This window comes from Buteo buteo, chromosome 14 (genome assembly GCF_964188355.1).
Source record: "Buteo buteo chromosome 14, bButBut1.hap1.1, whole genome shotgun sequence".
Classification (NCBI taxonomy): domain Eukaryota; kingdom Metazoa; phylum Chordata; class Aves; order Accipitriformes; family Accipitridae; genus Buteo; species Buteo buteo.
In genome coordinates, this window is record NC_134184.1 from 32,834,270 (window position 1) to 33,121,955 (window position 287,686).

At 43.2% G+C, this 287,686-nt stretch overlaps 7 protein-coding genes and 1 long non-coding RNA gene across 28 annotated transcripts in view; 4 read left to right on the top strand and 4 right to left on the bottom strand.

Annotated features, from left to right (window-relative positions):
• Nucleotides 1-5,116: 5,116 nt before the first annotated feature.
• Nucleotides 5,117-25,687, top strand: SERPINE3 (serpin family E member 3). The gene is made up of 8 exons (XM_075045846.1): nt 5,117-5,375; nt 9,700-9,933; nt 11,215-11,412; nt 15,978-16,176; nt 17,266-17,366; nt 20,757-20,843; nt 23,142-23,225; nt 25,647-25,687. Exons 1-8 carry the CDS (start codon nt 5,117-5,119, stop codon nt 25,685-25,687), a joined length of 1,203 nt encoding a protein of 400 aa, XP_074901947.1.
• Nucleotides 25,688-27,088: 1,401 nt separating this feature from the next.
• On the bottom strand, nt 27,089-72,533 carry INTS6 (integrator complex subunit 6). Of its 4 annotated transcripts, XM_075046280.1 has the most exons (19): nt 72,518-72,533; nt 71,991-72,076; nt 71,633-71,710; nt 70,677-70,826; nt 51,678-51,767; nt 43,494-43,677; nt 42,330-42,455; nt 41,309-41,463; nt 38,265-38,417; nt 37,993-38,125; nt 37,380-37,474; nt 36,849-36,959; nt 35,013-35,228; nt 34,778-34,904; nt 33,396-33,538; nt 32,494-32,728; nt 31,374-31,745; nt 30,811-30,904; nt 27,089-27,676 (listed from the first exon to the last, which is right to left on the bottom strand). In XM_075046280.1, the coding sequence occupies exons 2-19, from the start codon at nt 72,060-72,062 to the stop codon at nt 27,583-27,585; spliced, it is 2,628 nt and encodes an 875-aa protein (XP_074902381.1). In that variant the 5' UTR covers nt 72,063-72,076; nt 72,518-72,533; the 3' UTR covers nt 27,089-27,582. The 4 variants fall into 4 exon arrangements, with proteins under 4 accessions (XP_074902381.1, XP_074902380.1, XP_074902382.1 ...); XM_075046279.1 differs by lacking the exon at nt 72,518-72,533 and having other exon boundaries at nt 71,991-72,474; XM_075046281.1 differs by lacking the exons at nt 35,013-35,228; nt 72,518-72,533 and having other exon boundaries at nt 71,991-72,474.
• Nucleotides 71,973-86,918, top strand: LOC142039582 (uncharacterized). 6 transcript variants are annotated; one of them, XR_012652957.1, is made up of 6 exons: nt 72,894-73,166; nt 74,266-74,458; nt 78,418-78,562; nt 80,513-80,659; nt 80,762-81,028; nt 82,335-86,918. It is a non-coding gene; the product is annotated as an uncharacterized LOC142039582 (long non-coding RNA). The 6 variants fall into 6 exon arrangements; XR_012652954.1 differs by lacking the exon at nt 72,894-73,166 and adding an exon at nt 71,973-72,088 and having other exon boundaries at nt 80,513-81,028; XR_012652952.1 differs by having other exon boundaries at nt 80,513-81,028.
• A 5,618-nt stretch (nt 86,919-92,536) lies between these two features.
• Nucleotides 92,537-165,243, top strand: WDFY2 (WD repeat and FYVE domain containing 2). 5 transcript variants are annotated; one of them, XR_012652961.1, is made up of 15 exons: nt 92,537-92,906; nt 126,239-126,306; nt 131,308-131,381; nt 138,345-138,399; nt 145,870-146,020; nt 148,042-148,154; nt 148,996-149,122; nt 151,061-151,166; nt 154,479-154,580; nt 156,114-156,244; nt 156,589-156,697; nt 157,350-157,574; nt 159,241-159,676; nt 161,999-164,351; nt 165,086-165,243. XR_012652961.1 is itself a non-coding variant. In XM_075046284.1 (12 exons), the coding sequence occupies exons 1-12, from the start codon at nt 92,770-92,772 to the stop codon at nt 157,377-157,379; spliced, it is 1,203 nt and encodes a 400-aa protein (XP_074902385.1). In that variant the 5' UTR covers nt 92,537-92,769; the 3' UTR covers nt 157,380-158,469. The 5 variants fall into 5 exon arrangements, 1 of the variants encoding a protein (XP_074902385.1); XR_012652959.1 differs by having other exon boundaries at nt 161,999-163,138; nt 164,145-165,243; XR_012652958.1 differs by having other exon boundaries at nt 161,999-165,243.
• Nucleotides 165,244-165,395: 152 nt separating this feature from the next.
• DHRS12 (dehydrogenase/reductase 12) lies at nt 165,396-194,485 on the bottom strand. 4 transcript variants are annotated; one of them, XM_075046287.1, is made up of 11 exons: nt 194,329-194,485; nt 193,678-193,811; nt 191,636-191,718; nt 184,830-184,922; nt 183,359-183,440; nt 173,281-173,342; nt 172,424-172,528; nt 171,830-171,920; nt 170,359-170,496; nt 167,641-167,717; nt 165,396-167,194 (listed from the first exon to the last, which is right to left on the bottom strand). In XM_075046287.1, the coding sequence occupies exons 1-11, from the start codon at nt 194,382-194,384 to the stop codon at nt 167,102-167,104; spliced, it is 1,014 nt and encodes a 337-aa protein (XP_074902388.1). In that variant the 5' UTR covers nt 194,385-194,485; the 3' UTR covers nt 165,396-167,101. The 4 variants fall into 4 exon arrangements, with proteins under 4 accessions (XP_074902388.1, XP_074902386.1, XP_074902387.1 ...); XM_075046285.1 differs by lacking the exon at nt 194,329-194,485 and adding an exon at nt 193,948-194,302; XM_075046286.1 differs by lacking the exon at nt 194,329-194,485 and adding an exon at nt 193,948-194,308 and having other exon boundaries at nt 165,396-167,717.
• An 11,145-nt stretch (nt 194,486-205,630) lies between these two features.
• Nucleotides 205,631-224,374, bottom strand: TMEM272 (transmembrane protein 272). Its single transcript, XM_075045847.1, has 4 exons — nt 224,317-224,374; nt 216,891-216,950; nt 210,424-210,506; nt 205,631-206,264 (listed from the first exon to the last, which is right to left on the bottom strand). The coding sequence occupies exons 1-4, from the start codon at nt 224,372-224,374 to the stop codon at nt 205,902-205,904; spliced, it is 564 nt and encodes a 187-aa protein (XP_074901948.1). The 3' UTR covers nt 205,631-205,901.
• An 18,027-nt stretch (nt 224,375-242,401) lies between these two features.
• Nucleotides 242,402-243,454, top strand: CCDC70 (coiled-coil domain containing 70). Its single transcript, XM_075045807.1, is given in 4 exon segments — nt 242,402-242,431; nt 242,676-243,008; nt 243,010-243,356; nt 243,358-243,454. Coding segments are annotated over 4 exon segments (807 nt in total).
• Nucleotides 243,455-267,930: 24,476 nt separating this feature from the next.
• The window catches only part of ATP7B (ATPase copper transporting beta), a 45,572-nt gene continuing 25,816 nt past the window's right edge, over nt 267,931-287,686 (bottom strand). For 4 of the 6 annotated variants that reach the window (XM_075046290.1, XM_075046289.1, XM_075046291.1 and 1 more), the window contains 16 exons: nt 286,371-286,447; nt 285,812-285,986; nt 285,001-285,234; nt 284,726-284,817; nt 284,459-284,586; nt 283,173-283,327; nt 282,828-282,962; nt 281,909-282,103; nt 280,203-280,385; nt 278,436-278,634; nt 276,976-277,122; nt 275,492-275,634; nt 272,846-273,049; nt 272,618-272,735; nt 271,729-271,831; nt 267,931-270,255 (listed from right to left, as the gene is read on the bottom strand). In XM_075046290.1, coding sequence (XP_074902391.1) covers nt 269,991-270,255; nt 271,729-271,831; nt 272,618-272,735; nt 272,846-273,049; nt 275,492-275,634; nt 276,976-277,122; nt 278,436-278,634; nt 280,203-280,385; nt 281,909-282,103; nt 282,828-282,962; nt 283,173-283,327; nt 284,459-284,586; nt 284,726-284,817; nt 285,001-285,234; nt 285,812-285,986; nt 286,371-286,447 — 2,553 coding nt within the window. In that variant the 3' untranslated portion in view covers nt 267,931-269,990. The remainder of the gene's footprint in view (nt 270,256-271,728; nt 271,832-272,617; nt 272,736-272,845; nt 273,050-275,491; nt 275,635-276,975; nt 277,123-278,435; nt 278,635-280,202; nt 280,386-281,908; nt 282,104-282,827; nt 282,963-283,172; nt 283,328-284,458; nt 284,587-284,725; nt 284,818-285,000; nt 285,235-285,811; nt 285,987-286,370; nt 286,448-287,686) is intronic. The other 2 variants (XM_075046293.1, XM_075046294.1) reach the window with 2 other exon arrangements.

The window sequence follows — 287,686 nt, forward strand, 5'->3', positions numbered from 1 at the left end:
TTTACTTCACGGGACTTCTCTTCGAAGGCGACCCTCTACAACAGTCATCCTTTGAAGAGCCAGACTTTGTCCTCACGCCCCAGCGGCAGGCAGAGGCAGCGGTGGTTTGTACGTGGTGTGTGGATAGCAGTAAGCAAATTCACTTGAACTTGCTCAGCTGGGCGTTTCACTGCTCCATAGCCAACCGTCTCCCCGCAGAATAAGTTCTGTATGAAACGATGATGCGAATTTTTCTTATCCTGAAATTCAGCAAAACCTTCTTCCTGACTGAGCAAATGTGTTGGTATCTTGCAGTGCAGGCTCTCTCCTGGAGGAGAGATGTAAGCAGGAAGGAAGCTGGTTTGTATTCAGTTTAATTTCCCCAGGGTTATATATCTTAAAGAGAGCAAGCACACAAAACCCAGATGCAGATAGAAGGTTAAATTCTGTTCTCATTTATGAAGGAGTAAATATACAGTAACCCTGCTGATACCAGGGTTGTGCTAGAGTGAAAGGCAGATTGCTGGCGACTGACCTGACACAGGAAAGCAAACGAGGGTTCTGAAGAGGAAAACCTGCTTCTCATCCGCTCCTCTGACCTTTTTCTCTTCCAGCCTTTTCCTGGGCCAAATTCTGCTCCAGATGGCTGTGTAAAGTCCATTCAGCAGGAGCCCAAACTGGCCAGAGCCCAAAAGCAGGACTGCTCCCCCTTTCCTCTCAGCAGCTGTGCCAAACCAGGGCTCTGCTTTATTAGTACACAATTAATAAATCAGAGCAAACTCCAGTCTCCTGGGGGAAACACTGGGGGGGGGGGGGGGGGGGCTTCCAAAGGAATCTCCCTCTGCCCACAGTGCCCACGCAGACTGTGTCTTTCCCTCCAGTTTCTCATTACAGTCCTGCGACTTCTAGCTGCTTCCAGGACTGAAGAAGCTCCTCGCCTTCCTCCCCAATGCCACCACCGACAAAGATCAACCCTGAGCCTGTTTCCCACAGTCAGGGGGAAATCTTCCCACCCTGTCCCCCAGAGGAGCCTCCCAGCCCAGACTCCCCCAGCATCTCCCTGTTTGCTCCAGGACCCGAGTTGATGATGATGGTTTGCATTCACACTCCTGTACCTGAGAGCAGAATCTGGCCCACGAAGACCTTGCAGATGAAGTTCTGGAGAACAGCTGCCTCTGGCCATTGCTCTTTCCCTCGCCTCTCCTTTCTACTCCGGCGTATTTTTCACACTGGGTGTTGCAGAGCCACCTCCTACAGCATCTGTCAGCGCTGAGCGGAGGGGATGCTTCGGCGGTCTGTCCCCTTGCCCACCACGACAGTCACGCAGGAGGACACGGAGGGCCCGTACAGACAGACGCAGACAGCATCTAATCCATCGGTGAAAGCAGCCACCTCCTACCACTTGCGTCCAGCGCTTTCCACCAGTTTTGCTCCCTGTTTGGTGGTTTGCTCGCACATCAGGAAGCTCTTTGCTGTTTTCCTTCTCAAAGAGTGGTGGTTTTCTCGACTCGGCGAGGGGACAGAGAGGTTGGGCTCGCTCTGAAGCTTTCAGAGCTGCTCCTAGAGGTGCCCAGAGGAGCCCGAGTTATCTATCTCAATGTCAGGAAGCATTTCTCAAAATACAGCTGCTACCTCTGCCCCTTTCTGTCTTTCAAGAGTTATCTTGGGGACCAATCAATTGCATTCCTTTTCAAATGCATTTCCAACATCTTAGAAATAAAATGAGTACTAGCAAATTTATCAGTGCTTTCTCCAGAACCTTGTGATGCATAGCCAGATTAAGACCCAAAGAAGGATGTGATGCCTAAACTAGGACACAGGCAAGTTTAAAGACTCAAAAAAAAAAACAACTAAAAAAGAGCCAGAAACTCCCTTTCTCCACAGCAGCCCAATCCTATCACTTCTGTAGGTCCAGGACACCTCTCTTTCTGACCCGGAATTTCTGTACTTGGCCTATTTGGTTTGCAGCCCCCGGGTTATGCCCCAAACTACCCCCACTTGGCCAGCTCAGCTCCTGGCTCCCTGGGCTCACTTGACCAGCTCAGTTTTCTGACTGACCCCACATGGCACCAGCTTCTCCTTGGACACCCAGTTCTCAGCTTTGGATCCCACCTTGGGGAAGAGAAACTTAAAACTTAGGCTGCTCAGCTGAAGGGGTGTGAGAATTCTGGGTCTGGCCTTGATCATGATAAATGTTCATACCCTTCCCCCAGTATTTTATCACTTGTTTTTTAGCCACAGCTACTTTCACTGACTCTTCCTTCTTTCTTACTCTACTGCCTTTTATCCTTCTAATCATTCACTAATGGATTTTCTTTTTTATTCATTATCTGTAAAGCACATTTCATATTCCCCATGGCTGCTTTGAACAGCATTGATTCATTTTTAGTTTTCTTAAGTCCTCTCTCCTTGTCTGCAAACACTGGTTTTGTTGCTAAGATTCCTTCACAGCTTTCCTTTCCTAAATCAGGTGCAGAGAGGAAGGGTTTGAAACAAACGCCCCAATTTCTAAGTAAGTCCCCTCTGGGATGAGACATGACCCAGAATGGTTTTTTTCCCCTTTCCCACAGAAACTAGGCTGCCCTACACCACATTTACGCTGGATCCAATTTTCAATTACATCTTCCATAAATACTTATCCCAAATCTGAACAGCAACATTTTTGCTGGGTGGGAATTGAATGTCAATTTTTGACAGTAATGCCTAAAACCTTCAGGGGCTCCCTATCTTTCTTCCAAATCTTAATAAATCCACAGGAGAGTATCAAGCAGGGCACAGAGGAAATGTCTTACCGGGTCTGGAGCCTCTGGGAACATCACATCAAATCCAGCTGTACAGTCCTCACCAGTGACCAGAGCTAATTTATTTAACGACAGCTTCAAGCCCTTCGAGGGCTCCACTTGGTGGCCTCCATTTCATTCCCTCTGAATATATCTTCAATCCAGCGGATACTATAAATGTTAACTTCTGCAGAGAGGTCCTGATTCAGCAAAACTCTTAAGCTTGAATGTAATTTTCAGCATGAGGATACTGCCATTGAAATCCATGGCAAAAGCCACATCCCTGTCTGTTGTACAAGACTGGGACTGGCCAAACTCTTGCCCTTTGTCTGTCCTAGCAGGATTGTGGTCTAAACCCCAGGATCCTGAGCCAGACCCCAGTACCAGTGTCTATTCTGTCATCTTCTCAAAAGAGCAGAAAGAGAGGACTAGCACAAGTGCAGATAAGGGAGTCCCATTGCTTCATTCTCGTTTGGGCCCTAATTCAATTGTGTGGCTGCTCCTTCTCTGTAAGGATGAAACAGTAGCACCTAAACACTATTGCTTGATTGTAATGACCTTTTCCCCCATGTCGTCTTTCCCATTTGCAACAGGAATGTATGCTGCAAAATAGCTAAGGGTATGTCTAATGTCAAACTCTATGAAGATCAGTAAGCTGCAGTTTTACACACATTTTAAAGCTGAAACCCCGCTTGCCTTAGGTGCCGTTGTGAAGCTGTGCGGCTGAACCTGTGAATATGACAGTCAGGATTTGATCCTGTCACATGAAGAAATCCATGAACCGCTGCAACTGCTTTTAAAGCAGTCACGACCGCAGGTCTTCTGCCTCCGGTTCGTTCAAAGCGACCCCTTCCTCATTCGATCTCCTTCAAGTGCACCGCTTTGTTGTTCCTTTCCTCCTGGAAACTAAAGAGTGAATTAAAATCTTGCTATTTGGGATGGCATTAAAAAAAAAAAATAATGGCAAATAAAGACATTTTAATTGCATGGGATTTCTGAATAAGGTTTCAAAGTGGGGGAAAAAAAAAAATAGCTGTGTGCCTGGTACACAGAGAGCCCTTTCTCTTCCCCTTTGTGGCAGAGGAATCAATGGAATTCATATAAAAGAAGGAGGGGGGTGGGAAGAGAGATAGGAGATGCCTTGCTCGGTACCAGCAGGTCACAAGTCTCATGAGGCTCGAGCAGGGCTTGCAAGGAAGTTGCTGACTGTATCTCCATGTGTACCTTTTTGTTCCTTGCCTTGGATTTGCTGGTCAGTGGCATGCTGCTTTGCCTGGCTCTCCATAGAGCTTGTAGCCTACAGGAATTTGGACAGAGTGGTACAGACATCGCCGACAGAGACTCTGATCACTGACTATCCCTTTAAACGCAGTCTCATGACTTAGTCTTTACTCCACTACCTATTAAAGAAGGAGACAAGACGTACATAGACAGCTTCCATTCAGACACCCAGAAGGACACAGAAAGGCAAGACAATTTAACAGAGCTAACTGTGAGTAAATATGAGCCATTAGAGGTGCTCTCTAGAGCAAAGGGCATGGAGAAAGATTTGTAGGAAATCCTGAAGTGAAAGAAGGTGCAGTATTTTTTAAAATATACTTGCATACGATGTTCAAAAGGCGAAATTCTGTAAAGAAAGCTATTCTGTCATTTTAGCATTATTCCTTTAAATGTGAATCTAAGTGTCTCTTAATATAACATTGACCAATGCTCGATTTCCCATAAAAATCCAAAGCGGTGACTTTGTGCTGCAAGCACTGGAGCCTTTTGCAAATACAACCTTTTTTCACTGGGATAAATTTCACAGAAGCAATATCGGGGTTGGGGGGAGAAATTTGAAGCCAGCCTTTTGCCAACTTGGATCTAAAGCCCAGACTGGAACCTCCAGTTCGATACCTGCACCTCACGAGGGGTGGCCTTCCTTCTGGGAGTGCTGGATGTGACCCCCTTTCTGCTGGGGCCAGAACGGAGCTGTGGGTGCTCGGCAGCACGGAGACCGCACTAAGGCGTCCCATCACACGTGCAGGTAGCTGACCTTTTAACCAAGGGGCTCTGTGTCTCCACGCACTGAAATGGCCGACCATCCTATATGGGTACAGCATTCTGGAAAACTCAGTTCTTGTTAGTCACCAGCGTCACCAGCATGTCCCTACACCTGGGGGGGGGGTTAGGACAAGAGCTACTGGATAGACCTGGACAAGTATTTTAACAGTGATCGTTACTATTGCAAGTGATATCTTAACACTGATGGAAAGAGAACGTTCCTCTGTCAGCTCAGCCTATTACTTTTCTAAATAGATCTTTATTATTAATTGCAGGTATGATTATCTGGCAGAGAGTGTTCCCAGCTCGCCTCCATGTTGCCCATTTTCTTCTCTGCATATATCCTGTCTGCCTGCTGGTTAACCAAAGGAAACTGCATCTCCTATGATGAGCTGAAAGAGCTGAAGACTGAATTTGCCATCAATCTCTACCGGCATGTATCCGAAGCAGAGAACAGAACCAATCTGGTAGTCTCTCCAGCAAGCGTGGCTGTTTCTTTGGAGCTGCTGCAGCTCGGAGCTCAAGGAAATACCTTTACGGAGCTGAAGGATGCCCTAGGATACAACATTCATGGTAATGTACTGCTTAAAAAAATACTTCTTGTCTCACATTTTGCAATAAATTCACAGCTTTACTAAGGAGACAGCAATTGCACACATCATACTAAACTTCTGTCTTCTGTCTCACTGCAAGATGTAGCTTAGGAGTGTTTTCTCCATCTTTGATAGCCAGGTATCAGCTGGACAAAGGAAACTCAAGGCAGTATTTGATACACATTATATTCCTCTTTTTTCTTGAGCAGTGCGTACTCTTTTACTGCACTGAAATACAACTACATTTAGAAAAGCTCCTTCCATGAGCAGCAGAATTGTTCCTGGTTTCCCAGAGGTTTGTCGTTGTGTCCTGGCCTCCTCTGTGTCCTCTGCGAGGAAGTGCCAGGCAGAGGACAGTCGTTTTTTCTCCTATCCCACTTACATTTTCTCTCCTAGCCCATTAAAAAATTTTATGAAACCTATAGAAATTGAATTATCTCTAAGATTTTGCACCTTTTTCTAATGTTATTACAACTGGCCAAAAAGATGAAAAGTTATTAGAAGGAGACTGGCAGAGCGATATATACATTGACAGATGGATGGTGCAATTGCATCTTTCCCTGAAAGCAGGCTAAAATAAAAACTCACTGGGAATCTGGAAGGGATATGGAAAAGGCAGATGTCTTAAAATCTAACATTAAGTCAGCTGAATTTAAGGATGCTGTTTTCGTTTTAGCTCTGGATTATCCTACCATTCACATCACATGTCAAAAACTATTTTACATTATGGGCACAATGTTTATGAAAAGCAGATGACTGCCTCATCTTCAAAATTTGCAGCTTACATACAAGACTTATGTATAGAGATGACACTGCTATTTCTCAGCATAAAATTTACTTTCAGCGTATGAAGACAAAACCTACAGCAATTTCACTGTCCTGTGCCGTAACCTGCCTCAATCACCATTACCATTCTGTATAGCATTGATAGTCAAACCCAACACAGCAGTAAGAGCCACCTCGGGCTGATACACACAGATACAGCGGCGTGTACTGACAGAAGGACGGCGCACCTATATCATGAGCAGCTGATACAATGAAGCCTTGCCTATAAGACTCCTGTTTCTGTAAATTCAGTAGGGTAATTTTAAACAACATTAATTCATACAAGGATTATACCTTGCTTGACACTTCTGGTCATTAGGGGCTCAGTTATTAAGAACAAACCTTAAAAATAATATTGCACAGTGAAATTCAGGCACAGCTCTCCACACAAAATGTAACAACGAGAAGTGCAGAGGCTGTTAATAACCTGCCAGCTCTCTTGTGCTGCCTTACTTCTTCTCATGTGGCACACCATATCAAGCAGACACTTTATCTCCATTTCAGTTGTCTGTGGCACAAGCCACATGCACTTTGGCTTTCAATAATACTAATGCACGAATGTGAAAATAAAGTAGGATGGGATCTATTGCCATTGAGTTATAACAGCACATTTCCAGTGACAGAGAAGGAAACCACTTCCTCAAATGGTTTAAATCAAATAAATAAATCAAATGCTTAGATCAAATTTCCTATCTGATGAGTAAAACCAAATCAAATATGTACCCATATCTGGTAAAATTCCTTTCTTCCATTAGATGTTTGCATTAATGTTTCTGTTGGTCTGTCTTAAACAATAATGAAGAATGTGGTTAAAATCTTAGCAGGCTGAAAACAATGAAAACATTGATGGTTCATTCACTATTCATGGAGAATCCGCTCTTACATGCACTTGTAATCTTCTTTTAATGTTTGGAAGATTTGTTCACCTTTATTCTAGTACTAAGAAAAACAATGTATAAAGGGATGTCTCTCTAGACGGCACAGACAAAATGACATGCTTTAAAATGCTTTCTTCTTGCTGTTTTATTTTATCGAGGGTAGAGTATTCTAAAGCAATTTTGAACTGTTTTCCAAGTAGGAATTCAGGACTTTGGTTAGCTAAGCACTTTGATAGGACCGAAGTTACAAGCTCAGGATACCCCACCTCACGTTAACATCTGCTTCCAATTTACCATCTTTGATTTCTTACGTCCTCCAGAGAGCTTGCCAAATGCTCCCGCACTAATGCAAAACACACGAGAAAAGCACTTTACGCCTCAGGCCGTGTGAGTTTTCTTGACATCTGTTCAAGTAGTTCAATATTTTATCCCTTAAAGGGTAATAGATCTAAATGTTAATACAAAACTTCCCACAGGTGATTAGTCTTCCTGCAGGTTACTGAAGGAGCACTCTTAGGTAAGAAAACACTCACCGGATTCTGGGGTGGTAGAAACCAGTAGACCCGATGCTCAGCCTGGGGCAGGGTGGTCCAGGCGGGATGGATCCTTCCCCAGTTAACCACCCCAAAACCCCAGGTCCCGGCTGGCAGCCCAGCCTGACTCCCATCCAGTGCTGCCTGTACCCACAGGCATCTGGAGAAACTGGGTGATGCCTTCCTTGGCCTAAGGTCTCCCTGGAGTCAAAACCAAAATTTCCAGCCAGGGCCATGACGGTGAGCCCAGCCATGCCCACGGGGAGCTGGATAGCTGAGGGCTGCCTGGGGCACCCCACAGTTTCAGGCCAAGGCAGAGGAACACCTGAGCCAAGTACGGCACCCTGGAGAAGCGAGGGGTACGATACAGACCCCTCTTGGAGACGGTGGACGGCAATTTATTGCTTAGGTTTCACACAGAAATTGGGACACCTGGTGCCTTTTCCCTGGGGAAAGCAGAGAGATCCTGGCGGTCCTGCAGAGCCAAGAGACACTGCTGTCCTGCTGAAGAAGAGCAAGCTCCAGACACTTCCCAGTCCTCAGAGGAAGCCTATTTATGGGAGGAGGAACCTGCTGGAAACATCTTAAAGGCGAGTAACAATCTCAAGAAGATTTTTATCGGCTGGATGTAGGCAAGTCTCCTCCAGAGCACAACAAGGGATATGGGAAAGGGGCTGAACCGCAAACACACAAAGTTTGAGGAGATTTGACACAGAGCCCACCAACATCGTTCAGGCTGGGTGCAAGTCCCAGGCCTCAGGAGGTCACCTCGGCATGAACCATCCCATCACAAACCACTACAGTGAGCAAAATAATGACAGCCAGAAACAGCTGCTAAATCACCCTTTGGGGGAGCCTACTAGAAACTTTGTGATTTTGAAAACAGAAGATCCCCTAAGTTTGCAGGACTCGTGTTCCTGTTGGGCCCACACCTCAACCTTGTACCCGCCACAGAAGCCACCACCATCCTGATCTAGTTGACGATGTCCCTGCTCATTGCAGGAGGGTCGGACTAGATGGCCTTTAAAGGTCCCTTCCAACCCAAACCATTCCTATGAACTACCATGAGCACCCCAGGAACAGGAGACTGGGGCACTATTCAACTATTTTCATTAGTAGACAATGAACTAGAGAATACATTACTGACTTTTTGAATGGCACCAAGCTCATAGTTGCTACCAGCATTTTGGAAGATGAGAATAGAATTCAGAAGGATCCCAGCAAATCAGAGAAATGCGTGAAGTGAATAGGACACAATTCAATAAGGACAAGTGCAAGATTCTTCATCTAGAAGGAATAATCAGCCATTCAAATTGGGGAACAATGAGCCAAAGAATAGATTTTTAGGAAAGGATCTGAGGGCTTGTAGGAATTTAAAAAAAAGAATATTGAATGGGAAATATAATTTTACTTCAGAAAAAGCAGACACTGTTGTGGGCTATATAAAGAGGAAAGTTGCTTGTAACACACATGAAGAAACCCATCAGCTCTACTTAGCATTGCCAGGGCTTGTCTGTAATACTGGGCCAGTTTGGGGCACCATCCTTGAAGAAACAAAACAACACGAGGGCCAAGGGTAGCAGAGACAGACGTGGGGCAGTCAGGGAGATGCCCTTCTGGGGTGGGGGGCATCCACAACGGCAGAAGGAGACAGCGGTACTGGGGCATCAGCAGCTCAGCCAGTCTCGACCAGAGGCGCTGGGTCTCACTGACGGGAACCCAGCGACCTCCCAAAAGAAAATAATGTTCCTTATGAACCGTAAGAGCTGTGTTTGCATGGAGGTGTGAGCCTGATGCGAAATCGGCCACTTGACATATTTGCAGTAGAGTGATTTCTACAGCAACACGAAGAGTACCTTCCCGTGCCCAGTCTGTCACCGTCCTTGATGGTAGTGCTTAACAGTAATACCCCATGAAGTCAAGGGTGCTTCAGTTGTTACAGTGGTTTAACTTTCAGAGGACACTGGTGCCAGCACTGGAATTGAGAGCTGCTGAGCCCTGGTGCAAGCTCTGCTGTCCTTAGCCTCAACACAGTAATTGCATTTTCTCCCTCTCTCTCACCTGGCAGATGAAAGTGTCCAGGATTTCTTGCACACCGTGTACAAAGGAGAGACCGACTCCAGCCAAGGCACGGCGGTTCAGCTGGCATGTTCCTTCTTCGTGGACGCCGGCGTGCAGCTCTCGCCCATCTTCACTGCACGTGCTGTGCGATGGGCAAACAGCAGCCTGCAGCAAAGCAACTTCACGGACCCTAACAGAACCGCGGCCCAAATACAGGAATGGATCACCGGTAACCTTGGAGGTAACGTAACAGCCCGTGAGAGGGATTGCACATGAATAAAATGTAAAATAAGAGTAACGAGAGAACCTGTATTTAACCAAGGATAAAGTTTTTTGCCACACTCTGTGTTGTCCAAACCAAAGCTGAGTGCTGCAACATCTAATTCTTGTGCTGATGCTCGTTTCTAATGTGAGGAAAGAGCTGGAATAGGTCTGAATCTGTGAGTATGAGTTTGCGGTATCAAGCTGGTAACCGCTTGGCCTTGTTCCTCTCATTTTTAAAGTGGCAATCCTTTGCAGTATTTTCAGTTTTAATGAGGAGCAGACAAATTCCCCATGGACTGAGTTTGCTGTGTTGAACACTTTCATGCTGCTGCAGGGAACAGGCAGGGCCGTAAGCTCAGCAATCAGACTCTGAGTTTAAAAAGTCAAAATGGGAAATAAAACAAACTTACTTTCCACACAAGCAAGAAAAGTAATGAAATTAAATTCTGTGTTAATGAAAAAATAATTGAAAAACTAAGTCCTTAGAAGCAGCAGACCAAATCAATCCCCAATTTGCCCCATTGACTCCAGTTACATGAGTGTTAATTTGGCCATCAACATGTAAAGTGACGTTAAACACACACATTAAAGCTGCTATCAAAAAAATAATTTCTATCCTTCTCAAATGAACTGTAATAAGTGATCCATGATAGAAAAGTATTGCTCTAGAAGCAGGAACTAAAATGGGAGTTCACACTGTGGTACACATACCAGTATTGAGGAATTAAAAGGGGATCACACTTTCAAAAATCTTTGAGATACCCAAAGCAGGATCAGTCGAACTGCCAGCTGAATAAGAGAGAGGGAGAATTAGGATATGAGCTACGTTTGGCTTCGTTACTTCATAAAGCAATCTGTAAGCACGAATCCATTTCATGAGGGATTTCTGGCACCAAAGATGTGTGGGCACACTTAGGCTAGAAGCCCAGTTAGGGCCAGGGCACGGCACTGAGCACCGGGCTGCTGTCCTCGACGCGGTCCAGTGCGTAGCACAGCCCTGGCACGACTTTGCCCCTTGGCATGGACTCACTGGAGCTTGGTTCGGGGGAGAGCATGGACCAACAGGCAACCCCAATGAGGTCCGCATGCAGGCAGGGGGGGGAAGGCAGAGTGTTTGGCGGTGCCTTGTGAGCTCTCCTTCTTGCCCTTAGGGACGGAGAACGGTCCCGACACGCTTTATTTACTCACAGAGACCTGGCCTTTAGGCCTGGGCGAGCAGGACGGCGTGTGTCCCCCTCCCCGTCTCTTTTCCCTGCAGATGGGGATGTGCGCAGCATGCCGCTGGAGAGCGCCGGGTCGCCGCTCAGCCAGGTTGCCCTGGTGAGCACCATGTACTTCAAAAGCACGTGGCAAAAGAAGTTTTCCTTTATGGATACGCAGATGTTGCCTTTTACCACGGCGGAGGGCTCAACCCTGAAAGTGCCCATGATGCATCACACAGCCGAAGTTAACTACGGTAACTGTCCTTGATCCAGATATGCTCTTCTGTACAACATGGAACAGGTTTACTTATTTAAATTCCACAGCTACCACACTAAGATGTGTTATTTTCCCAGCCTGGAGAAGTCTCAGAAGAAATCCCATCAAACAAAGAGACCACCTGGGTGACTGAATTGACTCCTTATAATCCCAGGCAATTCTGAAACAGATCCTGGGTTCAAAATGGGTCCTAAAATAACTACTGTCCATGACCCATCCCTCACAGACCAACACCTCCCAGCACTCCATAACGAACTTGTCAGCTATAGCAAACAACCGAAAGGCACTGAGATAACATGCCAGGAGAAGGGAACAGGAGAGACTAGACGTACCTTGGTATACAAAGTCCTTTGCAATAGCAGGGAGCTTGTTAAATAAAGCTGCCTAGGAAGGGAGGACCCTGGGAGGCATATCTGATCCCATGACAGAGGAGCAGTTAAGACTAAAACAAGACTAAGCTCCTACCAATTTGATTTGTGGGGTGGGTAAGAAATTTCTGTGCCCTTCCGCCCGATCGCTGTCCCTTGAGCTTGTGAGCACCAGACAGAAGATAAGGTCACCAGGAGCACAAGCACTGCACCCCCATCCCTCCTGCCTCTGGTCACAGCTTTTCTCCAAGGCTTTAGGGTAAAACTGCAAATCTTCAGGGCCAAATTCTGCAACAAAAGGGAGAGAAATTTTTATGGCACTTGTACCCAATCAGCAGATGCTCTCAGCATGGGCTTAAAACAGTATAAATACAGATCAAACATTTATTTGTATGCTCCTTTCAAAGGCCTGGAGTATGTGGGTTACTGACAGGAGAACTCATGCTGTAGGCTTAATTTTCTACCATCAGGAATTCTTCCATTTAGCTCTACAATCTCTTTCAAAACATAAAAAGCTCCTTTTCCTCCTACCCTAAATTTCAGAACTGCACTTGGGTAAAAACCTTCCTAATTCCAAGTCTAAATTTTTTCAGGACCAATTTATATCTCTTAGCATCATGCCAGCTTTATCCTTTAAGTTAAATAGTTTCTCTTCAGCTTTGATATTTACTCCCAAATGTATTTGCCAGTCACCAAGTTGCCTCTCAATTTCCTCGTAGCTAAGCTGAAGATGCCAGGCTCTTCTAACCTATTAAAAAAACAGCTACTCCAATTCTCTACTAGTCCTTTTCTGCACTTTACCAATTTAAATTAATCTTTCTTGAAAATAAGTGACCAGGAACATACACAATACTTTTAATGAGGTCATACCCATGCTCAATAAAATGCTCTTAGTATTTCTATGACTTGCTGAAAATACCTTGCATAGTGCGCTGCAGAATGAGCTCAGGGTGGATACTCAAGGTTGACTCCACCTGGATCTTTTTTCTTTCTCCATTTTTTCCAGCTGATGAGTCCTAGGTATGTCAAGGGGAGGGAAACTTCCACAGGTACAAACTTTTTTTGTGGTTTCGGACCATCGTTTGATTTCCATCACTCCGGTCATCATGGTAACCTCACTGTTTGTCTTTGATGAAAGTCTTGAGTGTTGGCAATACTTTGGAAAGCCACTGGTAACCTCCTCTGAACCTGGGAGCCAGACCTTTAACTTGGCTCATTGTCGTTTCCCCTTCAAGGGGCTGCTTGCTGCCTTTCATTTCTTGCTCTAATTGCCACCACTTCTACCTGTAAATAGTGCCAGAGTGAAATGATGTTTAATGTTTTATCTAAAACTAGATGTGGGATCTATGCCTTTTTATCAAGTTAGTTATCAAGTCAAAAAAAGCTTATAGATGTGTTTGCTAGGGTCTACCTGATGTTGCAATTTACCTCCCTTTCTATTTCCCACTGTGACTTGATTGTTCTTTTCTCCAGGGTATGTTCTAAAACATCTCAAACAAAGACCTAAAAGTTCCCAGATCATTTTCTTTTTCTTTATAAATATACTCCTGTTTTCCAGTCATGGCAGAGAACTGAATCTATAGGTCTACTAAAAATCTCTGCTGACACATTTGCAATTTCACATCCAAGTTCTTTTCGTATTCTGGGGTGGTGATCATCCAGGATTATTATTTTTCTCTCTCAAGTACTTTAAACTTTGTTTCTGTCTCTGGTGTTGTAATACCTCCTGTTCTTTCCTCATTTCCTTTAGAAACCTCACCATTATCCTTTGCTACATCATCAGATTATTTCTTTCCCATCAGTTCCATCAAATAATTGGGATGAAATGAGAGGTCTAAGATGACTGAAGGCAGGGGCTGCCAGTGCATATACAAGTGGAGATCTTGGGTAGAGAGCAGTGACCAGGAATCCAGCAGCTGAGCTGAAGACTGACCACAGATTTGCTCCTAAGCCCTTGCAAACTTGATGTGAAATCGTTAGTTGTGCTTGCCTGACCACTTGCCTAAACACAAGAACTCCATCCTATTATCCTTAATTAAATATTAATTACTTAATATTTAAATATTAAGTGAAATAATTAATTAATATTTGCACAGAAAAAGGAAGTTAACCAAAATACTGGAATTACCTTCTCATCCAGTCTGAAATGTGGGAGCCCTCTGCAGCTGGAGAGACTTTTGAGGAAAGTTGAAATGAGAGGGATCATTTAAAATTTGCTGATTGTCAGATTTGACAGGGTCAATTCAGTCTTTGTCACTGGAAATGCTAGAAACATTTCTAACAAATCAGTTTGAAATTAATACAAAAGGCAGGTTTACTACAGCAAAACAGGGGCATGAGATAACTTTCCTTCATTATCAAATTATAGCAGCTGTCTACCACCAGGATAAAAACACAGAGTGAGAAAGATTAGCTGTGGCCTGTTATCGATCTCAGTATTTACAACAGTGTTTATCCTTTTAACACGGCCACACAGAACAAATCAGCCTGGGGACAATTAACACTGCTCCAAGAAGATGTCAACATTACTATTGACACAAGCCTTATAAACACTGCAGCTATGTTACATATTTATTTTTTCAAGCAATTTAACTGTATTTGAATACTGATTTAGCATATATATAATTCTTATGCGGTGCTCAAAAGCAGTTCCAGTTAGGAAGGCTAAATGTTCTGACTCAATAATCTCAAGTCTTTGATTTTCTTTCTAATTAACAAATAAGATCTGTATAACCTTTTTGCACAACATGCTGACTTCAAAGTATCAGCACACCCACTCAACGTCCAGTGTGCTACAAACGTAAATCTTCCCTGCTTGCCTGTTACAAAGCAGAAGATCTTTTCTTGGCAAAGGAATCCATGTGCTGGGAGGTGGTTTTAAGAGCGCAGTTCCCACTCCATGTTGCATGGCAGGAGGGCTAATCGAAGAGCCTAAAATTTAATCTAGCAGAATAATCAACACTTAATGATTCCTGTTTAATCCAGATCTGCAAAACAAACACGTTGTACACTAAACATTTGAGATGTCCTATAGCTACTTATTTATTGGCAAATATTTAGGTATTATGAACACGAGCTACCTATAGTCTGTTATTTATAATCACTGACTCAAAAAGTGTGAGTATCTACAAGATACAACTACTACAGCTGGGTGAAAAGGGACTCAATTAAATATTTTGGATGGCCTGCGGCAATGGCAATGGTAAGTCATTTGCTTGCAACTTGTGTTTTAACTCCTGGCCTGCTATCTATTGCTGAGTCTTTCTGAAATGCTATTTATTGGATTAGCAAATGAAAAAATCAGAAAGTAAAATTGTGATAATTGAATCTGTTCTAGTGTATAACAGAATCCATCAGAAATACCTGGAGTAATTGTTCACTGACATACGGAATTAAAATGGTACTTTAAAATGGCTGTTAAAAATTGTTGCATAGCTAATCACAAGTTCAGAAGCCCACCAGCTCTTACTTTTGAACCAGTTTTTATAACCTTCAACCGATTTTGATACGGTTTAGGCCTGTATTTTCAAAAATAAGAAATTTGGTGCTTAAATAAGCATAAGCCTAACTATTGTTTAATGTAGCTATTTGTTTCTTGAAATAAGGTTAAAACTGATTTTTAAAGGTAGTAAAGATGGAAACATGAGGCAAAATAGGTTTCAGTTAATTCACTAGGACACTCCTCATTTTGTTTTTGTCATTTCTTCTAGTAGTGAATTTTTAGTGAAAGGTATTACATGGAAATCACAGAGAAAACAGTAAGCTTACTCAAAGAACAAGCATTGCAGGAACAGTCACCATAAAGTTACTGTCATTGCCTCGGTAATGGTTTTAAACTCTGAGCAAGGAGGACAGCTACTACATGCTCTGTTGAGACAGTGCTTCAGGTACTATTACGGTCATCGGCATTTTCCTGCCAAGATGTATATAGATATTTATTTACGTGTGTGTTTGCTTGTTTATTTTGACACAATCGGCTCTGTTTAGACAAGCTACTGTCGTGCCTTAAGAGCAGCCTGAGCTGGCTGCAAGAGCCCATGCCTTAGAGACAAGCCCTTCTATCCATCCCTGGGGTTCTGGACCGCCTGCTGACCCAGGCTTGCGTTCTGGGTTTGGGGTGGTTTTTTTTCCCCACTCGAATGATGAAATAAGATCTGTATCTGCCCACCCACAGGCCAGTTCCAGACTGCAGCTCTGGAGGGTTTCAGCGTGGTCGAGTTACCTTACCTGGGGGAGAAACTCAGCATGTTCCTAGTGCTTCCCAGCCACAAAAGAACAGCTTTGTCCCAGATTGAGTCTCACCTTTCTGCCAAAACCATAACCCTCTGGGCCAACGGCTTAAAGAGAACAAAGATGGACATTTTTCTACCTAGGTAAGCAATGTTAGTGCTCCAAGATGGATTCACTACTTCAGTGGTCGGAATTGTGTGTGATAGCAGTGACACAAGCAATGTGTGAGGCAAAATCAAGTGAGATGGTTTTGGTTTTGTTATTCATCACATGATGAGAAAAGCTCTAACCCTTTCTTAAGCCATGAAGAGGTGAGCTGGGAATGCCAAAACTTTCTGGTATGCTCTGTGCTGTTTTTAAAAAACAAAAACAAACAAACAAAAAAAGGTATTTCAGTTGGTCCTACAGCTTTTCCTTCAAGTTTGTTTGGGGTATAACAATCCTTTACAGGATCTAAAAGAGAAAAATGTTCCTGGCCCTTTCCCACACTCCATTTTTCTCTTTGCTTAAGGAAGAATAAATATACAGCCTTTATAAAAAACACAATAGCTTCTTTTTACACCTTGTTAGTGTACTACAAAAGTATTCTACAAAGAACTTGGGGCCTCCTACCAGTCACACCCATCTTTCTGTGCACAAAGCAAGTTTCAGCAATCCATTTTCCACATTAGTCATTCGCTGTTGCTAGCAAATGCACATATCCTGGAGATATTTTCTATCATCCATTCAAATGAAATTGCATAGCAGGAGGAATCAGGTGCAGGAGGGCCTTTTGTGGCTGTACCTATTGTATGGATCAGCATGGAAGGGCTTCATTATGCACCTCTTGCAACGCATTCCTCACGTTAATGAAGCGCTGAAAAACAATTTGTACATTAATATTCCTTTTCTCCAAGCTAATCTTTGACAAATGTTTCAAAGACCCCTTTGCTACAGCCAAAAAGATTGTTTAAAAGAGGACACTTGGGGAAATGCAGAGTTCATGTGTCAAGAAGAGTGAGAGGCAGTCTGATTGCAATAGCTTGAGGTGAGAGATTCCTTCTGTTAATGTCTTCAGGTGAAGACGAGCTGCTTTTCTGCAAAGTACACTTAATCAGATGGAACGCATTGGGCTCACACAGAAATAGATGGATGAAATGCAAAGGCTTGAAATAAACTGCATCTGTTCTGCCTTTTAACTCTATGAAACTACAAATCCCGCATTTAAATAAAATCTATCATATTAATTTCAGGTTCAGTATTCAAAGCCTTTTTGACCTAAAGACAGTTTTTTCTGCCTTGGGAATTAGAGATGCATTTGATCCCATCACTGCTAATTTTAAAGGCATTTCAGGTAAGAGGCTTGACGGAATAAAAAACTATCACTGACCCAATAGTTGTAGACTCTTACATTTGAATGATTCAGTAGACCTGGGCCTTCTGAACTAGTTGTAATTCTTCCTCTGTGAAAATCTAAAACACAATTCACACTTAACTGTTCTACTTTATTATTAGCAATTATATTTTGAGCTGTTGTTTCATAGGAAAGAGGAATCTGAAAGGGACAGGGGTGGTTTTGGTCTTGCTTGTTTTTTTCTTCTTATTTTTCTCCTTTCTTGAAGATTAAAATTGACAAGACAGTGTAGGCCTGGAAAACGGTTATTTATTCAGAAATTTAGGATGCTTTAGTACAACTTGCATTCCTATTTGTGTTTTTAAATAGTCGTTTAACAGTTAGGGATGCTGATCCAACAAGTCTGTGTTCCAGCTCCTGACATGGCAAACAACATTGGCATATGCCCATACTATGCTGTCTTGCTAATCCAGTGACCAGTGGACTAAATTACACTTTCTCTTTGTGAAAATACTAGTGTTATGATTGTAAACTGTCTTGGATTTGGAAGTCTGAAATTATTCCACTCCTTGGAAAATTTTTATCCCTATTTAATATTAAACAGAAAAAGAATCCAAATTATATATTTTCTTTTTCTTTTGACTACTTCCAGCAACACAAATTATTTCAACATAGTCATTTCTGCTCATAGCAAAGACTCAGAGTGGCAGCTGCCCAGAGAGATGCAGAGTTCATGCAATTCTTGTATGTGTTAGCGAATAAATGAAATTCCTCCAATTCAGACAAACCTACTTTTACAGAAGGGTAGCTTTCCTGGGATGAACCTCAGAAGGCATGTTACTTATGGTTTTTTTTAATGCCGCTTTTAAAATTGAACATAGCATTGTTCTGTTGCGGTATATATCTCAATTGCAAAGAGATGCACATTAAAATAATTTGTTACTGACCACTTTTTTGTTAAAGCCTCCTGCTTTTTTTACTGCAAACAAATGTTAATATACTGATAAAGTGCACAAGGATGTATTTTATAAAGTTAATATCTAGTTATATAAGATAAACAATTTGAGGAAATGAACGTCATCATAAAAAACCTCATTTAGCAGCTTCTTTCCTATGTACACAACTCAATGGCTCTTGTCATACAGGGTAAGGCTTACAGAAGTATTTGATCCTGCCCGTGGTGGGGTTAGGGATTAAAGGATATGTTGAGGCCCTTCTCTTACACTACTCAGTTACGTAGTGTAATAGTAGGGTTATAGCTATAGTGTTCTACAAGTTCCATGAGACAGTTTATAAGGAAGGTTTCTCTCTTATTTAACCAATAGATACAGTTGGAAAAAGAACAGTTAAGTTTTCAGTTCCTCTTCCATATGAAGCAGAAGCCGTAATCTTCAGAATAATTACTCTCAGATCACATTTAGCAAACAAACATGTTACTTCGTTTCAGACCTGGAACAGCTTCTTTATGCCTGAAAGCTTCTATTCTTTTTCCTCCAAAATAAGTTAGATTTATCTAATTAAAAAAAAATCTGCCTTTCCTCAGTTTTGTCTTGTTTCCATCCCAGATTTTTGACCTTACAAAACTCAGACAGAAATGGGTAAAATGCTCTTTTAGTACTTCCTTGTTTTCACCTGTATGTCAGACTCGATCCTCAGATTCAGACACAAAAGAAAAAAAAACTCTCAACCTTCCCCACTTTCTGCCCTCCACAGTCAGCTGGGGAGAAGCAGACTTGTAACACTTACCTTGCTATCTTTCTGAAATTAATTTTTTCCAAGCTCCCTTTTATGTCACAGTCCTGTTGTTTCTTCCTGAAGAGCAGTTTTTCTGCAATTTCCCTTCTAACAGTTCCTCAATTTATTCCTTGTCTCCATGGTGTGAATTAGTTTGGACTTTCACCGTGTAACCTTGCTTTCCACCACAACCTGGAAGCCTCTCAAACTAGTAATTCCCATTCAGCATTCAGTCCACTGTTGTCCATGTAGTGGGGAAAAAAGTCATAAAGATGAAAGAGTAGGTAAACATGGGTAGAAACGAGGGAGAAGAGGGTATTCGCAATTCCTGCTCATGCTGTCAAGGGACCTGCTTCCCTCCGTCAGCAATACAGAGATCGAAGACACACTGTCTTCCCTAAAGCAACCCAACGTTGCCTTTCTCATGCATTATCTCACTCTAAAGATGTTCCTATATTGTGTCAAAGCAATGCTCTTCTGTAGCCTGAACCCAGCTCCTACCACTAGACATCACTGGAAATGGGCCAGGCTGCAGCCGGCTCCACCAGCAGAAACCGGAGGACACCCCACAGCTCTTCCAGGTTTACACCGATACACACACAGAGTCAAAATCTTGTCATTCCCCTTCCCCCAAACTAGAAAGCAGATCTGAATGATGAGTAGTCACTAGCAGAAATGCCCTTAAGCAGAACACCCCAACTCTGCATTCACAGTAGTGATCCTTTCCTAAGAACTTCACTGCCTGTCTGAAAGCAGGATCCACGTTTCACATGAAAGTCGAGGCACTTGGACCAAGCAAAAGGACATGTTTAGGCAGAGAAGTTCAAGACACACATGAGTGTTTTAGCTTATTCTCCAAGTTACCCACATATAAGGTCACACTGTTCCAAAACCAAAGTAGTCATACTATCTCAGCTACATGCTGAGCTAAAAAGTCCGTAACATTAAGCTAGCTTAGACGCCCAGGTTGTCCACACTCACCCGTATTAGGCACACGTACAAAAAATCAGGAGTCATGTCAAAATTAGAACTGAGGATCTTCTAATGCAGAAGCCAGGTACAGAAAAAGCAACTGAAAGGCAGGTTTATACTGTGCTGTCTTTCTGAATGTGATGCGCTGAAGGAACCAATGAAAGGAATTTCTGACTGAAGAAAAGCTAATAATGTGACACGTGATGTATTCGGCATCAGTTCACATGTAGTGAGGTAGAGCGCAATGTACTTCATGTTACTGCAGTGAATTCCTTGAAAACTAAACATTTTTTAAAATTATATTCCTTCCACTAAGCATTATTTTGTAAGCAGTGCTATCTTCAGAATATTTTAGAAATTTTTGCTTCATTTTTTAAAAATGGAATAGAGCAGAGGCCAGGCATACAGCACTATTTGTCCAGCAGCATCAGGTAATGATGCACTTACTGCTGCTCCAGCTAAATGCCAAGGGACTGGAATCCCTTGGCCCAGCCAGCCTTTAGCACAGTTTGGTTTTAGTGATTGAATTAGTTGCCCAGCTGAAATATCTAACAGTTATGTGACCCTTAGATTCTGCAGAAAAAAAAGGTAAAAGCATTCTGAATTTAAAACAAACAAAGCAAAAACCTGTTCACAATGAAATTCAGAAAATAACTACTAATATTAATTTCTGGGTTTTTGCAGGACAAGATAGTCTTTATATTTCAGAAGCTATTCACAAAGCAGAGATTGAAATAACAGAAGATGGTACGAAGGCATCAGGAGCTACAGGTAAATCAAATATACACACTTTACTTCTCACTTCTGGAGCTTATCACTACAGAAACAACTACTAGCCTTTTGGGGGGGGGGGGAAGCATGGTAGCATTTAAATGTATGCCTAACCTAAATTTAAACTTTTGTATTTAACACACTTCCATTTCACCTTTGTAATTGTTCATAAGAACTCTTTAATTTTTGATCTCCGGCTGATATGTAAAGATGCAAGTGAAAACCAGCTTTACCAGCTCAGGGAAAGTCCAGTTTGAGAAAATAAACCACTTATTTTTCTGTTGGCTAAATCTGTTTGCTCAGATCATAAAAGCAAAGAATGAAAAAACAGTTACTAACATTTTATCTATAGCTTTGGAACTGTTACAGGGCTTGTTTTTTGAAGATGATCTCTTTGGTAGTATTGAAGGTAATGATGGGAAAGTTTTGTCTTCATGAAGATGAAGGCAGGCTTGTTTCTTACATACTTTGAAGCGTGACCTTCATGTGCAGTAGCTTCTGCTAACAGATCATTGCCACGTGAGCAGCCCCACGTGGCTGAGTGAGGAGACTCAGAGTAAAACCTCGGCTAAGGACTAGAGTCAATAAATGACCTTCATAAGCTGAATGACATCTCAATATGAATCCTCCATCATGATTTACATAAAACAGGGGAACTAACATTACTGAGCTGGGCAATCCCCATCTTTTTTTTTCTTTTTCTTTTTTTGGTCACATGAGCCTTATCAAAGAAGGCCCCTGGTTTTTTGTTTCCCTTTTGGAAGCCTCAGGAGATGCTACAAGTCAGCATGAAAAGCAGCCCTAGACCCCGGCGTGGATTACATCGGCATTACTGCCACTTGCTTGCTCCTCTTGGGAGGCTGAACGTGTCCTCAAGCTGCTCAAACATCAGCACGGCAGAAGGGTGATTGTTACTCACACCTCGCCTTTCTGCTTCCCTGGGCTGTGCCCACGACAGATGTGCTCCACCTGCACACCGCAAACGCTGGTGGTCCTTGACTGCAGGTCAGGGCAAGACCTGGGTCTCTCCCATTTCTCCTCATTGGCCTCCTTGCTTTCAGGAGCTGCCCTGGGAGGTACACCTCCCCTCGCCGCAGACACCCCACAGTCACAATGCCAAAAGGAACCTGAGAACACTTGATTTAGTATAGGATTCTTCTAGCAACAACTCTGAATACAACACATGCTGTACATGTGTGCTGTACATACGTACATATCTGATGTAACGAAGTTAACCTTTCTGCAGAGCTGTACAGTTTTAAATTTTAGGACAATTTTCATCTCTACTGGGGAATTAATATTTTTAGTAATTTTTCTGGTTTTAGGTGGCTTCAATTACATACCAAACTCTAAGGGTAATAGCAATCAGACATCAGACCTTTATCCCATTGAAACCAATGCCAAAACTTTCCTTAACTCCAGCCAGACCAAGCTAAGAAGCTGATTTAAAAAGGTATAACTATGTTTATTGTTTACTTTAAAAGCTCTGGAACTAGTCACATGGTGGCTTGAAAGCTGAAGTACGCAGGTTTTTTAGGAGCACTGAAATAGTGCCACTCAAACTAGTTTTACTGAGTCTTACTTGAATTTTCAATTTAATTCCATTGTTTTAAATGCTCATTAAAAAATAATCCAAATCTGGGGTTTTTAGCATTGGGGTTTTTTTGACAACATATTCTTAATATTATGTAGCTACAAGGGAGAATTTATTTAAACAAGATGTATTTTAATAATAGCTGAGCCATCATAATTCTTAAGGACTCTTTGTTTCATCTAATAATTAACCCACAACCAGAGAGAGGAAAGACAGTCATAAATTGAGATCAAGGATACTTACGTTTTGTTGAGAGCTCTGACAGAGAAATTCCAGGATGACACAGGTATTTCTCTGCTGTTTGTCTCCCATTTAGAAAAGGGACTACATTTGTGCCTTGCTTATCTTTTTTACCAGAACAGCATAGCTAGGAATTGGCTAACGGGTTAGGCAATAGCATCGTATGACTTCAGCTGGGTTAGGACTGTGATAACAACAAAAAATTACATCACCTTTGAAATCCAAAGCCAGACAGTCACTTCAGCAATGAAATACACACAAATCACCTGCAGGTAGTCTCACAACACTTGACTTGTTCATCCACCCAGACTGATTTCACTGTTGAATAAAATTGTTGGTTTATTCTGAAAGCAGAGGAGGAACTCAAAACTCAGCATACTCAAACATCAGAGCTCGAGGGCACTGTGCAGAAGGTGGGAAGAAAACAGACACATTTTACTCACGTTTTCTTTGTTGCATTACAGCAATGGTATTACTAAAAAGATCTCGAACGCCTATTTTCAAAGCAGACAGACCTTTCACGTTTTTCCTGAGACAAGCTAATACAGGTATGCGTGCTCTGTGTTTCAGTAGCTGAATCCTTCACAAGTAGCACTGAAATCAGTAACAAGGTCTTTGTAAATAGCGTGCCATTCTTCAGTTCAGGAACTTCAACAACCATGGAAACAGTGGGTTTAGGGTTTTTAAAGCATAAAGAATACAGTTTAATTTCTTTAAAAAGAATGCATGATAGTAATAGAAGTCAGGGAAGCCAGATTAGCCTCTTCTATGTATATGCAGTATGTGCTCAAAAAGATTTCTACCATAATCATAGGCACTAGAAAGGTCCTACAGATCTTAAATGCCCCAGGATTAGGGACCAACCTCCACAGGGTAATTCAAATTACAAATGGGCTGGATCAGCTGGATTCATATCTGAAGTTAAAATAGAAATCTTTCCCTATAAATGAAACTTACTCATGCCTACACTGATGGCACACAGCAACCTATAGGTACCAGGACCTGAAACTCCCTGTATTAATTCCTACCTCAGAAGTTTCTAGGGAGATAGCTCAGAAATTCTGAAGACCAACAATCTTTTGCCCAGCTACAGCTCAGGATATGCAGAAGCAAATTTCTCCTCCCTCGTATCTTGAATAGCAACACCTTCAAGGAGGTAGTTTTACACATCTGGACCTTTCACTAATTCATATCCTCACAAGACATCCAGGTTACCAAAAGCCGTGGATATTCACTGTATGTAATCAGGTAACTTAGTTCTGCAAAAAGCTTAACTTGTATCTTCACTTTTGCAAGGAGCTGTCAAAAAATACATGTTTCTTTTGCAACTGAAAACTTTTTCTTGCTAAGAAGCTCCTCCAGCCCCCAAAACAAACAAACAAAACTGCAGAGCATGTCTGGAAGAGTGAAGCATCACGGCGCTCTTTTGGCTTCAGCATTAGACTATGTCTCATTTCAGATGTCCAATCATCTAAGTTACCCCAGAATCTCTGCCAAAGGAAAACACATATAGCTCATTGGCAATAATAAAGAACAACTGCATTATGAACCATCTAGCAGGTGTTCGCTCCCCCGAAGCACCAGGCCATCTCCAACAACTCTTACCCTTCTTAGCAGTGCAGTAAACTTGCACCTTAAGTATTCCTAAAAATCCTTCAAACCACCAAGTTTCTCTCTCATGTCCATTTAGATTTCCAGGGAACATATGCCATTTATAGGGTTCAGTAAAACACTGAGGCCTGGCAAGAAGACCAAAAAGAATAATTTTCCTTACCTGCTTCCAAGCAACACACACCTTTCTCTTAGTCAGTGAATACCGGTGTACATAACGTTCTGCTTTAGAAACCTGTACCTTAAACTTTGACCAAAATGCAAACACATCTTTTAAAGAGAAAAGCACTACCTTGGTGGGGGTTTTATTTTAAATATGCTTTGGCAATCATTACCATGCAATGAATAAAAGTATTTTTACTTGGCAAATACAGAATTTTAAAAAAAAAAGTCACTGAAAGCTGATCTATGAAACCTGAGCCACAGATTCTTCAGGATTAAGAACAAACTGATTTCGGTGAATAAAACTGCTCAGTTTATAGTATATATATAAATTATATAAATAGGAAGGAAATCAGATTGTAAACCAGAATTTTTATGTGAAGCATAAAAAAATATATACCTTCCAATCAACTCAAAATCAGAAATAGATTTCTGTAATTTAAGCTTTTTAATGCAAAAAGTGAAAACTGTGAAAACATTGAGTCATTTTGTTTGTTCAGACTTGGTGACTGAAGTTGTTCAGGTATGAACAGGGGAAATGGTAAACAAGATCTGCTTTTAACACATTTTATTAACCTAGAGGTACTTAAAAGATACTATCCCCATAAAGATCACAATGAGTCTTTATGTAGATCAAAAGTCTTCATTGCATCAGTCTCCTAGTAATAGCAAAAATATATTTTCCAAGACTTAAAATAGCATAGATCTGCCTGAAATAATTGAAAAAGTTTGGGTTTCTTTAATCTGAATTTCAGGTTTGAATGCATTCCTTTCGAAGGACAGGCAAGGTAACAGCAATGCAAACCGAACCACAGATTTGATGAATCTGACACAGTGATTTCATTCAAGGGGCTGCAATAATCTCTTCTGTAACTACAATATCAAGACAAAGGAATGAATTTAGGCTGTTTTGCTCAGTTCAAAAGTGGTTCTTTAGCCAATGGTCTGGATCAGTTTCAGGTTTTGGAAAATTTCTGGTTTGGGCTACCAACTATTTGGAAAGGCCTCTTCATTTTTAATACAGAAATGTTCAAGTTATTCTAAGGCAAGCATGCAATTGCAGTCCATTTTTCCATACCAGTAATGAATAATCACAAATCTGCTAGTTCTGTGCTTAATTTATGTATGTAAACGGTACTACACTTTGAAAATATCATCCCAAACTGAAATAATGTTAATACTGTTTTCATTTACAGGTTCAGTATTCTTTATAGGAAGAGTTACAAATCCTTCGTAATAAACACTAGACAAATATGCTGTCTTCTATTCCTCCTATGGTGAGCTTTCCTTCAATGAAATTAAAGGCTACGTTATATCTATTTATTAAAAACACTGTTTTAAACAACACCACTTTTGCAGGAATAAGGGTGAGCAAGCCCTCCACTACCTTATTACCTCGTACATGCTGTTGGAAACTTACAGCTGGCTAGGAATCATTAGCAGCACAACTACAGCAAAGAAAGTAAGCATATAAACATTTGAGGAAATACTGAACAGATTTTGCCACCTAAATGTTTAATAATATGGGCCAACAGCTTCTGCTAACTTCATCATGGCTAAAGTCAGCTTGACGGTTGCAGAGTATGTAGGTCATCTGAAAGAAAGCATCCCACAAGAAAACTTTGTTATACATGTTATTTTTCATGCACAACTTTATTTCCCTGTCCTGAAGTCAAAAACTTAAGAACAAAATTGAGATTCAGTCTGGTCCCAGACTTAGATATAATCCAGCTGAGATAGTAAGGTAACAAGCAAACAGCAAAATGCTGTCAAATGGAAATCAAGTTGAGAAGCTGTTTCAAAACTGACAGAACAGGTAGGAAGCAGAAATACCCCTCAATCAGTGACCAAACAAATATTATTGCCAAAAAAGGTAGTAGTACTACCTTTACTACCTTTTATTTTACTTTTTTTTTAAGTGAACACAACATAGAATGGACATTCCTGAAGAACACCAAATGAAGCTAAAAGCATCTAGAAAAATGCTTTTTTTCAGCATCCTGACAAAAGTTGGGATACAGTGAGTATTTTACTACAAGATTCAGCAACTCACGGCACAGGCATCAGAAACCCAGGCCCATAAAGATTTTGGGTGAAGACTGCAAACCACTGACTCCTAGGAAAAGCGTGAGAGGGGAGTTGCTCCCACTGAATCAAACAAAGCTTTCCAGAATTTAGGAGCATCTAGCACAGATGAAAGACATGGCCAATAAAGCATTCGGTGATATTTTGTACCCAAGCAGCAGCACCTTCTGGCTGTTCCTGCATTTGTAGACATGTAAAAACTTCTGACACAGAAAAACTCTGTGCAGGATTCCTCAAAGGCTACTGACCCCTGCTTTACTACACTGTATCCTCATAAAACTGTGGGGTTTGTCATTGCTGTGGATGTGCATACAGGACATCAGTTTGTTATGTTACTCACCAAATAGCAAAGCGCAAAGTACACAAGGCCACAAGGGATCATCCTACCGTAGTTGCGATTCAGCATTAGCTTCCTTTCACTTGCTCTCTGATTAAGAACAGAATATCCAGTGACACAAAACTGCTCTTCGCTCTCTAACACTGACAGTAGAACATATAAGCTCTGGAAAGGGAAGGCAAAATGAACCATTCCAATAAAAACTGTACTCAATCCTACACAAAGATTAAAATAGAGCTTTTATTGATGGAATAACAAAAGTGCTTTTCTTAAATATTTTTCAAAATACATTTATACAACTTACAATAATATATCCAAAATAACTGTATATACAAAACATTACCTTGTTTAATGTATGTGCTTTTTTTTTTTGAAAATTACAAAGCAACTTTTTGGCAAAGTTCAACCTTAAGAGGTGATAGTTTTGAAGGTTGGATTAAGAAAAATAGAACCTGAGGGAAAGTGACACTTAAGTCCATGACAAGCAAGTTCTCCATTTAGTTAAATAAAAATGTTTTTGTAATATTTTTCACATTACAAAAATAACAGAAGTGGAGAAAAAAAAGATGATGGATACTTTTCTCATCATTTTATAGAGCAGCTTCTCATTCTTTCGGGTACAGGAACTTGAGATAAGAGTGCATGTCAAAAATGAATGCAACTAAGGACAGCAGCGCCCTGCTGTGGCTTTCTCTTGTGTGCAGTGTTTCTTAGCTGCTGTTGATATGGTTGACCTGATTGGATCTGCGATGGATTTCTTCCAGAAAACTCTCAAGCTGTTCTATCAGCATTCGTTTTTTAAACCTGTATTTAAAAGAAAGCATAATAGTGGATGCACACAGTAATACATGAAACATAGTTCACAAAAACTTTCACTGAACCCTGGAAACTTCAGTTATTATTTTAGGCCCAGTGCATGATGAGGTTATATATACCTCATATGTATATACACTGTCTCCTAAAGTTCTGGTAAACTACTAACCTGCTCTTCCATTTAATGAGAGAATACAAAACTATGCTGACTGCAGTCTATTCTAGCATGTTGCTGAACATCACTCAGCCCTCAGAAAGCCAGGAAAAAGAGAATTGAGTGCTTGCTGTTTCCAGAAGTGAAGTTCTGAAGTACAGAAATAAAATATATGTCTAAGGAACTATAACCTTAAAGCTGGCAGCAGCTTTTAAGGATTATTTGCATGCCTTCATGGTGCATTCACAAAAGTTAAGTGAAGTTGCTACTGGTGAAGGAATAGCCATTACACAGTGCAGAGCAGATTTCCTGACAAGAAAATACAAATTAAAAGTTTGAGAAAGAAATTAAAGAAAATGCAGATGTAATCCATACCTCGAGTCTCTGCAGTTCTATTCCATATCGATTACATAAATTTGAACAGCAGACCATTTTGTCCCCTTTGCTCACATCCCTGCCTGGGCGCTCACAACTCCTTGCTGTTTCCAGCTAGCCCTCCCCCTTGCAACATTTCTGCATCTGAGAAGCCACATCCGACCGATACTTTGGCAGCTGTACACACACTCAAAGATAAGCAGCAATGAAAAGACCACACACTTTCTCAGCTCAGTACTATTCTCAACTACAGGCCAGGTTCAGTCCTGTGGCCTTAGTAAACCCCAGCAAAAGCCTCTAGTCCCAGCCAGGCCTCCCAGTCCATGTTCTTGACTCACAGAAACATGGCATCTGCCCTAATTCCCAGACCACAGACCTCCCCACAACCCCAGCCTGACTACAGGGAAACAAGCTCCCATTGCCAACCACTGACTATCTTGTTGAGCACCCATGCTCTGGGCCCCTTACCCATCCTTCTCATCACAGTTCTCCTCAGTAACCCTACAGAAATCCCACACTTCAAGTACTGCTTCCCCCCCATTCTTCCTCATTGCTTTCACAACTGCTCCCTGCTTGTTAAAAGGTATTAACCTGGGAAATAGGTAATTATTCCTTCTCATTCCCTGTAGTAAAAGTACAATAATCTAATAGCAAAGTGCTTTACTATAATACAATCCAAATTTAACGTGCTAATACTCTGTGCAAGTGACTCAGTAACATTACTTTCCAGAATACCTTCAAGCCCCTCTGAAGCAGCTGTGCAAGTTCATTGTCAGCAGTCATTTCCTAGAAACTTAAAACCTGGTGGAAGGTGGGGAAAAAACACATTGCTAACTATTCTCACATAACTGTTGTCACAAGAATTCAGGTTTACAGTGCACTATGTCAAGCCCTTCAGCACATCTCACTGAAAGTTCTTTTCCAAATGCTGAACTCTACAGCAAACTATTTTTTCCAAGTCAACAGAAACAATTTACCACATTAACTAATACTGTAATTAACAGAATTAAGCATTGACTCTAACGCAACTCTTCACTCTAAGAATATTAGTTCCCTTAATAAAACTTCCTTGAGTAGTTCTAGCTATTGAGCATAAAGCTTCATTATTCTTTTGAAATTGGTTGTATTACTTATTGCCAGCACTTTTATCACTAGTGGGTATTGGTCAGCAGTTTGCCTAGGTACACACTCTGGGCTTTGCTATGTGTATTAGTAGCCTAAAGCTCTTAATTTGGAGAATAAATAAAAGGGAACTGAATTTCTCATACTGAGAAGTTGGTTGATTTGGAGAATGTTGATCTCTATTTTGTCAGCTTTTGCTCTAGACTATTTCGCAGAGAATTAAAAAAACACTTATTCTTAGCGCTAGGACCATAAATGGCTTGCTATGCCAACTCCAGAAATACTGAAGACCTCTCCACTACATAGACTACTTCCTTTTAGCCCGTTCCTAAATAACTCTTCAGTTTGTGCGTCCAAAGTTATAGCCGTCTATTGGGAAGTCATGTCTCTTGTGTTCAGTAAGGACTCCTTATAAGCACTAATACTACCCACCCAGGCTGAGCCAAATGTGTATCACTAAGCATAAGAAAAGTCTTTGCCAGAACAGAAATAGCTAAGGATTTGAAATTGAGATGTGGTATATCCTTGTCCTTAATATTTTCACAATCAACTGGAAGAAGAAAAAAAAAAATTATCTACCTCATCTTGATTTCTGCCTCTCAAAAGTGATAGATAGCTTTTCTGCTATCAGAAGAGGAACTGCAGGACAGTCAGTTTCCACAGGATGCTGAAAACTGGATTGTTTTAGAAACCTTCTTCTCCCCTCACAACTCTCTGGTGGATTAGCCTCCAGAATTGAATGGGGACAGTTTTTAAACACACACTTTGTTGCTGAAATGCTCAAGAGCTTTCTTAAGTCTATGTTCAGAGTCAGAGCTTCTTGGAGCAGGGAAAAAAGAGCAGGAATCCCAAATTTGAATTGCATTCCATTAGCACTGCAAAGGTCATCTGTCAGTTAACAAAACAAGACTATCCTGAGAACTCTGGAGAGCCTAGACATGTTTCCTGCAGGGAGTAGGGAACCTTGGTTAAATGTGATAGCTTGCCTGGATAAGGAAAGAAGCAGAGAACTGCAGTGTTATCCAGGTGGGTGAAATGACCGCACTATAAAAATCTAACCAAAGAGAGAGATTAAGCTCTTCCTACACTCAAACCAATAAAAATTAAAATTTAACAACAGTCAACAGAAACAGAATTGCCAACCTTTTCTACCAGTAGATACAGAAAACTGTTGACTATGGTGGGAGAGAGGATTTAATTCTGATGCATCCAACAGTAACACTCAACTGCTGCCAAATTTTGTAGGAAGAGAGTCACATTTTTAAAGACAAAATGTGAGGCAAAAAGGTAAGCTTGTGCAAACAACACACATCAGTAAGTTTATGTGTTTCTGGATTTTTTTCTAGGGAATTATTTATTTGCAGTGCAAAGCATTGTGTGCAGGTTTCAAATAAAGAACTGCATGGTTGTCAAGCAGTTATGTATAGCAGTACATGGTGCAGTTTTAAAAGATTAATACAATTCAGTTACCTACCTTGAAGCTTCTTTAATAACATTTTGTAAAAATATCAGTCGGGTTTGTAAGCTTCCTTGTACATGCTTCAGTAAAAAGAAGATTCTTTCATACTCTTAAACAGAAGAGCAAAATCATAGTTACTTAAGAAATGCCTATACAAATATCTGTTGTAATAGATCTGAGTGAAATCTGAGTGAAATGCAACAGATTTCATTCAGCTTTTGTAAACTTTTAGGATATATCTCCTATCAACCAGGCCTGTAGCAATGACATACTGTTTAATGAATACTAGCATTAAAAAAAAAACCAGGAAACTGCAGTTTAGGGTATTACTGGAACACCTAACAAGTTAATTCTAACACTGATAATATAAAAAACATGACCATCATGGACATTGATAAGTATAGCAATCTTTTAATCACTCATCTGGTAAGTTTTTAGCAGAGGTTTTAAAACAAATCTTTTCAGCTTTAAATTTATTTTGCTTCAGTCTCATGGTTCATCATGTTTCTAAAATAGTGATCTAATGTGAATTCTTTGTCTAGCTCTCATGCCAATCACCTGAGATTTGGTATACTTACTCCTTCCTGGTTTTCGGATCTCTTTCATAATTTGTGCTCTTAGCTCTATATTAATCTCTCTGGAACTTCTGCAGTGCGCTGTTTTTCTCCCTTTGCTGGGTGAAGACATCGGCAAGTTCTCTTCAGTACTTTGCTCTTTACTACCTGATTCCTCATGATTCTCCAAAAACCCATCAACGTTCAAGTTATTCCCTAAATGTTCATGGCCTACATCCTCTGTATGAGCTGCTGATCGATCCAAAGAGTTGAACGGAGAAGAGGGCATTGAAAACTCTGAATCCACAGTATTTGGGAAAACGTCTGATGAAAGTGGGTCTGTAACATGATTCTCAACCACATCATCCATTGTAACCTCATTATTTGTTTCTGATGCTGAAAAAAAAAAGATTACACTTGCCAGTTTCACATTCTTTATCATCTGATATAAGTCAATAAGTCAGTTCAGTATTAAACTCTTGTAAAGCTATGCTCCAGCTTGTATTGTCTACTGTACACGCCAGGCATAAGAAACTGTGTTTGTGGGTTGTAACAGTGAGCACATTACTATATCTTCTGGCAATTAATGGCTTAAAAAAAAAAATCACAGGTATATTCTATATATGAAAAGAAAAATTGCTATATGGACTACCAACAAAAGAAAAAGCACCTGTAAAATCTGTTTTAATGACATGCTTGTCTTTCCCCATTAAATTGAACTGACAAAGTTTACTTTAGTGCTGAACAGTGAGCAAGACTTACAGCACCTCAGCTCCACACTACGGGAAGTGAATTCACCACACTTGAAGCAAAATTCAAATTAACTTCACATTGTGATACTTTTGGAGCATCTGCATTCCCAGGCAAAGGAAGAACACCCTTCTGACTGTTTACATTGTCTCCTCATTTAATACAGGAAATACATTGTTTATACTGGGAAGTTCATATGAAAGAGACTTCTGTCTGAAGGACTATTTTAACTCTTTCTGTAATTAACCCCAGATGCACACTTAAATACTTCATTTTCAAAAATGAGGGATAAAATCACCATATTTGGGAAATCAGCCAATGGTATTTCTACATAAACAAGTTTTTTGCATAAATTAAAAAGCAAACTCTCTAAAGATGATGAAGATTCACTTACTTTTGTGAATAGGAATAGGTTTAATAACATCAGGCTGTGCTTGAGTGATTGGCGTTGGTGGCCCTTTACCTCCAACATGGTTATTCACAACTGGAGGAGTTTGCGGTCGACCTCTGAGCAGTGGGGACATACAACGTCGTCTTTTTGGAATCCCTTGCATATTTGGTTCTCCAGGTCTTTTATGTTTATTTTGAGGTCCTGATACAAATTCATCTGCTTCATCTATCATCATTCCCTGTAATTAATTTAAGGGGGAGAATTCTTAAACTTTACGCCAAAAATACATCATATAAAATACAACGAATGCTTTGATGTTATGATGACGTTTACCATGTATAAGGCGTGTAAAACATGCCTATGTAAAACATGCCATTATGTACTGAATTCTCAAATGTCAACCAAAACCTCCCTAGACTAAATCAATGTGCTTAAGGCCCTTATCCAACAGTCTGCCTAGTAAGACAACCGAGTGGGCTGTCAAACTTCCTTTTCAGTAACTGCAAAATAACTAAAACATTTAAAAGAGCAGCTCTAAATGACATTGGTAATTTGGTCAAGTCCAAGACAGATTTGGACAAAAGGGAGAGTCCATGCTCTCAAAGTTAAGGGAAGCTTTTTATGGAGGAAGTTTGGTAAAGAAAACGTGATTAGGTATTAGTTATACTACAGTGACAAACATATTTCATTTATAATACAATTCAGAGGCATAATACTGATTTTCCAATAAAGACTGCCCTCCATAGGATACTATTGATGGAAAAACATCTGAGACGCTTTCTTGTAAGCAGTACTTCTGCAAATACTGGAAAGTGATTCTCCAATACACTGGTCTTTGAATGGTCTAATCAGCAGTGCACACACTCACAACAGCACATTTTTACAAAGCTTTCCTGTAAAGTCACCTTCTTGTCCAATTTGAATGGATTGCCAAAAGTATGAAGCCTTCGTGGTTGATCAGGATCAAGCTCTCGGAGCGGAGAAGGTATTTGTTTTAGATACTCCTGGTAGTTTCCCATTTGTGCTATAGGTACGCTGTGAACTTGATCTATCATAACAGAAGGGTTTATTAATATATGATACTGCTCACCTTATGAGAATTTAGTCTACATCCACTTCACACCTCCAGTTTTCAGTCTTTTATCAAATGCATTAACAAAACAGATTTGCAAAACTCACCATTATTCTTGCCTAACTGGTATTTATACCATCATGTTTTGAGTGCAGGAAACTTGCTTAAATGAATCAGTACGTGCCTTGTGCATTTATCATTATGACAGGGAAATAAGCAATAGTTGTCATACATGGATGTTAGTTTTCCAATATGTCCCATAAGTTTTCAACAGGGCAGATGGGTGAAAAAACTGAGACTGGGAACAAATTATAACTAAAACATTACTACAAACAAAAGACACATTAATGCAAAGTAGTAATGCCATGCTGCATACAGCTTTGACATAACCCAATTTTAGCCACCCAAAATTTACTTGATGAGACTAGCATTTTCCCAAAGCAATGGTAATTTTTGACCACTGGAATCAAGAAGTTCTTAAAATCCATAGGACCTGATTCTAAACTTGTTATGGATTTAAAGTTGCCAAGCCTTTGAACAAGCAAAACATATGCTAGCAGAAATAACTAATGTTAGCTTTTTTCTGCTTTTAGTGGTTTAACCCCCTCCCCAAAAAGTAACTTCTCTGCATTTCACCTTACATTATCACTTCATTACAGATGTTAATCTGACCCAAGTAGTGGCAGGACTAATGTAACATACACATTGTTCTTCTCATTTTCTCCACTTATTTCATCATCTTCTGTTGGCATAAAGCAGTATCAGAAGACACAGTAGAAAGGTAAAGGAATAAATTAGCAGACTACTGAACTATTTGCTGTTGGCCTAAGGCAGCACCCAGCAAGCAACCTTATTTTTCCACTGCTAAAAATCCAATTCTATGGAGAGAGATTGTAATGTTCAGAACTGCCCTGTGATTTTTTTTCCAGACACATCATGAAAGTTGGGAAAAAACAGTGAACAAAATCTTATTTAAAAGCCCAAGTCTCCTCATACAGACTAAAGGACAGAGCAGTGAATCTGCAATCTTCTCTAGCCTCACCATTTTTTCTTCCAGTAAGCTATTTAAGGAAAAAAAAAATCTAAAAGAACATGCAGTTTAATGGCAGTAGCAGACATCCACGAAGTTTTAAAGAACTACGCTACTTGTTATAGTCCTCATTTTTTTAGTACCAATCACATCACAGGTAGACAAAAAATAAACTGTTATCTAACCTTCATCTTGTCCTTTGAGGAACTTGCGAGTACTCTTCAGTAAATTAGATCTCATTCGTGTTAACTGATCCAAAAGATTTCTTCTGGGTATGTCATAAGCATTTCTAAAAGTCTGAGGTTTCAAATCCTATGGTTCCAGCAAATAAAGTTCCAATTAATACCATGTATGAAACAATATCTAGCATTTCAATGGAAGTATATTGAAAATAACAACATTACACACAGTGGTGCTTACCTTATTCAGCAAAGCTATTTGGAACCCAGCATACTCCTTCATATTGAGGTCTAGAGGTCTATGAGGAATTTCCCCAGTAATCCCCTGTAGCAGATGTTGAAAATCGTTCCTATGTGCCATAGACAGGTTGTGTGATCTGCTTCTGACCTTAATTCCAGTCTCTTGCGCTACCTTTTTGCCTACAGAGCCAATGACTCTATCGGACTCTATTTTGGCCTTAATTTGAAATAAATAAATAAATAAAATTGACAATATGCTCTTAAAAGGATTAGTCAGACTTATTCATTTTAAATTCCTACCCAGAAGATTCAACAATGTGCTAATACACTATGACGACCATAACCAGGATGAGTGCTTAAGGAGTGCTTAATACATAACCACTTAATGCTTACTACCATTTTAAATATAGTGAACAGTTTGTGCCTAGGTCTTCTGCATATTTCTCCTCTGCTGCCCATTATGGTATCTAAGCACCAATATGCATGCAATGCTTTTATTTTCGTAAAATGCCATAATTTGACTAGTAATTCTCTGCAAATCTATCTGTACTCACATGGTCTGTTTTCTACAATCACAGCTAAACACTATAGTTCTCAAAAGACTGATTCTCCCACAACTATAGTTGTGATCAGTCACACAATGGTATCAACTTTTTAAAAGCTCAATACAAATAGTCATAACATTAATAAATATGAAATACATTACAATACCCAATTCTGTTTGACTAGACAGACCTAACCCCCAATATTATGTTAGATTTGTACCAAAATCAAACATGTTCATAAATGCCAGCTTTTTGGCAGAATATAGTTGAACAAAGAGCCAAAAGTAATTTACTAATACACCTGCCAATGTTGTTTTCGCAGTTTCACATAAATTTATAGCCTACTCAAAATTTGAATATATACTTATTAAGAATACTGGGTCTCTATTAGCAGCGCCTTTCAGAAGTTAGAAAAGCTCTAAGTACAATTTGCAGTGCATGTCATTACATCTTAGGAGTCTAAGATGTCTAGGTTGAGAGATCAGTCCACAGAATACTGAGCAACATGACTGTGATTTAATAGTATATACTATAAACTTCAAGAAGTTTGCTCCCTCAATCATTTTTACTAATGTTTTAAGAAAAAGCTGGTCAAACTCATTAGTTAAGTTACAAGTACTTGCACTACTGTTTCTTGAAGTTTCAAGCCTACTGCATTTTTTTATTACCTTGAACAAGAAAGCTTAACATGCACAGTTTAACAAAATAAAAGTGGAGGTAGCAAGGCAGAAATGCCTTAGCTGGTGCAGGAGACTAGTCAAAGATATGGGCACTATTCTGAACACAGTCAACAATTTCAAAAGGTCACTTGCCACTTCTATGACTGTATCCTTATTTCAGATTCTGAATTATGTCAGTTTATATTTATGGAACACTTTGTTTCATTTCACAAGCCAAAGAAAGGACACTTTCCAATTCAAATGCACAAAGTATCAATCTCTATTTTCTGAAAAAAATGCTAGAACATCTTCAATATCTAAGGTAAGACAACATGTTTTCTTTTGGACAAAAATATGTTACTGTCTGTACAAGTAAAAATGGTCCTTAAATACAAAAAAATCTCAATTTGTACCTCCATATCTATCTCTATAGTCCAGTCTATAAAGTCTATTTTTAAATGTTAAGTTTTCCCTCAATTCAGAAAACTAAAGTGCTTTTTTGCTAATTGCTTATTGGAAGGTATTAACTTGATCTTTCTGCTCTTTTTTCCCTTCAAAGCCATTGAACTTGAGTATTTTAAGATTATCCTGATATTAGAATAAGTTTTTACTGCTCTTTTGCTTCAACATTACCTGCTGACTCAACTTTTTGAGATATGAAATGACACTGTAACTAAGTCCATATTCCACATTGTCAGCTATAAGGTTTGGTGCTCCCATCATTCTCACAGCTTTCTTCAAAGGCTGAAACATGGAATATATTGTATAGTCATATTTAACTTTATAAGTGTTGTATACATACTTCAACTAACTGTATCCATTTCAAATAGAACCTGAGGTCCTCAAAGTTAGAAAAGAAGAAAAACAAAGACTTTCAAGGGCAGCATTTTTGTTGTTCTTTTAAAGCATTGTTCCATTCATACAGAATCAATTACGAACAGAGATATCATTTATATACGAGTCACAGCTGATGAAATTTTCATAACATTCAGGTCTCAAGCCTTCCACAGGACTCCAGTGAAAACAGGATTATTATGCATGAAGTTTAGCTATTCTCTCTTAAATTAATACATATTCTACTTGAAATAGGGACTACACCCATAGTGGAAAGATAACTATAGTTACATAACAAAATAGAAATTTTAACACAGTAAGTCATCTTACCCCAAGATAATAAGGAGGCATTGTCTTCAAATAGCTTTCAAATGACTGTCGCCATTTCAATGTAGGCTTTGCCTTGTGTACTTTAAACAAGTCATCTGATGATTATAAAAAGAAAAGAGACAAAATGAAAGGCATGTCTAGACAGCATTGCATCTTTTTTTCTAATAAAAGAAACTCTCAAACAAATGCCAATTGCTCCGTGCTTAAATTAATATACTTATTTTAACATACATATAACTAAACTAAATATACACACAGACAAGATTAAAGCTGCAGCCAAAAGATGGAACCTGATAAATTATTTATCAAATTGAATTGGTAATTGAGACAACAGATTGGGAAAAATGGATCCTAAAATAATGAAAAGCGAGACCACAACATATCCAAAACAGTGATGATTAAGTAAATTATCTTACACATTGAGTCTGGGTCATGAAGGTCAGCCAACTGCTGACAAGTGAAACAAGTTACTGATGACAAATACATTGCTCAACATCCTACCTTTCTACAGGTGTGTGATTAACACTGGCATTAATTGCAGTAATCTAATTAGAAGAGATCAATTCTTCAATTGCCTACCACCTAAGAAAATTTTTTATGAAGTGGTATTTACCTAGCAGTGGAAGGAGGACTGGATAATTGTAAGGCATCACAAATAAATTCACACAATTCAGCGCTGTACTAGCTTTCAAGTAACCAAAAGGATGACCAAGTTCACTGTATTTTGCACTATTGCTCACATATACCTGCAATAAAACACATTATATTTATGTAAATCCAAAATATTGTGTGCTGAAAATTTACATCCTCATTTGATTATAGAATAAAGTCTACGAAAAACAGCATTCTACAAATAACTTCCAGTTCAGCATGTACTCTACTTGCCTGCCAGCAGGTCTGAGGGGATTTTCTTTCCAGGATAAACTGGGTCAGTGGTGAAGGTTCTAACTCGTATTTATCAAAAGGCAGTTTGTCAATGACCATCGGTTCACAGTCAGTACAGGAAAATTTCACCACAGGATGAGATGTGCGAGGTGGCTAAACATAAGCATTCACTGTTAATAAGTCTGCACACAGATTAAAATGCAATTGTGCTATGACAACTAAAGTAATACAGGTTCTTTGAAAACAGACATATATTTAATAAGCCTATTCAATACAGGATTCATATTTATTGTTAGTGAGTCCTAAGCAATTAATTTATGACCTTAGCACTGTCTTATAATCTGAAAGAATCTTATTTTCTAAGTAAATGCCAATTGTTTTACCTAGTAAGTCTAGAACAGTATGCAAGTAAAACTTCCTGCATATACACAAAAACTTTGCAAATGGAAGTAAATCCCAGTGGGGACAAAAACATCTTCAATGCTACTCTGGGGCATGCGCATCTTTATTCCCCACAAAAGCAGGCATTGTACTTTTGCATTTGCTGACTTCCTCCAGCACTTTTCCTTCTTGGCAAATTAAAGAGTTACAAGATTCAAACTGAATTATAATGACCAAGAGCAGCATGAGTTCAGAAAAAACCAAGCTTTAGAAGAACTCACGTTTTAACTAGGCCTGTGAAAAATTATTTCAATTCAAGCAATTTAAGTGTTTGGATTTTAATCTTTTTATTAATCACAGGGAAAAGGCCTTTGTGCCTTGAGTTTCAAGTGTAGGTTAACAACATATTTGCAATTTCTTTTGCTGGAAGGGAAAGCTGATTTTTTGTGTGTAATGAAAATTGGAGCTGTACGCCTTCCACTCGAGGGTTTTCAGGAGAGGAACATAAGCTCTTATACTTACCCTGAGCCTCCTACAAGGCCACAAGGCTCTGGGGAAGAGCTCAGTTGGGAAGCCTCCTTCCATTTACTCTCTTTACAAGAAGGTTACTAATAAATACATAAGATAAACTAGGGAAATACAGGGTTTCTTGGACCTTCCTACCACCTCAACTTGAAAGTATTTTTCCTACATCTAGAAACTCTAGCCTCTTCCTTTCAGGATGAGCCACCCAAGTGTTATCTGTCCACAGGGCTGGGTCTTGCCTGGAGCATCTCCACTCTGAGGGAGGTGTACTGTCCAAGTGCACACAAAACAGGAGGCCCAACCAACTGAAGGAACCGCAGTTCTCGTCAAAGAAGATGCCTCCAATAAATAATTGTGGTGGAGTTTTTGACCAAGCCATGAAGCAGTTATACTAGCAATAAAAAGGCTGCAAAAGAAGTTGAATGCTAAGACTTGAGAAGTCGAATAACCCTTGGCTGGACAGCAGAACTATTTTTACCTCAGAGCAGTGGGAGCAGCCATTTACATGTTGATCTGCCAACACAATTATTAGCAGACTTTCATATACATTTAAGAAAGCCTTGATAGCATCATTACCTACAGTACACAAAACAGTTGTTGGGGTAGGACTGTTTGAGACAACTCCACTGTGGATCAGGTAACAGGGAGGAAAAGAAAAATATCTAACTATGGACTCTTAAACAGCCAAGAGTTACAAAATATGCTAAGTTTTAATACCATGTTTTCAGAACAGTAAGGAAATACAAGTCTTGAAACATTATCAGCAAACTTAGCACCACAATGTTGCATATAGAAGGTTCAATGTGGAATTCCAATTGATGTCAACAGGAATTCAGCTGCACATGCAATAATCCAGTGCTTTATGCAGTTATGAGAACTATACATGCTACAACTAAGAGAAAAATTTTCTCATCTTCTTGCTATTTGGGTAAGTCAACCTCATGTTTTTAGCAGATTCAGTTCAACAACTCTTCACTTAGCAAGATCTATTTTAGCAATCACAATCAAGATCTGCAGCAGCAGACAAACTGTACTGACTCTATACAGTGAATAGAGGCACATAAGCCATTGACAGTGATTACAAGGAGTACACAGGACAGTTTTCCTACAAAGCAGCTTTTTAATATCCAGTACACAATGACATTTTGTTTTTTAAATTACTATAGAAGATTTACTTTTATTCATATATGCTAGCTTGCTTTGTAGTTCAGAAGGGCATCCACGTCCTTCAATGAATGTGGCCACGGATGCCAGCAATATCAAACCTGTAAACATGACTAAAATTTCATACTTGTATCACCCCTCAAAAACCTGTATTTAAAAGAACTTTATAGATTTTTCAAACAAAGGAGATAAAATTTATGAAAAGATCAATAGTGTGCTAGTCAGCACACTAGTTTCAGATCAAAAAATCCACAAAAATTCAATAAAAATCATCAGGAAATGTAGGGAACAATTATACAACTGCATTATTTCTATTTTAATGATTCTCAAGATTAGCAGAAATACAAAAATACATTATACTATACTAACAATTAGTTCTCAGACCAAATAAAAGGCAGTGGCGTACATCCTTTTATGAAAAAGAACAAATAAAATTAATTCTCTGGGTAGTATTTAAAAAAACAAGACAAGTTTCTCTACTTGGGATAAACAAGGTATGGCTACACTGCACAACAGCAGATGAAATGACATTCACATGCTAGAATGAAGACAGAACTATCACAAGGATTCAAAATTGGGAAGATCACACTATCTTTTATTAATACCATCTGCGAGGCAATAGAATTTGATAGGCTATTATCAAAGTGCCACCTTATTTCTCATTTGATATTTTAACAGAGTTCAAACAGAAACACTACGTGCATGTACTAGGTCGACATATAAATCTGTTATAGGCAGTTTCTTAATGCTTCAAAGTTACTAAAAAGCAAACCCCATGGTATTATTTGCTCATCAGTAATTTATCAGAGATAACTGCAACACAGGTTTACATGTGTCATTCCTTCTTGGGTCACACCATTTTTATGGTTGCTACAATGAAGTACATATCTCAAGATGTAAAAATCAGTGAATAGGAAATCCTGGAATATTCCCCAACACACAAACCCTTTGCTTTATCTAACTTCAGTACGTACCAGCGTTGGAGAATTTTGATCTGGCCAAAAGGATTCAGGAACAGGCCAATGACCTATAGGAACCCCAGTTTTAGGGTTTGGTCTGACATAAATAAGTTTGTGACAGCTGTGCCAGGGTTGGGGTCCAAAGGATCTAGATATATCCACCTGCCCATCTACAGAAGAAAAAGGCTTTATGAGTCAAAATAGTGTTAGAACTCAAAAAGAGTATTAAACAACTTCTGTGAAGAGTTTAAGACCTCAACCCCCAGGGGAGCTCTTCCTGCAGTTAATATTTCTAAGAACAGCAGAGAGTTCTCAGTAAGCATTTCTGCAAAAACCCAGAAACTATGAGAAACCAAATAAGCACTGAATGTTTAGAGGATCAGAGCTGAGAAAGCCAATTATCTGGAGCCCTTCACAATAATCAGCTTCTTTCTCCTCCCATTATTATTAACAGAGAACCTTTAAATTTCCATGAATAAAATAAAATTTTACACACGACTAATACCACTGGACTAACTTTTTACTGCAGCAAGGCAGGATTAAAAAAAAATCCCACAAACACTTCTCAGTAACATCTTAAGAGGGACCTAGCTAAGCTATTTAGAACAAGAAGTTAAGGCTGCACAGTTGTATTTGCTATTTTAACTCTTAATGCAGTCACTTTACTACATTAAACAAAAAAGGATAAGCATATAAACCCATGGTATTTCCATATCAAGCTATTTACATTTCTAGCTGGTTGAAAGCTACTGCTTAAACTCATGAACCCATTTAGCTATACTTGACATGAATAACTGCATTTAAAACTACCTGAGTAATATGACCAAGTGTAGAGGTTTTACATAGTGTCTAGCAGCTACACAGTATTTTGAAAAAGAACAACAGAATTTCAGACACAGCAGGTCCTTTTTGTAGTATTATCTTTTAAATTGCAACAGTTTTCCTTTTGTTTTGCCAACTATTACATTAAGTTCACTAAATTATATGGATAGTGATCCCCGCCATTTGATATCATAGTGTAAAAAATTTCAAGTACCATCAATTGGTGAGGGATCTGGTCCAGCTTTTTCAAAATTTATTACCACTCCACTTTGCACTTTTTGCACCAATGACTCAAGACATTGATTCAGCATTCTTGGAGAGCACACACAATATGATCGACCTAGAACAAAACAGTCAAGGTTAAGGTTGTTCAGTGTTTCTGCCCTTATTTTAACTTGGATCATTTAAAACTGTTCACCCATCACAAACATTGATTTACATATGGATCGCTGATTTAAAGATTCTTCCGAACACTCCCTCTTTCTTTAAGCAGCAAGGCAGCCTAGTGAAGCAGTAACAGTATTACATGCACCTCATTGGAAATGCTTGGGTTTTAGACCCTTAATGACTAACTCAAATTCTTGGTTGCATTCATGGAAAATGGGCTCCCCCTTGTGACAGACATCAACACTTAACTGTCCACAAATTCTAAGTCAAAGCATTGTTAGTATAGTATGACATTACAGTCAGAAAGCAGTGGAATCAAATCCTTTTGGAATGCTTTTTAAATCCCTTTGCTTGCTCTCCATCACATCCCCTCCAATGCATCAGAATAATCGTTATGTTTTTAATATGTGATGTAATCAAAAACTTTTACAAACAAATTATAAAATTAATGCCTGAGTTTGATCTGGAATATAATTTCTAAGAGATTAAGAATATGAGTTATGATGGAGAGAAGAGTACCAATTTTGCAGAAATATTACGCATTCTGCATTGCAGAAATTCTGCATTGCATTCTGCATGCTCTGAAAGGGGGAAAAAAAAAACAAACCACAACCCAACACATTTCCCTCATTTTTGGCTTCTTCAGATCAGAGTATGCCAGGAATTTATCAAAACTGTACTGCAGAACAGACTCAGTTTTTACAATTTCTAATTGTGATACCAAGGTGCATTAGAAAAGAAGTTTACTCTTCTAAAAAAACTGCTAAAGAAAGTAGATTCACACTCTTCCAAGACAGGTTACATTAAATTATCTGTAGCTTTAATGCAATAAGTGTCCTTAGTTTTATTGTATCAGAGTTCTGAGTTTTCACAAATAATGTAAGAACTTAGAAATAATCATGTACATGGGGTGGAATGAGTAACAGAGCTAAACTGAATTCATTTTCATTTGCAAAAGTATTCACTTGTCAAAGGAAACCAGGGCACTCACCTCCTGTGACTTCGCACATAGGTGTGATTGCAGAGTCATCCACCGGTACCCCTGTCATCTGCTCTGACTCTGGTGCTGTAATACCAGGCAAACGGAGAACCAAAGCAAATAACCTCTGATCCCATCGAAAGGGTTCCTTAGTCAACTCACTTCCAGGTAGAGGGGAATTGAGAGGTAAATGGAGCTGAAAAGGAATTTAAATCTGTGAATATGCTGCTTTCAAAATAAAAAAAAAAAATCAAGTTAAATTGTGATGGCAATTCACTCTAAACACAGTTATAACCTCTCCACAGATATTTATAATTTGATTCAGGTACTGTACATTACAAGCAAGACACCCATCATTTAATCAACACTTCAAACATTTCAAGGCAACATGATGCACGAAGTTGAGAGTTACGAACTAAGTGGGAACAACCGCTTTTTAAAACCGATCTAAACTTCAGAATCAATAGAATATTTTCTTTAGAATTTCAGTAGTAAGAACTGCTTCACTGCTGTGTTCTTCAAACAATTTTCTGCAAAACAGGCCCATTCTCAGCTCAGTCTTTTCCTCGATTCTTCAAGATAAAAAGCACAACTGAAAAGGTAATGTTCATCTAAGACTCCTGCAGAAGAAATATAACTTGGGCATAGTTGCTCAAAAAATCTAGCTGCCAGGATCACCTGCTCCAAATAACTCAGCTTCAACAAGTGAACTAATGTGGTAGTTATGTTATAGAATCAGAAGGCAGAGATTTTACATCACTTGGGTATATCCCACAACTAAACTCATGCCTGTGCTTTAAGTGAAAAACAGAGATTAAGATTAAAATCGACACTGAAATGCAAAATGAGTTCTCACTTTTAGGTAATAGATAACAGTAGCCACAGCTACCCATACAAGGAAGAATTGCTTGCCACATGCTGTTGTGTTGCTTCTGTCTGGGAAGAACTACGCAAAAGTTTTAGTTCAAAATATTGAAGATACCGTCCAGGGACATACAAAACATGGGAGCATTCTTTTCTCTTTAATTCCAAGAGACAGTAAAGAGATTCAAATTTCAGGCTTCAAACATGCTGCACTGAAGATACAGCAATGGTCAGGATATTATTTATTAACAACTAACTCCAACAGCCAGAGAGACTAACAGAACAACCAAAATTCCCAGGGTTAGTGGCAATTTTATAATCAGTTAACTGAAACAAGAAAAAAAATAATCAATGCATTAGCTTCTAAGGGACAGCACAAGGCGTTCAGAACACTCTAGCCACTCTTTTTGCATCCAGACACCTCACACAGAGATTAGCAGGAAAAAGAAAGCTTATCAAAACATTCAACTACAGAAGCCCTGAACAGATAGACTAGACTTACAACAAGTAATTACAAGTTTCAGAAATATTTGATAGATCCCTGGCTGATGATACCACTGTCAGTACAAGCAAAATTCTCATTCCACCTGGAGCACTGCAGCCATAAAGGGAAAAAAAATCCCCAAAGCAATGACTCAAGTGGTGCAAACAGTTCCATTACCTAGCTAAATACAAGGGTTAAAAGCCCAGAAGCTGAAGCAAACTCAACACTTCCTCAAACACTTTCCTTCTCATGCAGCATTCAAAAAATCCCAATCCCAATTCTCAATCTCAATGTTAGCAAAGGAAACTGCTAGTCTGTTCCGAAACATGATGCAAGTCCACAAAGGCAGCCATTACAAATTGCCTTCAGTTTTAGTTCATAGTGGTTCATTGAGGAGTTTGCAACAAGCTGTTGAAAAAGTTTCTTGTTTGCTTATTTTTAAGAGATTAACTTGAAAGCATTCAACCTAATTTCTAAACTGGAAACCTCAGTTATTTCTATTTACATAATGGCAAGCATCTCATATTGGGAAAAATACACATCTTTGTGTTTGAAAAATAATCAATTTATTGATACAGTCTCAAAGCCAGGAACAAACAACAAACTCACTCTCTTAACATGCGAAAAAGAATGAGAACCCTTTGGACTTTTCAGCACACCTGATGCTTCGTCCTGAATTTCTGCTTTTGCTGATGCAACCAGAAAGCACATGTGAGAGCAGCACTATTTTCCCCAAACGTTTCACATGAAATCGGTCAAGGGGCACTCAGCTGTGTACCTGTTTTATTACTAATTCGCATGCATATATTTCCCCCTTTCAGACAAAGGGCCAGCAATGCCTGCCTGGCAAAGGAAACTCAGTTAGAAGAATAGCCACATTCTTAGTAAACAGCCCAGAATCTTGACTGTAAGAGGACTCAATTGCAAGTACTAAACCATCCTCACCTGGGGCTATTAAGGAACATCATTCACCAAACTTTCCTACTTAGATCTGACTGGACAGAAGATTTACTAGCTCTGAAGAGTACACTTCATCTGCAAAACATACATATGTTAACAGCACTGTTTTTCTTCAGGCAGCATATATACATATTTTTTAATATATGTATTTATATATAAGTATCCCATTGGGCCCTGCACCAACACTATCCTGAGTTCAGTTTATCTCAAACTACAAAACCTTTCTTTGACTTAGCTGGTTATATATATTGAGAGAAACCCAAAACCAAACAGCATTCAGGAGCAGGTCTTTGCATTATGTACATATTACTATCAGGAACATTTTCAAACTGCAAGATGACAAGCAAAGCCAGCGGCATCAAGTCAAATGTCCTCACTTTCCTTCCCACAGTTTAATTCTAGTTAATTTAACATCCATGTTACTGGAGAAATTATAGATTCAAACCAGGCCTCATTCTCCACACACATTAGTAACTTGGTCTTCTTACCTCCAGTTACTTTTTTTTTAACTGGTATTGTATTACCATAGCAACTGCATACCTAGCAGAAAATCAGATGAGCCTAGAAATGTACATCTTGCATTTCATTTCTCTTTCGCCACGCATATTTCAATATAAAGGCATGCACATCTTTTCCTCTTTATCCTTCATATTGGTTGCTGAGAAGAAAGACTGAACAGTTTAAGGGGAGGTTATTTACCAGCAATGGTCTTCAACATGTCTGTGATTATATATAGACAACAAGTGTCCTCCCAGCTTAGTACCAAAAACAGCTGTTTTGTCTCAACACTAGTTTGTAGGAGCACACACAAACCCTACCATTCCCAAATGCCATAATGCTGCAGTAAGATAGCAGTATGTGTCTTATGCCTCTTCCCTGCCTTCAAATCCACTAAAATGTTCAACAACCAAGAGAGGTTGGAGGACAACCTTTTACTGAAGAGATCTTAAAGAACTCCGTTATTGGCAAGCAGGTCTTTTGTTTATTCTGAGTCCTTGTTTCTACATACATTTATGCCATCATAAGAAGCAGCACAGTATGAAATCCTCAAAAAGCATCAGAGGATCCTAGAGACCCTAGGCTGAATAAAAGCTAGATAAGCATTAGAAAACTCTGCAGTGGCAGGTAGTTGGTGAAAGAGAGCAATGCTCTTCTGGCAATGACTGCACTTACAGGTTCATGCATTACAATGGGCAGCACTAGCACTGCTTAAGCTTTAGTACCCAGGTAATTGCAGGCAGCTCCATCTTGGGAAATCTCATAAAAGGTTGATACACGATTAGGTACTCAATAAAAATATCCATACAGAGACAGTCAACTTCTCTGTCTTTCTGTATCTAAAAAAAGAAATCTTTAAAAAAAAATAAAAATCTATCGGCAAATAACCTTCCTTGCAGGCTTTTCTGGTACCCATAAAAAGACAAGGCACATCTAATATTCCAAGCAAATGCAGCATTTCCTCCTTAGAGAACTGAAGGACTAAGGATGGGCAATGAGATTCAAGCCCAGCTGAGAAAACACGCTCTTCATAGGCTGAGAAACTCCACTTAAAGTTAACAGCAGCATTATGTTCTTCTATCTTTTTCCATCCAATCGTATGCAGCTATAACACAGAGATAGAAAGCCACAAATTGTTCCTCCATAGGAAATAACTTAAGATCACTGAAGAGACACCAGGTCAACGACATGATACACTTGGCCATTCTTACGCTAACATTAACCATAAGAGCACACTGAGCTGATAGTTCCACAGCATTCACACGTCAAGAGCTCCTGGGGCTCAGTGCCAAATGCTGTGATCCTGGCAACTGCTGCTAACAGGAATAACATGGATGAGGAAGAACGGGAACATACATCTAATAAGATCTGCCACACGTTTCTTGCAGAATTTGTTTAGAAATCAAGATTTCTAGCTGTAGGAACTACGATTAAAAATATTATGGAGCATTTACAGTTCCTGATTACTCTTGAAAGTAAGCAGGACCTTACCACTTGTTATAGTTATTACAGCAGGGATGCAAGATGATCAGACCTGAGAAGGATCAATGTGACAATGTTGAATAGTTCTGGGATAAGGAGTCAAGAAAAATCACTGATTCCTCCTGTAAGAGTCTCTTATAACTGGAAGATCAGAATAGCAACATACAGAAGCCAAGCAGCATTGCTCATGCTTTTTGTTTGCACAATCATTCACCAGAATGTATCAATAGGTCAAGAGCCCAGTTTCCATCTTGCAAGGAGGAGTTCAATGCTTCCTCTTAAAACAGAGGGCATGTAGAAGGAAGACAAGGGAACATAGCTTAGTAGCTGCAAAACTGGAGAAGTATGACATCTTATTTCATAACATGAAGAGGAATAAGAGAAATCCCCTCAAGCAATTAAACACTTGTTAAAGGAAAGATCAGGAAAGGGCTAAGACCAAATTTGAGGGATCAGGCCAGAAGTGAAAGCCACACCAAGAGGAATCCATACCATGAGACCAATAATTAATGATGGTATTCCAACAGTATAAGCCCATCCCTTCCTCAAGTTATGACTGGGACAAGTGAATCCAGGGAAGAATCTGGTCAACATGTCATGCTGAGCATAGAGCTGATGCTGGCACTCCAGTACATCAGCACTGGTGCATTACAAGTCAGTGCCAGAAGGGACAAGACTGAAAATCTTACTAACTTGTGCTGGTGAAGATGATAATTGCATAGACAGCATCATTTCTGTCTTCAGTCTGAGGAACCACATTCATCAGAGACAAAGTAGTGCTGAATGAGTAAGGCTCTTTATCTGCAAAACCCATATTAAATTCCACAAAGGAACAGGACATCTGAAGAATTCAGCAAGAGCTCTGAAACAGGGTTTAAGCTTGACTGCTTCACACTGGGGCAAATGACAAGTGTTCCTGCAGTGATAAAGCTGATTTAGCTGGTAAGAATGCAAATGTTCATCCAAATGACAAAGCTTTGAGAAAACTTGCCTCCAGGTTCCACGCTGGCTTCACAGGCTTTCCAAAAACAATGTTCTGTCGGTTCCCTTGTACTTAAGTTTTAAAAGAACTAAAAATATACTGCCTTAGTCTGTGATAAGAACTTTACACAGGAAGTAAAAACACTGTTGTCATAGCCAGTGGGATATGATCACTTCCAACACCAACTCTGAATAGCTTCTCCAAAGTCAGACCCAAAGAACAGAAGAGACATTTGAAAGTGACCAAAAAGCTTTGTTATTGAACAGAAGAGCAACAACAGACTTCCATATCTCCAGGGTAGTGTTACTGTATTAATTCTGCCTCATTTCTGCATGTCCAACTTGAGAGGTAACTGTAAAGGATGCTCAAGCTACACTAAGAAAAATTCTGATCAATAGGACACACGTTGACAAAAGCAAAAGATTATCCCTGAAAGACAGAAGCACCCTCAGATGCTTTGTTCCCTTGCTCTTTGATAGTGTTAAGGATGTTCCTACCAGTACAGCTATAGCAAAAGAGGGAAAAAAAAAAAATCACATCCATTGCTGGGTATGAAATATATACCCTGTAAATAAATATGGAAGAGCACTCAAAGAAACTTGCAGTTTGTCTTGCAGGAAGTAAGAGCAGCGGTCACTTGCAGTTCCTCCAGAAGGCAATGCCTTTAAATTTGCTCATTTACCAAGAAATCATTAGTTCACTATCATTAGTAGAGCAGATTCTGCATCTCAAATCATGTAAGTGTCAAATTTGGCCCAATGTCACAATCATGACACTAAAACTCTGGGTGTAGTGCACACTCATCAGTGAGCACCACTCATGAGCCAAGCCTAAATTCAGTAGATTAAAGCAGCCACCAGAAAACCCATTTTCTCAACAGAAGTTACAACAATTTAAAGATGTGAATGTGTGACCAAATGTTTGCCTGACCATAAGAAAATGTCATCTTGTGAAGACCAACACAAAAAACTTGTTGGCTATAAAAAAATACTCTCGCTGTAAGAAAAAGAGCTCATGACAGCCAATAGAGCTTTCTTACATAAATCATTTTGGATAAATGAACAAGATGAAAGGAAATGTAATGTAGAATCATAGAACGGTATACATTAGAAGGGACACATGAAAGTTACAGAGTCCAGAACCTTCCGATCGCTCAGGGCCTTGTCCAACTCAGTTTTGAGCATCTCCAATAATGGAGATCTCACAACCACTGGACAACCTATGCCAGTGTTCAATCACCCACACAGTTAAAATTTTTCTTGATATCCAGTCAGAATTTCCCCAAGTACAATTTGCAGCTGTTGCCTCTCACCTCAGCCCTGTGTACCTCCAAGAAAAGCCAGGCTCCCTCCCCCATTAAGTTGTTGCAGATGGTGGTAAGACACCCCCAACTCCACAGGCTTCTCTTCTAAAGGCTGAACAAACCCAGTTCTCAGCCTCTACCCAGATGCCATTTGCTTCACCCCCTGAGCATCCTGGTGTCCCTCACTCCAGGATGTCAATGTCAGACTTTACAAGTTAGTCATCTGACAGCAGAGAAGTTGCTTCTCCTCAAGAAAAGACTTAGACAGCTAAGTGACTACCCAATTAGCTCTTAAAAAAAGAGTATTCTGCTAACAGCACTAAATGTTGTAGAAGGCTCTAAAGGTGTCACACTACCCTCTGTTTAATTAACACTTGTTCACTGACAATCGCTGTAAATATGAGGCTGCAATTTTACTCAGTATTTTGGACCACACCCAATCAATCACTGGATTAAGCTGAAAAGGACTTATTGAGTAAAAAAAAAATAATGATGAAAGTGAGGTTTTATACAGACAACCTACTTGGTATCATGGATCCAGGCATGCCCTTTCAGTTACTGCCTATGGCTATTTGTTAGTAGTCCACATAAAATTATGAGGTCATTCAACTTTCTTCCTCTAAGTCAGATACATTACAAAAACACTCAAATACCACTTTTCATACAAACAACTTCCGTAAGTGCTGTAAGAATGTCATATAATAGAGTATTAGGAGAAATTCAAGTAAATTATGAACAATGATGTATGACAAGTTAATCTGTATAGTCAAATGTGGTGTACCACATGGAAAAGCCTGAATCCTCCTCTTAAGCTTCAGGACAGACCTTTGGATATTAAGCTTTTCCCTGAAAAGGCAATGAGCTTAGGGATTTTTTCTTGTTGTTGGGCTGGGTTTTCTTTACTACTGCATGGAATGGGCACTGAGCTGGTCAGACCAGCCCTATCCCTAGTGACCTCTTCCATCTTTTAAGGAAAGAATTCAAAACCACCAGTAAGTTAAAATAATTCAGTGCCTCAGCATTTGCTATAGCTCTGAGTTTTCCAGATGTCTGAGCAGATATTCCAGTATATTAAGATCTGGTGTTTTAAACTGCTCTACAGATTTAATTTGAAATACATTTCTTCAGCTCTTATCTTGGATTATAAGGATACTACTGATTTGATTATAATCACTTTAAGAGCCCAGTGTGAAAGTAGTACGTATTTCACATACTCCCTAGTGGTCACATCCTTTGGGAAATCACTACGTTAATTCAGGTCTATACATAAAGAACTTCTATCTAGACCAGTTAAAGACATACAGGCTTTACAGAAATCAGTTTCTTCTGCTAACAACATATTTGAAAATCCATGAACTCCCTGGATAGAAATAGCAAACTGATTCTACTAAACAGATGAACAGTTGTACTACATGTTTCTCTCACATGTGATAAGGAAAAAGAGCTATCCAGATTTTTGTAGTACTATTGTATAAAATTACATCAAATTAAAAAGGAAAAAACGCAGGTTTAAACTATTAATGAGCATACTTTTGAGAAGTCATTTATGCTCCTACATAAGTGCAAACAGTATTCTAACACAACATTTAGTACACATCATTGTAAACAGAGGTCAGATCTTACCTCTTCCTGTATCCCACTGGTAGTAGTTAATTTACTTCCATCAGTAACTGTTATAATTATTGCTGGCTCCAGAAAAAAGGGGTTTCGTCCCTAAGGGAAAAAAAAGCAATTTCATGTAAAATGCTGTAACAAATTGATAAGCTTCTGTTCAGTCATTAAACAGCCATTGATACCCACAAACAAAACAATGAGGCCTGAGGTATTTATTCTCAGGTACTATATAGTAAAGTGCTATGGGTTTCTGAGTCTTCTTGCAGTTAGGCCATGTAAAGCTAGACACTTAATATATCTGTATTCAATAAATGCATACAAAAGCATGGCAAAAATGGCTAACTTAGGACTTCAAGAACAACGTGCACTGCAGTATTCTGACAAGCTACTAGCTGTTTAAAAGAGCAACTGTCTCTTCAAACCAGAGATGCTTCCAATTCCCCCTATTCCAGGGCTGATTTTATGCATGATTTAATTACTGCGTGACCAACTGAAGCATTTGCCCAGTACCTTGTGATCATGATCTCCAGGTTAAGAACTAATACTCTATGTATTAAGGAAAACTGAATGAACATTTTGACCAAAGTGGTTCAACCATGCACACAAGACTTACTTCAGAAACAAATACTTGAAAAATAGATAATTTTTCTGTATGAATCATTTAAGACAGACACATATACAAGGCAAGGCATTCTGTGATCCCACCAAGACATTCAACTAGTCTAGTCTGTAGCAAACACACTTGGTTTTCTATTAGCACTTCCTTTTCCTACTGCCAGTATGCCAGGAGCCTTCTGTCCCTCCTGAAAAAGAGGATCCCAAAGTAATCCATGCACATGTCAACTCCAAGCCCAGGCAGTACATTCCACTCCAGCTAGGGTTGAAGACCGACTGGATAAAAGCCACCACAAGCTCTTGTTTAGTGGGTCCTACTCTCCTCCTATTGCCAAGCTTAAGGCCTTGGTTTTCATCTTCAGAAAACAATAAAGAAAAATACAACTAGACCCACAGCCTAGTTCTGCTTATAAAGACAAACTGTCTCATGAATGCTTACAATTTACTCTAAAACATAGAGAACTAATAGGTTTTGAGAAAAAGACCTTTTAAATCCACTTTTTTTATAACCCATTTAATATAAAGGATCACCTACCGAATGTGTACTTAGAACAGATATATCACCTAACAATTTGAAATATATTTGGTGAGGGGTATCCAGTTTTAATTCACACCACCACATCTACAGTGATTAATTTACTATATGCCAACAGAAAAATTAAAAAGTTATTTGGGCAATATTTTCCTCAAACCTTAGTGAGAATCCTAAAATTTTCTTTTAAAATAGCATACCATTACTACAGACAAAAAATATGAAAAAATAAAATTAAACAGTGAAGATCAATCTCTCCCATAAAAGCTAAGCTAGTTCAAAAACCAATTTAAACAATTACTCAAAAGAATTTAAGGACTCTCAAAACATACTCAATTTTAATTAAAATAATTTCCTAAGAATGTTTAGCCTTATTTAATTCTGAAGAACAGTTATGGTGTGTTATTCTGCCAACTAATAGTTCACCACAACTGCAAAACATCAGCTGGAAGCTAATTACATTGCACTGAAATAATATTGAAAGCAGGGTTTCTAACTAGAGGTAAAGGATATTGTTCTCATGATACTGAATATAAAAATACTTTAATCCTATTGCTAATAAACGATTGCAAAAATAAATTGATAATTGATAAAAATAACAAGGTTTTAGATTTAGAATGTCACAAACAGTGCTCTTTAGGTCAATATTCTGGTCCAATTTGTAACATAGGTATTAAAAATTTAGTCTCTGACAACCTGTATTATCCAGATATCCTCATTTTGTGTACCTCAACTGTAATCTTTCACAGGAAAAATGTCTGAGGGAGAAACAATTTCATCCTCAGGCTATCTTTTGTAATTTCACAAGCATTTTACCTGTACAATGGATGATCACTGACATACTAAGTCAAGAATCAACTCATATAGGAACTTATTTACAAAAGCAAGAATCTCTTTTTACCAGAACAAGAATAACACTCATTTGTAACCAGAGTAACAACTGATTTGAGAATCCCTGACCCCCAAAGACAAAGTAACTCACATTTCCACACCTATCATCTACAGGATAACTTTGGAAACACTAGCAGTGCACTGTTACAGAATACTTCACACCTGTTTAAGTATATAAAGGGAAAGTTTCCCCTTGAAATCTCTTCTTCCCTAGCTAGATGTGAAAACACAGTAATGTTGAGTTCATCAACTCATCAATACAGCTACATAATATTATCCTTTCTAGAAAGAATTTATGAAATCAAGTCACAGAGTACACAATTCACCACTGAATTATTTAAAGACAAGTGAACAAAGCTGAGTTCACTTTGCTGCACTTAGGTTCACAGCTCCATGCAATTTAGAAACATGAAATGAGTATCTACATTCCACCTACAGGGGCAGAAACATAATTAGAATATAAGAGTTTCAGATAAAATGGCTATTATTGAGTTTTACTATTTTTGACTAAAAATTTCCATGTCATTAATTCTTAAAGAACACCACTGACTCTCCTGACACCACTCCTCACCTTGTATGAAGGCATACAAAACAAAGGCATATAAAACCAGTATTAAGTCAGGTATTCCTAAAAAAAACCCAAACCCTTATTTATACAAGCTCTCGAAACTCAGAGATGTTTTAGTAAATTAGCAAAATGAAATTCCAGAAGACTTACCAATTTCTTTAACTAAACTGCAACAATTTTGTCAATTACTGGTTTAGAACTTTATTTCAATCTAATGAATCTAATTCTATGATAATCAAATTATTTTCTACTGCTCTTCCTTTAGAAATATACTATTAAAATAAAACACTACAAATTTACACATCTTAGAAATACCATATTCTTCAAAATAGGTGGCAACACCATTGACTGGAAATGCACAGGAAATCAATTCAGCACAGCTCAATTATTTTAGTTACACAGTGGAACAGTGAGTGACAGAGCATATGTTACCAGCTCTTTGGCAGCTTACAGGTATGCTGAAATGCACTGGAAATCAGCTCAGCATACCAAGGTGTACATAATAAGCCTGTTTACAACTTACTCTGACAACTAACTAATCACCATGAGGTTCTGTTCATTTCAAAAGCAAAAATAATCCAGCAGCTAATTTTAGTATCATCTTACATTCCCACACAGGAAAGTGAAAGATAGAAAGTGTGAAACCCTGAGTTCTTAAAGGAATTAGGTTAAAGATCAACTCAGCCTCAGCACCAATGCCTTGGGAAACATAAGGGAATTGCTCACAATTTAAGCTAGCATTATATAGATCTATTCTAACAAGCATACAAGCAAAGATACTTCTGTTTTTGTGTTATCTGTTTTCGGACAGATTATAACCACTGATAGTGGATAAACATTTTAGAGTTTAGAAACTCAGCTGCTGTATTTAAACTGTGGCCATTTGAGTCCAAATTTACTACTCAGGCTACAGTAAATTGAAAAGTATTTTGAAGATTTATTTTAAACTCTTATTTTTAAATAAATTTACTTACAAACAAGTATTTTGGAAAAACTAAATACAACTTACTTTTCCAGCTGAAAATTCAGTGGCAACTAGCTCCCACAGGGACTTCAGCTAATTGCCTCATGTAGGCAAATTGGCTCATTTAGTATCCTTTGCAGTCTAAACAGCTGCTAGAGTAATCTGACTGCAAATTCCTTTCAATAATATGCTTTTCCCTCTGAAGGTTCCTACCAGTGGCGAAAAAAGTACTAAGGAAGAAGCACCTAAGGTTTTAATGGCTGATGATCCTGTTCAACCACCAAGTACTGTAACGTGGTACAAGAGGGTTTTTTTTTCATTCACCTACAATCTGCATTTTCAAGGACAGATATGCACCAAGATGACAAAAAACCCCACACACACCTCTTTTTGGAAGAAAGTTATTTAAAAATCTGCATCAATACCAGGGCAATCTTGTAAGCTTGCTAGGCTAAAAAGGAACAAGCAAGAGATTCAAAGCCTTAAAACTAACTTATCTCTTACACAACACACATTCTTTTGAACAATTTGACAGCTTCACAACTATTTGTTCCAAATCACAAAGCAACTCGGTTACATTGGTTGCCATTTCTTCAGTTTCCAGCTGAAGTAGTTCTGTGCTCAGATATGACAAAACAAATACAGAGCTGGAAGCCCCACTCAGCTCACACAGGGTCACAGTAAGAGGCACAGCCAGCCCACCCCAGCTTGTGTGATGCTCTCAGAGGGAGCCTCAGATCCAGCCAGAAGTGTATCAAATTATCAAGACACATTACTGTCTGGTTAAGACTCTCAAAACTAAGAATTCACTTTCGTAGGCAAGTAAGCTTTTCAATGAGTTTCAGCATGACTAACACATTCATGGGTTTGGGTTTTTTCTTCTTCAAAGTGTACAGGCAAAGCAATTCGAGAGCTGTTGTGACCTTTAGATGTGCAAGTATGCAATATTATACATGCAGTAAGAGAAAATTGATTTAAGACTATTGTTATCTCAATGCAAGCATTTAAATATTAATTTCTGAGTCAGAAGTGTTGAAAAACTTAAGAAATAGCTGAGGTAGAAACATGACCAAAAAACCACCAAGTCAGACTAAAAATGGCACGTTCAACAAGCAACTACTATAAAAAGAAGTATTTAGTACGACAAAAGCTTCATGCCCAAGAAAGGATAAAAGTCAAAAGTAAATGTAAACTGAAATAAAGTGCATATTTTTCAACAGAACACATTACTAATCACTGGAAAAAACTCATTTTCAGATCATGATCAAATGTCTAAAAGGTACGCTTTCATTTCAGTAAATCACAAAGTTTAACAGAAGTTTTATTGCACAGACATCATACATTATATTATCTCAGCTGAGCCTTTTTATTTTCCGAAGTATCAGCCCTGATTGCCAGTAAATTTAGTCATCTGACCAGGAAATACAAAAGTGCACTATCAGTTTTTTCAATTGAATCAGTTTTTTTAGAATTTAAAAGGTCAAGATTCTCATAAATGCTCATGAGAATCTGTGAGCAACCATTGCTCAAAAACAATAGTTTAAAATGAAATCTGAAAGTCAGAATGATGGCAAAATTATTAGCTTCAAAGCTATTCTTTTTAAACTGACAACAGCTTAAAAAATACCAAAACTCTGAGCTTGAATTTCAACAAACTAAACCAGATGGTCCAAATCCATCATAGTTTTTTCACTTACTTTTTGTATCTTAGGAACTTCAGTTACACTTTAGCAAAATCATGAAATGTCTAAAACATTAATTTAACATTTATTAGACACTTTCCTCTGCATTGCTTGAGGCACAACACTATCAGTCAAGTACACAGAGATATTTAACAGCTGCTCTATGCTCTGATAGTCAGCTACATAAGAACTGTAGCAACTTGTGCAACTCCTTGTCCCACATGCATTTTCAGCAACTTTTACTATTTTCTATTATCCCTGCAGAACCAGTCAATACAGTTGTGAAGACCTATAGAATCAATTGTATTTTATGCATTCACACAACTGTTTCTGAAGTCACAAACACAACTGAATACACTGACATCATAATAGTACTTTAGTGAATTCATAATTGGCAATATAACTCTTCACAAAAACTACTTTGCCTTTAAGATTTTTTCAAAAGTACGTAGACAAGCACCATAATCATGCACATATATGTACACACTATAGTACTCAGGAATGAACATGCTTTCTACTTCAGTAGATTAGTAAATTCTTTCCTACTACTTGATAAGATGCAAAATGGCTTTAAATGGAAGCTTTCCCAGATGAAGCTATGCCACATATCTCCTAATTAATATTTAGCACAAACACACTATGAAACCCTGTGATCTACCAGAACACAAGTAAGAATACACTGGGGGGAAAAAGAGCAAGAAGGGCAGTCAGGTTCTACCACAGTAGCTTTGATAAACCTGACTTCTCGCAGGATATGCCACAAGAGCTCCATGATTCTGTAGCCAGACTGAAAAGCACAGCACCTCTGAACTACATCATGGTGTTATCCTAGTGACACAACCTGCACAATAAAAACAGCTCTGAAACCATATTTAAGTTTGTTATGGCTGTTTTAGAATAGAAACTGACCCCACCAATGGGAACCACTTAAGTGTCAGAGAGACTTCTGTGATTTTGGCCTGAGTAAGAGCTGAAGAACATACTGGAATTCTGTACGGGATTAAGATCTCTGACAAACCAGGCTTTCTACACAAAGAAAGTTGCTAACTTGTCTCTGTTTTGCTGTCCATAAGATTTTGATATATTCCCTTGATGCTGTTGATTATTCAACAGATAATTCAGTTTTGCAGTGGTAGCAATTCTGTCTTACTAGTAGATGATCAGATATTTGTAGAGTGCATGTATTTCCAGATCACCTTCAGAAGCCTCAGAAGAAAGTTCAACGAAAGCAACACTAACCAGTTTTACACAGGATTCAAGTGTTTTGAAGCCTGTTATGAAGTTTTCAAATCATAAAAGAAATTTCAACATAAAACAGAAATCTCCCTTGATGCCTGATTAATAGCAAAGATAGATGCCAGCAGTTGCAGACTGGAATCTTACAAAACAACGTAATGAAACACTATTCCAGGAATTACACTACCACCAAGAAAAAACGCCCAGTGTTTTTCTGAAAGGGCTGCAGGACAGCAGGAGGATTCTTACTATGAACTCTAGTTAATAGTCCACAAACATCTGCAGTACAGACATACATTCTCTATCATAACACTGAAACCTTTTAGCTCTCCCTGCAGTACACAAGATGAGAGGACTTACACTCTACCTCCCCTTCATGCTAGGCAGCTGGGAATACCACCTCACCCGCAAAGACAGATTTCTGGAAGAACACAAGTAAATTATTCACCTGTTGGAGGTAATTTGAGAGAGCCCCTTACCACACCCAAAAGAAGAACACTCTACATCTTAAGGGGAAAATGACTGCTATCAGAAATGCAGGTGACAGTAGTAGGTTTTAGAAGCTCTAAGTTTAGTCCTCCATAGTCCCAATAACCATAAAGATTAGTTCCTCTCTGTATGAAACAACATAGACATACAGGGTGGGTAAAAACACCAAATCACTTCAACTAAGGGATGAGGGAAAGAAACAGGTTTGACAAATAGTGAAAGAGTCTTGTGTGAGCCCGTGACAATAACTACGCACTATGAAAACACCAGCTCTCAACACCACCACTGACTCTCACAAACTAGGACTCACATGGTTTTTGCTGTAGTTTTACCCCCATAAAAAGGACAAAATAGGACCCCCATAAATTGATGTTTGGCCAAAATAGCGTATCAGAGAGTACCTCACCTACATAAACTTGTATTTTTACATTGTAATTGGAAAACTAGCCAGCAGAGGGGGCACAAGTTAATAAAATCTATCCTTGTATGAGGTGTTTAGAGTAACAAGGAGATAAACGTGAGGCATGCTGTGTTGGCATACTATCACAAAATACATAGAAACAAGTAAATACTTCTTTTCTAAAACTGTGTATACCTAAGAAACCCTACATGATTGTATAAGTACAAATAAGATGTAATCACTCACTGAACCTTAATCTTCTGATCTAACGCTGTGTTTAATCCAACAGTTAGTTCATAGTTTCTGATACCAGGGACAGCACATACTATCATTCCACTTCTCCCTGTTTTGCTGCCGATTGCCCATCTTTTGGAAGGCTCAGCCACAAACACTCAACTGTATTACACACATTTTTCCTTTTCTTTTGAAGCTAAAAAATAGTATTATATCTCAAATTATTTTATCTTTTGGAGAACACCTTCAAAACACGAGTTTTAAGAAAGTCTACTGGAATTATCAAGGTCTGAACTCATGCCTCCATTAACTCACCATCTTTTACCCCATGGAAATGGAAAATGCTCTTCAAGCAGTCGTTGGTTTCTCCTGTACTCATTCACACTCTGAAAGTCAGGGTATCAACAGCAATGATTTTGCAGTAAGGATGACTACCAAAAAAGACCTTTCCTCCATGAGGTGAGGAGATTCCAAAAACTAAATTCAGCTATGTACAGTTGTCCTTCCCTATAGGCTACAGCAAGGTTATTACAGGCAAAGTAATTTTTCATGTCCTAGACAATTCTTTAGTTAACTACATTACAAATACTGAAGGGTTACTATAATGCCCAAGACATGCACTAATCACAGTTTCTTACTGGGAATGTCCATGGAAGATTACAAGGTAGTTATATTGGTTTGCTTCATCCCTTACTGGCACTACAGATTAGCAGTAGATAAAATTATTTCTGCACACACAGTTAGGACATTGATTTGGTGGTACAACTGAAGCCTTCTGTATTTCAGGTGATTGGAACAAATGAATCGGAGGTTTAACAAAAAAAAAAAAAAAAGAAGAAACAGTTGGCAAAAGGTTTTCAAAGCAGAACACAAATGCAACAGCAGACTTTTCCTAAAACCAAGCCAGAAATTAAACTCCTCAGCATACCAGTTACAGAATATAAGAATGAAGTTATCTCCCTAACATATACTACGTAAGTTCCATATAAGAAAAGGAAATTTAAGGTATTTTGGAAAATAAATGGGATGAAAAAAGTCATTTGATCCTCGGTATTTTGCTCCTAAGCATTTTTTTAAAAAATCTTTTTTAAAAATAACCATTTATGGCTTCAATTAACTATTGAAGCTCCAAACATATGTCATCTTATACTTGTCCTGCCCAGTCTGGAAGCCCTACAGCAAAAATCAAAAGATCCAGTCAGATATCACTTCTGTAATTAAAAATACTAGAGACAAAACAGCTATCTGAATTGTGTAAGAAAAGACACCAAACACTTTGTCCAAAAATAAAAGAAAAAGAAAGAGAAATCTATTTAAGCATATCAGCTGCATGCTTCGCCTGAGCTTGCAGGTTTGTGCTCTATAGGCAATGATTTCATTGCATATCCATCTTGAAACATGCAACAGGAAAATTCTCTGTGCTTAGTATCATTTTTATAGATGCTCATAACTTTACACATTCTGGGTTTCCAAGTCTGGCACTGAATGTACTACTTAAAGACTATTTAACTGCGCAACTTTGGTCATTTTGGAATCCTACTCAAGAAGTTTGTGCTAGTAACAGAACCAAAACTAACAGCAAGAAAGCCCAAAAAGCACCCCAAAGCAGCCTGAAAAAGAGATCCAATGCAAGAAATCATCATTTTGGAATACAAAAATCTCCATACTGATGTGTGGAGTGGACATGTGAAAAGGGAAGCGATATGCGTCAAGGAAGCATTTTTAGACTATGTTCATACTGAACAATAAAGGAATGATGAATATGTGGTAGGATTTACTAAGACATCAAACTTAAAATCTCAAGACACACTGATGTCTTCATGTGCCTAAATCACAGAATTCCCAACATTACCGAGCCACACAGTTTCAAAAAATGCCAGTTTAGTGTAAAGGTTTGTCCTGTTTCTTTCATCTAAGAACAAATTTAATTGAGTTCTAAATAACATATTATGTAAGTGATAACTTCTTGATTAACTTCTAAGTGCTCCAATTTAGATGAGGTCCTTGGTAAGTTTCAAAAACAATTCAGTCCTTGAATCTGTCACAATTATGTGACATTCTCAAAAAAAAAAACCCAAACAAAAAAACCACAAACAAACATAGAATGGACTTCATATATAGTGAATTCCAGCAAGTAACTAGACAGTGAAGAACAGCATTGAAATGAAGAACAAAAACCCAATAACATTTGAAACATGTAAGCACTGACATGACAGGTACATGATAATCCCAAAAAGGGAAAAACTTTACTTTTTCCTTACATTAATTGAAATACATAAGCAGCAAAGCAACTGTGATCACAACTTGCATCTTATTTTTAAGGTAATGGAAACTGTCATTTAAAAAAAGATGCACCTTATCAGTTAGTTACAGCTTAGTAAGTGAATCGCTACTGGAATCATCTGAAATTGGATAAATCAACAAACAAATCCTGGTGGTTTCCAAAGTTATTTGACTGAATATAGTAAATGCAAGCTGCTAAAAATAGGTTATATTTGAGCTTTTATAAACTTAAAAAAAAAAAGCTAAAATAATCATCCATACCAAACATAACTTTAAAGTCAGCCCCAAAGAATCTGGGTTTAAAGATGATTTTAGTCATATTTCCTAAAAATATTTCTGAATGTTTTATTCCAAAAATAACTGACCTTGTCAAGCCCTGGATCAAGTCCCTAATTACTGCAGCCTCTCTGCTTCACAGCAATGACTCTACATAGCTGGTCCTGGCTTAGTCAGTGCAATTCACAGTGCCAAGCCAGGCCTCTGTTCTCCATATACTGGAGAAGGATAATGAATCTCACAGTTACCAGCACATTGAGTAGGGAAAACACCACAAGAAAAAAACAAAAAACAAACCCAAAACAAAACAAAAAAAAACCCAACCCAAAAACCAAGGGGAAAAGCCAGAGAGAGAGTTGTATACAAAATTCTCCCCACCTTTTGGGGGTTTATCAATCCAGAGTGCTGACAAGCTGAAAGTAGCTTATCAACTCACGAACACAGGGCAATTCTTCTGAATAACTGCCCCAAGACTCCGCCACAACTCCCTCCCAGAGATTATCACCACTACAGCAAGAGCAACTTAGCTGTTTTAAAACACATTCTGAACCACTGCAGTTCACAGTCCACCTTATTAAGGATCTGAACCAATTGCTGAATTATTTTGCTACATGAAGTGACACAACTTGAAGCAAGTTTAGCACAACTATGAGCACATGAGAGGCCGTAAGCTCAGGAGCAGAGCAGGCAGCTAGGCTGGATATGTCTTGCATATAGACGCATACAACCAAGTCAGCATTCTGGGATTCAAAGCCCTGGGGGGTGGCGTATTGGTGGAAGAAAGAGATGGTCACTTTTCACTCATATTCTGTATGCTGAGCATCAAAAAACAATGTCAGTGACCTAATCTGATTCCAATGACAAATATTCAGGATTTGTTCAATGTTCCAACGCTTGGCTCAAGGAGACATTGACAAAATTCGCAGTATATTCAGGTAATTTATTCTCGAACATTATTATTGGATGAAATCAGATTAACACCCTGCTCTCCAGAAGCAGTAGCAGTTACGTGTAGATAGAAAAAAAACCCCTATCAATGAAAGGAAATGGGAGTGGCTACACTGAGCAGATACCAAATGTGATTATTCAGGTAAAAGTTTCCTGGCCAAGTCAACAAGACATTAAGCATGATTTTCAATATATACGTCCCTGAATCACTGTCAAAACCCCATACTAGAGACCTCACCTGCACCACAGCTCCCGCTAGATCAGTCTTCTAAAAGACCTCTGATGTTAAAGCCATGGAACTATGTTAGACATAATCAGCACTTACTTATCTGCTATTCTAGTTATCTACCAACTGCAGTGCTGCAAGATCCGCGCTTACCACCCATATTAGAATAACTAGAGTAGGATCAGATTTTGACAAACCCTCCTGTCCTCTCATACAACCAGAAGTCTTATCTATTCAGTGTCCCAATCACAGTCATTCAAGGTTCCTGACTAAGGTTAGTATTATATCTTGCAGCCAGCAACTTCGTACCTGTCTATTTTAATTCAGCTGTAGACACTAACCTAGTTTCCCAACTGGAAAAATTTAGGCTTAAATCTATAGTGGACTGTAAATTTATGTAAGCTAGGGCAAATCAATTAACTGAGGCAGAAATACTATCTCTAGAATGAAAACAACAGGTGCTTAGATAACAGATAATTGATTTCTCATTAATGTAAGACTGAAATTGCCTATACAATAAATTTTTAAAAAATCTAGTCCATGAGGGGCCAACTTTACAGAAGAGTGATTAAATACATCCCTTCCTTTTTTTAAAAAAATAAAACATACAGACAATAATAAAGAGCCTGAAATACTGTTTGCTGTGAATATGCAGAATTGTAATAGTAAAAATATGCTGATACATAGAAAATACTTCATGAACATGTGATATCCTTTGTAGACATCACAGAAATATACTACAACATCATCAGAAGTCTCTCACAGCTCACAGGCTAGTCCACTTTAAAAAAAATAATCAAGGGTCTTTTAATACATATGAAAGATTTATCCTAAATACACATATAACCATTATCTCCTATCTGCAGTATTAATTTTTCTTTACATGAGACTGGTCTATACTTTGGACAACTAAAATCAGCACCATAATCACACAATGCAAACTGGATGTTTGAATAAGAGTTCTGTATTAGCTACATACTAACACTCACAAATTATATGAAATTCCAATCTGTTGCATAAACAACAGGTGAAAACAACTTGAAAAAAGGGCCAGGCATTACGATGCTAAAAATCACAACACGAAGTGGAAACATTAATACGCTCTTTAAGTGGGAGATGCAGATACGGGAATATTCTATGAACTAAAAGACTCGTTATGTTGTTAAAGGTACAGAATGTACTACAAGAAAAAAGCAACAGCAAGCAAGACTCTCAAGCAACACAATCATAGTTTCAACCAAACCTCAGTTGAGTTAAAATTCAGATGCACACACAAGTAACTGTTCTTCCTTTCAAGCTTCAGAGATACAGACTGTCTACAACAGAAATCCAAGACTGAATGTAACTATTCAGTAAGGAGAGCGAAAACAAGCTTAAAGAGAATAAACATAATGATGGAGACACTGGGGAAAAAAATAAATACTTGTGCTTCAAGAGATAACCAAACTCATGGCTCTTTGTCTATAGGTATTTGGTTTGTGTCCCTGACAAATGGCTGTGATGAAGTGCAAATACATTTCAAAGACAAGAATACTTTGACTATGGGACATGTACCTTTAAGCACCCAAATAAGCCAGTATATCCAGGGAGTCTATAATTACCTGAGGCAAATAAACTGTTCCAGATAGCAAGCCAAGCCAAGAGATAAAACTTTGGTACTCCTAACTGTCCTCAGACTTTCTCTGATGACTTTTTAGTGAATCCAAGAATATCAGCCAGAGATGGACATCTGTATAATACGCATAAACTTTGGCAACATGAATGTGCTCACCTCACCCTTAAAAATCAAAGCCACAACAAACACATTGTGGCACTGCCCCTTCCAAATCAAATTTATTGAAATACTGAGCACTTAAAGATTCAAAGCGGTCAAAGCATATTTGATATTCAGAACACAAGTATCTCACTTCTTTCTGCTAGTGAAACAGATTGATGAGATCATTTTCAACCAAAAAAAATAAAGTACTTTGTGTAAGCTTGTTTTAACTTTTAAATTCTTCTTTAAAAATATACTAGATTAGAACTAGAGAAGCAATTTTAAGAACACTTAAGTCTGATGTGATTATTGAGACTTTCAGTGAACTCTGTTGCTCTGGGAAGGCTGAAAGGCACGCAGTTCCACCTCACAATATGAAAAAACACTTGCAACAATGCCTGCCATAGCTCTCATTAACGGATACTATAAAATAACTAAATATTTCAAGAGCGGACAAGACAGCATGTTTAAAGGTTATGGCCTAAAAAGCATAAATTGGAAGCAATATGCTTAATTTCATTATGTAGGAGGTGAGAAAGATTGACTTTCACTAGCACTTATAGATCTTTGACATTAACAGGCATATAGGTTTATGTTAAAACCATTTCTATCCCACAGAGAACTATGAGAAATCCTTTCTTACATGTATTTCCGCCATTACCATGCTTAAGTTTGCTACGTTGTTTTCTACTGTCTGAAGTTCTCCCATTTGTTTTTGTTGGGGAAGGGTGGGGGGAAGAGAATGGGAGAGCTGCTCTAGAAGTGCAAAACTGCCTCTACCAACACGAGAAGCAAACTGCCTGTGCAACCGTGCCAGCATGACAAAGCAGGAAATGCTAACCTAAACTTTGGTTCCAAATTTGGATCCACACTCAACATGGGCCATCCCAGTGCAGTGTTTATGACCCCAGAGTGCCAAGACAAAAGTCATGCTTGAAGGATTTTGACTTTTGAAAGCAAAGAAATCCAGTAACAATCCTCAAAAACCAACTGGAAAATAAAACTGCTCAACCATTTAAAGAAAACAGGACATATTGCTGCAAAAGCATAATGTATGCAATGTTAGGGGACAATATTTCATATGTGTGATTGTCGGGGTTTTTTTTAAGCTCAGCAGATCTTAGACACAGGTAAGCACGTAAGCAAGGAGTCAGTCTACAATGCTTGACAAACACAAAGCTGTCGTGTGCCTACAAGCACAATTTGACTTGATCTCCTAGGTATGCTATTTACATGTATTTGGAATACTATAGTACTGAAGCCATTATGACAAAACATGCTGATCTCTACAGACCCACACTAAGTTTTACTGTGTGAACACATCAGCAATACTGCTACTGTACATACAAGTGGGTGTAACCAAATATTCAGGGAAAACTATAAAGTAACAGTTAACCTAAGATTGTATCATTTGATGGTCATACATGGTAGGAATAGAACCCTTGGGGAAAAAACAAACAAACAAACAAAAAAAAAACAAAAAACAAAACTGTGGTGTTTAAAAACAATGCTTCTATATGCAGGACGCCTTCCAACTTCCTGGTCAGAAATAGGTCTTTCCAGTCCTTAGCATATTTTTAAGTTCCCAAAATATTCTTAATCAGTGGAATTCCATTTGGATTTCAGTCTACCTCAAAATTTCTTAGTTATACTTTTGTACGTATGTGAAATGCACTGCAGAAAAAAAAACACTTTCACCAAGACTGCACACAGCCTGGTAAGTCATCAAAACAGCGTTTCTTGTACCAGTTTAAATCCAGATAGCACCTTATTCATCACTGTGAATGAAAAACACCTATCCCAAGTCCACTTGGATTACAGAAGCATTATAGTTGGCTTTTCTGTTTCAAACCAACTAAGTTAGCACATGCTTTTGTTACATCAAATTTGTTTAAAAGTCAAACTTATCTCGAAGCCCATTTTAACGTCTCAATAATAATTATGATGCTGAAGAATATGTGCAAGATACTCTAGTGAGATAGAAAGCTCATAAAAAGCTTATGTTATTGAAGAGTGCTGTTTCTAGCCGCAATACTAAAATGAAATTTCACCCTGAAAAAAATTGGAAAAATACCTTGATACATCAACTCAACCACTTTGAAATCCACTCAGATATGTACACTTTATCCTCTCAAACCTCATTCTATGCAAAATTCCATGCTGGAAAAAAAGTAGTAAGAGACCTTCATTATGCAAATAACAGTAGGCAAGGTAAAACACATGGAGTATCAGAGAATCAAAGCTTTAGCAATTTCAAACATCCATCAGATTCACGTTTTGGTAGTGCTGTGTTGGTCCTTTGCACGTGAGTATCAAAACACCATTGATGCATATTTTACCTACCTTAGATTCACAGCTCAGTCTTAGAAACTTCACTACAAATTGCAAATAATTGAAGTACATAGACGGTTCAATTCAACCATTTGTTTTTACATTTTTACTGCATTATAATAATAGCTACGTTTGTCATGTTTTCTGTTTCCACAGAAGGAGAAACACATCTATTAGTATTTAACCCTTCCATCAACTATAACGAGCTGCTTATTTGCCACACTCAAAACTACTCGGGTAAATTGTGACTACACATGTACTGCTGAACAAGCCACAGCTATAAGATTTAGGAGTGTATTCCAAGAAGACGGAAAGTCTGCTAGTAAAAGGCTTGGTATTTCAGGAGACCTGAAACAATGGAGAAGCTGAACTGGGGAAAATATGACAGAGAGAAGTCAATTAGCTAAGTGCAAACTGGGCTAATGAAGTACAATATTTCGTGTGATATGACAGCGAGTGCTTACTGAATGTGTTTAATGTGTTTAAATTGCTGTCTTCCTGAAGATATCCAAATCCTGTATTTTCCCCTAAGCTTTCTATAAAAATGCAGAAGGTGAAGAGCAAACACTAAAAGCTGACACCCTATTTGAAGATTGAGTCTTCTGCTATCGTAATCAGCACAAAACATACTACAGGGGAAAGAACTATAACTATTATTGGAGTCAAGCAATATAATACAGAATTTATCAATCTGGAAGTGCTGTAAAAATTAAAGGAATAGTCACCTTAAAATATGTGTACTTTCCAAAATCTTTTGTTGTTGACAAAAACCTTCACAAAAACGTGGATCTAACAACCCTAGGTAAGACAAAGGGTTTATAAAGCCATACCATAGCATCAACATCAGAAACAGCTTATGAGAAAGGTCTTCAGGTTCTTGACAATCTAAATGTGTTGAGTGTCCCTTTAAGATGTGAATGTGAGATAGTGTGATCAGCTAATACAGCTGTACACTTGGTAACTCTATCTTCATGAGCAACTGAGTCAGTACTTATTTACTGAAAAAGTAATATGATAAATACTCATATTAAAAATCTGAACATTCATGTTGCAAGAAAATATGAAGCAGGAGATTTTCCTCAATTTCAGAATGACCGTTCAGCCATCACTCTTGCTCAGGAAGTCAGCTGATGGAGAACTCTGGTCTACTTTGAAAGAAATCAAGTATAGTGAGTCACACTGCCATTTAAACAAACAGTTCATACTCAGCAGGGGGACAAGACATCATGCCGTTGGATGACATAACCAAACAATCCCATCAAGCTTGTACTGTGTCTTGTCATTTGTATGTATAATAAAAATCTGTTTTACAATTCATACATGTGAAACAAGTGGATCTTAGCAAATACCTTAGAAGCTTGTCAGTACACCAAAAAACAAGCATGATAGTCAAAAGATGTTAAGCCAGAGAAATTTCCCAGAGAAAAGCTTAATAAAAGTTTGGATTTATTACTTCACGTAATACCATGCCTAAGATCATCTAAATGTTGCAGTTTTGTAAAATTATCTTCTCCTCCCACTCTAAGATAATCACTCTTCAAACATGCATCTGCTATATTTAACTACTATTTTATGGTCTTAACATTTGTAGCTGCTTTAAAAAAAGTGAATCAGCACTTTATGTTCTGAGTGAAAACTATTTCAAATGCAACTGAGCATTCTGATCACTTTTATTATCCTGAACTTGTAAGTTTCTCATACCATGTATGTTTAAATACTCATTTATCTTGAGCAAATTTTAAGCAGTAGACATGAACAACAGGAAGTTGACAGGGTAACATGACAAAGTGCTCAAAGGCCAGTGCGAAGTTGAGGAAAGTTAACTGCCCTGGATCTCATCCTGCGAGTGCTGAAGGACCAGTTAAGTGCTCCAGAATTTGATCTGATTTATGAAAAACCGCTACGTTGATTAGTAGAGCCCAAATGGGAACCTGTGACTTCAGCAGCGGATGACCTGGCACTTGCAATATATTCATCTATTTTTGCAGACACTAAAAAGAGTTAGAATTTCTATTTAGTCACCTGACTGCACACGTGCACACCTCTTCAACAGCCAGCTCCACAAGTGGAACAGAGCAAAAAACATGCCTAAGCAAGGGTAGGTTCAAACCCAGAGAGACTTGTAACCAAAACAGATCAAAGAAAAAGTCATTGCTCTACAGACAAAAGAGCAGCTATTTGCAGTAACGAACACTACTAGTGAGTCAAAACAGTCGCGGCAACTCAACTGCTCACTTCATTGAGTAGTTGACCACAGCTGGTTCACTTAGAGCAAATTATCTGACATAGGTTTAATCAGAATGTTATAATTATCAGTAGCAACTGGAAAGAGCAAGCATTTTGTGTGCGTGCCTACAGCGGCAAGTGTTCGAAAAAGCTTCGTATAGCTCATGTAACTAAACAAAAACATCAGAAAAAGGGAAAGATTAGCACACAGATGTATAAGAGGACAGCAGATGGTAATTGACAAAAAAATAACTATGTGTGGAACTAGCACTTTTTTTTTTTTTTAAGTCTCATCACTGAACTGGCATTTTAAAAATGTTTAGGCTCACTTGATCACCTAGTGGCAAAGCCACACAATGCAACATGAGAGAGAGAAATTTCCTTCCCAAACAAACATGGCATGTTATCACATAGACTCTTAGACTGGAAAGGGGAGGGGTAGAAAGGGGACTTATTTTCACAACCACATTCCCATGTTAAATACCAAGAGCAGTAACTAATCCTCAGATAGTAGAGGAAGCATTACATGCAAACGACAAACGAACAGGGGAGGTTCAAGTTAGTACATCCCACATGAAAAATACACGATATACTTTGCCCAATACTAATAATGTCCTTTATGTGAAACAAATCCAGGGTTTGATCCAGTGCCAGAAAGAACTGGGTACGCTTCCTAAAACACATTTAACCTAGACTTTCTGTCTTTTAGCAACTCCTACTACTGAGCAAGAGAATGTTGGCCCACCCCAAAAAGAAGTCTTGCTTTAAAGGGATCGCTGCAATACAGACATTAGAAAAGCACAGCTTCTCAAGGCTCTGATACAACAGGCAGGTTTATAAAAATGCAGGTATGCAGAGAAAAGTTGTAGTAAACTCATTGGAAAGAAAGGTTTTTCAAAAAGTTGTGCTCCATTCAGTACTTTTGGACATGCAGTGTTGTTAGAAAAATGGCTCACCTCCCAAACTGTGCTTAACTGATTATACAGCACTGTATAGAGAAAGCAAAGTTTTCATGACCCCACCAGGCTCACCAGCTAAGGTTCTGAAACCTGGACTTCATACAAAAGAAGACAAAGTTTAACTGAGAAGGTCAACCTGGAGGCTACCTCACAGTTTAAAAACTGAGGAATAACTGAAGTTTAAAAAAAAAAAAAAAAAAGAAAGAAAGAAGGAAAAGTTGGGTACCAAACTATAGTCAGCGACTGTATTTCTTCAAACTGAGCTCTGCTTACTTTTGAAGAAGCCCCCATATTGAATATTTCATGAAGATGCCACTTTGAACAACTAGCTAGTTGTTGTCTCTGGGAATTTTGTGTTTTACAATTTTTCCACCTATTAATAGTCAACCTACCTGCCCATAGTTGTCTATGCCAGTTACTAATCTATTTAAGTTTAATAAATCAAAAGCTGTCCTTAGAGACTGGCCAAGAGTCGTAAGTCCTTCAGCTTGAAGGTTTTTCAGTTCATTCATAAACGTTGCATGGTTTTCCTTCCAGCCAGCCTGAAAAGAGAAACGTGAGAAGACTTATTCTCCAGATACGAGCTTTGCTTCCCTCTTAGGCTACAAGCGCCTTCCTTGCTGCATGCGGCTCACCGCAAACGCGAACGAAACACCTTGGAAGTTACTAATGCTTAGTGTCATTCCATGAAGCCTGAAAAGACACACTTCTCTTAAACCGTAGAGCTCCCCGCCTATGAAATGAAGATTTTTTTTTTTTATTTGTTCCGCGGGACGACTTTCTGTGAAGTCACCGATGCACAAACCTCACAGCTATGGACACCGCTCTCCCACAGCCCTTTCCAGATGGAAGCCGACGGCGCCGTGAAGCGACCTCCAACAGGTTCACCCTCCTGTGTCGTGCGGACCCACCGCCCCCTTACCCCCCAAACGCCGCGGCGGGGCTGAGGAAACCGCCGTCCCCTTCCGAGTCCGGACTCTGCGGGCTGAGCTGGGTCCTTCCCCCGCTCCCCCCCCTCTTCCAAACTGAACTCTCCTTGGAGTTGCTGTCACTTCTCCCCAACTTGAATAAATATCCCCCACAGTTCATTGCTGCTCACACACACCACACAGGGAAAAAAAAATGTCGGCCATGTTGATGTCAGCGCCGCCGCCGCCGGAGCCCCCGTGTGCCGAGCTCCCCGGGACCGCCGGCAGCCCGGCCGAGGCGGGCGGCGGGACGGGGGAGGGCGGTGGGGGGGAGGCGGCCGCCGGTAGCGGCGGGCGGCGGCGCGGAGGGGCCGGAAGGAGACCGGGTTGGCGGGTTGGAGGTGGCGGGGGGGGGGGCGGGGGGGAGAAGCGAGGTTTACCTTGATCGCGTAGGGAGGCTCCTCGAAAGTGACCAGCATGTACCTGTCTCCTCTGCTGGCCGGGTCCCGGGCTCGGAGCTGCGGCGCGGGGGACAAAGCAGAGGGTGAGCCGAGAGGGCGGCGGCGGCGGACCCCCCCCCCGCCCGCCCCGCACCGGCTCGGCGCGGCCCTCCCCTCCCTCCCTGCCCGCACACACACACGCACTCCCTCCCGCCCGCCCTCCCTCCCTGCCGCCCGCCCTCGCCCCGCGCCCCCGGCCCAGGCAGCCCCCCGCGCCCTGCCTCCCCCTCCCCTTCCCCGCGCAGTCACTCTCTCGTTCTCTCTCTCTCGCCTCCTTCTCGCAAGGCAGAGCCGGTACCTTCATGAAAGTCTCTACAGCGCCTTTGGCTATGTCCAGATAGGTGGTGCCCAGATGGGTGCGCTGGTTCATGGAGGCGGACGTGTCTATCAGGAAGAGTAAGATGGGCATAGTGCGGAGGGGCCGGCGGCCGGGCGGCTACATGGAGAGCGGGCGGGGGGCTGAGGGGAGAACCGCGGGGCGGGGTGGGAGGAAGGGGTGGAGGGGTCGGAGGGGGAGAAGAGAAGAAGAAGAAGAAGACGGGGGACGGGAGAGGAGTAAGTGGCTGTGAGTGCTCTGCACGGGGAAGGCCGCCTCCCCGCTGCCCCTCTGCCGAGGCGAGGGGGGGGAAAGGGGAGGGGGGGGCAGCCCTGCCTGCCCTGCCCTCCTTTGTGTGAGGGGCCTGCTCAGCCCAACGCAGGCTGGTTTATGAGGGAGAGGCGGATAGGGCTGCGCTGCTGCTAACCTTCCCCCCCGCTGCTACCACCACCTTTCCTCCTCCTCCTCCTCCACCGCCGCCCGCCCTCCCCTCCCCCTGTTGCTGTTACTCAGAAGTTTCGGGCGGAGCAGCCGCAGCCCCGCCACCCCGGCACTTTCTCTCTCTCTGACTGAGGCGCTTCCTCGCTCGCCGCCCGCTTTTAAGGCAGCCTGGGCAGGTCGGGGACCGCCCCTGAAGGACACGTCCCCGCCCCACGTGACCGCCTCCCGGCTCCACCATAGGGCTGCCGGTTACCGCTTCGTTAGCATATTCAAATGACCGGGGGAGGGCGGCGAGGGGCGGGGTGGCTGAGGGCCGCGGAGGGAGAGGGCGGCGGGGGAGCGGGGCGGCGGAGGGGCGCCGCCGCGCATGCGCAGTCGCGGGCGGGGCGGTGGGTTGGGGAGGGGGGGGAATGGCCGGGGCAGGGCGGGAGGGGCGCCGTTCCCTCAGGCGGGCGATCGTTCCCGCAGGCGGGCGTCCTACGGGGCAGCAGGGATGGCGGCGGCGGGGGGGTTGTTTCCCCTCGCTGGGTTATTTCGAGGGGCCACCGGGTGCGACGCTGTCCCGCGGGGGGGGTGTAGCGCCCTGCCCGACCCGCCCGCTCTGAGGCGGCGGCGGCGGGAGGGGGAGGCCCCGGGGGAGAGCGGGTCGCCGCAGGCTCCCCCGCGGCGGTGACTCCGGCGCTGGCGGTTTAGTCCCCGCCGGGAGCGGGCGGGAGGGTGAGTCACGGCGGGCGCTGTCCTCCCCCCCCCCCGCCCTGTGGCCGCGGATCTCCTTCAGGCTGCGGGAAGGTCCCCGGGCCGCGGGGAGTCCCCACCTGCCCCGGCGGGTCCTTCCCCCTCACCCGGGGGAGGGAAGGGAGCCCTTGGGGGGGGGGGGGGGTTGGCTGTACAGCGCTCAAATGCCAGAGCTGCCCCTTAGGCTCGGCGGGGGGGGGCGGCCGGGGAAGCCGAGGTCAGCCTGGAACCCGCCGGCCTTGCTGCTGAGGGAGCCGGGGGCGGGCTGGGGGGGGGCTCGCTGGTCAAGGGAACTTGGGCTCCTGGCAGGCAGTGCTGGCGTCGTCTGTCATGTCCACTGGGCTTCGGATGTGGAAAACAAGTGTTCGGTACCGTTTGGACGGTGAATTCCCTGAGACGTGGTCTGGGCTTTCGCTCGATGTTTTAGGGAAGAAAAAAAAAAAAGAAAAAATTGGCTAGCCCTCGCTGTGACCTTTTCTCCTACATACAGGCAGAGATTAACACTAATGTTTCTTTGATCCACGCTAAGGCACTTCCTATATATTTACTTCCTATAAATCATATAATTGTGGAGTGTTTCCAACCAATTAATGACGAAAATCTCTGTTCTCAGTTGTTGTTTGTTTGGTGGTTTGGTTGGTTTGGGTTTTTTTCCCCCAGCAGTTCAGTCTGTGCTGTTTCTGCTCTCATAGCCTTGGAGCAGTAACTCCGGAGCCATTTCTTAGCATAATCTGTTCAGGAGATTGTTCTGCTTCCTTTCTGACTGATATTTTTTGCCTGATCCAGCTGATGTGCTCCCACAGCCACTGCTTGAGAAGGTATGAAGCCACTGTGCTCCTTCCTTCTCTCAAAATAAAATTGGCAGTGTCCTGGTTTGATTCATCTTGCTCTTGCTCTTCCCGGCAAGATTTCTGTTGTTAGGCAAGAGCTGGTTTGGGCTTTTTTTTTTTTTTTTTTTTTTAAGACTAATGAAAGATTAGCATTTAGTTTCTAGGAAGAGAGAGGGATAGAATCCTATTTCCATTACAGATTGGTATGCATTCGTATGCCTGCAAGCAGCTTATTTTGGCTTTCCTGACAGGGCTGCATCTGTGACCTGTGCCATCCCTTCTCAGGCATTGGGGGGAAGTCAGGGACGACAATTCCTTTCAGCCCAGTGCACCATTCAAGGCCATTAAGGAATCTCCAGTCTCAAGGACCCTGTGAGAGCTGAGAAGGAATCTTCGGAGCCGGTGCAGACCAAAATACAGCAACTGGGTTTCTTTGGAAGCAACGTGAGTATTTCTCAGCGTGGATCCTGCTGGTGGTGGTAAGAGTGGCCAGGCTCCGGCACACCCAGTGGCTCTTGAGCTGCTTATACGTTTCCAGCAGCTCCATGTTAGAGCTCCAGCAGTGGTGCTCTGTCTTGCGACCAGCAGCAAGGCTGTTCTGGTCCAGGTTCTACTGGTTAATCTGAATCCCTGCTGTCAGAGGAAGCAAACCAGCAGGTGCTGCAGAGGCCACATCGTCGGGTTGCCCTGGAATCCAGCTGCATGCCAGCCCCCATTACACAGTAAAACATTTGGACTGGCAGAGAGGCTTTGTTCACAGTCATTTTCTCTCCACAGAGGTGTTTTGGGACACCTTTCTTCCCCTCAGCTCCCCATAGAAAGTTGCAGGTATCTTCTGTGGCTGTGAAGGTCAGCGAGACTGGCTGCTGCTAGAGTAGTAATTGTCTCTGAGGTGGTGGGGTTCAAGTTATTGAGTAAGGGCTGCAGTGCTGCTTTAACAAATCGTGCCTTGGGATTAGTAACTTCATTTGGGAGTAGTGTTGAGTGAGTGTATGATGTTGGTCTCTAGTTGGCTTCCTTTTAAATCTCTGAGATGGCATGTCTGGAGAATGTGCCTATCTTCTCTCCTATTTGTATGTTGCTGATGTTTCATTCACCATCCCAATAAAAACAGCATCACCTTCACATGTCAGGCGTCATGTATCTTCTTGGAGAGCATCCCAAAAATGGGAAACGTTGGGAATGGTTCCTTCTGCAAAGTGCTGGAAAAAAGCCGTTTATTTTAGAGCCCTTGCCATACCAGGAAAACGTCATGGTGAAAGGCAGCCTGGGCCACGGAGACTTCGCATAAATCCTGGAGGGTCATTTGGAATTTTTAAGTTTTGTCGCCAGTAAAAGAAGAGAGAGGGGAAAAAAAGCTACTCTTTGTGGCAGAATTGGTCATAAACCAGCATGAATTCTGGATCAACTTTGAAAATTGCAAGCTGTAGGCATGCTGTAATTTTCTTACGACACAAGAGGAAGGTGGAACCAAAGCAGCTGGGCCCGGTCTACCCCTAGTCCCCTCAGCCCTGGTGATTATCACTGATAGAAGAATCCCACAGACAAAACTTACACACGGTTTCAGTGGGATTTATACAAGCAAAACCACTTTACTGTGCTTTTCTGTATGTGCTTGCTTTTTGCTGTTATCTTTGAAGCCATTTGGAACATTCAGTCCTTCCCGCTCCTGTGCATCTTATATTAGATCCGTATTAGATCCCCTATAGGGCAGAATCAAGGCTGGGCCTGTGTTGTCTGTGGTAGGCATTAGTGCTTTTCTGCTGGGAGCGGGCCAATTTGATTAATATTGAGAAAGATTCTTTCAAAGATAGATAATCAACCCAAGCCTTAAGTGTGTATCAGCCTCTTGATGTGAGAGTTGTAATGGCTAGTACTGCCATCAGAGTCACATTTATAAATCTGTACGGGAGATTTGCTGCAAAGGAACAAAACCCAGTGATATTAGTGCTTATGCTCATTACTGGTAGAGCTGACACAGCTGAGCAGGGAGAGAGCTTGAGGCTGTCACTGAAAACAGATGCATCTTTCTTTGGTTTCGGCTTTTTTACGTGGTGGGCAAAGTTACACCCCATGTGTAGTCTAAATGAGACAGTTTTACCTTTTCTCCTAAATCTAGATGAATGATTTCAGCATGGTTCTGTCTGGAGGAATGTTCTTGCTGTCCTGATGATGCAGAAGATTCCAGCTACTTTCATACAGTTTTTGTCTATTATTTGTCCTGAGTCCATGAGGAAGGATGAACATATATGTGTGTCTAAGAGCACTCATTTTCTGATCTTCAGAATGGGCGTTGTCCATTTGGGGACAAATAAGGTGGTGTTAAAAATGCAAATTTCACTGTAAATTTGAATACTAAATCAATACATCAGAACTCAAATATAAGTATGAAAATATACCTGAAAAAAACATCATATGAAAAAATTGAAGAACGTTTTTGGTATCATTTGCTGTTACTGTGGGTTTTTTCCTTAAACAGCTGCTTCTCCCAGTCGTATTTGTGAGGTTTTTGTTGTATTATCACATAGCGTTAGCCTGATTTTGTCCTAAACTGTAGGCTTGAATGGAAGATGTTATGCTAAACACCTTCAAGCAGGTCTGAGAACTGAAATTGACAGTATAACTTTTTTTTTTTTTTAAATTGGATTTCTCCTCCTCAATACAGAATTGTTTCACAAAGATTATTTCAAGGTCTCGGTCAGTCCAGGTTTTAATGACACAGGTAAATTTTTCAGAGTTTCCTTTAGAATACCATTCCGTAGCCTTGTAGATTGTCACCATTAACCTTTTTTCCTCTGTTTAAAAGTCTTATATTTTCCACTGCCTAATTTTATGTTACTGCTTATCCTTAAAATATGTACCTTTACACAGCATTCTGAGTTTCAATTTATTATCTTTTAGTACTTGTGTCCTATTACTTTTAGTCTTCCTTTAGCCAAGTTCTGGGCATTCAACTTGCTCTTTTTTTTATAAATTTTTCACTTGTCTTGCATACATGGCAGCTTATATTGTTGGGGGTTTGGGTTGTTTTTTCTAGTTCCAATTCAGTGAGTTTTGACCCTACTTTTTTTCCTCCTCCTGAAATTGTTACCAAAGAGAAACTGATTTAATCTTCTAGTTCAGGTAGCTTAGGTAAACGTATAAAACTCATCCTAGACTGAACAATTACTGAGAAGGCTGGGATCAGATAAGATGTAACCCCAAAATTTTTTTCAGAAAAGTGACATTAAGATAACTGGATCTCAGGTTTTTTCTGTATATTCTAGGACTTGGGCTGAGAATGCCTATTTTTCTAAAATTTGCAGAGGCAGCTGCCTTCCTTTGAAACTGTCTAGCACCTTTTAGAAGTCTGTACTTTGGTTTCCCCAGCACCAGAACACAGTGAAACTACATCCCTTTGCAGAACGATGACCTCTAAAAGAAGTCGCGTTCTGGCTTCTCTTGGCCCATCTTCAAAGACAGCCTCCTTTTCATTGTCCATCCATCGGGAAACCCAGAGGATAGCCTTTGAAGCTTCCTAGGGATTTTTGTATTCCCCACCACCCCTCCAGTCATCCAAATCCCTTGCTGTTTCCTGGCTCGGGACTTGGAACCGCAGTGAACAGCACTGTACCATCCAGGGGAAGAATAGTTCATGTGGAAATGCAAGGAAACGGGTATTACAGTAGTTTGATATAGTTGTTTTCTAACTGTACAGACTGAATGTGGGTACTGGGAGACTTAAGTTCATGAATGTTTGTCACGTACGTAGGTTTTTCCAAAGAAAGTTATGATAGAAGTGCACAGTAAGATTATTTTCAGAGGAAAAACTAATCTCTTTGAGGACCATCTGTGCTGTGACAGCAGAAGTCAGTCAATTAATGATGGAGAGGTTGCAAGGCACCTGAATAGAAGATAGGTTTTTGTCATTAAAATCAAACTGTATGTTTGATACATGCTTTTCCTTTAGTATTACTGGCGCTAGTTTGAAAGGTCTTCTAGGCTGTGAGTTGTCTTCATATGTATTTAACAGTGTTTAACAGAGCAGGACCTCTCCTATTTGGTACCGTGGGGGAATATTAAATCTAACATGGAGAAAGCTGCTTAAAACAAACATTTCAAAATTACAGTTGTAATAAGGTAGTACATATGAGAATTCAAATAGATTTACAGTGCATTACAGTGCATTTTCCTGATGCATTACATTGCTCCTCTCACTTAAGTAAGGTAGGATTCTGGTCGAGAACAAAAACCTGTCTCAGCTCCAGGCCTTTAAATTTATTCCATCTCTTGGGTATCTCAGCCAGTGTGTCAAGACCCAAAGAGAACAGAAAACACCCTCTAGCATACAAAACCTAAGATATTTTACCTGTCTTTTTCTTTTCTTTTTTTTTTTCTCCTTGAACTTATTCTCCGTCCTTGAGATGCTGGTAGCAGCAAGCAGCAGTGGTCCACTTGATTCCTGATGATAACCCCAGAGTGCCCAGGGAAATACTGGTACAGAATTCTCCGCTTCCCTCCAGCCCCCCAGGCCGAGAAGAAGGGAGTCTTCTGCATTCACTGAAACAGGTCTGAGGAGACCTTTGCTTATTATGCCAGGGAAAAAAGAATAATCCTACCTTGTCAGGGTGGCCAGAGATGATAGTTCTATCTATCAGATAGTTTGAGAGAGATCATTTGTAGCAGCCCACCCTGGTTTTGTTCAGCTTTCTCTTCTCGTAGTCCTGGTTAAAAGCTCCTGCGTGTGCGGTAAGGGGTTAATGCAGTCCTCCACACAAATACCTGTAAGACACAAGGTTGCCACGCAGGCTCTGCTCAGGAGGACGGGAACAGAACTAGGATATTCTTCCCCCACCACACCACTTTTCAGACAGTGGTGACGTCCCTGCCAGGGAAGCGTTCCTGGGCCATCGGTGCCCTGTCCATACCCACTGACCTGAGCGATCCCCTGTCACCGTTCAGCGATCGCTTTTGTTCATTCCTCCAAGCATTCCTTCTTGCCCACACTACCAAGTTTCACTAGCCCTGGAAATCATATCCTTCCCAAAGCGCTGGACCCTCCCGCACATTTCATAGCATAGCAACGTAACTCCATTACCATGGATCCCAGACACAGGCGTGCAGAATTTATCTAACTAATCGAGCGGCTAAGGGACACCAGTTCCAGCTACAGTCAGCTTGGAGTATAAAGCAGCTACAGCTAAAAGATGGTGTACAAGCACTTCCCAGGGAGGCAAAACAGTGAGGTGTATTTTTCTTTATTCTTTTTCTTTTCTTTTTTTCTGTTTTAATGGCCAATGTAATGGGTATAGTCTTGGTAAACAAGAGGACAGAATTATTCATTCATCCCTAAATTGCTTCCCACTGAGGTATCACACCTGCATGTGGTATTTGAGAGCTGGGAGCATTTTCTTTAAAATACTGCCACGCTGTAGAAGTTTATTATCCAGCTTTTACTCTAAATGTGATTATTATGCATTGCCATCTTTTGCCCAAAATCAAAATGCACTCTACAAGAAAGGTGCACTTGGTTGCTCTCTGGAAAGCAGCTGGCACAACTGGTGTCAAATGGAATATAGACCAGTTGGTCTGTCTTTTGCCACTTAGCAGTTAATGAAAACTTACCAAACCTCAACTAGTAGCTAATTGGAAATCTCTACAAAAGCCATCTATAAGCACAGACATGGGTCTTCCAGAATAAAACAAACCTGATAAAGCCTCTTTCATCCAGGGAAGAAACCTGTTCATCTGTATTCCCTGATTTAAGCACCTTTGGCAAGGTGCTTGGGACTGTTTGCTGAGCATGTTATTCAAAAGATACAGTTAAAATGAAGTGAGAGGGGTTTTTTTTAACTTTTATGCACACATTGAAGCCCTGATATAAGGCCTGTTTGTTACAGAAAACTTGAGTGGATGCCACGGTGGGCAGATCTGTCTTGCACCAACTTGCAGAAAAATAGCGTCTTGTTTTAGAAATATTTCAAATGGGAAGGAAGGACACTTAAAACATGACTTTGAAAAGCACAGAAGGATAATTCTTACCAAGCTGAGATTAGGGAAGCATTTCTCTTTAGGAAAATTTTAGAACTGACTTGAGACCAGCATATAACGAACCTTGAATTACAAGCGTAACCCTTTTTTCATAACAACAGTCTTCACTAAGCAGTGCTATTTTGGTCAGCGATGAGTTCTTTTGTTGTGGGAGATGGCTTTCAATTTCATGATGTTGCAATCGCGAAGCCTCAAACATTTTGGGATCAGTTCTAATATTTTCCTGTTGGCAAGCCATTTTTAAGGCAATATACAGTTTATGGTTATTTTCCAAATGTGGGTCCAAAATAAAAAGTCCGAGAAAGCCCATCCCATAATTCAGGCTGACACTAAGTGCACGCTTCTCCAGGTTTGGCAGAGTGTGTTGTGTACGCTGGTTGTGTGATGAATGTAACATTTTCTCCGAGATTCTCCTGCTCCTTCCCTCTTTTGAGGTATTTCTATTTTCTGTTATTTCTGTTTTCCTAGGACCTTGACACTGTTGTATGCATTCATGTTGGCTGGTTTATGTGAGCCATGAATACACAGCTAACTGTGATTTATATAACTGGGGTCTTGAAAGAAGATGAAACTTAACAATGCAAAGGAGACAAAAAAATCAGGCTTTTGACTATTGTATCCATTCCATTTACTTTCAAGGTATTGTGGGGTGGTGGTGGTGGTTGTATTTTATTTTCCTTGACCAATTTTTATTTTTCTTCACGTCTTCCATTTCAGGTCCTCTTGTCTTTTCCTGCAGAAAAGGTTACAATATGTTTTTCTTGACATTTCTACTTAAATATTCAGTATGGCTCTCCTCAGCTGGCCGAGGGAAAAAAGCCAAAACTACTCATTTGCCCTGACAAGTGTTTTCACTCTCCGTGTTCTTGATGATTGGTTGTGCTGTGTGCTTGACTTCTGCAGCAGCTAATAAGTAACTCCTGATTCCAGAGTACCTCCTGATTCCAAAGGTTGACAGCTATCACTTGAGCTCCCGTTTTCGAGGTAGGTGACAGCCCTTCAGCCCAATTACAGTCCAGTGCAGCATAATTGGACTCACTTGCGATCCTCTGCCAACTGGCTACTACAGTTAACTTATGGGGAATGGGACAGTATTCCTTTTCTAAGGAGAATTAGGGTCTGTTACGCTTTAATTTATACATTGTTGGGAATGCTCCAGCCCACTTCTACCATAGCCCCAATTTTTCCATTGCTGCATCTGCTCATTGTTTCCTAACACCCTTTTCTATACTGAAATCTATTACTCATGTGTTAACATATTTTACAGTAGTTTCACTGAGATGTTTGGAGTTTTTACTTTTGTCTTGTTAGCTGGACACTTCTGTCACAGTGTCCCTCTAATTAATACAGTCAATTTTGCTATAATGTCAGTTGCTTTGTGGAGTATGTAACTGTAATTGTGACCATCGTCTAAATCAGTTCCTTATCGCGCTGATAGCAATCCAGCAGACCACTGCCACTAGCACCAAACTTTCCTGTAATTCTGACATCGTAGTGAATTCCTCCCCAACTGGCAATAAGAAGGTCTTACATGGCTTTTTCTCTGCTTGAATTCTCTGTTTTCTGGATTGTGAAATTATCCTCTGCATAATTCAAGAACTGTTTCACGATCTATGTTTAGCAGAATTTGTTACCCAACAGATGTCTGGACAGTTAATGACCTCTGTAAGTACAGCCCTGTGATTTCTTGATACTGATGGTCCAAGAATTTTTAATCTCTTCTGCTACAAGTCAGCACTAGGGCAGCATGTCACCTCTTGTTAAAAAACAGAAGCATAAAATGTGTATAAATTTTCCCTTCAGAATTTTTATGCCTTGTCAGAAGGCATAAAGAAAAGATTCTCTTTTGAATCTTTATGTTCACAAATGTGTGCATACATAAATGCACATAGGTCCATATTTTTCTGGCCAAAACCAAAGGACATGAGTAAACCCCCCTGAAATTAATCAAAATATCATTTCAAAGAAAACATACTTCCATAAATACAAGTCAGAATTGACACTGCCAGCATTCAAGTTGAGGAAAGGGTAGGTGCCTAGAAAAGTCCATGGTAGGAAAGCCTCTTCTACTGTCACTTTTACGTGTATGGCAAACGTAGTCTTAGAAGAGGATTTGGAGGCACTGGATCTAGATCATTACCCCCAGCCAGTGATGAGTTCACAGTATGAAATCATGCTGCAGCTGCACAACCATTCCTTCTTTCCTCCTCCCCATTCAGATCAGGCTTAAGCCCATCCCTGCATAGGAAAGTTGTACTAGTTTCTCTTCTGTTTTTTTCTCTCTTTTCAGTTATCGACACATGGGAGAGGAAAACTATTGGGCAGGACTGTATCAAAGAGGAGGTAAGAGAGTCCCTAACATCTGGCACTCCTCTCGCAGAGGAGAGTCAAGGAATTGAGTGCCGATTGATACAGGTCCGGTCAGATGTCCCTGTGGAGGAATTCTGCAAGCCATGTGCTGAAGTCCCTAGAACATAAATCTGCACAGTGAAGTGCTTGAGAGGATGGCTCATACTTCATTGTGTGCCACTGTGAAGGAGAGAAAATGGACTGCCTGCACACAAGCGCTCCTGTAGCAGTCCCGCTCCCGGCACCTGCCTGGGACTCCCACCGCGTAGCTCCTGAATGCCAAGAAGTTTGCTAGATGTCTTGTTAGTACCTGCTCCTACAGTGGAAGGGTCATTGTGGCCAAACTGCTGGATTGGAAGGTACTGAAACCACAGAGAAAGATTAATCAGCTGGATCTACACTGGTAAGGTTCAGGGGCCAACGTTCCGGCACTGCTACGCAGAGCTCTTACAATTGAATTGTAAGCACGTTACCTGGCAGTTTTGGGATGCGACTCTGAGCAGCCTCTCAGATGATACCTGGACATGCTCGGAGGACAGCGTGGAGCAGGGACCATTTCCTTGACGGCAGTTTTACATCATCACTCTTTGTGAGGGGAAGAAGAAAATGGAGATCTGTGATGCAAGCTGGACACGCTGTTTGGCCTCAGACCCCAAAGAACGATCTCTGGTCTGTTTTATGAGCTAATAGAGCTGGACGCATCCTAGAGCAGGTACCAGAACTTCTTGCTACAGTTTTGGCCTCAGGCTTTCTAGCTTTAGGGAAAGGTTTCTTCTTTAGTTTGGTTTTGTGGGGGTTTGGGGTTGTTTGTTGGGGTTTTTTTTAATGAGTTTAAGTATGTACATACATGCATACCTACCCATGTGGCTTTTCAGATTGGGAAACCTACTTCCAATGCTCATTCATTACAATTTAAGGGGTTTTAAATGTTCTTATTTACTACCTGTCCCTCTTCCAATGTATTCTCACTTGAACACTTTGGGACCACTAACGTGGCCAATTCTTACAGTGTTTCTTCTTGTGGTTCAGTGAAAAATAACTATTGCCCTAGCTCCGTCGTATTACTGGGAACTGATCTGACACACCAGACAAGTTCTTTTGCCTTCAAGAGCATCACTTGGCCTCATAGGGAGCCTTTTGAGCACCTTTATTTTTGACACTGATACCTGATTTAGATACTCTGTGCAGAAATTGTCCTGCACTCATATTAAGCATACAATACAGAGGCTATTCCGGGGCCAGTTAGCCTGAACATCAGGGTCTAATCAAAACTACTGAGAATGTCAGACTTTTTTTTTTTTTTTTTTTTTTTTTTTTCCCCTAGTCAGTCCCAGATGGGCTGATTTGGGGGGTTTTCTTTGTTTTCCCATTTGGAGTTTCCTCAACCACTTTCAGAGGTACAAGATGTACAGAGGTATTTCTACTATCTTGCCAGTTATTTTTTACACAGGGAGGTCACCAAGTTACAGATGAGGACGTGACCAAATAATTGGTTTTCCCCTCCAAACACGTGTGGCCTCCTGTTTCTAGAGCATCTACTATTTTACAAATAAAGAGTATTTCTCCCACTTTCATGAATTTTCTCACCTGGTGGCTGTTCTGGAATGGGCTAGTGCTTCCCCACCCACTCTTGTCCCAAAGGATGTCTCCCCAAAGCAACTAAACCTGACTCAGATATGGTTCTTTCTTCAAAATCAAAGGGCACCCTGTAGATTCTGACTATAGACATATGGGCCTACTGCTCTGCAAGATGTTCAGAGCAATCAGACATTCTGGCTGTGATCTATCTAGAATAAAAATGATGCTTATCAGGAATGGCCATGAGGTAATTGGGGAACCAAATGCTCCACACCACCATCTGTGATTGTGCCCATCTAAACGTGGCATCACTGGGACATATATATGTGCTCACAGGCTGAGGAACCCCTTTCTGTGATGATGGCCAGAAATGCTGACTTACCTGCTAAAGTGAAGGTGACTCATAATATTTGCACAGAATAAGACATGAAAAAGTTTGATTAGACAATCTGGGATTCTTTTTTAACTCCTTGAACAGCCCTATGGTACTGAGTCATAAGTCCCTGTATGCACTGAAACTTCTGCAATTTCGCTCTCAAGCTGCTTCTCAGGACTTCTTTGCAGGAATCATTTTCCACAGAAAGGATGAGTTCAGCCACCCTGCTTCAGGAACCACAAGCTTTTAAAGCAATCTTTTGTCACAGGTTTGAGTTCACAAAAAATGGCAGATTTAATGCAGGTCTACCTATTTTTTTAAAGACTCAGATGCTTGTTTTGTACAATATGAAACTTTTAATGTAATTGCAGTAAGGGGTAATCTACAAAATGGCTTGACTTCAAGAAAACTGCCCAGCTCCAAAAACTTTCTATTGAAAAATGCATATTAAAATGACGCTAGAGCTTTGTTAGCAGTAGCACTGTTAGGATCTTTTTGGCCATAAGTTGTATCAGACTTTTTTTTTTTTTTTTTTTGTGAAATATTCTTTCCTTCCTACTTCTAAAGTACTTTCAGTATTAGCGAGCAAAAAATAGTGTTCAATAGTTTAATAGTAGTTTTCTTGTTTGATTTTCTCTTTATATGCTCAGATCATAGAATCACAGAATGGTTGGGGTTGGAAGGGACCTTAAAGATCATCTAGTACCAACCCCCCCTGCCACAGGCAGGGACACCTTCCACTAGACCAACCAGGTTGCTCAGAGCCCCATCCAACCTGGCCTTGAACACTTCCAGGGATGGGGCAGCCACAGCCTCTCTGGGCAGCCTGTGCCAGTGCCTCACCACCCTCACAGTGAAGAATTTCTTCCTTATATATCTAATGTAAATCTACCCTCTTTCAGTTTAAAACTGTTACCCCTTGTCCTATTGCAACAGGCCCTACTAAAAAGTCTGTGCTCCTTTCTTATAAGCCCCCTTTAAGTACTGAAAGGCTGCAGTAAGGTCTCCCTGGAGCCTTCTCTTCTCCAGGCTGAACAACCCCAACTCTCTCAGCCTTTCCTCACAGGAGAGGTGTTCCAGCCCTCTGATTGTTTTTGTGTCCCTCCTCCGGACCCGCTCCAACAGGTCTATGTCTGTCCCATGCTGAGGACCCCAGAGCTGGACGCAGGACCGCAGGTGGGCTCTCACCCGATGGGAGCAGAGGGGCAGAATCCCCTCCCTCGACCTGCTGCCCACGCTGCTGGGGATGCAGCCCTGGACACGGTCGGCTTTCTGGGCTGTGAGCGCACATTGCCAGCTCGCGTCCAGCTTTTCATCCTCCGGTACCCCCAGGTCCTTCTCGGCAGGGCTGCTCTCCATCCCTTCATCCCCCAGCCGGTATTGATATAGGCGATTACCCCAACCCAGCAACAGGACCCTGCACTTGGCCTTGTTGAACCTCATGAGATTTCAGATGGTTGAAAGCATTTTGTCAACCAAACAACATCCACTGTAGGCCCATGTGTAGTAAAGGTGAGAAAATTAAGACAAAAGTTGTAAGCAGATGCTCCTTGATGTTCCCTGGACATGTTCTTAATTGTACACTTCAGATGAAAGAAAAGAAAATACTTCAAAGCTTTCATATAGTTCGTGCATCATGTAAGAGAAATTTATTTACCTTTCAAGCAGGTTACATAGGTGATTTTAATGCATTTTCCAAATAGAAGGTGTATTTATTGACGATAATCTGTGATTCTTCAATATCACAGAGGGAAGGAAGATTTAGGAAAAAAAAAATTCTGAAGTCCTGAGGCCTAGAAAAATACAAGAATAATGAGCTTAGAAGAATTAGTGGTCAGAAAGTTCCACCAAAAAGACAGTGAATTAAATTACAGAGATTTTTTACAGCAAGTCGGGAGCCCAAAATGTGAGTAATACTATAGCAGGATCAATGAGGACAAAGGAAACAGCAATAAGACTGCATACAATGCCAGAACTGCTTATGGGGCAAAATGTATGAGCCAGGAGTTCTCATTTGCAGCCCACACACTGACACAGCATCACTTTTTTTTTGTTCTCACATGTTCACAGCCAGTTACAAAGCCAACAGCACTTCCATGGCAGCTAAAAATGAGTGCATTTCTTCTCGATAAGGTGCTACACAGTGATGCTGCCATGCATATTTTTTTAAAGCTAAACTTTTTCTCCATAACTTTGACCTACAGCAGTTTCAAGCTGTGTTTCTGATAGGTCCTAATTTTCTAAATGCCCCCATAAAACAAAACGAATTAAATACAGAAGAAAATGGTCAGAATAAGCATGTAGGGCTTATTAATAGAAATCTGATCGGCAGTACTGTTCATTGTGTGACTGCTAAATACCTGGAGCAAAATAAGGAGCAATGTCTAAATTTGAGGGTGCATTTTTATAACAAGTTTTGTATTTTTAAGCAAGATGGACAAGTGAGTTTTCTACAGAACATTTTGGTGCTCTGTGAAGTTTGCCTTTCTATATAGAGAGCTCATCTATATTTGTTTCCCACATGCTTCCAAGAATGATGTAGCATCGAAATTAAAAATATTTTTCAGTGACTATCTTTTGAAGGCTATCACTGCTGACAAAACAGGAGGAGAGAATTTTAAGCACGCATTTTTGCAGTTGCATAGAAGTGCAAGTTTTGAAGAAATTGTAAATCCCATATACTGTAAAGCTGGAAAACATTTAATTTACAAACAGGCAGAGAAGAAAAGCACGGGAGAAAATAAAATACTGCCACATCTGATGGCTACTGAGAGGCAGATCTACTTGTTGCCAAGTGGTTTTACCTTTTTTACGTGGTTTTCTTTTGTGTATCTAAATTCTTTGGTTTTGCATGGGTGATTGAGGAAGAGGCCTCAGAAGCTGGAATCTGGCTTGCCATCAATGGAGCAGTTTTAAATTTAAGCACTGAATCAGTCAAAGTGCAGTTTCGCTCCCGCACTAGTTCCCCTCTTGCAGAGTGAGAGCAACTGGAATCAGATTACTTAATGGCTCAAAGGGGCACATGTTTAATAGTTTGGGCCTAAAATTTAATTGCCATGAAATAGTTTTTCTTTATTAAAGGCCTGTTCTTGGGATTGTTAATATTGCTCTTATTATTGTTGAGCACTTTATCAGGACTGCTCTTCTTAGTATCTGCCAAGAGGCCAACCTGTTTATTAAATCGTCCTACTCCTACTCAGTGGCTCCAGTGCTTGCCAGTTTTAGCTGAAAAGTACGTGAGATGTCACTAATGTTGCCAGATCATGTAATTATCCTAATTTTGCAGAAAAGTTACAATTACGCCAAAACAGAACATATTTATGTGCTTTTTGGCCAAGGGCTGCCCCCTCATCTGCTAACAGAAGTAACAACTTGGCAGGCAGGGGTATCCGAACAGGGGGCTGACAGCAGGGCTGGAGACCCTCCAGCTCCCTCCGCTCTGGGACATCCTCTCTCCTGCTGGTCTGAACGAACTTTCACACAAGACATGATTACCTACTTTTTAAAGCAAATTTAGTTTGTAAAGCCCAGAAGAATCTCACCCTGACATACCAAAATAAATCAATTTTAAAAATCAATCCCAACACCAACCAACCAACAAAACAGAAGATGGAGCCAGAGAGCAGCTTTTAAAGCAAATTGCCCTAGACGATGGGGAATTCGGTTTGCTCCAACTCCTAAGCTTCAAACAAGACTGCAGGTGAGGAATTGGATAAAGCCCTCCAAGACTGGTGCGGTACGAGGGGATGGAAAGTGGCTCCACTGTGTGTGAACACATCGGTTCAAACCAGCACTGCTTCTTCCCAGAGGTCTTCGGGCGTCACCCTGGGTGTGAATACGTGAGCCGCTGTTAGTGCTCATAGGCAGGCAGCCTAATTCTGCTCTATCCAAATCAAAGGAGTGAAGGTCAACCCACATCAAGAAGATAAAGGCCAAAACTAACAGAGGGAAGGATGTTTCATTTACCATGGTGACATGCCAAAATGCAGAGTAAGAGAAATGATGCTAAGAAACAAAGATGAGGTAATATTAATACAATATAAAGTAGGCTGCATTTTTCAGCTTGTTTGTCACTCCATGTTACTGACAGATATACTTTTCCAAGAAAGTTCAAATAATCCAATGTGGTGGTTGACCCTGGCTGGATGCTGGTGCCCACAAAAGCTGCTTTGTCACTCCCCCCCTCAGCTGGACAGGGGAGAGAAAATAGAACACAAGTCTCATGGGACAAGGTAAGGACAGGGAGAGATCACTCACCAATTACTGTCACGGGCAAAACAGACTCAACTTGGGGAAATTAATTTATTGCCAATCAAATCAGAGTAGGATAATGAGAAATAAAACCAACTCTTAAAAACACCTTCCCCCCACCCCTCCCTCCTTCCTGGGTTTACCTTTACTCCTGAATTCTCCAACTCCTCCCTCCCAGCAGCACAGGGGGACGGGGAACGGAGGTTGGGGTCAGTTCATCACCCCTTGTCTCTGCTGCTCCTTCCTTCTCAGGGGCAGGACTCCTCACTCTTCCCCTGCTCCACTGTGGGGTCCCTCCCACGGGAGACAGTCCTCCACGAACTTCTCCAACGTGAGTCCTTCCCATGGGCTGCAGTTATTCACGAACTGCTCCAGCATGGGTCCCTTCCACAGGCTGCAGTCCTTCAGGCACAGACTGCTCCAGCACAGGCTTTCCCATGGAGTCACGGCCATCTTCGGGGGCACCCACCTGCTCCAGCGTGGGCTCCTCTCTCCATGGGCTGCAGGTGGAGATCTGCTCCACAGTGGACCTCCCTGGGCTGCAGGGGGACAGCCTCCCTCACCATGGTCTTCCCCACGGGCTGCAGGGGAATCTCTGCTCCCGCACCTGGAGCATCTCCTCCCCGCCTTCTGCACTGACCTGGGCGTCTGCAGGGTTGTCGCTCTCACATGTTCTTGCTCCTTCCTCCCGGCTGCAATTTCTGTTCTGCAGCAACTTTTCACCCTTCTTAACTCTCCCAGAGGCACTACCACCGTTACTGGTAGGCTCGGCCTTGGCCAGCGGCGGGTCCGTCTCGGAGCCAGCTGGCATTGGCTCTGTCGGACATGGGGGAAGCTTCTGGCAGCTTCTCACAGAAGCTGCCCCTGTAGCCCTCCCACTACCAAAACCTTGCCAGGCAAACCCAATACATCCAAGCATACCATACTAGTAACCACACTTTCTACCAATTCAGAATTATGTTAACAAGAAAAAGAACCTTTAAATGATGCCATCATGTAAATTTCCTTCCATGTAATTTTTGTGATTTCCTGCAAAAAGCACATACCAGAGGAGCATCATATAATTTTTAACCCTAAAATTCTTCTGAATGTAGAAAAAGAATGGAATAAGCTTGCTTTTCTTGGTTTCAAATTCAGTTACTAACTCATCTTGCTTTCAGTCCTAGCAGTATTTTTAATCCATGTAATCCTACCTGAAAGCTATGACAGATAATTTAAAAAAATCTGCTAAGAGGTATTTATAAGATTGATTGTCTTGATTTTTTTTCAGTTATATGGGGAAACGCTTTTCTAAACTACCCTAATTTTGCTTCTGTAGATACTCATTAAACTTGATGTCTACAACGATTCTAACTTGAAGACTTTTTGTCCATTAGTTTTTGTCATTATGGGAAAATTGTTTTTAAAAGGTTTTGATTGAACTGTGTGTGACAACAGTAGATCTGGGAGAACACTCAGGCCTTGTTGGTAATTTCAATGCCTTTTCCACTATTATGACAATATTCTACCCTGTCAGGTGCAATGCAGGAGGAAGCTCCAGGTTCCCATTTCACTTTGAAATCTTTCTATTTCTTCTCTGCTTACCTTCCTCCTCTCCCTAGTTTTCCATGCCTTACTTTTTCTTCCTTCAATCATAGCAAAACTTCTTTTGTGTGCAATAATTTCCCAACCATATTTCCCCATCTTATAAGGAAGAGTAGAGCATTGACCCCAGGTTTGGACATCTCGTAAAGTGATGCACTAGACCTCAGGATACCTTTCTATTATTCAAGTGCCTTCCTGGTCTTGGTTTTGTCGAGGAAGTCACCATTACAGATAAGCTTTAAATCATGCCTATAAGATTTTTTCTTGACTGGCCACTGGAGCCTCTCTTGCATTGTGTTTTTGTGTCGTGTCGTGTCCCGTCCCCCCCCCGCCGAAGGTAACTTATTTCCAAAGATCAGACCTTTATATAAAGCATATATTTGATTTCAGCATAGTATTATTTGGCTGTGGTCCAAAATGCATGCCTGCCTTTCAGTGTTTTCCTCCAAACAGTGTCTTAAACCTTGAAGGAGTAGTGTTGGACCTGTAGCTGTTTAAGGATATAGGGGAGACAAGGTCAATAGGGAAACGTAGTATGTCTCAGTAGGCAATTGAAGAAAATCCAGCTAATTTGGGGGATACGCAGGACCAATTTCCAGTCCTGTGAACCACGCCTTTGCCTATCAAGACACTCATTTTCTCCATTACGTGCTTCCTTAAAGGCCTGTTTGGCAAAAAGTATTCTGGGTCTCCCAAGAGCCTGCAGTCTGTTGTCTCCGGCATACTCTCAGCCCATTTATCTGTCAGCAATGCACAGTGCCCAGTCTTGAATGCAAACAACTGCAAAGACAGCAGACCTTGCCAGACTTCAGTTTTAAAAGACGTTTTCAGATACACGTCCATTCTGAAAACTATCAAGTATACTGATGTCTTCAAGGAATATCTCACATCTCATCAAGTAGCAAGACGAGCATTTCTTTCTATCTGTAGGCCTGGCCTAGGGCTGCAGGATCATCCATAGCAGTTCCCTTAGTTTAGTAGTAGTTCCCTTCTGAGAATTGTGAGAAAGAGATGTTATCTAGTGCAATCACACATCCTCTGGGAAATAGTTTGAGACTGCAGATTCATTTCCTATAAGCCATTATACAGCTATCAGCTGTTGCTGACCAGACCTTTCCCTCCACAGTACTCTTGTGAACCTCTAATAGTTTAGTCAAGTAAAGCTTAAAAGTCTTGCTGTGGTCCTGTAGATACTGCTTGTTTGTTTAGCATAGCACATATTACTACACATTGTGAAAATTTATTTTCTGCCCCGAAAAATTGACTGTATCTTTCCTCTGTTGCCTATATCTACTGCATAAGCAACCTAAGCGGCAAGTCGACAATCAGGATTTGTTGTTCTGTTGGGGACACTGCTGTATGTTACTCCCAGGGAAAAAGTAAACTCCCAATCTTTGAGCTTTTCATGCCTGAACTCTTACAAGCCTCCTCAGTTTTTCTGCTGATGGGCAGGAGCACTGAATTTTATCACAGAGAACTGCTGCTCATCGGCTTAGTGTGGGTAAATTTAAAGTTACAGCTGAAACAATGCTTCCCAATCTGCTGACGAATTCTGTGATGTAGGACAGCAGTTCAGACATTGAGCACGATTTTCCAGAATCTTTTGAGACAGATTATGAAAGTTTGGTGCATACCTCAGGAGGAAGCGCTTTTTCACTGGCTTTAGCACAGAGCTTTGGGTATGTTATGTGACCTTGCTGGACCTCAAATCCGTCAGGAAAAGCGAGTGTAAAGTAGCATCGTGCTGAAAATGAGCTGCTGGAAGTCTGTTGCGTTTCTCTTAGGAATAAGCTCTCCGATGGCAAATTTCAGCCCTGCCAACCTGCTGCCAGCCCCTGCCTGCCGCAAGGCTGGCGCTGGCCGTTACCTCTGGCCCGGCTGGCCCCGCGTTTTGTTTCGCCCATTTTCAACACCAAGTACTGAAAGTCACGTAGAAATTGTTCAATCGCGTTGTGCGACGCAGAAACCACTGCAGAAAAGTTCGCTACAGCAAGGTCCCGCTGCCTCATGCGGCGGCAGAAATCCCTTTGAGTCTTTGCCTCACAGGCTGGCCGTCAGACCCGAGATAAACTCGGGCAGGAAAAAGCAATATACGCAGAGGGAAGCACATCTCCCCGCCTAATCTTTACTCCCCTCATCTTTCGCAAAAGGGTTCGCGGCAACGCGACGACGAGGCGGAGAGCAAAGCCGCCTTCTCAGAAGCGGGACGCGTTTACCTAGCTGCCCCCTTCCCCCCGAGGCGCACCCGCCCTCGGCCCCGACAACCCGCGCCCCTGGGAGGGCAGCCATTAACGAGACGTGCGTTTAAACCGCCGCCTGACGAGAGCTCGTCCTTCGCGAAGGCGCGGCGCCGCAGCCCGACGCTGCGAGATGGCGGCTGGGCGGCCGCCATTTTCCTCCCCTCAGGCCGCCGCGCCCGGGCCCGGCCCAGCTCGGGGGGCGGTGCCGCCGCCGCCGCTTTGGTTCCTCCTTCGCTGGGAGCCCGCGGCGGAGCCCGGCTCCGGCGAGTCCCTCCTCCGCCTCGGCTAGTGCGGGCCGGCTCCCCCGGCCGTAGCCTCCTCCGGTAGCCGCCGTTCCCTCGGCGCCCATGGCGGCGGAGCCTCAGCCCAAGGCGCTGACTCGCAAGCCCCTCCTGCTTAACAAAGTGGAGGGTTCGCAGGAGGTGGTGAACATGGCAGCGATAGTGCCCAAGGAGGACGGGGTCATCAGCGTCTCCGAGGACAGGTACCGGGGAGCGGGCGGCTGCGGGGCCGTGGCGGTGGTCCGTCGCCTCCACCGTCGCTCGTCGGTGAGCTCCACCGACGAGCGACGGTGGAGGCGACGGACCACCGCCACCGCTGAGGTGACTGTAGGCTCCGCCACCGGCGTCCAGGCGAGTGTCAGGGTCGCGCCGGTCCGGCCTGGGGTCGTCGCTTTAGGCAGCCGCATCTGGCCCTGGAGGGGAAGGAAGGAGCTTGGGGTCAGGGTCTCCAGCCTGGCGTCCATCTCCTCCTCCTCCCGCACCGCCGTGGGGGTCGGGGCAGGGAGCGGGGCTGAGGGGCCGCTGAAACTTGCGGGACTTGAGGGACTTTTCTTCCCCGTGGGTAAAAAACGGGGTTTGAGATCGCCTTCATCACAAGGCTCGCCGGGAGGGGGGGCGGCTGTGGAGATCCTTGACCTTGCCTAAAGATTGCGGTGGCGTTGGCTAAAACAGGAGTTTTGGTTCCCGTTTCTCCCCTCCAAACGTTTCTTGGTAATTGTTTAAAAATACCCTGTATCACTGGGAGGATCTTGGAGTTAAAGCCCGTGTTGTAAAGGTGCCAAAGAGGAGAATGTTTTCGAGCCGTTTAGCTGGGCTGTGCGGGGTCTGGGGCTGCCCGGGGGCAGCTTTGTCTCTTCTGAAAGAGCCCAAACTTAATCCAGCCCTGCAGCTGGAGCTTCAAAACTCCATCCTGAAGGTGCCTGCCTTTAAAGTAAGAGCTCATTTTTCTTGCGGAGTCCCCGTATATAATTATTTTAAGTAGAGGGTTTTGTTTGTTTGTTTGTTTTCCAACTCGGGTGCACGGTGTGTAACCTATGTCCCTAGCTTGAAAGACAAATGTTGACTGGTCTGTGAATATGTTTTGATTCTGAAGGGTTTTTTTCGTGGACTGTTTCTCTTGGATGCCTGTTACCCTGTTGAGTGTCTGCTTTTATGTTTCTGCTAGCTTTCTGGAAAACTGTCAGTATTTCTTTCATCTTGTCTTTGTCCTCACTGTGAGTTAGTTTTCAGCTAGTTGTCAAATATGTGCAAATTTAAGATCATTTAAGTTCATCTAAGCTGTGCTCTCCAGGTGAACTCTCATGCCTCGTAGTAAGAGGAACTGAGCTATTTAAAACAAGCACACTGTAAAAGGGACCTTAAGCAGAGTTTTACATTGCTACATTGCCACGATTTTATTTTCTTTACATTTTTTTACTTATTTGTTGTGAAGCTGAATAGAGCTTGAGTGTGTTTCGGCTCACTGTTGCTTGTTAGGCTTAGTCAGCCAATTCTTTTCACCTGTAAGAAAGTATTCCTGAAATTAATTGGCTCTTGTATATGTCTGTCTCGCAATCTCTGCCTCTCCCCCCACTTTAGAAAAAACAAGTAGCTTTTGCTGTTTTAGCAGGTATGAATTGTTGAGAATGGGTTGATGCTCCAAATTGGCATTTCTCTGTAGAGAAAGGAGTTGGTGAGAGATCTTTGTTTCACCAACAATAGAAATGTCAGGTTCAAGAAACAAGGGGTGAGGCAGAAACCAGGGGTTTCCCACTAAGAAACTGCTGGTTCGCGAGCACCACCCTCTCCCTTCCTATCCCAGAGCAACCCCCTGCTGTAGGTCAGTTACATCCTGTGTACTGAGGAAACCGAGTAAAGAAAACTGCTGTCAGGTGTGCTGATGATGTCTAAAGCTTTGCCGGTGACACAGGATAGCTCTATGGACGTTAAAATACTGTAGTAATTCTGGAGGTTCCCAGGTTATTTTCTGTTTGAAGGCACTAACCAGGTAATTTGCCTGCTTGTGGGGCTGGTTTGCGGTCTCTTTGAGATGCTATAAGCTATGATCGTGCCTTTTATTTCTTTAGGCATGAAGATGTTGAATGATGGCTTTTTCTTTCATTTTCCATCTCCATTAGCATCTTTATTGTAATTAAAAGGTTCAGAGTCTAAACTTACTTGGAAGGAATAGCAGGTTGGGAGTCAAACTTGGACGTTTCAGGGTACTTGGGGTGGAAGCATAGTTTATCAGACTCTCAGTACCTGTGGCTGATGACTAGGCTTGTGCAGATCCTTATGGTACCTTTTCTTGTTTGGACCTGGCTTCCAGTGCTAGTGTTGACTTGGTTGTTTAATGGCCTTGGAATGTGGAGGGCTTTTAGAGATTCCTGGAAACCGTAAAGGACGGTTATGGAGATGTTATCTGTCTCTCGTTAGTCAAATGAGTGAGTTTTGGCCTCGTTTACCAGCCTGTGATGTGTACCGCTCGTACGAGAGAAATGTTCTGAAACTTTTGCAGAGAGCTTCAGCTGGAATGACTTGCCATCTCCAGCACCTGCTTCAGGCTGGAGGAGGACTGTTGTCTGGAGGCAAAGAGGAGGGAGTTCTCCCTCTGTTTGCTCGCTAATGGCTGAACATGTAACTGTTGAAGTTGCTGGTAGTCTTAACATATGCAACAACCAAGTACCGCTTCGAAGGTTTTCTTTAGTGCATGATGTGGCTCTGTACCTGTAAACCCTTCAAAGCGGGAGCTCAGTCTCTATTTTGTATGGCACCAGTGGTTTTATCTGGCTTTAAAAGACACGGAAGTGGTTTCAGCTATAGCTTGCAGACATAGTCATGCATTATATAGCCCTGAATCGTTGTATTTGTAGCACATATATGCACATATTTTAAGCAATAAAATGAAAACTGAGGAATGGCCACACTCTCTATTATTACTTAAAGAATGGCATAGAGGGGGAAAGAAGGAATCAGGGGAGGGTGTTTACATATTTAACTAGATGATCTAAACTTTATGTAACCTGCAAGGTTGAAGTTTCTTTTCAGTGTGCATCACCTGTATGGTCTACATATTTTCTTTTCTGAATCCTAATCAGTCAGAAAATGTGCATTGTGTCCTAATCTTAGTTCTTTTGTCTGATTCCTTATTAGGACAAAATAGACTGAGCCTGTATCTCTTTACAGTACAGCTGGTGTGCATTGGAAGGGATAAGATGTAATTTTATTTTATGTTTTTCTTCTAAGGAAAAGGGATGCACCTGTCTAGGCAGGTGAGAGTTAAAGGAGTGGCAGCATTTGTTATTCAAGAATGTATAAATCTGATGCAGCAGGGCTATAAGAAAAAAATTATTAGCTTTCATCCATGCTCTTTCACCTGCTAGCAAACTGGTGGAATTAGTAGACACGTATATCCAAGCATGTAGAGTCTTGAGTGATCCATAGCATTGAGTGCCCTAGGTGCTATGCATGAAGCTAAAGTGGGATTTTCCTAATGTTCACAGCTGGCCCTAAGTTGTCATTAGCTTCCTGTGTGTTAAAAGCATGTGCTACCGTTTCAAAATTGCTGAGCATCCTTGTCTTTTGTTGCCTTCAGAGGGAGATGTGGGTGTCGGGCATGTCTGAAAAGTAGGTCACTGGCATGTCAAGTTCAGACATATCTAACTCCATGCTTCGGAGAAGATTTAGTGTCATTAATCTTACCTGAGCATGGGGATATGGTGGGAGAAGTGCACTGACTCACCCAGCTTTCAGCGCAAGCAAAGCAGTTCTGCTTGGTGTTGGCATGCTTTTGTGTTTCTCAAGAGCCTGCCAGTGATGTGAGTGCTAGTTCAGCTGGGTGTCCGATGTGCTGATCGTGTGTCATGGTGCAAGACTGGCAGGAGGGGGCTAGGTGTCATCATGGTAAACCTGCACTTTGCCGCTAGCCGTCTTTTTTTCCACTAGCTGCATCGTAGGTGAGGAAATCTTAGACATGTGCTTCTGCAGGCAACTTTCCTGATAATTATGAACTCTGGTCTGTGCCCTCTTTTGGGTGAGTTCTGTGCTCACTTCCATGCTACAGACCTTGGAAATGTACATGTTACAGTCAAGAACTGTTCTCTTTGAAAGCTTTTACCTCCTGTGAATACTTTATAGTCAACTGAAAATTGTCAAAATCCATTCTTTTTAAAAAACAAGCATTCTAGTCTCCTAGAAGATGACAAAACGTAGGAGAAAAATATTTATGTCATATGATTTTTTTTTTTTAAACAAGGGAACAGAGACCTTTGTCTTCTCTACTACCTTGTATCATCTTAAGTTTCTTTTGAACTGAGATGTCTCAGCTTCTTTGTATGGATCACTGTATAAACAGTGAGCCCAGACTGTTTGTCACATATGTTCATATTATTGTCTTCATCTCACATACAGAAAACTGTACAGAGCTTGTGTTGCTAGGTTTGGTTTCCAGTTTGAGGTTTTTAAATGAAGATCTGTACTTAAGAGGTTTTTAAATGCAGATGTGCACTTAAGCTGTTGTTCAGGGCTTGTCTTCTGGGTATGCTAACTAGCAGGTTTTTTAGGGGCTACAGAAATGAATGGCCGTCTTGTGTAGATGAAATCTCAACTTTGCTAAACTAATGGTGAACTAGGAATGGGAATGTGCATATAACAAGAAGTGTGGGGGTTGTCTTTGGCGTTCTGCTGACATGCCTTCTAGCATGGAGGAGCGTGTTCTTTCCATCCTTAAATATATCAAAACCAATCTTTTGCTCCTTGTGGTTTTCTTGTCCAGATCCAGGGTATGAAGCGTTTAGTGTTATAGTTCACGCCTGTGAAATACCTCTGATGGAAAGGCTGGACTCTTCCATTGGTGCTGCATCCAGGCAGGACATGAGGAAACTGCAGACCCTCAGTAAACTCTCTGGGTTTCCTTTCCCCTGCAGTGGAGTGGTAGAAAGCAATTGCTTTGCCCAGCAGTGTGGTTGCAGTACAGGTCTGTAATTCTCATCTAAGCACAGGGTTATGTCACTGATGACGACTCTGCTTTGTGTGTGTCTGTTGGTTTGCAGCAGAAGTGCAGGTGGCGTGAGAACTGCTTTTGATGCTGTCTGTGTATGTTTACCTGCCGAAGCCTGTAGGTTTCACACCCAGGTTATTGCAGCATGAGCAGTAGTTCAAGCAGTGCAGAAGGTGTGGATGCTCTTCACAGGTGTAAAAAGACTTGTCCCTGCCTGGAGGTTCTTTAAATTTTGATAAAAACATCAGTCACTGATGAAATTGTTGAGAGGAAATGAAGGAACTCTACATGAACAGTGCAAAGGTTTGTAAGAGACCTGTTGCTGTAGATGCAACTTGTTTGCTCTGAATTTTTTTTAAACTAATTGGATGTGTCGCAACTTGATGACTGTGTTTGGAATAAAGCTCAGGGTGGAGGTTCGTGCTGGCTGTTTGAGTGAAAGAAGTGGGTGCTGGCAAGAGGTTTAAGAGAAGACAGGAGGTCCAAAAGCTCTTGGAGTCAGAAATTGTTGCAGATGTTGAAAAGTAACTGTTCCTGATTTGACTAACATGTGTCATGTTGAGATGCCAAAATCCTGGGATTAGCACATAAAATGTTTTGCTGAGTACTTGCTGGGGATGATAAACTCTACTTAGTGACTTGTGGGAGACCTTGCAATGTATTTTTTTAACCCTCTGTGGCACTTTGTACCACCTGGAGACGAACTCGCTGAAGTTTGCCAGAGCTTCTATGTCCCTTGCTTTACGATGCTCTTCCCCAGGTACTTAGTGTCAGTTAAAGATTTAAAGCACAAGCATTTAGTCTTGTCTTTCTGATTTGAGCTATCCTGCAACTGCTAGCTCATGTAGGTCAGTGCACAAATCAGTGCAACTCCTGCAGTTGTATTAAGTTCATGTCTTAACTGCAAGGTGGCAGCTGCAAAAATGTGGTATGATGTGGCTTGGACCACAACTTGTACAGACCCAGTTTCAGCAGCGCAATTAGACATCAAAATAGAGTGGAACATAAAGTGCTTGAGCATCTTAGAGTCAGAGATGCAGTGGTTTTTACTCACCTCTCTGTTTTAGAGATTATTCTTGATATAAAAGGTGTAGATGTCTGTATCTTGTTTTACGAGCTTTATTTGGAATAAGAAGAGCTATTTAATAGACCTTCCATTTGCCTTGTGGTAGCCTCTTTTTCTGCCAGTTGCTGAACAATGCTCTTGAGTTGCAGCAAGTTTCAGGATGGTGCGTCTACCTCCCGTATTAACCAGTTCTCCTTTTTCTTCTTGTCTTCCCCAACCCCATCTCAGTTTCACTAGCATGTGCTTATGCAGAGACTGGATCTCTCATCAGCATGTCTTGTACCTGTCAGGCTTGGTGACCTTCCCCTGCAGTCTCTCCAGTCCTGCAGCTGACCAATGCTCCTCGCCAAGAGGGGACTGTACAATGCCACCTCTGTGTGTGCCCTGCAGCCCCTGGAAGAAGAGCAAATGCTGGCTATGGAGTATGTGCAGTACAGACCTGGCATGTAACAAAAATGTGCTGTTGCAGGAAACTGGTTGGGTTTTCTCCTAAAGCTAAAGATAGCTAGAGGAGGCAGTGATGCTGCAGCATTAAACGGCTGCAATACCTTAAAATGAAGGAATTGCAACAGTTTTGAAGCTTCCAGGCTAGTTCAGTAAGGCTGGCCTTTCATTGAGGGTCACTTAGCAGACTGAAGGTCTCAAAAAGCTTGTGAAGTTGTAGCACAACAGAAGTATGTCAGTAGCTTTTTTGACCTACCTTATAGGATTTTGGTTACTGAGGTAGAGTCTTTTTTCTTTCCCTCTCTCCAGCTGCATGGTTCCTGCGTGGTATCTGCTGACTCTCATCTGCGCCCAGGTTTCCCAGCAACATCTCTGAGCTATGTGATAACACATACGAGAGAACTGCTTGAAAGTGGCACAAGTTTCGCAAAATGTTGTTTGTAACAGTCTTAAGAGAAGTTAGAATATACTTGGCGGATCGGAGGACGAATGGGAAGGAGAGAATGGGAGGGCGTAATGCAGCCACGTGCATGCTCCTGTGCTTGGGAGCTCCAAAAGCTTTGTAAATGATGTGCAATGCCCTAAGGAGAGCAACTGGCTTTTGCACAAGTATCTTCTGTGCATCACTGTGTTCTGTGCCCTGTAACCTCTCGGACGTTGGAAGGCCATTCGCATAAAAGCACCCCAGAAGCTGTGTTTAATTGTCTTGCCCGTAGTGCTTCCGTCACACACCTGTCAACCACAAATGGTTCTCTATAAAACTCTGTCAGTATCTGTGCGTATTTGCCCAGGGATTTGATGAGAATTGCAGTAGTCCCTAGCATAGTCTGCTGTAAAGACAGGAGCAAGAAAACCCACAGCTGTTTCCCTTCTGGATATGGTGCGAGGGAGCGATGGGCGCAGCTGTGATGCTGCAGGATGGGACGCTGTGGGAGGGATGGGGAGCGGCGGCCGCGGGGTGCTGAGAATAGCCACGCGCAGCGGGACGCATCCTGTTCGGCAGAGCCTTTGTCCTGCATGGGTCGTTTTAGGAAAGAGAAAATAAAACTTCCCTCTCTATGCTTTTGTGAGGCGAAGTATGAAATGCAGTAAATGGGGAAAACTATAAAACAAACGTCTGCACAGGAGTGGCAAGTACCCCAGCAAGCAGGTTGGGTGAGTGGCTAGAGCAAGCCTGGAGAAGGAAGAGGGCAAGTTCACCAGGCAGCCCTCCAGGGAGGGAGCTTTACAGAATCACGAAACCATATGCATCTCTCAGGGTTCTTCATATGTCACAGTCTGTGTGCCTGATGGCTTGAAACTGCATAAATAAGAGTCAAAATGGATATTTGGCTATCAGAAAGCAGGTAATAAATTTTGCAAATTAGACTGTGCTGAAATTTTAGATGGTCAAAATACAGCCTTCATCCTCATAAGAGGGAGAATGGTTGTGGAGGCTGGGTTAAAAAAAATGGTGTTTTAATTTTTCTCTTAGTCAGGCTGCAGGAAATAGTGTTGTGTAACTAACCTTGGCCAGACTTTGAACATATGGGCTTTGCTTGTCATACCATGTGTATTCACCACTTAATTTAAGTTTTTTCAGGGAACTCTTAAGGTTTTGAGCACTGAACCAAAGATGATGCCAAAGCACAGTTCTGGGTAGAAGAGCACTGCTGTTCTGCTGCCAAGTTTACTGAGAAGTTTGAGCTAATGTTATCTTTTATTCTCTGAATCCTGTACCATTCCCTCTTACTGTGAGGTAAAAGATTGATGTTCTTAGCAGGTTTTTTGAAATAACGGTAGTGATCGATCAGCCCCAGAAGGCAATGCTTGTGACCTTTACAAGTCTGCAATCGTGGTTTCCTTAGGAGTTGAGTCCCACAGAGAGAAATCTGAGAAAAGGTTGTCCTAATGTGAATTGGCCTGTTTTGCCACCAGGTAGAATTATCTGGGTTTGAATTATTTGGATTCAGGTGACAGAGCAAATACAGTGCCCTGTCTTGAAGGGATATGGAAAGAAGATCCTTGCCTGTGTTTAGAACGTGGCAGATAATGAGGTTTTGCACCTCCAGCAGTGAGTGCAAATTTGATAAATTTACCTTAGGCTTCAAATTCACTTATGATAGCAAATAAAGGCTTAATTGTATTCTTAAGCAGGTGGTGCATCTGCCTTGTGGAGTACTTTAGGGTCTTAGAGTAAACAGCTTTTTTTTTTTTTTTTAAAGCTCTAGTAAGGTTTAATCGTGAGTTGGTGCTAAAGCATTTACTTTAGCTTAAAAGGTAATAAGGTATAGTGAAAACATAATTACATTTAAGCAAGCTAATGCATGCTAGAGGATGGGATATGAGAGAGGGTTTTGGTGTTGGTTCAGAGCAGTGGTATGTATCCTCCTGGTACTATAGTTTCAAGATTTAGATATATAGGTACCAACAGTCTCTGACTTCCACACTATTTAGCTTATCTATGGCTTGGAATAAAAAACATATAGGCAGTGACTGAAAGAGGAAATCCAGTAGGCTTACTGTGGTGCAAGATAAGATGAAGCAGGAGAGCACTGAAAATTATTCTGTTGTGATGCTTTCCTTCTTGTAGCTGTTTAGCCTTTCTGAAGCAGTACAGCAAAGCTTATCTTATAGATGTCTCCTCTGATTTGGATGCTTCTTCAAGAATATCTACACTGAGGTTTCTTCCCTTGCAGATGTCAGCTGACACTGCAAGGTCAAGTGTTGAACTCAATATTCTGTAAGGTATTTTGCCTATATGCATGTTTCTAGGCCAGTTTATTACACAAAGATCCAGAAGAGATCGCCTTTTCATTTAATAGAATTTTCCCTTATCTCAGAAAACAACGTAATCCCTTTTAAAAGGCAGGTCGTCATTAAGTATTTTTCCCCCTTTATGTATGTTGGAAACTTCAGGAATCTGTGCCGTGAAACTGGAAATGATGGCTTACGTTTTGTTTGTAATTAATTTGCACTTGTTTTGCTTATGTGCTGAATTATCCTTACTTAACATGTTTTCGTCTTGGCCCTTAGGGTTATTAAGCTGTATCTTCTCATTCCCCTACTCCATCCCTGTTTTTCCATTTGATACAGAGAAATTCTGTCCCCCATCTCAGCTCTGTGTTTTGCTAGAGCAAATGTGGGCTATGGGGTCATCCAACGAGTGGTTCCACCTGACATTGCAAAGGCCTCGGGTTTTGCAGCACCATGTGCATGGGATAGAATGAAAGTAGAATTTCTGAGGAGATGCTTCCTGCTTTGATGGTAAGGACATACGTAGCCTGTGGTCCAGCCTAGCTTCTACTGCATGCAGCTTTGACTAAAGACAGCTGCAGCATTCTGGTGGCAGGGGAGACCGTCTACCTAGTGTCTTGGTTGGACTTACAAATCATGCCTTTGCTTCACTGGCCATTTCAGCATCTCTGCCAGCAATAAGCTGTTCTCAAAAGCTGATTGTGCTTCTGCAGTTACTGGAAGTCCAGCAGGAAAGCTCATGCCTGTGCTGTTCTTCAGCATCAGACATACAGCCCTTGTGCCTGCTCTTCTCCTGTTGGTCCCATTGCTTCAAAGTCGTGTGTCACAGGCGTCCTTGGTCAGGCAGCAACCTCGGTGTAGCCTGATTTCTGCTGGCCAGGAGCTTGGGGCGGGGGTGAAAGGGCCTTTGCTGAAGAGCCCTGCATTTGGCTTCTAGAGGTGAATGATCTCTCTGCTTTTAATATGCCATGGTAATGGTTTACTTTAGCACAGGCAGAAGCAGGTACTGATAAAACTAGAGATCGAAGTACTACCGCACTGCCCTGCTAACATGGGGAAGAGAGGACTAAAGCTGGCTCAACTTTAATTGTGCTGAGGTAGGAGGGTGAGAAGATAATGTATCTGTCAAGTCAAAATCGACACCTTTGGTTTTATTGTACCCTAGGTCTGGACTAAAGTTACTTAATGACTGGAATTAAGAAGTTGATGCTTTTTGCTGCAGTGAAATGATGCATTTTATTCTGTTCCACTGAGCCCTACTTTATGTCCTGTTCAGTCAGAATAACTATAATTAAGCTCCAGAAGTGTGTGTCAGGTCTACCAGAGCCTTGCCTGGGCCACTTTGTGTGCTCCCTTAGTAGCTGAGGCTTTTAGCGCTGTCTGAAGAGCAAAAGCCTGTCTGATATTACCTCATGTTTCCTAGGTTATGTTGCATCTGAAGTCAGGAGTAATAGGAGTTTTTGAGACTGCATTAGCTGCCATTGCTGGTTAAGAGTGGATGTATGCTGGATTTCTTCAGGCAGCAGACAGCAGGGGAAGCAGCTACCTTAAGAGTATCAACTGCAGTGGGTCATAGAGCACTGTACTTGGCATGGTGTCTTATGTATCGGGGATTGGTTACACAATGTATAGGTACTAATCCATTTCCAGAGAAGAAGGCAGTCTCTTCCCTTCAGGAAATGAATCAGACTTCATAAACAAATCTCTTCTTGCTAACTTCTGCAACTGCCAGTAAATGAGTGGGAATAGATGAATCCATCATCATGCTTTCAGAATATCAGCTGGTAAATGATCCTGACAAACTTCCAGCAGGAACATCAACTCAGACCCATATAAACACGTACTGAACTTTCAGGTTCACGTTCTGATTCCTGTTGATGCCAGGTTTATTTGTAGCCAGAAAGCAAAAGCACATAACATTTTGGAGAGCTTGCTGCGGTGCTTGGGAGCCCCATGGCAGCCTGAGCTGCGAAGCACAGGCAGATGAGGGGCCTTGCTGAGCGGGACGGGCTGTTGCAGAGACATGCTCTCAGACCTGCTGCAGGCAAGGTTTCTGCGGACCGCATATTTGGGACCTCTGTTTGGCAGCTCGTCTTCCCCTTTTTACGCTCTTTACAGTCGCTAGTATGGTCGGGGGGCACATGACCAGTGGGAAGGTAGGAAATCCCACAGTAGCTTGTACCACTAATTCAGTTCCAAAGTGTTAGTTTTGGAGTGGAAAATTAAAAGTAAAGCTAGGGGGGTTTTGTTTAACAAGAAATGCTGTAAATGCTGGTGGTCATGGTCCTTAGGTTTCCAACAGTTAACTTTTCCTCAAATACTGTGCTAACCCATATTAGATACCAGAGAAAGCAATAGGGAGAGGGAGTCGTAAATTTTTTTTTTTAAACAATCAGTACATTCATATGCTGTAGTGCCTGAAAATGCATGAATTTTATCTGCATTCTGAAAGCTCCTCTGTGATTTAGGATGCTTTTACTCCTTGTTTCCCTCCTCCCCAGTAGGTTCTTTGGTAGATGAGAGAAGCTTGGTGAGAGTTTCCTTAATAACTTTTCATTAACAGGAAGCCAAGCCAAGAAGTCTCCATCCCCAGCTAGTTTCATCCACAGCATCCTTTTCGTCACAGCTTATATTTATCCTTCGAAAAACCTGATGACTTAAAAACTCTTGAGGAATCAGGAATGAACGTCATTGCCTGTTTTTTATGAGGTGTTAACACATCTGAATGAACGGCCCAAGGACTGAAAATGTTGAGGTCACCAGCAGGAAGCTTGGGTAAATCTAACAAATGGCTTGGTCTGCCTCTGTCAGTGTCTCCTGTGGTCTTCCCTTTGCTCTAAAACTAAGCTTGTGTTCATGTGCACTTTTTGACATGAACAGACACTTTTACATGGTTTAAAGAGCCAGATTCTTTTAGAAACAAGTGTAATTGTTATTCTGCTCTTAATCACAAAACCTGGACTGCTAACTATGTGGGGAAGTGTTTTGTATACAAAGTGATACAGGGGAAGTAGGTAAATAACCGTTTTGACAAAAATTCTGGGTGTGCGAAAAAGCAAATGACATGGGTAGTTGCCTAGTGATCTGTGTTCAAGTGTTTTGCATGTGGATTAAAAAGTGCAAACGGTGGTTTCAAAAAGCGGTGTGTGTGTGTGTGTATTGGCACCCCAAACTCAATGGTATTTTTCCAGAAATAAATGATACTGCCTGTGTCTGCAGGCAGGCTCCTAATTTGCAAGCCAGCCATTGTGATGCTCTGAAGCATTACCCTGGCAATGGTTGTCTTTTTGCTTTGAGTTTGATTTCCCTTTATTGCTCAGTATGATGACTCTAAGCCAGAAAGTGCTGTTTATTCAGTTGCTGGCCAATGCCTTTATACTGACCTCAGGCTAATAAAAATGAAGGAGGGAAAGTGGGAAAATGTGGACCACCTTGAGGTATTATTGCGGTGTACAATGTAACAAGAAAGGATAGCTCTTGTGAGCAGAGACAGCAAACCCCTTGTTCCAACTTTACAATTCTTCTAAACAAGCCCAGTAATGCACAGGGTGGTGTATGTAGGGCAGACTTCAGTGGGATCAATATTGTTTCCTCTTTTCAATGACTGCATGAACCAGCTGGGAGAAATGGGCAGCTGAACCCCGGGGCTGATTGCTATAATGACTGTATTTCTAATAAATTAAATAGCGTGAAGGTATGTTTTCAAGCACGGGGATCTGGCTGACTGTACCGTCTGGTTGTTGGTACCAGGCACTGTTCTTGCCATGAGCCAGTTTGCACAGCGTCAAGCAGTCCCCAGACAGGGTTTGGGAGTCGGCTTGGAGCAGGGACCGTTCCCAGTACACAGCTTGGATGCAGCTGCTGGTTTCTGTGCCAGGTGGCCTTGCTGCCAGAGACTGGTCCCAGGCCTGTGTCATTTATTAATCTAGGTGTGTTTCACATCTCCGGGGCACCCAGATCATGTGGCTGTCTCTGCTGGTGGGGTGTCAGATTGCCTATGGGAAATTGGTTCTGTGACTTAAAAAAACAGATCAACAAATTAAGCTGCTGGTTTAAACAAGACACAGCCCTTAAAATGGGTCTGCCTGTAAACATTTCTGCTGGTTTAAGATCTGTAACAATAAGTTTAAAAAGCCTGAATTTGAGACCAAAAATAGCTTGAGATTCTTAAGACTAACTTCAACCAGATGTCCGGGGGAGGATGGGTCTCCCGGGGCCACAGCGCTGAGCCGAAGTGCATGCACTGCCAAATTCCTGCGTGTGACATCGGCCGGTGACCCACGGGGCCACAGCCAGGGCTGGAACCCAGCTGGAGCACTGAGGTGGCACTCGTGGCCTCTGTGACCAAATCCAGTCAGACCAGTGCCTTCGCTTGCTGCACCACTGGAGGCCCAAGCATTGGACCTGCAAACTGCGTGAGTACATCTCCTCATGTTCCCCAACAGCCATCAAGATAACTTGTCTCTGTGATCCTTTGCTTCTGACGCCCAGGGAAGTATCTTTGACTCATTCATTATGTCCTGTAGGTCTGGGAGATGGGACATGAATGCTTCTTTACGTGCTAGCTTGTTCTCTGCTTGCATGGCCCTCAGGTGGCATCCTTCCAGCTGCACTGGGGCTGTTCCAGGGGTTCCAGTAGAAAAGCCCAGGCTTCTTCAGGAGCCCAGTTCTGATAAGTATGACAAGCCCTCCACTGTTGTAGGCCAAGTGAAAGCTTTGGTCCTATATTTTTGAAGTCATAGAACAGTGCTAAGCTGTAGTAATGACCAGTGTTGAAATACAAGCCACTAATCGTCTCCCCCTTTGAAACACATGTACAGTTCAGTATTCTTCATCGGTGTAATCCAAATGTAGAGCAAAGCTTGGAGAAGATCAAGGAAGTCCAGAGACCCTCTGCAGGGAGGCTTTACCTAAGCTTTTCATCTTCGAAAAGACCCTTGGTCATAAAAATGACATTTCTGCTCCTTTCAATCTCTAAAATACTTGAAATAAGTTGGGCATATGGTCGTCACAGACCTTACTCCAAGCGTTGTTTTCCACCCATACATCCGTCTTTTCATGTAACCAAGGCTTCGGTAAGATCTTTGCTGTTGCTGCCAAATGACTATGGAAAACTCTAATAGGATACGTAGGTTGTATTAAAACTTAAAGGTGGGCAGAAGATAAGAGACTTCCATTTCCTAGTAAAACTGGTAATGCCACAAAGGAACTAAGAAGAGGAAGTGTGCTACTTGAATAGCTTGTGAGCTGCTCTACCAGGGAAAAGCATAGGAAACTTCAGGTACAATAATTAAATTAATCTTCAAAGCACATTTGCAATAGGAAGCACTGTACAGCTAGAGATGCTTGTTCTGTAACTATTGCGTAGGTCCTTCTGCCTTATCCAGTTTACCTGCCACTGATAATGTAACAGAAGTTATATGTATCATTGGGGCAAAGCCTTGTGAGAGAAAGGCTTTCCTTCGTAGTCTCACATACCTTATTTTTTTGTACAGGCTGTTTTCATTTGGGTATCTGGTTCAGGATTCACATGATATTGATTTCAGTCCTTTTTTTCCCCCCCTTTACTCACTGATGTGGAGACAGTGATATCTGTCCTCTTAGAAGAAGTAGTAATTTGCTTTTGCTTCAATACGTAAACAAACACTGAAATTATCACGGTTGGTTTCATCCTGCTCCAGTGTCATTTGAGAGTTTTGCTGCTGACCTCATTGTGAGCAGGATCAGATGAGCCCTTCAGAAGTGCAGCTGATATTTGCATTACTGGAGGAGTGCATCTACAGCTGCTGTGGTAGGCAGAAGGATGATAGGCATCCCTTAGCTGTCACTGCCACAATAATTGGGATGGGGCATTGGTGGAGTTGGAACATACGTGTTGGATGTAGCATTGTTGTTCTGACACTCTTTGGCATGGTGCTGCCCTGTGGCGGTTTTGTTCTTGTCCTGCTCCTAAGCTTGGCCCAGGTTGCTAAGCTGGGTTTTGTGTCTTGGAGCCAGGCTTTACAGTGGTGAGGAGTGTTGGGCTTTCCTCATCTTTCCTGTGTTCCCTCCTGGATTGTGGGGGAATTTATATGTTCTAGTTGGGGTTTCTTGCGTGGAGTGTCTTGTTGTGGGAGCCTTTTGTGTTTATTCCTTTTCTATGAAAAGTTTCTTGTTTAGTTTTTAATATCACTTTAACTGTTCTCAGGATGGCTGGTCTGAAATTATCCTCTGGTACAGGTTCTCTGATACTGAGGAAATTGTGTCAGATTATTTTAGCCCAGCCCTAAGATGTTACAAGATTATGATTGCCTTTTTAAGGTCCAAGATCAGAGGATCAAGAAGGCAACAAAATCTCCTTAGACTCGTATGTACCTTGAATACCAAGGACGTTAAGGGTTTTGCAGCAGTCTTTATGGTATTTTTCTAGAAAATCTGCTGCTTTTGCTGTACCACAAGATTGCACTTTCTTACTCTGGACCCAAATAGAAATTCTGCTTGGACTCCATTGCATAAAATCTTGTGGATACAGCAATTTTAACCAGATACTAAGAGAGAGGAACAGATTTTGAGTCAAATAAACTCAAATCATGAATAGCTATCAATTATGCAGAAGAAACATAAAAATAAACAGAACAAGATGTCTAACTTGGCTCCCCTTCCTCCTACTTAACTAAATTGTTATTGTTTCCTGAAATCATGATCAGACTGACACTGGTGTTGCCATTTGGCAATGTGTTATGGTTATGTATTATCTGAAAAAATTAGGCAATTGGGGGAAAAAAATCAGTTGCTGAAGCTGCAAGTTGAAATGGAAGGTTTCTTTGTAGAGGGAGAGAATGGGGAGAATGTGTGATTATCCATCCTGCCTTGCAGAAAAGTTTAATTCTTGTTCAGCTGGTGCATATCCAGTCTTGATGCTATGTAAAAACATAACTGCTACATCTTTGGTAAGTTTGTATAGTGGTAAGTTGCAGTTTTAAGAACTTGGCAGATACAGGTGACTTCTCAGTCTCCTGGGGAGAAAACGGCCAGGCTAATGTCCATCCTACCAGGGGACCTAGCGTCAACTGTTTGTTTAATCATTTTTCGCCCCCCAGACTTGTGTTTGAGATGAGATTCTGGGGAGGGTGGTATCAATCCCCGTGTGCTCAAGAGATCTTAATAGCCTGCCTTGTCCTCCTAGTTGAGTCCTTTTACAGCTAAGCTGTTACGGAGTAAAAATGGTTGTCATGAGGCAGGGGTTTGGGGTCCAGGTGCTTAAGCAGTCCAAGACAGGATTGCAGCAGCGTGTCTGGGTCTGAGGAGGATGTGGGATTTCACACATCTTTTTGGCATTTTGTGTTGGTTCGCTTGAACTGCCATGTTTAATGAGAGTCCCATTTTTCAGTACCTACCTCTTTAGTGGGAGCAGTACTCCCAGACCTGTGCACTTACCCAAATCTGCTGGTGTTTGTTATCACTGTCCTTAAGTTCTCTTGTGGAGCTGGGTCATGGCACTGCTTTCTCTACCTGTCCAGGACTGATTTAGAAGCATCTCAAAACACACAGTGTTTATATTTAATTAATACTCATATTTTGTAAGTATTTCCTAAACAGGATCAAGTTTGATTCTGTGTGTTTGTTTCTTCAAAAGCTAAGCTGCTTTGAACAGAAAAATGTTTTATTCTTGAGACCCAGTAGTAACTTGGGGGAAGAAATGAGAGTAAGAACTTGCTGAGAGTCAGTGCTAAGACTTGAAACTTTCCACAAGCACTGCAGAGGAAGCCAGCTGAAGTGGAGCTTTTTCTCTCCCTGAAAAAATGTACAGCGACAATGTTTTCTTTCAAGTACAAATTTTGCAGTATGCAGTTGGGCAAAGATCACTTGAAATTGAATTCAGATAGTCTGCATTGGTCATGACTTCCTTTTTCAAGCTATTGTTTATTTTTCTCTATGCTTATTTTGCAGTGATAGATAATGAACCTTTGTTTGTCTTAAATGCAGAAAAAACCCCAACCCTGTCTGTTACAAGAAAACTGTTACAGCCTAATGGATTTAGTGTCCCAAGTAGCAGAGTAAGAACTTCATATCTGTGAGGTACCGAGGTAATTGCAAGTGCACTATCTATCTGGAGAAGCTGTAATGTGGGAAATACTTTCTGTATTATATATTTGGAGGTTACATGCAGAGAAATGCTCAATTGTCGAGTGCAGCCGGAAGGATTTTCATTACCATGTCTGTCACTAGCAGGCTGCTTCATAAATGCAAAGTGTGGAGCTGGACTTCTCCCTTCCCTCTGGTGACCTCATGCACAAAGCTACCTTGATACCACAGTAATTGGGGTGCAGGGAGAGTCTTGGGGTTTGAAGGGTTTGTCTTCAGCCTATTGCCTCCATTTGGATATATCTATTATGACCAAAACACTATGCTGTTTTCAGTTTTCTTGTCTGAGGGTTACTGAACCAGATGCTCGCTGCCATCCTTACTGCAGGCTTTGTACCGTTTGTACTTTATAACCTGTTCCCTACTGCTTATTCTTCCCATTCATGTTTTGTCTCTAACACAACTCCTCTCAACTCACTCTGTCCTCTCCTCACCTTCCTGTTTATTAATTCTTTCAGTGAACCCCTCTTATCAATTTGGAATTCAAAAAAGGCAGGCTGTCTCCTTCCTGCATGAACTCAGAGCAACTGCACATCCTTGCTAGTGCTGAATGCTGTTAAATACCAATATCCAGCAGTCATCTGATATGAAAGTGAAATGGGGCAGCTTGGATCAGGAAAAATGCTAGTACCAGAAATCTGGTAAAAAACACCTTGTGCATTGGTGCTGTGAAAGGTATTTGGTATGTTTAGCTGTTTTTATCTGCCAGATGTTGCCTTCTGAAAACCTGAAGTACCCACTGTATCTTTCTGTGTTCCAGCAGCTCTTTTCCTAGCAGCAGTCCATAGTAATTCCCAGTTTATTATTGGATATTTTTAACCTGTTTAAATATTATTAGAATGCATTCAATTCTTATGAGTAATTGAGAGACAGTGAATGTGTGGTGCCTCTCGGGCAGTGGGGAGTGGGCTGGGATGCTATGAGCAGCAGAGAAATGGATATCAAATGGGAAGAGATTCTTTCCTTTGCAGTGAGGTGGAGGGAATGGTAGTATTTGCCTTTGCCTCACCACTTCAAAGCCACGATTGACTTGGTGAAGAAGGGGACAACAGCTGCTTAAGCTGGTATGTGGGCTACCTCTGCAGTTGTGAAGGCTTGCTGCTGCCAAGGAGAGGTGACCTTGGTAGTCTGGTACCTGCTGGTTAATGGGTGTCTCTGAAAATGGGAGGACTGAAATGCGGAGGGAGTATCTGCACCTTTCCCACACACACATCCGCATCTAAAGCTTATGTTCTTGCCAATAGTTGTGAGTATTTTTAAAAGGCCAAGTCTAGCAGGACTTGTAAATCACTGTCAGCTCTTGCTGAACCAGAGTGCTGGAGCCAAAACTTGTGGGGTGGGGGGATTGGCATGGTTGAAATGTGCATAAAAATGAAGGGTGCCAGAGGAGCAGACAGTGTGGGATGACTGGGAGAGCTGATAGGAGTATATAAAAATCTCTCTAAGCTTTTAAGTGCATGATCTGGAAGTAGGCTACTGGACGACTGTCGTCTTTGGTTCCTATGGCTTAAGCAGGGGTTACTGGTTGACCGCTGGGAAAGCTAGGATGTAGATCCTTGCCATTCAGTGGCTTCTAATTAGCATGTAGCTGCTATACCATTAGCTTTTGTTTCCTTCTACAGAAATATTTTCCTTTCAAAAATTGATCAAACAAAACCATTAAATGCTCTGGCCAAAAAAAAAAGTGGGGAAAGCAAAGACAAACCTTGATCTTTCAGGCTTATGTGAGTGAAGCAAGTATTTTAAAGGTGCAGTGCCAGGGGGGAAAAATGCATTTGTGAAATGAGCTGGTTGTTGCGTTTCTAAGAGCCTTTGTTAGCTTGCATTTATTTCTGCTGTGCAGTGCAGATGATGAAAATTTGTGTGCATTTCCAAAGCAGCCCATTTGTTCACTGCAGTGTTCAAGGTCATAACTGTTCTGGGTCTTTCTTGTAAACTTGTTGTTCCTGTTTATTGGTATTATTTAGAGCAAGCTGTCCAGCTGATCTGTTTTAGGGGCCTGTCCACAGGACAGCTCTGTCTAATCTCTTCTACCTCCTCCCCTCCAGCTGGAGTAAAAATTGATTACAAAAACTGTTACCTGTTACCTGCCCCTGGCCTTTGAGTAAATTATTAAAATTCTGCCCTCCACTTGCACTGCCTCCCTCCAGATGCTCGGTAGTTGGGACATCTCTGAATTAAGTAAACTGCTTAACCTGCTGCAGATTGTTAATGATTTACATTTCTTGATAAATCCTCACAAATTGTGTATATCTCTCCAAAGCTCACTCTGTGTGTTTGGTAAGAAGACACGATTCACTTGTATTAGATATGACATGTGGAAGAGACTTACTGGACTGTCAGATCATTCCACCTGGATGTTTTCAGCGTGTTTCAGATACCAGAACAGGAGAGTGGCAGGAGGAACTGCTTGACACAGCAGCACACACATGGGTTTTGAAACCAAGAGTGGCTTTTGGTTTGTGGGAAGCGTATTTCATAGCTTGAGGTAACTGGATGTATCGTCTCAGCCTTTTTGCGTAGTAGCTTAACTGTCTGCAAGGAAAGCTGTTCCTCACCTCCCTGCCCTCTGTGTAAGAAGCAATCCTGTCTGACCTGTGAATAGCTGAGCCAGAATTACAAACCGATTTAATTTTTCAGGCAGTGCTGAACCTGCAAGGCAGCAGGATCAAAAAGAACCCTTCCCTTATTTACTGCCTTTACCCCATCTCAGCTCTTTTTTTTTTCCATGCCAGATGCTGTGAGCTGATTTTATGCTTTAACTAATAGCACAAGGATTTACTTGCCCAATGGGTGGTCTCTAGCTGTCTCCTACCTTGTATTACCATTTAAAATCTGGTGTCCTCTGCCAAGGTCAGTGATAGATCCAGTCTGCTTCAGTCTGCTGCCATCCTCTGCTTCCAATGGCCCCTGAGTAGCCCCGAGTCATTACTTCAGACACATTTCTTCGCACTGTTGATGCCTATGCTAGTAGTTTTCTGCTGAAAGGTGACATCTCCGAATGAAGTGGTGTAGAACAGGGTGTGTTCACGTGCATGCAACTCCTCTGCAGGTAACTCAGGCCACTGTGAAAATATTACTTAACTCAAAGATCGGTGATGTGTAGTTGTCTTGGTTAACACCAGTTAACCTTTCCTAAAGAGAAACTATACAAATCATCCTCTTGTTACTAGCTTAGTCTCTCTACATCTTTACTCTCCAAATCTTTACTATTCTTTAAAGAGGATTGCCTGATTTATTAATAGTAGTAACAGGCACGGCACCATCCTGACCATGATAGGGATGGGTGGTACAGCGGTTACTCACAGCATACGCTGTCTGTGATGGTGTAGCACAGTGGGTGATGTGCTCTTCGTACCCGCACATCTGCTGTGCTGCTGTTGTAGGCCAGCTCTGTGGTATGTGTTATAAAATACTTTGCATCTGTTGTAATCTCCATGCCTGTCAGCTGTCGGTGTTCTTTTCTGAGTTCAAGAATCCTTACCTGTCTGAATTTGGGCAGGCTGGTGGGGGAGTTTACTGAAAGAAAGCTCCCTAGTGAGGAACCTCGTCTTTATTCAGGATGGGGAAAGCTGATCAGCTTTTTCCAATGATCTTGTACAGATGCTCAGTAGTTAAATCAGCAATGATGTTGAAAGTCCTTGCTTTGAAACTACTCTGTCTGGAATCCCTGATTCCTGTGAATACATAAATATTGACACCTTTATTGTGATCACCATGTCCAATAGCATGACCTAGTAAGAACTTACTACTTTTGAACTTCAGGATGTTGCCTTTTATAGTAACTTGGAAAAGATTTCAATGTGAAAGGCTGCAAAACAGAGAAGCAGATTTAGAGCTGATTTTATCTCACGACCTCAAATCTGTTTCTTCCAAGATAATACTGATACTTCCTCTATGAATGGCAGCAGTAAAGATCTCGAGAGTGCAAGCTGAGACAGCATCTGGTCAGGAATTGAAAAGGACTCTTCTTGTAACCCTCTAGAGAAAAATAAGTCAGTAAAGTAAGCTAGTAACAAGGTGCCAGCAGAGAGGTTTTAATAATGTTTGATGCTTTTGCCATGAACTGGAAGCTGTCCCTTATTGCAAAGTAGAAGTTACCTATAAGGCAATGACTAGACAAATGAACTGAAGCTGCTACAGGATTTATTGGTTTGGTGGGTGCGTAGCAGTCATATAAGCACCGGCTTCCTGTCAGTACACGGTTCCACCAGGTGTCTTTCCAAAGCTGCACTGTAATGTATTGCACCATCTCACATATTCAAATAATGTATTTTTCCATACACAAGAAGAGAGTTGGTCTTGTGTCTTCCCTACACTTATGAATAGACATGGCTTTCCTGTCCTATCTTCACAAGGAGAAAGTGTGATGTATACCATCAAGGTTTTCCCTGGCATGTGATTGCCTCTGCCTGTTGCTCTCTATCATTTTCTTTCCACCTCTTTTGCCAGGAACATGTGGTTCTGGGATTGCCCCTAGGAGCTGTAGCTGATGAATCCTCTGTTCCCTCCCCTACCAGTGCAGTCTGGGCCAGTTGTCTACTCCAAATTAGCAGATAAGCTGATTGGGTCTGGAGACATGTGAAGAACTGCAGGAGATCATAGTAAGTGTATCATGGAGAGAATCTAATATTGATAAATATACATTTTTCTTTCATAGATATTTTGTAAGTTTCTAAATCATGCCAGTGTGAATAAAAAAACATGTGCAGCTGCTGCCAAATAAGCAAATTCTGCTAGGGTACGTACGGGGAGAAGATGGATAAAGAAAAGAATGATAATGCTCTTATAATTTAGCAGGTTTGTCTGTGTCTGGATTGCTGCATTTAGTACAGAAGATGCCAGTTCAGACAGGATATTGCCTCAGTAGAGGGACTGGAAGACAGGTAAGGAGAACAGTACACAAGAACATCTTTCCCAAGAGATTGCAAAGATTGATTACCTTAAAGAGGAAGCGTGTAAGAAATGATAGGAATACACACAGCAACTAACCAGTGGAGAATGTAGAGACAACAAAAACTTCTAATCTTGTAAAATACGAGCAAGAGGATGTTCATTGAAATTTGCAGTTAACTACCTTAAAGGAGATAGAATAGAATTAGCACAGTATGAAGTTGAATGCTGAAGAATGGGAAAGCTGTAACAAGGCTATATGAAAGGAGTAGCTGGATGTGAAGAGGCAGTGCATGTTTGAGATGGATTATTTTAATAATAAAACCTAAAGTTTAGGTTGTGATATTCAGTCTTGTGGTACAGGTTTGATGACGGTTATTGTCTTGTGTTGATTTCCATCTCCCCACGCAACCCCCACGAGGATGCAGAGGTGACAAACTGACTGTCTTGTAAGCCCTTGAAATGCCAGATCACCTCTAAATTAGAGAGTCAGAGGTTTGGGCTTTGCTGGCACCTCACAAGGCACTCCTCAGTATGTGTGATAAGAAGAAATCTGAGAACCCCTGGCAAGGCACTTCAGGGCTGCAGTTTCTTTGCAGCTGAAGAACAAACCTTTCAGGACAGGGTTGGGTTTGCATTGCTTTGCCCTGCTTTCTCTGTCCCTTTTTGCTGGCACTAAAGCTGCTGGGCTTGCTGCTTTCCTTCCCAGAGAGTACGGTGACTCCCCAGCCAAAGTTGTCCTGCTGGGTCAGAGCAACAGAGTGGATTCTTGCCTCCTCTAGCAGAGCAAGGCAGGTAGGAGTTGGGTTTGTGTGAGGACAGTGAAAATATCTCTGAGTCACGCTGCCCTGAGAGGAAAATAGCAATGAGCAGAAAAGCTGAGGGAACATTTTATCACCCGTGAATCATTGTTCAAGTTCATTGGTAAACTGGAGGAACTGGAAATGGGTTTCCTCTGCAGAAAGTCCTTGATGCCTCAAGGAGAGCATTTCCAGAGTCATCTTGCTGTGGTGCAGAGCACGCAAATACGTTCCAAGTAGATGTGTTTGCTGTCTCTGGAAAAACAGTGCCATAATTGTTCATCAGTATTTGAAAAACAAAAGCCTATCTGTTCTTAGAGAGGGTGTTTCAATAAGCCTTCAGCATCTGCAGACGCATATGACCAGCTGATTGTCCTATTTTTTTGGCTAAGGAACTTACCTATACCGTACCCGTATGAGGGTTGGGTTGAGTTTTGGTTTGGGTTTGTTTGGTGGGTTTGTTTGGTTGTTTTTTTGTTTGTTTCTCCCGCCGGCCCCCAAGAACAAAACCAGAGAAACAATTAATTAAAGTGAAAGTTCATATAGCAACAGAAATAAATCTGCAAATTGAGAGGTAATGGACTTTACGGGAACTACGTGAATGTTAGAATTTAGCAGCTGCTTGCTTGGGAAGGGGTTCATTTGCACTGGGATATGATTGATGCTCTTCTCAAAATCCAAGAAACACAGGTTTTCCCCTACAACTTTGTGCTGTATGAATTAAATGTTAGGTATTTTCTGACTGAATGTGGTAAGTATACTGTCAGGGGAAAATAATGCTTTTACAGGTTGTGCGTGCTCTTGTCTTTTTGCAGCTAAGACCCTATTTTCCTTACACTAGGATTCTCAGATATCTGCAATGAATGGTAATATTCGTTTAATACATCAAATATCCTCCAAGAAACAGTGAGGTAGTTTATGATTTAATTTAGTCTTTTGTAATGGATGATGCAGATGACTTACATCCAGAAATTAAAATGCTGAGAGAGAGCATCATCCTATGGCTGTGGAAGTGGGAGTTCCTTCCCTTGCAGTAAAGGCATAATTGACTAGATGCTGCACTGTATAGTTAACTAAGGAAAATATTTGTGTGAAAAATAAATTGAGGCCTAAGGGTATGACTGTTTGAGCCAGGATCTCTCGTCTTCCTCTGTATCCCTTTATTACTTGCAAACTTTCTTCTTCTGCGTTTATCTCTCCTCCTGCTGTTTTCTTACTCGTGCCGTGGTATCATTTCAGAGCAGAATGGGAAAGAAGAGTAAAACTGAGGAAATTCTTTCTGCTCCAGCATACTAGCGTTTATGTTTGTTGTAAATTCCACCTAGGGACTTAATTTAGTGCTTGGGATCAAATATCAATCTTTTTCTGTAAATTAACCTATATATGAATATAATTTCTTAGAAATGTTATGGTGATGGTATATATATATATATATATATTGAAAATGGGTATGTCCAGCTTTCACTTCATAGATTTAAAAGCGTAAGCTTGCTTTTTTTATCTGTTGAGTAATGAATTCATTTTTATGTAGAGTGAAGCGTGTGTAACTTAAAAATGATCACTAACTTAGTTGATAGCCTGTAGCAGCTTGTGGGGGGGGGGGGAGGAGGTGGTGTGTTCTGCTGGACAGATGTTCCTACCAGGCAGCTGGAAGCGGGCTGGTGACCTGGTAGGTTCTTGTTCTTTGCCTTTGTTACGTGGACAACTTAGAGAGGAGCTGGAGGTTTGCTTTCTTGCAAATCATGGATCTGCTAGGTATTTTTAGCATGGTTCCACTGAGTCACTTATTGCATAGCAGGCCTGTATTTTAATCTAATTAGGACCTTTCTAATAACTTCCATGACTGAAACATTTGAATGTGGGAAGGAGGTGAAAGTAATTGGATTGCAATAATTAAATCATCCAATGCCATTACCTTCAAAAGGTTGTGTGTTTATGCTTCCCAAATGCAAACAGGAATCGATCAGTACAAGCACCGAAGCTGCATCTGTTCTGGAAGGGAAATCATTTGGTAGGGTGTGGGTGGGGGAGGTCTGTGGGATGGAGACCATTTTGTTACACCAAAGCTCTGTAAGGAAGACTGATGCACAGGTCTTAATAAGGGAATTAATTTTGAAACTTTGCTTGAAAAAAATTCTAGTCTGATATAATACTTGTTTAATAATTTCCAAAGCTGTAGGCTGATGCTCACTGAGAACTCCAGCCCTGCATTTACCTGCATTTGCAGATAAAATTAGATTCCCTACAGCATTTATGCTGGAAGGTGGTGTAGTTGCTGCACTGCTTCACGTGATACATGATGAGCAGTGCTTTTGTGGAGCTGCTGAAGACCTGAGGCAGCCTGGCTCTCTGAACCTTGTGTTAGTAACCTCAAGGTAACACAATATTTTTCTGTGGTTGTGACTTCTGGTTCATTTTTGGTCTCTTGTTACTTGCCTGAAGTTTCTGCAGTGGAAACTGGTCAGAATCTTGATTTTGGTCCAGTGCCTGAACAGCAGAGCATGCATTGCTTCCAGGCATATGTGCTCGGGTAACTGGAAAAAATCACTGAACTGCATTGCTCATTGTCCAGAAAACTGAAAAATGGGTGGAAACTGTTTCACAGCTGAGTAGTAAACCTGTCATGTCACTATCATTTTTTTTGAGTCATAAAAATCCATTTCTCCTGAGAGTGTCTCCTATGAATCTTTGTTTTCTAGTCACTTCCCACAAAATACCCGAAAAGCCTTTTATGTAAACCAAAACTGTGTTAAATAAAGTGGTGTCTCTTTCTCTTAGGTCTAAGTACCACTGATGGTTATAACAGTTTTTCCCTAACAAACCCATGCAATTCTATAGCTACATATAACCTACCAAAACTTTGTCATTTTTCCTATTATGCAATATGCATTTGCATTTAGTTTACGGCAGCATGAATTAAATGGGGAAATATCTTGTAAAGCATGGTTTGAGTTAGGATATTGTGTAAGCTTTGTGTAAATAAATAAATAAAAATTCCTGCCTTTTGGTCCACCTGCCTGCTTGCTTGGCGTACGGTTTTGTGCAATGCTTTTTCTGAAGATAGGTGGTAAATGTACAGTACTTCAAGTTCACAGTCTCTTCCCTAGTGTACCTTTGCACTGAGCTTCATTCCAAGACTTTCCTACCACATTCCTCCTAAGCAGAAAGGAACTAGTAAAGTGCTCTGTGAGATCATTAACCTCTGAGCTTAGTTTGCACAACCTTTAGTAGCTCATTCCCTGACTTCTCTGGAGGTGTTGGCTCAAAATGAGATTGTTCATAATCAAAAGTTTTATATAACATGTATACTTTAATTTTTGTAGAATCCAGGGTCTTGCTGGAGTCCATGGCAGGAAACTATACTTGTGACTCTGAGAACGGATGAGACGAGAGACATTCGCAAGGGAGGATTATGAAGGAGAGCAGATAAGACTAGTTAGATTTAATAAGCAGAATCATTAATGGTAGCAAAAATCAGATTTGTTGCCACCAACTGATGGTCAAAAAAGCCGATCAGTGAACCTCCTTGTGCATTTCTCCCCTCCTCTGCACCAGACTGCAGAGTTGCTCCTGAGGTCCTTGTTCAGCATCAGGTGGGTGCCTGCACTTTAAAGTCTGCATCTGGCGTTGTTGTTGTGTGGCACCATGTTTCTCTGGTGCTTCTGAGCTTTGCACATGAGGGTTGCTGGACTGGCGGTAATAGCAGCGGCATTTTGGATGCAACAGTAGGATGTCAAAGGTGTTGGCTGTTGGGAGCTGGCCCAGCTTCCTCTTGAAGCCAGACCTTACTGCTCCTATGGCTTTGTTGCAGGGCTTGAGGCATGCAGAATAAAGAGTGCAATTATTGCTCAAAAGGCTTTTATTTTATAGGAAGCCCAATGCTTAAGCTACAGACCGAGGTTACAATGAAGATATTGTATCTTCTAGAAATGCCCTTATGTAATTGCTGCTAAGAGACAACCTCTCTAAAACAGCCCTGAAGTAAACCCCATGCTTCAAAACGCTTTAATCTTTTCCCCACGCATTGTCACCCTTTCCTGAACTAGTAGCTCTTGCACTTCATTTTAGAAACTGAACCTGCCCCTTTGTAATATGAGAGAACCTATAACATCTACAGTGACCTGTAGCTGTACACTGTCTCATAGTCTTAGAAAGAGTCCAGTGGGTAAACCCTTGATTAGTTTGTTAAATCGCACATTTGTTCATCAAAACCAGTGAAAATGAGGTAAAACCTGGAATGTGCCCTGAAATCATAGTGTTTATGCGGAAGAGTTGTGTGATGGGCTTTGTAGGGACTAGCATGGGTGAACCTGAGAGACACAGTCATGCACTTCCCTGGGTCTTTGGGACTGGGTTGGTGTGGGGGTGGGTGGAAGTGTTGGTGGGTTGGGTTGGTTTTGGTTTTGGTTTTTTTCGGGACATAGGATGAGGACCTGTTAGATAAAGTCCCCTTGCTGCCTGAGGTTTTGGCACTCTGCTATTAAATTTCTTTTTGTTTTCCCTGAAACACAGGCTGGCTCAGAAATCAGTTCTGGTTTTGACTTTTGCTTTCATGTATTTTCTTTCAAAATTTATCAGAGAAACAAAACTCCTCATCACTGGTTCCAGTACACTGACAGTGGTTCATGAGCTGCCACTAAACATGAAAGATCTTTTATTCTTTCAGAAAATCCCAGTAGCAGCTCATGTCACTAATTGGTGGGAGCCAGAATCTCTTCATATGTCTTGCCCACAAAAGTCCCTGGAGAAGTTGGGGGGTTTATAGTACTGCAGTATCTTTAATGCAATTTTAAATGACAATGTCTCTCTGTTAAAGGCAGTAAAACTGTCAATGCTGTACTTGGACTTCAAATACTACTATTGTCATGTTTATTTAATGACAGCAGATAAAGCTTGTGCTGTTTCCAATGCAGATGTTTAGTTTCCAGAGAGATATGGCTTTTGAATACATCTGAATTTTCTATTATTGGATATTTAGGAACAGGTGGAGTCTTTAAATTTTTTGTTTCAACCCTAAAGAAGGCTTCAATATTTTGATGGTGAGAATATGTGGTAATACTCCATGAGGTATGCCTGAAACCTCACAGAGTGCACTAACCCTGAAAATAGTATTATCCTAATCTCTTTTCTTTTATTCTGTCAAATAGCTAGATGAGCATTTTAAAGAATTTTCCAGAATAGTTTAGTGTCTTCCTTTTCCTATTTGGAAGCTGTTCTGTAACTGTGTTCAGTCATTTCTGTGGTTAGAACAGAAGGGGATGTCTTTATTTTTAACCCTGTAATGTCATTTGCACTGGTGGCGTACCTCCCTTTCCCAAGGAGCAGTAATGCGCACAGGGCAGGCATTGATCTCTGGATGAGCCTGATACGACTTTAGAAAGTGACATATGAAAATTTCTGTACCAGATGCTTACTACAAATAGGAATAAAACTCATTTCACACCTTGTACTGGGTTTGATGCTTACCCCTCTTGGTCCCTTAGCAAGACAGGAGATCAAAACAATCCACAATATATGGTCCAAGGTATAAACAATAATGAGGATTATGTTAAAATGCCACTTAAAACCATTTCCTGAAGCCCAAGAAGCCCTCCAAAATATTGTAGTAAATTGTATGTGTTGAGGGTTGCCTCTGCTCTGTTATACAGCTGGCGTATGCCTGGGGCGTGAAGGCGACAGTGTGTTACACAAGTGCATCTCAGCAAAGAGGAATGTTTAAAAAGGCAGGAGTAAGGAAGGAAAACGGTCACAAACAGGAGAGCAAGGATCTGTTATGGGAAAATGATATATCATATTTCCTCACTCACACTGTGCCACTAGAACTGGTGGTTTTATGGATATTCTGGAGAAGCGGAGTGGAATAGGGATAACCTGTTTCTCGAGGTAATGGTGGTGTTGGATCTCCCTACAACAGAGTTCACAGTATTGCAACATGCAAACATCTTGGGACGATGCTTAGACATGACTAGTATATCTGTACTGTATGCAACACCAGTATTTGTCTTTTGCCTTAATTTCACGCGAGGCACCAAGGAGAAAAGACAAGAGCTCTGTCTATGAGTCAAAGAGACTCGATTCCAGAGGTCCAAGCGACACTGAGTTTTCCAGCAGTGAGATGATTGCTCAGGCCAGCCTAGGGATCGAGTAGAGAATCTTGTATCCAGCCCGGCAGCACTACGGAGACTTTCGTGGAGCATACTGCAACCTAAATGCACAAACTAGAATTTGTTTGAGCAAAACGTCTTCATCAGAAAGAAGGTAGATGGCGCATACTGCTGATTGAGTAGGTTTCTGTACCTGGTGAAGCGCAGAGCTGCCGTGCCAAGGTGGATGTGCTGCTGTTGACACAGGCGCCTCGGTGAGGAGTAGGTGCTCAGACGGAGCCTACCTCCTGCGCAGCCTAGTAGTGCATTCGAGACCTGCTGGTACAACCACAGCCACCTGGACTTGACACATGTACTCTTGAGCTTAACGGAGAGAAGTCATTTTTCTTTTAAAATACACATTTTTCACATCCCCTTAATATGTGAAGACATAGCCTGTCTTCTGTGTGGCAGAATTATTTGTGTATAGCCTGTCTCATTTAAAAAGAAATCATCTCTGTTATGAAAAGGCTAGAAGAGTATCCATTGATTGGACGGGTTCTAAAAATCTTTCCAAGCCAATTCACTGGCAACAAAATGAAGGGACAACGAATTTCCATGGTGATGCAGACTGAATCACTCTAGAGCAGTTGAAGAATGGATCCTGACCTGGGTGGGTGTTGTGTTTAAGTCCAGTAACCACGCAATCAGCAAGTACTCTTCATGCTATATATCCATAAAAAAAGCTTATTTTCATTCATGCTTGTTTTTTTTCTTTGCATTCTTTAGAAGCTTCAAAAGCTCTGGGTTTCACATGTAGTGGGTGGTATTGTGTTAAGAAGTATACAAAAATGTGCAGAACTGCAGCTGAACAAAAGACGCTCTCTTCCAAGAGCATTTGGCTTCTCCCAAGTTCAGTTGTTGGCGCAATTTGTTCTTTAGCCCAAATCTACTTTGAGAAAAAGTTATCCAGAAAAGTTTAATGAACTGAGATCAGTTTTTCTTTTTCAATAAAATGCCTTACCTAATTCAGTGATCTTAAGAGAAGAAAATAATGAGTCGTCATTTTCTGACATAAGGAAGAATTTTTACACTTCTACATCAGCTTATACATAGATATTGGAACTTTATAATGCTTAACATAACTTTTAAATGCTTGTTTTAAAGATGTGCATAGTAATCATCCTTAATATAAAAATAAACTGTTTATAAGATCTTTTGTTTTCCTCTATTTAAAATGGTTTTACTGGAGAGAGAAGTGTTTCTGTAATGAGTTAGTTAAACTGACTTGCTGGTTATGTTCCCTTTCACACACCTTAGAGTTAGGTAATATCTTTTCATAGTCTTTTTATTCTTAGAATGCTTTGTTTCTCATTTTGCATGAATTAGTCATTGAATGGAAATACATTTGACTACATAAAGAAATGAGCATACTGTGTACCTACAGAAGAGGCCTACACTAGTAACAGTAGTTTCACTCTTAACTAGGAACTTCCACCAGTTTTTTTGTTTGTGGTTTTTTTTCTCTAAGCCTAAGCAGAAAATGTTTTTTGTTTCAATATCATTCATCTAACAGTCTTAACATTGACATAATTGTCAAATTAGTTAGTAAGTCTGCAGTGGGTACAGTTTAAAAAACAACAACAAAAACAACCCAAAGCATTGAAATTATTGCCATTTTTTCAAATAAAATTGATTTTTATTTCCTCTGGCTTTTGAAAGATCTTTTCTTGTACAGAGTATTTTTTAACAAGCTGAATTATCTGTAGGATGTTGTACTGGACTTACTATTTGCCAGTGTCTTAAAGTAGAGAGGAGAGGCAAACTTGTGGAAGCCTGGGAGTTTTGAAACGGGTAACACTGAGTATACAGATTGGGATGGTCAAGGAAGACAAGTCTCTCACAGGATATAGGTGCACCTCCTCAGGGCTGTTTCATATTGATTTTTTTCAGCTCCCTGTGATTCATCCCACTATTTTTTTGTGCACACTCATTCATTTCCACAATAACTTCAGTTGTTGAGGATAAACATGTTAGAGCTTGCCTGGTCGGGAAACAGAGCATCTGATCTGTTTTGAGAATTACAGTGACGACCTTCTTAGCAAAGGTGGACCCCTTTGGGTGGACCCAAAGGTTTTGGACCCTGTCCCAAACCTAGAGTACAGCCCCGTGACTGTGGACATCTTCCCAGACCTGTGCGCTGAGGTCCAGATGCAGAGTGCCGCTCTGACAACAGCTATGGTTACCTACAGGATTTGGCCCTCTCGCTATAGAAAATAGGATAGCGTTGTTATCAGCTGATGAATTGTCCCTGAAAAAGTATTGGTGGTTTTGCTTCAGATCTGCTGAAGAGCTGCTGATGTGTTTATTGCAAAAAGGCCAGTAGACTTAGGAGGTAATTATACTGAATTTTGTGTGTTTTGAGTAATTTGTGAAAGCTTTCTAACTGTGGGACTTGCTGACCCAAGGAAATGTTAGTTTTTAGAGCAACATACTGTGTCAAAGTGTGCACATGAGGCATTTCTAAAATGATGCAGCTTGTGTAGTGCCCAAATACACAGGTCTCTGAATTATTTGCTGGAAAATGAGTTTGGATGCAGGGCAGGATGAGCAGAAGCCTGATTTTGGATGTATGCAATCCAGGAACACATAGTGGTGCAGCCCTTAACTTGACATTTGCAGGACAGATAACTAGTTCTTGAATTGCTTTATTATGTTGTACAGCATTTATGTTCAGACTCGATTTGTGTGTGTAATGTCTTAGTGTATTATATTAATGCATTGCTCTAAACTTTTGCTGACTAAAAAGGGCTGAAATCTGTTTTCCCATGAAAATGACGTAACAGTAGGAATGACTGTGTCGTCTTCTCTATAAGCTATGTTTCCACGTTTCATGAACTGCAAAGAACTATTCTTGCTTGGTTGGTTTTTTTTTTTCCTTAATACTATCAAGTGCAAGTTACAGATTTGCTACAGGAAAATAAGGCTTATGTTTAACAGTAGTTTTTTAAGTCTCTCTTGTATCTACCATTGCATACTAACTTTGGTGGAAAAGACTAAATAGAAGTGGGTGATGGGTTAAAATCTATTGTGCTACACTAACATGATGCTGTTTTGGATAACTGAATTTTCTAGAGAAGGTTAATACATTGGGTGTAAATCACTAAAGCATGGAATACAGTATTTTATGGAGAGTTTACCAGTTAAAATTAGAGATTACAAGGATTTGAGGAACAGTAAGGCAAGTAAGTTGGCTGTAACTTGGATGACAGTGAGCATCTCATGCAGGAACAAGCAGGAGATTACTGGATGCCTGCTGCTTTAACTGGTGACACTGTTACTGGGCATGTTTTAATGTAATTAGCTGATGTACTAAAGTTAAGAGAGAGCTTCAGTTAGAAAGAGTCTTCAGAGATTGGACCAAAACAAGTGAATGACAATGAGGACTGAAATAATAAATATTTAATGACCCAGATGGTACATCAGTCCAGATCCTCCTCTTGGGAAACAAGCAACAAGCGTCTCAAGTGTGTGAAGGGCACGGCTTGAGTGACAGGGAGCTGCTGGTATGATATGATTATAAGAAAGAAAAAGTAATCCTGAGATATATTGGGAAGGCCTTCTAGCAGAGAGGAAACCACTGCTGTGTTTGTAGGAAGGCCTGGAGCACTGTGTGGTTCAAGGTGCCTCTATTCAAGGATGGCAACTCCAAACTGATGGGGCAGAGGAGGGCTTCAAGGCTGCCTGTTGCCTTGATCATCCTCTTCAGAGAAGGGTAAGAGTTTGGCTTCTTCAACCTAATGCTCAACGGGCATGCGATAGCACTCTGAGTGTACTGAGGAGCAGGGAAGGTGCTGAAGCTGAAGAGCTCATTGTGGCACAAATGGACATAATCTTAGTAAATAGAAGCTGACAATCTTGGAACCTCATTCCTTTGCTTAGAGGTTTTCCTGAAACAGAATGACAGAGCAAGAGGTGGCAGATGGACCAAGGTCTACCCTGAGAGCAGGGGGAGGGCTTCTGCAGGGGACTGAACGGGCTGATACAGGAGTGTTTTCCTGGGCTATGTAGGGTGTCCCAAATCCTCCTGTGAGGCGTTGAACGAACAGTCATGTTCCAGTCCTTGGGAAAGGCAACGAACAAAAAGCCATAGCAGTTTCCAAATACTGTTGTGTGTTCAGCCAAGATGTTGAGTAATACATGGAACCAAGGAATGGGCTACCTAATCTATAGAGGTTAATCTGAGGTTGATGTATAAGGCTGCTGTAGGATTTTGCATGTTTGTTTTCCCTCTCAGCAAAATAAATTAATTTTGAAGAAGGTCTCTTGCATTCATTGTCACCACTTTGTTTTCGTTCATGGTTACTTTTTCATTCTTCCTCATGTGCGTGTTGTGTTTTTTCTTTCATAGAACAGTTCGTGTCTGGCTGAAGAGAGATAGTGGGCAGTACTGGCCAAGCATATACCATGCAATGCCATGTAAGTATAAGGAGATGTTTGCTATCTACTGTGTATTTGCAAAATGGCTTTTCTGGTTTTGATGAAGCTTCATGTTTATGATCATTTGCAAGCTTACCACTCCATATTAAATATTATTCTTGAACAATCCTTGTGGTTTCTGTGAAGCTTTACCAAGTTGCATGCTAATGCTTCTGAGAGGCATCAGGGATTACAGCACCATGAAGGATACAGACATGCTAGCAAGGGATGAGCATTTAATGCAAACATAGATTAAAAAATGTGGGAGCTCAAAATGTAGTCTTGCATTCTGTCACTAATGGAGTCCATAAAGCTTTGTAAGTCTCCAGTATAAATCACTCTGCCCTTCCTACTGCATGTGCTCAGTCCATTAGAGTGCGACGGTAAATGGTTTTATTTGGTAAGAACTTAATATCCTGTGGCAGCTAATATGATGGAGAGGATACTAGACAGGGAAGGCAGCTCTTCCAGTGAAGAAGCAGAATCATTTTACCCCTGCAAATAAATGTGGAAAACCAAATCTCCCTGATGGATCCCTCCAGTATGATCTGCTGTATGTCTCTTCTCCCAAAGAGAGTGTTAATGCTTTAAAAAAACCTGCAGATAGATGTCTATTTTTCGAAGAGGCAGTTGAAGAAATCACAGCCTTAGCTGTGTGTCATAACCCCTGTGTTGAGTGCAGGAGTTATAACTCCGCAGGTCACCAGCAGCAGGGGTATGTGGATGCTCCTCAGTCAGCTTCAGATATGCTGGGTTAACTTGTCTTTGGAAAGCTTATGAAGCTGACCTTAATTTAAATCCACAGACTGGGGAGCATTTATCAAGTCCCATGGAGGTATTCTTACTGTCTGGAGAAAGAATTACTTTAAGACAGCTAGATTTGGAAGAGACATCTGTCTCCATGATACGTAAAATATTTAATAGATATAAGTTTTAGTACCATAACATCAACTTGGGACCCTAGAGGGGCCATGGTGTTTGACTGCCTGCTCTAAGAAAGTGTTGATTTGGTAAAGAGGAGGATTCTTCTTCTTCCTTTGGTGATGGACTAGCTCATAAGAATATGTCAAGCCTCAAAGGTACTTTCTGCTCAAGATTTTGCACAAAAAGGTATTGGAAATGAGCTACTGATGTGGCAGTCTGTGGACCTCTGTCATGACCACTGGCAGTGGCCTGAGTTCCCTTGACCAAGAGGTTTGCTTTCCCCAGTCAAACTGCTATGAAATGGCTATTCTAGCAGTTTGGCGTTGATACTTCTCTTTTTCCATGTGGTGTTTTTGCATACATTTGCATTTTTAAATCTTGTTAGGTTCTCCTCTGGTCTTAGCAAGGCTGCATTATTGCCAGGAATAACAGCTTCACTGGAAGTGATCCACTCAAAGGGGGGACTATTTTAAAGCGCCTTCATAAATTTGAACACCTGACACTGCTCCTTCACTTGGAAGGCTGGTAAGCTTTTGAGCCATGAGATATTAAAATTATCCTGTGTTATTCACCAATTTCAAGAATGATCAGGTATAATTAATGACTGGAGCAATGCCAGTTACGTTGTTATGAGCCATGGCTTTAAGCGTGGAAATTGTAGGAAGGGCTCTGAGTCAGTCTCTGCACAAGTCTGGACTTTACTGGAAACGATCATTTTGTCTGTGTCTATGTGGATCACCTTTTTGGATGGTCCTCTGCTTTAGGTTCGAACGACTGCCCAGAGGTTCTTTACGTAAAAATATAGTAGGCATGATGGTGCCTTTGTGCAGCTTAGCAAGCTGTGAGTGGCAGTCCAACCTATAGATACCCCATTGGCATGACTCGTGACTTTGGTTATGGTGGTGCAGGATGTACACCATTTTATGATTTGATATCAGTTAGCCCTATTAACTGAGTCTGTGCCTTGGGTACTCTGGGAGATGAGGAGGATGAGGAGCTGGGCTGAGTCAGCCATCTGCTTTGTTCAAGCTCTGCACCCAAATGGGGCCATCAGTGCATTCTGAACATGAAATCCATTAAATACCTGGAAAAAAAGATCAAGATTGTAGATCTCTTCTGAGTAGGGACACTTGCTGCTGTTTAGAGGTGGGATTTCCCCAATTACAAAGTTTTATGCCCTGCCTATGGGTGTTTCTGTGGTTGGAAAATTCTGGACAACACGGTGGCTACATTTTTGATCATCTCCTCTAGCCAATGAGAAAGGAAGAGCTGAGACTATTATACACACTGTAATTCTGTTAGTAAGGCAAAAAAGGTAAGCTGGAAACCTGGCTAACGTGCCTCCTTCACACCAGCGTTGTCTCAACAACTCTATTAACAGCAGACCTCTGACTAACATATTAACCCTCCTCATGGTTAGATGTGTACCCTTGGTTATACATGTGTAACAGGTTATAGAGGTGTAACCATGGTTAGATGTGTGAGTTTTGGGTAGTGTCTGTACAGGAGAAAAAAAACCAACTTAGACACAAAAAAGGGAAAGCAATTTTAGTCAAGAGAAGTAAGCTTTTGCCAAAAAAAAAAAAAAAAAAAAAAGCCACACCAGAAGACCCAAACCCAACCAAACAAAAACATCTCACAGATGTGGAACGGAGTAAAGGCTTTACTGTAGTGAGCAACAGTGGAGTATCCAGTCTTTGAGGCAGATAATACACTGTCTGTCTTATGATGGTTTTCATAGCTAACACTGCTTTGAATGGGAGGGTAAAAAAACTGCAAAGCAAAACATGCTCCTTCAGTCTTAAACTATGCCACTTTTAGGCACTTCAAAGGGGGGGGTCCCTGAAACTGCAAGTACAAAGTTTGTATTTCTCTTCTACTTGTGTCAGCCTCTAATAGAGGTGGCACACTGTTGAGAGCATGAAGTATATAATTGGGCTTTTCCCCCATAATTCATTTTCCAAAGGCTAAAATCAGTGTGTATTTGCCCTGTATTTAAGATAAAGACTACAGCCAGACTTCTGCATCAGGAACATCCTGCCTGTCCTCTGTAAAGTATCTGAATGTCATCTTATTTTCACTAAAGTGTAAGCTGCTGCAGTCTCGTTACAACTGGCATCACTTTAACTACATTAGTGTAGCTAGTGTGGATATAATTTTAGTGCTGACATAATGATTTTTCCAAGAGCACGTGTTACGGAAGAATTCCCTTAGGAAAATGATTATAGCAAAATAAGTATCTTTATACTGCTGTGACTGTGTACACACAGGTCTGGAATTTAGAAGTGACTTTTTTTGTAATCAGCGCGTGTCAAGCAGTTGCTTGCACCTTTTATGTCTGAAGTGTTTTAGGCTATTTGGGAAAAGCATACTTTAAATAGCTAATTTACCTGAGAGTTTTTCTCTGCGAGCTGTTCATTGCCTTCAGAGTTACTAGTAGCTCTTTCAGTGTACGCACAGTGTCTAGCGTTTGAAAGCTGATATGTGGAATACGCCCGTTCTGGCATTAAATGCCTTTAAAAGGATTTGATGTTTATTCTGCTTAGAATTGCCTTTTTTTCTGTCTGTTTTTCCTACAACTGTCTTATTCTGCTACAACCCTAGAAGCCTCAATATAATAGTAAAGCATCACCATCCAAAGGGACAATTCGAGTTTGCCTTTTCTGAGGGAGAGATGTGGGAAGGAGCAATTTTGTCGCTGTTAGTAGCCCTAATTTAAGTGTTTCCATTCTGGCAATTTCCTTGAACTGAAGCCTTTTCTTTGATTTAATTCAGTCAACCCTTCCAGGAAAGAAATAAATTGAGATGCCTGCCTGGATGTGGGTCTGGTAGGCTTTTTGCTTGCCATTGGTTGTTGGGAGTCAATACTGTATGTAGAACAAGTTTTGTTAAACAGTCAGCATAGACTCTCCTTCATATAGTTTTCCTGCCAACTAAACTATCGAGGAAGGTTTGCTGAGCTATGGACTGTTTAATCCTAGGTGAGACATTACACAAATTGAGAATATACCAGATACACAGTACTGCAAAAAAGAGGACTCCAAGCTTGTTAGTAACAAAAACACTGCGAATAATCACAATGGAGAGTGGAAACCAGGAGAGGGGGAAAAAAGCAGAACTAAAAGCACATCTGACTGTACTCCATATTTATCACAAGAATATGTTTTAAAAACCACTCTTATCACTATCGAAGGAGCAAGAATGCCTGCCCCCCTAGCTGCAGTTGGCAATTGCTGCTGAAAAATAGTTCCTGAAGGTTTCTTTTGGGACAGCAGGACTTCTAGCTGCATGCTGCTGTGTTAAGCAGTAAAAACAATCCCTGCCTTCTGAATGCAACTTCACAATTTCTCAGTTAAACCAAGCATAGGTCTTGAATTCTTGCAAGAAAATTCTGGGTTTACCCTTGATGCGAAACTTGGCTGATCCTCGAGGGAGCGTAGTATGACTGACTTGTGTGCAATTTAAGAGTATATCCTGATATTTACTAGAGTAATAGTGATACAATAAAACAATGGCTAGCTTTCAATAAAATCTTTTATTTTGGCCATAGTATGTGATACTGTCATAGCGTTGTCTGTGGTGAAACTGGAGTAGCGGAGAGTTGGACTTGCAGTCCTTAATATTGGCTGATATCTTGATTCCTACAGGTTAACTTTTTACTGCAGGTATAGGATGGAAGCCTCTGACATAATACAGTGTTTTCTTTTACTGTCAGTAAAGTTCAGGCAAATGTAAAAAACTGAATTATTCAGCTAAGTAATCTCTCAGATTTATACTGAAATGTCAGGCGCCTCATATCAAAACACCACCACTGCTCTTGTATGACATGCCTGTTTTTAGATAACTAGTAAGAAAAAACGAAGAAGCTGGAGCAAGAAATAGCCATTGTTCTATGTCCTAATATGATAGGGTTGAATGAATTGCAAGAATACTTTTTTTTTTAATGCTTGCCTATTAGAAGGGGCAAAATGCTGAACAGCATCATAAAGCATGTTAGCTAGTTTTAGGCTTTCCAGAACTTCAAGAAAATGAGAATCGCAGTTTTGTTAACTTCATCAACATGTTCATTTTTTTCAGCTCCATGTTCATGCATGTCTTTTAACCCGGAAACCAGAAGGCTGTCCATAGGTCTAGACAATGGTACAATCTCAGTAAGTACATCCAAAGATTTCTAGTTGAAATGCTTCCCTTTTTGAGAAGTATATGTGTGATGTTGTGGTGAGGATATTTTTGCTAGTGTTTGGGAGAGAGACTTTTTACTGCTAGTGGAACTGAAGCTGTAGTGTAGAAAATGGCAGATTATTACAAATTTCATTCCAACTGCCACAAAGAGATTGAGTGGGGTTTACAATGTTTATTAGGCGACTCAACAAACTGTCTTAATTTGCATATCTCTTTAAAAATAACAACGCAGAAAAACAGCTGTTGTTTTATTAAATTTGAGTGCCTTGTTAATCATACCATACCAAAGTTTTTTGAAAGCAGCAATTAAGAGGGGGAAAAAACATCTTCTCAGAGGCAGAAGGTGGATTTCTGCTCCATATTTAGCTGCTTTTCCAAACTTCAGGGTTAAGTTTTTGTTTTCCTCTCACTTCCTTCAGTGGAGTTGCCCCTAACTGGAAGTGCTGTTGCTGAAGGATTTGGTTCATTACATCTAAGATGTGTGTGTGTGGAAGGGAAGCAGTGTGGTTTTTAGATCTGGGACAGAGGGTAACAGCTGACCTTATTCATCGGATTTTTCTTCTGGGGTGATGAGTAAAGAGCTATATCACTTTGTGGAAGGGTCATGGGTCAGTGAGGTATTTTTCACCTATGCCTCATCAATAGACTCCTCTTCCAGTTTAAGATCATTTTACCATCATTGCAGATTTTTACTGCTGTTGCCTCTGCTTTATGGGCTTTATAACTGAACAAGTGTTTTGCAGGTTGACATAAGGGCAGCTGTCTGCACGAAAGCCAAGATGGTATTTGGGAAAGGGTGTGTGACCCTTTTAGCTGTTGCCTGTGAGCTGTATCAAAGATGTGAAGGTTTTGACCTATAAAGCTATTAATGGCTAGTAGCAGAGATTTTTTTTGTGCCTGTAGGAGATTTCTCCTTTTGTATCTAGGAGATGGGACAGCTGCCAGAGAATTCCCTGCACCTCTGAAATTCCCTCCTTCCCACTCTCTGAAATAGCTGTAATTTGCCAGTCCTACTAGGCACTTCTGTTTCACCAGGCCTTTGAGGAATGTGAAGGCGACTGTAAATAAGGTATTTAAATACTGTGGCATGATGGAAGAGATGTGTCCTTTGTCTTCAGGGCATTTTGCCTTGAAGAGTCAGAGAGTGCTTGAGTCTGAATGGAGTCAGATATTTTCCATTCTGAAGCTAAAGAAGGTAAATGAGATATGCAGGTGTTAAACCAACAGGTAACTTCAGGTACTTATAGGCATATATTGTCATGTCTAAGGCAGATTCTATTTGTTGCTAAGCTGGGCTTTTCTTTTCCCAGTCTTTTGGATACAAGTACGTAGGAGGGGGGAAGGGCTTATGAGTGTTACTTGATTTAGTCCCCTCTAGCTGCAGGCATTTGTGTGGTAGAGGATTGTGCAGAAAATGCACTCCACAAACTTCCACAAGCAATGAAGTGTTTTCCCCTGTAGCAAACCTAAGGCTTGTAAGAGAAGCCAAAACTGTAATGTGCTACACAAGAAGTGGTGGAGGTGGGAATGGAAGAAGAGCAAGGGTAGTCCCGTATTCAAGTCCCAGCAATATTGGGGTTTTAGAGAAAATCCCTGAGTACTTTAAAGTACTAAAAGGATAGATTTTCCTTCCTGGGCACAGCTATGATGATTAGTTTAGCACAGGAGTATACAAGCAGGGCACACTGACCACAAAATAAGAGAACTTACTACAACAAAGTGACCTTAGTGCCATTACTTTTAATTGTGTGGCCCTCAAAGGGAAAGTACAGGCAATTTACTTGAGCAGCTTGAAATATTTGGGAATTAGTCAGCTGTTCCATGTTAGCACTTCTGGTAATGCCCAGTGTACGCTGGGTGCAGGACCAAAAAAAATGCTGAAAATCATTCTGCATCTTCACTTCAACTGTGTAGAAGGAAAGGACTCCTGGCAAGGGCTGTAAGCTGACACAATACTCATGAGAGTGCCACGTAATCTCAAACTGATCTTTTTGCAGTGCAAGGAAGTACTGCTTTTACTTTCAGTTGTAAATGGAGATAAAAAAGTAGAACTGCCTTTTTTCTTTTACATGAAATTTATGTAAACTGTATGGATTTTGGTTATAAGCCTGGCACCTCATTAATGTGTATAGTACATTTTGAGAAGGATAGGCAGCAATGCTATTGTCACAGAAAGATGTTCCAGCAAAGCCACCATGAGGTGAGCTTGTATGGCCACCTTTCCTTGTGAAACAGGGTGACAATTTTTGCTTCTACAGAGGTGAAGAGATTGTTTTCAACCTTTTGTAACTTCTCAACGTGAAGGCTGCACAAACATTTGTGCAGCACAGCAGACCATTCTCTTGAGCTAAAGATTGTCTGGCATCTTGCTTGAAAAGCAGTGTGGTACCTAAAGTAAAAAAAGTTTCTATGGTTTTTGTTTTGGTTTGGTTTTTTACACTTTGCAAACCCTTTTCGAAAAGAAATAGCATTTCTGTTAATTTACATCTTAGGGACTGCCTAAGGTCCCTTTTGGAAGCCAGAAGACTTTATCATGGTCATAAATTTCTTGCTCTGAAGTGGAGAAAAGCATGTTTTAACAGGCGCAAATCTCTCAAGATACCACAACAAGAAGAAGCAGAGGAAAGGTCTATTACTTGCAATAGGCTGGAGAATTCCACAGCCAAGATGAGACTCCTCACCTAATTTCATCCACTGAAAGTTAGCTTCCTAGATAAAGTTAATCATTAGGTTCTGCAGGCAGTAGAGAAGAGGTGAATTGCCTTTGGACACACCCATGTTACATACCCGAGAAATTGTTTTAGAATGGCATAAATCTCTCTCCCCATTTCTGGGGAGATTTAAATGAGGGATTTAGTTTTTAGGTAGCTGAAGCTGAATTAAATTGATCTTTTTTCTGACCATGCTTGTGTCTAGATGAAGCTGTTACATACTTCAAGGAGGGCCACAAGGACAACAGGGCACCAGAAAAAACCCTTTAGAATTCTTCCTTGGGGAAGAATTATTAAGATACATTCAGTTTCCACATCATCTGATCTTGCAGGTGTCTACAGGTTCAGCCATTAGCAGCACTTTGAATACCTGAGAATGAGTCAGGCTCTGCTTGCTGATGTACGCCCTGGGACTGTGTACTGCCACTGTGGGAAGTTTACTATTTTTTCCTTCAAGAAAACTACAGGATAGTTTCTGTCCTCTCCCAGTTTTTTTACTTTTTATAAAGTGAAACCACTGTAGTAATTTTATAGTGGTTTCCTTGCAACAGATATAGATGTAGGGTCTGACAGTAGATTTAAAAGTCTTCATTCTCTTCTGTTTCTGAAGCGGGTTTGTTGTTCTCTGGAAGACGTGAGAGTGCTGTTGGTCACTTGTGTTAACAGGACGTAGTTAAGCCTTTAAGGAGATCTGCCATGTGCTGTCAAAATGGCATCATCTATGAGAGTACAGACTGTAAATTCCCTGGGGTGGGAACTAGGTTGTGAATGGGTAACACATAACTAATGTATAAAGATTATTAACGCTCAGAAATGAATTCAGTTTCCTAAGCAGAGGTATCTAGTGCTATTTTGGGATACATCAGTTGGCGTCCACCTGCAGCTCTGGAAAGGCATGGGTCTTCCTTAGACCCTGGGCCACGTCAGCTGGCCCCATGGCCAAGGACTCTGAAATGGCACACGCCTGAGGATGGGTTTTGTTTGCCTTAACAAGAGTCATTTGAAACAAGATGCTGATACTATTTCCAGGATGAGGATTTACAGAGGTCTTAGGCTCAAGAGAGGTTTGTCGTTGGTGTATATGTTTCAGCGTGAGGGAGGTGTGCTCCATGAAGGTATAGTTGAGAGTCTTTGTACAACAGTGGGCACTAGATTGGACAGTCTTTTCAGATGCTCAAGACTTCTCCTTTCTGCTTCGTGAAGGCTTTCATGGTACCAAGTCACTGTTCTAATAATAAGCTAATAACAGTCAAGACTGATCACTAACATTTTCAGTATGGTAAAAGAGGTAGTAAAGTAGCTCAAAAAAAACCTCTGAAGATCAATCTTGCCAGAAAAAATGTTTTTAATCCCTGCAAGCAGGGGTTTTCGTTTTGCCATCCTGAGCACTCTGATATATCCCAGCCCCTTCCGTGCTACAGGGCTTGCACAGGACTTGGAAATCTTTCTCCATTCTGTTAACAAGCACCAACTGAGCTGTGCGGGTGATCTCAGCCTTTCTAGCTCATTAAGAGGAGCCAAAAAGCTGCCTAATGAGAACTGAGCGTCAGCAGCTCTGGGAGGAGCAAAACATCTGTGTATGGAGGGATAAAAAACCAATTTCTGCTGGTACAATGTTAGAGATGTAGTCGGTGTTTTTGTAGCGCAGATGACACAATGTATGTGCAGTAGGGCATTAATTTCTTGAGCAAGGTGCCCTGTGCTAAAGTATCTGTCTATTGATGCAACCAATACATTTGGCCTTGAGAGGGAGAGGGGAACAAGTGCAATGGAAGAACACATGATAGTGTAAAGGGGAGCAGGGAGTAAAAGACCTGGGGAAAGATTAGAAAATGCAAAACAAGGAAACATTGCAAATTATCGTATGCTTTCAAAGAAGAAAATGAGAAGCAAGAAGTCTTGGGGGGGGGGGGGAGGGAAGAAATTATATCCGGCATTAAAGTTAATTGGAGCTGTGTTTGTTTTGTACTGTATTTGTTTATCTTTTTGGATGGAGCAGTGTATTAATAGTACATAGCTGTGGTTTGTATTAAAGCATACAGAGCTAATCAATACTTGGGTAAACCTTACGAACTGCAGTTGTGTTTGATTCACTGCTTTATAATGGAGAAGTCAAAAGCCTTTTCAGCCTTCCACTGAAACCATGGGACTGTTTGGGTCACAGAACAGAATGGCCACGTCAAATTTTTCAACGGAAAACTGCAAACAAAAATGAGAGTGCAAACCGTGCTCTTCATCCCACCTGAAGTCACCAGCATCTGTGTGCCACCACAGTCAAAGTTGGGGACAGCCAAGTCGGTAGGAAAGCCAGACATATTCTCCCACCCCATTTCTCTTTAGGAACCAACAGCAGAAAGTTAGCTGTAGTAAAGGGTCTTGCTTCAAGTAGGCTTTGTAGTAAAGCATTTCATGTGGTGCTTTACTATTCTTCAGGCAGTGGGTAATGAAAACCACTTCCTCTCTAAGTAGCTAGAGAGGTATAGCAGATTTTTAAAGTTCTGTGGTCTGTAGAGTTAAGGTGACCCTGATATAGAAATCCAGCCGACTTAATTGATTTGTTACTGCTGTTTGAATAACACTCCCCACTGTAGTCTTCAGTTGCCAGGGGAAAGCTAATGGGAGGTGGAGCAGATTAAGGGAAGGAAGATGAAGTAGAGCAATTCAAGAGAACATATTTATAACTAATTTATGAACAGAAACCTGGAAACAGCAAAATACATAGCTGCCTCAAATCACTCACGGTTGTTTTCCTGGAAGCTGGGATCTGTAGATGTTCCACAGATAAGTATTGCAGCCTCTCCACCTGCATGCCAAGCAGTAGATATGATGTGTTAGGGTAATCCTGGTGCTGGAAAGCCATGCAGATTACCTACAGTGACCACACAGAAAATGCAGAGAGAGACTTTTTTTTTTAATTCCGGTTTGGAAACTGTGGGTAAATATGGGCTTTTTGGTGGTTAGAATGTCTTCTCATGCTCTTTTGCACTAAATATTTGGTTTGCCTTAAATGTAGTCTGTAGGCTCCTGAAGTCCAGTCTTCTATACTGTTGCATAGTGCTTTTGGCAGTGCTTATACATGAACGTTTCACAACCGTATGCTTCAAAATTTAGTTTGTGTTTGTAATGTTTCTTTTATTTTTTCACTCTCTTTCAGATTAAATGAGTTAGGTTTTCCTTCTTCTGCCCCCTAGGTAGATTAGCTCAGGGAGTTCCTATGTAGTTCGCTATAAATTATTAATATGGTGTGTTTTTACACACCTTGGTTTTTCTCTGTGTTTCTCTGAGTACGCGACGTACGCATGTAGATACCTGACAGCAGTTTGAAAGCTAGTTCATGTGGTGGTGCTACAGAGCCTACCCTTTGCCTGGGTGTTTCCTCCAGAGAGAATTTGCAGGAGTTTTGTTGTGGCCACTCTGTTTCCCCAGCTTTGAGCAACTCTCCTCTTCAAAACGAGCAGCAGGGACACCCAGGCGCTCAGTCAGTTTAGCCACATGGGTTTTTCCAGGAGCTGAGGCTGCCAGGCAGACTCTTAGCTGCTGTTTTCATCATTGCCTCGTGCAAAAAGCCATACAGGCGGTGAAACAGCAGCACCAAGGCAGCAGGACTGCAGAGCCGGTCCCCGTAGGTGTGTGGGCTCTTGCCTGGCCGCAGGAGCGAGCCTGGCTGGGTCACACCACCCACCTCTGCCCAGGCAGCCACAGCCTGTGCTAAGGCACCCTCCATCCCACGCACAACGGCTTGCGAGCCACAACGAAGCAGCAGCAAAACAAGAAAGTCCGCTTGTGACATACCAGAATAAACATTAACCACTAGTGGGTTAAAATCCAGGGGGAAAAAGTCTGGGTTTCTATTCGTCCAAAGCACTGAGAGACTTTTAAAGAATGTATTCTTATCATGGATTATTGGTACCTAGTTTGGACCAAGCAACTTCAAGGGGCTCTTACATTCCTGTCAGGTTTTTTTTACTTCTTTTTTAATAGTTCCTCTTTTATCTCCACCATTCTGTTCAGAAGCACTTGTGATGATGTCTCTTAGGCAGCTTTAAAAAGTAAAATAATTTAGTTTTTTAGATGGAGGTACTCAAAATTAGCAAAGGTATAGACAGGGCTATGCTTGCAAAGATGGGAGAGTTTACCTTGGTAACAAATTCAAATGAAAACACTCAAATGCTTTGCATCTCTAAGCACTGTTTCTTTTGTTCTTTCTTTCCCCTCCCTCAGGAATTCATTTTGTCAGAAGATTACAACAAGATGACACTAGTGAAAACTTACCAGGGTAAGAACCATGATCCGTGTTAATTGGTTTGTATTGTCATTAATTTTTGTTAATGTTCTCTTAAGGAGCGCAAATGGAGAGAAGTCTCCTTTACAGTGATTGATTGATTTTTTTTTTTTTTAAACTAATGTAAATGCTGGTTTTATCAATAGATCAATAATGTGCTTTGTTCTGAGATTACAAGACTTTTAAAGAGCTGTTTCATGTTCTGTTTTTCCTTTTAAATGTTCCTTTGGAATATCATTCTAGACAGCAAACTGCCCAAAATCCAGACCACGTTTGGGGAAGAGGAGTATTAATTTTTAATCTCTAGTAATCCCGTGTATTTAATGAAATGACTGAGGAAACTAACCCATCTTTTAGGGCCGAGGCATTTAGGTCTGTAGCTTTTGGGGTTAGTCAGGTTATATGTCAGTAACTGTCGGCTTCAGTAATCTCAAGATTATCAGTGAATACCTGTCATAGTAAAAGGTCAAGAAATGCTAATCTATACCTTTTCTAATTTTATTCTGGTATTCACTAATTTGATGTTCTAAGAAACCTAGCTATTTATCCTTGTCAAACCTCTAAAGGACACTTCGCTTGGGACAGGCATTATTATAAAGGTAACAAATAACATGTGATAATTTATTCTTATATCTCTTTTGCTGTTAGTCTAAGAGGTGGTGTGATATTATACAGTATCATATCATATTATAAGCTAAGCATCATGTTTCTGTATAGAAGCCTCTGACATGTTGGCTTGAGATTTCTCACATTTTAAAATATGTATTTACTCATATTTTGAGTTTTATACCTTGAAATGTTGACAGGATAATTTAAATCTCTAAATGGAGGCTCTGGGGATTGCTTTGTAACATTTAGATTTTAAGGTATGAAGACAATATTGATTTTTGCAGAGCATGGCTAACTTGCATTGACTTTTGAGTTTTTTACTTCAGTTCTTTCATGAATGCCTGGTGTGTTGTAAAATTAAGCTAGAATGCCTGTATTTTTTTCTTAGCTTGTAAAACCTGAACAAAAATATCCAATGATGATAAAATACATATGTGAATCTTAAACAAGATTGCTGCAGTCTGACTGTACAAGTCTTTAGTATCCGAATTTATGATTGCTCCACAATCACCAAAGTTTGACACACCTAGGTTTCACATTTAAGGCTCGTTGCACTGAAGAGTCCTACTGACTGTTCTGTAGCCCCCTTTGTTATTAACTCATCCATTTGTATGCTTGGATTCAGGCTTGCAGGCTTATCACAACCTGTGAAGGGTGAGCTGAAGTCTTCTGCATATGCAGAACAGGATATGCGTGAGACCACCTTTCCTGCCGAGCTCTTCAGGGAAAAGCCTGAAATTTTTGGAAGGGGGGAACGTATATCTTGGCAGTATGGCAGAATAGTCAGTTGACTGTGGCAGCCCACCCAAGGCCTGGGGAGCACCCTGCATAAAGTTAGAAAAAAATTAAGGATAATGAAGGCTGATCTCATGGCCTTCTGCTGCAGTGTGCCAGATGTGCTGCTGCTGCAGAGCATTGGAGGAGGCCTTTGGATAGGAAGATGCCACTGAGAACCTCCATGAGTTGTCCTGTGGGAGAATCCCAAGAGTTCAGATGGCATCCCCCAGATATTGGAAAACAGATGACTCTAATAAAGGTCCATTAAAATCAGTAGAGAGGCAGTACAGCTGACCACAGTCCCAACTGGAGTCACCTTCCTAGACTGCCTGTCTCAGCATGAGAAGGTTTTTTGATCAGTTCTGGTCATTTTGTGCCAGGACTCTCAGATGTGTTAGAATATTTTATCTGAAAGCTGTGGACTTATTTTAGGGCAAGAGAAGCAATACTTGTGCCCAGAATAGGCATCATTTCTGTTCTAGCCCAAACCACAGCAAACACTGACAGCGGTCGGTGTCTGCCTTCAGGCGCTTCAGCCAGCGCCTGTGATGCTCGCTGCTGCTGTGTCCCTCTGGTGTGGAGCCCCTGCCCTGCTTTCCTCCCTCACCTCCAGAGTTTGATGTTTGGTCTTTTCCTTGTTTAAGCTGATGAAAACTGTATTCCCCTAATTTAAAAAATAGTGACAGTGTGCGAGTGACGTAGTTTGGGGAGCAGAAAGTGTGGTGATCCCAAGGCTGCTGGGATCCCCCAGATTCACCTGTGTGTGGGTGTCTGTATAGAAATCCACCCTGTGCAAGGGTTAAAGAAGCATTAGGGCTGGTGTTCTGCTTTCTGCACATTGCCAGCCACGTGGGCAAAAGTTTGGTTTTGGAAAAATACGCCCTCAGGTACTGTTGGAGATGCTTTTTTTTCTTTTCTTTTTTCTCCCCCCACTGCTGGCTTAGGAAAAGCCAGACTGCTGTTAATGCTGCAAATGGAGATGGCAACCAGAGAGGGGGAAAGGCGGTCCCAATTCATTGCTACAGGAGGGACAAGACTCGGTGAAGGGCCATTCAGATTTGGTAGGAAATTTTCCCTGGAACAGAACTTGACAGCTGCCGTAACACAGCCAGGCAGGACATGGGGATGGAGGAGAGCTTCTGCATGAAGGCACGCTCGGCTCAGCTTTCCAGCAGTGCTGGCAACCCATGCTGAGCTACACAAACCCCTCTGGGCCACTCCTCTGTCCAGACCAGAAATGACATGGCACTGAGTAGGTTACAGCAACCCAGGGACAGTCTTGAGTTGCCTCAGCTCCACTAGAAAGTGTCACCCAAAGTCCCGAGGGGCAATTGCATCAGGCAGGTTTTTGATGGTGTAAGAGAGGAAGACAAAGCACGAGATTCCTTGCTGTTTGCAGCGCACCCATGACCTGAGGCTGCCTGCTGCTTCGCAGCACAGTCCCTCTTGCCACCCCCATCCATAGAGACATGCTCCCTGATTCTCCGCTTTTCACACTGCGTGTGGGTGGGGGAGCCCAGCACCCCCTCCACCACTTCCCCTGGGCTCATCTAGACCCATACTGGAGGTCTGGGGTGCTGGGGAAACATCACGAAAGTGAGATGCTCTGGGAGCTGCTTCGAGTCACGGGTTCCTGCAGTTCCATCGGACTGTACAGCAGTAGGCACTTCCATGCTCCTCTTGCTACAGCTGCCTCCATCCAGGACACTGGATCTGGGCTTACTGGGGGTGTCACTAGGGCCAGAGTCCGGTGGTGCTGCTGGGACACAGCAAGGAGGGAAGAGCCTCATCTTCACCATGCTCTCTGGGAGAATATGCAGGGAGGGGCTGCGTAGTCCTTTGGGTAGGCATGTCATGATCTAACAGAGATGAACCTTCCTCACCTGGTCCAGGACTTCCCCCCCTCCACAATCCCATTCCTGTAGTACACCTTCCTCACGTGGCTGTACCGAGGTGCAGGGGCTGGCATAAGCACCTTGGCAAAGCCCTGGGGCAGGGAAAAACATAATTAAAAAGGGACATGTAGTTTTGTTGGGGATGGTGGCCTTCTAGTGGTTCATTTGTTAAAAGCCTCACTTTTAAGAAGTGTTGGTTTTGTTTAAAGTTTTCAAGTAAGGCCTCTGTATTCTTTGAAAATATTTTAGGGGGAGTAAATAATTTTATTTAGCCTACCAAGGGTCTTTAGCCTTAGCCATGCCGGCTGGTTTTGTGTGTGCTAGCTTTGTCTGTAAATGTTCAGCAGTGCTCTTAAAAGTAGCACCTTGCACAGCAACTGCTGGGCTGTCGATCGTCTCCCACAACAAAGTATTATTATAAGTAGCTGAAGCTGCTGTAGTGATTAAAGGACATTAATTGTGTCTTGAAAGACCATGAATATGTCTGCCAAATGATCTGCTAGTGGCGGAGAATGACAGCACGTGCCTAGGCTGTGCTTTGGTCTTGGCAGGGGTCTGCGGCCAGGTCCAGTGTCATGTGGTGGCCCAGCACCAGCAGCGTACGTGGCTGGACGTGCTCCGTGGAAGTTTTGCTGCCACGCTGTGTCTGGAGTTGCGAAATCTTGTTTCTTGAAAGGGATCGAAACACAGAGATTGGGGATGTGACGCAGTGTTAGTCAGGACTCCGGGGTGGGTCACGGGGCATTGGCCTCCTACAGGCGCTAACTCCTTCCCTCGTGTGGGGAGGGGTAGTGCAGGCGTTTGAACGGTGCCATTTGGGATGTGCTGGGAAATTAAACTTTTCATTCTGTGTCGGTCTTTTATAACAATCGCTGTCCCCTCTTCTTCGGCCACAGCACCAGCTGCAGGCGTGGACAACCTCCGCTCATAGTGACCTTCTCTTTTCCTGGGCAGCTCCTCTTGCATTCCTGCGAGACTACGGGTGTTGAAGAAACCCTTCCCCCCTGTCATCAGCCTCGGCTTCCAGCCCCTCACCGGCTGGTCCTGTCGCATGGCTGTTGCTTCTTCCCACTCTGCACAGCTTTCCCCACCCTGCTTCTTGCAACTGCACTTTGCCAGTCCTTGGCCCCTTTGGATGATATAACAGCTCCTGCTTTTTTTATGTATTTTTAAAAATTTATTTAACACACGCTTGTTCTGCCAAGCAGGATTTGTAGACCTGCTTCTGCCCTGTGCTTTCTGCACCTGTTTTGGGGGTGTCGCCCTGCCTCCTTGCTACAGGCCAGCTCACACCATGCCCTTCCTTCTGCTTTCCCCTATGCACAGCCTCTTCTCTTTTGCTTTTCTTGCACATGCTAAGCTTTCCTTTCTTACTACTAACTTCCACCTCTCTTTTGGTGTTTGCTGCTGCTTTTCACTGTTGTAACTCTCCCTTTCACCCAGCACAGCTTCTTGCCCTGCACTGTGCGTGGCCATGCACTGGCTGTGCTTCTCGGACCTCTGCCTTTACACACAGCACAGACCCTCCTTTCCCCTGCGCTCTGCCCGCTGACGTCTCGGCGTGCACCTCCTGGCTGCAGTCTCTTTTCTCTAGGCACCCTTCCATCTTCTCTCCAACCTGCTCTTTGCACGGTGCTCCCTGCTGCTTTCTCATAGCAGGAGTGCAGCCCCCCTGCTCCCTCCTACCCTCCAGCTGCAGATGGACCTGCTCCCTTCTCCTGTCTGCTGCTTCTCTACCTTCTGCACAGCGTAATCTTCCCACACACACGGGCTCTCTTTTCATGGTGGCTTACACAGATCTGCTCTTGCCTGGTGCTTGCTGTGGCTTTTTCTGTACTGTGACCACATTCATCCTCCATCCCCCCTTCTCCATCCTGCTGTTGTTGCAGTGAGCAGCTTTGGAAGTGTTTGCTCCACTTTTTTTCTGCACGCAAATGGTGATCAAGCCTTCCATGGATGAAGGACCAGCTTTTTGTTTGCTGCTTCACAACCCTGAACCTGTGTTAATCCTAGGGCCCAGACCTCTTCCTTGCTCCACTGTCAGCTTCCAACCTTCTGACATTTTGCTGCTTTAAGCCTTACGTGGGTCAAATTCCTTCTAAAGGACAAGTGACTCCCTACTTGCATTTGTCCTCTCTTTCCTCCCTTACTTAGATGATCTCCACTGTGTTCTTTCACTTGGTTCAGATATTTCTGTCATCAGTGTGTGTGTGGTGGCACCAGCTAAAACGTGCGGTACTTGCAGGTGTACAACAGAGTGCTGAATTGAAAGCTCTTTTTGGGGAGGGAGGATAAGCAAAACTATCATGTACACCCCTCCCACCTCACACGTTTCTTTAACGTCTACTCCTTACATGCCAGAGACAGCTGCCTCACCATCCACAGGCAGTACTTCTAGCAAAAGGTACAAGCCCTGCCTTTTAGAAGAAGTTTTAGGAGGAGATTTAGGACAGTTGGCTGGTGCCAGCTATCCCCACGGCCAGTTCAAACCACGGGGAGCCGACACCAGCAGTAGCAGTTGCCACGTGCTGAGAAAACATTCCTGGAGAGGCCTTGAACAGCCTGATCTGAGGCAGCTTTGCACGCCCTGTGGAAGTGCACGGGTCTGTCCGCAGCACTGCTGGTGCACACAAGCCCCTGGGACACCTCTACGAGCGCACCAGGTGCTTGTAGCAGCATGCATCCCATCGTGGCTAGTGTGGGTGCTCCCGGGGAGACCAACAGATAGGTAAAGGCAAGCAGTAGTCACCTAGGGGGTCACTGAATTTCTTCCCAGAGAAATCTGGAGAGGAGAGAGGATCTGTTTAAAAGAGCTCAAGTGACTCCTGGGTGGTCCCCATCCTTCTATCTTGATTACAAACCCAGAGTTTAAAAGGGTGCGGAAATGAAAGCCAAAATCTGGGCTCTTCTATGGGCAAGGGTGAAAGAATCTGGGCACAGTTCATGTCTGACACTGTAAACTGGTCTAGCTGCCAATCGCAGTTATGGGAACTTGTGTCAATGCATCTATTGATTTTTCTCCGCAGGGAACCTGGGTTTAAAAAGCAGTGTGGATCAGGGGCAAATGTTGCCTTGTGCAAGCCTCCTCTTCTTTGCTACAACTAATTCCCCCTCATAGGGTTTGAACACAGCTCTCATCTGTGCTGTATATTTGTATAGGGCAGGCAGCAATCCTCCCATATGGTTCTGAGGAATTTCTGTGCATTTCAAACAGAGGTTTCAGGCTGGTTTTTAAGCTTCCAAAGATATTTAATCTTTCCAGTGTGTCAGCTTTTACACAAACAAATACAAGCAGCCTGCTTTGTGCGACACATGTTGCCAGGTCTCAGAACAGTAATAAACCAGTAGGGCTGTAGATTGAGGAGTATGGCATTTGCTGTGAAGTTACAGCTGGGAATAATTCTGCATGTCTTTCCAGCCACTTGTTTTATTAAAAAGTCGGCGCAATTGGCACTTCACAACCAAGCCCACTGGTCATTCATACAAAAAACCGTCTGTACAAGCCTGAGTTCCCTTGTTTTAATGAAAAGCCTTGGATGGCTTTATTTAGGTAGCAGTAGAAATTTATTCCTTCAGCTGTTTTATTCATCTTTCCCAGCTGTGATCTTTTTGGGGGGTTGTTTTTTTTCTTTTAATTTTGTTCCAACGTCCTTTTCAGCTGGTTTGCATGCAGTGCTAAAAATTCCCTTTGGTGCAGGGTTGTGCCTGTGCTGTAACTCATCATTCTGCTGGGGTACCACAGTCTGCGGCTCAGATCCACCAGACCTCACAGCAGGAGGAGCAGCAGCGTAGGCATCTGCAATTCTGTCATAAGACCAGCTGAAAAGAAGTTTAAGTAGAGCCCAGAGTCCTTTCCACAATGGCAGCTTTGTTGGTGATGATACAATGATGGAAGGAAGGCTTGTGCTACTGTAGCAGATAAATGGCTGCAGTAGGCATGGAAGGAATTAAGTCTTGCTTCTGCTCTTTCTCAAGCAAACGCTGAATGTGCAGAGCAGGGATCTTACAGGCTGGCATGGTAGCTCATGTCAACAGGATTATTAAACACCAGCTTCTTCTGTAGGGAAGGGTGAGTGGGTGAGTAGGGAGCGGGGCAGTTCGATGCAGTTGGTATCTGCAGTGGTCTTCTGCCCCTGTGTCCGTCTCCACAATGCGATTATGTGTCTGTCTGCTTCATTTTCAGCTCATCAAAGCAGGGTCATGATGATTCTCTTTGTCCTGGAGATGGAGTGGGTGTTGAGCACCGGACAAGACAAACACTTCACGTGGCACTGTTCAGAGAGCGGCCAGCGGCTGGGAGGGTACCGCACCAGCGCGGGCGCCTGTGGCCTGCAGTATCCTTTGCTGAGCTCTCAGTTTTACTTCTCTTTGGTACGCAAACAGCCCTTTTAGTTTATTTTTCTAGTTGTCCTTCAAATTTTGTGCCCTGTATAGGTTCAGTGCTTGTGAGAGAAACTGTTATTTAAAGCCAATTTTAAAAACTGTCTGTTCTCCTTGCTTTGTCTCCTTAATGCGCGGTGGCATATTTAGGTCTAAGCATTTTGAGCGAAACAATGGGCGATCTGCAACCTATTGTGGTCTGCTATTGTAATAAATATGGACAGGGCCTTCATTTAAACATGCAGTGCATGCTTTCTTCTAAGAATTAATGGTAGCAAAGTAGGTCGGTGATCAGGTCAGTGGGCCTGTGTGTATGCATGGTAAAAATCAAATGACTTTAATATAAAATAATGAGTACTTGTCCTTCACTCTGGAACAGCCCACTATGTATTGGGAATTTGGGTTAACTAAAGAGTAAATGGCTCCAGAAATGGCACTCAGGTGGCTTATTCACCTAGAGCTGCCCCAGCTGCCTGACAATAAAAGAAATATTAATTCAGCTTTATTGCAAATGAAAAGGGAAGTGGAAAAGTATGAGCTCTTAGGCTGAAACCAGGGGTTAGCATAAACAGAATTTTAGTGCCCTGTAGTGTATGTGGTATAGCTGATGTGTGTTTTACTAGTTCATGGGAAGTAAGACTGACACAAATTTACTGTCTGAACATGGACTTGCTTTGTATCATCTGGTCATTCAGCCAATCTAAATAGCATAAAGACCAAATTTAATTTTTAATTAAATGATAAATACTTTTGAAAGTGTGATGCAGGAATTTGTCCTGTATTCCCTAAATGTCTCTAGAGAATGGATCATTTTGAGTGATTTAAAATTTTGGAGGACCCTTTAATTTGGGTCATCAGATCATGCTGGTGGAGGGCAGGGAAAGGGAGAATCATTGACAAGTATTGCAAAAAGCTTGGCAATACCAGGAATGTGGGGTTTTTTTCCCCAGTGTCCTGTGTGCATAAAATCAGTGCTAAGCAGTTGCTCCTTAAATAACCAGTATGGACTCTGAATGTGGAATTAAAGTGGACAAAGAGGTCAGAATCTGTCCAGTTAGGTGGTTCCAGTAGGTGGTTGAATGAGTCCAGATTTTATTCAGTTTAGAATATGAAGTGTGATGCACCTGATGTCGCTGATGCTTCCCCAAATATGACATAAAACAATACCCTTTCATTGTATTCATAAACTTAACTATAATGAAGAAGCAGTGTGGTGGGCTGACCGTGGCTGGACGCTGGTGCCCCCAAAGCCGCTCTGTCACTCCCCTCCTCAGCTGGACAGGGGAGAGAAAATAGAACAAAAGGCTTGTGGGTCGAGATAAGGACAGGGAGAGATGGCTCAGCAATTACTGTCACGGGCAAAACAGACTCAACTTGGGAAAATTAGTTTAATTTATTGCCAATCAATTCAGAGGCACTACCACCATCACTGATGGGCTCGGTCTTGGCCAGCAGAGGGTCCAACTCGGAGCCGGCTGGCGTTGGCTCTGTCAGACATGGGGGAAGCTTCTGGGAGCTTCTCACAGAAGCCGCCCCTGTAGCTCCCCTGCTACCAAAACCTTGCCACACAAACGCAGTACAAGCAGAAAACTAGTAATAGTTATTTTATACAGTTTTGGGAAGGGAAAGAGAGAGTGTACACCATCCAACTCTAGCACCTAAGTTAGAAAGCCTGGGGAGATGATTCCTCTGTTCATGGCAAAGGGCTACTTCAAAGGTGTTTCATAACAAAAACACAAATTGTGTCCTCTGGAATAGTCTTTTTTTTTCTCACTCTTTGTTTTACTCAGGGAGACTGCACTATTAATATGAACAAGTATGAGCTTGATCCCTAAAAGGACATTCTGAATACCTCCTTGAGACTGGAGCACTATTCACAAGGTTGCAGTATACTTGTGTTAAAAGAATTAACAAGGCATGAAAGGAATGCAAAGCTTGTATAAGCAATGTATTTTCCTCAGCATTTTCCCATCAGATTTGATGTGGAAACCCGGCACGTGTTTGTTGGTGATCATTCAGGGCAAGTGACCATACTCAAACTAGAGCAAGAGTCCTGCAGCCTTGTTACGACATTTAAGGGACACACAGGTAAGGCCTCAGGAGACCCAGTTTGGTCCTTCATCATGCTCAGCGTCATGGTGGTTTGACTCTCCTGTGAAACACTAGGATGGCTTGTGTCAGTGCATAGCATGGAAGGGAGATAGACCTTAAATGGTCACTACAGCTCAGGGAAGTTTATTCTTTATTGGTAAAAATGAGAGTGATCGGACTTCTGGTCAGAAAAATTCTATGGCAGAAAATGCCCCAATCAGTAGCTGCTAATTAGAACAGAGTAAGACTAGATCAAGTTGTGGTAATTCTTGGGGGAAAAGGATGCTCCTCAAGGAAAGACCCATGCTGGGACTTGTGCCTCATCACACTTTAAAAACAGCAACCCTGGGATTTGATCCTGCCATCTAAGAGAAGAAATGGCAGTCGGCATTTTCTCTCCATATCCTTCCTCTGTTTAAACACTAATAGCTCAATCACAAGGTAGCACACGGTACTTCAGTCCTCGTGCTGGGATACTGTGAAGATGCCCGTAATATTCCACACTTCTCTTTTGTAATCTCCTGGGAATGATGGAGATGAAAAGCTGTGTAGTCACACCATGACCATCCTTTTATCATGCTTTACCACTCAGTGGATTCATCTATGTGAGTGGCAGCAGAACCCTCTGCCCGCAGAAGAGCAGGATGGGGCTTCAGTAGGTTTTCTAGGCTGTTAGTTTTCAACTGGCAAGCACAGTGGCTGCATGGCCTTTGCTAAAGAGACCTGCATTTTAATCACTCTCCCTATTTTTGGTTGTATCTCTCTATATAAGTTTAGCTACATTCCTTTCTTCCACTTTCTGTAATGAAATGACTGTTGTGTGCATCTCCTGTTTCAGGTGGTGTCACTGCTCTCTGTTGGGACCCAATACAGCGAGTTTTATTCTCAGGCAGTTCTGATCATTCCATTATAATGTGGGATATTGGAGGAAGAAAAGGAACAGCCATCGAGCTGCAAGGACATAAGTATGTTCAAAGCCCTTCCTTCTGCTTTCATGGGAGAAAAGCTAAAGGTAGAAGCCACATTGGGAAACAAACAGCCCAAAGGTTACAGTCTTCACAAGCCTCAAGCTTGTATCTGTGACTCCCTGTGGTCCATATACAACAGAAATAACTTGCTTGTAGTGTTTTTCAGCGTTGGGCCCACAAGCTGGTTTGAGAGGCTACAAAAGGTGATGAAGGAAAGCACAATATCTATAATCCTGAATGTGTTATGCCAGAGCCTGCACCTTTATTGGAAAGAGGAGGGCCCTCAAATGAGAACAGCTGCAGGGAAATTCTTGCTTTTTAGGTGTCAAGGTCTTTCCTTCCCCTAGAGGGAGCATCAGGCTTGACAATTATTCCTTTTTTCCTCCACGCTAACTTTTTCCATGCCACTTTACCTACAGCCTGAATTGTAAGTAATGTGCTTTACCCATAAGGGCCTTCACCAACTCCTCAATGCAAAGAGGCTTCATCTTTGCACGTACAGACCTCACATTTGCATGGCATAGTAGGTGTCTTTTGAAGAAGAGTAAGCCTGTGCTGGGTGTTGAATAGAGGTCAGAATGGCTCTAGCTGCGATGACCTCCTAGCCTTTTAGTATTGGCAATGCAACAAGTTTGTTTCAGTGTACTGGGAGTGCATATGTGTGGGATTTCTGTGCCAGGCTCAGGTCTGGAGAAGCAAAATCCCACGGTGGTTTTGGTCTAACAGTTTCTTACATATTCATGTTTCTTCTCAACAATGCCATGCTCTGCTGAGTGATTTGGATGCCGCTGGGATTTCAGAGCACTGCAGAGCTCTTGCTGAAATTCCCAGATCGCCCTTGTACCCTACCAGTGGTGCTTGCTAATGCACTGCTGCTAGATTTATTGACGTGAAAATTAGTTCTCCTAATACAAAGTTAGCCTCTGGATCTTAATCTGTGGCATGGCTGTTGGCTTGCACTGTACAGCATAGAGACCTGGTCCTAAGGGACGTAAGAAACATTTCACCTGATGGTGCCACTGGCGTCGGCAGGCGGGCACTGGGAAGGCAGGCTGTGTCGTACCAAACTGTCCCGTAAACGCCTTCCCCTCTGGAAAAGTAGCCACGTGCACAAGAATATGCGTTAGCATGGAAGTCCTTTGGATAGACAAGACCAGTGGTGGTAGCAAAGAAAACCAAATGTTGTGGGTTATTTCCAGTTGCTGTATGCTCATTTACTGTCTTTTCATAACTTTGTTTTTTTTCTGTAGCAGTGTTGTATGGTCTTTGTTTCCCAGGTTGTAAATAGCTTGAGATGAGGCCTGGTTTTCTTTCTTTTATGAAAGAACAAGCACGGCTTTGGGGGTTTAAACTGACTTATTTCTCCCATGTTCCTTTTCGCTTAAAAGAAGAAGCAAAAGCACCTAAATCTTCCACCTTACTTTGTGAAGGCTTAGGTGCAATTTAGTGATTCCTATATTATTTTTGAAGCTCTCTATGCTTGTTAGTGCTGAAAGAAAATCTTCAGTAGTTTCTCAGCGCCTCATTCCTAGATGTTGCAGAGATTTATGAAAACAAAGTTGTTCCTGACTTTCTGACAGAAAGGTACCTTACCAGGGCTGCATTTATGCATCCAGATGTGCCTTTGGAGAGGGCTGGAGCTGCAGCTCTGTTCAGGCTTCCCAGTGCATCTGGGACCTCCCATCTCAGGAGCAGCAAAAGTAGTTATCAAAACAGGTCTCTGCTTTTGTGGATGCTGCCCAGATGGGCGGCACTCTGGTCTGGTCCCAGCTGGACAGCAAAGACTGATTTGCATCTGATGGATGCCATGTACACTGAGGTGAGAGAGAAACATATGAGCAAACAAGTGGTTTATACTGCTTTATTGTATATTCTATGCTTACTTGCGTACTAGCCATAGATGGTTGATTAGTAACTGTCTTGTTTCTTTTTCAGCGATAAAGTTCAGTCTCTCTCCTACGCTCACCACACTCGGCAGCTCATCTCCTGTGGTGCAGATGGGGGAATCGTCGTCTGGAACATGGATGTTGAGAGGCAGGAGGTAGATATTCACTTCTTGTCGGTTTGGCCTGAAACAGTCTTGGGAAGAAGGGGCCTTTCTAAAATGTGCAACTTTCAACCTGAGCAAGATCATTCCAGGCTTTAAAAATGTTTTTGGACATGCTCCAGTTGTTATACAGCAATTATGCTGTGCCTTTGATAATATAGTACAGGGGAAATTGTCTGGCAGAAAATGCATATTAAGTAGGCTGCTAAACAGCTCTTACCCTTTATATTACTGTTCCGAAAGACATCTTCTGAGGAGGGTAGTGTGAGATGTTCTGCTTTGTTTCTCAGGACGTCATGAGAAACATTGTCAGTTCAGAGGTAAATGGATGGGTTGATAATTATTAGGGGGTTTTAAGGAACAAAAACAAGAAAGCTCTTTGTCATCTCTGGAAACCTGCAACCCAGGTGTTTTTTCCTGTTCTTGCTAAAAAGACGTTTAACTAGGGCTTCAATCTCACGCGCTACTCAGTCTTGCTTCCCTCCGGTGTAACCACGTAGAAGCAGGCCAAACAATGACTTTGCCAATCCAGAGAGTTAGATTTCACCCACGCGCTCCTAATTGCTTTTGTGCTGCGTGGCCCATGAATGCAAGCGGGTGCAAAAACGCACCCTGGGTCTTCAGTGCTGTGGGAGCAGCCTCCGCTCAGCAATTGCTGAGACCTGACTCAGAGAGGGGGAGCGAGCACTGCACTGAGTGAGTCAGGCATCAGCCCTGTTCGGCAGCCTGGCAAATCCTGGTAACGTGAGTCACGGCAAACCTCTGCCCTGTTCCGGCAGGGGTTAGGAAGGCACCCCCAGCCCCTGCGGTGGGTAAGTGTGAGCAAGGCTTTTGGCAGCATGGGCTTTCACCGGCTTTGCTGGTTCTCAAGGGTTTTGGCCTCCCCGGGTTGTGTGTGTCTCCCTTGAGCAAGGGGGAAAGCTAAGTGGAAAATTGGATTTAAAAAAACTACTGAAATGGGCATAGGCAGGAACTGAGCTCCCTTTTTTATCTGGATTAGCATTCTAGTTGGCTCTCTTTAATTGCTAATCTAATGGCCAATTATGTCATCAGCTCCAACAGTGAAACGAAAGCAGAGTGGCTTCCTCCTTCCCAGCAGATGTTTCATTTTTGCTGCAACTCAAACATCCAGAAATGAAAACCTTTATTTATTTGCTGCCTTTGAAAAGCTACAGTAAGGGTTAAGACTGTCTGGCTGCAAAACAGGCAGCAAAGCTGTGAGAAGGCTGGTTTTAAAAGTGGAGGAGAAATATAATTAGCTAAATGAGAGCTTAGCAGCAGGTGCTAATGGGTGTGCTGCTTTGTCAGACTATGGCTATGTGGGCTTGTTATCAGTAGTGCAATAGGGTGTTCATGGTGCTAAACCACTCCTGAAACATGAACCTTTGAGATTTTAATACCAGAGATTTGAGATTTGGTTTGGGGTCCTGGAGCATTTTCCTCTGGATTTTGGCTTTGGCATTTTTGCCCTCATTTAAGGGTTTTCTCTGTGTGATGTGTGCTCAGTACTCACCTTGATGCTATCAGATTTTCCCACATCTATGAGATTGCATTAGAGTGAAGTCTGCCGTTTTAGCTCTTGATTCTTTATTTTAATCTCTGTTTCTAAAAAGCTATAAGGCAACAACATCTGAAAGGTGCTAGAAGCTGTGTTTCTATTTGACTACAAAGTGGTTACTTGTCACAAGCAAAATGTCATCTTCATCTGTTGTTTTCAGATGCTTAAGCGATGAAAACTTACACACGCAGGTGTAAATCTGTAGGCATTAAACAGACTGTTGTGCGTAGAAAAGACAAGGAGTTGCCCCAGCAGAATGAACTGCCTTCAGAGTAACTGGCAGAAGAAGCTGAAGCAGGTGGTTGCTTTATTGCTGGGGGTCAAAGGTATCCTGGGAGCTGAGGGTCTCCATCAACCTTACCTTATCTTTGCTTGGCTTTTGTATATTTTTAAATCTCAGTCTCAGCTGTGTTTCTTGTCGTTTTAAGTTGCAGCATGTAAGAAGCCAGTGGCTCTGATAAGGCAACCATGGTTTGCCAATAGCGCTTCCTCACAAAATATTAAACATAATTTAGTGTTTATTTAATCTTGTGTGGTTGGTGGGGCTGGTTGGGAACATGAGGCAGCGCTGGCAGGGCTGTCCTGGTCTGACTGGGGCTGCCCTGCTGCAGGGACAGGATGGACCTGCTTGCCAGCACTGGCTTTGGGCTGAGCTCTTGTCCTGGTGGGGCAGAGAAAGGAGAAGTCGTCATCTGGTGGGAAGGAGTGTCGGTCTTGCTAGGCCAGGTTAGGACAGACAGCTGGAGAGGCATCAAGAGCCGAGACTCTTCCTGAGTCTCATGTCCCCTGGAGGGTTTCCTAAACGCTGTGGGGAGACGTGCTTCGTGTCCTCCAGCAGCCCAGTGCAAGACAAGTGTCAGGGGACCCAAATGTAGGGGAGGAGATGGGCTGCCCCCTCCACGTGCCCCCCTGCCACTTCAGGCATTTCTTGAGCTCTTTCAGGATCTGGCAAGACTTGCTTCCCTACAGGGCATCTGGTCCATGCTACACTGCACAGCAAAACCTGGCTGCAGGAGAGAGAAATGCCTTTAATATTTTCTTTCTTTAAGTCTTCTTACCCACTTCATCCACAGCATGAGTGCAAAACCATGCACTGTGTTAGGAAGTAGATGACCTTCCTTCCATCATCTTTGTGTAAAAGCAGGGAAAAGAGCTGGTTTCGGTTCTAGGCTTTTTCAGGTGAATCTCATCTTTCTCCCTGCTATGTGTGTTTTGTAGCCCAGATACCTCTGACAGCAGGAACGCCTCTTACAGTATTAAAGAAAAAAAGAAATAAGAAAAATAACAAAACCATATCAGTATTTCAGATACTTTCCCCTTCCTTCCAGATGAGTAGCTTGGCAATTGGAAATACTAATTGCCCCCAGTTCCCACCAGAGGCACTAGCAGATGGTAAATGCTGTCCAGACAGGACAGAATATTTTTATATGATTAATTCCAGACTTGGAGAGGTGGGGGAGGCTTTGTCTGTTCCTCCGTTATTTTTGTGGTCTTATAATTGAACTCTGCTTCATGATTTGGGTGAGAATTGTTCCTCCTGTGTCCTTCAAGGCTCAGAGCTGAGCCAAAAAAGACATCCCAGGGAACAGGCAAAATGGCATCTTGTGAAAATGGGGATTTTAATCAAGTTTAATTGGCCACATTACCGCACCCCAATACATCTTTCTTGTCCTGTCTCTAGGCCCCATTGGAAGCTTTTCTGTTTGTTGCTCACTCCCGCTTTGCGTTTATGTATGTGTGTGTTGCAGACCCCAGAGTGGCTGGATAGTGACTCCTGTCAAAAATGTGACCAGCCTTTCTTCTGGAACTTCAAGCAAATGTGGGACAGTAAGAAAATAGGCCTCAGGCAGGTTTGTATGCATCCTTCGCTGTGTTAACATAGTGCAGTTAGGCTTTTCTCTCATAACAGATCGTGGTAACCTTTTTTTCCCCTAAAGCCTTGAGAACTTGCGCTTTGCTCTTCCACTGAGTGCTCATTAGTGGGACAGTGGGCTTGCCCCTGATGAGGCTTGGTTTTGTGGTCGGAAGGAACACACTTTTTTCTTCTATTTTTTTTTTTCTCTCACCCCTCTCCACCCCACCCCCCAGTCCCAATAGCAAATGCATGTAACAGGCCTTGGGCTGAGTAAATTGTTTTTGAGCCTTCCATAGCTTTAGTCATGTGGGATTCTGCTTATTGTTAGTTGAATGTGCTGGAGATAGAATTTTGCAGCTGATTTTTGGAGATTGTGCTGGAACAAAAGCTGTTTTCAGTGAGGTTGGGTAAACATCTGTAACTGCTCAGGCTGCAGTGGAAAAGGCTTATTGGTCTGCTTGGAACATGCTGCTGCATTTTCCTGCCCAGCGGGAGGGGGCTGCGGATCGCAGACTTTTGGGAGAGGGGCGTAAAAGTGCTGAAAGGGATGTTCTCATGGAGCTTGGAGAAGTCAGGTGTCTGGGGCAGAGCAGAGCTGCATCTTCTCTTTATGTGACGCTCGTCACTGCAGAGCCCGGCTGTCCTGCGGCCGGTGAGGCAGCCTCGCAGTTCTACGCAGCCAGCGCATGAGAGAACATGAGGCGGGTAGCATCAAAATGCAGAAACACTAGTGCTTCTGGGGCCGAAAATGGCCCAAGGAGTTGACCAAGATGATTAGATGGTAGGTGTTTACACTTAGAGGCTGGGATGGGACTCTAGAATGACGCTATGCTAATGTAGCCCTGTCCTACCTCAACCTGGAGATGTTTTAATGTGTCGCATGCTGCTGAGCGGTGGTTTCGTTCCCTATACCCCCAAAGAGAGACTGCCAGGAACGGGGGTAATTACAGCTCCCAACCCTGCGGCAGATGCCCGGCTGGCTGGTACCCATCTTCTGGGTGCGTAACGGGGCTCTCTGTCCTGTCCTTTCATCTCTAGCTGTGCTAATGAAAAGAGGACAGCTTGGACTTCTTTCTTCCACCTTCTACCCTGTGGAAACCCTCCTGTAACACTGGTCATGCTCAGTGTAGAAGCCCTGACCCGCAGCTACATCCATAGATGCCAAGTGGTGGGGGCAGCGATAATTTACTGCGTGGTGTATGGTGTCATCCTGGGGCTTGGGGGAGAGGTAGAGTCCATCTAGCCTGGGTGGTGCTTTATCTGCCTCTTCCCAGCATCCCTGCTAGTGATCAGCTGCTGCTTTGCCCCAGGTAGTAGAGGAAAGGAAAAAAAATAAGATACCCCTCCACCCCCTTTATTCTGAAGTCCTTGCCTGTTTTCCTTCATCTCCCTTGGAAGAGTCACTTTCCTGTTTGCTGCAGCCTCAGCTGGGTCTTGCTGGAGTGAGATGGTAGAGCCAGTGGGACCTGAGCAGTGACCTACCTGGGTTTGTGGCTGAAGATGTCTTTCCACATGTTGTCTCCTATAGCATCACTGTCGGAAGTGTGGGAAAGCCGTCTGCGGCAAATGCAGCTCCAAGCGCTCCTCCATCCCACTGATGGGGTTCGAGTTCGAAGTGAGGGTCTGCGATAGCTGTCACGAGTCCATCACGGATGAAGAGTAAGTGTGGATGCTGAGCTGGCTTGCACTGGAGTGGGGCAAAACTCCTGTGTCTGGGAGAGCCTGGGCAGATGCAAGGCTCCCGGAGGGAGCAGCCCAGCGGGGTTGTCCCTGGGCTGTTTCAGCAAGATAAGCTTCTGCAGTGCCTACCAAACTGGGAGGGATAGCGAGGCTTCCACCTCTGCTCCTCTCGTGCCAGAAAGGTCTCAAAGTGGAGTTTACAGGGAGATTGCTGAATTAATGACTCACAGCAGCATTCAAATACTGATTTCCTCGATAGGGAACATTTTGGGGGAAAATCCTGCAATCACGGCCTTTGCTGATTTTTGGATTTCTTTCTTCAGGCGGGCGCCCACAGCCACTTTCCACGACAGTAAGCACAACATCGTTCACGTACACTTTGATGCCACGAGGGGATGGCTGTTGACCTCAGGGACAGACAAGGTTATTAAGGTAGGAGTGAGGAGGTTGCTCTAGCTCCTGTATCTCATTTCCCCTTCCACTCCCATGTGGTGGCAGGTATGTCCTACCTGCTTTCTTCCACCTAGAGACCTCTCACTGATGGACTTCTGCCCAATAATGACCAAGGAGGTCTCGGTCTGTGAAGTTACTGCCTGAAGGGGCTGGGACAAGTGCTCACTGTAGCTTTTCCTCTGGGGGGACAAACTGTATTTCAACATAGTGAATCTCAGTTTGTGCAGCTAGGTAAAGAAATAGCTAGAATAATGAGTAAGTTTATAGCAAAGCTTGAATAATTAAAAAAAACAAACCACAAACTCACTATGTGTTATGACTATGCTAATCATTCAAGTTAGCAATATAGTATGGGGTTTTTGGTTTCTCTTAAGGCCAGCTGTGAACCTGGCTCCTGAGGGTAAAGCATAGTGATATGCAGAATGTCATTTGGTCAACCTCCGCCAGTCTGATGCGAGTGCTGGAAAATGAAATCAAACTTCTTCAGACTTGCGGCATCCACCTCTAACTATGTAACCTCTCTTAATAAAAAAAAAAAAAAGGTACAAATTATTAGAGATGACATTATATACTACATTTTATTATCCTTTACCATCACTCACTATGTTGTTATATTTTATTATATTAACAGCTGTGGGATATGACACCAGTAGTTTCTTGATGGTACGTCAGTGGAACTTACAGAAGAAACAGATTTCCTAACCCTAATCATACTGCAGAAGATAGGTAACGCTGGGTGCATATGGCAGATCAGAAAGGAACTAATGCGTTTACAACGATTTTACGTCCTCTGCTTGATCAAGGCTGAACATTTGCACGAAGACTCTTTCCACTTATTCTCAAAATATACAAGAAGGTATTTTTTTAACTAATGGTTTGTACGATCTGACCGGTTGTCTTGAGTTTGTTTGGAAAATCCATGTGTGGTGCAATTTTTAGTTTTTATATTTCACTATGTCGTCAAACTTGCTGCTTTGTACAGAGGGTTCTTGGGTTGCGTCTTACCATGTGAGTTTTTGGGATCAACATACTGTGTAAGGCAATCGGCTCTCCCCGCAGCGAGTACCTATTGATTTGGGATGTTTTGGGATGTTTCTGCTGACCATGCTCTCTCTCCAGTGGAGGAACTCTAGGCATGGTGTTGCATGTTCTCTGGGTGCATCACCAAGGAGCTGATGGACTATTGCAATTCCTAAAAGGGCTCTACCATTTACTTGTCCTAGCAGACATCATCCAGAGAGCATTTTATTGGTTTGTAGCAGCTAAAATCCAGCTTCCCGCCTCTTTTCTTGCTGCACAAGTCGCAAAACCAGGGGGCCAGGTTGCTTAGCAACTAATTTCTACAAAAGCTGAAATACTTTTCCAGCTCAGAGCATTACGAGGAGCACGCAGACCTCTGTGAGTTTGATGAGGCTGACAGGCTGATTCAAATTAAATTATTGGCAACAGGAACTTTTGGGACAGTGTGCATTGGGAGAGGGGGGGCGGGCAGATCTGAAACTGCTCTAGGTCTGAAAAGTCTGGTTTACCTCTACCTCTACCTTGTGCAGCAACATTTCAGCATTTATACCTGTCTGTGTTGTTGAAGATGAATTTGATTTTCCTGGTTAGTCATATTTATTTTTTAAAATGCTGATGGTTTTTATTAATTTCCTCTATATATAGACCAGAAACTGATATTGCTGAATGACACCCATTCTCCTGTTGTCATATTTTACGGTTTCTTTTAAAAATAAAAATTATTTAAAAACCTGGATTGACCCAAATTACCTTTTTGGAAGGACGTTGTCAAGACGAATAAACAAAAAGAGCCCTTTTTTTCTGAAGCGTTCTTCTCTGAAGAGTGAACCCTCTGTTCCTTTAATCCATTTCACTTTTTAGCACGCTGTTGCTCATGTGCTTCAAAGAAACTGGTGTAGAGAACAGAACTGCAGACCAGAACTAGGGCTTTCCTGCATCTCCTATTTAAGCAGGCCTCATGGTCTGTAGCTGCTGTGACAGCTTGTCAGTGGTGCTCAGTCTTGCCCCATTTTGGACTTTAATATTCCCCTCTGAAGGAGGGAGGCCATGATATTTACCATTACAGAGCACATGCCACCTAGAGAAGCTTTATGGTTTTGTTTGAGTGATAATGCCAAAGCTTCTCCTTTGTTTGCCCAGCAGTAGTTCACTTTTGAGGAAACAAAAAGGTTAACACAATCCATGGCATTAGTTCTAGACTGGTGAGTTGCCGGAGTAAAGGGTAAGTGGACTTTCATGTGCGTGTTGCAGGACTGCTACGTACTTTCAGGGAAACTTCTCTTTTCAAACATTCTATAAACTGTGCTTAAGCATTTTGCAGTCATGTTCTCTGAAATGATGCCACCTTGGCTTTCCTGGTCATACAGCCTGTTGTTGGTTCCCCTCTAGGCAGCATATTTTAAAGCATATTTTCAAGTATAATTCACACAGCACTAAAAAGATTCTTTTTCCAGATTGAATGTTAATTGTTTTCTAAGTCCTCCCACTTTCTCTCCTGGAAGCTAGATGCTTTTTTCCTCTTGGAAGGCTTTTCGTTACACCTTGTGCATGTTTTCTGATGACTGAAGTGTTCTTGGCTGACAAAGCTATGCAAGATGAGCAAGTTGCCTGCCAATATTTCACTCCAGCTGGAGAAGATGTATGAAACTTTGCTGGACTATGCTGTTCCACGTTACCTTGGGCTCAGGGCCTGTTGGCTGAAGACCTGACTTGCTTTGCTCTGCAGAGAGTATCTCTCGTGGTGGCAGAAACACGGGAGCACTGAAGTGCACTTAAATCACTGTTCAGCACTCTGTTCCTGAGGAGACAGCGGTTGCAACAAGCCTGGGACTCCAGCGTGAATTGTGCTTATGCTGATGGAGTGGTGGAGTCAGCAAGCTGAGGATCTGCCCCCGGGTCAACGTCTAGTCCTTTTGAACATGTAATGTTCAAACAGAGGTGAGGAACTGACTCCAAAGGAGACTAAATTGGGGAGCGAGGTGTGTTTGGACTGTTCTGCAGTAAACTCTTGGCCGCCCCTGCATTCTCTCCCAAGGAGTTGCGGTTTCTGTGTTTCTTATGGGTGGATGTTGCTTATACAAATCCATTTTGCAAAATTTCCCTTGCTGTTCTTTCTGACTGAACTACCAGCAGGGTTGTCTTGCAGTCTCAGGACAAACTGGTCTTGGCTTAGAAACTGATATAAGCTGAAAGGGAAGCTGAGGGGGAAAGGGAAGTTTGTCCCTTTGCTATGACCTTAAGAGCTATAATGTAGAGATGTGAAGGGAAAAGAGGTGTCTCTACTTCAAACAATAATTCCTTTACCTCCCAAATGAAACAAGAAGGATTTGACGTTGGGAGAGTTAAAATGCCTGCCTTCCTGTTCTGCTATGTTGGGGTAACAATCTCAGTTTCTTCTGTCTTCTAGATCTGCACAAAAAGGTATCCCTGTTGCCTGGTCCTTTTCTTTCCATTTTAGTTGCTGAATAACAAATCTGTGCTATTAATTGCATTATTGGGGGGGATGTCTTTTGGTACAGATGTAAACTAAGCGACACCCACACACCCACACCCACTCAAACGAAGTAGGGTCCCCTTTCCCCAGGGTTGCTGAAGTGCAGCAGCAGGCTTTTAGTGGTATCTCCTGCTGTGCCAAGGGGTGTGCAAACAATGCTGGCCGCCTTCTGCTCTTTGCTTTAGAAAAATTGATTTTCATTTCTCTCTTAGCTGGTGTTTCCTTGGGGGAGGAAGCAGTGTTCTTCAGAGCATCTACCTGCCATTTTTGGCTTTAAAATGAAGAATATCTGTAGCACTTAGGTGGGTGATGGGGCAGGCGCTGGTCATGTACACAGTGCCTGGGCAGCTGACTTGAGCTGCTTGTGTTCCAGGTGGCTGAAGGAACATCAACCTGAGCCCCAACCTTCACTCTTTTTAAGCTGAATATACTTAAGTAAAAGGAAAAGTATGTGGGCAACTGCTTGCAATGATAGCACTGACGGTGCTTCCATCTGCAGGAGACTAACATTGCGGTTAGTGATGACTGAAACAGGGTAGTGCCTAGGGTTAGAAGTCAGCTGGTGTGACAGAGAATAGTCCCGAATGGTGACATTAGTGTGCTCAGCTGTTAGCACTCTTGTCTACAGCTGCTTTTTATAGTGAAGCCCAAATGCCCTCCCCACCTGGTCCTCTGGAATGTGAGGCCATCACCTGAATGTCAGCACAGTGACTCTTAGAATGTCAGAAGTGATGGCTGCGCTTTGCCCGAGAGGGTGGAGTATCTCCAGTACCTGGAAAAGGAGGGATGCGTTCCTTCTGTGGGGTTGGCTGCTGGTAAGAAGGTGGGTGGCCGGATGCACAAAAAGGATTGTGCATGATCCAAAAAAGACGTAGGGGAAAAAAGGTTTACTTTATGCCTGCTGCGGAAATCACTGTGAGAGAGGAATATGCCACTTTTTTTTTCCCAACTGTGTCCAGTTCTGGGCTCCCCAGTACAAGAGAGACATGGATATACTGGGGAGAGTCCAACAAAGGGCCACAAAGATGACAAAGGTACAGGAGCACCTCTCCTACGAGGAGGAAAGGCTGAGAGAGCTGGGACTGTTCAGCCTAGAGGAGGCTCAGGAAGAATCTTATCGACGTATATAGATACCTGACGGGCGGGTGCAAAGAGGACGGAGCCAGGCTCTTTCCAGTGGTGCCCAGTGACAGGACCAGAGGCCATGGGCACAAACTGAAACACGGCGGGGGTCCCTCTGAACATCAGGAAACACTTTTCACTGTGAGGGGGACTGAGCACTGGCACAGGTTGCCCAGGGAGGTGGCGGAGTGTCCATCCTTGGGGATACTCAGAAGCCGTCTGGACATGGTCCTGGGCAACTGGCTGTGGGTGGCCCAGCTTGGACAGGGGGGTTGGAGAGGTCCCTGCCAACCTCAACCAGTCTGTGATTCAAAGTCCATTTAATGTCTGCATCTACTGCACGGGTTAGAAAATTTTTTAAAAAGTCTCTTTCTTTAAATCTAAAATCCTAGGGCTACTAACAAATTAGCAAATGCTACATATGTCTGTTCTCGCTGTTCCCAATAGGATTTGGATAAGAACAAACAAAACTCTGTTTTATAGCACATAGGAAATAGGTCTACAATGTGTGGTTTTACAGGGCCATGTCCTTTCCAGGAGGCCACATTGCTCACATGGATGTTTTCAATTAGGATTTAGAAGACTTTGTTTCTATATGTGACGATAGTACGCAACAGTAACAACAAACTTGATCCTTTTTTCAGGATGGATTCCTGTGCCAAGTCCCTTCAGCGTTGTCCTCTTGCATAATATTGAGGAAGAAACAGATTTTTCTCTTCAAAATTGCATCTGAAATTTGGCAGGAAATCTTTGCTCCTCAGAAGGAAGAAGTGGTCCATAGTTTGACAAATAACCTGAAGTTCTGGAATTTAACTCTGGTCACTCACATGTGATTTTTCATTGCATTTTCCCAGTTTGGGGGATTTTTCCTTTGTGACCAGCCTTTGGCCATCTCTGAAATTTTGTGTGCTGCAGGACAACACTGTGCTGCTAAGAACAGAAAGAGGTTGAGCTCAAAGGCATTGAAATTGGTGCCATGTGAGGACATCGAACTCAAAACAAAATCAAAACAAGAGAGCACAGTCTACTGGCAAAGTCTTTGCAAGGAAAAGATGCCAAGAGAGAATGTTATCAGCATACAAAAAAAGCCAGCAGTGTAGAAATGAATATTCATCAGAACTGTGCAAAGCCGAACCATCCCCTCTCCCAGCACTGCAAGCTGACCAGCAGCCCTGGTCAGGAGCCAGAAGCCACAAGGAGCGGAGTTGTTCTAGTGATGGGGTGGTAGATCGAGTCTATGAATATCTGACTTAAATTTCTTGCTCTTTATCAGCATTTATCTACCTCAAGTAGTGCTGTAAGAAATGCATTAAATGTGGAAGCACTTCAACATTAAAATGATGGGGAAGAGACGCATCACTACTGAGATGGTGCAGAAGAGGTGTCAGGCCTTATGAAGATACAGGTTTTGCCTCTCTCCAGTTACTTGTTCCCTATACATTAAATAATCTGAATTTATTAAAGGTTTTATCACCTTTGTACTTTCCAGGCTTCTTTACACAATTTTTTCATCCCTGTTCACTGAATTCAGCACCTTTGCAGATATTAACCAAATGCAAACATTTCATAACAGGTCAGGGCTTCCCTCAGAGGTGGAAGACCCATCATTAACACCTCTACTTTGTCCTGTCCCAAGAAAATCTGGTGGGGTTGCCACCACCAAGTAATCAAGAAAGTTTCAGAAAAAAAGGAGTTATGCAAACTTGATTCATCTTTGCCGTTACCACTAGTTCCAGGTGTGGTTTAGTTTTCCAAAGGCTGAGTATTGCTTCTGACTCCATTTGGTAAGTTAACTTCACCATACTGACCTGTATCTTGTGGGCTTCGTTGTCTTTCACAATAGAGGGAGTTTACATCAAAAAAAATCTTACTGGCTTTTGATCAGGTCAGTGTTTACTAGGAATACTGCTCAGCAATTTGACCATCTTTTCTGCTAATTATAGTGTAACACTTTCTACTTCTGTTCCATTATGTAATTAAGTGTCTCCAACAAAACAGAATAAATAGTGCTAGCTTAACCCCACTAAATTAATTTCTATCAGCTCCTGGCTGTTACTTTTCCTTCTCTATGTGTGTGTTGATTTGTAATGAGGAATTTGGGTTATTGAGTTCTGACTGGACCCGTTCACCTACCTGTTCTCTGAGCTGGCATAGAACTGACAACTGTTGTGTGGGCGAGCGGGGTCATTTCTTTGCCAGGACAAATTCTCATTCCGCCTGCCTGGCCGTGGGTGACCAGCCCAGGGATGATGGTGTTTGGGCAGTGAATGAATTGTGCAATTTTCTGCATCGCCCCAAGGCTCTGTGTGGATTGCAGCTTCTCAGCTGGAAAGTAAAGATGCCCAAGAAGATTTTTAACCATCAAGGAAAACGCCACTTTTTGGGAGCTCCCTGAAGTTTGCACTAGTGCAGGTTTTACCCCTCTTCCTCTGTTCTAGGAATGTTTTTATCTGTGAAATCCCCCTGGCGCTGCTGGCACAGCAAAGGTTTGAGTTCTTTCTCGTGCTGGTAGGCTGAAAACCTGCCTGCGCAAGACCTTTGGGCAGGCTGGCGCTGTGTCTCTTTGTAAGGCTGTGCGTTAGCTTTTGTCTTGAGAGAGAACAAGTTTCCTTCACATCATTTTTCCTAACGTTTATCTGATGGCTCCGCTAGAGAGGGGAACATAAATACTGACCTACTTCACAAATTGAAGTTGGATTTGGTCACTTTTAGTTCTAGAAGTGGGTTTGTTACACTTGCTCCCTGTTAGAGTCCCTGCCTTTTCAATGCCTTCTTTCTCTCATTGTCTAGATCAGGATGACTGCGGGAGTAGAGAGTTTTCAAGTCGTCTCACTTGCATTTTGAAATTATCTCCTGTAATCAGTCTCTGGATCCACCCAAATGCACCCAGAACTACCTCTCCCAAGGAAACAAGAGATGTAAGCCTGATGGACAAACAAGGAAGTACACTGAGCTGAGCCAGGAGGGATCTGAAGCTTCCTGCTGCCATTCAAAGTGGTAACAGCTCGTTTAAAGCGGGTGAATGTTGGTTGACCAGCACTAATTTTAGATAAGGAGGATCTAGTGTTACGAGAAGAGGCACTTTATTTTTGCATGAGGTGTGAGAGCAACACAAACAGGGAATGGAAGACGGGCACGGGCAAAAGGAATTTAAGAATTAAACTGGTTTGTAACTGCCCTTCTCCACTGGAGTCAATGACCACCAGGTTGGTCTCTGAAAGAGTAGCTCTTATGTTCGCTCTCCACTCACCAAGTTAAACATTGGTTAATGAAAACTAGTACTGCTCCGACTGCTATGGCTTTAAAAAATGCTCTGTCATTCAAAAAATACAAGCAGTGATTGAATTGAAAATTGGCATATCTAGCCCAGGGCTGTGTCCCACCAAATAAATTGTTTACATTGAGTTTTTCAGCACTGGCCTAAGTCTGTCTACATTGACGTCTGTAGTACAACTCCCATCTTTTCATCATCCCCCCCTGCCCCGAGCCTTGTTTAAGGGGGTGTCCCTGCCTGCATCTTGTTCCCAGGGGTGGAACAGGGAGCGTGGAGAGCTGGGACAGCACAAAAGCTGGCGGGGGTGCTGCTGCAAATGCAGACAGTTGGTAATGCAGTTTACTCCAAATTAGTGAGGTATATATGGGAATGCCCTGCCATTCAAAGGCAGACAACAAACAATTGTTTATAACTTTAATCAACCACAGATTACTTTATTTTGTTTCTTTTTACAAAGAATAAACATTGGCCCAGAAATGAAGCTTCGAAGAAGAGGAAATGCAGGTTACAAAATCATCTGATATCTGTTACGTTGACCTCCTAAAATTTTCACCAAAGACCAAGGAATGTTTCAGTGGCCCCTGCATCACTGCAGTCACCTTCTATTTCTGGTAATCTGTCACTGGGTGCTGTTTTTCTCTTGCCCCTAAAATTTTATAGGTGGCACTAAATGTATTTGCTTACATGCAGGTACAAGTCATTCTGAATTGCATTAACACAAAGCATCTCACTGGCTTTACAGCCACAGGCCATGTTTGCTCTTGGGGAAAAGGGCTGAAATAAAGCATTGTCAGGACCATAATACCAGAGTGTGGGAGACTCTGGATTTTGTTTCTAATTGCTGTCTAATGTTTTAATTCTCTTTAAATCACAAGTGTTCTTAAACCACAGTATCTGGCTCTTTTACACTGTGACCAAAAGCAGCTTTCATACCTTTGGCTTCATTTTTAAGCTGTGACTAAAAAGAAAAATACAGGCTATTCAAATACATCAGTACAGAATGTGGACTAAAATACATGTTATATATATTATGCACTTTAGTTATTTTTATGAACTATTTAAATAGCAGTCATTAAACTCTTCTACTATACTGCAGAGCTGAGAAGCAACTTGACTTACTCAAGTATGCAAATGTTATTAGCCTTGCAGCTACTGGATTGAGAAACATAGTTACTATATATGCTTCCAGCCATGCTCTTGTTTTCAGTAACTGTATTTAACAGTTTGAACCATGTAAAATGTTAATACCAGACTTCTAGGAAATAAATGTCTGTACAAGTCTTCCCATTGTTTTCCTTCACTGTAGTGTGGGAAGGAGTTAAGTTTCTAAAATGAAGCAATAGCTCAAACGCTGGATCCAGCCTCTTCAAGAAGAGCTGTGACAGCCTGACTTGTCTCAGCACTGCTTATCACGGGAAAACTTATTTCAGGGCCTCTCTTAGTTGCAAGGAGACTGACAATAGGCTGAAAAGAGAAGGGTTTTTTTCCTAAACTGATACTTAACAGGATGTCTTTGAAAAATGAGTAAATGCCATCAGCCACTAGGATGTCTTTTGGGAAACTAAATTATGTAAAGCAGACATAACAAGTTCTCCTCTGCCCATCAGGATGGCCTTAGCTCCCAGTCACAGTAGATTGCTCAAGAATGCCTGTGCTCTAGGTGTGTCTAGGCCTTTTGCCCAACCACAGCAGTCTGCAGCCATGGGTAACACAGCAGTGCAACTTGGTCGAGGTCTGTATGCAGTTTGCTATCAAACACACTCAGTTCAGAAGAAAACGTGTTACCACTATGGTTATGAATAGTCTTAGCTTTGCAGTAAATCTGAAATACGCAAGACAAAATGAATCCCACCTGAATGGAGTAGTCCAAGCTGATTGTCTTCACCATCAGCAGAAAGATGTAGGAATGTAGGTGTCATTTTTAAACTAGATCCAGTAAATCACTGTGAAAAAGCCTGGTTTCTCTCTACTGATTTACAACGAGAATTCCAATGAGTAATTCAAATGTCCACAGGTCAGGTAAGATGAATCCCATCCTCTGTGTCTGGAAATAAACACTTCCAGGCAAACTACAACTCTCTCATCAGGAGGCAGACTTCTCTAAAACCTGTGCCCCCACTCACCGTGTTCCCTTCCCCCCCCTCTTAAGCCATTCATAATAAAGCAATTCCCTTTGATCTTTCACAGAAATGGCAAACACATACAGCTTAGCATGTTATTTATTCTCAATACCTAGAGTCATGCAGCCATTTGTCCGTTGGATCCAGCCATGTCTGGGTGTGGTATGTGTTGAAACCTCCTACTTCATGGCTTCTTGACATAAATGGGATAATATTCAGCCTTGGCTCCATAAAGTAATGTGGAAGGCATTTGGCAGCGTTCCTAAATTCTTGCTGTTTTAAACGTGAGGAAGCAGATCACTTCTGCATACCAGCATTGATTTATAGCTGAAGGCTGTGAGGAATCCTTCCATTTAGACTAAACAGGCGATGCAGGAGAGAGTTTCTGCATTCCCAGTTACAGGTTTGAGCCCAGTCACCCACACACAGCGAAGGAAGCCACCAACCTGTCAAATACAGTGGTTAAACATTGTTTAAAACATTCACTACTTCTTTCCTGGAAGGTACACTCCTCTGCATTTCTCTGTGGTGAGAATTTCAAATTATGTTGGGTAACTTCACAAAGCCTTGGGTTTTATTTTAATGCCTCCCAATTTTTCTTCCAATTCAAAGAATGCAACCTTACTGTGTCTTGAGACAGCAGGTGCATATTCACAATGGGAAAGGCTCTGCAACAGAAAAAACATGTTGCAGGCACTGCTCTCCCCCATGATAAGAACACCTGAACCCAATTTATTTTTAACAGGCCTATGGCATCCTACTTCCCCTCAACAGCAGGGGCACTACAGCACTGTCACTGTGTAATTAGAAGCTTTATGGTTACGCTGTGTCAGCAGTGGCACTAAGTTCCTGGAGAAGTGGATTTAAACTTCTGGGAGAACTCTTCCAGCACCTCCATTAGCTTCTCCTCATCCTCTGGTGGACTGTGGGTGCTTGCCAGGGGTAAGTGTGTAGCGACTGGTTGCCTGTCTGGAAGACAAAAATAGATTTAAAAAAAAAAAAAAATTAAAAAAATCCTTATGGGTACATTTAACCACCTCTTCTAGCACAGAGGAGATTTTTCTGCTTGGCTCTATACTGCCCAAACATACCTCACGGTCTTGAAGCCAGGAAGCTTACCTTCTAGGTATCTGTAAACAATTTTAGTTAAGTGTATCTTCCAAACCTGAAATTAAGCTAATTTCATTTGTATTCTGGAACTAGATTAATTGTCCTTTAGCACAATATGACTTAGATTGGGGAGCAAGACCTCATTTGTAGCTGAGGACAGTATAGCTAAAGGAAGGCCTTACTGCGGGGTTATGCCTGCTCGCCATCACTACTGCAACTCCTGTAGACAAAGACCAATAACTTGAGATTGGTGTTGCAGGCACAGGTTGCTTTTGCAGCATGAGACAGGGTTTTTCCTTGGCTTCTAGATAATGTTTCTAGTGCTACACAAATTCCCCAGCTGGGACTTTGTAGTTTGGATTATTTTCAATCTTAAAATGCTTACTCTCATCCTTAAAAATAATGGTTAAATTCTAAATGCTAAAGAACTTAAGCTAATTGCTTAGTCACCTTAAGTGACATGTATCCAACATAAAGACGTCTGACCAACTTTGCTCAATTTGATGCTTTGCTTCGTTTTCCAAATCTCATACGCCTCGCTCACTCTGTGTAAATACAGCTCTATCGCCATCCATTCTAAGGGATTTTTCTCCCCAAAAACACAGTATCTAGAGCCCGGGAACCTTGTGACAATGCTCTCAGATGTCTATGAAACAAACGTCAAAGCACTGGCGCAGCACTGCTAGTTTATTTAGTAAGTCCTTCCGCAGTAGCCAGCCGAGACTAAAAGAAGAAGCTGTTGCAACACTGGGCAGCAGATTCCTCTGGAAACCTATCAGGCTGCCATCAGGCTTCCCAGGGGAGCAGAGATGTTTGCTCTCTTAAGAGCAAATGTAACTGGCTGCACATACCACATAACCTCTGCTCATGGAAAACTGAGGAGAGAGAAACACGCAGAGGAACATTCCCTTCTCCATCACTGAATATGAACTGCTTCCGACCTAACTGTACTGCTTCCAGTAGCCTGTGCTAAAGTTTGGGAACTATGTGTGAAAGCCAAGTTCAGCATCACAGAGAAGATGCTTCTAGTCTTTGGAAAGCAGGACTCTGTCAAACATTTTTTATTTTGGCAGATGCAGAGAATTCTGGTTGTACGAGTCAGGTTCTCACTTCCCATTTTTTTTTCCTCAGGAAAAAAAGAAAATGCTGGCTTTGGTTTGCACTCAAAGGGAACAGAATAAAAGGGAACAGAAGAAATGGAGGGAAGGTGAGACTGATGCAGGAAATGGCCGTCAAGGACCAGAGGGTCTGTGGTGAAGTGCTCCTGCACACAAACCCATTTACTGAAAGGGCCTGAAGAGGGCCCATACTAAGCTGTGGCTTCCAAAGGGCAGCAGGAGAGAAATAACTGATTTCATCACTATTTGATAAGCACGGGACACAGACACAGGACTTCTCTTGCAGCCTTAAGAACAGTTGTGCCAAGACCAAAGCTCTCAAAAGTCAACAGCTATAGCTAAAGAGCCAAGGCATGTTCCCTGTTTACTAAAGCAGGGGGTAGACAGAGGCCAAAGGCAAGAGCCAGGCGGAATTATGATCTAGAGAAAGAACAACTAGACAGAAGCATGATGACTAGAAGAAGGTGACAGGAGTACGAAAAAGGCAAAGCCTACTTCTACAAAGACGACTGACCAGCTGGCATGTGGGGTTTCTGCATGCGCCACATGATGACATGAAAAAGGTCTAGTTAAGTATCTGCCAACCAGCCCCGCGTGACTGTCTGAGAGGGGACAGAAGGGACAAAGTCAACCCAACTCGGGAAAAGTCTGAACTCCCTGTATGCTCCACCTAGAAATTCAGTGAATCAGGATTCGAGTGCCACATCCAAGAAAAGTTCTGTGCTTCTGTAAGCAATTATCCTGAGCTTTGCCTTTCTCCTTCTGGATTGACCTGCATCACCATTAAGACATCTATGCTTCCACCTGTTCCTACTAAGATGCCTGTCATTCATCTGGGAGAAAAGAAGGGCTCTGCCCTATTTTTCCATTCCCTATGCTCACAGTGCCAAAAATGCCACTGTGCTCAAGTCTCTGCCCAGCATTAGAGAAAGGGGGAATTGGCAGCTTTAACTAGCATGGAGCAGTAGGAAGAAGAGCCTGTCAAAGCAAAGCCAACCCCGGTGCTCTGTGAGAAGGATGCTATTTTTCCAGCATCATAAAAGATGCTGTTTGACTGCTGTGATTCACCTTCCCTTGGCGCAGTCCTGCATACAGCCATTTTCATTTAAAAAAACCCCACCTCTCCCTAAAGAAATGCTTTGAAGTCCATCAGCTACTTTAGAGGACAAAAGCAGAAACATAACAACTTAACACAGTCGTTCTCTGGTTGCACAATTCTCACTTGAACCTTTAGTCTGGGAACAGTTTTGAGTAATACTTTATCCTTTGAACAACAGTTGCCTGGTGGAGCCTTCATCCCCTTCCAGGCCAGATGGGGATCCTACAGTCCAGGCAGCTTAGGGATCTCCACTGCTGCGCAACGTAAGACACTGCTGCCTTACCTTGGAAGAACAAGCCACTCGGTAACTTTATTGCTTCAGATGATACTGCCAACCATACAACGGTATCAGCTCCCTGGGCCTCTGTGCGCAGCGTATTCTTCATCTTCTGATAGAAATCTGGCATTGACGATCTCACAGCTAGAAAGAATAACAATGGAATGGTGGTCTGCCATGCAAGGTTTTTTTTGATTAAAAGAAAAACAGCTTAAAATTGCCATTGTGAGCATAGGAGGAAGAGAAGGCATCTCAGAGTTTATGAAGGAGAACCAGTATTTCCCCATAGCTAAGAGTACAATGTCTTCTGCTGGAATAGTGCTAAACTGCCAGATCATCCACCAGTTGTTTGTTTGGGTCAAATTACGGGACCAAAACTAGCAGGAGCTGAGAACAGGATCAGCAAGAGACTCCTGAGCCAATTCCATTCTAAACTGCAAAGAAGCCAAGACATGGGGGGAAATACCAAAACCCAGGGGTTTTAGCTCTTATTTTCTCACCAGTTTTAAGAAACCAGTTGCAGCATTGTATTTAAAAACTGTATGGTGAACAGTACCTAAACCAACTACGTAATAATTCATGTTCAAACTCTGGTTTCTTTTTATTTTGTTGAACAGGTGATGACTGAAGGCCCATCCCCTGCAGCTGTTTATTTTTGGGGGTAGGAGAGTCCTTGAACTTTAAGGTGGGGTAACTTTATGGTTCATTAGGTTTAAAATCCACAAAGAATGTACAAAAATAAATGTATTTTAGAGAAAAAGAAATACTAGGATATTAAGTTGGAAGGGGCATTTTTCAAGCATAAAGTAGACTGGGTAAATGCTTCTGTCATCAGAAGCAAATCTGGGAAACTGCATCCCTAGAAAAGACCTAGAGATCAGACTGCTAGCCTGCATCCGAAGCTTGTGTGTTAGGGGCTGGTAACATATTGTAGAACACAACATGCCTACTGGATAACTGATGCTGGCCCGCCTGCCGAGACACAGTCACTGAAGAACAGCTGCAGCTCAGACAAAGGGCTGTCTGGCCAAACACGCTGCTTCTCAACAGCAGTAAATGTTTAGAGGAAGAGCAGAGGAACAGGGCTTGCACAATGCTGCGTGCTCTGCTTTCCTATATGCCCTCGCAAATTCCCAATGTCTACACGTTGGTACTTACAGAGGCAGAAGCTCTACCTGTGTGTTTAACAGCCCCACTACAAATGTAACTTAAAGGTTAGCTTAAAGCACTGTGGTTCTGCTGTGCATTTGTGTGGGGCTGGAACCATTCATTGCCCATTATTATTCCCTGGACATACACAGATAGCAGACACTGTGCAGAACAGAGCTACCAGGGGGCATAAAACTGCTTCAAGCACCAGTTTGGAGCCAAGAAATCACTGCACCTGTTGGAGAAATCTACCAGAAAGTTTCATTTCTCTTCAGTTTTAGACTAATCCTGAAAAGAAAAAATATAGTCAGTGTCAAGCAGATGTTACCTGGAGTGTCTGCCCAGCCAGGGTGCATCACAGAGAAATGAATGTTTCTGTGAGCTTTTGCCCACTGTTCTGTCAAGACAACTTGCTGTCTCTAGGATAGAGCAAAAAGAGCCAGTCTAGCATCAAGTTAGTTCCCAGAGAAATAAACTACATCAAATGTGCTGTAAATACCAAGGCGTGCATAGCAGAAATATACCCTTGCTCATCCTGGTTGGATTTATTGGATAATTTTGTCAGAGACCACCATGGTCATTGCAATCCATACCCTGGCCACAAGCTTACTTTTAAAGTGGTTACACTGCTTTTACTGACCACGTCTACTTGCTGCAGACTGTAGGTAAGAACTAAGCAGGCAGAAAGGGTTTGTCAGCTAAAGACAGTTTTCCCCCTTGAGACTTGTATCAAATCAAATGAAAGTCTACCCATGCTCTCCGTGCAAGATGGTATGCACTCATCATACTTCTGAAGATTATTGCTTGTGCACCTCTGTGTGGGTTGGATGCAATGGGAAAGCAACAGCTTTTTGCAAAGCAGATGGTATAAGCCGCCTAACAAACAAGTGCTGGGCTTTGTTTTCAAAACCATTGACTGTACCTTGTTCTGCGCATACACCATAGTTCCATCAAATGTCCCAGTTCCCGACTGCAAGTCAGATATGTTTAATTTTTGAACTAGCATGCCCCCAGAAGAGACAGTTATCTGTAATCAAATGAATGAAAAGCAAATGAACGAAAAGCAAATGAATGAAAAGCAAAACCAGGAACTCCCCACAATCACACTCATGCATGTAATGTGGTCTTCAGGCCATATTTGGAAATCCCTAGGGAGCAGGATCCCTCTCCATACTCTGCACTACGCTTGTGCTCATATGTGGAGCATACCTGGAGATGAGGTGGAAGAAACAGAATTTTTTTTAGAAAGTGATTTTCATTCAAAGTGGTGTTGACTGCTTCAGGGAACTTTGCGCTTCTTCCTTTTGAGAAGTAATTGGGAGAAAGAAAATAGCAGAATAGCACTATTTGTAGTTTATATGTTTAGAAATTATAGAAGCTAACTAGAAAACAAGAGACTGTACAAAACTTGGGAAATTTCATTTAAAAAAAAATGTACCTGCTGTCCTATTTTACAGCAAGATCTCTAAGGTTCTTTTAAGCCTATACTCCTGTTACAGGTATTTTGCACTATGCTGCAGGAGGTAATATACCACAGGGAAAGTAAAAGGGGAGGCTTCCAAAAGAAGTGTTTTACTCTGATTTCCAACAAAGGGTTCAGAGTAGCAGGCAGGAGCTTTGCCTTGGAGAAGGAGGTGGTTGTTAGCAAAATCCAAGAGGGTTCTAGAGATGCTTACAGCATTACAACTAATCCTGCATTGCTAGCATAATCAAAGAAATGCTGTCACAAAGCAGAAGGTAAGAGTAGTAAAACACTTTTCAACAGTATCACAGACTCACCACTCTGGCATCAGCTTCTTTTTCCAGGAGGGGCAGCAGGGCAGTTGTCAGAATGTATGTACCTAAAAGACAGACAGGCACCAACATTAACTTGTCTTTTTAAAAAAGCTTTCTTCTCTCCCCACCCTCTGTAACAACCCAAAGTCTCTATTTCTGAAACTTGATCTGAATTTAATGATGATTTTTTTTTTCTGCTTTACCTGCAATATGCCAACTCAACTTGTAGTGGTCCACGTTGCTGCACACTTATCAAAAGGCACATCAGTTATTTTATAGACTTTTATGTTTATTGTATCTGTAGAGCAAACTGCTCACTACATTCAGCCATGACTCTGAAGGCAAAATGGCTCAGGTATGGATTTCCTTGGGGGTAAGGTGATGCCAGCGAAGAAACAGGGAATGCGTTTCCCCTCCATGTGTGGCATAGATACATGTATCTATGCCAGGTCATGAACAAGAGAAGGAAACTGTGCTTCACACTTGTGTTTCTTAGGCCCTTGCATCTGCACTTAAGACTCATCCATTTTTGCCTTCTCACTATGAAATCACTCAGAGTACACTGACACTTTTGATTTGTGTTGCACACAAAAACCACCTCTTAAATCCCCAGCATGACTATTACAGAAGATAAGGAATCCTTGGGGGGAAAAATATTAATGTTGTGTGCCCAAGGCCGAGCTAAAATTACTTGGGAAACTTAACTCTGTCCTTCCCCACTTTAGTCATGTTCATTTAGCATAGATTTGTACACATCACACAAATATATTCCATTACAGCTGTTACCATGACCAGCAAAGTTTGTTATTCAAAACATTGTTCAACTGCTAGTGTATTTGATTCAGACACACCTAGTGGTGTTTCACCCACTCAAGTGCAACACAGGGATTTTTGTTTGTTTTTATCTCATCAGAGATATTTTTAATTGTTTTCCCTTTAAACTGTATTTAAAAAAAAAATATCTTTAATTCAAAATGAATCTAGCCCCGTTTAGTCTAGTGTTTCTGCACCAAGTATAATACTTACCTCTCATCTCTTCACAAATGGCTCTAGTTCAACAATTCTGTGTCAGCAATAAATGTATTTTTTTCCATGAGCTACTGAGGCTATGTTTTTCAGTAGACGTGAAGACTTCAGCATGTGTCTTTATAACCTCTCTTCCGCAGAGGCAATGAGATCACCCAGTTAAAATACAGTGTGTTTATAAATACGCTACCAAAATCAAACGTGTCACATGCTTGGTGAACAAACTGTGCAGTTCCCCTGTCAGTCACAGCACTCTTCATTTTCTCTATATAATCAGAGGGACATCCATATGCACACAATATATTTAAAACCCTGGCAAATCAAAGCAAACGCACAGCGGATGAGTAAATGCAGCCTGTCTTCAGCAGAAAATGCAAGCAAAGGCAGTTGCGAGTGAATAACGAGAGCCTGTACGTCTCCCCTGGTAGTGCCGGGGAGACTGAACGATGACATCATTAGGACAAGAACCACCGCTGATTGTCATGGGAGACTGCTGCGATGTAAAAAATAAATAAATAAAAAATCACTTCAGTACAAGCCGAGAGCCTGGATTAAATTTTGATTTGCTATGGATTCTTCAAATGCGAAGTAACATCATGTCTTGGTTAAATAAGCTGCATCTCCAAAAGGCAGAGCTGCAATGCACCAGCTATGATGATGCTTGATTTTACTGTCCTGCAGATTAATTTACACTTTTAAGGGGCTTCATGTTGATTTGTTAATTCTAAAGGGATGCAAAGATGAATGCATTAACATTGCCTCATTAACAACTGAGTTTTGTTTTGTTTTCCAGCTGGATGATAGGAATGTTCAATGCCAAAAATCCTGCTTATAGCAACTACAGCTTGTCAGAAGTTTATGTGCTTATTTAAAACCACAAACTAACTGCAAAGCCAGCTTCTCTTCTCTTCCTCAAGTTTATTACGAATTCAGTAAATCCCACAGAGCCAGAGCATTCCATCTTTTTGCCCCACAAAACCACTTGCTCATTTGCTTTGAGACAGAGAGCAAAAAGACCAGTTTTGATCTCAGCTTCCTATGGTAAGCACTAGTATCTCAAAACACACACAGATGCAACACATCAGGCATTAAGACTGAAGTGTTTCTCCCATTACTAAATATTTCACCAACTATTGTCCCTGTTTTAAGTGTTCAAATGCAAACTCCTTAGTACTTTAACAAATATACTTGGATATTATACGCTCTTATTTGCATGGGTTGGTCTGTCAGGCAAAACAGCCTGGACAAGAAATTTAGTACAATAATAGTAGAATAGACATACCTTATTAATAAGGTATATTATTGGCTGGAATGCATCATCATCGATTGAAACCTCCACATTTTTATTCACATAAAAGCTAGCACATAGTTTGATAGTTATGTTCAAACAAGTAGGAAGAATTCTCAGTACAGCCAGTGTAGAGACCTGGCACGGCCATGTACCTCATGGCATGTATTTTACCAAGCACAGCTGTATTGCAGCATTCAGTAATACAGAAATGAATTTCGAAGTAAAAGGGGAAGCTGCAAATGAATGTGTTGCCTGCCATAGTCCTCATAAAAACATGAATTACATTAACAGTATAAAAACAAAAAAGGAAAATTTTCTTACTTTCAGTAAAAAAAAAAAAATTGCGAGGAAAACCAAAACTGATTTGTTAGAAGAAACTACCTCCCTTCTCCCCCCACTTAAGGAAATCAAGAAAACATCCAAATTATATATCCTTTTGCTAATAATTGATTATTAATATCAATGTACTGGATAGCTGCCTTTCCAAAATGAACACTTCAGCATTCTAGTATGTTTCCTTAACACAAAAATAATTTTTGTCTGTTAAAGGAGGAACCTCCTCCCACAGACTTTAGTTAAAAACAGTTAAGCATTAATCACATTTTATATGCTTTATTATCACTGCATTCAAACTGTACAGATTTTTTTGAGGTTTCTTTTTTTTTTAATTGTTTAAGAAGACCAAGAGAGAACACAAAGGTGCATGGAGTTAAAGGCAACGATCAACAGTGATGTGCCTTGCACTGAAAGCATTAAGCACTGGGTATCTTGGTGATCCTGCCCCTCCTCTGAGAGGACCTTCGGGATTCTGCGAGAAAGAAAGGACGACCTTTTTTCCCCAGAAAACAAGAGCTGCCACTACTCCTGGGGGGTTCTGGAGAAAGCGAGTCCTTGTCTCAAGCAGATGATACTCTGTAAATGGAGTTGCTCAGCCTTGAGGCCACCACATTTCCCAGTGCCTGTACCCCAGCAGTTCCATCCATGACAGAGGAGAAACTGAGAGCCCCCTGGGACACATGGCAACTGGGAGCAGGATGTTCCTGTCTGGACAGTTCTCCTGGACTACAGCTCATTTCTTGCACAGGTCTGAGTGCCTGTGGAAAAGAGCAGGCTACTTTGAATTACTCACACAGTGGAAACTCGACCAGCAGCCTCTCTCACACGCATCTCTGACCCAGCAGGCAGGGAACTATGAGTACACCTACGAGGCAGTGCTAGACATACGGCTGTACGACCTGTATCTGTGACTGTGACAGAGGCCAGACTCTTATACATCACCTTCTCCTGCCACTGGAAGGTGTATTGTCTACATGGCCTGAAAGCTTGACTCCCACTGGGGTAACTGGGCAAAAAGAAAAAATAAATTGCAGTGAAATGGTATACAACACTTCCCCTTGAAAAGGGGTATTTGCTGTGCCACAAAGGAGTCGAGCAAGATGAATTTTGGAGCTTGTTCAGAAACAGCAGGAACACAGAAGGGGGTGAGTAACCATCCAGTCTATCACCCCCATGTACAGGATTTCATCTTGCCCTCACTGAACTCTGCTGAGGTGAAGAGTTGACTAGAGAAACCTATTGGACAAGCTACAGCCCTGCTCTGTGTAACGAGGTTTGACACAGTACTTGCTGGCCATGTTTTCTCCAGTTAAAGAGGCTCCTGGGATTGATGCACAGTTTCTTTTAAAGATAAACATCCTCTCAACATTTGCTTTTCTTTGGAAAAATTCCTGGAAGTTTTATGTCTTGAAGCTGGGCTCACGTAATAGGAAATAATGTATAATACAGTGTAATTAAAACTTTCCTATAGGGATACAGCAACTCCACCATTACACACCATTCAACCAACTCTATCATATAGCAGATTAGACACTGCAGGTTGTCAGTCTGTGCATTACACATGGTAATTCCAGTAAAACCAACGAGCATGGCACTTAATGAGAACACACTTTGTTCATACACGCTTCCTCCCAAGTGCTGATCACATTAATGTTTATTTAAGTTTCATGTTTACTTGCTAAAAAAAAATAAATTTGAATCACCATACATTCTGTTGTGGTCCATTTTGTAATTGCTCCACTGGCTCTGAGATCTTCTCAATTTAGTTGAGTAATCTGATATTGTGCTCTAATTAACAACTCCCATTTTTAACTCCATACAGTGAACTCCTCTGTCAACCTGTATGAGCAGTAATTCAGTGGTTTCATAACCACAGAGTGAAACTTTAATGATGCAAGTGTAGAAAATGAGGAGCTGTTATGGAGATAAAGATTCAATTTGTACACTAAGTTGTTTAAAAAAAAAAAACAAAACAAAACCCTACAAAAATCAGCCTGTCTGCTTCATAAACTCCTAAATAAAATCACACTACCTTTCACATGACCTGACGTAGAAGCTGAGGGAACTGTATGGAAAACATTATTGTTAGGTCTTGCAGGGAACACTATTGCATGATCTTGCAACAGTTAGCTCACTGTGGATCTCACCATCTCTACCACAGCATAACCAAAGTGAAAGCTATTCCCGTGCAAGCGGCAGAAGTCTACAGTGTACCAGACACTGGTCTTTCCCACAGAAGGCTACAATCTTTCTGTACTAGAACATGAAACTAAGCAGTACACAGGAGAGTCCTAACAGAAAATGTAAAGAAGCACTGTGAAGGCAGATTTCCAGAATGCTGGTGGTGTAACTCAGCTTTAGCCTGCTAAAACCTGGAAGACTTCTTAGGATTCATATATTTCAGACTTGGAAGTCAACGGGATATCACATATAATAATAGTACATGAACACATACTCCTATCTGCTTTATAGATTTCAAGTGACCCCAAAACCTGTACTTTAAAATTGATTTATAAAGAAAATTATGGTTTTAGCAGAAGTAATATTGTAAAGCCACTACCTGTTTATAACATCAAATTAATTGATGATGCAATTATTGCAGATGCAAGTGTCTTGGTGGACTCTAGAATAGTTTTTGCTTGTTGTTCTATCTGGCAATTAGTGGTAAATTGTTGGTGAGGTTTTCAATCTGCTAACATTCAGGGTATTATTAGGAACAGTGTTATTTCAACTGTGAAAAAAGTGGGAACAAAAAAGAAAAAAAAAGGTTCATTCATCTGGTAGGGAAAAAAAAAAAAATCAGTGATATTGGCTTGCTTTTCTTATGTCCAAGTCTTAAAAACAAACAAACAAAAAAACCCCCTGACATTCTTCCTTGACCTGGTTATCTTTTCAAGTCTTCAATTTATGCAGTTCCAAGTAAGAGACATCCCCAAGTACAAGATCAGGAATGCAGATTTTAGTGTGCTGTCTCTGAGGGCCAATTCCAGCCTTCAGCAATAACTGAGAGTGTAGGGGAAGAGCTAATGACCATGAAAGACAAAACAAAGGTTTACATTTCCCTTGAATTACAAAGCTCAGCTCCATAAGGGTTCCTCTGTGTCCTGAGGACCTAGGCTTTAGTATAGCTAGTTGATATGCAATTACATTCAACCTTATCCTTTCACATAGCACCTCTCATCCGTGAGTCTCAAAGCTCTTTAGAAAGAAAATTGCTATCATGGTCTGATGAGGCACTGACCTTACAGCAGACTGACAGCTGGTACCCAAGTTGCCTGACTTGGAGTAGTTCAGAACACAGTCCACCAGGCAGTGCTGGCTTGTATGAAACACCAGTTAGATACAGTTTATGTGTAGGAAAGAGACTGACAAATATCCATACAGGTAGGCAAGTTTCCATAGATGGGCTGTACTGCTACTGTGGTAGAAAAGCATCTTATTTCCTCTGGCCCTACTCCTTCTTGCAGAGAGAGTAAACATATATGGCTATATTATTAAAACATGAGAGCACATTAGACTGAAGAAAATATGCATACTGGGAGCATCATTTATTTATCTCTGAGTGTGTTTTAGCATCCCCTTGGCTGGTAAGTAGCAATAAAACCGTAACATATATGCCATTTTTCCATGTCAATCAAGAAGATGTGTTGAGTAAAAGTAAAGTGAGGCAGGCTATAAAATAGAGGAATGAGGATTGTTTCAGCTAAATGACTAGTGCTTCAGAAATAACATGCTGCCATTGCCTCCGCTGGCCTACCAATGCTGACAGTTTTTTCCAAAATGACTGAATACTGCCAGTTTGAATAGTCTTGTTGGGAGTTTTACTAAAAAAAGTAAAACAAAATAAAATAAACAAATAAATAAAGTGTTGAATCAGCAGTCTGCAAGACTCTTCAGAACAAATGATTGCTTGTCACTGCCCAGCTCCTGGATACAACCCTAAGTACAAGGCCAGCCCACAGGAGGAAACGCAAGGGCAACAACACACAAACTAAAGGATATACAAATAAAATCTGCCCATCAGGATCAGCAGCTCCCCAGAAAATCTGCCCACATTACCCCAAGCCAGTCGCTCAATTTCATAGTGAAGATGTGATTCAATCAGCCATGTGCCATTTCAGACACATGTCCAGCCAGCGCTCCCACATTACAGTCTAAGCTCTCCACAGCTATTCTGCTCTCTACACCCTCACTGAGCTCCAGCAATCAGAGCAACAATTCTTGGGGGTGTAGCAGGAAAAAAAGGTAAGGTATTTCATGTGACAGCGACAACAGGTCCACAACAAGCCACACAGCCTTTGTGCCTGAGCCCCATTTTAAGGATGCTAAGCACCAGCACAGATATGGCTGCCACTGCCTGCTCAAAGCAGTTTACAGTTTGAACTTGAATATTAGACAAACCATACAAAGCCTGACTTATCAACCTGCATTTTGCGTTTTCATGACCTTCACCCACCTGTATATTCTGACAACACCAGAGGGGACTCTGTACCTCCTATTTCAGTGAGCTGTCCTCAATTAGACAGTCAGTGGTGTTTCATATTAAGGGAAGTTTACTTTCTATTCTAACCAGTATTATTTTTGTGCATATTCATCTGATCTACCAGAGGACTTACGCATTCATTTTTGTCCCATGTACATCCAAGAACAGATCAGGATATAAAGTATGTTTCACAAGTCAGATGATCAATTAGAACTGAACTCTAACATCCATTATGCTTGAAAACAGACTAACAAGTCAGCCAAGAGCAAAATATCCCAGCCTGGATTTAAAAGCTCCACAGCATTTTAGACACCTAAGTGAACAATTCTACAGCTTATATGAATGTTAATCAGATATCAGATACAGAATTCAAAGACTCTTCCCTACCTTTAAAGCATGTTATAGTTCAAAGTCTTGCATTCTTAGATAGTTACAACCTACATACTCCTTACTAGACCAGAGCTAAGATCCAGGGTAGAAACAAACAGTGAAAGAAAGATGGAAGGAACACCCTGCATGTGAAGATCTGAAAAAAAATATTAGTATTATTCTATCTTATTTCTGCAGAAACCAGGCAGTCATGAGTTATTGTTTCCATGCTGCTGATGAGGGGGACAACTGCAGATTTTCAAAACAGGGGCCCTGAGCCCACGTCATCCTTCAGGCTTTAGCTTTTCTGGGGAAAGTTTGTTTTCTCAGACCACATTCCAGTTTACAGCCAGCCTATAAACCAGCCATATCTAATTTAGCCAAGTTTTTCTCTAGGAACCTATAACCACAGATAGTTACTGATACAGAAATAACTTCTCCAAAGTAAAGCATGCCCAAAGGTACCTAGTGCTTAGGGAAATGACTTAACACAGCATCTACTCTTACAGGCATTTCTCCATACAGCTGTCTCCTACTATGACTCCAGCAGATATGATTTATTACTTCATCTCTGACTTTGAGGAAAAAAAACCCAACAACCTGCACTGTTGATAGCATTGGTCCTTCATGTGTGTCTGACCTGCAAGCACAGAAGCTTTCTCTTGCACAGACAGCCTCTTCCAGCTCAGCCAAGACCCACTCTGTTCTAAAAGCTTCAAAATTTAATCCTTATTGTTGCCTAGAGAGAACCTGTCTGAGCAAACAACCCAGTCTTTGTCTGAACTCTGCAGGTTGGACAACAGCAGATGACCTACCCATTTTACCTTATCTGCTCAAATGTGCAATCATCTCCTTGACCTTCTTATACAGTCATGCAGCAAGTGATACACAAATGAAGAAAGGAGATCTATATGTAACATTCATAAAAGACAATACTTGTATTTTCCTAGTTTACTACAATCGTAATTCAGCTTCCTCTATGCAGCTGTATATCTCCAGTGAGGCTGATTTACAGCTGGGAAAGCAGAACTTGCTGCTTCTACTTGTGTAATAAAATCTAATTCAAGTGAAGCACTAGTACAGTTCCACAGCAATTAATTTCCTCAATGTTTAGAACTAAACCAAAACATGCTTTCATGTTCAGACTGTTGTACTTGTTTCATTCTGCTTCTCTCTGGAAGAGCTACACCTTTGCACATTGTGGTCTTTCAAGCAAAAAATCCAGCAAGAGGGTTAAACTAATTTAAGGTGAATAAATTTCTCAAGGTACACGTTCTTGTACTTCTGCAGCGAGGGGAAATTTGATGGCAAAATAAAATTCATTTTGAATTTTGACCATGAGAAACAGAAGAATGTTAGCAGAAGATTAATTTGAAGAAAATGAATCTGCACCTTTATACTTGAGTTGTCAGTTTAATGTAGTCAGACTTGCAGAAAAAACAAGCTATATGCACCATTATCAGCTAAGCACAAGACATTTATACCCAAAATGTTAGTTTTCAAAAGTAAATAGGAGTTAAGGAACCAACACAGGAAAAAGGCTAAGAATAAAACTGAACAATGGTTTCCAGGCTATATTAGTTCTATAAATGCCCAACCTTTATAGCCTAAGCTTCCCCCTTCCTCATCCCAGATATTGATGAACAGGAGGAAAACGTAGAAACAAAGCACCACAGCTCCTCCTTAATGTATCACTTCTGACTATATTAAAGACAGTCACTTGAGAAAGCCACCTACCCTGCACAGAGGCAGAGGGGAAAAGAGACCATCAGGACCGTTGGTTGATGCAAGCGCCACATCCCTTTGCAAGAAGTGTAGCTTTCAGTCCTACAGATACCAGTGGCAGCAGATAGCTCTTCTCTCTGCTGGCAGGCTGTTTGTTCACATCTTTTCCATGGCTTTTATGGGGGAACCTTCCACTTTGCTCACTGTCTGCCCTGCTCATCCACATATCCCCTTTCCTCCTTTACTTGCTTCCCTTAATTTGTCCCTCTTACACCTCTACCACACAGTTCATGGGAAATGCCCCTTATATATGGAGGGCCTAAGACTTACCCAGCACTGCTCAATCACTTGACTAGATGTTGCATCTGTTTGAGAGTGTCCAGGGCACTATATAAGGCACAGTCTTCCTACACAGTGCCTCTGTCACGTCAAACAGAGCTGTTCAATCCTACTGAAACATTTAAATGTCTCTTTAAATATCTGAACATGCTCCAAGCTCTATCCAAGCCACAGGAGCACATGTATTACAAAGAGAGTATAATTAGCAGGATGGCTTGGAACAAAATTTCCTAGCAAATTTCAGAATCAATTTAATTAAATCTTATCTGCATTTGTCTGCTGCCGCTATGATAAATAAAGGCACTGATATGAGAACTGAAAAATGAAGAAGTTAAAAAAAATGACACTCCAAACAAGGTGTAATATTTCTTCCTTTCCTTTCCTGCTCCTTCCCTGGCATAGCAATGGTACAATCCTCTTTGAGCAGGAATACATACCTTATGAACCCAGCTATGAAAACACACTGCTGTAACCAAAATATGTGTATTTCAGAACTAAGCCTCAGTACTCACCCAAAGTGTTTGTTGCAAAGTTTTTTTCAAGTCCATCTTCAGTTAATTCTCTGTTATTCACCATACATCCTGCATTGTTGATCTGTAAGACAACTCCCGTAAACAAGAACAATCTACACAAATATCTACAAACAAAACCACACATACAAGCAGCCCATGTTAGTTTGCTGTTTTCCAACACTGCAATACAAAGCTACAAACTGTTTCAATAAACCGTGCTATTCCAAGTCACGCTACTCTGTCGCTGCCGATAAAGGTTTTTCGCAAAATAAAGGATCTTCAGACAACTGGCTGACCACAGATGTATTCCACTAAGAGCTAACAGTCCTCTTAGTGCCTTACTCCATGTTTTTAAAAACTCTTTTCTCGCAGAAAGTAATATGCAAATTGTAAAGCAGATATTAGAACATAAATATGCAGTGTAGTTTGTTAGTCTCATCTGAGAGACCACACTGACTCCACATCATCCATGCTATGTGATGATGTATTCTCCATTAGGTGAAAATTCACTATGGGAAGCTGTGCAACATGCAGTAGAATGGCCCGCAGGAACTCCCACCCTCAGGAAATTAAAAGAATTGGCTCCAAACTTGGCAGATTAGCCAGGTCAGCAGGTTGCTGCATCCTAGTTAGCCCTGAGAAGAGCAGAGCTAACCAGCAGAGGTGCTTCATACTTTGTGCAGGATTGCCAGGCAGAGAGAAAAGCTGGGGTCCCTACAACAAGGGCACAAATACCCCACCTGACTCACATATTGCTAAAACAGTGCTCCACCACACAGCATGGATGCATTGTAAGGTAAAACCTCATGAACAGTCAGAAGCTTGCAAGCAGCTAGCATATTTGCAGACACGCTTCTTTCTCTGCCTTACCTTCCAGAGGAAGCTCAAGCTTTTCTCTCCCACCTCAAAGAGATCTGCCTCTACATACCTTCCTGCTCATTTGCTGCCACTCCTCAAAAGCTATTTTCCCATTTCTGTCAGAATTTCCTCACCTAGTAAGTACCAAAACAACTGCTCCAGGTGCCTCAGTTTTACTACAGCCCCCAGAGAAAATTTTCACTGCTAAATAAAGGAGAAAGTGTACTGAGTCCCTTACCAGCCATGACGCTTAACTGTTTGCTCTCTCCCTGGCTCTGTTTTAGACTGTTCTAACTAGACTTTCTATAAAAGTTTAATCTTTAAGAAGGACAAAGTTATTAGTAATGAAAGTCAAACAAAAAAGCATGGTAAGAACCTCAAAAGATGCAGCTAAAAAATTCTTGCTTTTCTCTTTTTTTTTTTTGTAGCATGTCTCTGATGTGAGCTGAGAACAGACAAGAGCAAACAGACCATGGAGACTACTGCAAAAACATTTAGAAAAAAATTAAGCAGAGAATTGTGGGCCAAATTGTGAAATCTACACTACCTGTTGGACAAACTCATAGGCTACGCATTCCAAAGGCAGACACATGATTTAAGTATGCAAACTTACCAACACATTTAATTTATGTTCATTTTTGAATTTTTCAGCAAACTTCCAGATTTCCTTGGGATTAGATATATCCACAACATGCAAGAAGATATTCTAAAGGAAAAAAAAAAAGTAAGTTACAATCAACAGGGGCAGTGAAGAGACCCTGTATGAAAAAATATTATCTCCAGAACACAATTAGAACACTTCAAGTTAGCATGCTCAACTGGGAAATCTAATTCTAGTCCTTAAAACATGTTTAGTCACTTGATTCAGTTGCTTCTGAGCCATAGCTTTTTAATGCCAAATTTATTAAGAGAGCCCTACTTAGATAAATACACGTGACAGACAGTCAGGCATAGCAGAGAACTAGAAAAATATTGCAAAGCTTGCAAAAATTCTGTTTAAACAATTCATACACCAGCTTCCTCTTTAGCTGAAAGGAACTTTCCAAAGCAATGCTGAAGGTCACAACATTTGAGAATAATTTAGGTTGGAAGGGACCTCTGCAGGCCGCTTGGTTCCACCGCCATCTCAAGGCAGGTAGCTGAGATCAGGTTCTCCAGGGAAGTTTCATTTCCAAAGATGGAGATTCACCAGCCTCTCTGAGCACCCTGCTCCAGTGTTTGACCACCCTCATGGTGAAAAAAAAATTTCCTACTATCTAGCCAGAATCTTTCCCTGTTAGTCTGTCTGCTGCCTCTTGTCCTTTCACTGAAGACCTCCAAGAGAAGCATGGCACTGCCTTCCCTACATCCTCCCATCATGTGGCTGTAGACTACAGTAGCACCCATCTCAGCCTTCTCAACACAGCAAAAACAGCCGTCTCGGCCTCTCCTTGCACATCACACATCCCATCTCCCTAATCACCTTGGCAGCCCTCCACTGGACTCGCCCCAGGACATTGGTGACTTCTTTGTCCTGGGGAGCCCAAAGCTGGGCACAGGACTCCTGCTGTGGTCTCACAAAGGCTTAATAGAGAGGAAGATGCACTTCCCTCAGCCTGCTGACTAGTGTTCACACAGCCTGGGGTATGGCTGGCCTTCCTTGCCCCAGGGCACACTGCTCACTCAGGGACAACTTGTCACCCCAGGTCCTTTTCTGCAACGCTGCTTTCCAGCCAGCTAGTCCCAGTATGTACTGCTCCATGGGCTTATTCCATCCCAGGGCAGGATTCACAATCTGCGCGTGGTGAACTTAATGAGATTCATGTCAGCCCATTTTCTCACCTGTTAAATCTCTCTGAAGAGTGGCTCTGCTCTCCAGCTCCCTGCCCACCCCCTCTCCCCATTTGAGATCATCTGCAATCTGACAACTATCGCACTTCGCTCCATCCTCCAAGTTGTTAAGAGAGACATTAAACAGTTTTTGCCCCCGTATTGACTCATGGGGGATGCCACTTAAAAATTGTTAACAGATCAGCTTTGTACTGTTGATTGCTACTTTGAGCCAAATGTTCCAGACAGTTTTCCACCCAGCTTGTCATCCACCAGTTCAAACCACATCTCTCTAAACTGGCTACAAGGATACCATGGCAGACCACATAAAAAGCCTTCTCAAAGTTAAGTGCAAGCACTGCTCTCCTCTTGTCCATAGGCAGAGTCATCTCACCAAAGGCAGCAACTGGGACGGTCAGGCCAGGTTTGCCTTTGATAAACCCACGCTGTTTTTTCTCAATCACCTTCCTGTCTTTCATGGCTTCCATGAAGATTTGCTCCATAGTTTTCCTGGGGAGCAAGGTAAGGCTGACCAGCCTGTAGTTCCCCAGATCCTGCTTGCCTTTCTTGAAGATGAATAGTTTGCCTTTTTCCAGTTAACAGGAAGCACCTCCTGCTTTGAGGAGGTTTCCCTTGAAGATCAACTAGCTTTCTCAAGGCTTTTTGCTCTCCATGGCCGTCTCCCGTGGGATCCTGCCAACCAGGTCCATAAAAGAGACAAAATCTGCTTTCCTAAAACCAAAGACTGTAATTCTACTACTCATCCTTCTTGCCTGCCTCAATCTTAAATTCCACAATCTCATGGCCAATTCCACCAAGGCAGCTATTCAAGGCTGCTATTTATAGCAGGTCCAGCAGAGATCACCCCTAGCTGGCTTGTCCAACGCTCGTAGCAAAAAATTGTCCTCGATGCTCTCCAGAAATCCCCTAGATTGTTTATGCCCTGCTGTGTTGACAGCAGGTATCAGGATTGCTCAAGTGCTCCATGAGTACCAGGACCTGTGATCATGGGGCTTCCCTAGCCCTCTAAAATAAAGGCTCCATCTACTTACTCTACTTTATCAGGCAGTCTGTAGCAGACACCCACCATGATGCCATCCACGTGTGATCTGACCTCCGTGCTTTGCCCATAAGCTCTCAACTGGCTCATTACCCATTTCAGAGCAAAGCTCCATGCATTCAAGCCACTCCTTTGCATAGAGCACAACTCCTCCTCCTTGTCTTCCCAGCTTGCCTTTCCAAAAGGGCTTGTATACATCCATTCCAGCACTCTAGTCATGCCAAACATGTCTCTCTAATCCCAGTGAGATCACAGCTCTGCAACCATGCATAGATTCCTGTGTTTCTTATGCTATCTGTGTTCATGTACAGGCATCTGAGATGGGCTCCCAGTTACGTTTCTTTCACATGAAAACTCTGAGAGCCTCCTCCATTTTGCTGTCCCCATGACACATACTCACTGTCCCCATGACGCCACTAGTCTTCTGGGTTTGGTCACTATCCCCCAATGAAACCAGTTTAAAGTCCTCCTCACTAGCTTAGAAAGCCTGCTGACAAAGATACTCTTGCTCCACTTTGTCATTCCTGCTTAGCAATGCTCATTTCTCAGAGAAGGTCAAAGAGGTCATAAAGGCCAAAGACAAAGCGACAAAGCCCAAAGTGACACCAGCTGCACATTCCGGTGTTGACCTGCAGGGTGCCTATGCCCCTACCCAAGCCTTTCCCTTTCACTGGAAGGATTTAGGAGACCACTACTTGGGTCCCCATGTCCTTCACCCTCTGTAAGCACTCTTGATGAACTCAAGGTCACCCCTCACCATGTCATGGGTGCCCATGTGGTTGGGCAACAAGAGGTACTAGTCCAAGGTTCAGACAAGCCTCAGCAGACACTCCACAATACCCTAGATCTGAGTCCCCAGCAAGTGACAAACCTCTCAAGACATCAAGCCAAAACTGCAGGTGGGTGTCTCCATCCCCCACAGGAGGGAGCCTCCAACCATTATCAGCCACCACTCCCTCCCAGTGCCGACAACAGTTCAGGCTCACCTGTCTCTAACACCTCCCCTGACAGAGCTTGTTCTTCCTCATCTGTTACCATGGCACTACACCTATCTTATAAATGCACATCTGCAGGCAGAGAACAAGCCTGCCTTCTGTTGCCAGTAGTCACAAGCTTCCATTCCTTCCCATCTTAGAAGTCTCTATCCACCACTTATTCAAGCATAGCTTCCAGCTGTCCCTCCTTCCAAGCAACGTGGGGTTTGTGCTCTTCTACTCTCTGCAAAGACCCTGTCAGTCTCCTCTTTCTGTTCCCTGCAGTTATGCAGCCTGCTTATCTCTTGCTGTTGCTTCACCTGGCAGCCCAGCACCTTGACCACAACAGAACCCAACAGATGAGGCCACCATCACGCTCTGCCCCAGGCTCAGGGAAAGTACCAGTCACTCCCTGCAGCCTGACATCTGCCACATCATTCCTCTGGAGCTCTGTCTGGGCCAGCCTCCCACGTGCCAGGCGCAGTCGCTCCAACCAGGACAGGAGAGCACGCTTTCAGGTGCATCACTGCGCCCACTCCGGCTGTCTCAGTGTTGGGTGCCTTCTGCACCCCCTTCCACACTAACTGCTGTATTAACTGCTAAGTCCTTGTTAGCCACCCCATGTCACAACAGTCTTGCAATGTTTTGAAATACTATGGCCAGGAATGTGGATGCAATAGAATAAAAAAAGGAAAAGCCTGACACAGAGCAAAGTTATAATTTTCTAAATCACTAAAGCTAGAAATATTTCCTCTCTCCAAAACATCAAAAACCTTTTACTGTTTGGACAAGCAATTCTTTTGCTTTTTGCAGATTTGTGTCCTACCTAGTACAAGCACAGTGGCATTTATCAGGATACAAAAGGCATGTCAACTCCTAGTCTTCTCCTAGATAGCACTTAGTCTCAAAGACGCACCACAGATAGTCTTATAACGTATCTCATGAAAAGGCAGTTTTAGGTAATTATGCAGAGGATGTGTTCTCATGCAAAAAAACAAATAATCAAAGGGGCTCCTCTCTTTCCAAGTTGTTTCTTTAAATACTTACATTACAAGCAAATGAGATAAGTGAAAAAGCTGAGAAAATTATAAGGCATTATTCCCTGCCTATAATTCTCCTTCCCTGAAGATAGAAAACACATGACTTTCTCGCTAGCCATTGGATTTCAGCTCCTTAGTTGAGTTCAGTCAGAATTTTCTTATCATAATGTTAATACCTGACCAAAAACTTGACACTGCTCTACTGTTTCTAACTGGATGGATACCTCTCTAAAAGCTTTCTACTTTTAAAGCTACTACCATTATTTGCTGGTACAGAAGAGCTGAAGTTTTTTGGGCAGATGTTCAATATTACAAGTGATTTCAGAGCCTGAAGAATATCTAAATCAACACTTATCTGCTGAAGACTGTCACATTGGCTCAGAAAAAGGACCCACAGGCCTGTCCCCTAAAAAAAGTCCTCAATGGTAGCAAAGACATTAAAGTGAGACCTAATCTCCGTGACTAGATCTACTTTAATAGATTAGGAGAACTTCCCAATTCCCAGTTCTAGGTGCAGGTGTCTGCCAAACAATAACTCCATTTCAGCACTGAACTCCGGCACATGTTGCTGTGGAAAATGGAAAAAAATCTTTCGCATACACTACATGAGGATCTCCATCCAGATGATCAGGAAGAGCAAGTTAAGTCTGGATACAGCTTGTCAAGTTGCAGACAAAGCATTTTATTACCTTCCTGGATTGCTTCTGAATGAGTACTTATAAAGAAGGATGTTCTTGTGGACTCCTTATTAAAATGACTCTTCCCAGTGCAGTCACATGTCCCACAGGGCCTCTTGTACAGCTCATCTAACACTTCACTGAATGCTGCTTTCTATACAAGAGCCCTGATCCCAGGGTCACGAACAAGCTCTGCAGTGCCCTCATGCTCTTTCATGACTAGAGAAACTACAGGTTTGCAGCCTACCAAGAAGTGGGAATGCAGTAATTGTGTTACTTTTAGAGGAAGAACATTATTTGCCTCAAGTTTTGTTTCACCAAATGACAGAAAACAGAACATGAAGGAACCTTCAGAGGTCATCAAACTCACCCCTCTTCCCAGGCTGTCTGGCTGCAGTTAGAAAAGGAGGTAACACAGATAATCACCAGTCTTACTATAGTCATGGGATTACACAGTTAAAGACAGCTAGAAAGTATTTGTTTCTACAGAAGGACTGATCCAATTCACCTCCATTAAAGAACTGAAGTGTAATGCTGGTTGGTTTCAGCTCCCTAGTGTGACACAAAGAGCAGAAATCTAGTCAATGTGGTAACTCTAACCATAAAAAGTCTTCAGAATTTTTGATCCACATTAAATACTATTACTAGAATCAAAATACTGCATTCAAGAGCCAAGTTACTACTTAAAATGAAGACAGCTCTCCATCCAAGTGTTGTGCGTTAACCGCAGTAAGCAGTTAAGCCCCATACAAACACTTGTTCACTCCCCTCCCAGTGGGACGGGGGAGAGAATCAGAAGGGTGAAACAGACAAAACTTGTAGGTTGAGATAAAGGCAGTTTAATAAGTGAAGCAGAGCTGCATGTGCAAACAAAGCAAAATACGGAATTCATACACTACTTCTGATTGTCAGGCAGGTGTTTAGCAATCAGCAGGAAAGCAGGGCTTCATCACATGCAACAGTGATTTGGAAAACCAAACACCATAACTGCAAATGTCCCCCCTTCCCCCAGCTTTTATTGCCGAGCACAACATCATATGGTATGGAATATCCCTTTGGTCAGCAGAGGTTCAGCTGTCCCAGGGTGTCCCCTCCCAAGTTCTTGTTCTTGTGCACCTCCAGCCTGCTTGCTGGTAGGGCAGCGTGAGAACCAGAAGAGGCCTTGCTGCTGTGCAAGCACTGTTTAGCAATAACTAAAACATGGGTTGTCAACGCTGTTTTGGTCACAAATCCAAGACATAGCACCATAGGAGCTGCTATAAAGAAAATTAACTCTATCCCAGCCAAAACTAGTACACCAAGATAGAAAGCCAATGACTGCACTTTTCAATAAGCACACCCTCCTGAATAATTAGCAAAAGCAACAGTGAGAGCTACAGAGGTATATTGTAGAGTGCTATATAGGAGCTATATGTAGAGAAGCAAAAAGAGTATGCAACAGAAGGGAGGAGGTAAGAAAGAGATATTGTAAGAAAAGGGGATGGAAAAGTATGTAGAGCATGGAACTAGGACCACACACAGGACTTCACAGAGCCGCCAACCTTAGCAAATCCAGAACATGTTATTCAGACACATAAATGCCATAAATGATGTAAACTCATAAACATTGTTGCAAGAGTATTGCAGTGCATTAACTTTTAAAAGCCTCAGCCACAGAGTTAGGAATAGTAAGTAGGCCATCACAAAACATATCAACAACAAATATTTAAGTAAAACAGCATGCTGCTGGTGATGTTAATAAACATAGAAAATATCACCTAGTGAAATTACATCACTTCAAACCATATGAATGATAAACTACTAGATGTTTCCATGTCTGTATGAAAATACTATTAAAAACAGACTGAAAAACAGCTCACCTGATTGCCCGTTTCTGTCACTATTTCTCCTTTGGCGACCTCAGCCCGTTCCTTATTGCGGCAAACCAGATGAACCGTGCCACCTGGTGGATTTCGACAAGAAACACTTTTGATAATTACTAACTGTTTGGGGGAGGCATCAGCAAAGAGGGAGGGCCAGGAAGTGATGTGCAATTTGCCGTTCTTGTTCGGGGTTAGTTTTTTGATAAAATCCAAATGAAACAAAAAACCTTTTGTGATTGCATTCCAGCTTGTGGGAAATCTATAGCCTGCTAGTAGTAGTGGCCATACTGGTCAGATGGTCACTGAAATACCACAGGAGCATCCCAGCAGGAACAAGCCTCAAGGTTCTTCTGAAATTTTCTAACATGGTCCGATTCCTCCACTGCACTGCCAGAGTTGGCTTGGTTACTTTTACCAAGTGTACAACTGCAGGCAGCAGTGGGAAACTCCCAAATTTTGGATAATCATACAAACAACACTAATCAATGTTTAATACAGTTTCATCTTCAATTTGTTACACATATACCATACATGGAAGGGACCATGCACAGACAGGCACTGAATAGATACAGATCAGAATGAAAGACAGTCTTTGCCCGAGGGAGAACAGATTTCATGAGTGAGAGAAAAGGCTATCAGAAGGGGCAGTGTCCAGTGCTCACTTCTTTGGCCATTCTCACAGTGACTGCAGGCTTCACAGAGTGGTTGGGAGAAGACTGTGTCAAACTGGAACTGCAGTTCACAAGACATGCAGGAAAGCCCAAATCTGCAATACTCATGAGACACTGATTCAGAGAAAAGCTGAACTCGAGTAAAGAAATTATCATCAAGACCGTCATTATTTACAAAGATCTGAAGTGCTTGAAGGTAAAGCCAACGTAGCCTGGTTACTCTTTTCCCGAGTCTGAAATCCTTCTTTTCTTGTCATGATGTACTTGAAGAGATTCAGCTAGAAGCCAGAGCCCCAAGAGCTGACATTGAGTTTCAGAGCAACACAGGCAAGGTTAGGATCAGGAAGACACTGTTAAGTCATTTTAACTTCATATGCACAGCAACGCCCACGCAAGGTATCACGCAAACAGTCTGAGCCCAAGGTTGTTCTTTGGGCTCCAAATACTAGATATGGTGACCAAATCCTATGCAAATCCAGTCAGCTTGACAGCTTGCAAAACCTGGCAGGAATATCTATGAGCAAAACAGTCACCAGACAAAGCAATGCTTACGTAAGGCTATTATAATGGCAGTAGTGGGAACCTGAAATCAGTCACATACTGGCAGTGATGGGGGTCTGTAACCCAAAGGCTCTTCGATACTAATAATTTTGAATTAGTTTAATTTAAATCGAGTTACCACCTTCCTTCATAAGACAGTTACGAAACCTAAGCAGGCAAAGAGAGAGCAAAGAGCTGTAAGCTCCTCCCTTTCATTCTACATGCCAAAACTCCTATCACTCTTGCACAACAGGAATTATTTTGTCAACTCTGAAAGGGATTAGGTTTATCCTTCAACAGCAGCTAGTTCCAGTTCATACCACCTCCTTGCTTACAGAAAGCAACAGAAAAAAAAGTTGCATGTAATCAGTTAAAGGGCACAAACTCCAGGTTATTAAGATCAAGCACAACTACATTGCTTCTTTCACACTCTCCCATCTCAACTTGGCAAAGCCAATTGTTTTCTTTCATCGTATGATACATCTGTAGGTTCTCCAAAACAGTTCAAATTCAGCCAGGCTGCTAATTTACTGAATCAGCCTTAAACAGACCTTGATCCATCACCAACATCCTTAGACACCACTATAACACAGAGTTTTGGTAAAGATGCACTTGAGAAACACTCTGCAGATCCTCTCCACTAATTCTGTTTCATTATTCCAGTTTTCATGGCACTGATCATGCTTAAACCTCTAACCCACAGTAACAGCTCTGTAAAACAACATGCCTGACCCCTCATCCCAGGCAGCTGTGTCTTTGTGTTTGTGCTGGAAGGCCAAACCTTCTCTGTCACGACCCCTCAGAGCTCCTCATTCCAGCCCACCTCACCTCTCCTCGCTATCTCTTTGGCCGTGGCCTTGCCGATGCCACTGTTTGCACCGGTGACCAGAAAGGATCTTCCAGCCACGTTCACCTCCACATCGGCTGGATTGAAGTGCCTGGAAGCAGACTCGTAGCCGCTCCTAAATAAATCGGAGACACCTGTGAGAAACTAGAAGGGGGCACTTCCAAAATACATACGGGAGGGCACCCTCCCCTCACACCCCGGCACACGCTAAACGCCACCCCCCCCCCCCCAGCCCCCATTACTCTCCGTACTCGTGGGACAGGTCACGGACAGTGCCCGTGGCACTGCCACGAGGGACGCGGCCCCAACCCAGGGCCACAGCCCACGCAGCCCGAGCCCCGGCGCTCGGGAGGCGGCCCGCCTGCCGCCTCAGGCGGGGCCTGAGAGGACCCGGGGCGGGCCCAGGCAGCGCCGCCGGCCCGGCTCTCACAGAGGCGGCGGCGAAATCTGTCCGCTCTGGCGGGGGCGGGGAGGCTGCCATTAAAAAATATGTATTAAAAAAAAAAAAAAGAAAGGAACCCAACACCTCCAACTGGTTGAACGCCCGCGGACGCACAGAAACGCCCCCAGCCTGCCCGCGGCGCCCGCCCCGCCGCGCTCCCCGGGGGCGGGCAGCCGCTCCCCGCCCGTACCTGGTGTACTCCCGCAGCCCCTTCACGAACCACACGGCGTTGCGGTACCAGGACATGGTGGTGGCGCCGGGGCCGCCACAGCGCTGCTGGCGCCGCCTCAGCCCTTACATAAGGCGCCCGGCCCGGCCCGGCCCGGCCCGCCCGCCGTTAGGTAAGGGCCGAGGGGCGGCCCCGCCCTGCCTCGCCCGCCGCCGCCATGACGGGCTGGCGGCTGGAGCGGGGTGCGAGGGAGGGCGGCGTGTGTCTCTGAGGAGGAGTTGTGCCCCCTTCTTCCCCCGCAGCGGGTGGCGGCTTGTTTTTTTCCTCATCCCTTCCATTTTCTGCCCTTCTGCGTTAGCCAGCAAGGAAAGGGGGCTGCTTTTAGCCGCCAGCCAGCCGGGCGCTGTGGTGAGCGCTGCAGCTGGCCTCCGCTGCGCCGGGGAGTGCCGTGCCCGGTGATGGCGGTGGCAGAGGAAAGAAGGAGAGTTGCCCAGGGAACCTGCTTGGGACAGATGCTCCTGTCAGCCTGGAAGCGGGGTGTCACGTTTTGGGAACGGGGAGCGGTGCTGCAGGGCCTGGGTCTGCCTCCTCTGCTGGGGAGGGCTGTCAAAGGGACGGGCGCTTCTGTAGAAACATAAACAGCGGTGTTGTGCCACGCCAAGTAGCATTAAATAAACCCGTGAAATTCCTGGCTGCCGCTGATGGGGTAAACCATACCAGTAGGAAAGGGTACGCAAGTGGCCGTTGCAGTAGGGGGAGTGAAATTTAAAATGTGCTTTCGGTTCCTCTGGTATGTGCGTTGGAGCTGTGAAGCCCAAGCGAATCACTGGGAGTTGCGCATCTGGACAACCCATGTTAGCCATAAGGAAATTGCCATTGCATGTATAATTATGTTTTGAAGTACATTAAAGGACTATGCACTTACAAAGTTCAGTGTGCAAGTTAGATAAATTCATGTATTTTATGTGGTATGTGGGGCCACACACAGAAGCTACTTTGGGAACCCCATCTAAGTTTTCAAGAGCTTAAGTTACCTGGTTTCAATAGCAGAGAGAGGGGATGAATGGGAATATTCTGTCTTTTTTGACCCTGTATGATAGCTGGATACTTCTAAATCTCTTCACTCTGGCAATGGCCTCGTACTGAAGCCTTCCACTTTCTCAGCATGTTGTGTGAGTATTAGGCTCACACAAAAGTAGTTCCCACCATGAAGTTAAAACTTTTGAACTCGGCACTGTCTGCTTATACTAGGTATTGCGTGTGAAATAAGAGTTTTCAGAGGGCAAAAAGATACATTTTCACAGCGATATTTTCTTCCATTCAGAGACCATCCAGCTAAATGTCATATCTTTGCATGAAATCTGAAAATGCTTGTTCTTATTAGAAGTGTTGAAAGAATTTATTTAAAACCAGCAGCCTGAGTCAGTTTAACTGATTTTGTTCTTGGAAATGGCTAGGAGTTTTTGACTGAAGTGTTCCTAAACAATTCATACTGATTCTGATGCTTGAAATGGAGACTTCTGGCCCAGAAAGGAACAGCTTGGCAATAGCGTGAGTGGCAGAACGTTATTTCCTATAATGGAAAATGAATGGCAGCCTGAACTACAGTTACGTACTGTGATGTCTGTAAGTATATAATTGTGAGCTATATGGAAATAGTTTTGTGATCATCACCTACAACATGCAATTAGCAACCAAAACTGTACAGCCTACACTGCTATAATGATGTTAGATAATCACACTCGTTGTGAACAGAACAGATGTTAGGCCTGTGCAAGTCCTGCATACAGGCTGAGATAATGTCCCCTCTTCCTACTTCAATCCTGCTACCCCTTAAGCTTCTCCCTTTCCCTCATGGCCTGTAAAAGTCTGCCTGGTTACTTTCCTCAAAGTGTGGCTCAGAGACAATACACAGCAGGGGAAAACCAGAGAATTATGTGGGCACGCCTACTGTTATGAATATCCAGGCAGAAAACTGCAGCGCTGCCCCACATTTTTATGCTAGTTAGAGAATGTCTCACCTTGGGGTCTGTAACTCTCGGTGCATCTCAGTGTGCTGTTAGGAAAACAACAAAGTTCCACGGTTGCTTACGCGACAGAATTAGCTGCGATCTTTACAGGAAATACGGTTTCAGTTTGAAAAACATTAGCAAACCCCAAACAAAACAAAACCCCGTTCCTGTGAGTAAATGCACTAAGCCAGGTTGTGCTTTATTGCCTTGTCGTTTCTTTGTTTACCCTGTTTGTTTCTTAAGCACTGAGACTATGGCTTCGTACAAGCAAAACTGGATGATGGCTCTGATGTGTTTTGTTTGTAGTTTCAGTCTTTGTTCTCATAAATTGGGAGGTACATCCCTGCAGTCTGCCGACCTCTGAAAGTAAATTGGCATGTATGTAGATACAGGGAATTCCTTGCAGGCTAAATCATTTGCACTGCAATCAGCAAGATGCTGGGTGGTGCAGCCCTGAGGTACTAACCAATGTGAGTATGTACAGCAGAAGCTGTCCATGAGTCAAACACAAAAATATATTAATGGCAGCCAGACAATGGGAGCAGCTCATAATATTTGGGGGTTTAAGCAGTGATGGACAATTACAGCATATTACTCTTATTAACATTAGAGAAGAGAAGATTGTTAGGAAGACACTTGAATGTAGGTTTGGGAACCAGTGTCACCCTGGTACACACACAAAATTTTCTGAGGATATTATATAAATAATGTAGCGCTACTACTGTGATGTGAGCCATACCCTTCTAACAAATGCCATTTTCGGGAGATTTTGTAAGCACCGAGAAATGATGCTCTTGCCAGAGTGCAACAATTCCTGAGCACACTCAGCTGAGAGATTTCTGCTTGGAAACACTTGCTTTTTCCATAGTAAGGGCCTGAGCTTGCACCCAGAAAGGAATTGTCACAGCACGCACTCTGTGTGTCTGAACGGCTTTACATCAGAAGCAAGCTGTTGTACACTGTCCTGACACCTAGGTGTTTCTGCTACCTCATTTCAACCCCTGTGATGGTTGGCTTTTGTACTGTTGTTCCAGAGGCAGGAGACTGTGGAGATTGTATGAGTGCTCTCTGCTAACACAGCCATCACAGCGATGAGGTAGTATGGGTTGTGTGCAGGAGAAAGGTAAGGCATAGTTTTTGCCAAGAGCTGGCTGGTCCTAATGAAGGGCCTGCCTCACAGTACTCTTACAGGCAAAATTTCTGCCCACATCAAGAGTTTTGGCTGCATATTACCTTTTGTACTGAATTGTAGGTTGATACACCTTGTTAGCTGAATTAGAATCTGTTCTGGAGCTTTGGAAATTTGAAAAGTTACAGCTTTTGGGTTCTTTCATCATTGCTGCTAGCTTAGCATTAAACTCTGATAGGACACTGCTCTGAATGTGAGGGATTTTTTAGACAAGGAATTCTTCTTATGGATTGGCAGCCAACATCTCAGATAGTTATCACAGCCAGCAACTGATACATATGTGTAGCCTGGTTCCCCCACTGGAAGGGGGGGTCAAGTCTGTTGAGCTCCTGACATTTTCCTCATTTGAGCACAGAACAAGATGGCTTCACTGTGGCTAAACACAACCCAGTGTTTAGCTCTGATAAAACCTACCCGAGTTAACTGTTCCCCTTGAGGACTACAACACTTCAGGTATATCTACATTATCAAATAACTCACAGCATATTCCCAGGTCCTGATCCTCTTATTGCCCATACTACGCAAACAATTGTTGATGCCCAGGCTCTCTTTAAGTATTAATCAGATACTTCTGTCCAAAACAAGCTCAAACATCGTCAGGGGGGATAGTTTGCTCAAGGGATAATTCATTCCCAAGCACTATGGATGAGACTGCACCAGGGTTAACACTGCACAGCTTGGCTTGGCACTGGTGATCCTGCATTAAGATATATGCATTTACCAGTGTAGAAATAGCCCCCGAGTCTGTTATGCAGGCCCTCCATGAATGCAGATAATCCTCAAAGCAAATAAAAATTCTGGAGCATTGTGACTGTGAGCCTCCAGATATTAGGATTTTTCATACAGTAATGAATTGAGAATCTCAGTATTAAAACCCAAGAGCTGGTGAAAAATGCCTCTCTGGTCCCCAGCTGGACTAATATGAAAAACACACCTTAGGCTTGATCCATCTTTGTACCTGTCAAAGAGCAAGGAGTTTTAAGCAAAGTTTTAATTGCCTCCCAACACAAAAGAAAAGTTGAAAATACCAATTGCTGTTACGGGCTGTGTTTTTGAGCATGTTTCATATTTTCTTCCCAGGGGACAGATCTAAAAGGTAGATAGAGTACTCAAGAGCTGAAAAGCAATTATATATTATACAAGATGTTTAAGAGCAGCTTTAAGGCCATCTTGCCAATCTCTTTTATTATCCTTTTTTTTGAGAGAGAGAGAGAGAGACAGAGGCTAAAATGTCTGTCTTAAGGACAACTGTCTCCATTGCTTGCTTCCTACCAGAGATCTGGCAGGCTGTTGCGCATTTTCTCCTTTCCTTGCAGTTACCAATTTTCTAATTAAGTCTCTGTGCCTGCCCCCATTAAATCAATCAGAACATCGCCACTGATTGCAATGGGAACAGGAGCAGGCTTTAAAGGCCAGATCTGCAAAAAAGCTCGGCATCTGTAATTGGGGCCAGGTTTTCGAAGCAAGTGGCAACTATGCGCAAGCCACTGTTGCTGTGGGAGCTGCTCCTAACCCTGCATTTGCCATGCCGGCCTCATCTCTGGGTGCAAAACGCTTGGAAAACGCCAGCTTTAGAAACCAGCGCTGCCCCAGTGAGTGTAATAGCAATTAAGAGCTGTCAGCAGCCTGGGGAGAGGCAGTCGGCACTCTTCCTTTTGCCTGGCTGAAGCGGAGGGTTTGGTGAGTGGTGGAAGAGGAACATCCAGGCCCCGAGGTCTCAGGGACATGTCTGAAGGGTGAGAGAAGCAAAAGCTGCTCGTCCTGAACGCAGGGAGGGGTCAAAGCTCTGGCGTGTGTGGTGTTTTTATGAGCAGTAGGGTATTTTCCTTGTTGTGTGCTCTTATACCCAAGTTATTGCAAAGTTTGCCAGCTGCTGTCATCAGCAGTGTTGTTTCCAATGAACAGTCAGGCTTTCCCCAGACCAAACAGCCTTTTGTTCTCGAGAAAGAAATGTGGCAGTATGTCATCAGCTCAGCCTAATCACTCCTTTTTACTCAGTAAAAGGAATCTCTTACTTTGCCTTATCAGAAGTACAGGTTTGCTCCATCAGCTGCTGAGGACCCTGGTCTCTGAGAGCCTGCGGGGCCTCCCAGGGACGGGCATGTCCTGGCAAGGAGAGGGACCGCTGAGTGTCCTCCCAAAGTGGAAAGAATTGACTGGGAGGAGCAGCTAAAGCTGCTGCTAACCTGATTAATCTCCTACGTATCAAATAGTTTATGCATGCTTTAGTATATAACTGTTTTGAAAATAATAGATTTATAGTTTATTTTCATCTTGGAAAATAAAATTTTTCATCAATAAAAGATCAATTTTATTATTCCCATGGCTGAAGAATTATCTTTATGTCCTTACAGTAGGCAGCATACTTGAATGTACACATTTGTTGCTAGACTGTAACAGTAATGCAGTTATCTGTACTAATATTTTCTTCAGCTACCTGTTTCTGATCTTACTGTTCTTACTACCAGCTGCCAGACAGGGATGCTTATGAGTTTATTGGCTCAGGTGAGTTCTACCATACTCCATTCTTTTCTCTTACTTTTCTTATTGTTCTGCAAGTCTTACAGCTTATTAATGTTAATTATTCTAGCACAGTTGTTACCAAATTGCGGATACTATCGAGTAGCATGTGACCACCAAGAGATATCTACAAGCAGGGCAACAGACATACCTCAGCTTGTATGGTTGCTCCACGTTGTGTTCAAATGCCAAAGGAATGGGCTGAAGTTTTGTGTCTGCGAGCAGTCCAAGTGCTGTGGTAACAGGACCCACAGAGATATGTAAAACTTAGCCATGTAAAGCTCTGGAACCAAACCCTCCCCTGCAAATAACCACCAGACCTGTTTATTAAAAGTCTTATTTCACCTGTTGTTGGATAATTTTTTTTAAAAGTCCATTAAAAATAATGAAGCAACTCTTTTTTCTGATATATTCTGAAAATAAATAGAATTGATGAACTAGTAATGTGAAATCCATGCAGAAGTAGAATAGCAATACACAGAGCAAAAATAAGCAATGATAATAAAAGGTGTTGTCTGTGGCAGCTTGTGAATAAGTGCGCATAGTGGATTTTTTTTCTCTGCTGTTTGCACCCTATGTACTCATTTCATATTGATACTGAAAGGCTAAATTTTTTTTTCCAAAGGACTGAGATCAAATCCATAAGATATGCAGGTACCTAACTCACATGGACATCAAGAGGACATTGTTAAAAGAAGCTTTCATGTATGTTGGCCTACAGGGCCACAGTTTGCACCTCAGAGCATCTCTCTCATTTGAGCTGCTATACTGCAGCACAGGGAAACATATCGCAGATTCTCCCTTTGCTTGTGTATTAAAGATCGTTCAGAAGAGTCAGTATGGCTTAGATTCAAATCTGTGGGCGAAATCATTCTCTGATACAACTATTCATCTCAGTGAAATTGCAGCAGGGTTGATCATAATTAGCATGACTGGTAAATGTAAAGTACCTTAATTTTTAAACTCCGATCACATAGGCTCATGCACTTAACACTGGTCAGTATCTTCCTCCCTGCCTTTTTATTCAAATGAGACATTTGGTAGAAATTCACTGTTACAAACATGTATATGTGATTTCTCAGAACTTCATACAATTTTCTCAGAAACCTGTTCTTGCAATATAACGTTGTTCTTTTTAGCAGTTTTCTTGTACTTTGTTTTCTTGTACTGTGCAATATCAGATGGCACTTGCCAGCCTTTTTTATTTTCCCTCAAATATTATACTTTCTAAAAATGTTTTATTTTTCCTCTTATGGCTAGCACCTGTGGGGCTTTCATGTACTCCTGTAGTGAACAGGAACCTCAAGAAACATAAGCCAAGAAGCAACAATTTCAAATTGCAGTCCTGATGTAACAATCCTTTCTATATTATATGTAGAACTTACATAGGTCTTTATTGTGATGCAGAGTCGCTGTCAAGTAGAATCTGGGGAAGATGAATTATCAGAGATAAGATTCAAGGTAACTTACAGAAACTGAGCTGGTTTAGAATGTTGTGCAATGTATAGAAGTTATCACTGGTTTAATCTTCGTAGCCCTTTGCCTGTAAAGTCAAAGCATTTAGGCTCGTTTACACCAACTGTTCACATTTGAGACATTCAAAACAGCTCTTGACATAACTTAGAATAGCTTCTGCTTCTTTATTTTTTTCTGCACAGTCACCTTGTAGTTTTAAAGTCTGATGTCTTGGGACCTCATAAAGCTCAGAGCAAGTGCTGTGTGAGAGATCTCTTCTCCAACAGCACAACGTTCCTGTTTCTACTCCTGAGGAGATGAGGTCTGTGATATATCTGATGCTCATCTTTCCTCTCTTCATTGGGTCAGCAGGTAGGAGCTGTCTGTGTTCAACATTTGGAATGAAGGAACAAAACATTTGCTTGTCTGGCTGCAGCTTTTGAAATAGCTATGGGAAGCTGCTCCCTAGGGCTTTGAAATATTATGCCCATTGCTGAAGAAGGTGGAGTAGTGGGAGGAGAAATATACTGTAGGCAATGAACTGTAATAAGTGTGATTTATTTCATGGCTGCTACCATTGCATTTATGATAAGTATATGTCTAGAGTCTGTGTGTGTATGCAGAAATGTCTTTGTGTCTTTGTGTTATTAGATTTCAGTAATACTCGCAACTAGCAGTGAGCAGGCTATCTAATCCATTGAAATCATGTATATTTTTTCCTTTAAAAGCTAGAAATAAACCTTTGTTTCTCAAGAAGGGGAGATGATTTAACTGCAAGTTACAGCTGGTTTCCTGCATTGTAGTCAACACATTTCTGAGTTCATAATAATTAGCTTAAGGGTGTATTTTGTTCAATTTCCATAAGGCATTTATGTTACTGTGGAAAAAAAGTGAACTTTTTCAATTTGTAACTTCAGTCTAGTGGCAAAATAGTAAACATTTTCATACCAAGGTGTAGATTGCATTTTCAGCTATTTGACCTTTGGGCTGTAATGACTTAATTCCCTCACAGCTGTGGGGCACTGAAATGTGCCTGCTTCTCCAGGGACTGAGCATATGTCTGGGACACCATCAGTTTGTGGCAATTTAAAAAGTTGCTGCTCACAAGTTAAGGTGCTGTGGACCATGCACGTGTTCCGAGCTTACCCCAACGTGAGATAAAGTCCCTTCAATTAAACTACTTTCATTTGGGTTTAAGCTGAGTGCTTTATTTAGACATTGGAGCAACCCAAGAGAAACTATGCTGCTGATGGTGGGTCAGGAGAAGAGCAGTAACTTATTAAGTCACTGTAACGCAGTTGTATTGAATCATATACGCAAAACCAGGTGTCCCTACTCCGCACCTGCATGATTCCAGCCTGCTGAAGGAGGCAGTAGCAGTGAAAGTACAGAAGGCGTGCTCAGACCTCTCTGGATACAGAATTGATGGCTCAAACAATTTTGGAGGTATTGATGTTCACACTTGCACGTGCCATAGCTTATTGATGTACACAAATAAAGGTAAATACTATCAATTCAGAATTTTCCTCTCCCAGTCCTAACAAAGCTTTTTGTTTACTCTGTATAACCTCAAAGTATTTCATAAATGCCTTTTGCTTTGTTAATACCTCCTCTATCATTTTGCATTTGTGCCAGCCAGGTACTGAACATAGCGCTGTGATTTGGCAGCACTTTCCCAAGGTGTCAGTGAATGCACTGGGTCCTCATACCTAAAGAATTAAGCCTCCACGGTAGACTGGAGAGAATCAGTCAGTCTTAGCACCCTGTGAATGAGACATAGGCCTCAGGTTTACTGTTGTGTAGCTGAAGTTTGATAAAACATTACACATCTGCTGAGCTGCGGTAACTATGCTCACATAGGCACACAGAACATGCAAGGCAACGTGACTTAGCTTACATCTCTTCTCCTCCAGGCTGAACTAAAATCCCCTCATATTTGCTCAGATAGGAGCACACACATCGTCACTTGCTGCAAGGTCACTGGATGTGCAGTGATGTGGGAATCAGTTCAGACTTAATCAGGAGTATGAGCCCTTAATTCTTTGTGATCAAGAATGATTCTAGCAGTATTTTGCAAGAACGGGGACGTTTGTACTGGAGTCCTATGGGTGGAGTGTGTGTACCTACCTCCTTGTTAAATTTTTTTTGCATTATCAACAGAGTATAATTTTCTTTTTTATGCCTGTTCCAAGTTTTGGGGTAAAGTTCATGTGTAATGATAAACAGATGCTTTGTTGCATTTGAGTGATGGATGGAGTTATGCCTGCTGATAGGCAATTTCTTAAACACTTCGGCATCTTAATGAATGAAAGGTGCTCTCCACTGAAGGTAAAATCACTCAGATCAGTTCAGAAGTGAGCACTGAAATCCAGGAGCCCAAGGGCTGAGCCAGTGAAGTATTTGGGGTGGGAAGGAGGAATTCTAGCATTCCACCGTTGGCAGCAGTTATGTTTCAGAAATGTGTAGCACCTTTAAAGAGGCAGTGGAGAGCGTGAGGTGGAGCAGCTCTTGGGAAAACACAGCCTGTGATTTCTCCCAGACATAATCTGAGGCCCATGAATAAAAGGAAAGATTTCCATTGGTTTTATTTCCCTACATACACCTGTGCATGGCCTAAGTCAGCCAGCAGCGTTAGTAATTCCCATTCCATGGATTTCTGAGCAGGGACAGCCTGACTGTGACTTCTCTTGAGTGGCTGCTGCAGAGCAGAGGGATGCTACACTGATGCTTCCCTCTTGTCAGATTATTTCACCCTTTATCCTACCTTCTTTCTAAGATTAGTTTTCTGGAAATAAATAATTCTTAAAGCCAGAGCCTGAATTTAAATCCTTATGGACCAAATGCACTCTTAGTTACCTATATAATAGCCCCTGAGATTAAATGTTCATGGTTGAAGATGGGTGGTTCCCACAGATGTTACACTATGTTCAGCCTCAGTCCCAGGAAGGGTGGTTGAGCACAGCCTGTACAGCTGTGGCATATTGTTGAGGTTCTTTTACAGATCTCACCCTTCCACAGGCGTCATATAACTCTTTTAGGTTTCTCTAAAACATAGGTTTCAGCTGCGTGGGTTTTAACAGGAAAAATACCCCAAACACACATCCTCTTCCTGTGCCTGGGGCCACCCTCATGCTTGTATAGAGGGGAGCCCCTCCATTTTGACCATATTAACAGAAGCGCATAAAAGCAGAAGCAGAAAGAGCACTTTTACACTGCATTCATCAACACATGAAAAAACAATCTACCAGGACCAGGCTTGTTCCATTACATGTCACAAAACAATTGTCTCTGTGCATGCTGGTGCTTTTAAAGCTGACGCTGCTGTTGACTTAAAAGCTGTTTGTGTTACATCTGTCTATTAAGTATAGATTTCCATATGTACAGCACCAAGGTGAACAAATCAAACGTACACTCACACCACAACCAGGGAACTGCTGTAGTGAACACATCCACCTGAAATTCTCACATCCCTGCCCATGTCTTATCACTGTGTTTTATATTTAAAATACCAACATAACATGGGTTTTTCTATGAACTCGATCACAATGGTTTGACCAAGAATGACCATCTTTGTGTTGGTGTGGTACTGACAAATTACGGCTATACAAAAAGTGGAGGAGTCTCCCCAGACTGGGGAATGCTGAGCCCTGGTTAAAGCACTGAGCTGGTACTCAGTAGCTCAGTTCCTTGTTCTACCAAAGGCTTGCAAAGTGGCCTTGGCTCAGTTTGGATGTATTCGATATATATGGATATATTCAGACTATCTGTTCTAGCACCAAAGTTAGATATAGATACTTTCTAATCCAAGTTCAGAAGAGACCTGGGGGACATATTCCGGCTGCCTTTTATACATGCTTGTATCGTTATCATAGCTACTTACTGGCTGGTCTAACAGAGGCCTGAATAGCTCTCTGGTGAGCATCTAAGTTACTGTCAAAGTCCATGGGCCATGCAAGGTGGTCTGAATACAGCCCTTTATCTGTTTGTCTCAGCTCCCTCATCTGTAATGCAGGGACAATAACATACCTCAGCAAGGCTATGGAGATGTTAGGATCCCGGTGAAGAGGGCTACTTTTAGAGGCAAAGATGTACCATGCTGAAACAACATAAGGGAACCTGGTTTTAGAGGAGTTTGGTGTCTGCAAGAGCTTACTCCAGGTAGAATATCCAAGAGTCAGAAAAGGGATGTAGAAGTTAGCAAGAGTGCACCCTGGCATCTGTAGCAGCAATTTTACATTGACTATGCTGTATTCCAGCTTAGCTATTTCCAGATGGCACTGTATTTTACAATTTCCTCTTGCAGTTGACTGCTATCATACATATATATAGTACAACAAAGATGTACACAAGGGTGAATTATTGCCTGTTCTTTGTTGTATACTCTTTCCCAAACATCTGGGGCTTTATTTATGTGGCATTTAGTCTTCCTCAGAAGAGTACCTTTGCCTGGAAAAGCAATATATGCAGCAGCTACAAAAGATAAGGAGAAAGAGAACAGTATGGCTAATAACAAGGACACCAACAGCAAAAATGTACAGGGTTTTGTCACAGTAATCCTGAGGCTGATGGAAAGGTGGGATGAAATTTGGCAGGTACACAGAAAAAACCCAGTAGTTCCCAAGAATGAACCAGAGAAAGAGGAAAAGGCTGAGGGTTAGATGGATGTAGTACTTGTGAGCATTCTGCCTCCAGGGATATTCGTCGTCATCATCATCATCAATCACAACAGACTTGGAAAGCAGCTGCCTCATCCTGGTTGAGTCGTACAGCAGGAGAGTCACCTGGAGGCATTGGGGGAGAAAAAGGAATAAGTGAATTGGCTGCGGAAAATCTGAACACCTTCTGGCCACTGCCAATCTTTGGGCCAAATTAAAATTGGTTGTGGGAAAATCATGTAAAAGAAAGCTGAGAAGCCACAAATGAGGCAGATCCTGCTGGAAAATAATGCATTTTTTTCCCTACAGTTTATTCACCAGTGAGATTTAGGCCAGACATTGGAAAAAACTTGCCAATGGTAAGGATGGAAAGGCATGAGAACAGATTGTGTAGGGAGATAGCAGCAGCTCCCACGCTGGAGACTTTTGAGAACAGATTAGAGTAACTGCTAAATGACTTAAGTAGAGTAGTTCCTGCCTTGTAGTGGGTGGATTTGTCTCTCCTAACTCTATTTTCCGTGGCTATATAGGTGAGTCAGCTTAAATAAAATTATGAAGGATCTAGACTTCGACCTTAAACCTCAGATAAATTGCTTCAGATACTTGGAATGATTCTGTTAAGTTTTCTTCAATGAAGTGTCATTTTCTCAGATTGCTCCATTCCTGCCTTCAGTCAGAACCAGCAGAGAAATAGGTGGAATACCATGATACCATGAAGTTAGGAAGGCCTGGTCCACAGGGAAATGCAGTAGGACTCATCAGCAATGCTTAGAAGATTTCTAGTTTAGTCTTGGCAATGCAAGGTATGTAGGTAAGTTGACTGCAGTACAGAGAAGCTTTCAAATTTCTGTCCTCTAAATGACTTTCTTAATTTGGGTAGATTTATATGAGAGGTATATACTGGGCCCAACAAGGATTTGGGCCAAACATTGTGAAACCTGTGTTACCTGGCTACACCTGAAACACTTGGCCCAGTCCTCAAGGCACTAGCTGTTGTAATTGGAACTCCTCTTCTTGGGTACTGAGGTTCCTGTGCAAGCCTCCCTGCAGCGAGCTGTGTCTTTGGGAAAGGGACTCTGAGACACCCACTGAGCAGGAACCTGCCTCGGCCAACCAGGAATGAAATTCAGAGGGAAAGGTAAAAGATGTGGATTTATAAGTGGCTATGTGGAGGGGTGTACTGTCCAAGCAGGGTTCTCAGCCATATTCTCTTTCCCAGATTTATATTCCGTGCTCATTTTTCTGCTTGAAATGAGAGAGAGGAGCACTCCTCATTTTATGCTCTCCCTTATCCATTAGTCAGTGATTAATGGTGAGAACACTGGCTAAGGAAAACCCGTTTGGGTGTATGTTCTTCCTGGTTCAGATTTTAGTCCCTGTGCCCTGTTTTCTAGAGGCAAGGCTTAGCAGGAGGATCCAGGACATCCTGGGAAGAGGATTTTCTTGCTCTTCCCTGTAAGACTGTTCAGTTATGTATAAATAATTAAATATTTGTTCACAAACCCAGCTGTTTTTCTAGCCCAGATGCTGGTACCAGTTTGTGAGAAACGAAGATTAAAGTCCCAGCAGCAACATAGGCAAAGAAAATGGTGTTTCCACTGGATGTCTCACAGCCAGCTGAGCACTCAAACTGGTCGGCTTGTTCAAGCCAGCAGAGCATCTTCTCAGGTGAACATTTATTTTAGGCAGGCAGGCTCATGACACACAGGAGGGATAAACCTATGTGGCCTGTGGGTCTGAGGTTTCTGCATGGGGACCTGTGGCTTGACCTGAAGCTCTGTGCAGCTCATTAGCTTTGAGGTCAGCTCAGCACACAGGCAGCTGCTTGTACTCAAGCTTCACTGAGCTCAGCAGTGGGAATGGGGTTAAATGGCAGATGAGCGTTGGTTTTGAGGAAGTCAGAGAAACCTCCTAGGGGGATTTATGGATCTCAACTGCATCTAACCAGTTCATGGAAAGTGCATTTAATTCTTATGTATAGTGCCTTGCCAAGCTGTGATTGAAGCAAATTCTGGCAGTTGCTCACATTGTTAATAACTGCTGAATATACATTTATGGAGCAGCATGACATGAATTCAGCAGGCCTCTCCAGATGCTGTGGAATGGTTCAGTTGCCTTGGTGAACACCTGTAGGTTACCATTGCCTTTAAAAGACTGGAGGTGGTAAAGAGAATGATGAGGAGCCTGCAGATCTGTAGAGATGTGGGCCAGAAGGACTTGCCATTAAATTATGTCCATCACAGGACAGCGTTCATTTAGACTTCATCCTATACCCATTCTCTGACCTTTTAACTTTCAGAGGTCAAGCAAAGGTACTGCTCAGTGAAGTCGGTGCAGTCTGATGAACATAACAGAGGGCAGATTTGAGACAGGTGATATTTGGCTACAGATCAAGCACTATGAGATGACACATAAGTTAGGCCAATCAAATTCTGACCAAATATATTGCCAGACTGCAAAATAGGCAGTCCTGCTGTCAACTGAAGCCAAATTCAAGCCATTATTTGACATCAGCAGGAATATTAACTGACCCACTTACCATCTTATTTAGGGTGAGAAAAACTGACTTTAAACCAGAAATAGCTAAGAAACAGTCAACATTTTTGATGAAGGCTTCAATTCATTAGCATGAAAATTTCCTTTCAGTTGTGCTCTAATTTTTTCTAAACTATTATTAAATGAGCCTTTGATTATACAGATAAGTCCACTGGTGTGATCGAATGACTAAGCATTTGCCAGTAGAACTCATAGAACAGCAAATTCCTTATAAAAAGATTAAGCACTTCCTTTTTTTCTCCACTTACTTATTTACTGACCAAAGGTCCTTGGGGGAATGATTCATATCCCAGTGCTGTACTGCAGTTTGGTTACCACTGTGAAAGAGTGCAGGAGATGCAGAGACCTGCAGAGAAATATTATTTCCCCCCTCTTTCTCTCCTGGCAAAGAAAAGGGGCTAGAAACACGATCAAAGGGGAACGTAGCTAGGTCCTGTCTGTGGTGTCTGCTGGCTGCAATATGCAGTGCTGTCAAGACGGAGACTAGCAGGTTCCCTTTCAAGGGACAGGCTGCCTGTACTGGAACATTAGGCCACAACCTGTCAGGTCTAGCCCGTCTGCTCTGCCGGTGCTGGGTGCTGGGTGCTGGGTTGCTGCTGCCCCTGTTAGCTATGCAGGACAGCCAATGCTACCAGTGCAGACATTCTCTCCAGCAGCAGCACTTGCTAGTTTTAGCCCTTCATGCCCCAGCATTGCAATTCCAAAGCTTTTCCTTCACATCTGCCCCTTTTCCTTCCTTCGGCAGGAACATCATTGGGACAGCAAAAAAAAACCAGTTTTGCCTAATCCTGCTGAGAAGCCTTAAAGTAGCTCTGCAGTCTGTTGTGACAAGTCTCTTCATGCCCACTAGCAGCCAGTTAACACTGTCTGCAAAGAGACTGTCAGAACGGGGTGATCCTTTACCTTAGATCCTCCAGTTATGGCTTTATCATGGCCAGGGTGTAACACGGATATAGGGGTGTCTCAACTTGTCAAGCTGCCAGGCTCTGGCTCAGTGAAGATGTAAGTGAGCACAGTCCCATACAAGACAGGTAGCGTGGTTAGAAAATGCTGTGCCTAGATTAATAAGCCCTGCTGTGATGCAAGGATATATTTACTCTGGAAGGAAGCCATGCTGCTGTGTAGTCATTGCTTCTGGCCAAGTCAGAGTGTGAGTAAATTGAACTTGTGAAGGACTATGTACAAACACCTGTAGTTTTATAGTATTCCCAAAGCTAGGAGAGTAACTTCACTTTTTGTCCAGCCTGTGTGTCTGAAAACCAAGGAGAAAACTCTGGTAGGCTTGGAGGACTGCTTGTGGAAATAGGACCCCATTTACCACAGGCACCCACGTTATATAGTCATTTAAAGGCCAGGTTGGATGGGGCTTTGAGCAACCTGGTCTAGTGGAAGGTGTCCCTGCCCATGGCAGGGGGTTTGGAACTAGGTGATCTTTAAGGTCCCTTCCAACCTGAACCATTCTATGATTTCCCTCAGTAGGGATGGTAGCACAGATGCTGTGGTGTAGGAGAAAGTCACAGCACAATGTGTAGGACAGTGCTGAATGCTGAACTCATTAGCGTCTCACTTGACTGACGGGTGCTTTAGGTGCTGGAACAAGCACAGTTCAGTCCCGGTAGCTCTATTCAGTACTGCATGCACATAGCTGTCTGGAGCCATCATTATGTCTTAACTAGCAAGTCAAAGTCTAGTCACACAAAATATTTTTCATACACAGAAGGCACATTACCTTTAAGCTGCCAATCACGCCACCCACCAACAGATATAATGGAATTAGTGGCTGAACTGGGCAATCTTCCAAAAACTTCATTCCTGAACAGCAAAAATTAATGTTTGTTATCTCAAGTGATCAAATAGTGCAACAAGCTGTACAGTGAAAATTAAAGATGCTGTAAGTGAAGTGCAGTGCTTAGACCCAAGACTTTTATCCAGCGTCTATCGAAATGGGGGCTGAATTAAAGGGGGTTTGCATCTCCCACTACAGGAGTGAGGGCCATGAACAAACAAAAGGCAGGAGAAGGAAGAGAGAGAGTAAAGGTAACAACAGCATTACTGTTGTTCTGGCATTACTGATTGGAGCCACGTACACAGGTCATTAGCTTCAGCCACTGTGTCTTTGTTAAATGAATGATTGACTGAGCTGGACAGGAAATTTTCATCAGCAGTAGAAAATTCATTGAAAATCAAAACCGTTTGTGAAAAGAAGGAATTCTGATAAGATTCTCCCAGGCCTTTCCTGCTCATTAGCTCCTGTGAGTGTGGCATGTTCCGAGTTAGATGCCTCAAAGCTTGGGAGCCAGTGCCCGTGGGAGCGCCTGGAACCGTTTTAGCTTCCCAGGCAGCTGATAGGGAACCACAGAAGCTCAAGTTCCCAGGCTGTTTGGGTTGCTGGAGCTAAAATCATTGGTTGTTATGGAGCCGGGGATCCTGGCAACCCTCAAATCTACTGCTAGAAAGAGAAAGCTGGGTAAGTTTTTGGGAAGGGAGTGTATGGCAGTGTAAGGATGTTGCTGGCAGTAGACACTGAAGCTTGTGATACAGGTCTGTGGCAGTGAGACTCATCTGTCCAAATATAGATGACTGCAATGCAGGCATCCATATCTGAACTAGTTTCCTAGACTCTCTTTATAGTCAATAGGGAGAAATAGACACTTGTAAAATTCAATTCATCTCATCCTAAGATAGGCATTTAAAATAGGTCAGATGAGTTGGGCCTGAAAGTGCCTCTTTCGCTCCATGGCTATACAAGGAATCTAGACAGCCAGCTGCAGATTTCTAAAGTTAGCTGAGATGAATCCCCTGCCCAAGTCTCTAACCCAGTGGCATCTTTAGTCAATTTTAAACTGTTCATTACACTGTAATTTTATTGTTATTGATCCCATGTTTCAGGGCTTCTACTGATCAGTTGCAGAGGACAGAAAGTATTTTCTGTTTTCTTCTTGTTGTATAAGTTGTTTTCAAGGAGAAATTTTGACTTTTCTCTGAATAATTGGGGTTATCCAGACGCAGGATACTGAGCAATGTGCTGGTCTTAGTGCTAAACATCTCTCAGGTGGAACGTCTTACCTCCATGTTCAGAACTACACTGAACAGGAGGGATCAGGAAAGAAGTACCAGTGGTTTGGTTTGGGATTTTTGCCGCCTTCTGTAGCTGTAATCCTCTTCATCTTGACAATTTGCCCACCAAATTTACTGCTACTGTTGGTTCAGAACACTGCTGATGTCTCGAACCTCTCCTGCGCTCTTTGCATAGCATAATACAGGTGTTCCTAGTTGTGGTTGCTTGCTATAGATCTGATGTAAGTCATACGATACAGGGCAGTGTTTTGTGATCTGCTGCATGTAAGGGCTGGGGAGTCCAGTGGACTCTTCTACACTAAGTATTTATTACCAGCTTTCTCATAATTGAAGAGGGCTGGACTTAGGTGGATTTGGACTCTCTCCCTTTTTGTCCCCTATTGCAAGGCTGTAATTTTTTGTCCATTTTGCCACTATGTAACACTGAGACCTGCTCAGACTCCCAAATTTACAGGAGTGGGCAGCAGGGAAATCATCACGAATTATATCATTTTCAGAAAGCAGCTGCCAGGGTTTCCAAAGTCCTTGGCCCTGTAATAGCCTGCCACAAGAGCAGCTGGCCAGGGATCTCGGGGAATATATTTCAGTTTAGGAACCTAGGCAGTTGTTATTTCCAGTGCGTTACTGAGATTTTTATTTGAGGCCAAAAAAATATAATCAAGAAAACATGCCAATTTTTTTTCATGGAGCTATGATTCTAATTCCCAGACAAATCTATTATGGAGCCCTGTCATATATGTAACATGACAGCAGTCAGTCTTGGGAAGGATTTGAATGACAGGCAGTGGTACTCTGTAGGTTTTGGGGGAGTATTGCAGGCAGATATGACAGCAAAAGAGGAGGTGAAAGGGGGTAATACAGTAGTAACTTAAAAAATACAGCACTATGGGTGAATCGGAACTATGGACCTACTCTTGGCAGATGGGCACTGATATTTGTTACAGTGAAATCTAGGCACACACATCATGTGCCAATCAATTCACACACAGCATGTGCCTGATTTATTTGGGAACACCAAAACTAGTAAGAGAGCATCAGTGCTAGCTCTTCTTTCCCATGAGCACCAGATATGTTTTCCTTTGACTGTTAATGATGGGATATATGGACCATGAGAGATCAAAGCTGTGCTTCTAGTGCAATGCTCCCTGCAAGCCAGAGCTATCTGTGGTTTAGAGTGAAGAGCAATTGAACTTGCCCATGACACGGACCAGCGCATGAGTCCAAATGAATAAACCAGCAACATTTGCAAGATCAGACACAGCAAGGATGTCCAACGGCTTGCACAGTGTCCAAAGCTAAAAAAGAGATGGGAGGCTTGGGGAAGCAGAGGTACCTGCACATGTTACCTCTCAGCTACCAGAGAACAACACTGCAGTGGGATTCGGGACACAAGTGGAAAGACCACTTGTGAGTGATCAGGATATGAGCTTCTCTAAGGACACTGTTTTGGGCAGTGTTGTGGCATGGCCCACAACGGATCACTGCTAACCACGTGTCCTTGTGACTCACGGTTATCCATGAGATGAGGGGTCAGGAGGAATGAAAGCCAATACAGCACTGGCCTCATTTTAGCTGCTTTGCTCTTCCCAGGTAGCTGAAAATGGCTGAAGTGCATCCCATAGTAAAGGAGGGCTGCTGTACAGCAAGGCTAATGTGGTGTCTGGTGCCTGCTCCCCACCTTCTCTTCTAAGAGGAGGCAGAGAACACAACATTTGAGGCCGTTTTCAGTTGTTCCTGGTGGATGACTGCAGCTGCCATCCTTTAGTGCAGACCTCCGTTGGGCCCTGGACTGTGGGCTTTACACTAGGATCTAGGTGCTGCACAGGATTTCTCTCAAAGGAATTGCTTCTGGGCACCATTTTACCAGAAAACATATCAGCAAATCAGAGGAAACTCACAGAAATGGTGAGTGGCTGAAGGACTGAAACGCAAGATAAGGTTATGTTAACAACAACTGCTAAAGAACAAGACAGGGTCCCACATAAATGTACAGAGTATGAGAACAGGTTTCAGACAACTATCAGGAGCACTTGAGAGTTGAGGAATTATTTGGTGTAGATATGAGCATGAGGAGTATTACTGGGTTAAATTTGAACAGGGGAAAATTTAGACTGCCTATTGAGAAAACGATGTCATCAGCTTTCAAATGTGATTTAGCTACCCCTGGGGAACACTGCGTATAAAGGTAGTCTGGACAATGTACAAGGCTGTGTTATTGGGAGCAATCCTTCACTGTCCCAGAAACTAAAAAAAAAATTCTCTAAAAAAGTCTATGAGATCCTTCCATAGCTCGCTCAATTTTTGGAGTGGTTAGTGCAAAAGGGGGATCATCTCTACCAGTAAAAGTTAGAAAGCTGCTAAGCAGTCTGTGGCTTAAATGATGTCACAAGTCTGGAGCTTGGAATATTTGCTGAGTCCTTTTCATGTACCTTGACTTAGACTGTGATTTACAGTACTACCAAATTTTAAAAGTGTATAATGTTAGTATATAATTATTACCAGAGCTACCAGTTATTCATCTATGAGTTTTAACAGATATTATTATAATTTATTTGTTAACATTTGAAAATATCTCACAGTTTTCCTCCGCAGAAAGCAAGAGCCAAAATGACAGGATGCACACTAGCAAGTTATTTTCTGAGATCATGGTAACAGAATGGTACCAGAAAATCAGAGGCTTTTGCTTGGATAATAAATATCTGCATTTTCTTTGACATTTCATTTTCCTAAAAATACCTTTGCAGATATGTAGCTGCAGGAAACCAATATCCTCTGACAACACTATATTACAGTGACATTATCTCTTAATTTCAGTAGGTTGTGAAAAAAAAGAGCTCTGTATCTGATGCAGGAGATACCCAGAGCTCCAGGCTAATATCTTACCGTACACTTTCCACTTCTCACTGATCTTAAAGATACTATGAAATATTCCTAGGAAATCACATTTATAAGTGGTCAGATTCCAGCCCTGGATTTATTTCCAGAAGGCTGGCTGTCAATATGCATGCAAGCTGTACCACACTTTGAATTATACCTTCCCACCCCTGTTCCACAGCTCAGGCGTATTCAGCCTGGGGAAAAGCTAAAGCTAAAATCCTCTTAAGGGATAAATAGCAATTTTAAGTCATGGATAAGCATAAGAGCCTAAGTGTTGAGATGTAACAGTTCAGTCCATTTCCCTACTTCCTAATTGCTCCTTAATCCCTCATTAGAACTCCCTAATTCCTAATTAGGACATCCTAATCAGAATCCTACCACAGTCATCACTGGTACTCGGAGGGCCCCACATAAAGGAAGCAGCACCAACCTTTAGCTGAACACTTTTTTTGTGGGTTTGGCCAACTATACATGCCAACAGGCTATGTGTCCCGACTCCCTTAGAAGACATCTCATCTCCATGCAGACACCTAAAAGAGGGTATGGGACTTTCACTGTCAGAAACACCCATTTCTCTTAACTGCCTGCAAGGGCAACACATGGCACTTCTTAGCTTGGTTACAGATGCATGCAGTCCCAATCTAGGTGGGATGCATCTTGCCCACAGCATCTGCATGTAGAGTTCATTTGCACCATCTTTCATGAGTAATGAGGCAGAAGGTGAACAACTTCTCAAGGACACCCATCTGGAATGATTGTAAGGGCTCTTGAGGACAGGACTTAAAATTCAAAGTGATCTGGGTACACTGGAAAAAACCATCCAAAATCTACGAGATGACAGCCGATAAAAGCTGAACACTCTGTATAGAAGAGAAAACTTCAATGTAAATAAAAAATGAGAAATGTCTGATACGGAGCAGCACTGCCAAAAACCATCTGGGCTTCCAATGCACCATAAACTAGATTGGAGCCAATGAGCTGGTGCACAGAGAGCATCTTTCATTTTGAGGTGTGTTTACAGGAATCCTGCATGTTAGACAGAGGAGCTAATTATTCTGCACTGCTCATTCCTCAGGTCTCAGCTGGAGTCCTGTGTTCTGTCTTTTTTTTTTTTTTAGGGGAAAAAAAATAGTTACATTGGCCAGAGGCCAAAGGAGGGAGGCAAAAATGAAAAAAAAAAAAGCTACAGAAACAGTGACCTGTGAGGTCGGAATGAAAGAAGTAGGTTTTTGAGATCTCTGGAAAAAAGAGAGAAGATGGAGTAGGGTTATAATAGCAACCTTCAAACAGTTCAAAGGTTCTCTTGAGTAGGACGATGACCAATCTGTCTTTGTGACCACGGTGGGTAGGACAGGCTGTAATCTCTTTAACTTGCCATAGAGAAGATTTAGGTTGGATATGGGGAAAAATATTTTTTCTGTGAGAGCAATAAAATGCTGAAATAGGCTCCTTGGGAAGCCATGGAATTTCCTTGAGCAAGGGCAAGTCAGACATCTGTCAGGGATGCTGTGAGCATGCAAGCCTGTCTGAGGGTGGAGGTGGGCTGGTGTCTCTACCAGTGTTTCTCAAGTGGGGGTCGCAACCCATGTGGAGGATGTGAAAGACCCAAAGGGAGCAATGAAGTGTTAGAAAATGCTCAGTTTAAAAAAAAAAAAAATCTATGTTAATGGTAAGGAAAAGGTGGTGCTTAGGAAAAGAAGAGCCTTATGCAGTTTAAAAATGTATAAAATTCTGCAGCTCAAAGGATTTTCCTTTCCTTTCTTAAATATTTGATCTTGAAATGCTACTCACAAATCCAGCCTTTGGGGGGTTATACAGAGACAGATCAGCCAAAAACCAGGTCTCACTTTCAAAAAGGTGGAGAAATAGCAGCCTAGACCATCTCTTCTTCCCTTCCAGCCCTACACTTCTAAGACTTTCACAGTGCAGTTAATACAGAGGGATCCCGATCAATGAAATCTTCTTGTGTCAGATTCTAAGCTTCCTCCCACAGACAGAGCCCTGTATTGAGGTAAGACACACTGGAGGGGTATTTAAGGCAAATAAGGTCAGAATACAAGCAGTGCTTCCTCTCCGCCATGCAGTGTGGGCTGGGATTCTGCCTGAAGCTAAAGTACCAACCCAGAGGTTTAACAGTTGGAAACTTTAAGTTTTCCAACTCCTTTTTCCCACCAGATGTGTTAACCTGCCACACAGTGCTGGCAAGTTCCTGTCTGTAAATTGCTTTAGTAGTCAACTTACCTATAAAAGTCATGGACAGTGGTAAGGCAAGGAAAGCGAGGAGCCCAAATATAAAGCATGCTGTGAATGAGAAAAGAAAGACAGCGTTATTGGGGCTGGTTGAAGTTTAGAGACCAGCAATTCCATCCAATGCTTTACAGATGCTGTTTATCTATAAAGTTATGTAGTGAGAAACGCAGTGCACTCGAAGGGGTGGGAATATGGTGTTTATGGTGCAGCATTTGAGGTGATGGGACCAGCAAGTGGTTTATCACTCTCCCAGAGCTCAAGCTTCCATTTTTCAACTCGTATATTGTTAGTCCTTGTATCAGTGGAAGAGCAATGAGAGACACAAACTGCTATTGTGGCTACTACTTCCAGCTGTCTTATTGCAAGGGCAAGGACTCAGCCGCTGCTGCCTTGGCCTGCATCAGCTTCAGGGGCGCTGCCAGGTGACTGCAGTAACAAGTAACTTTGCATCAGCTAATCCATGGCAACTGATGAGCCGTATCTGTTTGCTAAGCAAATGGCAGCTTTAATGCCATTCCACTTAGTTTTCACTGATAGCTAGATAAACTGTCTTTATTGCAGATGTGATTAGTTTCTGGCTGGTCTAACTCCCTGACCCAGCTTGGCTCGTGAACACGAAGGCAGCAGCCCCGCTACAAGGAGTGGGACTTGTCATTGGGCTCAATCAACTTAAGCTGCATGGAAGGATGCTCTTGGGGGTGCACGCAGACTGTTCCTGCAGACGAGTGGATCTGAGGTGCTTAGTTACTCCCCAGGGAGCTGCTGGTGTATCTGAGCCTTGATATTTTCCTAGCACAGCCTGATGCTGCGGAGGATGAATGCTTACCTTTGCAGAAAGTGAGAAACAATAGTCAAGAACAGTGTGAGCAGCCTGTCTTAGAAGAGCTGTCACCTCTGTGCCTAATCATGAACACTTGGCAATATTAAAGTGAAACGCTGCCCTGCAAAATGAGAGTAAAACATAATGAGGACATTCTGTGGCGAGCGTCCCTGTAGAGCCCTGCAAATGGCTCAATCTGCAAGTAGGCGCCTAAGGAGGCAAAAGGGCGGTAAGCGGAGGTGGGCAGAGATTGCAGAGGGGCTGAGAAGGGCATGGATAAGAAAAAGAGTAGGATGTCTCCTTGGAGGCTTACGAAAAAAAGCAGGCATTCAGGGTTGGTCTGGGACCAGCCTTTCCCCAGGCAAACTGTGTCATGCGGTTCCCCTTGCCAGGGAACTGCAACCTCTGCAAGGCGAATGGCATCCTCCTCGCCGCGCAGGAGCGGGGACGCTGCCAGCGCCCCCCGTACCGTGCCACTCCGGGAAACTCTGCAGCACTGCCCAAACGTCACCCTCAGGGTGCCCTAGAGAAAACGGGAAGCATCGTTGCCTCCATTTTACGGAAGGAGAAACTGAGACAGAGGACATAGGAGCAGCATCAAAATTCAGAGCAGATCCACCAGGCTTTCTGACTCGCAGACACTTTTCATGGGAACTCACCATCCCCCACGCACTGCTCGTGTTTTCTCCGCAGAGAACGAGGATCTTACACTTCAGCGCTTGAGAGACATCCTTCTTTCTCAGAAGTAGCATGTTTGTTATCTCTATGAATTGGTAGAGACTGAAGATATTTTGAGCTGAAGAAAGCACTTCTGTTCCTTTGTGCCACCCCTCCTCCTCTCCCGGTCTGCCGCTCTCTCACACACACACATTTTTGCTCAGGATCTCCTATCTCTTGAATGCTGCACAGTACAGAAATTCTTCCTCTGCTTGAATAGTGTCCTACACTTGACTAAGCTCTTTCAAATGCTGACAGCCTCTCATTAGAACAACTCAGCCTAGAGCCTCCCTTTTCACCACATGTCACATCTCGTGCTAAGTCCTCTTGCTGTTACATTATCTAGACTATTATTTTCACATTTGGGTGTTATGTTATTGTAGCTGAGTTGGGCTTCCAACACACCCACGAACATCACCTGCAAATAGTACCCACAGCCTGGGCAACTCATTTATCTGGTATCCAAGTGAGTGCAGTTCGGGTCTGCAGGAGTTGCAGCCAGAAGTCCCGTCATCGCCGCTCAGCTCCCAGAGCAGCATCACCCCCACAGCCGACTCCTGCTCCTGCCCTCGCTGCGTGGGCAAGTACTCGGGACCCCGGCAGGAGAAGGCATCATGTCGTTCCTTAACCCTGCAGCACACGGTCTGTCTGACCCCGCGGAGGGTCGCTGCGGTAAGCTCTGTAAAAGGCTCTGGGGGGGCCCCGTGTGTACGTGGGGCTGCGCATCTGGCACACAGGTGTCTGTGTTTGCTTGTGTCTAGCATCCACCCAACAGCTTGATTTTGGAGGGGAGAAATGGGAGGTAGGGACCACTCGGAGCTCAAGAGGAAAAGATAATGGTTCATTAATTCCCCTCCCAAAGCAGTCGCTGGGAATGTATTTACTCATTATCTCCCCATTCAGCTACAGCCTCTTAGGTCTTGAATTGGAGGGGCAGATGCATAGTCTGGGAAGGCTTCCAGATCCATGTTTAACAAAGTGAGACTCTCAACAATTGACTACACAACTGGCAGGGCTCCGCAGCCGCTCTCAGTGCCGCTAGCAGCACTAAAGCCTGTTTTCCCCAAAACGTGTGGGGTTTTCACAGAAATGCCGCTCAGTCGGGACACACGCACTCTCTGCCTGGATTTGTCTGGGTTGTGCTGCCCCGTTCTGGTCCAAAGACAAATTGCTCAAGAAAATGGTATTTGCCGCAGGGTAGCACAGCTCTGCAGAGAGGATGCTGCGATCTGTGCAGTTTCACGTGTGGGGCTTGTGATATTTTTAAGCCGGTGATATCACCTCACAGGCTGGCCAGAGAAGCCCCTGGACCCATTCCTAGCAAAAGTAGCAAAAAAGGGCTGGTAGTCTCCAAAACCACAAGAGGGTGAGGGAAGTGTTTCCAGGCATGGCTCGGAAGGACATCTCCTCCGCGAAGCTGGTGTCGTGTCATGGCAGCGGGCAGGAGAGCCCCGTGCTCTGCACTGCCGGGGCGGCATGTGGTGGGGCACCGGTAAAGTCCAGCTTTGGGAGGCATTCGTGTGCGAGTCCTGACGTGCCGGGAAATGGGTGAAGGGAAGAGCTCCTGTCTGGGATCACAACAGAGGAAGAGAGCAAGAGGCTGTATATCTGGCACGTTCCTTGAAATCTGTGGGCACAAAAGTCACATCAGGGGGTGCAGATTTTGTGTCTCCTGCCCAGCAGGATGGCCAGTTGATATAAATCTGTTATTTAGCTGAGTTACTCCTGCCAGGGTCTCCCCACGGAAGTGAGCAAACTCGAAATCACCGTTAATGTTATGGCTGAACGTCATGGTCTGTCTTCTATCTGACGCCTGAGCCATTACATCCTCCATAGCCATGCCCCTGCACTGCAGCTCTCCTCCCCTCCCTCTGCTGCTCCCTTATTCCGTCCCCAGTTTTCTGCCTGGCCTCAGGGCACGCAGCGGCTGAGTTGTCCTCTGGCTGTGGGACGGATCTGGAGGCAGTATTGGACGTGACACCAATTCACCTGTGGGCTCGTCAGACTTGATTTTGCTGCCATGATTTTTCCAAGCACTTGGAAGTTTCAAATGAGCTCAGGCTGTCCCTGTTTACTTTGAAGGTAGAAAAAAGTTTCTTTCTTTTCAGGTAAGACGAGTCCTCACGGGATTTTCAGAAGTGATTTATGAGTATAAATTTCAACCTACCCACTCTTCTTAGGTAGTACACTAATACAGCTGTAGTGCAACCTACTCAGTAGAGTGTGTGACAAGCTCTCTGATAATAAATACAGGAATAAATGAAGTGTTGTGTACATTAACATCACTCCCAAATGCTGTTTCTTCTACAGCCTGTCAGACTCCTGATAAAAAAGGATTTTTTGTAATATTTTTTTTTTCAAATGAGATGCTACCAGCTTCCAAACAAATTCAGCAGTTACCCCAGGATTTATCTGCGTGAGCAAGCTGAGGAGCAAAACTCCGGGTGTAAACTCACGGTACTCCCTTCGGATGCCCCGTGGGAACGCTGCTCTGAAGGGGGCTGACTCCCAGCAGTCTGGATGGCAGCAAATTCGGGTCAGCTGCCCCGGCCCGAGGACTGATCGTGCCCTGAGGCAGATGCAGTAGTTTAGCAAGCAGTGTCACGGTGGGCTGTACAGCAGCACGGACGCTGGTGGTGTAACAGGCTGGAGTGCAGATGGGGAGCAGATATTTTCATCCATGTTTTATTTCTTCACAGTATCTGCAGGCATCCCCTGCAGTATTGATAGGGACTTGGAGAAAAGAAAGGATGCGGTGTGTGTGGATGCTGCAGTGGCAAAGCAAGTCTCAGTGGATCTCTGCGGGGAACCAGCTCCCAAAAGGTCGTGCATTTTACAGACCAGGGACGAGTCTGCCCGTGGGTTTGGTAGCTGTGGATACCGCGTGTCTTTCTGGGCTTTTGAGTGACAGGAAAGTGTCACTACATCAGATGGGATATGCAGAAAAGGCTTGAATGAACTAACTTTGAAGGAAAAGAATTAAATCTATTCAGCTTGGCTAGCCAATGGCCAAGTGAGAGAAAATAACAGCAAGGTTTGAGCACTCAAAAAAGAACCTCTGAAGGATCCGTAGAGCTACGAAGGTAGAGACATAAACTTGAGATAAACTTGAGCAGAAATGAAGATTGCTCTGTCCATGAGGCTAAGTGCCACAGCAAGGAGATGGAATAGTCTCTGGGGATGAATGGCAGGAATCCCACCCCTGGGGTGATTTAATCCCTGGACCAAACTAGATAGTCAGCAGCTGGAGGATTCGGTGTAAGGAGCAGCCGTTCCCACGGAGGTCTCCAGCCCCAGTGCAAAGCGTCCATAGGAGGCAGGGGAAGTGTGATAAAACTGACGTGCAGACCAAATCCAAGCTCAGGGCCACCAGCTGTTTGCTGCACGCCATCACTGTTTGCTTAGACAAGGTTGCGTTGCTGTGAAATAGTACCTTAGTACCCAGATAAGCTATGCCAGCATCACACCACCTAAAATTTAAGTTCCAGGCTCCAGCACTGGCAGCAGCAATGCTGCTGTCATCAGACATGGTGTGGAATAAGGAGGTGCCAGTAATCTGGGAACCTTCAAATTGGGGAGGATGTAGATACAGATGTACGTGCTTTCAGGGTTAGGCAATATTGCAGAGTGGCTTGTCTGAATTTTATGCCATGCCTCTAGCTACTGAACTACAATTATGCCATGGTCTAGGTTCTGGATTTGGCCGCTTGTGATTAATTTCCAGATGTACTTTTAAAACAAGATTTAGGCATTACATAAAGAGCCACCAGTTTGCTTTGCAATAGACCCAGGGTAGTGGATTAGCCTTCTTTTTTTGTGTGTGTCAGTTAGTTAAAGACTGCCCTAATGTTCTGAACTTAAATTGCTGTACCAAGAATGAAAAGAATTTAAATGATGCTGCACAGGTAGGCTGACTTTTTGGAGTCATTTCAATATCAGGAGACCATAGGTACAAATGTGGGGCTGTGCTGAAATGATCTTTGAAAAACATACACAGGATGATGAGAAAAAGTGAAATTAAGTGTCACTGCACTTCAGGAGGGTTTGCATTTTAATGAACAGAAAATCGATTTTGGATGCACTAGCTGATCCATAGCAAAAGCTGAGTTGATTTTGAACTCAAATGTAATGAAAACCTAAAGATAATGAGTTTCCTGGAACGGTATTTCTGAGTTGACTTACACATGGGTAACTTTGTGGGTACCCCATAGGGTGCTCCTGGTGTAAGAGAGCATAGATGAGATCAGAACTACCCCCTTTCTTTCAAAAAAATTTCGGAAAGATCATTTATTTTCTCTGTCATCATTAAAGTCCCAGAGGCAATTTAATACCAACAGGGAACAGTGACATTTTGCTTGTAACCGGTAGGAACAAAAATCAGAGAAAATACCACTTTTGCCTTTTTTTGTTGTGATATGGGCCCAAATCCCCCCCGTGGGGTGGAGGGAACCCACGCCAGCCCAGTCCTGCTCCCCGGGGCTCATCGGGGCGTAACGAGAGCACCTCGTCGGGGTGTAATGAATGTGTGCTCCGCGCCCCATTCATCGCTCCCCAGCCCTCCTTTCCCCGGGGCAACGAAGAGCCCAAACAAGTGGCCAGAAAATGTCCTGTCCTTCCCCGCCTGTGCCAGGTTCCTGCGGTGGGTCTGGTCTGAACCCAGGGCAGGGCTGACTGTCCCCCTGGCTTGGTTTTCTCTGAAGGGTTGCAAGGCAGCAAGCAGTTAAGGGGCTTAATCATTAATAAAAGTTCGTTCTGAACTTTAAGAGCTTTTCAAGTGAAGCCAAAAGCAGGAATATAAAAGACCCCAAGGTAACAGCCCTAGACTGGCAAATGCAGCAATTAGTGTGTGTGAAGTATCAATTACGGTGAGTGGTCAAGGGGTTTTCTTCTCATATTCGAGTGGAATTAGAAATTGCTACTGCCTAGAAGTGAAAGCAAAAGGCGCTTGCAGCTCGGAGTGAGGAGGAGATGCGGTCAGCGGGAGGAAGCTGCTTGGATTGTAACCTCCTGCCAGCCACGCTGCTTCCCTGCTCTTACCAAAACCCACCCCTGAAGCCTCTTTCTCCCGTACCTCTCCACGCAGCTTGGTCGGCCCCCAGCCCGGGTCAGCTTTCTGCCGCCTTGCTCCTCGGAGAGCAGGAGGTGGAACCTCCTTACACCCCTCCGCGTCCTCCGCCCTGGCTGGGGAGAACCGGTTGTTTTAAAGCCCGAGTGAGGGCAGGCTGTGGCGCGAAGACCTGCGTTCGGATCACTGGTGCTTCCTACCCACAACGCGTGGCCCATTACGGGGGCTACCCGCACGCTCGTGCCGGGCAAGCGGAGGGAAGAAGACCCTGCCCCAAATGTCTCTGGGTGAAAAGGGGGCTATTCCTGACCGTGCTCTGTCCCTGACCTCGTGCCCCCGCGTCAGCACGCAGGCTGGCAGCAGTTTTGCTTTGCAGGAATTGCTCCTGGGGGGGTTCAGTCCCGGGCTGGCCGAGCTGCTCTTTACCAGGTGGTTTTTCCCTGCAGGAATTTCTGCTGGACTACATGTAAGGTAAAACCTGAACCAGGAGACAAACACACTGTATTGCTTAGGTTGTCTGCTGCAGCCCATATTCGGGTACTTAGTGGTGTTTGTATTTGTTTGAAATTTTACACTGGTCTGCTCTAATCCCAATACTGCGGCAGGCAGGTGCTGTCGGGGTAGAGTTACTATTGTGCGCTCCATCAGCGCCCAAAATTGCCTAGGAAAGGAAATACCTCAGAAAGGAGGGAAGAAAAGGAAACTTCAGTGGAAGAATCAGGTGGGACTTGGTATCGTCTTAATTCCCTTATATACTTGGCTTAGCGACAGGGCTGCTTAAATACAGATGGTGATTACCACCAGAACTGCCTTACCATTGCTGGCAATCTTAGATATGCACCGGTGGCAGGCTTTCTCCAGGCCGGCAGTCATCGTGAGGAAACTTTTGGGGTGTCTGTGGGGATACAGAAATGAATATGGTTATGAAAAGTGAACTTACTAAATACCTTGACTCAGAGTCACTCACACACTTTGTCAGGCTTTCCCTGCCCTCAAAGAACTCAAAGCATCCACAAATCCAGCCAGCAGCGTGGCATACCCAGAGTCAGGTAAGCTTCGGGCTTTGGGCTTGCCCGCTGGTGATGCTAGAGCTTTGGGGTCACAGGAAGGCTGGGGGAGAAGTATGAGTGCTGTCTTCCTGAAAACTATGAAAGGTTCTATCTTGACTTTGATTGCAGTTGGGGCAGGACGAAGTGTATTTAACTGTTACGAGAAAACGCAGTGAAATGGGAAAGGTTCACTACACAAACCTCTGTAAAAATTATTTAGTGAGCAAAACTGAATTAAAGGGGAGGAGAGGGGATAAAAATAGTTGTAAGATCGAGGAACATTCTGAAGAGGAATGTAGAATAAAAACTGCAAACCACAGGGAGCCCAGAACAAGATGCCTTTGATAAAATAGCAGTTGGATTAGAAAGTAGCTCTTTGTAAAGAAGAATTTTTACGAGGTGGGGTGAGGGATGAGCAAACAGCTAGGCATCCACGGCCTGGGCATCAGACAGCACCAGACAGTTCAGTAGCATCCAGTGTCAGTGGAAGTGTGGAAAGCTCACAGACACACACACGGTCCAAGCCTCAGGCTGGGGTCACCGCAGGTCTACCACCGACACAGCTGGGCGACGGCTGAAGGTGTGTGCGGAGGAGGCTGCGACGGGGCAAGCCGCCTTCCTGCACACCCCTCAAATTAACCTCTTTAAATTTCCTGATGACTAACGGGCAATATTTTAAGCTTAGCCTCATTCTGTTCTAAGCTGACATGAAACCCACCTCAGTGGGATTTCAAATCATGCAATGCTGAGCCCAGCCTGCCCCAGAGCCTACTAGGGACCACAGGGCCCCAGGCATGTCTTGAAAATAAAGACAGACCTGTACCACCCAGCTGACATGTGGCCGTACCCCCTCCATAGCCTGTCTGAGCCCTACCAGATGTGGCTGAGCACATCTGGCTGTCTCCTAGAGCCTGTCTTCTCCTGCAAGCCCAGAGACCCATCAGCTGCAGCAGCACGGGACCCTCTGCTGCCATGGGGAGTGGGATGGGGTTTGCTCCTTGCACGTCGGCGTTGCAATTTCTATTTCCTGGCAGTGATGGCAGGACTAGAGGCAGGTCTGGCTTTACCTGTTGGTGAGCAGTCAAGCAAGTAGCAGGGACTGAGGCTTTCGCAGACCTCCCACCATGTCAGTAACCCATGCTGAGACACTTGCGTGTAGCAGCCAGCCACCAACATATATCTCTCTAGGTTTCTAGTGTGCATCATCACATCAGGTGTCTCATGAATTTTAGCTCTGCTTCTCCAGCCCTCATCTTCAGACTATGCCACAAGCCTCATTTGATGGGTGGTACTGCTGTAACAAGCCTTGCAAATCCCAGTGGATATCTCCATCGGTACTGAACGATGGACTGGAATGGATTCCATAGGAGTGCCTGACCTCCGAGGAGTGCATGCTCCTTCTCCCAGCCATCAAACATTCTTCAGAAGAGCAAATACTCTGCAGCCTTTGGGCTGCAACTATTGACAAATATTTTAGGGAAGGAAATGAGCACTGTTGCATGCTCAGGGAAAACAGGAAGGAGGAAGGGAAACTGGCAGTTTCCACAACCAAATGACGCATTCATTTTAAACTTTAAAACTTTTGGTGCAGATCGGTTCCTAGAAAGTGCACAGACAGGCATTCGTTTTGAGTATGGTGTTGGCTGCTAACATATATGTTCTAAATTATGCAGAGATCAGTAATATTAGTCTTTATATAAATGTTCACAACTAGAGTTACTTTTACAGCAGTAATTCTTACAGAAACCATGTTAACAAAACTAATGCCATGTTAAAAATTGGTTGAATACCAAATTCTCTTGAGCAGAATTGCGTGTGGCTGGAAAAGCTGTATTTCCATAAGCAGAGGGTAAAAACATATGTTTTGTCTAAATTTACTGTTATTTTACACTAACGGAAAAAAGACAAACTGAAGGAGGACTCGGTATCTGGGAGCATGTCACCATCTAGTGATGGAGCCCAGAAATGACTGAATCAGAGCTCTGTGTGTGCAGTTTTAACAGGTGAGATAAAGAAAGCGAATTCGTGATGGCTGCACACAAAACGTGTTCACACAAGGACACAACACACACCACCACCAGGCAATGGTTTCAATCCTTCCTCAGGTATTGGCTTTGACTCCTACAGGACCGGCAAATCCCTCAGAGAAGTCATTATGTTTGCTGGCTAAATAGGTGTTGCCTCTTTCCCCCAGCCCTTCGGTGATTCTGCAGAAGCTGCCGTGGGTGTTAAAGATCAATAATTTCCTGTGTGCCAATGCGTGAGGGTGCTAAAGTGCAATTCAGCAGCCAGGCAGCTGGGGAACAGTTTTGTTCCCCAGCTGAAACAGGGAAACGATCGCTGAAACTCGTAGGAAACGGCAAGTGGTGGCATGCAAAGTCAGGGCGGGTGTCCTGCCGCACAGTGCCCGCTCCTGGTTTGCTGGTGAGTTGGGAAAGTCACAGGCGAAACAGAAAACTCAGCCACCACTAGAAAAAAAAGTTAAAGACCAAAGCCAACTTCTGGACCTCCTCCCATTAGTCCTCCCCTGGGGTCATTTCCCCGAGGTGAAGGGACCTGCTCTTGGGTTACAAGGGCCAGCGAGGTGGGGGACGAGTTTCTGAGCCCCTCGCAGGAGGCTGGGGTCTCTCCACGCAGCCGCTTTTCGGGGTGCCGGGTTGCAACCCAGCCCCAGCAGAGCCCCAGCATCCCCGTGCCTCCCCCAGCCTGTCCGGCAGGTCCCCGTCCCGTGCCCCCTCGGCTGGCGGCCGGTGGCCAGGTTCGCCCCAGCGTGCTGGCTGCCGCCCGCCTGGCACTCGTGCCGTGTCCCGCACGGGTGACTTCTGCTGTAACTCCGTTCCCTGTCCCTGGCAAGCAGCAGTGATAAATCTCTGCAGCACAGACCCTCCATCCCAGTTCCTTTGCCGTATTTCAGCCAGTTTTAGCTTTGAACTATTTTTCTGGTCGTTATTCTCACCCTAAATGTTTAAGTAACACGAGTCAAGAGGAGCACCGACCGGCTGGCGCATCCCTGACCCACGGTGAAGCCGAAAGGCAGCTTCACGCTGGCCCCACCACCCGTCGGCCCAAACAAGAGCCACCTCCACGCTTGTCCCACGGCGTTCAGACCGAGCTCTGCCCTCTCCCAGCTTCAGGTGCCCCACTCTGCACCGGGGAACACAACAGGCAGAGTCGCTGGGGCTTCCTAAGACCCCGGTTCCCACTCAGCGACTGCTGGGGGGTTCTGCTGGGACACGGTGGGTGCACGTGGGCCAGCAAGCCCCTCCGGAGCAACGTGTCTTCTCTAAAGACTGCTAGAGGGAATGGTTTCTTTTCATTTTTCTAAAACAGTCAGAGCAAAGTCCTCTTCCAGAGCCGATTTCTTCCTAACGAACCACAAAGCCCCACGCTAGCTTTTATCCCGGCACATCGCCCGCTTCCCAGCAAATCCCTCTTACCTGGGAGTGTGGTGGGTGCCGAATCCGTTCACCTGCGCCCGTGGGAGACCGGGCAGAGGAACCGCAAAATCCAGCCTTCAGCGACAGCCGGCGGGGAGAGTCGTCTCCAGTGGGACGCCGGAGCCGCGCTTGGCTCCCCGGGACCCTGCCCGTGAGCAGTGGGGTGCAGCGGGGGCTCGCTGGCTTCTATTCCTCCCGGCCGGCCGCTCGCCCACCTCTCGGCAGCAGCACCGTGGGAGCTGTGGGATGCGGGAGCGCTCGCCGGCGGAGCCCATCCTCACTAGTTTCCCCACTCCCACGGTTGGCTGGAACCACAGCCCACCCTGCGCCGTTTCAGGGTGTCAGCAGGGGGAAGCAAAGGACCCCACATATCTGTGACTGTACTGGAGCTAAAAAAAAAGAAGTTTCTTTTGCGAAGTCCTTTATTTTGGAAAAAATAAATAAATATTCATTTATTCAGAAATCAGTAGTGAGGGGTAAGTACTTGGTTTGTTCTTCGTGCAATTTCCCCCCCTTCCTATCGATGCACTTGATAGAGCTCCTTACAAACTGCCGCGTATATAACCTTAAGCGTTGGCTAGTTTATATGTCTTGTGTTATCCTGGCAGAGGTCTATTTGCTAGGTCGCCTTCCCATCAGCAGGTGACAGTTTGGTATCTCGGGTCTAATTATAGGCGTGGCATCATTTTCTGGAAAGCTCTTGTTTCTGTACGGGAGAAAGTGGGTTTGAGGCAGAGCACCCCTGCAGGAGGAGTGACAGCATTAATAAGGATTGACGTGTATTTTGAATCCTTTTGGAAGGGCCCCACAAAGAAAGAAAAGGTTACCTGCTGCATTAGTCACCAACAGGGAGCTGACAAAGCTCTGGCTCAGGAGGAACAATTCTGCCTTCAGCTGTCAGGTTTGCGCAGTTCACCACCAATATCATTCCTGGTGCTAAAGGTCTTGCATTAAGAAAAGGGCATCCACGCTGGGGTCAGCCAAGGGGAGGAAAATGATGGGGTCTGATGGCTAACTTTGCACACCGCTGGGTTAGCAAAACATCTGTGCATGTGCACAAACACAAGCACGTGCTGGTTTTTCTGCTCTCCGTGCTTTTCCCGGCTGCATGGCCACATGCGCTGGAAAACGCACTGCACTGACCCCATGGTTATGTGACTGCCTGTTTTCCAGAGCCTAGCAGAGTGACAGGGGTGAAATACCGAGCTCTTTCCTGCTGCTTCATCCCCTGGATGCTCCCGTTGGGAGCACAGGTAACACCAGGCAGCAGAGAAGCTTGTACCACGCCTGCAGCGCTGCCTGCCCCACGCCTGCTCGGTCCAAACTAAGGTTTTAAACATAGAAAACGTAGTGCAATTGAAGCCTTTGCTTTTCTGTTTGGCCCTTTAGGTCACATCTTTCGTACACAACGTGAGGCCTCAGAGGGGGCTGTGTGGCTCAGGGAGACCCGCTGCAGGGTGCGGCACTGTGGGAAGACCACCAAATGTTATTAGATCTTTTTGTTAAAATGGTGAGAAATATCGTCACTGAAAGCAATGGATCCAAAAAGAGGCCCAGCCTCCCACACTGACAGCTTGGCACTTCCATGAGCCGTCGGCTCCACGTGAAGAGGTAGCAGCAGCTCCTAGGGAAGGTGGTAGATGCAGAATGTGGGGCGGCAGCAAATGCAGAACAGGGTAAAATCCCAGATAGAGCTGATTCTGCAGCTATAAAGCAAGATCATTTCAGAGAGCAAAAGAGGAATTTTGCTAGTGTGTCTTCAGGTCCAAGGCTGGAAGCCTGGAAAGTTTTGCTTGAGGAAGTTTGGCAGCGAAGCAAAGGGTGAGACTAAGGATTTTATTCATTGCACTTAAGCAGGGGTTTATTTGAGCACTTAAACAGGGAGCCCGGCTCCTCTGTATAGTCAGTGAAGGGAGCAGGGACACACTTCTGGAAGACGCTGATGCTCTCCACCGGTGCTGGAAGAGACACAGCAGGAAGAGACTGAGACACGCCGGCCGAGTGGCCAAACCACAGGGCTTGGCTTTATGTGGCCTGAGTTCTTTGCTACAGCCTAATAAAGCTCCTTCTTCCAGCGGAGAAAGCCGCTCTTCCCACGGTTGTTCCCAGGCCGGTGCCTGGCATGGGACATCAGCAAGGATTTTGGTTATCTCCGATGTCCCTGCCTTCTGCTGGGGTGCTTTCTCAGACCAGGAGGGACTTCTACATCCCCCCACAACACACATTTGGGATCCTTTCACCAGGTGCCTTTTTTTGGAAGCAGTTACACCTTGCCATGGATTTTCCTGGCTACTTAATGATTAGCGTGGAGAGGGAAAGGGCCCTGTAGCGATGCTCTTTCCTTTTCAGTTTGTGTTTATTTTCAGTTTATTTTCACCCTCCAAATAGGGTGAGTACTTTTGCCACAGGGCTTTCTCCCAACTTGATGACTCAGAAGTCAAAATCAACACGAAAACAGTCCCCCATCTCCTATGTTATTTTGTTCTTTTCACATTGGAAGAGTCTGACTATTTTCTTAAATGCTGCATGTAATCAGGAATGTTACATTTTCTTGTATAAATTATCATTGTGTATTGAAATATAAACAACCCATGGGAAAGAAATTCAGTGTACATTTCATTTCTTCCATTGTTCAAGGCAAAAAAAGTGTACTTATCTGCCAAGAAATACTCTGCATACTCAGGGGAAACCAATCATCAATACTGACTACCAGCATTTTAATGATCGCCTGTAGGGATCCCAGAGATTATAATACTCAGTCATCACGAGAAGATCGTGGCAAAAAATAATGGGGACCAAGAGTCCCTGTGGCAAGTGCAGCTGGTATTGTCGGTGACACTTTGGGGTACCGTTAAACTGCTTGATTCTGGTGATTCTGAAGGAAAATTGTAGGCAGCCTCAGGAAGATACTGGGACTAGAAGTGCTGTCAGTGCAGGGAGTCACCGCGTGCCCAGTCCAAAGTCCCCTGGGCTGGGAGAGCCAGGAGGTGACCGTCTCCATCTCCTGGGATGGGCTGGAAGCTGCAGAACTGGGTGCAGGGCAGACGCTGTGAAAGGCTTTAGCCTGCCGACACACACAAGGTCAGCCCAGGCACTTTCTTCTCACCCGCATCACCGAGGAGATGGTTTTGTGTGGCTGTCACAATAAATTACGGAGCCGCGTGAAGCCTGCCGCTGTGGATGTTTCAGTTCCTCGGCTTCTTCCTACAAGACTGTCTTGGGGAAGGGAGGTTTATGTGCCGGTCTCTGCGGCAGTTTACTTGGCCAATGCCCAAGAGGCAAGGTGGAAAATGAGAAAATATCAGACTGCCTGCTTCAGGCTTCTCCTTACTCAGAACACTTTATCATAATGTAATCCAGGCCTAAGGAATAGAGAGACAAAGGACAAAATGTGCTGAATAACCTATGGGGAGAGTGACTTTAATAAAGTCCAGTAAGTGATAACTGCTCGTGTTGCAGCTTTCCCTCAGCCGGGTTACTTAGAGGGTCTCTTTTTTCTACTTTAAATGTGCCACGTGCAAGCAGAGCAGGATGAGATTTGCCTTGCTTCTGTAGGAAAGGAGATCACGAGACACAAAGGTACCAGCTGTGGCTGAGGACATCTGCGAGCCTCCAGCCCCCGATGCTGGGGGATAATCCTGGGAAAGTAACAGGAGATGTTCCCTGGGTCCATAGCCGCTGTCCGAGGCAGGGTAATGAGCTAGACATCCTCACCGCAGCTGCTATCTCCGAGTCTTCAATTACTCTATCAAATTCAACCGAAATCAGCAAATAGATTCACAAGTTATGAGAGGGAACAACCAGATGGCAAGACCCAAGGCAACAAACGCTCACAGTGTGTTTCCATAGGAAGCCAGGCTAAAACAAAACACCAGTGTTTGAAAAGTTACTAATGAAATTGCTTCCTTAGGAACGTTTGCTGGTTTACTACAGAGGAAAAAAAGCTTTATGTCATTTTTATTGAATGGCATGCATCAGAGATTGTGTCCCACTAGTAATTCAGGAGGTGAATCTGTGCGTTGTTCTGTGTAAAGAAAATTTTCCTTGAAATAACAAATACATTTGTTTGAAAGCCCCAGTACTCTGTGCCCCTGCTTACCCACCAAAGTAACGAATTGCCCAAATTAATGTGAGCAAAATTTACCCATAAGCCCAGAATATTAACCAGGAAATTCCAGTGCTCTTGAAACTTGCAATAAGAGAAAGTGGAATTACTAAAAGTATAAAAGCCAAAGTCCCTGTATTCTTTGTTTATGCCACCACAGAGTGTGCTAGACAAATGTGTAGAGTCTGTAAAATCCTTCAGGAATCCCTGAAAAAATGAAGTGGGGAAAAAAGATCAGCTCCTCACACAAGGGCATAATAAAACTACTGAACATTTCTGTCTTAATTGTGCTTCGTGCTAGAGTATAATGGAAAGTTATTGCAGCTGAATAAAACGCTAAACTCTCCTAGCAGCAAAATGCCTCCTTTAATGTAATAGCAGGAATAAACCTCTCACTTCTAAAATATAGTTGACAAAAAAAAGGCTAATAACTCAGAAAGGTTTTACATACAATGAAAAAGAAAGTCAAAGCCTGTAAAGTTACTATGCATGAAATATGATCATCTAAATCAGCAGTTTAATTTGCACTTCTGCAGATCAGAGCTAATATTCCCAGTGCATACAGGCATAATAAAATCTACCATTCCACTGAAAACAGAAGAAAACATTGTGCGTTTTCATTTGTTTTATTTCATTTTCTCACTCATAAAATATGCCTTTTGCCACCTGTCAGTGCATTTATCCTCCTCAGTTGGAGGAGAGCAAACCATACTTGACACGGTATCCTTTCAACAGAACTGGAAATATTAATCCTCTGAAAGCAAGGACCACAATCCCTACTTGTAGCCTTAACTCATGGGAAACAGAACCCTATGTTTAGTGTAGAGTAATTACGGTGAATGATAACAAGAAAAGTTGCTGAGGGGATTTCAAAGCAGGAATACCACAGAACAGTAAAGTGACTGCAAACGGGTTCGGATGGAGCTCAGTGCAGTGCTGAGATGTGTGGAGTTGGGAGTCTCCAGCGGAGTTGTCTACCCATGAACTTCCATGAGGGTCTGGGGACAGCGATGGCTTGATTTAGTTCCCTAAATGCGTCCCACCTGGGATGCTCTCAGTATCCTGCCTGGCCCGCAGCCACCAGACCAGAAGGGTGCGGGTCTCCTGTAGGTCCCGTCTCGTATCTGCCAGCCCTGGACAGATGTCCTGGGTAATCAAAGGCGCCTCAAACACTTCTAGAAGCCTATATTTATCTGAAGAGCTCTTGCATTGGCGAGGTCTGCACTTTGATATGGGGCTGGGCACCTACGTCGTGTGTAGATGCCTGTATCGCTGACAGCCTGTCCTGGTTTTGGCTGGAATAAAGTTAATTTTCTTCCTAGTAGCTGGTATAGTGCTGTGTATTGGATTTAAGATGAGAATAATGTTGATAACACACCGGTGTTTTAGCTGTTGCTGAGCAGTGCTTACACCAAGTCAAGGACTTTTCAGCTTCTCATACTGCCCTGCCAGCGAGGAGGTTAGAGGGGCACAAGGAGTCGGGAGGGGACACAGCCAGGGCAGTGACCCAAACCGGGCAAAGGGGTATCCCAGACCATATGACGTCATGCCCAGTATATAAACTGGGGGAGTTGGCCATGGGGCACTGTGGCTTGGGGTTGGCTGGACATCAGTCAGCGGGTGGTGAGCAATTGTATTGTGCATCGCTTGTTTTGTATATTCTAGTAGTAGTAGTAATTTCTCTTCTTTTTCTGTCCTATTAAACTGCCCACGAGCTTTACTTTTTTTTCCCCTGACTCTCTCCCCCATCCCACTGTGGGGTTGGGGGCTGAGCAAGCAGCTGCGTGGTGCTTAGTTGCCGGCTGGGGTTAAACCATGACACAGCCTCATTTAATTATCTGCAGTCTGGACCCCAATGCCACTGCTGTGGTCTGTGCAGGCAGGAAAGGCAGGAGTTGGTTAAGTTTGTGTTTCTTTCTTCTGTAGGGCTGTGTCAGGGGAGGGGGGTGCTGGAGCCCCCCATGCAAGGCAGAAATAACCCTCCCGTCTCTGCATCTGTACATATGTATATTTAGGTAACACATTCAAATCTCTGCTTTGGGAGATGAAATCTTGCCTTATGCAGCCCCTCCACGTCCCATAAACCAGGACTGACGCCACTGGGTCCTGATCCCCGTCTCCTGCCCACGAAGTGTGGTCCCAGGCTGCAGCCGGGAGGTTCCAGGTGGGAGCCCGGGCTCGGGGGATGCTTGTGGAAAGGTGCTTCAGTGGCAGCCAGCCCCGTGGTTTCCATGCACAGAGAATCGTCTCATGGCTGGAGAAGACGTCGTCTAGAGCAGACCCTAAGCCCTTTGTAAAGTAAACGCCTTCTCCAACAGGAACAGTTTCCTTCCAGGCCAGTTTCTATTTGAGCAAGAGCCCAAGGGGATTCCCTGAAGAGCCCGAGATCTTCCTCCGCAAAGAGGAGGCGATATCAGCTCTCCAGGCAGCTGATGCAGTATTGTCATGGCATAACAAACCCAATATTTTGGGCTCCCTTTGGGTCTGTTCAAGAACTCTCTGTATCCTGGGCTTCAGGCATCAAAAGATGCAATTTTAGACCTAGTCACAATGGATGAAAGCTGGGTTAGGATCCAACTCAGCTTGGAGCTATAGTAAATCCAGCCTCTGGCTGATACCTGAGCAAGCAGACCCACTCGTGGAAACGATCCATTTTTGGTGAAATGCTAGGCCTATCGTTGCTTCTCCTGCCAAAAATCTGTTTCAGAGGTGTGCTGGCATTTAGGCCCAGTTCTAAATTTTACTGTCCTGAGGGGTCTGTGAGCGCGACGTGAGGTTATTTGTCGGGCTGCACGAGCGTCTCAAGTCTCACCAGATGGCACTGTGCTCAAAGGTTGACTCTGGACGGCACCGGGGAGGACAAGGTGTCCACGCAGGACACGCAGAGGTGGTCGCACGGAGCGTAGGTACACGAGCATGTTCCCAGTACGTGCCTGGTGGGCTGCAGCTCCTGGTGCACAACCTTAGCGTGCCCCAAATGAGTCTCCACTCCAAAGCAGGGGAAGATGTCAAAACTACGTTCCCTCGCACGTGGGGTGGGCTCCAAGTGCCTCCAGCACAGCCCTTGGGGGAAGAAGCACCATGTCCCGCGCATTGGGCACACCAGATGGCAACCCCATTCACCAGGTGTCTGGCGTTTTCATGCTGCCTCGTTGGGACAGCCCTTCCAGAAGTCCTCCTCGGCCGAAACGAGCAGTAAGACTCGCACAGGTTCGCACGAGGAGCAGCGGCTTAGTGCTGCTGAGCTCACAGAGCTCTGCTGACGGCCATGCCCATGGGCTTAACGAGTATGGAAAGGCCCGGACAGAGGTCTCTGCACGGGGGACGGTTCTCGCCCCTCTGTTGTAGGCACCGTTGGGAGGGCACCCATCCTGCACCGCCGTGACCAGCTCTCCGGCACGTAGCCAGCTGGCTACGACCTTCCTATAGCTGCCTGGCCACGAAGCTGTATCAGGAGGGTCCGTGGTTGTAACCAGCCATGTCCAGATGCCCTCTGAGAGAGTTAGGAAATGAGGGGAAGTCAGGAAACCAGGGAAATACGGTGCTGAGGAGCCACAGTGAAGCTGGAACACCCGTGCCTGTCGGATGTCGGGTGTCTGAGCACTTGCCCATCCCTGCGTGCCCTGGCCCTCTGCAAGGAGAGCTCGTTCACAGGCTTCGTTCACGTTCTCCTGTGGCACAAACTGAACAGCCACCTCAAGAGTGGCAATTCTCAGGAAGAAGAAATCAATCATTTTAAAATTCAGCTGGACCCTTAATTTGTATGGAGAAGTAAAGACTGGGAAGAAGGAAAGGGAGACGGAGCAGAAGAGATGGGGACATGAAGCAGAGGTGTTGGATGTGTTGCTGTTAACACTGCTGTTCTGCTCTATATCTGCTTGTGGTTTGCTTTTTGTTTTGGTTTGAGAGCAAGTAGAAGACTGAAACAACTAAGGTGCTCGTATATCTTGATCCCTTCTTATTCACAGGTGGAAAAGAGAAGAGCAGCAAAGCAGATGAAATCAGACATACATGCTGGTGACTGCAAGTAGCACAGTTAGAGCTGGTTTCAAGGGATACCAGATTTGATACAGGCTTCGAGTAAGGTCCCCAACAGGAACCCAGCACAGAAAGATGATTACAGTGTGCTTTTGCTCTGAGGCAGTATAGAACCAGAGTATTCAGTATTTTCCACTAGCCTTCAAAAAGAGTGTGCATATGAGGCCTGAAGTGTTGATTTGCAGTAAATTGTATGCTCCATGCCATTTCTTTGGGGTCACAGGATCCTCAGATCTATAAGACCAGGACTTAGAGAACAGTGAGAATTAGCTAAGAACAATTTGGGACTAGAGTTTCCATCGCCTGTAGCCAAATTAGCTAAGAAAGCATTTACAATATGGACTTCATATCTCTGCAGGGGAGGAAGGGTGCACTGAAGACAGAGCGTGACACTTTTGTTGGCTGTACTTTGCTCTGTGTAGTAGGGAGATGTGAGCAGTAATTGAAAAGAAAAGGTCTTTGTCCTTTCTGGAGTCTGTTCGGCTCAAACCCTGCCTGTGTGTAACAGGTACCTGCCTGACCTCAGGCTACAACATAGAAAAATGATGTTTGTTTTTTTAAAATCTTACCATTCTGTGTGTTCACCTTTGAGGTATTACAGTGGAGCGACTGCTTTGGAAGGTGTTCACAAGGACGGTCCCTCCTGGTGGGTCACTGTCTGCAGCCTGATGTCATTTTAGTGATTTCTTCCCGCAGTTCACTCAGGTTACTTACAGCCTAACATTTAATAATTTATTTCCAGGAAAGTTCACCCATGCTTTACCTGACCTTTCGGCCATTCATTTCTTCTGCAGGAGATACTGATTGCTGACGTCGTTCTTTGATGTGTGCCCGGTTCATTAAGCCACGCAGGGTGCCACTTGCTGCCAGCTGCAGAGGAGCCCAAGGCAGAGGTCACGGCAGTCCTGCACTGAGCAGGACAAGACAGCTCTCTCCACTTCGCATCTCTTCTTCCACACGTATTTAGTACTTGCCGGTGAAAGAGAGCATGATGATAACGTTTGAAAACACTGATCGCTTTTGCAGACTATTTGGAACAAATCAAGGTCTTTATGCTGGTGGGAAAGAATGCAGAGAGCCTTTTCCCTTTGCTTCACTAGGCAGCGGATCAGGCTCCAAGTTTTCCATCAGCAGTGTGGCAAATCTACTATTCAAGAACACCAGATCCACATGAATTGTAATTTGTACTAAGCCTTTCCATAACGCACGTAAGGCTTTGCTGGTCAGTCTTGCGTGGGTAAATATTGGTCATTTAGTAGCTGTGAAGGCACTTCTTATCTGATCTTTGTTTCTGAGCTGTAAAGTAGAGGTGATGATGCACCTTTTTTCCTCTATTGAATGTCTGTTTAGTCTGTTTTGGCTAAATTCTCCAGGGCAGTCACTGTCCTGTTTTGTACAAGCAGCATGCAATCTGAGCACCAAGGCTGGTGGGACCCCTGTGGGTTACTGTCATGAATAATAATAATAAAAACATATGGTGAGTCTTTTTAATTGACACTGCTGACATGAATTTATTCAGTATTAGGAAAATATCAATATTGATGTTTGCTAAAAATTGTAACAGATTTTGCTAAAAATTACAGCAACAGTAGAGAACAAGAAATTTTAAAAAAGAGAAAATCCATTAGAAAAGACAGAGGTGTGGGGAATCTGGTTTTTTTAGATGAATCTACAGGGTTCAGTCAGCCTAGCCTACTAAGACAAGAGTTAAGGGCATGTCCTTAATCTCTGTAAATATACCAGGGATAAAGAAAAGAATTGCTGAAATAAAATAAAAAAATGTGATTTATAAAAATGCATATAAATGGGCCATGAAATAGAAACTGATTTCTAATCACCAGAGTAGCAAGGGTCCGAAACAGCTTCTCGCTGCCTATAGGAAATGTCTTTTACTAGGCTGAGAGGACTAGCAGATGCACAAGCTCTTCATCTGGTCTGAAACAAGCTGCTCTGAAACTTCAGACCATCTACAGTTGCTCTGAGTTTAAATTCATTGAATTAACCAACTGAAGGTCTTGGTTTGGGGTTTATTTGGGGGGGAGGTGTTTGCTGGCATTTATGTGTTTGGGATAGGTTTGTTAAGATGATTTCTCATTATTTCTGGAGTTGCATGGCTGTCCAGTGTACACAGGGTTGTGTGCAGTGGTCAGAAGGCTGCCATGGAAAGGACTCTCTGCATCATATTACTGCTTTTGTAAGGCGATGGTGTGATGGAGCATCTGGGAGAGAAGGACACTGAACCTGAGAACTCCAGAAGGCTTTTTCCTGCTAAAGCCGAGTCTTACTGAATGGGGTTGTAACCAAAACTTGGCTTGATTCACCACTGGAAGGTGCCTGAAGTTCCTTCCACAAAACATATGGCATATATGGCATTCACAGGCCTTTGCTTAAAGTCGATTAAGATATTTTGTGATTCTGTAACTCTTGCCATCTCATTTTGTCTCTAAAAATACCTGCTTCCCAAGTCCAAAGATACCTGAGCACTCGCAGCAAAACCAGATGGTCGCTCCTGTGCACAGTAACGTTTCCAGGAACACAGATGCTCCCTTGAACGATTTAGCTCCACATGGGCAGAATTTAAATCTCTTGGGCAGGTGAGGAAATCTGGCCAGACAGCGACGAACATTGGTCAGAACGTGATTGCTGCTATTTTGGTGATGGATGAAGGACCACTGAGGCAGAGCAGTCACCCATCCCCTTTGAAGACCCTGCCCACTGGTACGTAGTGGATGTGGTAGTGTAACCAAAGAGCAAAGCCTTTCCTCCCTGCACAGAGCAACAAATGAGTGAAGACACACACACAAGTGCGCACATAAACATTTAACTGTTGCCACCTAATGGGTGGCATCTAATGATCTGGATAGGGCATGGACTCAAGTTCCACCTCTACTGGCCTCCTTGGCTGGGAATCAGGTCCGAACTGCAGACACCGAAATGTTGCTGTTGAGATGTCCCAGCTGTCATGAAGGCCAATGGAGAGCTGCGCAGTTACAGCCAGTGGGCTCTGTGGTGGGATTCAAGTCACCGTGAGCACCGGAACAGATTTCCAAGGGTTATCTCCTAGCAATCATGATGCTTTTTAATCTTGGTTTTTCTTACAGTCCTCTTGAAGCATCTCATTCTTTCTGCCTGTCCTCGGTTGCTAGCTGGATAGCTGTTTTTATCATCAAACAAGCTGGGTTACTGAGATGAATTTGGCTCAAGGTCTCACAAGCAGAGAGATCACTGTGACTCAGTGAAGCGCTCTACAATGAAACAGAAACTAAACAGCCTTCTCCAAATTTTAATACAATTTCAACAGAAAAATAGAGACAACTTCTTCCATCAGTAAAGTGCCTCTTTCACGTCCTGCAGTATCACGGGCTGAGTTGCACTAAATGCATTTACAGTGTATATAATTAAACATTGCATGGTTTCACAAAGAAGTTCAACTGACCAATATTTCAAAGACTAGGAACATAAATCCAGGTTAAAATACCTACTATAAAGACAGGTCTGATTTTCAAATCCATTCATCCACCACTTCTTCCTAATGACTGTAGTAGGAGCAACCCATTTAAAAGTCAGGCTACTCTTCTGAAGGAAGCTTTCAGGTAGGTTTAGGATCACAGTTTTACTTTTGAAAGCCATCTGGTCTTGGCTTGATCTGTGCTCATCTTTAGCTCCATCACTTGTTTTTGTTCAAATAACACAAGACACAGTAACATTTACACTGGGTGCCAAATTTAGACATGCAACCGAAACGACATAATCTAAGCATGTGTCTCACATTTAGTGTAAGTGCTGTTCGTGTCTTCCAGCCAGTTTCCCTAAACCGGGAGGGGAGCTAGCAAGGGTAATATAACCCACGGATGGGTGTTCTTCAGAAACAACCAGCATGAAAACAGCAAAGCACCAGTTGTGGCTCATACTCTGCCAGGAGCCCAGTGACTCCTTCCAGCTCAACCCAGCATCACTTGACTCTCCATCAACGGTTTCAAACTTTGTGAAATTACGTCACTGTAGGTGATCAATGGGTCACAGTCACCAGTGGGCCTCAGAGACCCAGCTGCCGTAAGGACTGCACTTCTGCAAGTACTGCATGTCTCTGTTAGAGAGTTTTACAAATGCTAAGTTTTCCAGTAGCATGACCACAATTACTAGATATCTTTGGGGCTTTAGTTTTTTGATGGCAAGAGATGGTAAGAGCGAGAAGAATAACAGAAGTCATACCAAGTAAAGACATAATTTTTTCAATTTCATTTTACATCTATCCATAAGACATCACTTTAGCAAAAGAACAGATCTAAACTAGCATCAAACTTTTTAGCCATTAGTTCTGCACTCTTAGAGACGTCTGCAGAAACCCAATGACTATTATTTTGATGACAATTGAAAGAGTGTTTGCAGACTTGTGGAACAAAATGATATAATTTAGTCATTTTCTGTGAGGTAATAATGATGTTCTAATTGAAAAATGTACTCTGATATAATTATCCTACATCTTTATAAGCCTGCCTCAGGAGTGCAGTAAAAGAACAAATGGGAATATTTTTACCGTACCACGTGAGAAAAGGCTCTCAAAGTTTTATTTGTGTCACTTGATGCATGTTCAGGAGACGGAAGCCTCATAAAAGCAAAATGATTTACTGATTTGGTCTGGTAATCTCTGGGGCAGGATCTAAAGGAAGCTTTAGCCACGTAAATCAGAGACAGATTTCGAGGTGGGACTCACGCATACACATGGGTGCCCTGACATGCATTGGGACATCTCCCCCAGCTTCCACCTGCAGCTCCCAAAGGACAAAGGTCTCCTATGTGTTATCTTCTGCCGGTCCATCTGCAGATAAGCTAAATATTCCTGAGTGTCTAAAATGGCACTGGATGCTTCTGTTTAAGCACCTGGGTTGCTTCCTCTGTGTCAGAGTCAAATTTGTTTTCCTAAGGAGTTTTCCAGCTGAACCCTGGGAGGGCAGGAGGGAAGAAGAAATGACTCCTTGTTTCTCCCTGCCCTTCTCTGCTACATTTTCAAGAGCAAGTCTTCTTATGCAAAGGAACCAGTCTGAAATTGCCATGCAGGGCAGTCTCAGGCTCTGGGGCAGGACAGGACACGATCACCTGCGGTTTCCCCGTGGATTAGCTCTAGGAGATCCCATTTCTGCACACAGGTTTCTGGGACTGTCCTTCTGTCAAACAGCCATCTCTGCGCCAGCAGCAGGTGAGCGCCGGCTCTTCGACTCCGTTGCATCGCCAACACTGACTTGTAAGCACCTACGTCCTCCGCGGGACCCTCCGGCTGGTTTGGGGAAGATATCCTGGGGTGTAACCTGAAAGCTGCCCCATCCTCGTGGTGCTAACAGTGACACCAGGCAGAGCGAGAGCCCGTCAGGCGTCCCACCGCCTGCAGCGGCGGAGGTGCCGGGTCGAGCAGGGCTACGCCAGAGCCCACGCAGCGCGGTGGGACACGGGGTACGCGCCCCACTGCCGTGGGCTACAGGGGACCTCACCTGAAATAGCCGTAATACGGCGCAGGCTGATGAGCGTGGCGAAATTAGCGAAGCAGAAGCACCAACACCTTCATTTCAACGAAGAGACAGGGTTTTTGAGGTTGTTAACGGGCTGCCAGCTGGTGCCCGAGCTGACAGGGATGGCTGGAACTGAACTGCCGTTGCCCTAATTGCTTCCAACTGCGATCCCAGGGAGCGGAAACTCGGCACGTCCTATTTACTGGCATTTCTGCTGTGAATGAAGAGGCACTGCCAACCCGGGAGCCCCCCAGAAGGTGCAGGGAGAGCGGAGCCCACGTCAGGAGCCCCTTTGGTGGAGGAGAAACGGCTGCTGCTTCAGCAGCTGCTCTGAAGCTCAAGTGATCACAGGCTCCCGGCAATTAGGTTTTGGCACATTTACTCACCTGATTTTTCCGGCCTCCTAGGCACGCGGCGTGGTGCCGCTAACCCCCCCAGACGAGCCAGCCCAGCTGGGAGCGCACACCGCTTGTTGTTGGGATCCTTCTCACCCTGAGCAGGGACAAACTGGTGAGCCCAGGAGCTCCACGAGAGGGAAGCTGCAGACGGACACCTTCCTCCTTTCCCCGCTCCCGGCTCCCAGGGAAGCCCCAGCTGTGGGAGGAAGGTTCAGGAGTCAGGAAGCAGCCTGAGGAGGCAACAGCAGAACCGAAATTCTCCTGTGTCCACCCAAATCCCTGGGCTGGCTGGCTGTCCCGTCACCGTGCCCCGGATCTGTCACGCAGGCACGGGGCACTCCCCGCCTTCTTGTTCCTCACGCAGAGCAGATGCATATTGCCGTTAGCTGCATTGCATCCGTAAAGGTCCCCGGGGCCTTTCCTGACTACAGCGAGGGATAGGCAGGCTCATAATATATTGATAATCAAGAGTTTTTTATTTATAAGGCAACCTGCTCCCTGCTATGGAGCTGGAGGCTCTGTGCAATAAGTCATAATAAATCTAATGAAACGGTATAAATAAGTAACCAGCTTTAATCCTAGCTGTAGAATTATTAGGTAGATTAGCAAACAGCAAATTAGATTTTTGTTTTCATTGCTCAAGCTTCACGTGATCCTGGAAGCTGTAAGTTTGGGGGGCGAGTCTGTGCAGGGGCAGGAGGCGCAGCCAAGGGTCAGAGAGAAGAGAGTGCCTCGAGCACCCAAGGGAGAAGGGCAGACGTGCCTCTTCTTCAGATTGGGACCGGCTGAGGGGGCCCAGGAGAGCCAAAGGCTGGTCCTGGCACAGCCCCGCACCCTTCTCCATCCCAGCAGCACTTGGAGTCAAGAGAAGCTCGTCAAGAGGCTGCAGGCTGAGAAAGCCTTTCAGGAGGAGATTCAGAGCTTTCAGGAGACAATGAAGAGCTTTCAGGAGAAGATCAAGGGCTTTCAGGAAAAAAAAATAAATCAGAGATTTCAAGGTGGCCATCCAAGCCTTCTGGGAAGAGGAAAAGCCCACTTGGGAGGAGGAAGCTGCCTTTTGGGAGGAAGAAAAGGCTATTCGGGAGGAAGCAGAAGCCTTCTGGAGGGTGTATGGTGACTTCTGGAAGGACTGCAATGCTTTCTGGAAGAAGGATAAGGATTTCTGGAAAGAAGGTCAGCTCCTCTGGGAGAAAGACGGAGTCCTTCTCGATGAGGACAGAGTTCTATGGGCAGAAGAAGCAGCTCTGGGGGCAGATGAAATGGCTCTGCTGGACGAGGAGAGAGCTCTCTGGGAAGATGAGGAGGCCTTCCAGGAAGATAAAAAACCTCAAGGAGTATGACATGTTGATCTGGGAGGAGGCCTTTGGTCCCGAGAGAGAGGATATCTCCAAGGATGCCACTGTCCACAGGGGAAAAGCATAAATTCTTCTGCTAGGCTCAGAAACATGTGGAAAGCCACGTATACTGTTGTGGATACTTTATTTAAGCAGTGCTGCGCTTCAACCAGTTCTCTGAAATAACATTTCTAGTTCTTGGAGTAAATCAGAGTAGGGTTTTTTTAATGCGATTTGCTTTAAAGCCATTGCAATTATTTATTTTTCTGAGGTTCTGTAGCCTGAGGAATGGGGTAAACCTCTGTTTTCCTGGCCTGTCACCAGGAGGCATGTGGGTGGGTAAAGCCACAAGAAAATGAGGGCTTAATGGCTGAGATCATCTGGAGCTGAGAACAGCTCACCTAACTCAGTGCAGTTCATATCAACGGAGTCAGCGCCACAACAAGGCGCTGATAACCGGTAACCTGCGGCTCCCCCATCTTCAAGAGTCACAGTTAACACTGCTGAGTCTTCATGAGACAGCTCCTGCTGTTCCACCAGGTTTGGGCTTTGGCTTCCCCTTTAACGTCCCACTTCTCCCGGGAGCGTGGCGGAACCTTTACGAGCTCGGTGAGCTCCCTGCACCCGCTGTCTGGCTGAGGGCGGCTTTGGCACCAGCCTCGCTGGCACGGGCAGGGGACAGGGAGAGAATTGGGAGGGATTGCAGAAGTCAGCAGCACGTGGGAGAAGATGCGAGCTGGAGGGAAAGTTGGCAGCAAGTCCCTCAGCAAGGGGGAAATAAATTTAGCAGTGTGAGTATATATGCATGTGTAAGAGCAGGAGAGGGTGCACACAGGGACCGGGATTATTATTCACCTGCTGAGCTCCTATTGCCAGCGCAGGTACAGGAGCCTCTAACAGAAAACCCTCGGTAACGGCAGTGCAACACGCGGTCAATATTTAGCAATGTTTTATGGGGTGTGAGTGCAGAGTCAGTGCCTTCTGCTGAGCTGTGGCACAGGAATTGCAGTTTTTCTCTCCTCTTGAGGAACTGAACTCAGATGCTTCGCATTTTCGACGGCTGAGCTGTCAAGGCTGGTCTAGAGGCAAATCTGCATTTGACCCTCTGTACGTCCAGGAGCGTGGGGACGAGAGCAACAGTGAAGAGTACTCGTCTGAGTCAAACCGGGCATTGCGTTGTTCTCTGGTATGGTAGCATCAGTAACTTATTCTCCTTCAATACGGGATTTTAACACTGAAAAGGCTCAAGGACACAATGTAATAAGCCTTAACAATTGCTGTTGAAGAATCTGATGACTTCTGCAACTGTCAGGCATACTTAGGCTGTCATTCAAGCCTGCCACTCAAGTTCAATCCTTTGTGATCTGCTGTAGGATAAGGCTGCCTGTCCTGTTTAATTTTGCTCAAGACAAATTATGCACTGTGTCTTTCCTGAAAAATCCATGAATATTTATTGCTCAAATGAATAACCAGCCTGTAGAAAAAGCCAGCTGATTCAGCCAGGGTAGGAATGTTTTGCAACCTTTGTTATTATTATTCTATTATTACCATGTAACCCAGAGATGAAAATGACCTGTTAGACCATTCAGTGCAACTTCCTGCAAAATCAGGACTCTTACGCATTAGAGCTTTATCATTAGATGCTATAGAAAGAAAGAACCTTTCAGAGAATAACAGTAGTCAAAAAGCACTTGTCACTTAATATATTTTAATGTCAAAAAGCCAAGAATTTATCTCAGTGATTCAAATCCACACGTCAAATTAGCATGCATTTAAACTAAAATTAGGTATGCTGTCTCTTGCAAAGAACTTGAAGCACAAGAAATGCTCTTAGGAGAGCTCCTAGTCACTTCTTCTTTCACAGGAAGGCAGAACGGTGTTTCTCTGGTAAGAGTGCTGTCAGTATAATACAACAGGTGTGAAATTTAAGGCATTACACAATGCAGCACGGAGGAGCCAGAAGTTTAGCCAGAGAAAAGCATGTACCAATATGGTTTCAGACTGCTGGTAGCTCCCCTGAAAATACTCCATCCACCTGGTAGCTTCAGAGAGGCCCTTGCTTGGGTGGCATTGCTGGAGAGAGAGCACATGCAAAAGGCTTACCAGGGCTGGGTATTTGAAGAGGGAATTAGAGGGCATCTGCTCTGCATCCAGCATCTCTGGACTGAGGATGAATTTCAGTCATGAAGTCGGTCTCTGCTAACTCTCTGGAGGGGTAAAGTAATAAGGGGAAACAAATAAAATAACTACTGTAAGGAAAAGCTCAGTTACATTCACCACCTCTGCAACATGCACACAGAGGCCTTTGAGATGTGACATTCAGAGTGAGAAAAATACATAAATACACCTTTCTTGGAAGAGCACTTCTGCTGATCTGGCATAGGTTGGCTGTAGGGACCAGGAAAGAACTGGGCATGTCTGAAGAGCTGAAGGTGTTTGAAGCATGGACTCACCAAAGTAGAGCAGAAGGACCTAAAGAAGCTGCCAAGCCCCCCTGTGCCTCAAAAGCAGCCATACCTGTAATGCTCTGTGCAAACTCTTCTCTAAGCTGTTTTGCTTGTTTATTTCCCAGCACTAGTGTTGCACAACCATCTCTTTCTCTCTAGGGCTTTACTTATATCAACCTTTTCGTGGTGTCTGAGGTGAATCTCCCTAATTGCAATTTTGACTTCTTATCTGTAGTCCTGTCCACAGTGGACATGGGGAGCAGCCCTTCTGTTTGCCTTGTATGTACCTGTCTGAAGCCTGGTGGTGTCTTCTCTACCCGAGCGTCCCTGGACTAACCCACCCCATCTCCTTCTGGCCTCCGTCACTGACCAGGTGCTTTAGGTACCTGGAAGGCTTCGGTCCTCCCTTCTGGCCCTCCCTCCGAAAGTCTGAAAAATGAAGATGACTTGCAGCATCCAGATACAATCCCCGAAGATGCCGAAAGCCCAGCTCGCGGTGCTTTTTTTTGCAGAAGAGATTCAGCCCGGAGTGACGCAGCTGAGCCCTTCAGACACCAAACCTCGGTGCGGAGCTGCGCTGGTGCCGGCGGGTCCTTCCGCAGAGCGATGCTGCCGCAGTGAGCCCGGTCCTGCATCAGCCCCACGAGAACCGAGAGCAAACGTGGGACTCGCTCAGCGGCACAGAGCCTGGCAGAACAGGCGCCGGCGTAACTTCAGACCATAAACTGCCCATGGCTGCTGTTCAAATAAAGAGACGTTAAAGATAAAAGTGGACCAATTAGTGTAATTTCAGAGCAAACACGGGGATAAAACTCAAATACAGGGAAACACGGTGAACCCGCACTAGCATGACATATCAGCAGTGCAATTAATGGAAAGTCAATGAGCTGTGTGCACTCAGGAAAGTTTTGGAGGCTTAGCAGGTCCTGCACAGAGCGATCGGACAACGGGACGCAGAAATTCGATGGGCTGGCTGGGCTGCATGCCCAGAGCTCACCTGCTTTCTGGTGCAGGCGATGTACTTCTTGCTCTCCCTCCCTGAACAAAAATCTGGAAATGCTATGGAAAATATTACAGAAAATGTATGTCGGGGCAGAAGGGTCCCACTGAAAGGCAGCCCTGGCCTCAGTCACAAGCCAGTGAAGATGCTGATAAATCTGATATTCATACTTCTAGGTGAGACTCAGAAGTCTTTCTTTCAAAGCTTCTGCTCAAGCAATTCAGAGCAGGCTATATTCTGCTTAAAGTCACAACAAAGGTGGAAATTATGGACTGTAGCCTTGTACCTCTAAAAACACAGAACATCCCAAAGCCCCAAGTGTCTTACAGAGGGATGATGACAACTCCCGCACAGAGCAATAAAGAGATTGAGTCATTAGTGCCAAATCAGCATAAATATTTGAATGGGAGAAAGAAATAGCTCCTGAGCTCACCTGCATATTTTTAAAATGCAGCATCATCATCAGAAAGCATTCCTGACGCAGCTGTGGAGCTGACTTATGGGAAAGGGAGAACATGGAAAATGGTAAAGAGTCATTTAAGTCAACTGACACGTCTACATGTGTCATAAACTGGAGTGGTGAGACTGACAGAAGAAAATTAAATTTATTCAGTATATGTATGTCTATATATGTGTGTGTGTGTGTGTATATATATAGCTAGAATTTCCAAGTCTGCGTGTCAGTCATCACATAGGAGGAATGTAAAAAAGCTGGGAGGCAGGTCTGTGACTCATGGGAAATTGGAGGTATGGAGAGCATCCAGCCACAAATATAAATCCTGCTGCTGTTCTGCCAGGAAGTCTGGCTGAACTGTTGAAAAGTCAATGCAGAGGGTGCTGCAGAAATTGAAGGAGGAGATAGAACACTGGGGCTGAAAATATCAGATGGGGAAAAAATAACCACGCTTTCATCCTTCAGAAGTTAACACCTAATGTGGGTTAAAGAGAGGAACCACAGAGAAACTGTGTTTTTAAAACAATTCCATAATGCTGAAAATCTCTCTGTTTCTCTCTTTCTGTCTCTGCCTCTCCTCTCTTTTCTTCTTTTTATAATCTTCTTTTATTTCTTGATTGAACTAGGAGCATGATCTGCAGAGAGGGAGGGAATTCCAGATTCTTGATATTTGGGGATTTTTGTGAAGGTTTTGGTCCTGATCCAGCAATTCATTCAGTGTATGCGGCCCCTCAGAATACCTGAAGTGTTCCAAAGTCCTATATAAATCCGCATTTAGAATTAAAACTGGGATTCTGCTATCGCTGGTTCACAGGCAGTATGAGAAGCGAGCAAGGGGAGCACTCAGAGGTGGTGGGGAATTTGAGCACAAGCGTACATGCGTGATGATGTGGGCTTTTATCAAAATAAAAGACAATTCAGATTTGTACCTGGGATCTTCAGAAACCATGGCGGCAGCCTTGGAGTTGTTAAGATAAACACAGCTTGCACCTTGGCTCTTCAGGTTTGCAATACATGACACACAACCAGCAAGCAAGCAACCAGCTTCCCTGGGCTGCAAATTGTCTTCGTCTTATTTGTGATTTTTGTGCGTGCGCCGGTGGGTGCGTGTGTACCCACAGACACATACCGAGAGAGAAAAAGTGGCCGGGAACCAGTCAGTGTGCACAGTGCAGGCAAAGCACCGTGCCCCTGCCCTGGTCATCCCCCTGCGCTGCCTCTGCAATTAGAAGTGTCGCTTTGATTGCTAACAGCAGGAGCCGTGCAGCTCCTGACTCACCAAATCTCAGCGTTAAGGCTGTGGAAGCCGGTGACCTCAGCGCGGGGCCGTGACGACATACCTCTCATACCGTCACCTTCATTAGCATCCTGTGCCCCGCCATGCTGCTCAAGAGCAGTATGTGAAAATTAATTAAGGATCACATTTCTTTGGTCCGAATGGAAACACAGCTGTCCACCCTCCCCGTTTTTAATGTGACTTACAGCATCATGACTTTGCTATCCCGCAGCGCAGCTTTCTGAGTGTTTTGGCATGGGAGCTTTTCAAGAAGAATTACTGTTGTTATTCTTCTTCGTGTGAATGCCACATTTCCAGAGCTCTGCTTAGCTAGCCTGAGAACACTGAAATAGAAATTGGGTTGGAAAGCTGTTATTTGGCTGCTCACCCTGCCAGTAAATTTCCAATCCGCGTCCGGATTTTCTTCCCTATTCTTCAAGATTGCCCCGCGCATTTGTGGCTTGACTGCTGAACTGCAGGTGGGAGGAAAGAAGTGTGAACCAAAGTAAAACCTCGCTGCGAGCACAGCGGGTGCCTCTTTTGTGACCATGCACTCTCTGCTGACTCACAAAAAAAGCAGCTTTCCCCACAGACTCCATCGCAATTTCAAGCTGCAGCCTAAACACATGAAGTCGCACTGAGGAGAAAGCTATGTATCTCCCAGTTGCTTCATACCTGTCATACATGCACTTAATTTTTAAAGTGACCTACATTGGCTTTACATTGTACCAGGATACACAATATTTTCTTCTACTGAGTGGCACTCAGATTTGCATCTATGCAATTAGCAGCAATATTTAATTTAAAAAGCTAGCCCAAGCAGCAGCCTGATGGGAAGTCATTAATACTGGGAAATAATTGAGAGATGAAGAAACGATTCTGTGACCTGACCTTTCGCACTGATCAACTGAGGGGCGGCACTTCCCTGAGAGCAGATGCAATCAAGGGCTGATAGAGGTGGAACTGATTAACAGGGTGGATGTCGCTTGAAGCACCCATCCTTCCCAAGGATGGGGACAGGGAATTTGTGTAAACTGACCTTCTTTCTAATGAAGGCATAAATAACAAAGCCTGCAAGGATCCCTCCGCAGGGAGCCATCAGCCCTGCAGCAGCCTGCTGAAAAGCAGCAGCAGGGTACTTTGCACGTATATGGTATACTTCTTATATGGTATACTACTTATATGGCATACTTATATGGTATATGGTGCTTCCCGTTCAGAGGTCTCAGCGTGCCACGCCATTCATGGATTTCCCCCGCAGCTCTCTCAAGAGCTGCACGGAGGATGTTATTGCTGTTTTAAAGAAGATGACACAAAGAGGGGCTGAGAGGTTAAGGGTGAAAAAGGATTTGGTGGCAAATCCAGGAAATATAACTCCCTCCTTCCAGATCTCCACCCCATCCGCGACACCAGCCTGCCAGCAGCGCTTAAAACACCCGCAGGTGGTATCTTCAAAACGCGTGGTGACAACTGGGTGTCCTAATCCATCCCACTGTCTGTTATGGCTCCTGATGTACATATCTCTGTGATAGATAAAAATCTGCTGCTTTTTACTTTTGACCCACCCTGTCAGCAGACATTTATCAATTGGGAGCTTACAGTATATCACGGGTGAATGTGTTCCACCTCCTTAGTCTCATGTTTAGACCATTAATTACGGCATATCCTTATTTTCCATTTAAACAGGCCAGTTTCTAGCCACTAATTCAAGATACAGCTTTTTCACGAGACCGAATCAGTTTTTCAACACCTGGAGTTTTCTCTGGCGGGTCCAAGGGCGACAGCTGACTGCAGCCCGCACCGGAGCCACGGTCCACGGCTTTCCCTGAGGAGTCCTCCGGAGAGCCCTGCTTTCCAGAGCACGGCTCTCTTGATCCAGGGTGAGTAAACCTGCTTTCCTCCTGCAGCCCCGGCTCTGGCGAGGACCGTGGGGTCTCGTGTACCTCCTCGGCTGGGTGGGTTTGGGGCTTTGTCTCAGGCCCCCACACCTAACTGGCCCCGCAGAACAGATGAGCAATTTACTACCCACCTTTTGGGTTACCCTCCAGGTGATCTTAATTGTCACTTCAGGACCTCAGCCCTTGCATGGCATCTGCCCCCAGCTACGTGCTGGTGGGAAATGTCCTACATTTGCCCACACTGAGTACAGTCAACTCAGGATCACAAGTCTCTACGCAACCACCAGCTTCCAATCCCGTGATTCATTAAGCCTTATCACCCCTGTATGAACGCCAGCGCTGGGTGCGATATGCGTCACCATGCATGGTGGGTCCTGGTGCACTCACTGGGGACGGTGGAGGACCCCGTCCACGGGCAGCACCGTGCTGCCGTGGGAACAGGTCTCGCGTGGGCAGACAGGAGCTGAGCCAGCCTTATGCAGGAGTCAGGGCATGGCCATGGCTCCGTCGAAACAGATCGGATGGACCTACCCCAGATTTTAATGCCAGAGACGGGTCTTTAGGATCACCTGCTATTTTTAGCGTCCGACTCAATCTCGTAGAACAGTATTTATAGTCTACTCCAGACAGAAGCTACCTTGTAGAAGGGCAAGCAGATTTGGCTGTGGGACTGCAGGGGTACCTACAACACCTCTGCATGCACATTGCCATGGGCTGCTCTCTCTGCACTGCCGCTCTAAAAACCATTTGTGATTCAGCTCCCGTCACAAGAAATTTCTACCAGTAAACATCTGACGTCTTCTTGCAGTTTTATCCTACAGCTCTTCTGTGTGGTCAGGACACATACCATGGTACATATACATATTATTATGCCTGTGTAACAGGCTGGAAATGCAGGCACAGGGTCTGTGCTACCAGCGTGCCTGGCCTGGGTGCATCCTAATGCCGTACTGGAAGCCCGGGGCACACCAGTGTCCTTGCCCAGTGCCCCGGTTTTGGGAAGGAAACAGAGGCAGACATGAGAGATACAGATGGGTCTGGATGTCAGGGGTAGGACTGCAGTCACAGTATTAGCCTTAGGTCTGGACTGAGGTCCAGAGCTTTAAGTGTTGATATTTGGGCACCGAATGCGATTAATGTCACTGCGCATGAAAGTCCCGCGCACCTCCAAGGGTCTGGGCTGGGGTGGCCTGTCTGACAGCGGAAAGCTGGCTCTCGGAGGGCTGGCCCTGGGTTTTCTGAGGCATTTCACAGTGCACTGATCACAGCTGCCTTCTCTGCTCCGTGGCTGCAGCCACGGTGGAGACCCCAGAAACAGCAGTAAGAGCAAGAGGGTGTTGTACAAAACTCCTAAATGAGACACGGCGATTTCCAGGCTCACGTTTAACCGAGCGAGAAGATAACCCCTGACTTCAGACACTTACGTACCATTTATCCATACACTTAACACCTCTATGGCTTGTTCACACATTACGTGCTCACAGTCTTGCTGCCAGCGACGGGGCCAACGTCCCTCGTGACAACTGTAACGAGAAGAATGCTATTTTTAACCCAATTACTGTTGATAGCACACCACAGGCGTTATGGGAAACCTGTGGGCTAGATTTCCTACAGAACAGCTCAGTCATCAGACAGAGCCGTGCTCCTGTCGGCAGGCGATGCCACCCTCACCCCTCCGAGACCCACCTTGGCCGCGGGAGCCACCGACTTCACCCACCGTCACCCACCATCACCCTCCCACACTTTGTCTCCTGTCTCTGCCCCATCTCCTCCCCTCGCTGGAGCAGCCCAGCCAGCTCAACCCCAACCCTCCCTCCTCCACTCGGGATTTCTTGCTGCACGGCAGCCCGCCTGGAGACAAGCGGCAGGTTATCGTATAACCTATAGCTAGACACTTGGAGAAATAGAGAAAAAAACCAAAAAACCAAAATAAAGCAGACAGAAGCAGTGGTTGGAAAGAGAGGACATGGCCAGGAAAACCCAAACGGGTGGCAGCTATGGCCACCACAACCGTCCTCATGACATGCTTATTTCCCACTGAACAGCAAACAACGGTGACAAGTGTATGTAATATTTCATTGCTAAAATGATTTGTATTCTAGCTAGAGATGCTGGACTCCTCAATTTAATGCTGGCATGTGAAATTACCAGTTCGCAGCCTCAAGCACAGAGACAATAACTGTGCAGCACACATTGTCAATGCTGCATATTTTTAGCCTCTTGTAGGCGTTCGTAGTCATTTTGAAGTGCCTTGATGATTTTTCACACATTTTTCCAGCAGGAATGAAGATGGCTTCCTGAGCTGGGATATAATGACCGGTGTGCAAAAAAAAAGACCAAGTGACTGTGTTTCCCCCTCAGGTCAGGGCAGGTCTCGGAGGGTGACGAGCAATTCCGAGGCTGCACAGACATTCCTTCTGCTTTCTCTCTGAAGGGCTTTGCGATGTTCAGCCAGAAACATTTTTTTGTGACTGCCCATTTTACACTGTTCTGAAGCAGAGATATCCTCCTCAGGTGTTGCAGGAAGATTTCACTCACAGATGTTTGGGCAGGGGCTGGTTTTCTCCCTTGCGCTCCCTGAAGGCATGCTGTCCATGGGACAGCAATGCCAACTAAACCCAGATGCTTTCATTTCATTGTACCTGCGAAAAATTGATTTTAGTGGGTAGCAGGCTCACAGTTCCTACGAGATCAGTGCTGAGTGGTTCAGGAAATAACATTGTTTTTCCGCAGGACTGTGGCAGGGCTGAGCCGAGCCCTGCAGGAGCTGGGACCAGGGAGCAGCGGGAGAGCTGAGGGCAGCCCTCGGCTCCGCAACTCTCCCAGTGCAAGGATGCTCACATCCAACAGCTTTCTTGGGGCTGGGGACCAGTTTCTAAGGCGATATTCAGGCTATGGTTCATCTCTGATCAAATTAGGGTTTGTTGGGAGAGGGAGGCAGTGAGAGCAAGGGATGGCTCCATTATATACGAGGCGTTTGCCATCATGGAGAAGCTTTTCAGCAGCTTCCACCAAAAATCCTCATCTCCAGATTAAACAGTAAGTGCCTCAATGTAATGATTATACATTGATGGGTTTTAATATCTGTAAATATATGTGCATGTATGTGCACATTCATGTGTGCAAATGTGTACGTGCAAACAGGTGCCTCTGAGTGTATAATCACCCCCACAATCAGACTCAGACCTGCCTGAGGCCACATATGCTTTAAAAAGTGCTTTTTGCTCAAAGGTTTACTCTAAGGGCTCTAAAAGCTGGATGAAATTTCTAGCGCTTCATCCTGCAGTGCTTGGATGCTTTCCGTGGCCTGGATTTGGGCTCCTTTGACAGGGGACTTAATGAGATACAGATGGAAAAACCCCAGTTTTTTAATAGAGTGAAGCAGTTCTTAAAACAATCACGCATGTCTGTGTGTGCATGAAAATTGCAGGACCCAGCCTTGCTCTCCAAATTGTCCACATTTCTTTTTGGCTAGTGCACAGTGATCCCTGGACTTTAGGAAAAGTGCTGTTGGAAGACAGTACAGCAAGATTTCAGGTCTCTAAAATGGTCTGTACAGAGCAGCCGGCACCACCAAGATGGAACCGTGGATGTGCACAGGGTTACAAGCACTGCGTTCTCACTGCATTATAACTCGATGGGTCCAAAAGGCACGGTGGGATCGTTAAACTCGAACCTACTCCCCCCATCTCATTCTTGGCTGTCTCGGGAGAGAGAGCTGCCAGCAGTGTAGTTCTGCTCACTTGTGTCAAGGAGGTTTCACTGATATGAGGGAAATGGGCCCTGTGATATTTGGAAAGAGCTTGGACTATTCTTTTGAAAATAATACCTTGTCCCTGTTGGATCAGTCCCAGGACACGTTGCTGGATTTCCATTTGAGAGTCATAATAATCATTCACCTGCATTTATAATCAGTTTGCTGTGATTTAGCAACAAGGAACGTAAAAGGCATAGCCAGGTAATTACACTCGCGGAGCAATGAGTCTGTGTGAGCTTAATGTCAAGGTGTTCTGCGCACGAGGTGCTGGCGATATTTTTGGATGTCTACCCCTTTTTTAGGAACGGATCCCTGGAAGAGGAGGGTGAGGGCAGGGAATGCCAGGGGCAGCCGGGACGGGGCGAGGGGTTGGGGGGGAAGGTGAGGCTGGGAAGGGGTGGGAAAACCCCAGCCAAGGCAAGGGGGGTGTCACGGGTGGGCAGAGCAGGAGTGCTCAGACCAGCCAGCTCCACACATCCACCTCCCTCCCCGCACTGCGCTGCTGGGGAAGGGTGTCCGTCCTTCGTCCCTCTCCCCTGCCCTGCCAGGGGGTCTGCACTGACTTCTACGGCCAGGAGTGCGGCTGGTGGGCTGTAAGACATCACAGAGCATTTCAAACATCAGCACAGTGATCAAAGGGGGCCAGAGAAGGAAAAAAAATGTTGGGAATTACCTGGGAAGAAACAGAGTAGAGCAGAAAATGTAATTATGCTACTGTAGAAGTCAACGGTGTGTCGCGCTTTGGATGGTGTGTGTGTCTGGTATCTCCACCTCTGGAAGCGGAAAGGATGCAGTGATGGGAAGCGGAAAAGGTGGGACAGGTCCTGCACAGCTCAGCCTGGAAAAGAGGTGAGTGGAGACAGAAATGAACAAGATCTGTAAAGTCCTGAGGGGCATGGATGAAGCTACTAGTCTCCGCTACTACAAAATTCAGAAGGCATCAAAAGAAGCTAGCTGTGTTGGCACGAACAGTATTCCCTGGTTTAAGTGGTCAGTATTCCCTGGTTTAAGTGGTCAGCATTTCCTGGTTTCCAGAAATTTAGTTTTAATCCTTTCCAAGTCTTCAGAGGTTTGAAGTATGTAACCATAAATACAACGTACCAGAGGCAACCTTAATTCCCCTATAACCAAGTTCTGCTGCAGGGTTTTGCACTGAGTGCCAGCCAACCAGCCATTTCCAAGGGACTAGAAGTCTTTTAGCACCTGGAAATCCATCAGAGAGATCCTGCATGATTTTTAGGTCACTGTGCTGTGAAAATCCTCCCACGCCAAAGGATAATCTCTGTAACTGCGAGGGACGTCAAACACCACAACCAGCTCCACTGTATGCCCACAAAAAGAAAACCCAGGGCAAAGCAGGCAGAAGGGAGCATCCATGCAACGTCACGCCGCTGCTGTGCAGTACCACGTCCCTGCTCCCCAGGGCTCTATCCAACCTTGCCACGTCACTCCCAGGGCTGGCACGGGGCACGGCCACGCAAGGACAGCCAACGCAAGAAACACAAGAAACTCTTGGCCTCAGCCTGCCGGCGGCTGCCTCGGGGGCTTCCTGGGCAGCCTAGGTATGCACCAGTCCCAATTTCTCACCACTTCACTGCTAGACAAGCTTTTATTAGAGCCCGGTAGGAGTTTAGGTAAACCCATTTATTATTTTTATTACTGCCTCAGCAAAAGCATTCCCGCTCTCAGCAGTATCTGGAAAGTTTTATGGGTTCATATGGAAGAGATAGACCCTGGCATCAGTAAATTCTCATTGTTTCGATTGTTATATGTCCTAAACAACCTTTTTGGTGTCAGCGTTTCTTGTGTTAGATGCTATCAGTAATTCTGTCCCCCTCATTCATCAATTAATGTTCATAATTAAAATCTACCTGGCCAGTTTATCTCACTAAGCAACTCTGCTGTGTTTGTTATCTTGGCATCTGAACGTCCAGTACTGCAATTGCAATCAAAGGGAGAGACTATCCGTGGTATGATTTTTCTCTCATTCCCCAGAGCCAACCAGAAGAAAGCAGTAGTGAGAGACAAAATAACCCTCTTGCTGCTTTTAAACATCAGCCACAGCCTCCAAGGAGCTGGAGAAATGGACCTCTCTTATTAAACTGTAAAGTGCTGGTGCCATATCTAAAGGATTACTTTGGACTGTTTGCATTTTACTACATTAGATCAGCATTCTCTTTTTTTTTTTACCCAGTTTGACAAAAGAGCTGGATCCTGACTGCTTGTATCAGTTAAACTCAGAAGCATGCCCAACCAGTCCTGCCCACCCCTCTTTCTATGTTAAGGAAGAGCTGCAGAGGTGGGATCCCTTCCCTATCCCAAAACACTTGCAAGGAGCCGGGCTGGAAGCTGATAACATACCCTAACTAATACTGGTAGCTTCTGCAGCTGTTAAAGAGCTCATAGATGTTTTGTCTGAAGTGGGGAGAGAAGGCGAGTACTTACAAGTACTTACTTATTGTGTGGGAAGGTCCCGATGGCAAAATACTATATCAGCAATAAAGCCGCACCAGTAGTCCACTTGCAACATAGCTGTCCCATAACGCAGTTAAAAATACAGTGGAACTGAGATCTTATTATGTTTTATGGGTTTTCTCAAATACCTGAGAACAGTGACTATGGGCATGGATAAAGAAAGATCCTAGCAGTGTTTAGATATGGCCTTAAAACACTCTTTTTTCCCTCATTATTATTTACATTCTTAAAAAGGACTTTTAAGGATTTCAGGAATTCTTAGTGTTTTCAACAATTTGCCTGGGGATGATGCTCTGCAGGCCTCCAGCAAGCATCCTCCAGGTCTGGCCAGGCCATCTGGAGGTGATGCCATCCCAGAGTTGTGCCAGGGGGAAAGACCAGGGGAGCAGATTATTCAGAAAGGGAATAGCTGGGTAAACACTTTCTAAAGTGAAGCATGTGGTCGCCCGTAAAAGCATTTCTTCCCTACGCCGGTGAGCGTTAAAGAAAACCTGCAGTGCTCATCACGGCAGTGACACCTCATGCTCCTCCACGTTGTGGTGAGCAAACCCCAAGTTCTGTGCTGCAGCTGGGCTCTGAAACATGGATGCAACCAGGCGATGTGGCAGAGAGCGGGCTGAACGGCACCGATTAAAGGCAAACCAGCAGATTCAGGCAACTCTCAAATTCAGTAATGTCTGGGAGTTCAGATGGAGACAAAGGGGCTGCACGTTCCTCCTGGACGGACGAGCACTGCGAAGCTCCGGCATCACCAAGCTGTCAGGAAGCGGGTGTCTCTGCTAGAAGGGAAGAGGGAGGCCTCCGAGTTACTGGAAAGAGCAGAGACAGCCAAGTCCTTATCACTGAATTGCTGCTACAAAGGGTTAACTTGGATGATGGGGCAGAGCGCACCCTCAGCAAGTTTGCTGATGGCACCAAACTGGGAGATGTGGCTGATGCACCGGAGGGTCGTGCTGCCATCCAAAGGGACCTCAACAGGCTGGAGAAATGGGCTGACAGGAACATCGTGAAGTTCAACAAGAAGCGCAAAGTCCTGCACCTGGGGAGGAACAACCCCAGGCACCAGTACATGCTGGGGGACACCCAGCTAGCTGGAAAGCAGGTTGGCAGAAAAGGACCTGGGGGTTCTGGTGGGCAGTGAGTTGACCACGAGCCAGCAATGTGCCCTTACGGCAAAGAAGGTACCCTGGGCTGCGTTAGGAGGAGTGTTGCCAGCAGGATGAAGGAGGTGATCCTTCCCCTCTGCTCAGCACTGGTGGGGCCACACCTGGAGTGATGGGTCCAGTGCTGGGCTCCCCAGTACAAGAGAGACATGGACATACTGGGGAGAGTCCAACAAAGGGCTGCAAAGATGATGAAGCACCTTCTAGGATGAAGCACCTACAGGGAAAGGCTGAGAGCTGGGACTGTTCAGCCTAGAGGAGGCTCAGGAAGAATCTTATCGACGTATATAGATACCTGACGGGCGGGTGCAAAGAGGACGGAGCCAGGCTCTTTCCAGTGGTGCCCAGTGACAGGACCAGAGGCCATGGGCACAAACTGAAACACGGCGGGGGTCCCTCTGAACATCAGGAAACACTTTTCACTGTGAGGGGGACTGAGCACTGGCACAGGTTGCCCAGGGAGGTGGCGGAGTGTCCATCCTTGGGGATACTCAGAAGCCGTCTGGACATGGTCCTGGGCAACTGGCTGTGGGTGGCCCAGCTTGGGCAGGGGGGTTGGAGAGGTCCCTGCCAACCTCAACCAGTCTGTGATTCCATGAATCTAATTGCTTCCACGAGCGTGTGCTCTTAACACATTACTCTTCAGCATTAAAACTTTCTTGGCAGTGAAGTGACATGGAGAAAAGCTGGTAAATGTTGGTTGACGCTCACGACCCCTTTCCAATTCTCAGCTCCTGGAGCCAGGGACAAGCAGCACATTCCCGTACGGCTCTGGGAAATGCGTGTTTCCAACATGGTTCCACGTGATCGTCGGCACAGGACCAGTGATGGTGGGAACAGCACACGGACAGAGAGACAGGACGTCCACATGGGCTTTTGTGGCTGAAAGGCATTCCCCAGCTTTCGGAGGCCATGGGAAATGCTGGTTCCTGGCTCTTCCTGTAGTCAAATCAATCTTTTTGAGTAGGAAAGCCATCTCACAGCTCCCTGATAATTGCTTTTGTGGTAAATACAGTTGGGGCTGAATAACACTAATAAGCATAGCTTTTCTGCAATTAATTATTTCCAAAAGGAACTGGGATTCAGCCAAACGCTAATGAAGTCAGACGGAAATGGGAGCTGGGCCATGCATGAAGCAACAAAAAAGCTTTACTAGCAGTTTAAGTGCTGTATCGTTTTCTTCACCAGACCAGATGGATACATCTTTCTGCAGCCCTTTGCAGTCACTTTTCACACTTGCGGTCTCCATTCCTTTTGCAAACAGTATCGCTTAATTCCTGCACTAGTATTTTAAAAGACAAACCACTATAAGATGAAAGACTGCCATAGAGTGGGAAAGCCTGAGCCAGAACTTGAAATTATTAATAGAGTGAATGAGAAATAGCTTGTTTAGTCTGAAATAACTCACTTAGTGTGGAAAATCAGATGGGGAGAAAGGCAAATGGAAAGAAACCCATGCAAGAGGGACTGCCTAATATTTTCTAAGCACCAGACAGAAAAAGAGATGTAGGGACATAGGGGCTTGCAGCACTGCAAGTTGTGCTGTCATGACTGCTCTTAGGATAAATAAATGAGAGGATCTGGTGGTTTTGACCCTACACCCACCTGCAAGAGCAGCAATGAGCCAAGGCTGTGAAAATTGCTTGATCACACAGAGCTACCTGGGAACGGATGGTGGATGAGTGGTAGATGAAATCCCTGTGCTGACACTGCTAGCAACTGCGATGATTGGCAGTCTGTATATTCAAAATGAGACCATGCGGATTGTGAGCTCTTTTTTCCCAAGGATTTTTAGTCCTATTTCAGATTAACAGCCAAAGTGTTTGGCTCCTCCAGCACAAGGGTATTTACTATCTGGAAAGCCAGATTCTTGAGTGTTTGCTGCATAGAAACATGCCCACCGCATCTTTATGATCCAAATGACTTTATGCACCTTCTGTTAGGCATGAAACCATTGCTGGTTTTCAGAGTTCAGGAGAGGCTGAGGTAGACAAGCTTGCTGCGGACAAACAGATGAGAGCTGTAAAGAACAGAAAAGGGAAATGTATAATCACCCCAATAAAAAGCATGCTTACAATCCATACTAAGTTTTTGAGAAATAACTAGCTGCCTTCATGCCTCTTGATGGTGGGCTGCTATTTGCCAAAATGATATAATTAAAATTACTCAAACCAGGCAGTTTGAAAGTCCCATTCCCCTGCTCCATGTCCCCAGCTATCTCTCCGTCTCAGATTTCTGGGTCCGAAATATGTTAAAAGATGCCTTGCAAATGTGCACAAGTTTTGACACAGTATGCATGTGTGGGATTTACTGCACGTACTGTATGAAGTTGACCTGCAGATGGACCACGGCCATTTGCCAAGGACATGGAGGTGTCTGGCAGCCCGCTCAGAATTAGTTTGGATATCCAGAGGTTCTGGGCAAATGCTCAAAATCTTCCAATGTCATCCCAAATTTCTAGGCAGAAAAAGAAACCACCACATGTGGAAAAGACCCAGGCATATGTCAGTCCCAATTATATGTCCGGGGATAATATACCTGAGTCTTCTGAACAAGGTACACTAGTCCACTTCAACCTTAGCAGGGTGAAGAAAAGGGGGATGGACCTGAAGTCGGTGCATGATGACCCAGGCCAACAGTGTCAGCATTGCTCCAGTCTGTGCGTCACATGGGACTGAAAAAATAAAGACGATGCTGGGATCTGCTAAAACTGCACATCACCCACTGGTGGTGGTGGAAGCCACCTTCAGAGGCAGCAAGGAGGCTTTTTCTCTCAGGGAAACAGCAGAGGTGCCGTAAGACCCTGGCAACTCTGCCCTTGAGCTGCTCCGTGTGTGTGTGCCTTCCATTGCACTTCCACACACAAATCCCAAAGCACGTTACACACGGGACACCAGCTAAACCTGTAGGGGAAGATGAGAAACAGAGAAGTAAAGTATTGTCACAAGTGGCAAATTTAACTGACCTATGTGCATCCTCTTGCCAGGCCAATGACTTAAGCTTGGAGCAGCCTTATTAAGTAAATGGAAAGATAATTTTCTTTCTGAGGCAATAGGAGACCCTCAGCAGAGAAGAAACTATGGTCATCAAAGCACCAAACTCTGTAAACAGGATCCTTGGGATCAATAGAAAACCAAAAATAAAAGAAAAAGAAGGACTAATGTTCTCTCAAAATAACAGAGGATGAAATGGGACAGCAGCTGCTGCAGGTGAAGCAGCCCTTGGGGGCAATGTGCTCGCACTTTCTAGTTATTGCTTTGGTACTGCCCTGTAGACAAGCGATGGTGTCGAGAGCTGGAATTGCTTGGAGTATCATGTCTTGCTCTGCGCCCCAGCACCTGGCTGAACAACTCAGCAGAATAAAGAGAATATATCATTTGCCGTGGTTTGCCATTTCTGTCCTGTTTTTTTGGTTCTTGGGTGTCAAAAGCACTTTCCTCTGAAGCCAGTGTAAGCGTTGCAAAAATGCTGTGGCCATTCACAGCACCAGGTGTGTGTATATACAGCATAGCAAATTAAATGGGGAGAGTGTTAATACTGGTATAGGTGCAGTCATTCTCATTACACCTACTGCCATTTCTAAACATGTGTTGTAATTACTAAAGAAGTAAGTGGAAGAAGAGCATTCAGAAGAAGCACTGTCATCAGCACAGACGGGTAAATGTAATCCACGCACCTTGGCAGAACTTGTAATCTGCTCACTTCATTACTGTTCAGGTCTCTTATTACAGGGTTGTCCAGTGTGTCTCTTTTCTGACTTACTCATACAAGACCTTGAAAATGATGGAAGAGCTACTGAGAATGGAGAGGGGGAAGAAGTTGTTGGGGAAACAATCACACGTGTCTGAATCAGAGACTATTAACTGTCTGCTGGTGAGTTATGGTTTTGTTTGTTTGTTTTTACGAAGCTAAAAGTGAGTTCTTTTAAATTCAATTTTTATGTGTTTGTTTACAAAGAAGCCAAGCAATGGGGAGAACAAGGCAAGATGGTGGTGAAGAGGCAGGGCTGAGATGCAAAACATCCCAGTCCCTGCTGGGGTCAGACACTGCACGGGTCACTTCGCCTGTGCCTCGGCTCAGCCTTGTGTGAGACGCAATCAACACTTCCCTCGTGGAAGTGGCTTGAGGTTTTATTGCTGTAAAGCACCTTTATCTCAGGGCTTACATTTAATAAATGCACAGGGAGTTAAATAACAGCTACCGAATCAGCGGTGTGCTTTTCTGTAGAATTTAACACTTTTCAAAGGAGGAAAACAGTGAGGCTGCTTTGGGCTCAGCCTTGTTTTCACCTCCCTCCCCAGCCCTCCCTCTCCCAGTGCCGCAGAGGCCCTGTTCTCTCTGGGCCAAGATCCTGGGATGAAACTCTCCGAGCAAAGCTGCTTTTCTTGTTACTTTGAAGATCTCTCGAGAGCCAGCCTATTTTTCTGCTGCCTCATATTTGTCCAACCTGCTTATTATCTAAGCAAGAGGATCTTTTTCCTCCAGCCTGGTGTGCTCAGAAGGGAAAGCTCTCTGCCAAATTCCCATTTTCTCCCTTCTCTTTAAGCACACGGAGTTGTTGCTGTAGCCCATTAATAACTGGTTAATGGCTTCTGCAGGGAAAGGGACTTGATCTGCCGCCTCTTTCACTGCGGAGGTGCTGTATGAAACCTGCCTGGGACTCACGGGTTTTGGGGTGCTCCCAGCTCCAGCTGCAGGCTGCAGTGGGTGCTGGTCGGCCCCGGCACCCCTCTGAACGGCTGAGGTTGCCACCTTCTGGGACCCCCCAGCAAACCCCCCTGGTGGCCTGAAAATCCGGGTGCCCCGCTCCCTACAACAGCAACCCTCACGTCCCAGGTCCTCGCCCTGCTCATCACAGGTCATGGCGAGCAGCTCCTTCCCTCTTTAAGATACCTGTGTGCCTTGCAAATATTTCTCCTCCTTGTAGTTTCCCTTTCCCAACTTAGCGCCATAGAAGCCGGCATTTTATGGTCCATAGACCGTGTAAGCCACACTTACATCTGTCACGGCAGTCACGAGCAAAAACCAAAACTTCCCTTCCAGCAGCTTCTTGTGATCTATGGGTATAAATTTCTCACTGCAACATGGCCTTGGCCAGGGCAGCATCTGCCGGGTCACCTTTACAGCCAAAATCTGCCTCCCCCATGGGTGTGAAGCAAGCAGCACGCCACCCAAAAGCCTTGCCTACCTCCCCTTCATCCCTAATGCGATGATACGCTTAACGTGCTCCATGGTCTGTAAAGAGAACGATCAAACAACAGCTTCTGACTGAGTAACTTGTGGCACAACTATATTGGCAGGTGTATGTGGTTTTTTAATCCTCCTGCCATTGCGAGAGGATAAAAGTCCCAACACAAATGGCAACTCTGCAGCAAGTATCTGACATAATTACAGTAATTATATTGCCTCCGCACTGTCTTACAAATCAGTGACAGTATATATTTAACGAGCTCTTTCCTGTTTAGCAGGTTACTCCCAGCCGCTCAGATTTGCAACTGCAATGCAGAGGTATCTTAAAATAACATTAACCCTTGGAAGCGATGCCCCTTTCTGCGAGGAGGCAGGCGAGTCTCTCAGAGCAGGGCCTGACTCCGCACGCCCATCCCGGCACCGTCGGAAAGCGCGGGCAGGCTTCGGAGCAAGCCCCCGCACGGGTCCGATTTGCCCCGGTGAGTAAAATTTTGCAAGTAAAGAAGCCGCAGAGCTGCAGGGCAGCTGGGAAGCACGGGGTCTGGTGTGCAGTCCCCTGGTGTCTGGCCAGAGGAGACCGTGCCCGCCTCCTGCTGCCCACCCCGGGGTGCCACCGCCAGCCCTCACCCCGACGTCGTGAGGGTGGGAGAGAGGCGAAGCGCTCAGGGGACGTGGGGACACAGCCAGGTGTTCCCGAACAACAGAAATGTCTTAAAAAAAAATAGAAAAAAAAAAGGCGGATAGATAAATGCCAATTTTAAAGCAATTTGCTTTAAGCAAAACTGCCACAAACCGTTCTCGACCAGTGTCGCGGCTTGGGTGATCCCATTGATGTTGTGTATCCCCAAAAGCTCCTTTGGCAAGCTTTACCCGATGGGTGCCCCAAGGCCCTGCGTTGCCCGGGGACTGCTCCTCTTCCTCTTCAGCAGCCAGTACCACCCGGGAGCTCCTCACCTGCCAGGGGCTGAAGGCGAGCAGGGTTACAGGGATTTAAATAAAAATACGGAGCTACAGTGCTTCGTGACAGCGGCACTGCTGCTTTTTACAAAAGCCCTGCACTGTGTCAGTCTTAAAAAGAGGTAGCAGTGGAGGAAAAACAGTTTGGTGAACTTCTTTCAAACCCAGGCTATTTTAAGGATAGTCATGTGGATTTTGGGTAGCTCCCTAAGTGTTTGGAGGCCTCAAATATTCAGATTTACGCCTAAAACTTTTTTGATAGCTATCATAAGACACACGCAGCTGTAGTTCGGAGGAGTGCTGAGCATGTGCCTTATCTTCACTGACTCCAAAAGGATTTACGCTTGTGCTTTGGTGCTCCCCTGAATAGAAACACATTCGTGGGGCCTTACGGTGGGTCTGTTCGGTGACTTCCCCTAAGGTAAGAGCCTGCTTAAAACAAAAACCAACCAAACAAGCAGTCTTGCACCCTCAGCTGCCTGGAGAGTTTAAACTCACGCCACAAGGTGCAGGTTTGTTCTGAGGGTGCAAGCACCACGCTTAGCCTTCCTGCAGTGCTGCTTTTCTTCCTGAATCTCAGCTTGTGGAAGGAAAAAGAAAGGTAATGATAATTTCACCAGACAGCATATGTGGAGATCAGGGTTTACTTAAGTGTCAAATAATACAAAGAAAGCAGCAATTCAGAGCTCAAGGCAAGTAAGCGCTAGCCTAAAATCTGTTCCCGGGCTACAAGTCAAGTCAGCCCAAGAATTTTAGACACCCTGTATTATCTGACTTAAACTGCCCCCCTTTGTATTTTTTTCCCTGGCTGCTAACCAGCAGGGACTGTACTGGATCTTTTCCAGATTAAAGGGGATCCTCTGGCTCAGGCTGGACCTGCAGTGACATCTCGTGGTCCCCCGCCAGGCGAGGTGCTGGCTGCCAGGCGCTGCAGCCCCCCGGCCCGAACCTCCCACCGATGCCCCTGGACCACAGCACTGACCAACCTCCCCGGGGACTTACCTCCACCCGGGGCGGCTGAACGCCCAAGTGGGGAAACAAACACACACCTCCTCCTGCCACATCCCTTCCCCTTCACCTGCAGCACCAGGGGAAACTTCAGAAATCATCCTTTTAGGCATGAAGATAAACCTATCACGAAAATCAGATCATTGCACGGAGAGCCTGTGGATGGGCCGTGCTCGCCTGCAAAGCCTGGCTGCTTTTAACTCGAGACAAGGAGGGGAATTAATCTGCCTCCTCCCACGTTTGTGCCTGTCTGAGACTCACATGCGAGCAGGATGCTTTGCGCTTCGCCAGTTCTTCTTTTGTTGTGACTCTCAAACGATTTCCCACTGAAAACCAACACGCTTGCTGTTGGCGGCTTAGTAGAGGAAATTAAATCCAACATTTCGGTGCTATCTGATTTCCCATCCCTGTACACCATTGTGTAATTTCACCACCCACTCATTTGTTTTCTTCACACACAAGTGCATTTAGAGAAAATACAATTCTTGGAAGAATATTCAGTCAGAGAAATGCTGTAATCAGCTTGGATAGAAATCAGACAGTTAATTTGCTTGAAAAAGAGTGAAGGGAGGAGGAAATGAAATGGAATATTTTCTTTCTTGTGAACTTAGGGCACCAAAAAATTTTACGGCAAAGCTATAGCATGAGAAGGAAAAATAGTTGAAAAACTTCACGGGAAACATTGCTCCTGAGCTACTGCACTAAAAATAACATGAAAGGCAAAGTAAAAGGTCTGATTCATTAGATGTCTTCTCTGTTCATTAAAAAAAAAAAAAAGTTATGGGAAAAGACTCATGAACTTTTACCTGGGCAAAATAACTAGACATCCCATGTAAATCATCAGCTATATCAACATTTAGGGTCAGATCAGCAATAACTGAGTCATGCCGGAACAATGTGCAGAATGTAGACACCTAAGACCAAAACTGGGATTTGAAAAGCTCCTCCACACTGCTTAAACCATCAAAATTCTCAGTCCTGGGAAAGAGGAGAAGCGTGGCACACTGGTGAGCAGACGGGGCACAGAGCTTAGGGATCACTCCAAGAAGCCGTCCTCTCGGGCACCTTCGACCAGCCCTTTTACTGGACCTGGCTCATAGCGCAGCGCAGCACCAGTCAGAGACCAGCACCTTGCTCTGCCAGGGGCTCTGCAGGCAGATGGTCCCAGCGAAGACAAGGAAAGATCATAATTATGTTATGCAGAAATGCAGATGCGGTCCTCCATCTCATACGCCCCTTCAGTGAGTCAGCTCAAGTTTAACAAGAGCACATGATCACAAGTGTCAGGACTATCACTTCTATTTCTTTCTCTTGACTATGTGTAGCAATTCTAACTTCCTTACAGGCATGTATGCAAGTTTCACAGCAGTTTACAGTCTAAGACATTACGCAAATACAGTTAGGAACCCTTAACATATTTTCCAGTTCATTTCAAGTTATTAAAGTCAAAGCCATCTTTCCTCCACTCCTTTGTCACCTCTTGAGAGCAGGATAGTGTGATCAGTCCTCTACTCCAATAATTTTCCCATTCATATTACGTTCACAGAAATAAGAGAAAGCCCGGCTGGAGAGAAGGCAAGGAGATTGTCCAGGGCACTTGCCTGCCCCAGGGCAGGATTCAGCTCTGGCTAACGCATTGTCATCAGATATTGTCGTGGTTTACCCCCAGCCGGCAACTCAGCCCCACGCAGCCGCTCACTCACCTCCCTCACAGTGGGATGGAGGAGAGAATCGGAAGGGTAAAAGTGAGAAAGCTCGTAGGCTGAGATAAAGACAGCTTAACAGGTAAAGCAAAAGCTGTGCACGCAAGCAAAGCAAAACAAGGAATTCATTCCCCACTTCCCATGGGCAGGCAGGTGTTCAGCCATCTCCAGGACAGCAGGGCTCCGTCACGCAGAACGGTGACTTGGGAAGACAAACCCCATCACTCCGAACGTCCCCCCTTCCTTTTCCTTCCCCCAGCTTTACATGCTGAGCATGACATCCTATGGTCTGGGATATCCCTTGGGTCAGTCGGGGTCAGCTGTCCCGGCTGTGTCCCCCCCAACTCCTTGTGCCCCCCAGCCTGCTCGCTGGTGGGGTGGGGTGAGAAGCAGAACAGCCCTTGGCTCTGTGCAAGCACTGCTCAGCAGTAATGAAAACATCCCTGTGTTACCAACACTGTTTTCAGCACAAATCCAGAACATAGCCCCATACTAGCTACTGTAAAGAAAATTAACTCTATCCCAGCCAAAACCAGCACAGATACGTGCCTGATTGCCGTGCGCATCTGAAGAGCCAGTGCTCCACAATCATTCCTGTTACGCAGTTCCTCCCTAGCGACCAATCTAAATCTTCTTTGATTCCATAAGCCTGTTATTTCTTGTTCTACCCACCATGAACATAAAAGACACTGAAAAGATGAAAGGAATAAATTGTTCTCTTTGTGTTTGGAGACTTGTATTTCCTTTGAGTATTCTGTAGGCAAACCTACTCAAACTCCTTCGATCTTCTTCTTGTATTTCTCATGCTCATGGACTTATGTTCTCATATTTTCTAGATTTCTGTTAAATCTCATTGCTCTTCTCTGAACTGTCTTCATTTTGTCCTAACAAGTATGACATATAAAACTAGACCTGATATTTCAGCTAATGCCTCTCCAGAGCTGAACAGAAAGAGTTATTTTATGTCATATGGATGATACAGTCTTCATACATCTCAATGTGTCTGTTCATTTTGCAGCATCACTATGTTGTTAGAATGGGTCACAAAACGAATGCCAGCCAACTACCTGACCTTTTTCTGCCAAGCTGACCTTTAATTCCTCTCTCTCCTGTTTGCAAAGTTTTTCAGTTCTGTCCAAATTCTCAAGATGATCTTGAATCCTAATTCCACCCTTCAACATGCTTGCAACCTCACCTGCCTCAGCATACAATACAGCACTGTCTCTTTTTCCCCTGCTATACATCCTGCCTGAAATAGATCACAAAGCAGTCACAAAATCTCTCTTATGCATATGTATCCTGCAATCCAACAATCGCTGCTTATACTTTTTTTTTTTGCTGTACCCCTCCAAAAAAATAAAAACAAAGACACAAAGTGATTTGCTTGCTTGTTTGTTTTTTTTAAAAAAAACACAGTATTTTTACTGTAAGCACTGGTAAGAAAACATAAAACAGTGAAACAGTAGGCCATCTTCCCCACAGGGACATGTACAGGCACCTACAGCATGTTTGAAAAGTGTGTGTACTGTGAAAGATTTTACAGTTTTAAAATTGACTTATAATTATATTTAAGACAGTGCTGTCAATGTTTGTTAAGGAGAGCTCAAATATAGTACTAAGAGGAAGAGAGAATAGGAAGACTTGTCCAATGCTTTAAGCACAATTCTTTTCCTCTCTGGCTTGTTTTTCATTTTTACATTAGGAGGAGCAGGATTTGAACTCACGTTGGAAACAGCTCTATATTTAAGTCAATGAAAATAAAGTGGTTATTTCACATTGTTTAGCATAGTAATTCCTCTTTTTTCACTTTTTAGATTAGACTATAAAACTCTGGTCTCCTTACTTCAAAGTCCCACAGTTGGGAAAAGCAGCACCCCGGGACCCGACTCAGTGCACCAGAGCCATTGATTCCTACTGTCCTGACTCAAAAAAGTGTTAAGGGATGAATTTGACATTCACAGTGACAAAGTTACTGCAAGCTTTGGTAAAAACGTTAAAGTGAAAAAAGGGTTGTTCAGCACCTTGATTTCTCATTAAACTAGAGCAAAGAGAGAAATTAAAACCGATTCAAAACATGAATGCAAATTTACATTAAAATTCAAGCTATTACAAATCTTAGTTCAAGTCCTTCTGTCGTCAGAAAAGGTTATTTATACGACAGCAAATAGAAGCCTCACATTTTAAGGCCACTTTTCCACCTTTACCACTTAAACTTTTGGCTCCATTTTAAGCAACCAGCAAGCTGGGTTAACTTATGCAATAAACTCGCTCCATTCAGCCATCCTGGAGTCACAGCAGTGCTAGTTCTGCTCTCAGTCACACCATGGTAAATACCACCTTTCCTCACACTGGCATAAATTCTTCACTCTGTCAGAGGGAAGAGACAGACAACTGCTCGACTGTCAGGAGCTTCACGGGGTCCTGCAAGGTATCCACAGGGAAAGGATATGCTAACTTGGACCAGGAATTGCTCTGCCTTTGTGGACTTCAATAGGAACGGAAAAGTTCCTGGTGACTTAAAGGAGTTTGTCCCAAACAGGAATATCTGTAAACATAATAACAACTCATAGAAGGTATCTTGTGCAAAAAAAAGGGGAAGAAAGAGCTCATATGGAGCAAAAGAGAAAATCTAGGAGAGCAGTGGGAATGACAGAACAAGTTTAGCAATGGAAATGTGCGTCAAAATGATGCAATACCTGAAAGCAAGTGAAAATCTTTGAAAGAGACCATTCAGAGAGTTACAGTGAGTGAAACACCAAAGCATTTTTGGTCCATGGAGATGCACATGAATCCTAAATACAAAGTGCTCTCACAGTGATGTGACTAGTTAGAATTCTGTGTAGAAATACAACTTCTGACCATGGAGCTCCTTATGCCATGGCTGTTTTCAGTTGGACACAGAAATTAATATTTGGCAGCTCTGAACATACTTTTGCTTCATGTGCTCTTGAAAGAATAAAGTTAGAGTGAAAAGTATGAAATTTGGTGCCCAGCAAACAGTCCAGAAGAGAGAAATTCTTTTAGACTCTGAAAAGTACAATTTTACATTATTTCATTAACTGCTGTGTGCAGAGGAGCCAGTTCATTATAGAGCCACAGATTCTTTCTGTGACTAGAAATAATTGGTGACCTGAAAAAAATCCACAATCCATACAACCCAACATCGAGCTGAGTTGCAATTTTGTGAGCTGAAGGAATGACTTCACTTACAACCTTGAAGCTCCTGATGAAATAAGTCAGTCCCTCCCGTCACTGGTGAGGAGGAACGTTTCCTCCTGTACTAAGAATATAGTGCTTCAGATGTACTGTTCTTCGTCTCCTCCATTCATGAGCAACGACCACTTGTCCCCTTCCTCCTCAACAAAACCATTACGTCTTGGCAGCTTGTCTGAAGTCAAGGAAGAGAGAGACACTTGGCTAATCTGATCCCAAGGAGCCGGTCTGGATGAATCCCTCCTCCTATCATCCATTCCAATATGAACACTGATTTGGGAAGGAGTAAGTGGCTTCATGCGGCCTTGAGCTTGTGCTTCATAACTTTCTGTGTCTGGCTTCTTATAACTATGAAGAGAAAGAGAAAAGATGTTTAGTACCAAGAGCTCAATGAGTAGAAGAGTCTTAGGCATTAGAAAAAATCAGAAACTTCTGATAACTGAAATGTTTCCTGCACTTCAGACACAATGTTAACGGCTAAGAGTACTGGTCACACGGCTTTAAGACATTTTAATAATAAAAGAGTGGGACCTCAAAGTGAGGTTCTTTAAGAAAATTTATGAGTTTTCTGAATTATGAAAGGGTTTGTAGTAGACAGTTGCAGGGGAATGGACTTGATGACCCAAAAGTCACTTTCTGATTCAATGTATTTCTAGGTCAAGAAAAGCCCAGCAATGGCAAGTATGCATGGTCTTCTTCACATATATGTATTATTGTGTTCTTTGGAAACTGAAGTTCTGTTCAGCTGATGTGAAGCTTTAGGAAAGATTATTGTCCTATAGAGTATACTGTAATACAGCTTTCATAAGTCTGAAGCCAAATATGTTTTGGGGGGGTTCTCAATATCTAACCACAATGGTGTCTGATACTTAACATAAAGAGCACAAGACCAAAAGAACTGGAGAATAAAGGAAACCCTTTATAGAAATTTCTCATCCTTTGGATAACTACACACAGAAAGTTTAGGATGAAAATCCTGTAGTGGTAGGGCTGATTCTCCAAACAGACATGAGCACGTATGTAGATTTTATTCTAGATTGTGGTCTCATTGAGCATTTGCAGGATCAGAAACATGATGCGGCAACAGATTTCCTATATTAGTTTATACTATACTGTATTATACTGTACTATACTACACACTACAGAAGACCCCAGCTACAGTAGAAATATGTGAAGGTTTGGACTAATTTCAGACATCTTATTTTTCAAAGATGTTTGCTTTCAATGCTGCTAAAAACAGGTCCACTGTAACTGCACCCAAAAAATGTAGCATAAAAAAATTAACAGAATTTGAAAAATCTTGTTATAGTTCAGAAATTGGTTCGCTTCCAAAACAATAGAGGAAGATACTTTAGCAAGGTGCAAAAGATTAAATACACTGCTTCTCTGTTTCTCTCTAGCTAAATTAAATAGACAAAAAAAAAATAAAAACAGGTACAAATCTTTTAAAAAACATCTACTGCTACATTATGGAGAACTATCTTTTGAATGATTTGTTCACTTGATATTCACAGCAAAACCAGTACTGATCATTACCTCACTTGGTATTGAACTAGATCTCCAACACAGGTGCCCAGGTGGCATCCAGCCACACTTTTAGCTGCTAGGTAAAGAATGGTCCAGAATGGCACTGTCTTAGTCCAGGTTTGTTCATAATAGTGACACCTGTCTCTTCTGGAGCCAGGGATTAGAGAGAACAACCCCAAGCTAAAGGACTGTCAGGTACTTTTAGGTATACGAAGCCCAAAGTAATGTCTCACTTGAGTATGAGCAGCAGTGCTGCCTACAGTTCCCCAACTGATTAGGGTTAAGACAACTTGCCATTTCAGCTGCAGGGAAGACAGCACAACAGACACAGAAGAAGCTGCCATTGCAGCTGATCCCATCCAAGGCTGAAGCACGAGGCCAACAGGCATGAACACACCTAGCAAAAAACCATATGGACGTGAGCCAGAGCCGCCTGTCCCAATACAGACATTTCTGTCCCTGCATATCATAGAACAGATCAGCTGTTCTACAACATGACTTGCTGAGACCTCCATAAACACAACTAGATTGATATGTATTTACTCACTTAGTTTAAATATGTCCCTTCCGTTGCAAGGGATGACCTTTGCACCAATTGAGCTACAAGACTGCGGCCACAAGGTAAGACTGTTCGTCCCTTCCAGCTACTCTGCACTTATGAAACAAAGCAAAAGCAACAGAAAGACAAAGCAATAGTCCAGGCAAAGGAGGGAGAAGTTACTCCTAAAGAAAAAGAGGAGTGCTTGAAGTAAGTTTTAAGGAGGAATTTGGAGCATGAGACAATGTCTGAGAAAAGCAGAGAATTCAAGTGGTAGGAGTGAAAATGCGTGATTCGGGGTGAATAAATGAGGGAGCACCCAGAAGTGGGATGGTATCTCTGATTAGAGCTGCATTTGAATATACAGAAACTAATCCCCAAGTAGTGCTATGTGAAATAAAAGCATGGTTTTAATTTCATTATATGAGAATTTATTCCTAAGAGTTTAAAATTTGGGGAACTAAGATTTTTTTCTACAATGTGAAAAAAAGAAAAAAGAACGTATTTATTTTGTCCTCCTTCTGCCAAGTTCTAAATACTCTGGGAACCTCTCTTTGGTTCCTTGAGCAGGAAATCCTGCGAAAGGCACCACAGAGCTCAACTGTGCTGCTGTCTTCAACAGGCTGAGCTCTGGCAATCACATACCTGCTGCTATGGGTATTCCAAGCAGATTATAAATTAAGGCAAGAATCAGATTTATTCGGATTCTTCGAACTGTTCTCTTTGATAAACGAATACTGGCAACTACATCCAGCAAGTCGTTCTGCAAGACAGAAGAGCATTGGAAGTTTTCCACATGCAGTCTTCAGAACATCAAAGCAAAAAGAGGAGTGTCAGTGATAAAAAAGGACAGGTCAAAACTGTAGTGCTCACTCGGATAAGAACAACATCTGCTGCTTCAATGGCAACATCGGTGCCCGTTCCAATTGCAATTCCAACATCGGCCCTGGCTAGTGCAGGGGAATCATTGACTCCATCACCAACCATCGCAACCTTCCTCCTGCCATTTTGGAGCTCCTGGACCTTTGCAACCTTGTGAGAAGGAAGAACCTCAGCAAAGACTTTTTTGATCCCAACCTATGTAGAAAGAAAGAAACACCCAGTTGGTGATATGCTTCATGCTGAAAGGAAGAGCCATTTGCTGTTCTGGGTGAAGGGGAAACAAAGGAAGATCAACCAAACTGATTCCAGTGGAGGCAACACTTGCAAGCTACACAGAAAGCTGAAGAGCAAAATGCCTTTGGCATAAGAAAGGGACTGATTACAGCCCCTTCCACCTTAACTGCAGAGATGCTGGCAAACCATGTTCTGCCCTTAGCGTCATGCCCCCAGGGCTTCTGAAGCTCTACCGCCCTGGCAGTAAAGGTTTGATGGTTAAAAGAGCCAGTTTTCAGGTAATAGTGCTGCTTGATGCACCAAAAAAGTTTCAGTGAAATCACAGAATCATAGAATGGTTTAGGTTGGAAAAGACCTTTAAGATCATTGAGTCTAACCATTAACCTAGCACTGCCAAGTCCACCTCTAAACCATGTCCCTAAGTGCCCCATCTACACGTCTTTTAAATCCCTCCGGGGATGGTGACTCAACCACTTCTCTGGGCAGCCTCTTCCAATGCTTGACAACACTTTCAGTGAAGAAATTTTTCCTAATATCCATTCTAAACCTCCCCTGGTGCAACTTGAGTTCATTTCCTCTTGTCCTATCACTTGTTACTTGGGAGAAGAGACTGACCCCCACCTCACTACAACCTCCTTTCAGGTAGTTGTAGAGAGCGATAAGGTCTCCCCTCAGCCTCCTTTTCTCCAGGCTGAACAACCCCAGTTCCCTCAGCCGCTCCTCATAGGACTGGTGCTCTAGACCCTTCACCAGCTCCGTTGCCCTTCTCTGGACATGCTCCAGCACCTCAATGTCTTTCCTGTAGTGAGGGGCCTGAAACTGGACACAGGACTCGAGGTGCGGCCTCACCAGTGCTGAGTACAGGGGGATGACCACTTCCCTAGTCCTGCTGGCCACACTATTTCTGATACAGGCCAGGATGCCGTTGGCCTTCTTGGCCACCTGGGCACACTGCTGGCTCATATTCAGCCGGCTGTCGACCAGCACTCCCAGGTCCTTTTCTGCTGGGCAGCTTTCCAGCCACTCTTCCCCAAGCCTGTAGCGTTGCGCGGGGTTGTTGTGACCCCAGTGCAGGACCCGGCACTGAGCTTTGTTGAACTTTATACAATTGGCCTCAGCCCATCAATCCAGCCTGTCCAGATCCCTCTGTAGAGTCTTCCTACCCTCGAGCAGATAATGCAATGCTGGAACCATGTACGATTGGGCAGTTACACTAGGGGAAATACAGAAATGCCAAGTATGTGCAAGTCTCAGGGAGACTACGAAAATAAAGCAGACGGCTGGCTAAACGCTTCTACCCATCCACATCGCAACTAATATGGAGTTGCTACCAACGGCTTTAGCACTGTAGTAGAAAAACAGGTGCGTGTACTAAAGAGGGCTGGGATAATGGCCCTGGTTTGGCTGCCTCACCAGGCAGAGATCAGCTCTCTTCACCACACAAGGTAGAAGCTCCCTTTTAACCTTTCAAAAAGTAACATTTAAAAAGTTTTTAGGACTGGCTTTCCATTTTTTCCATTGGAAAGGAAGTAAGTGCCAAAAATTCAGAGAAAATGTAGGTTGGCACAGACTAAGCTTGTTTGAAAACTTCACCTGAGGGCCTAGAACCATAAATCGAAGCTTGTTTCTGAAATACTTCTTAACAAAGAAAGTTGGGTGGGAAAGCACTTTACCACAATTGAACACAAAAGCAAAAGCATGAAACAAGATAGGAGAAGCATTAAAGCATCACACTGAGAAACAAAACAGACCTCACAACATACAAGAACGTGTATACCACAGTGCTGGCTGAGTTAGCTGTGTAGTGGGATACCTGAGGAAAGCAAGGTGGCACACAGTAGACTAGAAGTAGACCAATTCAAAGGGAAAGAGGGAAATGAAGGGAAAAGAAGGTAGAGTGAGAATTTGGCTTTGCCTTTGGAGCAACATTTATCATTTGAGATCAAGGAAACCTCATATAAACCCAAACTCTTTTAGACTGCTATGCTTCTTAACAATAATTCTTACTGTTATTACTATGTTACCTTTAAAGATAATGACAAAACCCCACTTCCCTTATTGGGAACAGGACTGGACCTTAAAGGAACTTTCCCTCATCACTAACCAAACACAACTGCCCTTCAGTGAAGGGAAGTGGGAGGCTTCAGTTCAGCAACAGACTAATTACTGCAAGAAACTCTGTACCTCTGGAGAAGTATTGACTGCTTGTCTTCAGTGGGATCTTAATGCAGCTACTGGCCTTTACTATGCCATAGGACCTGACCAGATTTTCAGTCCAATTCAAGAAAGTTAGTCTTCATTTAACATACCCAGGGAAACTCTGAGTTCCTGCTCTGAATTCAGTGGGGTAAGCAGTTTTAGAACCTCATCATGTATTTTTTTGAAATGCAAAGAAGCAGATACCTGAGTAGCAATGGCTTTTGCAGTTTTTCTGTTGTCCCCCGTTATCAGCACAACATCTATTCCCATGTTTTTCAGCGTGTGCACAGCAAGGGCTGCCTCCTGCTTGACAGTGTCTGCTATTGCAATCATTCCACACAACACACCTGCACAAAGAAACATCCTCTGTTAGAGAGAGCTGTGGGAGGCAAAGTGGCAGCAATAGAACGGGACTTCACCTCCATCACACCATGGTGGCTTGTGAAATAACACATTCTGGGCAATACTGACACTCATAAGCCTGAACAACTGCCTACAGTTTTCTAAGTTATGGTCTCTTTCTTACACGCACACACACACACACACTTTTCTCATTTATCTGTTTCACATAGAACAACAAACACTTTTGATATTTAGGGACCAGGAGGAAGGCGAGAAGATGAGGGTAGCTTTTAAACATGCCTGACTTCTAGATTTTATGGTACAGACAAATACAATAGTGGGCCAGAGAAAGTTTCGGTATTTGTGCCATGGTCAGATGTTGAAGCCAATCCTCCAGGAGGAAGCATATAGATATCTGGTTTTATGTCCCTAATCTTTCATAGTTGGATCGCTATTATAATTAATTACTTTCATACGGAAGTGTTGCACCTGCCTTCCAACACATTAACTCAACGGTACATCCACGTTTCCTTCACATGATTTACAAAAATCTCACATTGGTTTATCATTGCATGTTACCTTTCAAAAGTAAGGACTTAAGTAGGTTTTGCACCCCTGTATCTCTATTTGCTACCACCAGCAGCAGTAGGAACACCAGAAGTACATCAGGGCCCTTATTTCCATGCAAAGAGCACATGATTTTGCCGGACTGCTGATGGAGCCCAGGCTGAGACATGCAAATGCATCTCAAAATTGCTCTCTCAGAGCACCAAGAATATTTATTCAGTAATTGAATCAGAGGTACCATTTCAAGATCACAGTTGCACTGGCAATCTATCACCGTTAGAGCAGTTTCTCATATTAAAGTATTGTCTGGGATCTCTTTCTGCGAAGCACAGAACAGAACCCCTCCAGCAAAACTCATTTAGTCTAATCTATTTTACTTGAATGACCTAATGAATCATCATGTTTATTCATGAAATGTTTTGAAATCAGTGATGCAATAGGTTGCCTGTGACCCTTAAGTGATGTAAAGTCAGGATGGGACATGGCACTGCCCTGGCACTGCTTTTCTGAACAACAGTCTAGACAACAGGAAGTTCAGAAATTAATACTTAAATAAAAAACTACCTAACAAAATCTTACAAACATTGTTCTGAGGTGAAAGCTTCTTTTGAGAACACCTTGATACTTTGCAGTTCACAACCAGTTCTGCACTAAAAGATTAGTAGTTTCTTGACACTAAGCCACTGATCAATAGCTCCAGAGTTTGTTTTTATCTGTTTCATGGTAGGATCAACTGATTAATAACTGATTATTAAGTCACTCCAAAGAAGAGCAATTACCATCTATAGCCACTAGTATGGCAGTCTGTCCTTTCGTTTCATGGTCTGTCATTGCATCATTTACATCATTTGCAATATGCAAGCCATTGCGTCGCATCCACTCACGATTTCCAATCAACACCGAGTATGTATGAGAAGCTGATGGACCTTTGTGCACAGACAAAAAGAAAAACGAGTGAACACAAGCCAGAGATGTTTGAGGATGGCAACATCAGGCTGCATTAGCTATAGAAAGATATTCTGAAGAGGTTTTCCTAATTTCTTTGTTGTGTGTGTTCTGGACTGGTAATGGTCACACCCAAGACACAAACAGAATTAGTCTTGTTGAAGGGCTGCTGTCATGGCCAAACAAATGCATAGGCACTACCTGAAGACAGACTCATAAAACTTTTCTCCTTCAAGACCCATTCTGTGCCTGTTTATACACAGAACTGCATCGTGAACTTAATGGAAGTATTTGCCTATATTTGCTAGTTGGCACTGTTTTTCTGAATAAGTGCAGTATGCACATTTTGTAAATGCCATGCTGCTTTGTTCTTACAACTAGTGACTTCTTTCAAATATCAAGGCTATTTCTGGTAAGAAAAAAGTAGTTTTGTTCTAACAAACAATGAAACAGTATGTGGAGCCCCTCATTATGAATTCAATCCAACTTCACAAGAGCCGTTTGAAGCAGGTGAGAAAATATTACATTAACACCATTCACAAATGGCACAGTTCTGATGATTAAAGTTCTTATTTTACTTAATTCTTCTAATAGCTTTCTCAAAAAGGTCAGGGGAGCCCCAGCCTTCTGAAGAGAACTAATGAACTTCTTAAGGAAGGCTTTAAATACTTTTTCTTTCTCTCCTACACTACAAAAGAGCAAAGCAGCTTCCACAGAGCCTGAAACAGAAACAAATGTATTGGCCTAATCAAAAACATCAGGCACTGAAACTCAGTTTGCAGATATAACGCGCTTTATTGTGTGTCTGCTGAATAGATTTTTTTTCTTTAATTAAGTGCCTTGAAAGATATATGAACAGAAAACAAAAGGTCCAAGTTAATATGGAACTAAAGGGTAGGCTATAAATAGTTGCAGTAAGATAACATGTTAAAGGTAACTGCTCTAAATGTGAAGATAATGCTAACTGGCTAACTTTGCTCTCTGCTGGACCATTCTTTTATTCAAAAGGAACATTGCTGGGTATGCCTTATTGTATGGACTTTTCGAGTACCCATCACTGTAGCATCTAAATTCTTATTTAGGTTTCTGACTTGCAGAGAGATCGAGAGTAGGGGAAAGAGAAAGTTTCAATTTTTGTTAAGGCGCATTTTTATCCCTCGTGTTCTTTGCCTCCTTCTGCCATAAATCCACCTTTCTGTTGTTCTAGTCTGATAGGATTGTTTTACAGTGGTCAGCATTGCTGACTCAGTAGCTCTCGCATTGCGACTGGCGGTCACTTGCGGGGCAGACATACCGTGTGATTCTGGGAGAGCGATCAGCGTGTTATCTCCCAGAGGAGCACTGCTGTCCCTGCTCCTGTTAGCATCCAGCTTATCGAGACCCTCATCAGCCATGCCCAGGACAGCCTCAACGCCTCCCACTTTGCAGCTGATGCCACAGCCTGGGACCGCCTGGAAGTCAGTGCAGTATCCCAGGCTCTGAGTGCCAAGCTCCTGTGGACATAACCAGAGTTCATCATCAGTCTGTGCTGCCCACGTGGGGTACAAATATTAGATAACTCCTGCTGAAAAGAGGCCTAATTCCTCCTCTTGACAATGACTGACCGACTGAAAAGCAGCATGGGGTATCAGTAGCGCAGAACTAAAAATAAGGATGTTCTGGATGTGCTGTGGTTTAGACTTCTAGAAAGGGGCAGCAATACAGACCACATCCAGGTCTCAGCCCTAGCACCAGCAAACCACAAAGGACAGCTTTTTTTGATAGTGCAAGGGTGAAGCAGTTACATTGGTGGTTCATGACCTCAGCCAAGACAAGGAACTAAAGAGAAATACTGTAAAAATAAGCCATACAGCTTCTGAAAAGATGCAACTTCTAATTAACATCACAGAGAACTGGCTGGGGGGTATAAGGCCTTTTATATATAAGTAAAAGTACAGTGAAAAACTATGAATTGCTGGAGTGATTTGGCCGGATGATAAGGAAACTGGGTCTTTCTGTTGAGTTAGAGAGAGAAGCCAGTGAGTACCTTCAAGATGAGAAAAGGGATTACCAGGATCCTATGAGTTACAAAAAAGAATGCAGAAAATATTAATTTATAAACAAGTTATTCAGGGCTGTCCCTGGAAGTTGGAATTACACGTACCCTTCAGTGACCTTCTTACAACACAGGGATGACAAGGCAGGTGGTAAGAATATCAGGAAACAGTACAGAATTGCAATTCATAGAAGCCATGATCCAGTAATAACTGGTGCATGGGATAACTACAGAAGTGTCAGGGTACTAAGACAAATTCAAAACCAGAAAATGTAAAATATAAGAGACGCAACTGAATCATTACCCATACTCTCTTTTTGCTTCTCAATTTATATGTTAACTTCTAAATTTTACTACTGAAAGATCTATCACTAATAAGATTGATATGTTCTTGCCAAGGAATTTTTCCATAAATCAATTAATGACTTGTCTTAGCAGAAATAAATTGTTTATTTAAACCAGGCTTCTTATTTCGGTTACTATTTGTGCTTTCACTCTTCCTGAAACATTTGAGGAACACATGCAATATATATATGACCTTTGAGGATGTGCAAAATTTGCAAAGAATTGAGTAATCTATTAATTCATTTGTGAAATTCACAAATACCACAGTTAAATATTCTGGTTTTAAAGCTGTTTGCCCGATCTATTCAGATAAGCAAGTGACTAATAGAAGCAACTGCAGTCAGGTAACATGAAATGTCACCACACACATTTGCTTCATGATGCTATTTTAAGCATAAGTATTCCTCCTGCACATATTCCACAATCCTTATTTTCTCACTAGTTCAGGAAAAACTTTGTAAGACCTTGCTTGAGAAGTCCACAGCATTACCAGAAAACAAAAGCTTAGAATATGCCTTCTGGTATTGTCCAGACTAAGATGCACAATCATAAAATCTCCCAGCTTTCCAGCTTGTTACTTTTCAGGCAGGCCTGTCCCTCTGGGACTTGCTTATTTTATACAACATTGCTGCATTTGCACAGATCCCTTCAGGCCTTAGATGAAACAGGAAGGCTAAGTACCTCTTTGCAATATTTAGTAACTGCCACTCCTAAAGGATGCTCGCTGCTGGCCTCTGCAGTGCCAACCACCGCCAGTACCTTCTTCAGGGAGAGCACAGCTGTGTCTCCCAGCAAAAGCACCCTCATGACTTTTGGAACTCCACATGTGATGGTCCCAGTTTTATCAAACATCACAGTCTTGATCTGCAAAAAATAAACCAGAGTTACTGCTCAGCCCTGCAAGCATAGGGCACATAAATACAGGCAAGACCTTAATAACCAGTTGACTATATCCACACCAAGACAGAATAAACCTACAGAAGTAGGGACTCCTGTATGGACCTCGAACTATCTGTACAGTAGGTCTCCTTACGCTTTTTTATTCATTCCCTGTACAGCGATTTCACTGAAGCTACAACGTCATCCTGTACCTATATCAGGATCGCAGAAAACTGAGTCACTGCAGGACTTGTACAGTCCTTTGCGTGTGTGTGTATGTATTCACAGGCAGGATTCACACAGTGGAACCTTAATCACTTTTACCACAGGGTATATGATGCAAGGAGGGCTTTTACGAATGCTGTTCTAAACAGTTAACAACAGCACTGAGGAAAGAGGACTCCGGAAGTTATTTGGTGATAGAGCAGGTGGGAAGAGTGCAAGAAGCTGCAACAAGTTCCAGAAGTAACAACCTAACCAAAACCAACCTCATGCTATTCACCAAATTCAGCAATGACTCGTTAGCCAGCCCAGCGGGTCTTGAGGAATCAGGAATGAACCAAAAACCACAGCCCCATTTACACTGAAACCCAAAGCTAAAGTAAATTCTAATCCTGAAAATAAACACAGCACAGAGAAACACAAGAACCAAAAAACTCAACAAAGTAGGCACTATTTCCATTCCCAGCTATTCCAACCCACCAACCTTGCAGAATCCAACCAGTCACTTAATTTTCCAAGCCGTGACCTTAGCCTTGCTTGGATTCAACAGGTAAAAAGTCCTGACACTAATTAGCAGTCATTTTTTGGTTTTTTTGCAGACCCTTGGAAAAAATTCTGGCCTATGCTTTGTAATGTCCGGTAAGAAGAAGAATTATCAGTCTGATTAACTTATTCTTACCATCCTTTTCACTTAAAATGTTCTGCGTATGTCTAATCCAGTCTACCATAGCACATTTTAAACTCATATTCTTTTCACTGGCTGTGGACATGTCAAACCTTTTCCTCCTTCAATCTTCTCCTCTTTTCATCAGTTTTTTGTCTTAGAAGAGCTTTTTCTGCCTCCCTTCCATCTATTTTCTATACACTAAAACAACTTCAAATCATTCCGTTTTTTCTTTTACAACCTACATTTTAAACTACTGATCATGAACAATATACATTTCACAACAGCCCTCTGAGGAAAGAAGGAAAACACTGGATTATTGGGCTCTTTTGCAGAAGAGCTAAAGAGAGTGCAGAAGTCAGAAACCTCTGAGGTCATGCAGAAGATTAGCAGCTTCACTGGTATGAGGCTGCAGGAACTGTTGGCTCTCAACACTTTGCTGTGACTGCTTTGAAGAAAGATGGTCAAGTCTGTCTTCTTCACCTTAATGAGCAGCAACCAACAGAAAAATACCCAAACAACATTCTGCGGTCTTTCTTTGGACCAGCAAGATTTCCTGGGAAATTATATTTCATGTAGCAACGGCGGGGTAAGCTACAAAAGTACAGAATGAACTATTAACCTTGTGTGCCATTTCCAGGGGTTTTCCGCCTTTGATGAGAATACCATTCTGCGCAGCAACTCCTGTGCCCACCATGACAGCTGTGGGGGTAGCCAAGCCTAAAGAACAGGGGCATGCAATGCTCAGCACAGTGATTGAGGTTTGAAATGCAAACCTCAGTATTAGTTCAGCTTTTGAAACGTGTTTGTTCTGATTCTGCAAGAAAAGGGAAGAGAAGGGGAAAAAAAGATGTGTGATTGCTGATAGAAGATAACATAGATGTACAATCAATCATAGCAATTTCAAAAAACACATTTACCTGGAAACCTCCAGTATAGGAAAACAATCTATTATTGTTACTGTAATGGTAGAGAAAGGTCAATGTTATGAATTGTTTATGGCAGTATTTTCTGGACTTTTTGCTGCCTAAGCACACATATGCTTGACTCTGCCCTCAGGCTCCTGGATGACAATGTATTTCCTTTATAGCTCAGCAAAGGAGAACCCTATTTCCAGGTACACAGATATGCACAGTTGCTGAGCATAGCAAATACACATCCTAAATGTAACAGAAGCTATCTTCTTTCTAAAGCCAAAATCACTATCTGCCATCAGGAACGAGGATGTCCAAAAAGATTTCAGGCATGATAGGAATGGCTTAGCTCCTTGCAGTGCAGCTATAGATCATGCTTAGTCCAGAAAGACTGCCAATAATTTCAGTTTGTAGGAAACCCATGCAGAACTAAGGGGTAAATGCAAAGGTATATTTATACCTGCAGATAGATTTTAATTAGTGTAATTATCTGCTCTGTGTAGAAAACACCACATTGTACAAAAGTAATTGCCAAGTTGCAACATCAAACCATACACACAGAAGGTATGTTAATTACTCTAGAAGATATCCTAACACCAAAATCCAGCTCCTAATGAAATTACTTACAGGAAAATATTTTTGAATAACATCAAAATTTATAAAACCAATTGTGATCCATGCTATCAATGTGACTGTTGAAATGCTGATGATAAATGGAACAAAATATCCACTAAACTTATCTGCCAGTTGCTGGATGGGTGCCTATAAAAAAGAAAAACAGGTATTTGCATGTTTATGGTCAAAACATATAAATATGCAGAATTCATGAAAATATCTAATAGTCTTTATCTGATTCTTTTTTGAAGTCTGGAAAAACACAGTTTGCTGAACAAGTAAATATATCAAAATATGGAATCCTTTTCTTATTTAATAAAAATCTGTGAATGAGGTTTTGTCTTCTGTTATTTTTACCTTTGACATTTGAGCTTCTTCCACCAATTTCACGATTTGTGCCAGAGTGGTATCATTACCAACATGAGTTGCATTAACAAGAACTGAGCCGTGTGCATTTATAGAACCAGCAATCACTGTGCTCCCGGGCTTTTTAGTGACTGGCATAGCTTCCCCTAGAAAGAAAAGGTAAGAATAAATGAGCCAATACCCCTAATAACAGTGAACATAGCCGATTAGCACACAGCTTGTTTCATGCTAGCAAAATCAGTATGTTAAGCAATAATGACCAGAAATCACATATTGTATATCTCTGTCTAGAGAAGAATTGCATAAGTGGTGTCATACTTCTGTAAACCTTTCTCTAGGTTTAGTTTCAAAGCAAATGCTGTTTCCTTGGTCCTAACTCTCCAGTGTGTCATCCCTCAAAAGGGCCAGTAGCAAATTGGTTGTAAAAGGAACTTCTAGGAACTTCTCGAATTAACACTTTGCATAGCCATGGGAGTTTGAGCAATCTGTCTTTATTTCTGCCACACTCAGTTTTCAAAGACTAGAAAAGCTGTCTCTGCAGCAAAGCTCCTGTTCTCACACTGCCTCCCCAAGAATACTAGTTCTACAAAATCTTTATTTTCTATTTTTAAGGTTAGTGATCATGACTGGTTCTCTTAAACTAAGGGTGTCCCTGTTCCCCAAGTAAAGTAAATACATAACTAAAACAAGTAAGTCAGTGCCAATATAAAGTTTTTATATCCTTTACCTTATTTATAAGCATTGCACGATGCATTAAATCCTTATTATAGTTACAAAATGAAATGAAAGTTTCAGAAGCTGTGAAAAAGTCCCATGATCCTTAACAAGCATCAAGTTGTGAAGCTTCCTTTCCCTGTTCTTGCTCACTGGGAGATCCCTGTCAGAAGCCCTGTTCAGCGCCCATGCACACACACCCCAACATCTCAGCAATATTTCCCCATCACCCTTTAGAAGTTATTTCTGAGAAGGTACCATCTCTACAAATACATTTCAGGGGAAACTCCCACCAGATCTCTGGAATAATGGCAATAGTGTTTAGACTCTACCGATCCCATCAGTACATTAGTAAAAGTGACCAAACTGAGCAGAAAATCTTCAGCTTTTTAGGGTGTGTGCAGACAGGGGATTTGGATTCAAGCTCACGAAGGCTAGGCACAGCATCCATTAAGGTAGGAGGTTATTCAGACAGACAGCTTTTGGGCTGAGTCTGCTCTCTTTTCTTATAAGAAAGTGTTCTAGAAGATTTTGCTTCTTTGCATAAGTGTAAGAGAAGTTACCAGTAATGAGAGACTCATCTGCCATAGAACTGCCTTCAATGACCTTTCCATCCACTGGGAACTTTCCACCAGGAACTACCTTTACAATATCACCCCTTTGAACCAGTTCAACAGCTACCTGCTCCTCCCTGCAAAAGACACAAGTAGAACAGACGGATTATTTACACCATCCGCTTCAAAAGAATAATAATGCTTCCACATCAACTGCATCAAGCCTAGTCTGTGCACCCAGGCAGGCTGAAGGGGCTTTGGTTCATAAATACATACCTGACGATAGAGTGGTCAGGTCCAAGAGTCACTACAGTGGCTTCTGTGGCTTGAAGAGATATAAGTTTAGCAAGAGCTTCTGAGGTCTTACTCTAAGAAACAAAGATAAATGTTTAAGATATATTGAGATATATAAATGCTGATGTCTACTTAACACAATGAACTCTGAATGACCTTATATAAGGCTACATCAGAAACATCTGATTCAAAATTCCTCTGAATAGTTTTATTCTACTCATCATAAATACACAATAATTAGTGTGAAGATGAGTTACCTTTGCTATGTGTTCCAGCCATCTCCCAAGGGCAATGAACACAAACAGCATTGGAGGAGTGTCAAAGAAAGTGACAGGGCTTTTCTCTGCCTTTTCAATTATCGCTACCATCAGGATCACACAAGAATACACGTAAGCAATTGTCGTGGCCAGTACGATGAGCACATCCATATTGGCTGTCTTGTGCTTCAGTGATTTGTAAGCTTGTACGTAAAAATACCATCCACCAAGAAACTGTTGGTGTAAGCACGGACAGACTTGTATTAAGATCACAGCAGTGAAAGCGGAGAGTACATAATACTGCCTGTAGCAGAATTATAAACACGTAGTAGATAAGGGAAGGCATTGCTGCCCTATGCAAATTTTATATTGATATAACTTCAGTGGAGTGGTCTACTAGGAGGCTGACTCCATTGTCATCCTCTTACTTGCCCTTCCTTGTTCTCAAAACAACTCTGCCAGCTAAATATCCTCCTTTTCTGCAGCAATGCAAAGTAAACAAGGCACAGAAGTTGAAGGGATTTCCCTATAGCTACCCAACTAGTTTGCAGCTGATCAGATATTTCTTCATTTTAACACTACCTTCCCCACTTGGAAAACGATCTGACACAACTTTGGCAGGAGTAAGTGCTGTAAGCAATTACAGAATGGATAGCTTCCAGAAAAGTGCCACTTCATTCTGTGTAGCTGGTACAGACAAGAGGGCAGGGCTAATCCACTAAACCTTTCCAGTCTCCTGTCTTTACCACATCAGATTACATAAATGGGGGATGAATAGAAAGCAAACCCCTAGGAAGTACTGTGGACATACCTGAACAAAAGTGCACAGGACAAAGAAGAGAAGATTTAAAATAGATAATCCAGGAATGAGATTCTGTTCCAGCACCATAGACCCGTGGTGCTCACCGTCAGGTATCAGCATATAAATCATTAGGATTAAGACAGGGATACCAAACAGTAGGCTGCACAAGAAAGATTTCCTCCACCTGAAAAGTACAAGCTGTAAATCCCTGGTTGTCGTACACCCCGCAGTACCCAGGCCAAACAGTGTGCTCACAGTGCAGAGCTTGGAGTATTAGTACTGTACTAACACACAGCTGTACTAACACACAGCTTGGGGATATTTGGGAAAGATCCAACACTTCAGGACTGTTTCAGTGTCTCCTACATGTTTAACAGTACAGACTTCTATCAGTTAAAAACTGAAACTAATGAAAGTAATAAAAGTACTTGAACCAAATGGCAAATCGTAAAATTAAATATGCTTTACACAAGGATAAGCTAAAGTAAGTGGGAAGGAGCGGGGGGAGGTGAGTTACAAGAGATGATCTATACATGTTCATTAGTGAGAGACAAAGAGAAATACTTACTGCTGTATTTCTTTTTTATGATCCAGGTTATGTGCATTTGGAACTCTTCTAGCCACGGAAGCATGAAAGCCAATTTCCTTTTTATTGAAAGGGGAGGAAAGATGAGTTAGTTTTGATTAATCCAACCATATTACTTATAACATATTTAAATGACACTACTTTTAGAAGAAATGTCAGAAAAGGACACTGTTCCATATTTAATAAATGCCAACTTCTTATTTATTTTTAGGTCCTGCCAACATGAGAGGATGTTTCAGAAAGTACTCAAAATGTGGATTGCAAAGGATTTCTTCTACCTATACTTGGACAGAGTGTACAGATGCAGTAAGTGTCCAAGGTTTCTTAGGCACAGGAAGCTCCCGCTGACAGCTGGAGTTCTGCTGCCCTCCTCCTCAAGGGAAATTTATGCCCTTTCATCTCCACTGGAATAAGTATGAGAGATGGGAAATACCACAAAGGTAGAAATGTGCAAGCTGCGGGGCTAGTCAACCTTGAGAGCATCTCCTTAACACTACAGCTGAGTAGGTACACCTGAAGTTGAAAATCAAAGTGGCTAGAATCAGTTTAAACCTGTAAAACAAAAAACTGCAGGGCAAAGCATCCCAGAAACAGATAAAAGCAAAAAGCCAGTTTTGACTGACACTTCAGTGAGTCACTGCAGCATAACCACACCCCACACACAAAACCCACAAAAAACCCAAAGCACACTTGCAAGCACAATACATATAAACTTCATATCTGCATCATGAGATGCTCCTGTGGCAAGATACTCTTTACAGAACTACTCTGCCAGCCTGAACAGTCTACTAGTTAACATGTTAATCACTGCTGCCACATCAATTCTGCAGTCTAGGAGCTTTTTTCTGAGTAAATACTCTAGAACACGAATAGCTGTCCTCCTGACTACTCACTGTGTGTGCCTCATACAGTAGGTTCTCTTCCCTTCTGGTGGGGCAGAGAAGGAAAAGGTTTTGTCCACACCTGGGCCATGATAACAGCAGATTTTATGATCTGTGTGGTTACTGGTAAACCAGGATTTTTTTTCCTTTAGTGGCTGTATCACAAGCTCTTTTGATTTAAAAAGTTCTTCTCTGAACAGATGTGAGAATAAATGCCAGTGTATACAGAGATGTGTAATACTTGTGGTATGAGCTGTTGCAAAACTTTTACAGCCTCTTTCACTGGCAAGAGAAAGTAGTATTTTTTTCTGAAGTATCAACACTTCACTGAAATGACTGGAAATCAGAGACACATGATTCTACACACAGAACTGCAAGGAATGAATATATGACACTTCTACCAGATATAGATAAAAA

Bases quoted from the DNA above. Each gene is read 5' to 3' on its own strand.
- WDFY2 (XM_075046284.1), top strand. From the start codon at position 92,770: ATGGCGGCGGAGCCTCAGCCCAAGGCGCTGACTCGCAAGCCCCTCCTG. The intron at 138,400-145,869 runs GTAAGAACCATG...CTTCATTTTCAG, and splicing joins ACTAGTGAAAACTTACCAGG to CTCATCAAAGCAGGGTCATG. The intron at 149,123-151,060 runs GTATGTTCAAAG...TTTCTTTTTCAG, and splicing joins ATCGAGCTGCAAGGACATAA to CGATAAAGTTCAGTCTCTCT.
- INTS6 (XM_075046279.1), bottom strand. From the start codon at position 72,101: ATGCCCATCTTACTCTTCCTGATAGACACGTCCGCCTCCATGAACCAG. The intron at 30,905-31,373 runs GTAAGTATACCA...CTTCTGTTTAAG, and splicing joins GATCCGAAAACCAGGAAGGA to AGTATGAAAGAATCTTCTTT. The intron at 27,677-30,810 runs GTAGGTAACTGA...TTTTAAATACAG, and splicing joins GTTATTAAAGAAGCTTCAAG to GTTTAAAAAACGAATGCTGA.
- TMEM272 (XM_075045847.1), bottom strand. From the start codon at position 224,374: ATGACTGCCGGCCTGGAGAAAGCCTGCCACCGGTGCATATCTAAGATT. The intron at 210,507-216,890 runs GTAAGTTGACTA...TTTGCTGTTCAG, and splicing joins ACTGTCCATGACTTTTATAG to GAATGAAGTTTTTGGAAGAT. The intron at 206,265-210,423 runs GTAATGTGCCTT...CAATGCCTCCAG, and splicing joins GCGTGATTGGCAGCTTAAAG to GTGACTCTCCTGCTGTACGA.
- DHRS12 (XM_075046285.1), bottom strand. From the start codon at position 194,177: ATGGCAGCCTCCCCGCCCCCGCCAGAGCGGACAGATTTCGCCGCCGCC. The intron at 170,497-171,829 runs GTAACATCTGCT...TATTCTTTCTAG, and splicing joins TGGCTGGGCAGACACTCCAG to CTGTGAGATCGTCAATGCCA. The intron at 167,718-170,358 runs GTAAGGCAGCAG...TTTGTCTTCCAG, and splicing joins GAGTGGCTTGTTCTTCCAAG to ACAGGCAACCAGTCGCTACA.
- SERPINE3 (XM_075045846.1), top strand. From the start codon at position 5,117: ATGTTGCCCATTTTCTTCTCTGCATATATCCTGTCTGCCTGCTGGTTA. The intron at 9,934-11,214 runs GTAACGTAACAG...TTTTCCCTGCAG, and splicing joins GATCACCGGTAACCTTGGAG to ATGGGGATGTGCGCAGCATG. The intron at 23,226-25,646 runs GTATGCGTGCTC...TTTCATTTACAG, and splicing joins CCTGAGACAAGCTAATACAG to GTTCAGTATTCTTTATAGGA.